This window comes from Peromyscus eremicus, chromosome 10 (genome assembly GCF_949786415.1).
Source record: "Peromyscus eremicus chromosome 10, PerEre_H2_v1, whole genome shotgun sequence".
NCBI classification, from domain to species: Eukaryota; Metazoa; Chordata; class Mammalia; order Rodentia; family Cricetidae; genus Peromyscus; species Peromyscus eremicus.
This window is the reverse complement of record NC_081426.1, coordinates 81,679,757-81,936,969: the sequence shown is the minus strand read 5'-3', so window position 1 is coordinate 81,936,969 and position 257,213 is coordinate 81,679,757. Positions and strand designations below refer to the sequence as shown.

The following is a 257,213-nucleotide window of genomic DNA, read 5'->3' as shown; positions in this document are numbered from 1 at the left end:
CTGGGTTGCCAGACAAATGGGCTCGCCTACTCAGGCTGGACAACTCAGCATGTGTCTGCTTCTTGTCAGTTTCTTCCCCTTGTTGATGGAGTCAGACTTGGGGGAATGGTCGGCCTTTATAGGGAACTAGTCAGATTTAGTCCATTTATCAAGGTTCTCACGGCCTGGGATGCTTAAGTCCGTAGGGATCTTTCCCCTAGATTCATAGAATTCAAAGTTGGGACCTGCCCTTCTGATAAATCAACTTTGTACACTTTGACTTTTATTTGTAGGTCTTATTTTCACATCTGCACAGACATACAGTTTTTTGCTGTGTTGTTTTTACTTTTTATTCTAATCCTCCAGAGGGCTTAAGAGCAGTCAACTTTGCACACAAACAGATTGGAATGGAAAATGGAACCTGAACGGTTTTGGCTAGTACCTTTCTTGATTTTCTAGCTCAAATTAGAAAAAAAAAAATACTGTTTTAAAATTCCTTTTCTTGTTATTCTCCCTTCCTTCACTCAAGGCCTTCAATGTCCACAAACTTTATTGTTAGAAAGAAATACTGCATTCTTTTAGTGGTTAAGATTGAGAACATTTGAATGGAAATCCTTGAATAACCTGCTCAATCTCTCTAGCTTGGGTCACAAGTGGAGAATTAACAGTAACTAATTTAAACAGAAGATAAGTAGTGTGCTTAGCACAGTGCCTAGAACAAGTTAATGCTCCTTGAAAGTACCCACTCCTGTATGCAAGCACCCCTTCTTAGGAGGTGGCTTTTGGTAGCTGATCAAGATTTATGACTTCAGAGGAAGGGCAAGATTTCTCTGCTGATCTGAGTCAGTCGAAGAGGCAAATGGCGACAGGCTTGCAGGGGTTTCTCTTGGACACAGCAATGGCTCCAGCTGAGAAAAATGACATCGGTAATGGGCTGTGGTTTCGTGGGCCCTTGACAGGAGTCACACATCCGGTAAACCAGAATTAGGAAAAGAGGCTTGGCTCCATAGCGGCGTTGGTCTACAGATTAGAGCTGAAAAATAAATATAGCAGGAGTGCCTGAGGAATAAAAGCAAAACTCAAAAGAATGGGTCATCAGCTGGGATCATCTGTTTCTCACAGCGACTCCGGCAGGTACTTGCAAGGACTGCTTTCCTCCATCAAATAGAGTGCTGTGCCTTCTGTTCAAAAGAAGAATGGGGTGGAGAGGAATGGGGTCATGCTGGCGGCCCTTTAGCAAAGGGCAGCTCTGTGGCATCCTCTATGGAGAAGGAGGTTTTCCACTCTGTGGCTGGTGCCCGCATGAGGGGAAAAAATCCTCACAGGTCTCTCAAAATTTTCCACAGCACATGCTCTCTAGCTGGCCGGCTTCTAACATGGTGTGAGGAAATCTTTTCTTTATTGGTTCTGTGTTTACTCAATTTTGTAGCCATTACTTTTCGAGAATGACTCCACCATGACACATCGGGCGAGATTTACCACTGCCTCCGCAAAATAGTATTCAATTTTTTTTTAAATAATTAGGAACAATTTTCATTAATCGTTCACTTAAATATACATGTACATAGTATAAAGTACAATCATATTTCCTCTTAAAGACACAAAACATATTTGAATGTGTGCAGAATAGTTGGAGAATAAAATAAAGTTATAATTTTCCACCTAACAAATGATTCTAAAACAGCAGCCAAATCAGTAATTCCCAGTTTGATGCGGATGTGGAATTATTTCTAAGAGATTAGTAGAATTAGTATAATTTACAGATTACATATACATAGTTAATATTGCTTAAATATATTGAATTTGTAATGTGATTAGTAAATATGTTGATTTTTAAAAGATACCGAATTCATCATGGCATCATAGCATGTACTTTTATTAATGAAGTTTGTTCATACTTTCATACATGTACTCTTGTCTCTCATCCTCCCTTAACTCCTTCCTAGGCCCTGTAACTAGTTTTCTTTTCTATAAATCTTTTTCTCACACTTCTAAGTGTTTTGTTTTGTGACCCACTGGGCCTGTGTGACCTTAGTCAATGTAACTTTTCCGCAGGTCTAGCCATTTGCCTGCAGATTTAAAATTCCATAGTGCATAGATCCCATAATCAGAAACCATCCATCAATGGATAAGTATCTAGGCTGTTTCCATTTCCTAGCTCCTGTGAGTACAGCAGCAATGAATGGGTATCTCTGTGGTGTGTGTGTGTGTGTGTGTGTGTGTGTGTGTGTGTGTGTGTGTATGTGTGTGTGTGTATTATGCCCAAATTGGCATAGTTGGTTCATCAATTAGTTTTATTTCTGATTTTTTTTTCTTTTGAGAAACCTTCAGACTGATTTCTCAAGCAACTGCACTAGTTTCTGTTCCCACCAACAGTGTATAAAGGTCCCTTTCCCATCCATGTTGGTTGTCATTTGATTTCTTGATGGCAGTCATTCTGACAGGGATGAGGTACAATCTTAAAATGGCTTTAATCTGCATTTCCCTCATAGCTGAAGATGTTGACAATTGTGTTTTCGAGTCATTTGTATTTATTGTTTTGAAACCTCTTTGTCCAGTCACATAGCCCATTTTTCTGGAGTTCTTGGTTCTCTTAATGTTTAAATTCTTGTTGTTCTCTAACCATTAATCCTCAGTCTAGGACACAGCTGCTGAAGACTCCCCCCCCGCCCCCCGTGGCTGCTTCTTCACACGACTTTACACCCTGCCATACAGAAGCTTCTTGTTTTTATAAGAGATTGTTTGTCAGTTGCTGGTCTGATTTCCAGAGTAAAATTTCTCCAAACTGGGGTGAGGGGAGCCCAAGGACCAGATGGATTCACCCAAATTCTACCAGAAACTCAAAAAACATTAACACCAATACTGCTCAACTATTCCATAAAGCAGAAAAGGAAAGAAGGGTTTCAATACTCCTTTAGCGAAGGCAGCATCACATTGATACCAAAGTTACATAAAGACAAAAAAATGTGAAGGAAAGAAAAGATAAATTTACACCATGATTTTCTTGCTGAATGCAGATGTCCAGATAGAGAATTTTTCAACAAAATGTTTGCAAACCTAGTTCAAGATCAAAAAGATTGGTCATCATGGAAAAGTTAGCCTCAATCATTATCATAAAGCATAGAGCAATAAACATGATTTGCCACATAAATGGACTCAAAGACAAAAAAATCACATGATCATCACAATAATCACACACAAAATTACTTTGATAGAATTCAATATCCCTTCATGATAAAAGTCACGGAGAAACTGAATGGAGGGAACATTCCTCAACATAATAAAGGATGTGTGTGTGTGTGTGTGTGTGTGTGTGTGTGTGTGTGTGTGTGTGTATATGTCAAAGCTATCACTAGCATCATGTTAAATGGAAAATAATCCAAAGCTTTGCCACCAAGATCAGGAACAAGACAAGCGTGTCTACTCTCTCCACTTATTCAATATAGTGCTTGAGATCTTAGTTAGGTAAGAAATAAATAGAAGAAATGTAAAAACAAATACAAATGGAAGAGGATAGAATGACCACGTGTAAGTCCATAAAGCTACAGCTGCCTACTTTTTGACAAAGATGCTAAAAATACATGTGGGAGACAGGGTGGCATCTTCAACAAATGCTGCTGGGAATTCTGGATATCAGCATACGTGAGATGAGGATCTATGGAACTGGATTCTTGTCTCATTATTAGTACAAGATTCAACTCCAAAGCTAGGACTACTACTACTACTACTACAAAAATCTATAAAAAAGCTAGATATATGGAATGGGGGAGAGGAAGTGAGAAGGGTGGGAAAGATGGGGCAGTGATATTTGTCCAAGGCTTTTGGCTCATAAACAAGAAGGATGAAAATCAAGTCAGCAGCCAGCCTCCAGCCTCCACCCTCCTACTACACTCTAACCTTTTAGGGAATCCAGTGTTCATGGTTTGCTTCTATAGATGAGGTTTGTCATGTGTTTTCATTATACTTCATGTTTCTGGAATTGTCTAGTCTAAGATTATTTCTAAGATCTGCCTCACCTTTTTGCAGAAAGTTTTCATTATCTTTCCTCATGATGTACTTTCTATGTTCCTTCCTTTGAAGGCGACAATTGGTTCCCATCTGCAAAGCATTTGTTCAATCACTTTCCAGTGTTCACTATGCTTATGAAAAGTGTTTGATCCTAAAAATTACATTAAAAGTGTGTAGAACCTAGTTTTCAACCCCCTCCGTGTGTGTGTGTGTGTGTGTGTGTGTGTGTGTGTGTGTGTGTGTATGAAGGAGAGAGACAAGGGAATAGAAAAGGGATTATTTGATAGGGGAAGGGGACTAGGTGGGAGGAGGAGAGTGGACTATAGTGAGTGATGGGAGCCGGGCAAATACGAACAAAGTACAATGATGCACATAAGTGGGACTGCCCAATGCCACAGTTGCATCTATCATTTTATGTGTTGACTAAAAGTGTTGCTTTAAAAAACTGAAAATATCTGGGAAATACCATATAAAAAATTACAAATAAAACTAATTTTTCAAAGCTACTAAAGCAAGCTAAGAAAATAAAAACAGTAAGTGAAAATTTAATTTCAACCCCCTTTTTCTCCCAGTACTACACGCATTGACTGAGAGGAAGAATCAAAGTAGTTTCCTGTAACAATCCACCCATGAAACAAACAAATAAAAATTGCAGTCTTCAGGGTTTGAGGTGGGGAAAATTGATATCCAAAGCCATTAAGAGGGAGGAAGGGTGCTGGAAAGCAAACAAAGAAATGTGGCTGAGTTCGAAGTGGTGGATTCTTTGGCTGTTGGTGGGTTCTGCTCTAATGACAAAAGGGTCTCCTTGGTGAAAATCCTCAGTTGTTATTGATTGCATGAGTGGTGATGGAGAGCTGGGGATGCAGCTGTGGTATTTGCACAGGTATTGATGGAGAGTTGGGGATGAAGCTGTGGTGTTTGCACAGGTATTGATGGAGAGTTGGGGGATGCAGCTGTGGTGTTTGACAGGTATTGATGGAGAGTTGGGGATGCAGCTGTGGAGTTTGCACAGGTAGTGATGGAGAGTTGGGGATGAAGCTGTGGAGTTTGCACAGGTAGTGATGGAGAGCTGGGGATGCAGCTGTGGTGTTTGACAGGTAGTGATGGAGAAGTGGGGATGCAGCTGTGGAGTTTGCACAGGTAGTGATGGAGAGTTGGGAATGCAGCTGTGGTGTTTGCACAGGTATTGATGGAGAGCTGGGGATGCAGCTGTGGTGTTTGACAGGTAGTGATGGAGAGCTGGGGATGCAACTGTGGAGTTTGCACAGGTAGTGATGGAGAAGTGGGCATGCAGCTGTACTTGCTCACAAGATTCCTGGCCTCATTGCCTACCCTGATCCTGCTGCTGCCAAAGCAATATGTTACAGTTAAAAATGAGAGTTTTCATAAAGTCAATCAAAATACCTTTTAACCCTTTACTTTCAGCAAACATTCTGTGTCTCATGCAACCGACAAACAACTGTTCAAATGAGCATATTTAACGTGTGAAAATTTGCTTTTTTTTCTGATAAACTACTCGCATAGCTTTTTATGATTACATCTGGATCTATGTTAGTTTAGAAGTATTTAATGTTAACGTCCTTCTTGGGTGTGGAAAACATCCATGATGGAGAGTTAGGCACAAACTCGATTGCCTTTTAATCTCCTCTAAGATACATGAATTGTTCTTTGTAAGTAAATACCAATTAAATGGTGCCCGCTTTCTTAATTTTATGGGCACCTTGTAGGTGAAACATCTAAGAAAGAAGTGGAATGTCACAAAGATCCTAGATTTATTTATTTATTTGCTTGTTTGTTTGTTTATGTATTTGTATTTTAGGTGCTGAAGACGGAGCTCTGCCTAGCCCATGCTAAACAAGTGCTGGACCACTGAACTGCTTTCCCAGCACTGAGTTGTGTTCGTTTGCTTTTTTACTTGACAGGTAGTGATGGAGAGTTGGGGATGCAGCTGTACTTGCTCACAAGATTCCTGGCCTCATTGCCTACCCTGATTCTGCTGCTCCCAAAGCAATATGTTACAGTTAAAAATGTTTTTACTTGTTTTTACTGCTTATTTTTACTGCTTGTTTTTGAGGTGGGTAAAATTGATATCCAAAGCCATTAAGAGGGAGGAAGGGTGCTGGAGAGCAAACAAAGAAATGTGGCTGAGTTCGAAGTGGTGGCTTCTTTGGCTGTTGGTGGGTTCTTGTTTTTACTTGAACTTGTTTTTACTGCTGAACTCTGTTGCTAACAGACAAGTAAGGCATTGCTAGTGAAGACAATACAATATCTACAGAAGTCTTTATTACTGACATTGTGTATTTGACTCAGAAAACATCTCCCAATTAGATTATATGCTTCAATAAGATGTCATGGTAGAGTGTGTCTCTTACTTGGTGAAGAGTATTTGTTTAAATGTTTAACTTGCAATGGGTGACTGGAGATACACTTGTTCTCACCTATGGCTGTATTTAAAGTCGTGAGATCATTTTTGGAAAAAAATATCAATGCTTGGACCTCACCTTTGAGATAATCTTATTCATTTAGATCCAAAAAGGTCATTGAACTGTATATTTTAGATCCAAATTCTAGTCCTTCCTTTGAAAATAATCTGTTGCATAGTAATCATAAAAGGTCCTTTGCTGGCTCTTGGTCAAGGTCCTCTCATCTTGAAAATGTAAGCCTGAGCTCTGTGCTCTCCTACACCACCTGTGTCTGAGTCCTGTGTTAGCAAGATGGGGCCATGCAGATGTGATTTTAAGCATTGAACAGGATTAGGCTGTGCTTAGAGGTACTGACTGGAATATTCTGGCTAAGTAGCATAGGTCCTATCTCAGGACATGCAAAAGTAGTCCACTTTATGAGCAGGCAACTCCAGGCTTCTAAAATATAGACTTCATCTCACCAAGGATATTAGTTTTGTCATTTCCCCCTTTGTTTACAGCTGGTGAAACATAATCTCTTCAAGAAACTTTATGAAGATTTAGAAACTAGAAAAGCCGATCCTTCTGTGTACTGAGACATAACTGTCTTAAATGTATGACCTAGACCATATTCATGAAAAATCTCCTTTGTCTACTGAGGAAAAGTAGACATACTTAATGTTAGAAGGTGTCTTAGTTAACATATCTATTGCTGTGATAAAACTCCATAGCCAAAAGCAACTTGGGGTGGAAAGGATTTATTCCATCTTACAGCTTGTAGTTCAGTATCCAGAGAAGTTAGGGCAGGAACATGGAGGAGAGGAATTCTGCTTACTGGCTTGCTCATCCTGCTTTCTTATAGCATCCAGAATCAGCAGCCCAAGGATGGCATCACCCACAGCTAGGTAGGCCCTCCTACACCAATCACCAATCAAGAAAATATTTCACAGGCTTGCCCACAAGCCAGACTGGTGAGGGCGTTTTATCAATTGAGGTTCCCTCTTCTCCAATGACTCTGGCTTGTATCAAGTTGATGTAAAATTAGCCAGCACAGAAGGGAAATTTCAGAATTGAAACACAGGTGTTATGCACTTTCTATTTCTGCTATATTTAAGTTAAGCATATTTCCATGCCACTTTAGCTCCAGCTTTTGATACTTCTGCTTACTGATTGTCTCGGTCAATTTTCTTCTCCTTCTTCTCCTTCTTCTCCTTCTTCTCCTTCTTCAATTTTCTTCTCCTTCTTCTCCTTCTTCTCCTTCTTCTCCTTCTTCTCCTCCTCCTCCTCCTCCTCCTCCTTCTTCTTCTTTTTTGTTTTTGGAGACAGGATTTCCCTGTGTAGTTTTGGTGCCTATCCTGGATCTCGCTCTGTAGACCAGACTGGCCTCGAACTCACAGAGATCTGCCTGGTTCTGCCTCCCCAGTGCTGAGATTAAAGGCATGCGCCACCGCCACCTGGCCCAGGTCAACTTTCTAAGAAAACTACATCTTCAATCTTCCTTTTCCTTGAAACCTTCAGTTATCTTCTCAGTTCCTGAGGTGTTGCTTATCACACCACACCTTCATTGACATAAAACTGAGCACTTCTTTCCGTGTTTGGTGTTTGATGCTTTCCTTCTTGAACTGGAACATAAGTTCTAGAACGCAGTCATCGTTTCTCTTTCAATCCTGTGTTCTCTGTGCTGAAGCTGGTGTGTAGTGTATACAGGCACTCTGTAATAACTATCTGATGAATAAACTGACTGGTAAAGATACACTACCTGGGAGAAATGTGGACTTACTCTGTTCTATACAATGAAAACAGAACCATAAGTTGTCATTTTGGAGGCTCTACTAGGGAACCATGTGGACACTAAACTGAAAAGCATCATTAATGGGTTTGTTCTGCTCTTGGACTAGAACGACTTAAGGGGTTTTAAATCAAAGTAGTTTCTTCTATGCTTCTAAATCTTCCATGGGCCAACAACTCATCTACATTGTTCTTCACTGAGGCTTTGCAGGTAGTCCTGCCTCTTATCTCTTTCTTGTCTTCTTTAATGAATTATTTCTTTCCTCTGCCCCAGTGTTACCCAATCAGTTGGCAAACTCCCTGAATTCTACCACTTTCCTGTATGGTTCACTATACTTATGGGCTCATCTACACAATACTCAGAAACCCTCCATTTCTGCCGCTGACAGCCTCGCATTCCCTTGATGTAGTCGTCTGAACTCCTTGGGCTGCAGGAGCTTCAGTGTCCATTTCTATCTTTAATTCCTACTCAAGGAACATCTTCAGAGCTGATCTTCTGCACATTGTCTTTGGTGTTCTTGGCTTTTGTTTTTTAATTGGATATATATATATATATATATATATATGTACAATATATTCTGATCATGGTTTTTCCTCCTTCAGCTCCTCCCAGATCCTCCCAATCTCTCCACTGACCCAATTCCAAGCCCTTTCTTTCTTTCTCCCTTTAGAAAACAAACAAATAGGCAAACAAACAAACCAAACTATATTAAATCAAACAAATAATATTTTAAAAACCACTAGACTTCCTAATCACAATAACAATAATATTTATCTATTATATTCTTTATTGGCCTCCATATTTTTGGTTCTTCTTTTCCTCTTGTGTATGATCCTATTTTTATATACTGAAACCTCCATATAGTTAAGTTTTGCTTCCAAAACTAGCTCGTTTAAAAGTCTTGATGTTGCAGGTTTGTATGGTTTTTATCCCATCTTTGAATAATCCATTGCTTAGAGGGATTTGTATTGGAGAGGCTGCATGACACACTGACAATAATTGTGGATTCTTAGCTACCGACACTTGCTATAGACTTACTACAATTGGAGAGCATGTCTCATCTAGAAGGTGAAATTTACAAAAACAACAACAAAAGAGTTGTGAAGACTAAAATACAAGGAAAAAGAAGTATCAGGCCATGGACTGACAAACAAAAGATATTCAGTAATTATCAGCTGTTGTGCGTATTAGTGCTGACTTTCAAGCCACTGTTGTGGGCTCTGATATCTCAATGGTAGAGCACTTGCTGTGTGTGTGTCCAGTGTTTAAGTTCCACGAACCCACCACACAACACACTGATTTTCTTCAATGAGAGATTCTAATATTGTTAAAAAAAATGATCCTTATGGTGTCTGGATATCCTGCTGTCTCTAGTTGGGTGTCTAACATATAGAAAGCAGTTAGCACATAGTTAGGGATTACTAAAGCTGAATTCCAAACTATAAATTATAGGAAGAGAAGAAAATTACATTTGGACGAGGTTGTCCTATATCCGATGGTGATCAGACATCAGAATGTTAATAATTATTGCAGCTGTAATTCCTAATGCATTAACCATGTGCTCATTATCTCAACTAGCTCCTGGACCAGTTTTGTTAGACACCTGTGATGCAAATTTAGACACAATGGTAGAGAAGAATGCCCCATTACCCATTCCACTTAACACTACTTCTTAACATCCATCAGTATTGCCCAGAAGTCACAATGTTATTGATGGGTTTGGTCCCAATGACCAAAAACGTATTGAGTACTTTAGACATTCCTCAAAATATTGTACTACTGAAGACTCCACAACATTCTGAAGCATGTTTAGAAAAGTGGTCAGAGATTAGATGAATCCTTTTGAGAAGACACTGCACAGCCAGAGGAGATGAGAAATCCACACTACTCCCATTGGTAACTCAGCAATTAGGAGCTAAGAGCCAAGTGCATCACAGAAAAGGTCTAATCACATTTGATGGGCAAAACATGAAAATTAATGCAAAAGTAATACTGAAACCTGAAAGATGCTTGCAATGTTAGTAAGGAAAGAGACTAGTTCAACAGATAAACTAAAGTATTGGTCATTCCCAGTTTTGTTTTTAGATTTGCTTGTGCATTTCTGATTCATGAAGGAGTTAGTAACTCCAGTGTAGGACATAGTAGGGCCAACTATTCAACAGTCTTAGGTTCCAAATTAAAATATTTTTTGGATGGTGACAGGAAAAATCAGCATGGACCTTAATAAATTATAAATAATAAAAAAAACCTGCTAAAATAACCTGCTGGGACTTACTGCTTTACTTGCTATACAAATTCTTGTGTTCCACTTCATTAATTAGCCTGCACACTTGTTCAATCTTACTTTCCTTTTTCATAGAGTTCTATCATATTACATGAGAGTTAAAGGTTTACCATTTCAGAGTCATTTCAGGGAGACAGCAAGACAGCTGAAAAGGTACAGATGCTTTCTGTGCAAGCCCCATCTTCTTAACTCCTGGAACTCACATGAAGGTTCAAAGAGGAAACTGACCCCAGAGACTTGTCCTCTGGCCTCCACATGCATGCTGTGACACCAAGACACCCCAGACACACACTTACATCCCAGACACACACACAGACACACACACACATACACACACACACTGAATGATACAAGCTCGCCTCTACCATCCTAAAAAAAATATTTCACCAAAATGTAATGTTTTTTTATGTTTTTTAAGCATTTTGTGGCAAGCACTTACTGACTGAGCCATCTTCCCAGCTCTAGCGATTTCATTATTTATTTACTTCATTTATTCATTTTATATGGGGCAAGGAGCCATGTGTACACTAACACATATGTAGAAGTCAGAGGACAACATATAGAAGTTGGTTTTCTCCTACTACCACATGGGTCCCAAGTTGTCAGACTTGGCAGCAAGCACCTTCACCCACTGAGCCACGTGGCTGGCATATTTGTGTGTGTGTGTGTGTGTGTGTGTGTGTGTGTGTGTGTGTGTGTGTGTGTATGTGTAAATTTTCCAGTTATGGTATATATGCAAGATCAGTGTTTTTCCTGGAGAGTGTATCACAAATATGCAAATATTACAACCAATATTAGGCACTTCTTTTGGTTCTGTATTCATTGTTTATTTTCCTAATAAGAACTATGAGAAGAATAAGAACTCTCATGGCTGCATTACTTCCAGAGCCTAACAACAGAAGGCTCAAAGCCATGGTACATTTACTAGGTGCCAGTTATTGTGCCAAGACCTTAGGTTGACAGCATAAATCAGTGTCTCATTTTCTTGGGATAAAATCATTGTTTTAAAAGGGTCACTTTGCTATCTCCATGTCAATGTATGAAAGGCACCTTACTAACTCTTAATTCTGGCTTGAGCCTTAAGACGCGCTGGGCCAATGGGATATAAGCAGAACTTGAGACTCTGTGACGGAGTACCTTTTTTGCCCCTCTGCTATCACCATGAAAATAATGCCTGGACCAGCAACTATCCCAGAGAAGGGGTGAGAGACATGTAAATCAGAGCTGAGAACCCCATTAAGCCCACCTTCAGTGGAATTCCTGTTAGTGAGTAAGCCCATGAAAAATCAGTAGTTTACCACTTCTCCCCCCTATCCCCCCACAACCCTCCGCAACACTCTACTCTGTCTGGATCCTACAAATTTGCAGTAAAATTTTTATTTTCGTTTAGTTCAAAGTATTTTAAGATTTCATTTAATCCTTCCTTGGTTTGTGTGTTACATGGAAATGTACTCGTTATAAAATAGTTGAGGATTTTCCAGTTATCTTCTTGTGGTTAATTTCAAGGTTAATTCCTATGCCCATTTTAAGTATCCCAAAGCCATAATAAATTCTGAACATGTTTTCCCCTTAGAATTTATTTTGATGAACCTTTCATACCCATTTCTACAGTTTTTAGGTATAGTCTATAAATGTCAATAAGATCACATTGATTGATAGTGCTCTTCAGATAATTATGTTCTTACTGATTTTTATGAGTGAACTCTCAGAAACACAAATAGATACGTTTGTGTCTTTCCAGGGTTTCTAGATTCACTGACTAATATTAAATACACAAGGTAATTTGGTTTTGTTGGTGGCAATTTGCTAAATAGTGCTGATTTCCCTTGATGATGGGAATCAAGGCAAAACTGTCTATCAAATGACTGATGATAAATACAGTCTTTTATTCTAACCTTAACTACTAATATTAACACTCATCTTAGATCATATCACACACACACACACACATACACACACACATACATACAACACACACACAGAATCACTTTTACAACTGCTTTCATTGTATCTCACCAGTTTTAATAACTGTTTTCATTTGATTCTAGGAGTTGTTTCATTTCCTTCTTGATTTATTTAATAACAAATGCACCATTTTTTCCTAGTTTTCTTTCTACTGCTGTGATAAAACAACATGCTAAAAAGTAACTTGGGGAGGAAAGGATTTATTTCAGCTTCCAGCAAATAGTCCTATAGTTTATATGAAGCCAGAGCTTTGAGTTTTTACTCAAAACAGGAACCTGAAGCCAGGAACTGAGGCAGAAGCTTTGGAGGAATGGCTTACTCTCCATGGCTTGTTTGCTTGTTTGCCTATACAACCCAAGACCACCTGCCATCACCTACAGCGGACTGGCCCCCTTCACCAATCATTACTCAAGAAAATGCTCCCACAGACTTACCTATAGGCCAATCTGAGGAAGGCATTTTCTCAATTGAGGCTCCCTCTCCCCAAGCTTGTGTCAAGCTGACAACTAAATAGTACACCACCCAATGTTCAGTCTCCATCAAAATGTGCATGTTCTGCTCTTGCTGTTGATTTCTGGTTTCCTATCATTGTGCTCATATAAATACATGATATTATTCAATTCCCCTCTGTTTGTTGAAACTTGTGTTGGGTCCTATCATATGACCTCTTTTAAATACAATTCCAAGAACTCCTGGGAATAGGCAATCTGCAGTGCTTAGACAGAATGAGAATGACCTATAGATACCTATTAGATCAATTTTATCTACTATGCTACTTAGCTCCAATGTTTCTCTGTTTTGCTGTTGTTCTTGGAGTAACATATCTGTTGGTGACAACTGGATACTGAAGACAACAACTGTTATTATATTGGGATTAATCTGTGTCTTTACATCCAGTAGTTCTGGTTATATGAAATTGGATAATCCATGGTCTATGTGTACATATTTAGAATTGTTGATGAATTGTTCTTTTAATGAGTATGTAATGACCTTCTTTACTTCTGACTAATCTCAATTGGGATAGATCTTGTCAGACATTTAAACTACAGCACCTACTTGCTTTCTAGTTCCATTTGTTTAGAAGTCCCATTTCCAGTCTTTCACTCTGAGGGTGTATTTTTCATTGACTGTTAGGTGCATTTCTTATAGCCAACAAATAGATTAATCTGTTTTTAAGTATAATCTATTAGCCTGTGTCTTTTGATTGAGGGAATTAAGAACAATGTTATTCAAAGTTATGAATGAAAGGTGTGTATTAATTCCCATCATTGCATTGATTGTGTAGAGTTTGATGTTTTCCTGTTTTTTTGTTTTTGTTTTGTTTTTTTTTTTGGTTTTTCGAGACAGGGTTTCTCTGTGTAGCTTTGGTGCCTGTCCTGGATCTCGCTGTATAGACCAGGCTGGCCTTGAACTCACAGAGATCTGCCTGCCTCTGCCTCCCAGGTGCTAGGATTAAAGCTCCACCGCCGCCCGGCCTCCTATTCCTTGTTTTTTAAATAGTGTTCTAACATGGTATGAGAGTGAGAGGTTTTTCGGGACTGAATTCTTGGGAGCCCCTCCCTTTAAAATGGATTTTCTCTAGACAATTCATGTTGTTCTCATGACTAGGATCTAAGAAAGAACATGCATTCAAGAACTCTGAATAGAGTGATGTAAATGCCCTTCACCCAAGCAGAATAAGCTCTGATAAAATCTTTCATATGGACTTTGTTTAGGGAAAATCTCTGCACCCATTCCAAAGGAGTATGCCCTATCATTCTGTTGGGTTTTCCCAAGACTTTCCAGGAGCACCATGGGTATATTCATCTTCCTCTACAGAGAGAAGTATTCTTTCAAGTATTTTCTGTAGTTCTTGCTTCTCAATTATGCTTTCCTTTTATCTGTGTTCATAATGGACAGTTTACCCTTCTCCTTCAGCTATTGATAGTTTTGCTACCTATAGTAATATGAGTTGGCAGTTAATGTATTAACACATCATCCTATGGTATCCTAGCTTGTAGGGTGTCTGTTGAGAAACCGTCTGCCGTTCTGATGGGTTTGTCTTCGTATGTGACTTTGTGCTCCTGTTTTGTAGTTTCCTGCATTTTCCCTCGTTCTCTCTGTCTAGAATGTTAACTGTAATATGATGTGAAGAGGATCTTTCTGGCCCTTGATGTTCTCAGTATGTCTTCTGATTTTTGGATGGCCCTTTCTTTCCCTAGATTGAGGAATGATAAAGGCAGCCATTCCTTCTGTGCCCATGTGTGAGTGGAAGACACTTCCCTAGTGGCTCCCACCAGCACAGGCTGGGGTATAGACTGTATTTGGGACCAGTTCATGGCTGTTCCTGCCTGTTCCCCTACATAAATCTCACCTGGCTTAATAAATGCTATTTTAGCTATTTTCTCTTAAAGGAGTAGAGCCCCACTATTTACAATCCTGGCTGTTTTCTTTAACCATACCATAATGGGATTCTAATCTTCCACCTTACTGGAAAGTGCCCATCATAATTACTTAATGCCTCATCTTTCCTAAGTTCTTGTTAGCTAGTAGGTAGGAAAGGTAGTGCCTCTTTAAAAGATTGGTGATAGCCTCAAAATCGATTTTTTTTTATTCATCTTAGGATCTTTGAGAGACTTACAAGAAAATAGCCAAAATCACAAAGTCATCCTGGCTCATTCTTAAAATGACCCGAAGAAAGCTTTACTGATTATTATGCTAAATTCTTGTCCAGAAATGTTTATGCCAGCCATCTCCTCTCTTGAACATGTGATTATGGCCTGGGACTGAGCATGCTCAGGCATGGGCCTGCCTCTTAGTGATGTCTTCCCTGTTATGGCCCTGTTTTCTCTGAGGAAAAGACCACTTTACAGAGTGAGTGCGTGCACTCCTAAATGTACTAAGCTTTTCTGCATTCCTCTCTCTCAAGCCTGTGCTGACTGGCTTCTCTTGCCTGCAGGTGAGCTCCTGAGTGCCTTCAAGATGTCACGTTTGTGGTTTCCCTTGGCCATCAAGCATTCTTCATAGATGTGTATCTTTGTTGTACAGGATGTACCAGATAACAGAAGCAGTGGTAAGGGCCTTTTAGTGGAGGATTCATATAAATAAAGGGTTGGACTGTGTCTTATGTTTACTGCAATTGTTGATGTCAACACCTTAAAGTTATTCTAGTTCAGTTTTGTTGTTTGGTTTGGTGTCCCATCCTGACATTGAGCCTCTCTAAGAATTCTTCCTCTGAGAGCATCCATACACCTTTTCTTTCTTTCTTTCTTTCTTTCTTTCTTTCTTTCTTTCTTTCTTTCTTTCTTTCTTTCTTTATAAACAGATCTTCTGGCTATCATCTACTATTATAAACCCACTAATGTGATGATAAAAGTATAAAAAAAAAGAAAAGGAAAGTGCTTGCTAGTGGTGGTGGCACACGCCTTTAATCCGAGCACTTGGGAGGCAGAGGCAGGCGGATCTCTGTGAGTTGGAGGCCAGCCTGATCTACAGAGCGAGTTCCAGGACAGCCAGAACTGTTAAGCAGAGAAACTCTGTCTCAAAAAAACCAAAATAAACAAATAGATAAATGAAACAAATTTTAAAATAGGAAAGTACTCAACAATCTTAAGAGTGTATCTTTTAGTGAATTTGTATTCCCAGGCTAGGCATATCACAAGTGCTTCTTACCTTGCTTTTCCTATTTCAGATGGAGTGTCATAGATGGGGTGACATGGATAGAGTGGCATAGACAATGGCAGAGATGGCCTTCCATATCTGGAATAAAAAGTTTTATTTTATTCCATATCTGGAATAAAAAGTAGGCTGAAGCGCTGATAAAGTCTTTCCTATGGACTTTGGTTAGGGACTTTGCCTGTTGCAGTGGGATGGATGTCTTTCCACTGTTCTTCCTTAGTTGCTAGTCACAAGAGCACCATGAGTTTTCCAGAGATAAAACCCATTAAAGGGTGGGGCCTTTAAAAATTCAGATCTGAAGAAGAATGTCTCACTCTCATTTTTATCTTCACAGCCTCCAGCAACATACCGAAATCCCTGAAATTCTTGTTTCAGCAGCTACTGCCTCAGGTTAGAATAGTTCACCACCAACTCCCCAAATTTACCAATTTCTCTAGTTTGAATGGTGGCAATATTTGCCTGGTGGCTACAGTTCTTCAAAGTTTTTTGCTCTAAGGTAGGGAGTGAGAACTTCTAAGCACTTTACGTGTTTGGGTTGAAAACTGCTGTCCCTCAAGTCATAAAGACGCTAGTAAATTATGTTCCTCATTGGAGTCGGTCAATCTCATTCTTAGCAGCATTCTCCAAGTGAGCTTAATTCATGTAATTTCCAATGTTCAAAATACTCCACTAAAAATTCGTATAAGAAGCCAGATGTAGCCATACATTCTGCCTCTAAAACCAGCATTTATGAAGGTGAGGCAGGATGATTGATTTGAGATCAAGGACACTCTGGTCTACATAGTAAGTTCCAGAATAGCCTTGACTTTATAGTAAGACCTGAAGCAAGAAATAAATTCCTTATGAGGTTGAATAAACATGCCATTGAAAAACAGAGGACTATCATTGTTCAATCTTTGCCTATGAATAGATTTTCTCCTTAGACACTCTCTCTGTCTCTGTCTCTGACTCTCTCTCTCTCTTTCTCTCTCTCTCTCTCTGACACACACACACACACACACACACACACACACCTAAGAATGTAACCTGCTGTGGAATTATGCAGAACTGACTTGTGAGGGGAAAAAACACCTTGAGAAGTACCTACAACTCTAACATGTATTACTGGAGACACAGGCAGCACTTGACCAAAGAGCCTATGAAATATCACTTGTTACTGTCACTTAAGAATTTAGGAGTGGAGGCTGGAGAGATGACTCAGCAATTAAGAACACTTGCTGCTCTTACAGAGGATGCAGGTTTGATTCCCAGCACCCATATGTCAACTCACAATCATTTGTAACTACAGTTTTAGGGAATCCAATACCTTCTTCTGAACTCCATGGACATCAGATGTGTACAATGGCCCAAAGACCTATATGCAGGATGAACACTCATAACTAAATAAAACAAAGTACACATTTTAAAGGAATTCAAGTGTGAACACTAATTATAACAGAGAAATGTTCATAGAAATGTCTGATAAAATATGTTCAGTACCCACTGGATTTTTTTTTTTACCGTGTATGTATTGTTTTACAGCAGTTCATATGATTTCTTTTGTTTATTTACTTTAAAGACTTGGTGGTATTTGAACATACTCACCTGTTCCTTCTCATCTCTTTGCAACATTTCCTGCCATGTAGATATAAGGTAGCCTTCGTAAATGCCCAGAGACCCTGTCCACTGCCAAAGTATTTCCATTTGAAATAAAAGCACGGAAACACTGGATTAATGTTGGCAGTTATACTCACAAAAAAAATACCACATGGACTCCAAGAGTGAACATGGGCGGGCTGATTCAGTGGCAGCTTCGTACTGAAGCCAGAGCAGAGTCACAGTATTGTGTTTACTGGAAGCTATCGGAGATCAAGTGATTGGGAACAGACACAGGAATGGGGCACACTGAAACGGACATCTTCAGCTATGGGTGGTGATGAGCAGACTCTAACAGCTGAGATGGGACACAACCGTCAGGAGGCTTTGAGGAGGTTCTCCAGCAGTTGATGAGATCAGGAACTGATCACAATGGATAGGCGTCTTCTCATTCTTGAAGATTTTATGTGGAAAAATGGACAGACTGCCAGCCGGGCGGTGGTGGCGCACGCCTTTAATCCCAGCACTTGGGAGGCAGAGCCAGGCGGATCTCTGTGAGTTCGAGGCCAGCCTGGGCTACCAAGTGAGTTCCAGGAAAGGCACAAAACTATACAGAGAAACCCTGTCTCGAAAAAAAAAACAAAACCAACCAACCAAACAAACAAACAAAATGGACAGACTGCCATGATGAAGAAATGAAGAGATTCTTTTCTGCTAAAGTGATTTTTCTTTGATGCCACACCACAACTAATAGATGATTTATGTAGCCTCAAAGGGTGTGGGGGTTTCTCCCCACCAACACTCAAGCAATTAATTCTGTAGCAGCTACCTGCTGGGGACCTCCAATCCAACTAAGTTCTGACACTACAGAGAAATAGTGTCCAATTCCACAGGTTGTCAACTGGGTTCGCTCATCTAGTCAAAAGTTCCGTACCACCAGCCGCTGGCTTGTCTTTCAATGGGGCCTCTATTACACACTCCCATTAACAAACTTGGTGTGAAACCATAGCAAGGGCTATCAGCATCAGCATTCTGGGTGGTCTTTCTGTGCAGCATCCTCCCTCCAGTTGCCAGAGAAGACTCCCTTCAGAGAGGGTCTCACTTAGAGAGCTGGTCAGGGGATTTCTTTATTGTCAGATCCAAGAAAGAAAGGTGACACAAGGCAGAATTTCTCTGAGCCACTTTGGTCCTCAAATTTCTATTTCACGTGGGTTACTTTTGGGAAGAAGTTATAAGCCAGGAACTGTGGATAAAAATTAAACTGTGTGTGTGTGTGTGTGTGTGTGTGTGTGTGTGTGTGTGTGTGTGAGAGAGAGAGAGAGAGAGAGAGAGAGAGAGAGAGAGTCACAACTGTAATGCATGCTTTAAGTATAGTTTTGTGTTAAGACCACACTTTCTTAGAGTCCTGACTATGTTAATGATGGTTTTATCATTGAACTCTATTATATTTTTTAAAGGTTTTATTTATTATTATTTTATGTGCATAGGTGTCTTGACTGCATGCATGTATGTCTGTGTACTGCCACATGTGTGGCTGCTAGCCATAGAGGCCAGAAGTCATTAGATATACCTGGAACTGGAATTAGAACAGTTACAAGCCAGCATGTGGGTGCTGGGAATTGAGACAGTGCTCTAAACTGCTGAGTCATCTCTCCAGTCCCTAGAACTCCATTCTTGAGTCTAAGCTCTCATACTTTTGCCTTGGAGCTTACAAAGTTTGAATTGTCGTTCAGTCTGCATAGTGATAGCAGAACACACACCATAGGAGACTCCTGAGGTCAAAGAACCTCATGAAGGCAAAGTGCTGAAGAGAATTCCTGGTGTGAAAAGGGCATCTGAGAAATGATACATCAATTGACCCCAAGATTGCAAATTCATTTGTGATGCGCAGCCCCCCCCCCATATCCTTGTCAACTAAGAAATGACCTTTGTTATGACGAAGATTAGAGATAAGCAGCATGTGACTTGGAGTCAGAGAGAGCCTCTCACACTATGACAAAACAAATAAAATACACACACGACAGAATTGTCCTCATTTGTGGGGAGTGTTGCAATGTTGTGACGATTTTAACGATATTTTCACACGGGCAGTTGTTGGATTATTGGTAAGTCCATTTGATTACAGACATCAACTCTTTAAAAATAACAAAGGCAGCATCTCCATCTTTTATAAAAGAGAGTCTGTAACAGGGTGAAGTATTTTTAAACGTCTATACTTCTGTCTTTGCGTGTCTAAGGAATGCAGAATATCGAGGGGGGATACTTAACATTATGAAATACCACTAGGTTCAACACAGGAATAAATTTTGCTTTCAACTGTTTATATTATGCTACTTACCCAAACATGAGGGAGAAGAAGAGTGATGTAATGACTTCAGTGTTTGTTTATTCATAAGCACGGCAATGGTCCTCATTTGACTGCCTGAGCTGACGTCAGTTATGTATTATAAACGCTAGAAGATAAACTTCATAAGCTGGAGTTTGTTTCAGAAATTTTTTTTAGAAAGTATAAACATTACAACATTTGCGGACAGCTGCATACTTGAAGTCCCATTTTGTTCAAGGGCATAGCCAAGTTATCAAACAAGGTTAAAGTCCCAAGTAGAGACAAAGTACACACACATAGTCACAGCTTGGATAACCTCAAAGGTTAAATAATGGGTAAATTCTGTAGCTGTCTGTAAAGTGCAGGCACATACATCATGTTTGAAATGAATACAAAATTGTAATTGGGGCTGGAGGGATGGCTCAGCGGTTAAGAGCACTGACTGCTCTTCCAGAGGTCCTGAGTTCAATTCCCAGTAACTACATGGTGTCTTACAAAATTGTAATTGTCCACTTAAACTTATTGATCAACTGACTTTACTGATGGCATTTGAATATAATAAATTTTACTAACAATTATTTGTACAGTAATCACTCCATATCTGTGGTTGCACTTTCAGTTACCAATGGGCAGTACCATGGCCCCCAATTATTAAATGGAAAATACCGGAAGTAATTCGTATGTTTTAAAATGTATGCCATCCTGAGAAGCAGGATGAACTCTCCCACCACCCCATTCCACACTTCCCACAAGGTGAGTCACCCCTTTCCCATGTATCCGTGCAGTATACTTGACCCCTGTCACTCACTGAGCCACGTGGGTTGTCAGTGTTATGTTTAAGTAACCTTTATGTCGTGGTTGAACCCTGAACCACAATACTTTCAGCATACAGTTCACTCCAGCTCATCACAGAGACACTGTATTGTTCTATAGTGTCCCAAGAAGAAGGGGGAAGGGCAGTGGAAAGGGGTATTTTGAGAGAAAACCTTTTCCACAAAACTTTTTTGATAGTATGTATGTTTGTATCTTTGTTTTTGATTTTTGAGAAAGGATTCCTTCTTCTGTGCAGTTCAGATCCCAGGCTGACCTTGAGCCTTGAATCCTCCTAACTCCAGCACTGTTAACATGCCAACATACTCAGCTATAATTATTCTATTTTATTATCATTTATTATTTTTAAGTCCTTAGAGTTTCCAATTTATTACTTAATTTTTACCATAGGTACTCATGTAGAAGCATAGAAAATTTATATTTTAGTACATTCTGTGGAGTCAAACATGTCCAGGGATTCTCAGGATGTATTTCCTTTGGATGGGGGTGGGGAATAATGTTAACTATTCAACTAGTTTTTATATTATTTTTTCTTTCTTTTACATCCCCCTAGAGTTGAGCCAATTATGTTGATTCTGTGGTTTAAGGAAGGATGATTTACAGTTCCATAATACAACCAATATTATTTGAAACACAGTAAACAGTGATTCTGTTGTGTTCCACCAAATTTCAAATGTTGATGTAGATCCAGTACCTTTGAATGTGACTATTCTCAGAGCAAAAGCCCTTAATGCAGTGGTTCTCAGCCTGTGGGTCGTGACCCCGCAGGAGGTCCACTGGCCCTTTCACAGGGGTCACCTAAGACCATTGGAAAACACAGCCATTTACATTACCATTCATAACACTATGAAAATTACAGTTATGAAGTAGTAACAAAATAATTTTATGGTGTTGGTGGAGGGGTCACCACGACATGAGGAACTGTATTAAAGGGTCGCCACATTAGGAAGGTTAGGAACCACTGCTTTAAAGAGATTAAGTTAAGATGAGGCCTTTAAGCATGGGACCAAATTGAATCTGTGTCATAAGAAAGTGAATTACAGATGCACAAAGAGGCTCCAGGAAGATCTGACTACAGAAAGCAAAGACCACAGAGAGCGGCTGACTCCAAGGCAAAAAGCAAGATGTCAGAAGCAGGGTCTGCTTTGGGATTTGAAATGCCAGGAGCGACGGCCCTGCTGTATGGAGTTCTTAGAGGGGACACTGTGTGTCTGTTAGACACAGTCTGATACTAGCTCTGCTCCTCCTACCATAGAAAGGCGGCAACATGGCCAGGGGACTCTGGCTATCCACTGGTCTTCAGCGAGCAACGTCTCCTTCCACTGCTTAGTGGGCTTAGGCTTCCTTGACACTGTGCCTCAGGAAAAAGTCACTGTAAAAGAAAGGACAGGTAAATCCTATGTCACAAAATGCATCCACTAAACACAACAAATAATTCAAAAGACTGAGAAAATACGTTCAAGTCACCTCCAAAATAAAAGTATTTTTTTTTCCCTCTAGGTGAATTATGCTTTATTTCTACCTAACGGAGCGGGCCTTCAACTAATAATGAAATAGAAGCACTAGCATATTTAAAGCACAGGAAATGTTATTTTGAAACCAGCAGCCCCACTTTTAGAAACTCCATTTCCAAGATGCTCCTGTATCTGCACTATGAGGTACATGTGAAAATACTCCCTGTAACTTCGTTTCTTGCAATGAGACTGGAGGCTGTGGAGACTGGAGGCGGTGGACATACCCATATTACTGCATCATTAAAACACAGTTGATGTTCACGTGAGGTACTGAGCAAGGCAAAGCTCCTAGTTCTGGATCCAGTAGCACGGCCATGTTTGGTTTTACATGAAACTCCAAAGTGCTAGACTAAAAAAAGGGCGGGGGGGGGGGGAGACAAACAGAAAGTGGTTTGTAGAGTTTAGCAATGCTTTGGGGGAAGCAAGCTTATAAACGATTATACTATTTTACGTAAAGAATTCATCTAAAATAACACGAAACAAAACGCTATCTCTGGAAATCAGAAGTAGTGACCAGGAACAAAAGGTAGAAGAAAATCTGCTGTTTCCAGAATCCCCTCTTCACACTTTTATATAATGATCAACCTATTAAAAATACATAATTTATTTTCAAAAGCTTCATTTGGAACAGTCGATAAGAATAGCCAGTGCAGTTTTGAAAATTAAACTCAATAATGAAGTTCTAACTTTACCTGAATTTTAAGTACATTACAGAGCTACAGTTATTAAATATGTGTGTTTATTAGAAGGGAAATATGAAAACTGAAAAGTAAAGCAGAAATAAAATTTGGAAATATGGGTATAAAATAGACAGAATAAATTTTTGCATCATATATTATAAATTGCTGCTGCTGAATGAAGCATGGCTTTTAAAAAGGAATAACTAAAAATTTTTTTGCTATCTGCAAAAGAAACATTAAAATAAAAAAATGCTATTTTTGTGGATAAAAAAATAAAAAAAACAACTTTATTTGTAGCAACACTATTTAGCTATGAAAACATCACTTTTATACTTCATGTGCAATGAGAAATATGCACACAAAAAGTGGGAAACATGGGCCTACAAGGTGGTTTCTTCCTTCCACACACCACACACCATAACATGTGTCCTCCAACACATACACCACATGCAGATACACCATAAAAAAATAAATACAAAGTTAAAAAGGGAAAACATTGTTGAATAAGCATTTGCAACATAAACAGAAGGGGACTATAATACCTGAAGTATTAAAATTTCCTACATGTAAACGGGACACTGTTGAAGTGCCACTTGAAAGAGAAGCAGTCTCAGGAAATGCATAGGAAGCTCATAAAATAGATTCAAAGGAGTCAATAAATACATAAAAGCACTCAATCTCCTGTTTAATCAAAGTTCATTTTGTTTCCACCTGAGATGGCTATTTAATTTTCTTCATTTAGTATATAATCCTGATATGAAGAAGGAAGTCTTACAAATATTTCAATTTCCCATCAAGTGTTTTTCAGGTTTAAATGAAATTAATGGGAGAAGGAGCAGGAGAAGGAGTTGCCCGTGAAATGTTCTACATTTTGTAATACTGTCCTTATGGAACAGCAACATCCTTAACATGCTTAGTTATGTGGCTATGGTTCTGGTTGATCCAAGGATGCCCTGCATTTCATTAGGTCTCAACAACCTTTGGGGACAGTAACATGAATATCTCATATCTTTTGCTGTCTTCTTCCAGGACAACCAGATTTCTTTGTAGGTGGATTTTTCTTTGGGCCACCAGCTCACAAAAAAATGACAGGGAGATTTATTATTAACTATGAAAGCTTGGTCTTAGCTTAGGCTTGTTCCTAACTAGTTCTTATAACTTAAATTAAACCATATCTTTTAATCTACATTCTTTCATGTGGCTCAGTTACCTTTATTTAACTCTGTACTGCTCATCCTACTGGCTGGTGGCTCTGCTTTCTTCCCAGCATTCTCTCTCTGCCTGGAAGTTCTGCCTATCTCTCCTGCCTAGCTATTGGCTGTCCAGCTTTTTATTACACCAATCACAGCAATACATCTTCAGTGTGCAAATATCCCACAACAGTTCTTTCTCTTGTTCTACCCCTTCTCTTTCTCTTTAACTCTTTTTTTTAATCCTTATTCTGTTTTTTGTTTTTTATACAAGGTCTTATATAGACCAGGCTGGCCTTGGATTCACTGTATAACCAAGGTTGTTCTTAAATTCCTGATCTTCCTGCCTCAGCCTCTCTTGTGTTGTTTTTACAGGTGTGTGCTACCACATGCAAATACTTTCCTTTCTTCCTTCCTTCCTTTCTTTCTTTCTTTCTTTCTTTCTTTCTTTCTTTCTTTCTTTCTTTCTTCCTTTCTACCATTTATTGATATATTTTAAATGCTTAGACATTTCAAAGGCTTATGCACTAAGCCTTTAAGTAACCTTAAAGTCATAATTCTTTATTTGCTTCAAGTTCTTTTTAATGAAGTAAATGATACTATACATAAAATATCTAAACTAATGTAGCATTTTGTGCATGGCAGGTCCTATGTGTTTCCCATATATTAGCTCATAGTTCTTTGTTAACTAATAGACTCACTCATGTGTTAGTTAACCCTTATAACAATTCTATGAGTTATTATCTATTGTTTTTCGAGTCATGGGTGAAGAAATTGCGGAACTAGAGATGAGTAGCTTGTTCAAGACAGCTCATTTAGTAAATTGTGGGTTATCACAGGAGTCCTAGCCTGAATTCCATGTGCCTTGTTCCAGACATGTTCAGGTGTGTGCATGCATCTGTGTGTGTTGTGTGTGTGTGCATGCGTGTGCGTGTGCATGTGTGTGTGTGTGTTTAAAATACTTCATATTTTTCATTCATTATCCTTTTAAAATGTCTTTTGTTCTATGTTCAAATTTTCATTTCTAACTGGTCTTGACATTGTAATTCTAGTTATTTGACCATGTTTGATACCTACAAGTTCTAGAGCCTGGTTTGATCTGTTTCTACTGTTATTTTTGCAAAATTTTACTTGTAACACCCCACTTCCTGGGTACTCATTTTTTAAATTGTCTGTCAGACATTGTATTTGCAAAGGTGCTTACAATTTATTTGTTAAAGAATATGCAAATACCTCCAAAATAATTTGAGGTGTAGAATTTAATTTAAATTTCCTTCTATCAAGGGCAGGAAGCAGCATTAGAGCGTTAGAGCTTTGTTAATTTAATCTCAAGGATTGCTGCAAGGGCCTACCACCCTGCCTGGCCTTATTCTAAGGATGCAGTCCTCCAGTTGGGGGGCTCGTCATTCCCAGGGCACTTTACCTGCTCCCTCATATAGACATGATTTTAACGTGGAGCCAAAGTCCTAGCAAGCAGAAAACTGATCTGCTGAGCCTTTCCACTTTCCCTTCTGGACCTGATGAATAAACACAATAGGAACTACCAACACTGAAAGTGAGGAAAGCTCCCAGCTCCTGGCTTTTTGGATTACTGGTTCTCACCTGGCTAGCTTTCTCCATCTTTGAGCCAGTCTTCAGCTTCCACTGGGTCTTTCAGCTTCACTTCAACAGGTTACAAAAGAATACAAGGTGAAAAATATTTCATGTAAGTGGGAACGAGACTTCAGTATTTCAGGTGGGCATCAGGAAACAGAAATTCTTGCATTTTAAAAATTAGTTTATATTTCCTACTTACTCCATAATTTTTAAAACTAACTTGGTTTTAGTTTTCAGCTCCTTTTTTTTTTGTTTCTGTGTTTTCCTTGTCATTTTGAGTCATGAAACATTGGTCTAATTTCCAATTTTAGCATTTTTCCAATTGACTGTACTCTTATATGGACTGTAAATGTCACTTTGTGCTTGACATTTGGGATTTCTATGATTTTATATGTGTATTCTTAGGTTAAAATTATTGATTGTGCTATCAAAAATCTTATTTATGAGTTTTTGTTTGATTACATAATCATTTTTTGAGAGGACTTGTAAATATCTATGATTATACATTTGCCCATTTCTCTTGATAATTCTCTCAGCTTTGGTAAAGCTTGGGCTATTGCATAAATAAAAGTTTGGAATAATTCTACCTTCTGCTTCTTTATTCATTGTACCTAGAAGTAATATTTCTGACCTGAGTTAAATCTTAGCACATGGAACATCACCTCTCATCAGTGACCATCTAAAACCTAGTGTTCAGTCGTTTGACAACTATGGTTTTCTTTCTTAAATAACTGAACTCTTGCATTTATAGTTATTTTCTCCAATCAGTAATTTTCAGCTATTTTCAGTTATCCATACAGCGTAATACATTTCATCTTATCTCTACTACCTCATTTTAATTTTCTACATAACATCATATTTCTTTTACCCCTTTATCCTGTTCTGATTTTATTGGTCAAAGGAGTGTTGTCTAGTATATTTCACCTACTCTCTTATTTTAAAAGTAATATGTCCCCTTTTCCCTTAAAGCACAAATATTTAGTGATAAGTGCATGCTTAGTCTCACTAAATTTTATAATTTTGCAACAAGATCTCTTCTGAGAAAACTTTTCCATTCTTATTATTTTTTAACAAGACCTTATCACACCTGAAATTTTTCCCAAATTTTGCCTCAGTTTCCCTTGTCATCACTTTATAGTATTCAGTTACATGGTGCTAACTTTCATGTTTAGTTATTATTATTAATTTTTATATTTTTTATTTATCAATACACATCTGATTTGTTTTATTCGCGTTCCCACTTACATGAGATATTTTTCACCTTGTGTTCTTTTGTAACCTGTTGAAATATATTCTTCATTCTCACTGCAGTTATTTCAATAAGATTTTCTGTAGTAAACTTTTGATCTTTGAGAAATGAAATGTATAAAAACTATGGCCTTTGATTTAGATTTGCTGAGAAGGACAGCTATGTGTTGTTAGTCATAATTATGAGCTCAATGGGAAACTTTGTAAAAAAAAAAATCAGAGGCAGTTACCATCCATCAGTCTTTGGGAAGGTACAGCACTGATTGTGCCATTGATCATATAGGTAAGACACTAACCCATAAATTGCTTTTGCATTGTTCTGACAGAAACAATCTATGGGAGGAAAGATTTATTTCAGAGGGCTTCAAAGGGTTCACTATACCATGGCAAGAAAGGGAACAGGGTAGTAGTTCCTGATGGTGGAGAGAAAGATTCGAAAGAGGCATGTGGGGAGGAGGCACAGAGGGTGTGCCTTCCACGGTCTGCTGCTTCTAAAGACTCCTCCCAATATCTCGTCATATTTCTAACCTAGCAAGGGATTGACTCATTGATTAGGTCACAGTGCTCATGACTATTATTACTCTCTAGAAATTCAGTCATGGACATGCTTAGAGGTGTATCTTGCTAAGTATTTTTAATCCAGTCAAGCTAACCATCTAAGTTAACCATCTCAATTCCACCCCTCGTCAACTTGGCACCCAAACACGTCCCCCTTAAATCATAAAAGTCCACTCCTGGTTTCCCAAAAGGTCTGTCCCTGTGTCATAATGCAAAATGCATTTGACCCATTTCAGTGGGCCTTCATGGTTTTAGTGGTTTCAACGTTGTTCAAAAGTCACAGTTCAAAGTCTTCACTAAGAATCAAAGCAAATTGTTAGCTGTAAGCCCCTGTCAAATCTAGAACAAAATTATACACTTCCAGTGAACAATAGGGTGAAGGGAATATTCCTATTTCAAAAGAGGAATGTGGGTACAGCAAGGAAAGATCTTTTAGGTCGGATCCCAGCACAGAAGGCCATAAATCAAACCTGTAGTTCATACACAGCATTGAGAGTGTTCTGTGTAAGCTTGCAGCTCCTGCTTCTGTGATAAGTAGGAAACATGGTGAATCTATGATGTTTAGTTTCATTATTACAGAACTATGTTCACGATAAATGGATATTCTCGCTGAAGTGGGACTGTTCAAGTTTGATGTCTTTCATTTTGTACTTCTGAATTTTCAATTGACCAGATATCTAAATAGTCATTTATACTTCTGAAAAGATGTCGCTTGAATTATACCACAGACGATAAAGACAATTTACTAAAATGAATGTGCTAAAAAGAAACTATGGACCGTTACTCATGTCTGCACACCAGGATTTGGCATCGGCTGGAACTTCCAAACATTTTTTGACTTATTATAAAGAGGACCTTTGTTTTTCTCATATATTCTAGGAAGGACTTTGGTCACATTGTTTTTTGTTTTGTGGTCTCCAGTTTCACAACACTAACACACGCAAGGAACTTCCCATGGATAACGTACAAGAAAAGCTATGACATGTAATTTACAATAAGTTTTGTGCTTCCTGTTTGGGTCACCCTGCTTTTCAACAAGCTAGAATAAAGTATTTGAAAAAGACTGAAGCCAAAATTTCAATGTGGCCAGATTTTGCACAAACCTTCTTTCCATGGACTTTGAATAAAATGTTTTAGAAGCAATTTCTTAGAAAACCTGGGATGCTGAATATTTGATTTTCTTCCATATTTTAAAGGCATAACTTTTTTTAAATGTCAGGAGCAGAGCAACATTCTCTTTGTAAAGAGAATGACATTTTCTTTCTTTTCATGAATGTCATCAAATATCTCCAACAGCACATGTTCCTAAAAAGAACTGGGTGGATAGATATTATTGAAAATACAGGTTCCTAGTTATTGCCTACTGGCGTTCTGAATTTCTTAGTCCATATTGAAGCCTGGGAATCTGCATTTTAATGGACATTCCCTGCTCATGACTCCTCTCCCTGATAAATTTTGAGAACCATCCCTCCAGCAGCTGCATAGGAGCATGGCCTCCAGCACATCACGGAAATCCATCTTACCCTGCATTACCTCATGCCTATGCTCATTTCACAGACACAGCTTACCTTAATGGTGAACATTTTCATCCAAGTTACAATAGCAAAGGCAAGTGAAAGTCAAATGACGCTATCCTGAATAGCAAAATTCTTAAATAGGATCTACAGGTTTTGATTAAGGAAATACCAAGAAATATAGTTTTTTTTCCTGTGAAAATACTAACATGAAGTTAACTAGAATATACATGAATTTAAAGACTTTCAGAATCAATAAAGGATTTTTATTTTAAAGTAACTATAATATATCTGACAGAAATTGCTCACATTTTTATCATGGATTGGATAAATACACAAGATACAAGATAAATATTCAAGTAATTGGAGTACTAAAATCCCATTCATAAATTTTCCAAACTATATGTAATCGATTTATTAACAAAAAAAGTTACATAAGTGATTTGAATATTCAATCTCAAAATATATATTTGTTAAATCAATTTTTAACCTTTTGTGTTGTTAAAATATAAACATTGTGCTCATTTTCAATTTTTAGTTTTGTTTCTTAAATTCTTTATTTTAATGCTACTACTTTATTAGTACTATTCATAAAGAAAAAATATTCAATTTTATCTTTGAACGCTGATAAGCATTTAGGCTCCTCTATACCTTAATATGTATAGAATAGCTTTTAAAATTCTTTCTACTCCTAATTTATTATAAATTTACTTGAACTCAAAATAACTTCTGCTATCTTCATACATTTTAATATTTATACCAACTCACTGGATGCACTGAGAGAGTCTTGAACCCAAATCTTTGAAGTAGCCATTTAAAGTCTATATACGGATCAAAGTGGCTTTGCTGTGAACTGTCCCATCAGAACCGTGAGTCGTAAACAGTTGCCAACATGTATAGGCATTGCTGGGCCTCTTCAGTCAAACTAATGAATGAAAAAGAAAATCCTAGATGCGTATTGGTAGCCAGTAGCACATGTTCTAAAAATAAAAATCACCATCAATTTACAAGGTGACAAGAGATATTTCCTCCTTGAAAATCTATCTGTAAAATACTCATGGAAATGTCAAGCAAGCATACTTCACTACTTTGTCTGTGGTGTACTGAGTGCAGTGTTCATCCAGGTCCTCAAGCAGAGTAAAAGAAGTGCCATATTCCTTGATCATCACTCTAAACTCTTTAATGCCACTGCACTTACTGTATTTTCCTGATCACATTTGTTTTGGTGTCCGAAATTGCTACTGTCTTGAGCTTTCATTAAATGAGTAAACAAACAAAAGCAAAATATCAAAACAACCGAATTGGGTGTGTGTGTGACAAGGTGAACCTTACGTATATATGTCTTACAAAAACCTCAAAGAACAAAAATTTCTATACTTTCCATATTAACCATTGAGTGAATTCTATAGTCTGGGAAGAGGTATGTATCCAAGCTACAGCTGATGTATCTACAGCCCAAGGGCACAGCTAGAACTTCCATGCCTGTCTTGGCTAGGAGACTCTGCAATGATTTGAATCAGAAATCCCCTACAGGTGTTTCACACCCTCTTTCCCCAGCTGGTAGGGCTAATTTGAAGGCTCTAAAGTTGTTACAGGTGAGATGGGGGGGGGGCAGAAGTAGGATAGACCTTTGGATTGGGCTGCTTCTCATTCTGACCTGCTTGCTCTGTTTTCTTTCTGCCACCCTGAGAAGAGTCACAATCACATGCCCTGGCCACCATGAACACGGCCATAGGCAGAGTCACTCCTGTATCCTTGCCTTGTCCTCCAAGATAGGCTGAAGTTTCTTGAAAACTGTGCTCTTTTATGCTGCCCTGTCAGGTCTCAAGCAGGCTACTGAGGTCACATCGATAGTGTTTAATAAATTGAAGATTTCATTCTGTTAATTTAGGAATGCAATCTGGGACAGAGGTAAAATTGCCTCTGGCAAAGAATCACACACACACACACACACACACACACACACACACACACACACACAATTCAAGGCTGATTTTCACTGATCTAGTTAGTTAAATGCCTGCCTCTCCTTTACAGGCAATATCTCGTATTGAGGATGATGAAATATTTGCTGCCTAAACTAATAACTGCAACCAGGCCCAGCAGAGGGAAAGGAAAACAGAATGCTGAGGTAAAATCGAACGGAGCCTCTGAAGGGCATGGCCACTGGGATGCAGAAACAAACAACTATTATTTTTACAAGATTCCGTTTATTTTCTTATCCCTGCAAACACAGAGCACAGGAGCGTGGATGAGGGCTGATCTGGTCTAAGAAGCATCTGACAGACTGTATGCTTGCTTACATATGGGATGCCATCTAGTCCCTCAAGAAATGGGACTCTGCACAGCTCTTCCAGAGACTCTGTTTGTCTGGCACACCTCGAGAGTTCCCGATTCTGGTACTTGTGACACTTGAGAGATTTTAGGCTCAAGGTGGGGCACTGTAGCATGAATCCTAAAGGGTCTTATTAATAAAAACAAATCTGGAGCCAGGTATTGGGGTGAATGCTGGGAGATCAGAGAAGCAGAACAAGCCACAGCCACCTCGCCTCACCAGTTCATCAGCTGATCCTGTTTTCTCAAACTGGAAGCCTCTGAGTCCTCATTCAGAATGAATTTCAGCTGAACTGCTGCTCAAAGACCTAAAAGCTTAACCAGCTCTAGTTCCTGGTCCTCATGCCTTATATACCTTTCTGCTTTCTGCCATCACTTCCTGGGATTAAAGGCGTGAGTCATCATGCCTGGCTGTTTCCAGTGTGACTTTGAACTCACAGAGATCCAGATGGATCTCTGCCTCTGGAATACTAGGACTACAGGTGTGTGTGCCACCATTTTCTGGCCTCTATGTCTGTCTAGTGGCTGTTCTATTCTCTGACCCCAGATAAGTTTATTAGGGTGCACAATATTTGGGGGAACACAATATCACCACAGGGCACTGTAGCTTGAGTTTTCCTGCCTGGCCCACAGTCAGGACAAATCTCTCACCTGCCAGTCCCTCACCTGCCAGTCCCACAGACGCTCAGACCCGACCAAGTAAACACAGAGACTTATATTGGTTATAAACTGTATGGCTGTGGCAGGCTTCTTGCTAACTGTTCTTACAGCTTAAATTAATCCATTTCTATAAATCTATACCTTGCCACATGGCTTGTGGCTTACCGGCATCTTCACATGCTGTTTCTCATCATGGCGGCTGGCAGTGTCTCTCTGACTCAGCCTTCCACTTCTCAGCTTTATTCTCCTCCTTGTCCCGCCTATACTTCCTGCCTAGCCAATGGCCAATCAGTGCTTTATTTATTGACAAATCAGCAACACATTTGCCATACAGGACATCCCACAGCAGGGCACCACCTGTCTTGTTTCCTACAGACTTCCCTTTGTTTGATAGCTCCTTCTTTCTATTGTATGTTTGGTGAACTCTTAACCAAATTCTTGATGCTAAAACAAGTACAGGTGAAACCAACTTCCTCCCATTTGCACTGGGAGTCGAACCCAGGGTCTCATGTATGCCAGATACAAGCTTTATTACCAAACTACACCTCCAGCCCAGCTTGGACTAATTTACTACCAAATTTGTTGAAGGGTGTAAAATTTATTTCTCTACCATTGAACACTTGATTAAGCATAACCGTTTACTCAGAGCATAAGGAAAGGAATGGATGAGTCATGAAGAAAGCAAGGAGACCTGGAACTCTTCGCATTGGCTCAGGAAGTCAGCAATGTCAGGATGGAAAGCATATTATGTTTGTTAGTTTACTTAAGAAAATTCTGCTTGTGAGATCTTCTATTCATTTATGGCTTGATAAAGAAATGAACAAGCAATATGACAACAGGAACTTGAATCCACAATAAAATGAGGCCTTGGGATTGTGTCCTTGCCACTCTTACCCAAAATTTTGGTAGATAAAGAGAGTTATGAAAATCTCCCCACATTCTTAAGATCTTACATGTTAGGCAAAACACTTCAAAGGCTTAATAATTACAACTAAGTCATTTAGGTTGAAAGACAAAGGCTGTGATGATTTCAAGTCACAGTTTTGTTTTAATGCTTGTTTCAAAACATGTTTATTCTGACATAAAGGAACAGTTTGTGCATTACTAGACTTTTATATTTACTTATGTAGGACTTCATCTGAGACAAATAGAGATACATGAAATTGTTGTGAAAAGCTGGTGTGGAAATATGCAAAATATACACACACGTCCACACATAAGCATACACAGTTACCTTGGCTCATGTTTATGTTGTGAGCCATACACATTCTTATCTGCCATAATAATATCCCATCCAACTCAATTATTCTGCCTCAATCATTTGACAATAACTCACAATCTATATCCCTGCCAACCCCTGCTTCCATAAGCAAAGCATCAGTCATTTCAAGATAAGTTTCTTATTTATAGTATTATCTAGTTATATCTCAGCCATCTAGAATGTAGATTGTATCATCATCTTTATTACTTTCCATTATGCTTGTTTTTATGTTGTTGATAACATTTTTGAAAATTGTAACCCCAATTTTCCAGTAAATCTTGTAGATGCTTTTGCTTCACTTTGTGGTGTGATTGTTTTTAGAAACAGCTATGTCACCTCATTATAAACGTATTATAGTGAGAGTTTAAATACTTATTAAATGGGCACTATTACTGCTATTCTACATACATAGGCTATCTACTTTAGTTTCACCCTAAAATAGCTCTATATGTATATTCTTCCTGCTTTACAATAGAAGAAGTTATGACTAAGAGGGGTGAAATTCTCATTCTCAATTACAAAGCTAAAAAGCAGTTGAAATTCAGACTAATGTTGTAGTTCAAACAGCCTAGCTTCCAACAGCCTTGATCAAGTTTAGCCAAGGCCATGCTTTGCTAAATACAATAGCTTCTGAAAGCCCAGCATCTACCTACCTTGCAAGTAGACAGACAAGATCACTCCCAAGTTCCATGACTTAGTAGAACAATGTCATTAAACATGCTGCTTAATTTTTCTAAATTTTAGTTCCTAATCTGACAAGAGACAGTCATAATAAAGTACCCAATGATCACGGAGTATTTATTCTGTGAGCAGATGACATCCTCTTACAAGTGGCAAAGCTTGAGTTTAGAGAAGTAAAACCAAACAATTAAAATCACAACAAAAAGCCACCCCCCAAAACAAGATCATGGTAAGGCACCTGAATGGGACGGAGCTAAACCTCAGTCTGTTAAAATGAAGACACATTTTTTGTTAATCAGTTTGCCCTAGAGTCCAATACAATTCTTCTTCTTTCTGTCTCTGAGGACTGGAAGATGCTGTATGTAAATTATTTAGCACTGTGCCTTCTCTTAATGAATGATGCTTATTATTGTTGCTATCACCATTGGGAATTAGTCAAGATTATAACTATAATGCATGGTTGCTCTCTTCATCTCTGTCTGCAGTATATGGAGGGACTACCAAAGTCATTCATACACTAGCAAAGTTTGTGATATGCATTAGAGTCAGGGGAAGAAGAGATGAGACAATTCACACTGCTGGGTGAGGAGTCCTCACTAAGCATGGTATACAATGAGATGTCGGTGCCAGGCTTTGAACTGGGAGGCAACCTTAGCAGGCTAGTGTGCTGAGAAGACACATCTAACAAGTACTTTAGCAGAAAGCAGCTGAGGGCGTGGGCAGGGCAGTGTCTGAGTCATCAGATGCCACCCTGCTAGCTTCCAGGTGAGTGTGGGTTCTTCTACCAACTGCATTCCCGGGCAACTCTTTGATCTAAGCAGGCTTCTGACCTGTGAGGTTTGCAGGGCAACAGGGCCCCCTACCGGCTGCTCAGTAATTAAACTGATTTAAATTTAAACTCATTTAGACCTTCACAGAATTCCAAACAACAAGTTGTCAGGCTTAAAGGCTTCTGGGAACCTTGAATTGGCAGCCTGGGCACCAGAAGCCAACTGATGCTGAGGACACACTCCTAACCACAACTATGCAAGAAGACACAACCGGTATTTGGTGCATTCTCTTCACAGGAAAATACCTTGGCTTCTTCTTTTTTTTTTTCCAGAAAAATTAACAAAATTTATTATGAATATTGCCTACATAGAGTCAATAATTGTTATATAAAATTAAAATAGCAATGAACGATACTTAAGGTCTAGAAACATATGACCTTTAAGTTAACTCTACTTTTCCTCCAGACCTGAACTTCTTGTGCATTTCACACACATGATAAAACACTTTGATTAAAATCAAAGCATGTCTTAGTTTCCTTGTTTTATGGTACTTTGATGATTCCATTTACTTCTTAGATACAAAGTTTTCTTTTACTTTTTTTTAAATCTCAACAACCTGTAGTCCTGTCTAATGTTCCTCAAGGATCATCTCATGTTCTCATTCACAAAATAAATAAATAAGAACAAAAGAAATGAAAATAGAAAAAAAGGTCATAAAAATTTTTGAACAATTAACCACAGAAGCCACCAAAGCAAACATCATACATGCAGCTTTTTGTAAGACACTGAATCATGACCCTATGTCTTGAGTCTATACGACTGTACTTTCATAAGCATTGCTGTCTTTCTCATTAATTCTTGTGAGTAAATAAAAGGTAATTTTCCCCTAAAGAGCTCTATCTTGGCTTTATTAAATAGACAAAGCACTGAATTTAATAATCAAATATGGAACGTACTCCTCATTTACTACCAATTTGTTAACGTGTTGCATGTGGGCTTGATTTAGAACAAATACACACGGAAGCCAAAGGAAATAATATCTGATGTCTGTGGAGGTGTGTGTGTGGGGGGGGGGGGCGTGGATCTTCCTGGTAGCCTTCACCTTTTCCTCGTGTTTCTTATAGCCAGGAAGGGAACAGGGAAGTAGTCTTTACAGTCTAACTTCTCCATTTACCAGAACATCCTCTTCAAAGGGCCCCCTCAAGTTAAACAGGCACAGGACTGCATTAGAACCCATGTAACTAGAGTGACAGCCATTACACAGATACTTTTCATATTTCTAATTTTTGTCTTTGATCCATCAAAATTTACTATTTTCCTCTAAGAGGCAATTTGGGGTAGGGGTAGGGATGAAGGTAATGGAGAGGAAGGGGGTTTCTACTAAATTCTATTGACAACTTGGATGCCACACTTGCTGTCTGTCACCAACCCCAGTCAGGTACACCCAGGGAAGTTAACAGTGCGGGACAACACTTGTCCACAGGTGATGTGGAGTATTCTCAAGGGACCTCTTTATCCCTTGAGTCCTGAGGATAAACCCGACTTTATTCACGTGTCCAGCCTCCATAGTCTGTGGACTCACCTGTCAGCAGGCTCTTCACTTTTTTTCTGGCCCCACCCTGAGGACGCTATGCATATCTTAATCTGAAGATAACAGTAAGGAATTTGTGTGGTTGATCCATGACAAAGGCTATTATATATATATTATAAAGAACAGAACTTTTTTTATTTGCAGATCACCTAGCTACCTCTGTAGGTTCACCAAGAAGTTTGCCTGCAAGATGAATTTTCCAAACACTGTTGGGAAACACCACTGAGGCTATGGCATGGACAAAAGAGCTGAAAGCTCTGTGTCCTTGAACAAGTCTGCCCAATTAACCGTGTGTCTGCCAGATATATTAGAAGAATGCTTTCAAAACCTTGTTAGTGTTCATAAATGGCAGTGCTACAACACTAGTATGCCCCCTTGATTTATTAGAGAACTGTGTATTGATCCAATACCTTTGTGCAATTGTGTCTAGAGATGTCATTCTTTCCAGAAAGAACTGTGGCTTAATTATTATCATTTTTTAAAATTTTTATTTATTTATTTATTTATTTATTTATTTATTTATTTATTTATTTATTTATTATTTATTTATTTTGGTCTTTTGAGACAATCTAGATAGGTAGCCCAAACTAGTCTTCAAGATGTGAGAGCCTCCCTCAGCCTCCTAAACGCTGGGGTTACAGTCATACACCACGAAGCCTGACTTCTCATTAGCATCTCCTTGAGAATCAGAAACACTGTTGGCTGTAGCTGCTTGCCTTTGATCTTAACTGGATTTCAAACGAGATACCTGTGCTGTGTGTATTTTACGTCTGTGTCTGAGGCGTAAAAGTGAGGAAAGCCATGAGGTGTTTAGACAAGACTTGACAGAGCAAGGCTATCCTCCTTATCATGTAATCACATTCCTATCCCTGACAAGACGTTTCTTTGGAAGTGACAAGTATTGCCCACGATCTTTCCCATTTAGATTAGGCAGAGAAGTGAAATCAAAGGACAGCACACATTTTTTTTTGTTTGTTTTTTTGTTTTTTGAGACAGGGTTTCTCTGTGTAGCTTTGTGCCTTTCCTGGATCTCGCTCTGTAGGCTGGCCTTGAACTCACAGAGATCTGCCTGCCTCTGCCTCCCGAGTGCTGGGATTAAAGATGTGTGCCACAACCGCCTGGCCAGCACACATTTTTAAAACATGGGTCTTCTCTTAGGTCACTAGATACTCAGAGTCTCCCACCATCATCGATTGATTTGAATAATTAACAGAAATATCATCCAGGACTTGAAAGGTGTGCTCTTAGATGCAGTACTGGATAGATCTGGGCCAAAGGTTTGGACGGAAATGTGGGCTCACCCAGATTCGCAGTGCCAGACTCTGACAAATTCAATTTCAACACTTCCACTGCATCTTGGCAGGTGCTCGTGCCTGATGTCATCAGCCAGTGATGTAAGCCAGAAAGAGTGGTATTTTGCAATAGAGATTCTGGTAACCCTTCCCATGAGTGTGGGTTGAAAGCTATCAATATTTATATCACACGCAGAAAGCATGTAACATTTTGTAACGTATAGAAATTAGATGGCTTACTTGGAGTCTTCTGCACACATGAATTGTCTTTGTGTTCCACATCAATAGCTTGAATTGCTGATGTTTGTCTTTTATTTTCTTAAGACATTTTTTTCAATTAAATATAATGAAGGGAAATCTTATTGACGTCACCAACATGAACATGTCAAAATTAAAGGATTAGATCTGCATGGTCACAGGAAATACTAAAAGATGGATTCATTTATAATTTCTTCCTATGAAAACATGATTACATAAAAAGCTAACTTGAATTACAGTGAAAAGCTGTTGTAAATCCTTTTTTTAAAATGATTAGCTTGGTATGGCTGGTATCACAGCGTTTGCTCCATCCCTAACCTAGTCTAAAGCACTACATACTGAGGCACATGTAGATGACCCAAGAATGTAGTCTCAAAGGACTGAGGGGTAGACACAGGAAGACAAAACAGGGGAATGGAAGAAGTTGAACTTCTTAGACTGTTTGGTTTTGTCACAGACACCAGAAACATGTCATCATATAATTCACCTACATAGTTGAAAATGTAGTTCTGAGGCAAAGTCTTTATTGACATTGACTTTTTCTTCTCAGAATCTTATTGTATATGTATTTCAGTTTTTCTCATGTGCGTAGATGTTGCCAGATGTTCCTCCGGCTCCGTAGGCATGCCAGAGATTCTTTTCTGCACAAGCAACCCCAGTAGTTACAAGATCACAAGATCATTTTATACACTAGCCCATAAACAGATAGTTTTCATAAACTTGGCTCTAAGTTTCCATGTTGTTTGGCTGGGTGTGTTTTACATTGTTAATAAATAGTATGCAGTGAGTGAAGAATATTGAATATGTATTACTGCTTATTTTGGTTAACATTTTGATTTGGCTAACTGGAAGTCATAACTGATATTCTAATTTCAGGTTACTGTGTTTGAAACTGGTAAGCACTTACAGACTGTAAGTGTGTATGACCATTTATGGTGTCACTTCTCCAGAGGTGGCAGAAATTCCTCTTTTCTTTCCTCAAGAGGTAGCTCTTAGTCAATAGAAAGCAGGCCTCCAGTGTTTCTTCCTGGACTCTCCTTGGCTTTTTCTACATTTTTTTTGAAATGCTCAGGAAGAGGTAGCTTTCTAGGTGTGGCTGCTGGAGTCACTGGGTGGAACTGTCACTCCACACCCCTTGGCATGATGTAACTTTGCACATGCAGAAAGTGCTGACATGCAACGCAGCTGCAGTACATTCCTTCTGGAGGAAAAACAAAGCCAAGGAAACACCTTCTCTCAAAGGAAAGCAGAATGTAGTGTACCTAAAGTGTGGATTAAAAGCTACATCAATATATGCGTCGGACTTTGCTATTGTAAGAATTCAAGTATGACTTTCTTTTAATTAACCTCAAGTTCAAATTGTTCTGCTTATGAGAAACAGAAATAAGCCCATAGTTCTAGATTAAATCCAGAAAGAAAACAGTAGTTGTTATTAGTCTGTAATTTCATTTTGTATTTTCTCTAAAATAAATTATCTTACAAAGTGAACATTAAAATATATACTTAGGATAATTTTCAGGATTATTTTGGGGTGAGAGATGGGATTGATAATGAAAGTGTTGAAGATAATCTGACTTGCAGCACAAATACAGGAGTTTGGTTTTTATCTTCTCCTACAGTTCAATTTTAGAGCTACAAGTGTCTTGTAGAAAATGCAACCAAAGCCCAAGGAAAGTAAAAGACTTGCCCAAGACTGGATCATGTGGCAGAAACACAGTTCAAAAGAAGGATCCTGATTCCCAACTAAGTATTTCTACCATTGTTTCATTTTTACCTATGTGCAAATATGTTATCAATCAATCAAAAGTGGTAACATTCCATGTCCTATAGCTAGTTTTCAGCTTCCATCTAGGGATCAATTCGAGGCTTTTAGTTGTTAGATGAATTCTAGGACTTCAGTTCAAGTGATGGACACCAGGCGAGCCTTTCAATGGAAGGATAAGATGATATGCATCAGGGTACAGATTAGCCCAGCACAAGGTTTTATAATCCATACAGAAATGTCAGTTTTGCCTACTCAGGACTTGCTGTCCAGGTGACTTTCAGTCTTCAAGAATTCATTTGCTTATTGCAAACTCCACAAATAAAGTTTCCACACTGTTGTCACAGCTGGGTGTGATTTATGGTTGCCCTGGACACTCCATTTTCTTCCAGTGGTTCAGGTTAAATGCATTTTTGGTTCACTCAAAGAGCCATTCACTGGTTTCATTTGAAAGTTGATACCAAATTCCCTGAAATACCATCAGGACAGACGGTTTGGGATCAGGTCCCTTGGAAACAGGTGGCCCCAAATGTTGAGTACATGAAGAACTCAGGCATGTCATTACTTTGACTTGATGTGGGGTAAACAGTTAAAATGAAAACTCACATCTGAGATGATCAGAAACATGGAACAAGTCCTGCAGTGACAATGAGCACACAATAACAAGCCCAAAGGAGGGTTGTGAACTTGGTTTGTTCACATAGCTCTCCGGCACCCAAAGATGGTAAAACCTAAGAACCAATGTTCAATTTTATCCTCTTATTGCATTGTCACCCAAACCTCCGTTATTTTCAGGTTAGCTTGTCACGTTCTGTGTCATCTGAAGCTCTCCATTCGAGTCCCCATTGCTTTTGACAAATGACTTGATGAGTACGCCTTATAAGGTCTCACAATGGTCTCCCTCCAGAGCAGATAATGTAAGGTGATTTCAGATTTAGACACCTAAAAGAGAGAGAACATTGGTTTCCGTAAGAGTACTGTCTCTGTTGATCATTATGGCTTACACATACAAATGTGCTGCTGTAACAATTGCTCTTAGTACTCTGCCTAGATGCCATTTGTCTACTGGTGGATGCATCACTCAGTAGCAGAAAAGAACACATGCACAGTAGCATCCTGCTCTAGAGGATTACCTATGGCCAACAGAAGGCCTTGCCAATAAGTTTCTAACAGATTGTAAGAACCTGATCACTACTCCTCTTTGTAATGGTTCTATGATGCCATTCTCATTCTCTCTCTCTCTCTCTCTCTCTCTCTCTCTCTCTCTCTCTCTCTCTCTCTCTCTCTCTCTCTCTCTCTCCCTATGGAATCAGGTCCAGACTGCACTGGAGCTGAAGCCACATCTTTGCTTGGCAACTTTGGGCTGTTTTGTCTGCTTTCGTTACCTCACTACAGGTTTTGTCTTAGGTAACACCCGCATGCATAACCATCTCCTCTTCAGACCCTTCTTCTGGAGAGCCCAACTTTCTACACCCAGCTCATGAATGTCTATAGATCTCCACTCCTCCTTTTTTCTCTTCCTCCTTCTCCTCCTCCTCTTCATTCTCCTCCTCCTCCTTTTTCTCCTCTCCATCCTCCTTCTCCTTCTGTCTCCTCCTTGCTTTCTTTGTCCTCTTTCTTGTTATTATTCTTTGTCTTTTTGACAAGTATAAAGATAATATAACACATATTCACTTCTTTCTGAGAGGCATTTATTAAGCAAAACAAACTTCTAATTTTGGTCACAGAACTTTAGTTATTTTTTTTTAAATGAGAATAGTGAAAGTACCACAAGGGAAATATATTTGTCCTTAATGTTCCCCTCATTAACTTTTTTAGTTTTTCTTAGTTGTGTGGATTTAAGGAATAATAACTAGTATGGAGAAGCTTGAAATAATGTGGTACATACATAACTAATTCAAACTTGTTTGCAGATTAAGTTCTTGATATTGGGATTTTAGCAGTAGACAGTATTGCTAAAGATAACTCCCCTTAATGTCTACAGAGAAAGTGGCCCATAGTTGTCACACATTTTCATTTATTTAATAAGCATTTCTTAACATTTTGGGGTTTTGTTTTTGTTTTCATTTTGTTTCATTTTGTTGAGATGGGATTTCTTTGTGTAGCCCTGGCTGTCCTGGAACTCTCTCTGTAAACCAGGCTGGCCTCAGACTCACAGACATCCACCTGACTCTGCCTCCCAAGTGCTGGGATTAAAGGTGTGTGCCACCACTGCCCAATTTTTAACTTTCTTTTTGCTCAACAATATGTATGCATCATTAGACACTAAATGTATAATCATCAGTAAGATATATTTAATCTCTGCTTTCTAGAGGCTTGCTATCCTTCCCACTTAGAACTTTGACTTAGGCAAACATAGATAAGAAGAAAGGAAACTGTAAATTTGTACTATTGTATTGCATCTGAAGTTAATTTTTACTGCTTGTCTGGGTTCATGAAAAGGCACCAAAAATGTTATGGAAGGTCTTCCCAGACACACATGTCCATAGTAGGGACTCAAATAAATATTTTTCAAGTGAACGCACACAACCAATTTAAGGCTTTGTTTTTTCCATACCTTTTTCTTATGTAGCAATATAAGACAGCAAGAAAGGCACTAATTAACAATCCAACACCAATCCCGATTGCAATGTACTTTTCATAAGAATCCACAGCATATGAAGTCAAGGTCAAATGCTCACACCTTTCTCCCGTGTAACCGGTGAAGCATCTTTAAAGAGAGAAAAGAATATACAACCTTAAAGCCTACAATGACAGAAGTACAAACGGGTGATGCATTTCAAAGAACGAGAAAAGAGAGACATTTGCAGAGGCTCATGGGAGCCGGTCCATTAACGAAACAGCCCGTGCTTCACCACAGTCATTTCAGTAAGGCTCCACACACTCTCTCATTGCTAGGAAGAAAAGGTAAACTGCTTGTCAAGAAGTTGCCAAAAAGTAAGATCATGGCAGCTCCAGGACTTCATCTTCCCGAATAGATTTTCTTTTTGTGGGAGTCTGTCTCATCCTGCAAAGCTATGAAAGTTCAGAGTCACCTTTGCACGTTGTTAGAAATGCAGATACTGATTTGACAGTTATAGAACATCCAAGTCAGCATTCCTAGCAAGCTCCAGTTTCCACACATGCTATAGTCTGGAAACTATAGTTTTAAGTAATGTGGATAAGTAGTTTAGAAAGAAAGACTTTTTCATATTCAAATATGAAGAAGACTGGCCAGTCACATTCAGATCAAGCATATTTTTCCCCATTCTCTTGACATTTCATCATCCTCATCTTTTTCATTTTTTTTTTGAGATTATAATAAACTTACATCCCCCATCCCTCTCCTTCCTCTAAGCACTTCCATGTTCTTAAGAGGAGCAGGGAGTTTGCTGTGAGACTGGGTCTCCTAGAAATGGCAGAAGCAACACCCACGAAGTCTCACCGACATGGCTGCTTAAAGATGAGCAGAACAATGACAACGTCAATAGGCAAGTTAGCGTGGACCAGGGTTGAGATAGGACTCAGGATGTCTCACACTACACCAAGAGCTTTAGGTAACTAAGGAATGCTGAGAGCAGAAGTAGTCTTCACTAGGAAAGAGAACAGCAACTGGCTACCAAGCACTGTTTTTACTGGACAAAACAGAGCAGTTGGAACTGTGCTGTGCCTATCACTTTCTTCTGTCTCTAAGACTTGCTAAGTTCTTGGCAGTTACCTGCAAATGGCTTTCTTCAGCTCATGGTGGAATGCACACACTCCATTAATGCAGTAGCTATGATGGTCTTCCAGACAAGGGTGGGGGAACTTCAAAGCTACAGGTCCTTCTATGAAGTCAGCTAGGAAAGGGAGACACATTATTAACAGTTAAGTGTGTCCTACTTTCACAATACATGTTCAATGTATATGTAAAGACCTTTGATTTTAAGAATATTTTAAGCTCTTTGTCCTTTGAAACATTGATTTTCTTTTGGTGGAGGGATTCTGTCTAAAAGGTTGGGTTCATGTCTCTACATACATTGTTAATTAATTACAGGGTGGAGATGGATTGATGATTGCCCCATTCTTTAGACACTACATAACAACGCATAGAGATGCGTTGGTCGAAAGGTGGCAGCATCGGTTCTAGCTTAGCAGGTAATTCTGAACAACGTTTTCCAGACATGTACCTAATGCTCATTAATTAGAAAGAAGGCCTCATATCACTTTGCATTTCCCCTGCATGGGTAGGGCGGCACCTAGGGAGACCTGGATGTAGTTTTGCTCTATAATAAAATAGATGTTTATTTCCTCTCCAGAGGAAGAGACGAGAATCCCCTTTCACCCCTCCACAGACTGCCAGGAGGTGTTAATTAGACAGGGGGCATTTTCACTGACTGACCAGAGTGGGGCTGTTATGACTGAAACAAGAATCCAGAACCAATGTGGGGCTCAGATGGATGCAGCCGATGGCAACGCCACCACATACTAAGTGACAGTTCTACTGTGTTCTGAAGCAGTGGCCAAGCCACAGAGGTGGGATCTGAGACAGATTTTTAATTCTTTTGTTTTAATACTGCAAACATGACCCCAGTGTGTAGTCTAGTGATCCAAAACCTCCTTATGGGACACCCATGTCAGGAAAGGGTGCTCTGGAAAGTCATCTGTATTTCAGGATGCCACTGATCTCCAGCATGCCAGATGTAACATGTGCTAGTGCCATCCTTGGTGCTCACACATTGGTAAAGACTCTTAGGGAAAACTGCATAATTGAACCCTTGCCATTTTTAAACCTTTTTAAAGCAGAATTAGTGGCATGTTATGTTGTATTGAGTGAATAAGTATACCTCCTCACTATTAGTCATCGCTTATGGGACACCATATGTGCATTCCTACAGAGACCAAGGGCATCCTACTTAGGTGTCTTTAGGAAAAAAACTAAAACATTCCTTTTCATGTGAAAAATACTAAATGTCTATATACTAGAATACCAACAAGACACCATATCACTTTGTTTTAAAAACACATACTAGAACTTACAATTGGCACCTAATTTGCTGACTGTGGGATCTTAAACACAACTTATCCCTTTAGGAATTGATTTGGAGACACTGAGAATTTCTTATTCAAGATGTGCTAAATTCCTCTTAATCCAAGACTAACCAAGTTTACTTAACCAAATCTAAAGAAGGGCTTTTCTAGAAAATATGAGAATTTGAAAGAAACCATTTCCACAGAAAGGGCACTCCAGACAGACTCATTCTTTTTCCCTTGTGGAGAAGAATATTAATTATAATTTCATTAAAACATTTATAAGATATGATTCGTATTTTTAAGTTAAAAGTAAAAAGAGGGGCTATCGCGCAGTTATAGAATGCTTGCTTAGCATGCACATGGCCCTGAAGTCCATGCCAGCATTGCAGCAAGGGGAAAATACAAAATTTTTCCACGAAGAATGCAAAGAAAAAAAATAGCATAGCTGCTCCTTTCTGTCCTCACTTCTGCTATTATCTAAGTTGAAGATTCCATTTGCAGTTCATTCAGCATCATGAGAGAGAAAAGGGTGGGATGGGGTGCTGGACACATGGCTATGCCATCTACCGCTAAGATGAAACCATGCCTTTAAATTTTCTACACATTCAGTTTTACAAATTGATGTTCAAAAACCAAATGGACAACTTGGGTGTTTAAAAATCATTGGGAAAATGAGGAACAGCTGGATGTTCCTATCTTTAAAATTTAGGAATGAACTATTTGGCTTCATCTTCTTGGCAAGACAAGGAGTGTCCTATGCCCTGATCACAAACCATAGCCTTTACATGAGGGGGATACTACGAGATTTGTGAGGGAGTCAAAGCCATTCAGACACAGGTCTTGACAGGCAAGGAGCTTTCCGAGTTCATCGGTAGTGCAGACAGGTTTGCAAGCTGTGCCACAGTGCTGTGCTCAGCAGCAGCCAGAAGCGTCTATGCTAGGCACAGTCAGACAGAAAGAAAATACATGACCACCATCAATGACGGAAGCTGGGTGGAAGAGGTCAGGAAATGCAGCATATGCTCACAGGACAACAAGCAACCAGAAAAGACCTTTGCAGAGATGGGGGAAAAGCACTGCCTCTCATAGCTGTCCTTTCTGTGGCTGCTAAGCTTACTGTCAGAGATCGAAACACACCCACTGTCCTCAAAACTGTCAAAGTCATATGTAATCACACTGGATACCCTAGGTCACTGGGAGTCAAGCAGAATCCAAGCGGAACCAGTGGCATGTCTCACATTCAGGAAAGCAGCTGAAGACAGGAAGCTTTGCTCATCCTTGTTTCACTTCCTCCTTTAAAAAAAAAAAAAAAAGCCACCTCTTGCTGGCACATCTATCTACCTGTCACCTCAACTTAGCATCATCTTTCTGAAATCGCTGATTATCTAGTAAAATGTTGGCTAAAATTTTCCCTGTGTGGTCCCTGTCACAATGCAACTTTCTGTCAAAGGTTTCAAGGAAGGCACTTGAAATAGAGGGGCAAGGAGATACCTTCCGTGTTGTTGACTGTCCAGTTGCTCTGCTGTGCTGTGCTAGGAGGCGTCACGTGCACTTCTGCTTCTTCGGTCAGCGCGGCCGCCATTGCTGTGGTAGAGGGAAAAGCATCTTATTTCACAGGCGAGTCTCCCTTGTGTACAAACAACCGATCCAAAGGGTTCTTAGTCTGGGGATTCCCATTTTCTGTTCTGGTTTTAATTCATTAGGTTCGATGGAATCCAGAACCCGACTAGGGCAATTCCAGACTACTTTTTAGCTGTCCCATTGACAGCATTACAATGACATAACTCTGAAATGGATTCATTCTTAGGAGAAAGTTCATGTATTTACATGCTAAGACAATCACCGTACACAGCTTCCTGTAGGGCGGTAGCTGTTATCAAGTGCACCTCAATTGCTTAAAGCAATTATTTCAGCCTTCTTAAAAAAAAATCAAGATCGAAAAAAAAAAAGCATATATTCCATAAAGACACGATTAATCCACACAATCCTTGCTCTGATCAGGGGCAACCTCAAATTCAAGGAACTAAATCTTTACATTTACAGTGTAGAAATGACCTACCTTTGAACAGGAGGCAGACTGCCATTGGAATCCCCAGAGCCATATCCTGTAGCTGCTGAACTTCTTTCCCTGGTCCTCCTAGACTGAAGGGTGGAGGGTTTTTATTGCTCTCTCTGAGTCTTTCTTCCATTTATATTTCATGAAGCGTCATTTGGCAGTTCTTACCAATCCAAAAACTATGTGCTCCTGGCAGCAGCTTAAAGCCTGCAGGCACTCGCACACTCGTTTAGGATACCTGCGTTATCTAGAGATGTGATCAAATTTCCTCTTGAAACACTGGTTTCCTGTCACCTGTGGGCATAATCACACATGTAAAAGTTCTTAAAACAACAAAAATGAATGCAAATGCAGAAAAGTCACTGCTGCTGTGATGAACTATGGCTTTCCTAGTAGGCTGCAAAGGACCACAGCCAAGATATCTGAAAACCAGTAGACAGAGTAACCTGTTAGGATCTGTAAAAGTTCCCAATTTGACAGTCAGTTCCATTCCCTTTCATTATAACCGCTGGGGGGAAAAAGTACTATGCATATTTTTAAAATATTTTGTTAATATGGTTGTAAAGAAGAAGAACTGAAGGTGTGTAAAATAATGTGTAGTATTCCGTTTTCATTGTTGTCACTTAGCTCTGTTCATGATAAATTTTAAGTAAAATTACTTCTAATGCTATAACATTAACCTTTATGTCATTCTGGCATTTAATGCTTTATAGAGAAATGGGATGAACCACCAAGTTCCAGGAACAAGAGTGTTTAAATCTGGCCTCATGACAGAATGCCCAGAATCAATGTGTATCAATAACATTGAAATTACATATGGTGCAATAGTCATAAACCCTTCATTGAGGTATACCTAGTGAACAGCTAGTTTTGATTTCATATTGCACTCAAGGTTTTCTCACTGTTGACCCAGTAATGATTAAAATGAGATTATAAAAGCCCAATTTTGTAATTTTGCCTGTGTATTTTTGTATAAACTGTAGGAGATACTTGTAAATTTTCACCTGCCCCAAATTACTTTGAATATTAATGAATATGGTTTCCTGGAGTGGTGTGCCTTTCTACTTGGAATTTCATTTGCTTATATTTCCTGAACTTTGAAAACTTGTCCAAGGTTGATTATCGTGTGAATCATGTCCACCAAGCAAATTATATTTATCAGAAAGAATCCCTTTCTATAGTCAAATCAGAATTTGGCTTTAGAAATCACACAAGCACGAGCTTGTTGTACTCATTACAGCTTGGGCAATCATTTACCATAAGAGTCATCACTTTAAAAAGCTAAAAGAATATGTACCACTTGGCTTACTTTAAGTATGTCTACACACTGTAGCTCTAGTTTTAGGATCTTAAAGAACTATTTAGTATGTCAATTTCTGGGCATTATTTTTCACAAGAAAATAATAGTTGAATTACAAATAAAGAATCTTTCTTAGCACCTTATGGAGAATTCAAGACATAGTTTACTAAGGATTAAAATAGTATCATAAGTCTTTCAAAGTTTCTGGAAAGAAATGTTAGGATCCCCCACCCACTCTGTGTGTGTGTGTGTGTGTGTGTGTGTGTGTGTGTGTGTGTGTGTGAAAGAAAGAGAGAGAGAGAGGGGGGGGGGAGATGATCAAACCCACCAGAACTTCATCACATATATTAAGCAAGTTCTCAACCAGTGTCAAATACACCTGGACCAAATATCTTTATTCTTAAGACCGAGCTATAGATGCACAACGGTTATCTTTGTAATAACAATTAACTGGGGGCGCTGGGGAGGTGGCTCAGTTGGAAAAGCTCTTGCCATGCAAATGTGAGGACCTGAGTTTGGATGCACAGCACCCATGTAATAAGCAGGGGTGATGGAACACACCTGAAATCTTAGTGCTCGGGAGGAAAGAAGCAGGTTCTTGGGGCTTACTGCAAGCCTGTCGACTTCAATCCATAAACTCCAGGGTCAATGATATACCATGTTGGTGTCAGTTAGGTTTTGTCAACTTGACACAACTGACTCCTGATGTCTCTGTCACTGACACCGCACCTTCTCACCTCCTCCCTGGAGGGAGCCATTAGGATCCAGCAACATCTGGTGCCCAACATGGGGCTCGGACCCATAACCCTGAGATTAAGAGTCTCATGCTCTACCAACTGAGCTAGCCAGACAAACAAACATGACAGACAACACAAAAGATGGAAAGAAATAGGGGTCCCAATGCTTACCTGCTGAAGGGACCGAAAGAACACAACACTGAGGGACCTTCTCACTGAAACACACCATCTTGGGGGTGCTGTCAAGCACCATGAGTGAAGAGAGGGAGATGACCAGAATCTGTATTAGAAAGAGAAAGTAATAGAAGCTCTACGTTCAGTTTAAACCTAGTCCCCTCATCAGTGGTGTGGGAGGCCAACAAGATTCTAAGATGACCACCCATCTGGTCCATTGGAAGGATCTTGATGGCAACTGGGGATTCATTCACCCTATCATTTCCACTGTACCTAGGAACATGTGGGGCAGAAATATTTTGGAGGATATGGGTGTTGTCATAACTACAGATGACAGGGCCTTTTTTGATAATAATGAGGTCCATGAAAAAGCTGGTCTCATGGTCTGCAACCCTGCACAAGATCTGTACCCCCAATTCTAAGGGCCATTGTCTCCACAAGATCCACTGCGATTGAACCCCCTAGCCCCATTCCATTTATGTGGCTCTCAGATCAAGAAGTATAGATGAACAGTGGCCTGTAATTGAACCCAATCTGTCAATCCTAAAGGACTTAGTTGCAGAACAGCTAAAGATGGTGCACACAGAACCATCCACAAGTAAACATAATACCCCCATATTTGTTATCCCCAAGAAATCGGGATGCTACCCCCTCCTGCAGAATCTTCATGTAGTTAATGGTCTAATGGAAAAAATGAGGTTTACATAGCCAGGCCTCCCCTACCATAGCACTATTTCTCCATCTTATTATATATTAGTTTAGATATTAAGGATTGCTTTTTTCAAATTCTTCTGGTGCCACAGGACTGAGATCATTTTACCTTTGGTATGTGGGGATCTAATATGCATAAACCAGCTAAGAGATATCAATGGACTGTTTTGTCCCAAGGAATGAAGAATAGCCCCACTATTTGCCAGTTATATGTTTCTCAAGCTTTGGTCAATGTCCCCAGGGGTGTTCTTTTGATCCATTATATGGATGATCTCCTCCTGGCACACCCAGATGCAGTCTACCTGAAAAAATCTGTCAAGGAAGTATTAGAAGATCTCGAATCATTACATCTGATAGTGGCTCCAGATAACGTCCACATGGTACCCCCCATCCCTTTGCCTCTTTAGGCATTTCCATTGCTAAGCAGGTACATCACCTTTCCTTCAAATTGGAAATGAAGGAATTGTACTCACTATCAGAACTACAACAATTATGTGGTGCAGTTAACTGGCTTAAACCTTTCTTGCCCATGCCTGACCAAGAGATGAGATACCTCTTTTCATTGTTGGAGGGGGTCACCTGTCCTTCCACTAAGGTTAGGCTTACCCAGGAAGCTAAAGAGTTGCTATAACAGGTTTTGGCCATTCTAGCCATCTCCAGCCTGCAACACCATGATCCCCAAAGGCCTTTATTGGCAATCATCCTCTGGACTGTACACGTAGGGGATTTTGGGGAGTATTATGGCAATATGGGCCCATTCTATGGATACATCAAGCACATTCTAACAAAGTCATCTCTAAGTTTGAGCACTCCTTCCAACTTGGCCTTAAATCATGAATGCTGGCACAGAGAACATATGGATGAGAGCCAGATAAAGTTGTCTTCCTGTTTTCTTTAAAGAATACCCAGTCCCTCTGGGCAAATTCTATTTCATTCTAGGAAATGGTTGCAGGACTCACAGGAACTATTGACAATCATTTGCCAAAAAATAAGTTCTTAGCAGAATTCCCCACACTTCCAATACAGATACATCCCCATGCAGTCCCCTCCTCCACTCTCATCCCTCATGCCACCCTGGCCTTTTCAGATTCCAATAAAAACAGATATGGTGCTCTTATCCAGCACCCTGGCTCTCAAGATGTTACATATGTTATCCCTAACCCTGATTCTGTTCAATTGGGTGAGCTATTGGTCCTCCTTAAGGTTCGAGTGGTATGCCAGACTGAACCCATTAATATTTTTGCTGATAGACAATACACTATACAGGCAGTTCATGTGCTGGCCTTTTCTTGAGTCAAAGACTAACTACTAACTGACCCCTATCACTAGCACCATGTTGCTCATACAAGATGTCCTAAATCAGAGGACTGAGCATTTGTACCTGTCACATATTAGATCTCATTCAAAATTACCTGGAATATTGGCTTGAGGAAATGAGGTCACAGACACCATCATATTAACAGCCAGTATGGATCTCCTAAAGCAAGCCAGGATTCTTCACCAGCAGTTCCATCTATTTCCATAGAATTTGCACATACTTATTCCAGAATTATTGGCTTCCCAACGTAAACATTTGTCCTGAGCATGTGCCACTTGTGGTCCTCTTGACCCCTTAGACCACTTCAATACACAGGGGTTAATCCAGGGCTTGTTGCCTAATGCCGTCCAGTAGATAGATGTTACACATCATGCTCCCTTTGGCAATCTTAAATTTGTTCATGCAATAATAGATACCTCTTCCTCCTTTGTTTATGCCCTCATCCTTTCTTGGAAGAAGGCCATCAATGCTATCAAAGCCCTAAAGTCAGCCATGGGTAGTTATAAGGGTATCGTGGGCACTTAAGACTGACAATGGCCCTGCCTATGCCTCTCAACAATTCAATGACTTTCTGGGGTCCTAGAAGATTTCCCATACCACTGGCATCCCCTACAAACTGCAGAGACAAGCCATTGTGGAGAGAACCAACAGAGCTCTTAAGGAGCTGTTGACAAGGACTATCTCACCAGAGGCTAGGAGAGATCCTCATCTGGCCTTAACAGAGGTCCTTTTCCATATGAACTTTCTCAGTTTTGACGACAAGGGGCTCAGCCAGGCCTACAAGCACTGGGCGTCTCTGCCAAAGAACACATCCCTGCCCCTGGTCAGATGGAGAGATCCTATCTCCCTCCAATGGCAGCAACCAGCCCCCCCACCCACCACTAATCAGTGTGAGAGGATATGCTTGTATTTTTCCTCAGAGTGCCACTGCTCCAATATGGGTCCCGGCTAGAGATGTGTGCCTGGCCACAGATCAGCCTGCTTCCACCAAGGAGGAAATAACCCAGAATGGGTAATGTATATCCTCCCCTTTCTTGCTCTCATTGCCCCTCTAAAGGCTGAAGACTTGTGGACCCTAGCTTTTCCTCATTTCATATGACACCTTTTGAGATGAGGAACATTAGTTTAACAGGCCAGGAGCTAGCTAAATATAAATAAACTTAGCCCATGGTCAGCTAAATTTCTATATTATTACTGCTAACACATGAAATTTTCCAATTAAATCAGACAAAGGCAAAGGTTATGGCCTTTGACTCTTTATTTTTGAGGTTTGGCATGATATAAAAAGGCTGTTTGACCCCTCCTGGATTTTCACTTATGTTTTGATTGGTGGGGTGGTGCTTTTAATCTTTCTCCTTTTTAAGTGTCTCCTACAGTACATCCAGCAACAATGGGCAGCCATTAAGGTGACTCTACAGGTGTTAATGGCTCTTAGACATCCAACTCTTAGCCCTCCACAGGAGGTTATGCATGCCTGGCTTTCTGAAATTCAAAAGGCTACTTACTGCCTGACCCTCCCCACCCAGGGTGACTCCCCAGGGATGGACACTCTTTGAGGGCTGATAGTCAATGACAGGTAAGAGCTTGTTTGGCAAGTCAACCTAAGACAGGCACAGTTCAGTTGCTGAGCTCCCCACCCCCACCCCCATGCCACCCTGAGGTGGGGTCAACAAGACTAGAGCAAAGAACTCTGACTCCTGCTGAGCACCCATGTAATAAAATAAAAGGGTGTATATGTAGTAGGACATGCCCACAAGGTTGGGGAAATGGGCTCAAACCAGTTGCCAAGGCATACACATAACATACTTCTTCATGAGCCAACCTGGAGTGTGCCTGAGGGCCTAGCAACAGGTGCTGTCAGGGTTCCTGATTGCTGTGAGAGTTCTTGATCATGCCTAGCCAATGAAGGATGACCACACAATGCCACCAGCTTGGGACACAGCTTGGGTGCTGGGAGGAGGTTATATAAAGCCTCCCCCATTATTGAATAAATGAGTTTGCTGTTTGCCTTCAACTGACTCCTGGTGTCTGTGCTGTTGACTTCGTGCCTTCTCACTCCATACCCCAAGGGCTGTTCCTGCTCTTGAAGCTGTGTCTTCTGGCACACTCAGCTGTGTCCTCTGGAACACTCAGAAGCCATTCCTGCTCTTACAGCTGTGTCCTCTGGCACAAGTGGCTATACTGATCATAGAGGAAGTCCCTTAACTCCAAAAGTCAAAATTTAAATACATGTGCTTTTATTATAAGAACCAAAGTTCTCACTCATATCAGTGTAGTCTGGATTTTTGTTGGGCCACCAGCTCACAAAGATGACACAGAGACTTATTATTGTGAAAGCTTGGCCTTAGCTTAGGCTCATCCCACTAGCTCTTATAACTTAAATTAAGCCATGTTTTAAAATCTACAATCCTTTACATGTCTCAGTTACCTTTACTCTGTACTGCCCATCCTGCTTCCTCAACTCCTGGTTGGTGATTCTGCCTTCCTTCTTCCCAAAACTCTCTCTGTCCAGAAGTTCTGCCTACACCTCCTGCCTAGCCATTGGTCATTCAGCTGTTTATTAAACCAATCACAGTGACACAACTTCACACAGTGTAAAGTAATATTCCACAACATACCAGAGATTAGAGATGGGTGACTAACTCCCAGAAGAATTCCCACTGTAGACTAGACCACATTGAGACACCCCTTCATCATCAAGGCTTCCACTTTACACTAGGCAACAGCTCTAAGTCAGTTCACCTGCTGCTTTTCCTCTGGAGTCTGTACTGATGGATCCTATACCACTTTCCATATGAAAGTAACTTCAATCCTCTCACCAAAAAGTCTTTTTTTTCCAACTTTAAAGGATAGAGAGATGCCTATTGCAAGATGGACTCACTGGCATCTTCATTTATTGCCAATACACACTAAAGTGAATTAGAGTTAAGAAAGAGAAGGGGCATTTCACTGTCACTTTATACTCATGCCGCACTTCTTTTTAAAGCATTTACCTCTCTCCTCTAGTCACAAGTACCTCTAGGAGTTTATTCTTCCATTTCTTTCTATTTTGTCAGTTTTGTTTCTTTTCATTTTGTTGGTCTTTCACTCAATGAGAACTTATAGCTAATTGTCAGCAGGAAATACTTATGATTGTTGTTTGTCCCTCTATGTTTGTCCTATAATTCGTTCAGATTTCGTTGGCATTTCTCTATTCACTCATAAACTACCAGATGTCTACTGCAATCACGGCATTGGGCTATGCAGAATGCTGTTTGTAGAAGCAAGTGTATAGACAGTGCATGTTTTCTGACCTTCAATAACTAAAGTCAGTCAGGGAACATACACATGGTAAGAAGTGGCAGCTGCCATAGTTATTAGCACAAAGGGCTATGGCAGTTGAGAAGTGGAACTCAGATTTTCATGACAAAATTTCATTTGGAATGAATCGTAATAAGTAGGGTTTTTATAGGTAATGATGTGATCTCTGCCCTTGGCTGAGCACTTTAGTAACTAGGAGGATCACTTCCCTCACCTACCACAGAGATGGTTAGGAAAGAGAAAAGACAAAAGATTAAGAGGATATCTTCAGCACTCGATAGCTACTCAGTTAACAAACCTCTGCAAGCACTGAATGGGGTAAAAGGATACAAGATGGATAGTGGCCTCCAATTCTAGGAATTTAGTTGCCAGTATGTGCTGCTGAATTCTATATTTTCACCATCAGGCATGAACAACCATCCCCTTCCAGGATTTATATTACTTCATGACTGTTGCTTATGTAATATGTTATTGCCTCACACTCAACATGTCTTAAATTGAACTTATTATCTCTTCTCCCAAGTCAACTCCCTTTATACCTTCCTTATGCTAATCGATGATGATGTCATCCAGCTCAGACTGCAATCCTCTTCACTTGATAAATATCGTCTTCACTCTTGCTTCTTGTAGTTTCTTCTGACTTCCACCACTCTCCACCATACTCTTTTCACTTCATCTGACTGAATTTTTTAATTCTATTTAATGTTTCCTTGTGTTACAGTACTACTTCCATCAATTCTTTAAGCTTCTCTGCAGACAGTATAGGAGAAAATAGTATATCTTCACACTCCTCCTCAAGGGCATCACATATCTACAGTTACAGACTCCAAATTTTCCTGAATGGAATCAAACCATTCAGCCAATTTTGTCTCTTATGTGTGAGAAAAGACTCCTGCCTTCACTACACACTTGTGTATACTCATCTGAGCCTGATTATTGACAAAACTTATACCTCAGCCAACTGAGCTCAGTTTTAGCAGAAAATCTTGCTAACTCAGCTCATGGCAGCCCCATCCCACATCTTGTGTATATGTGTGATGCAGTTCCTTTTCCCCATGCATTGATGTCAAAGTCTCTGGCCTGCCATTACCAACAACATTAGAAGTCAGGTCAGCAAGAATGTTCCTCTTCTTGATATCTGACTATATTCCTCTTAGCAATTCCTCACTCATTGATGCATTGATTTCCCCATCTTGGTGGCTCAGCTATGAGTCCCCATGTGTCTTTGCTCCATGTAGAAACAGAGACACTCTGTCTCCTTGACCCTGTGGATTTCACTGTACTTGTTTTGATGAAAGTCTTCCTTTTTAATGTAAACAAGCATCCAAAATTTTCTTTTTGGTTAGTCTGTGGAAGACTGACCCCTAAATAAATAATGTACTGAAATAATCCTTTTCATTTCACTGGGCAGGGGAACACTCATAACTATAGTCCTTGTATTTTTAATATTCATGCATCTCTGGGCATTTTAGTTTGGAACCCAGGCTCTATTAAAATTTATTTAAACCATATCCTTTCTGAAATATTTGCCTACAGGTCTGTCAGGAATACTTGACCACTTGGTCTGGACTCACTGTAGAACACATTCTGTCTTTTTTTTTTTTCATGTTTGGGAAACTTAATACCAGAATGTAATAAATAAACAGCTAACAGGAACGGTAAGACCTCTCAGGGGGTAGAGGTGCTTGCTGTCAAGCCTGATCTGTCTCTCTCTCATACCCCCCAACACACACACACACACACACACACACACACACCCCAAAATATTTAAAGCTATCTTAATAAAAGAATATAGCTATAATTCTTCTTCAAATTGCTTTTATTGGACAATTGAAATATTATTATAAACCGTTAGTCTATTTTCACACAAAGGATCAAGAGGCACACCGATAAAAACCATGCATTGAACAAGGACCATTAATAGTACATAAATATACTGGGATCTGGGTATGAAACCTTAGTACCCATTATATGGATCTAGTCATTCAATAGCCTTTAATTAACAGTCACACAGATTTCCCAATTTGAATTGTATTAGAAACATAGCATCTGTGTTAGTAACCAAACGCTATCCTAGAAAAGAGAAGAAATGTGTGCACAAAGACTAGCTTTTAGTTATATCCCAAGGATCAATTTTAACAAAATGAAAGCATTATAATTCTATCAGATTTCTGCTTCCATGAATAAATATATCACAGTTCTTTAATGACAGATTCATACGTGCAGCATCAGCATTGTATTTGGTTGATATTTGTGGGAAAATCACTTTCGTTTGACTTTGTACACTCATTTGCTGTGAGATTTTTCTATTATCATCAGTGAAGTGAAATGAACAATATGGAAACCACATAGTCTTATACTGCACCAGTGAACTAGATGATGTGGGAGCCTAACACGCATGCCCTTCTACGACACCAAGTAATCATTTTTCAGTTTCCAAGTAGCATAACAGCTTTTGCCTAAATGGTTTTTGTTTCTTAAATAAACATCAGTTTTTCCATAGAATTGCCTTATGGTATGCCAGGAGATAACTGAAATTAAGACTTCATTTTCAACATTCTATTTTCCTCTTAACAAATGAGCTCTTTTTCAACAGATAAACTAGAATATGAACTGTATTAAAAAATCACAGTTATAACAAATTACAGTTTACATGGCACCCATTTGGTTGACAAAACAGTTATTGAAAACATACTGTATGTGATATTTAGGTTATGTCAAAAATATATTTATTAAATATGAATTCTTCATTTGTTTTAACATTATGAACAAATATCCATAAAATAAAGAATTGTTACCAAAATTATCATTGGAATTGTTTTGTTTTTTTTCCTAAAACTCAAAGTCTATTAGCAAGAAATCCATTAAGTTGTGTAAATAATCAGTTCTACAATGGTTTTACTGATGAAAAAATAAATACAATGTAGAAATAAATAGCTTTGTAGTAAAATAGAAAGAATTTTGCCTGTTGTCAAATAAATAAGCAGCACTATTCATTTTTTGTATTCTCCCGTGTGACCTAGTAAATGATGCTCTTGGCAGCCAGAAGTGTGTTCTTCAGAAGCATGGCCACGGTCATGGGTCCCACACCTCCTGGCACTGGAGTGATAAAGCTGGCTTTCTTCTTAACAGCTGAGGAGACAGAACATTTCTTCATTTTAAATGTATCTAATAATACCATCTTTTGAACACACTCTATATAGTCTATTTTCCCCATTATACCCATAATGTTATAAACCTCCAATCATTTATAAGATGAAGTAGGCTACAATGAAAACAGACAGAAACACACACACACACACACACACACACACACACACACACACACACACACTTTATTCTATGATATCTGTGGTGTACACAAAGGGATATGCTCAATTTCCATGCTTCATCTTTATATGAACAAAAGCAATAAGCTATGATCAATGTGATTACCTGTCATTCTTGTTATAACTTGTGGAAAAAAAGTAGGCTTATAGAAAAGGAAGCTGAGCTAACATTACTCACACAACTATAGGCAGTCATGATGAGGCCCTGAAGTGGGAACACATTAACCTGACTTAGATTATGTGCCATGTGCCAGGAGTCACAGGGCAGGGAGGCCTTAAGCATATTTCAAGATTGTTCTAAGACTGGTCATCAGGGGCTGCTGGGCTTGTTCATCATTATGAGAGAGAGAGAGAGAGAGAGAGAGAGAGAGAGAGAGAGAGAGAGAGAGAGAGAGAGACAGAGAGACAGAGAGACAGAGAGACAGAGAGACAGAGAGACAGAGGAGACACAGACAGAGAGACAGAGATAGACAGAGAGAGGCTCTGAGAGCTGCAGGTTAGTTGTGGCAGCTGGCCTTGAGAGAATGAGCCTGCCAGTCTGCAGGAGGATGTGACCTGATTTGGGGAGAAGGAGACAGCTGGAGGATTTGTGATCTAACTAAGTAAAAAATATACGAAATTGGTCACAACAGGAAGGTGGGATACAGGGACTCATCCCTCTCCTCTTTGACAGAGGCAGAACTAGGTTTGAAAAATTCTGTATGTCCACAATTGCACCCCTTCCCAGTTGTATTATTATGGAAAAGTCCCAGGTGGCTGAAGGGACAGCAATGAAGAGTAAGATGTTTTGAAAGAAAGAAACACTGTGGAAGCAACTGCAACATACTGATTTTCCTACTTTCTTATTCTGGGCACTCACGGTATGTTACATGTTACACTTCAAGTTACACAACAGCTTAGCAAGCAGTACAGGTATTTTCTTCCTTGGATGTCAGATCCAACACCCACTGGTCACCTCTGTCTCACCATCTTCCTCTTGCAAATTTTTTTTTTAACCACATACTCAGGATTACATTCATGCTAAAAAATAAGAACTGTGTGAAGGGATAGGAATGGGAATGGGCTGTTGCATGAGACACCTGCAATACAGCTTAGCTCAGAATCTGCATTTTTTTTTTTTTGCACAGGTTGCTAGTGGAAACCACACATGTGCATCCTGTCCTGCCTGTCATTCGTCATGGGGATCTTCACTTGTCTTGGGTTAGGACTTCCCTGGATGTTAACAAGACTTTATTAGCACCCGTGGGTCTCTCCACATTACTCAGTGGGTAGAAGATTAAGCACTGTTGCAAACACAGTTGAGCATCCAAGCACTGTTTTCATTTTTTTTTTTAATGTTTGAAACAAAGTGGATACACGTGGAGGCAAGGTTTGTACATGGTAATGAGAAGGAAGCAATAATGAATTTGATTTTAAAACATCTATTAGGTTTCTCTGTCATTTTTTTATTTCACTTTCCTGAGGGGCTGTGTCTGAGGGGCTGTGTCTGAGAAGAAATAAGTTTATATGTTGTAGGATGGTGTTACTGTAGTTTATGGTCTATCTACATAAGGAACAGGAACACCTTTTTTCGGTGAGGAATCATTAGCAGAGGACACTGGGTATTGATGTCAGCGGATGAAGGAAAAGTGCTCATCTGGGGAGGGAAGTAGCACCTGTAGTCCCAGGACTCAGGAGGCTGAGATTGGAGAGTAACCTGCACCCAGAAGTTCAAAGCCAGTCTGGACAATAAAATAAGACCTTGTTTCTTAAATAATAAGTATTTTCTAATGATAATTTTGCATAACCATCTCAAGGCTATCATAAGCTATATATTTGTGGAGTACCACAGATGGTTTGAGATGAGATTAGTCATGAGAGAACTTATAAGGTCAGGTCATGCTTGATACTGTGAAATGCATCTTCCCTGATCATGTCTAGAAGAGGGTGATTTAATGAGCACTAAGATTACCAGAACAACTTCTCATTGACTGTTTCCCTAAGAGCAGGCAGGCTTTGCACCTGCTTATAAAGAAGATGCTTTCAGTGTATGTGTGTATCTGTGCGTGTGTGAGAGAGTGTGTGTGTGTGTATCTGTGTGTGTGTCTGTGTATGTCTCTCTGTATCGTGTGTGTGTGTGTGTGTGTGTGTGTGTGTGTGTGTGTGTGTGTGTTGGGGGCTTCTCTATGCTTCACTGCAGAGAAACACAGAATTATAGGGAATGGTCCTTCAAGTTCCTGCTTCACAGAGGAGACTACCAGACATTCTATATGACATAGGAAAAAGTGACTGAGAGACTAGGCCTATAGGCTGAAGATGGATGCCCCAATGTTGCAGAGGAACTTAGGATGACTGTCCAGGCATTTCCAGAATTTTGGAAGTTGCTTACAATGCATTTCCTGTTTATTCAGGTAATATTATATCCTTCTGAGGTCTTTGATGCAGTTGAAGACTAGATAGTTATAATTTTCCTTGGTTATGATAAAAGATAAGTTAGATATGAAACCTTAGATTCATAAATTTAGGATAGATAGGATATTATCTTTAATTTTGCCAAATAAAAATGGACTAGATATTGTAATTGTAATTCCTGCTTGATAACTGTTCTATTATATGCAATTTTACTATGTTAAAGTTAAAATCTTCCTTTTTGATTAGAAGAAAAGGGAAAGTGCTGTGGGATGTCTTTCTGTACGCTGTGAATATGTGTTGCTCTGATTGGTTGATAAATAAAATGATGTTTGGCCAGTATCCAGGTAGGAAGTACAGGTGAGGCAAGCAGATGAGGAGAATTCTGGGAAGAGGAAGGCTGAGTCAGGAGTCATGAGCTAAACACAGAGGAAGCAAGATGACAAGGCAGAACTGAGAAAAGGTACCAAGTCACATGGCTAAACATAGATAAGAATTATGGGTTAATTTAAGTGTAAGAGCTGGTCAGTAATAAGCCTGAGTTAATGGCCAAACAGTTATAATGAATATAAACCTTGAGTGATTATTCTATAAGTGGGCCACAGGACTGCAGGGGACCCAAGAAACCTTTGTCTATACTGTGTTTCTGTGTATTTCTGTGTGTGTGTGTGTGTGTGTGTGTGTGTGTGTGTGTGTATGTGTATCTGTGTGTATGTGTATGTGTGTGTGTGTGTGTATGTGTATCTGTGTGTATGTGTGTGTGTGTGTGTGTGTGTGTGTGTGTGTGTGTGTGTGTGTGTATGTTGGGGGCTTCTCTATGCTTCACTACAGAGAAACACAGAAGAATTATAGAGCAATAACTTCAACCAGAGATTAACTTACTGTAATTCTAAAACTGGGGTCATATGTGTGAATGTGTTTAAGAGAAATATCAAAAGTCTCTTCTGCATGAGAATAAGGTATTAGATCAATCAGTAATTTCATGATTCACTAAAGAACACACAAAATTTAAATTAAATTAAATTCCATAAAATCATCATAGTTTTAGAGTTATTGAAACTGACAATTAAAGCAAATAAAATCCCTGTTAAGTTCTTTTATCTGTCTGTGTGCAATGTGACCTGGGGATGAGGCTTAGATAGAAATGACAATAAAGGCAAATTCTTGAAAATAAGATTATGTTTTAGGAAAAGCACTAATTATAACAAATTATTTGAATGACCTCCCTACAAAACTTCAGATGCTGTAAAGTAACTTCTAGAGATTTTCTTGAACTTAGGAACATGACTTATACCACCCACCCTCTCTAACATTCCCTACTCCCCTTTTCCACCTGGTGAACACTTCTTCTTCCTCCTCAGTCTAGTAGAAATGTCAGTAGAGCTGATCAGCTCCCTGGGCTGAGTTAACTGTTTACTCGTTGCTCCATGAAACGTACAGAATAGTGTTCAAAGTAAGTCCTCAGTGTATTAGGACATCCCGTCTAAGGAAGTCAAACTCCAGCTGCTCCTTCCCCACCCACTGGATTCTGGTGTAGAGTAATCGGTCTCATAGTCTGAAGTGCCGAACAACGGTACTGTAGAAAATGCATTGTTTCCCATATGAGCAATAGTGGTATCAGTTTATAGCTGGATTGAGATAGAGATTCCTTGTTTTGGAGAATTTTATCATATAGCAGCTTCAGGTTGCTAGGTAAACCCCAATGGGCAGGAAGTTTTGAAACCTCTACAGCATCACAGATGGTAATGTCTCATTGGCCAAATCATGTCTCACCATCATGTTTGAACTCTAAAGTGTGTGATAAGAATAGGAGCAAAGTTGCTTTGCAAAGGGGATGTGCCAGGACATGGGAAACATGTGGCCACTTTTTATAGTCTATAATAGCAATAGTTGAGTCCCATCTACCATTTCAGCCACACCATGTGTGGCCAGATTTACTTTTTCAAACAGATCTGATTACCTCATACATAGACATTTGTGGAACTGTTACTAACATTAGGATAAAGTAAAAATAATTCATCATGGCAACTGAGATCCTGTGTCCTCTGGTCCTATCTCCATGTCTGATTATTACTGTTCCTACACATGTTACAAACTGGCCCAGATAAAGTCACAGAAATTTCCCTTGTGTAAGACATAGTTACTAACCCTTGGAACTCACAGTCTTATTATAGAGATACATATTTTAAAGATGCAATTACTGAAGCAATAATTGAGTGATGGCTGTGATGTGTGCTGAGGTTAAGTGTTTATGGCACTGTGAATGTGTTTGGAGGACCTTCCTAAGCCTGATACAGATGTGGCACAGGTAGGCCACACTTTTCCATGTAAGAAATACAGAGATCAGTTGGTGCTCTGGGAAGGGAGACCATGTTTACAATCAAGGGGGGAAGAAAAACTTCTCTTAGTCGGAAAGCCGCTTGAATCTGGAAAATGCCACAGGAAGACTGGAATTGCTGATCTGTGGGTAAAAGGGGTCTACAAAAGAGGATATGGAAGAGGTAGTTGGTTTGCAGAGCACTAGTTTTATAATATAACCTAAAATCAATCGCTAAAGTATTTCTGAAGGGAAGAATGGGTACAGGCTTGGCTTCATAATCCTTTCCATTATCCTTATTGAAGAGAACTGTTTTTAGTATCAGAGTGAGAACAATAGGTATGGAGCAAAGGTCCCTTGTGTTTAAATGGAGGTTTGGACAGGAGTGATGAAAGATCCTAGGTGTTCAGCCCATGCATGTGCCTCCAAAAAATGCAAGGGTGACATATGGTCATAGGGTGTGGAAAGATTACTCACAAGGGATACGACGAGCAATGTAAGGAATGTTAAAGTGCTGTTTAACAACTGAGTTAGAACAAAGGAAAAAGGATGTGATCATTACCCTTCTGGCAGCTGCAACCATGCTTCATGAGAGGGTGTCTCTGGCTTGTGTTTTCTGTGTCATTACTTCCTCTGGAAACTTTATGGTCCCGGTTCCCAGGACTGGCACTTAGGAATCGAAATTATCATTGAGAAGATGTCATCTGGAACATTTTCCAGGTCCTTGCCAGGCAGTAAATTTTTACTTCAGTGCCACTGTGTTCCTCCATGGTCCTTCAATAAGAAAACTGATGTATCTAAACAGAACTGACTGGGCTAATATTTTATGAAAACTATGTCCTGAAAAGAAAGAATATCTTTGTGCCCTAAAAACCTGTGTTTGGATGGAGCAACAGAAACTATTGCCATGAGTTTCTCTTGTGTGGTTGGTTTTCTTCCTAGTTTGTTTGACATTTTGAAAGAAGCATTCTGTGGCCAATGTTAGATTCCCAACAGTGCAACAGCAGACTTTTACAAGCAACTTAACTTTACAAGCAGCAACACAAAACAATGTCTGGCTTCCTTCGTGTGAATCTCAGCTTCCTAGTATACAGATATAATTGTCTAAATTAAATGGTTAGGGAAGTTTCACATGCTTCTAAATGCAAACTATTTAGGCATGGCCTCTCAAACATATCCACTGTAATGAAGGGCAGACAAGCTTCAGGAAAACGAAGGGCAGGAGTAACAACCAGAAAAACCTGAAAGGCACAGGACTGGAGAAATAGTATGACTCAGGAGGTAACGAAGAACCACTCCACTTTCTCACATGGGTGTTATAAAATGATGATTAGGTGTGTGTGCAGCCAGAGAGCAAAGGGCTCTTTCGCACATGGCTCACCACTGAATTTTTGTATGGCAACAGGATCAGGTATAACCAAGGTAATGTACTAAGCTTATCTGGGTTGCTGGTTCTTTGTTTAAAATTACATTTTATTGATCAATAGATTGATTGACTGTGTGTGTGTGAGAGAGAGAGAGAAAGAGAGAGAGAGAGAGAGAGAGAGAGAGAGAGAGAGAGAGAGAGAGAGAGAGAGAGAGAGAGCACTTACTTATGATTGCATGTGTGGGTATGTAAGCCAAAGAGAATCTTGAAGAGTCCATTCTCCTTTCCCCATGTGGGTTCCAGGGATCAAACTTAAGAGGTTTCAGGCTTGGCAGCATGTTCACTTACCTGATGAGTCATCTTGCCTGCCCCTGTTTCCCTGATTCTTAAGGTTCCCACAAGTTTTCTACATATACTTCATTTCTCTACATATATATTCATTGTCAGATTATCCTAGGGGAAGGAAGAGCACATGGGATTCTTTGCCTAGAATGGAGCAGAAGAGTGTGAAGCTCTGGCCTGTGTTTCTATGAGCTGGACATACATGGACTTGCTTCACCAATTTACTTTTCAATGTATATTTGTGAGACAGCTGCTCATCAACCTTCCCATCTCTCTACCTTCCCTCCCTTTCTCTTTCCTTCCCTCTTCATATTAAACCAAATCTTTATGTATCTGGCTAGCCATTTCATAGATGTGAATGCCTAAAACAATGCCAGTCATACCACTTAGAAAACATTGAATGGAGCCATATAGCAACCCAGTTGCCTGGATAAATCAAAACTTACTGTCTGTGAACTTGTCCATCACCAGCAAAGCCTCTTCACAGGCCATGGATGCTGTCAGCTGTCATCACACTTTTATTCTGGTTGACAAGACTTTAAACACTGCTATGATATTTCCATTGACAGCTTGGGAATTGACCAATAGTGTCTCCCTTTCACAGTGTCCTTGTGACAGTTGGTGACATGATTATCTTGTGCCATCTTTCACAATCCTTTCTCTCCTTTCCTATAGTTCCCTTTTCCTTCAGGCACTAAACACTGCCATCAGCAGTGAACTAAGAAACTATTCAAAATGTTGGAGAGTCTGCCACTTCTCTTGGCAGGTCCTTGATCTCAGGAGCTTACCCTTGTAATCAACCTAGAATAGGAGATAAATGTCTTCCTCATAGGTAATTGTGTCTTAGGATGCTAAGAAACAACTACACAAACAATCTCATCATAGTATAAAAAACTTTGCAAAGGCATCCGACATTCCCGTTGTTCCTGTGAATGTGTTTTTGTACTTTGATCTTAACTCTTTCCTATAAAAATAAGACTAGTTCATGTCAAAGACATCCTGCTAACTAGAATGTGTTTAGAGATTCGCTTCATTTCAAAGACCCAAACTTCATAATGACTACCTTGTGTTCACTGTGAGCATCAGTGGAGACAGCCAGCACATTGATGACAGAGGTCTCATCATGACCTCCATGGTTCTACCTGTTCTTATGGATGACCTTTGTGAGCACTATAAACCTGTTCTTATGGATGACCTTTGTGAGCACCGTAAACCTGTTCTTATAGATGACCTTTGTGAGCACTGTAAACACAGTCTGTCCCAGAGAACTACTTTTGCAACCTCTATCCATTTTTCAACTTACTGAGACTGATCATCTTTGGGTTAAAGTATTAGGTCTTCCCTTAGAGTAAAGCTAGACTGTGGGGTGATCTTATAATTATGTTCTTCAAAAAGCTGATATTTTAAGTCAGACTGATCAATCATACCATCAACTTCAGTGAATGACACCGACAACTGAGTTGAAAATAGGATATAGCTCAAGAGAGGTCTACTTCCTCAGAAAGTGGAAACATTCTCTTACCTCCCCATGTGGTAGAAGGCACTCTTAGGACTAAGAGGCATCAAAAGAATCTGTTTGAAATGAATTCTGACATATCCAAAAAGTATAAATTTCAGAGGCTTATTTATTGTTTGCATGGTTATATGCCCCATATTCATAATGCGAGTAGCATGGCACAAACTCAAGCAGTACTTGCTGAAGAATTCAATGAATGGACTAATCTTTGGACACACAGGTGTGTATCATTCCTGTGGGACCTCCTTGTCTGGGGCCTTATCTTCATCAGACAGTTCAAAAGTCCTAACATCTACTGCTAGGGCAGCAGATGGGGCTCTGTCAGCTCCTCCACTGAAGCTGCCTGTCTAGTCCATCCATATCTTAAACACAAAAGTTTTGAAGCTAAGAGTCAATTACTTATCAGCTCTTGATTGATTAATATACAAACCAACAGAGCCTCCTAACTGGCTTACAGGCTCTGCCACAGGATTTAAAGTAAGTAAGTAAATAAATAAACAAACAAACAAACAAAAGTCCCTAATCTTAAAACACACTCAGAAGCTTCTTCCACTAACAGGCAAAAGTCTATGAAGACCTTCATGGACTGTGTTAACCTTCTACAACAAGCTGTCAAAAGACAGAGAATAAGGAGATAGCCATTCGTTGACTTATGAAAATACAAATCCTGACTGGGCCTCTAAGTGTTTTGAATGCAGAAATTAAGCCTTGCCATTTTCTAGGATTAATGGAATTCCTCCTATGATAGGTAAACTCATAAACAGGTTCCAGTGAGCAAGCAAACTCAAAACTACCAGGTTGTTGTTACTGATTTTAAAATTGATTTTTACTATTCCTTTATGTGCTGATGATTAAAAAAACAAAAACTTTTTTTTGTTTTTTTTGTTTTTTTGAGACAGGGTTTCTCTGTGTAGCTTTGCGTCTTTCCTGGAACTCACTTGGTAGCCCAGGCTGGCCTCGAACTCACAGAGATCCGCCTGGCTCTGCCTCCCGAGTGCTGAGATTAAAGGCGTGTGCCACCACCGCCCGGCAAAACTTATCTTTTCAATGACTATTTCTAATTATAAAAAAAAGTAAAAAATAAGTGATATAAAGATATTTTAATAATGAAGGATCTATCTATGTACGATGGTTAACATGCTTGGGTATTTCCAGATGGAGAAGAAAGGTAAAAGGTTTATACAGTGGTTGGATGTTTCCAGATTTACAAAAAAGAAAAAAGAAAGAAGAAAGAGTGCAAGCCAGATAATGGTTGTGTATACCTTTAGTCTTGGCACTCTGGAGGCAGAAGCAGGCAGATCTCTATGAGTTCAAGGCCAGCTTGATCTACAGATCTACAAAGTGAGTTCCAGAGCAGCCAAGGCTACACAGAAAAACCCTGACTTAAAAAAAAAGTTATAGTAAAGGTTAAGACAGCTAGGTGCTTCCAAAAAAATTAGAAGATTTATATGATTTGTAAGTGTCTGAGTAAGGTCTCTAAGGGATGTATAAGATAAGACTCCAAGATGATACATACACGAGGGTAAAACTTCAAAGTTTAACACAGTGATATATAACAGTTTTATGTACCAGCAACTAAAGCCTTAGAAAAGCAATTAAAACCATCATAGACACAGGCTGAAAAAACTAAGCCTCCTTTGTCCTTTAAAATTTGTTCATGTTTATCCCGATGAGTTTTCAGGCTTTATTTTTGCTACAGTTCAAGCATGTGAGTCTTCAAGAGCTTTATACTATCACTTATTAACTGCTTCTGGATACTGAAGATTTCAAAACAGAGTAAATCAGACAACAGTCCTGCTTATGGAGCTAAACTTTTATCTGTTTCTGTCAACTTTGGAAAATTCATGTCTTTCATGGCATTTCCTAAACTCCCCAAGGACAAGTCATAACTGAATGAGTTCATTTATTACTAAAAAATCAAATACATAAACAACAAAGGGGGGATATGGGATTAACTGCACAGTAGTAACTTGTTAAAGCAATGCAAACACATCCTTTGACATTTTAAATTATTTGTTGGAAATCAAAGGAAAAAAAAAAGAAATTGTATCCAAACTCATGACTTTATTTAAACTTTCTCATAGACCAACTTATGTCTGGGTCCTGTTCTCTTCATAACTTGGAACTAGGCTCCACATCTGTGCTTTCTCCTACAGGCCTTTTCTGGATCCCAACAGGATTGGTAAAGCTGAGCCATTAACTGGCACCAGAAGGCAACAACCTGGTAACCCAAGGACACTTTGCTGAGTTTCAAACACATGTAAACTGCATGTCACTTCGAATTCTCACCCCATTGACCAAACTTCTTCTCATTGCACTGACACCCTGTACCATCCGTTGTTTTCTTCTTGTCAAATTATTCAATGTATCAATCACACTTTCAACTCTACCTTCATGATATTAAAACCCTCCTTCCTGTTCATTCCTATAAAAATAAAAGAAAAAAATGGTCTTTAGAAAAATATGAATGCTATTTGGGGGGAAGTTATTGATGGTAATAAGAGCTAGAAGTTTCATAGGGTTGATAACGGCTGTCATCTTAATGCTTACTGGAATCCTAACTGCTAGTATGGTAGGAGTGTTGGCTCTCCAGCAGGGAATACAAACAGCTCAGTTTACCAATTAGCTGGCTGAAAATTTCAAGGATAGGAAGAACTCAAGAAAAAACAGACATAGATTTTTATTTTTTTCAGAAAGACTGGATGCCCTTAATGATAGCATTGATTAGACCAGGCACCAAAGGCAAGATATTAAAATTGATTGCCATTATAATTAACTTATATTGTATCTCTGCTTAACCTTATAGTGATAATATAAATATCTATGGAAATTGATTAAGAACCATCTCGATGGAGTATGGTCTCAACATAGCTGTACTATTGACCTTGGACAGTTATATCAAGAAATATATTCATTAGAATATTCTAATTCTGATTCTTTTGTCAATAGTCACTGGCCAACAGTTTGCAGATGAATTGTGAAGTACAATGTCTCAATCCCTTTATTATTTTATACAATCAGACCACTAAAATCCTGATAAATTTAATATTAGTTACTATTATTCTTTTATTGCCTCTAGTAGGCTGGCTCTGCATTCAAAGAATCCAGAGATGACTGAGAGACCAAGAAAGAGCTGATTATGTCACCATGGTGCTTCAAAATGAGAAGGGGAGGGGTGTTGGGGTCCAGATGGTCCTCAGTTTCTTACTCAAACACAACTTTTGACCCAGATGTGGTAATGAGATTTCAGAAAACTCTAGGCATGTGGCAAAGCCTAGGAGGAATGTCTCCAGTGCAAAACATGGCCACAAGGGCAAAAAAATACAGAAGAACTCAGATAAGGTGTCAAAGATACTGTTTGCCAAGCTCTGCTTGCAATGCTATCCCTAGTAGCTATCCAAACAATATAGAAACAGCAGTGGGAAAATAAAAACGGTTCTTGAAGTGAACCTAGAGTCTTGAGTCTTTCTACCACTACCCTCCTTTCCAGATCCAGGCATCAGATGCCCAAGATTGCATTGTCTGAGGCATAAGAGCATGAACAGGAATACTAAAACTTAGTGTGGGGTAGAAATACAGAATGTATAGGACAAGAAGCTCACACTAGAGAGGAATAGTTTAGTTGGGACCAACTAAATAAAGTTTAGGTGCCTGTCCTGGAACTCACTCTGTAGACCAGGCTGGCCTCGAACTCACAGAGATCCGCCTGGCTCTGCCTCCCGAGTGCTGGGATTAAAGGTGTGTGCCACCACCGCCCGGCGGCAGCTAAGCACGATAAGGGAGCCTGAAGAAGACAGAAATAGTCATGAATGCATCCAGGTTGATGTCTTTGACAGTTGGATAAAGAACAGACTAAACCAAAGAAACACTTAAGGACAGAAGATCAGTGAAGAAGGCAGTGGTAACTCAAATGCAGAGTTATGGGCTTCCAGATCATCAGCACAGTGGGAACAAAAAGGTGAATCATGTACACTGCTTGCAGCCCGCTGTGTGCTCAGCGATTCACAAGTGTTAATTAGCTCGTGTACGGTGATTATTTCATTTAATATTCAGGACAACTTTCTAAGACAGGTATGATGATCTCAGTTTTCAACGATAAAATCAGATCTCTGAGAGGCGAAGGGATTTACCTAAGATCGTAATTGTTTTAAGCAAGGGAGCCAGGATTCAAACCCAAGTCAGCCCAACTCCAGAATGCAGTCATTTAGGAAAAGCTAGTGACAAAAAAAAAAAAAAAAAAAAAAAAGAATGTGAAGTGAAAACTCTGAGGTTTCAAGTGTAGAACATTCTAGAAGGAGAGAAAACAGATGAAGGGTTTGGTCCCATCTCCAGTAGTCTCTTAGAGGGACAATAAGCGCTTCACTGCCCTGTGTCCTCTGAGATTGCAATTCTGAGGGACACATTTCACCAGATGGAGTTCTAGTTCTAAGATTTATCATCCCTTTGTGGGAGCCATTTCCTGTTTAGTGTATACTAAATGTAGACTCCAGCATCTGGGGCAAATTCACAAGTTTTTACATCATACTTCCATACTTGAATAAACTGTTTTACGTCATAGGTTCAATTCTTAAATTAACTGCATTGGACACAGTAATGGGTATTAATCCCCTATCTTTTCCTCTTTGCTGCCTTGACTGTTGCTTCCCCTTGGATAAAGCCCCCTTCTTCAGCCCCATTCCCTACAGAGCTACACATCCTAGGTTACCCCCCTCCTTCCTTTACTCACACGCCACGCCAGCTACATACATCATGGGTCAAATTCTTTGGTCTGGTAAAAAATAAAAAAAATGTTTCAAGAGGATTATGGAGCTGGAATCTACACTCACGCTCATTCCAGATCCTTAAAGTCATACGTGATCCTGTTTTTCACACCTAATCATTTGACCAATCATCCCAACTCTCCCTTTAAATTATATCTACCATCTCACCACCTCATAATACTTAAGCACATTACTACCCTTGTCCACACCCCATCATTTCTTACTTGGATAATTACAATAGCCTCTTAACAGGTACCCCTGTTGACACCCTTACTTTCCACAGTCCACAGTTCAGCCAGCAATCCTGTTGGAAACAAGTCAAAAAGAGTAAAATCTAGATTCCTTTCTGTGGCCTTTAAGGCCTAATGTACTATACCACCCCCATTACCACCTCAAAGTTTCCCGCAATGTTTCCCTTTATTTACCGTGTCCAGTTACAGTGGCTTCCTCGTAGTTCATCAAAACTACCAGACAGAGCCAGACCTGATCACACACACACACACACACACACACACACACACACACACACACACACCCCTATAATTCCAGTACTAGGGAAGGTGAGACAGAAGAGTCATGAGTTCAAGGCCAGCATTGAGAACATAGCATGTTCAAGGCCAGTCTGAACACAGAAAGACTCTCTCCCGAAGATTACAAAACAAAAACAAAACCACCAAACCTGATCTGAAGATCTTCACAACTACAGCTCTAGTTGCCTAGGATGGTCCTCCCTCATGTCTGTGGGCTGCTTTCCCCCATTTGGCAGGTTAGCAGTGAGTTTGTTCTGAGGACCAGCAACTCTACCCATCCATTTCTAGGCTACTTATCATGTCTACATGGTGTTTCCTCCATTTGGCAGGTTAGCATTGTGAAGCTAATAAAGAAAAGATGAGCATCTTCATGCAAAGAAGAAAGGACACAGTAGGAACCCTCATGACACCTCCACTTTGATGTTAGGTTTCCAGAAGTGTGTGGAATCCATTACTGCTATATAAGGCAACTTATCTGTTACGGTTTGCTTTGGCGGCTCTAGTGAGGTGCTATAGACATCAGTACAGACAAAAAAGCATCCCTGAGTGAAGAACTGATTAATATCCCTGGCTGCCTGCTTAACTACAGACTGCAGTTAGAGAGGGCTGTGACTTGAGGTAATGTATTGCAATATCCCTTTGTTATAATAGTTTATCCTGTATTCAAGCATAATCCTTATAAGAAATAAAGGAAGCCACCAAATTGTTTAAGAAAAAAGGGAAAATCAAACCATGATATAGTCTTTGAATATATCTGTACACTTGAGCCTTGCTATGGAAAATGCTGTTCACAATTTACATGTGTAAGTCATATTCCCCAAACTATAATATAAGCAGATATAAAATATCTGGAAGGGGTGATGTGTGGATATGACTAAGATATACTACATACATGAACAAACGTTTCAAAGAAAAAAATCAAAGTTAAAATTTTAAAAATACTAGTGGTATATGAGGGGTAGACTTTCCTTTCAATAAAATGTGGCTTCTTTACTTTACACACTTGAGTTTATTTCACTGTCAGTTTTTATAGTTATCACTATCATTTCTATCTACTGTCCTGTAACCTTGAAACTGCACGTGAAGAAAACCCAGTTTCAGACACTGAATCCACCTATTTTGTTTATGAGAAAAACACCATTCCTGCTCCGCCTCTTCCCCTCCTCCTTCCCAGTCCTTCCCTGCATTGTTTGGTGTGATCAGTCAGGGAGGCAAGGTCAGGATTGGTAGAGAGGAAAAAGGGAGGGGCAGGCAGTAAGGAGCAAACATTCCATTCCATCACAAGCCCTGTGGAATAATGCATCATAAAACTGAAGCAAAGTCATTAAAGCTTCAACCGTTTGCAGAAACATCTGTGTGTTGGGCATGAGGTGCAGATGAGGCCTGAGAGGTAACCAAGCAGGGCTAACTGAACTAGCAGCATGGGAAGTCATTAATTACATGTTCAGGTGTCCCAGTCCATTTGGTGAATTGCGGCCATAAAAGCAGTGTAATTACGAGAGTCTAGGACTAGAGACTGCATTCCAGCTTGTAATTCAGAAGGTGCTACTTGCCGCCCATACTCTGCAATCTCTTGCTTGTATCTTTGGAATACGGAATGCTTTTTCATAAATGCCTGATGTAGACATTAAGGCTTCAACGGAAGACAGTAGAAAGAAATTGTAGGAGAAAGTCATTAGGGCCCATCATAAAACAGTAATCGACAAAGAAAATTTAGATTTCTCAAATATATTATTCATTGCATGACTGTTGCTAATGAAAAAAATTCCTAGACATTAAGACAGTTTTGTTACATAGATGCTTTTAAATACTGCCTTGGAGGAGTAGAGAAATGGCTCAGCACTTAAGATTGTGTATTGTTCTTGCAGAAGACCCTCAGTTCCCAGTACCCATATTGGGTGGCTCACAACCACTCCAGCTCCAGGAGATCCAACATCTCTGGCCTTCTTGGCCACCTACACTTATGTGTACATGCGCCCCCCACCAGGCACACACATATAATTAAAAATAATAAAAATGAATCTTAAAAAATTGTAAATACTGCCTTAGGTTGGAGGAATGAGGTATGCTCAGATATCTCAAAGAGGATGATGGTAAACATTGATCAGAGGTTAGAGGCATCCATGAACATTCCTGAGTCCTATAATTGAGGATCGATGCAAAGTAAAACATCAGTTCAATGTGATGCTAATTTTACGGCTCTATAATTTTTGTTTTTTGGGGTTTGTTTGTTGGTTTGTTTGTTTTTGAGAAGACAGGGTTTCTCTGTGTAGCCCTTGCTATTCTGGAACTTGCTCTGTAGACCAGGCTGGCCTTGAACTCACAGAGGTCCACCTGCCTTAGCCTCCCAAGTGCTAGGATTAAAGATGTGTGCCACCAGGTCTGGCTAGCTCTATTTATTCTTAAGAGCACTCAAGAAAGGATGGCATTGCAGGAAAGGCCTGTTGGGACCCTATGGGATCTCCACAGAGGTTCTAAGCAAGCAATACCCCCAACACTGGGCAGGCTACATGGACAGTCCTGCAGTGGGAAGGGTGAGACACTGGAACCAAGCAAGCTGAGCAATGAGGAGAGGTGGAATTTGAACTGCACAGCCTTAAACTTCATGACATTTTAGTGTGTGCCGAGATAACTACAGCAACAGAGGCTCTGCAGGAGCAGCATGCTGTGATTGTTGAAGCAGTCTGAACAATCAGTGGAGGGAATTACACATGTCCAGTAGCCTTTCAAATTATTATGCCAAAGTACACAAAATTATCTTTCTATAATTCATAAGTATATGGAGAATTGAAAATAACAGTAAAGCTAACATTTATTAAAATCCATTTAAAACAGAAACATTGACAATTAGAGCTTTATTACTTTGCACAACTCTATGGAGAACAATCTGGTACTTGCTTTCTGGTGCATCACCTCCTACTTGGAGGAAGCATCCATTCCATAACTTGGCAAATTCTCCTTCTTCCTACAGTTTCCTTTTCTTTACAACCACTGTGTTTGTTCACATTGAAAACTCATTCCCATCAGTGCAATCTACTTTCCAGGCAGGGCCCAACTTCCTGCATTAATGAGCCAGTCTTTTCTGTGAGGAAACTTTCTTCTGCATCTGACTCTACCTACATCTACTGTGTTCAGCTTGGCAGAAGTTATAATGAAATTTTCACAGCTCCTCACAAAACACTCACGCTTTCCCTGTGGCAGTTTGCAGCCAAACCTCACGAGATGGCGACAAGAGCCTTTAATCTCAGGAAGTGATGGCAGAAAGCAGAAAGGTATATAAGGTGTGAAAACCAGGAACTAGGGCTGGTTAAGCTTTCAGGCTTTTGAGAAGCAGTTCAGCTGAGATCCATTTGGATGAGGACTCAGAAGCTTCCAGTCTGAGGAAACAAGATCAGCTGAGGAATTGGCAAGGATTTGTACTCTAACTTACCTATTTGTTATTGGCAATTTTATTCACTTGGTAATTAATTTTTGCAATACTTTGTAAATTTTCAATATTAGCCCTTTGCCTGAAGTGCAGCCAGCAAAGATTCTCTCCCATTCTGAGTCCTGACTGATAACTGCTGACTTTTCTTTGTTGTACAGAAACTTATTTTCCTCTAGTCCCTCTGTTGATACTGAGGGTTAGTTTGTGGGCTTTGGGTGTTCTACATGTCCTTTCATGAGCATTTCAGCATGTACACCCAGCACATATGTACACATCTCCACACATATGTACAGATGCAGACATGTTTATGTGGAGAATCAGTACTGCCAGACTAGAACTCAAGCCGTACTGGGGTGCATAGCAATCAGAGCCCATGAGGACAGTCGTGTACTCTTTCACAAGGTACACCTGTGCTTGTTCTGCCTTGGTGTTCTGCCCCTTAGGACACATCACTGCACACGTGGGGCTGCTTTTCTTTCCTTAACCAGCAGACTTAAATTGCTTTAATCAGCGTCTAGGTCTGGTTTCACTCCAGACTCTTTCATATGTGGGTACCATGCTTTAGGACACTTGCAAATGTCTGCGTTTCTGGATAAATGATCAATTGATGATCAAGTTCTCAGTGAAATTTAAAATATAAATTTTAAGAGCTAGACATCTGGCTCAGAGATTAAGAGTCCGGCTATTGTTTCAGAGGACCCAGGTTCAATTCCCAGCACCCACCAGGTAATTCACAACTATCTGTAACTCTAGTTCCAGGGAGTCTAACTCCCTCTTCTAGCTTCCTTAAGACACTAGGCATTCATGTGATACATAAACATCTGTGTAGGCAAAACACCCATACACATAAAAAAATAAAATGCACATTTTAAAATCACATTGTTTATTCCTTTAGTTTTTAATGATACATCTGTAACTATGAAGTGCTTCAAGGAGTCCTGCTGTGTTGGTCAGAAAGAACAATCATTTATTTTCAATGTTTTGTTACATTTATTTGTGTGTATTCACATACATGTGTGTGGCATGCACACATATGGAAGTCAAAGGACAGACTGTGGGAATCAGTTCTCTCTTTCCACTATGTGGAGCCTATGGGTTGAACTTAGGTCAACAGGCTTAGCAACAAGTGCCTTTACCTGCTGAGCTGTCTTGGCAACTGAGAATGATCAGTATCATTTCTAAAATATTTCAGATATGAGAATGTCTCCACTTACTTTAGGGTGTTCATGCACCCAAGACTACCACTAATCTGGAAACATCAAAGTTGGTAAGAACCTGATGAAGAATTGGAAGTGAAACTGTTTGGGGTCAGGTAGCTAGAAACCTATGTGTCTAGGGGCTCAGCTGCGTTATACAGAGAGAAGCCATGGATTTGGAACTGTTCTATTAGTACTACATGCTGGGTGTGTTAAATCCTTCCCCGACCATACAATTTGGCCTAGCTCCTCTTCTTCATCCTCTTTTAAACAAAAATCAAGAGCATCAGTTTCAATTATCCAGACAACTATCTAGATCTAAAATTGAGTTTGAGTTAGCAAACACACTCTGAGATGACTCTCACTGTAAGAGTGAAACACGATACAAGTACTATGAAGAGGAAAAGGAAAATGGGAGGGGTACTCAAGTTGGGTAGAGGGGAGGAAAAGTAATACGGGGGGGGGGAATAACATTAAAGATGTTTGAAAGGGACCACAGGAAAACATTATTTTATAAGATTACATAAAATACATATATAATACGTGTGTGCATTTGTATTTATAGTTTAAATGGAGTTACAGCACATGGGGTGATAGTGTTCCCCATGAAAGACTTAGACTATCTAACAAAGCTCTACTGCCAAGCATGGGAAGCCTCCTTTTGAATTTTTGGTTAGGGAAGTCCTAGAGACTCCAAAAACACATGGGCTATTGCCATTGCCCTTGGCTGCCTCCTAGAACTGGAAGGTAGGACCCTATTGGACACCACATACCTCAGACACAGGACTTAGAGGAATCAGCCTTGGAAGCCTACCCCCTGAAGACTAACTCTTCTAGTATCCAAAGGTTAGTGGTACTCATACCTTGGGGATAACCAACAGCTGTGTGGTCTTAGGGTCCACTCACTAGGATGGAGTTCATGTCTGGTGCTATAAATCTAGCCAACTATATGTAGCTAAGAGGTCATAGACCCTACAAGAGAACCTACTACTGCCATTTTTCTAAAGCAATGTCATTTCTAATTTTATTCCAAACACTTACCTTCATACCCACAGAAAAGTGTAACTCTCATCCCTCATCAAAGAAATATCTTTCTGCATCTGATAGAGGGCACTACCGCTGTAGTATGTGTGGTCAAAATGCAGAGAATGTGTAACCCTGGGGTCAGCCCAGTTGGTACACCTACAATATAACACCTGTACCTAAGGCTCAGAGAACATCTTGGAAAAGGAGTGGAAAGATTTTTAAGGGACAGAGGACTGGGATCCCTGCAGTTAGACAATGTTTTGTACTCATGAAATCTCCACAACATGATTGTCTAAACAAGATCTGTATAATGACACCAGTCAACATGTCAGCTTGGATAGGGGAAATTTCATAAAGCCACACCCCTAGATGAAGAGCTACAGGCAATAGGTGGCTGCTGAGAAAGGGAGAATCCGTCTTCTACAGGGACCATCATCCTGACAGATTATCCAATCCCAAGTGGTTGGCCATAAACATCTATGCATAAGGCGCATCACTAAATGGGCTCAGTGGGTTGTATATATACATATGTGTATGCACATGCATGTGGAACAATAATTATTATAGGAGAAGAGATCAGAAACTTGAAAGGGAGAGGAGAAACAAACACAGGAGGAGGTACAGGGGGAGAGAGGGGTGGAAATTGTGTAAAAACAGTACTTACATGAAATTCTCAAACACAGTTTAAAAAGAGTAAATGGCTAAATATAAAGCATAAATGTCTACAGTGTAAAATGCCAGTCCTAAAAACCACAATAGGGCTGACAAGAGGGCTAAATGCGGAAAGCTGCTTGTCACCAAGACTGGAGACCTGACGCTGATCCCAGTGATCTGAATGGCAGAAGAAGAAAAGCAACTCCCACAAGTGGTCCTCTGGCCTCCACATGAATGTGGCAGCACATGAGTGCTCCCATCTCCAAATCAATACAGGTAATACAAATTAATTCAGAACAAAAATAATACAGAGATCTAAAATTGGTCAGATTGTTTCATTAAGAACTATATAGTAAGAAATTTCATCTTAATACCAAATAATGCCAAGCCTGGCAGCAGGGGCCCATAATCTCAGCTACCTCGGAGGAAGGAGAAGGATCTCAATTTCAACAGCATCCTGGGAAACCTAGTGAACTTATACCTTTTTTTCTTTAAGTAAAAAACAAAACAACAACAAAAACCAGAGCTTAGGATATAGCGTGTTCAAAGCTCTAGGTTCAATCTCAGAACAGATACACAGAAAAATTAATGAAACACAGGAGAGCGTGAAAAGGAAGAGAATGGGGGTGGGAAAAGGGAGGAAGAGTTATGAAAATGTGGTTGTCTTCCATCAGAGGGACCAGTGATGACTATTAATACAGTCCCCATCACAAGGAAAGTTTCTTTCTCAAAGCATGAAGGTTGGAATCGAGGTTCCCCTTGAACTTATCAAGAGGTTTTGGTTCTTACCTTCAAAGTCCACATCTCCAACTAGTTTAGTCTTTCCCGTCAGAGGATCTTGAACATAGTTGATGCCCACATCAATTACTGCTGCGCCTTCTCTAACCATGTCAGCCGTAATCAACTTGGGAATACCTGCACCAGAACAGTTGAGAAACACTGAAATTTTGTCCAGTATTTATACTTTGTCCTGTAAGAGACTAACTTTGGTCTGATTATTGGTCATCAGGTAGAAGGCCAAAAGACAGTTAAAAAAGGCATCGGACTCTTGAGGAGCAACTGCCTAGAGCTGTTCTCTCTCCCCACAGATTGTTTACCTGACCACTCCATGTGAGCATCTGTTTGCACAGCATCCTTTTGTCTAACATGGAGTCAGAAGGGATGAGACAGGCTTCTGCGGTTTCAGAGTGGAGTGACAGCAACTTGGGAATAGGGAAGAAGGAAATGGAAGGGGAAAGAAAGCTGTGATAGCAGTATTGCCACGACATCTCACCGGCTCTATGCAGACATGTCACCTTTTGCTGTTTTCTTGTTCCCTTTGATTCCCATGTCTACACAGGATCTGAAAGATGTAAGCTATAGTACATCCTCATTTTCACTCCATTCTGGTTGAAAAGAGAGCTATAGAGATAATCTGCCACTGTCTGTGACCTAGAACTCTTTTAGATTTTGTCTCAAACATGGCAGTACTGGCTAACACTTGATAACATTGCAGGTTTTTTTTTTTATGAGCATCTATTGAGCTCTGAACATTGCATTAACATACACTTTATTATTATGTCTCATGTTGTGTGTTGACTAAGTCCAGCTGGATACATCAGACTTAGATAGTTTTCTAACCAGGGTCAGTAAATTCTGACTGAAGTTATAACTGGTGTGGGTCTGAAGTGGCTCACTCACTGCTGCAGCTGATACTGAGGGTGGATTAGGACCTCAGGGAGGGCTCCACTGGAGCACAGTGTGTGCGCTCTGTAGCTTGGGATCTCTGGCCGCTGACTGCCAAGCATGCAGAAGACAGAAGGTAGATGCTGCCAATCCCTGGAGGCTGGAATCCTGAGACAGACTCCTCAGTTCTTTTGCATTCTTTTGCTGAAGAAATGACAGAACCCATTCAGATTCAAGAGCCTCTTGTGGGTGAGTCAAAGAATCTGTGACATTCTTCACCCTGTGACAGCACTCTTGTGGATGCTATGGATAGATGATTTATTCACATTCATGTGCTATGTCCCTTGCAGGTAGCTCCTTAATATAATAAATTTAACATTACTTTTAAAGCCTATTTATTCTGTGGTTAGAGGCCTTCTTCTAGCATCCCAACTGCCCATGTGGGCATTCCGAATGGCTTAAATGTCACGGTGTGACATACAGTTCTTGGCACAGGTGAAATTTTCTAGCCTATAAAAAGGTAAGTGCTAACACAGACGTGGCAGCTACCACGGATGTTCGTTCCCAACTGCAGAGGAACCAGCATTTGAGGGGCATCTTCCTTACATCCCACGCTGGGATACAGACGTCATCCTTTATCAGTACTAACGTAGCCACTGACCAGATTTCCCTCAGTCTCTGCAGACAGCCATTAAATCCCATTTCTTCTTTGTACAGGAAAAGGAGACACACACTGGTTACAGCTGCAGGGGACTTCCTCAAATACTTTCATTTGAGGACTAGTTATTAAAACCAGTTATTATACCCTTAAGCCAATATTAAAATCATATTTAAGTACTATGATATCTCAGACAACATCAGACTGGCTATAAACAGAAACCACAGTTTTTAAAGCATAAGACAATTTGAACTGTATTTTAATTCCCAGAAAATTACAAAATGGAAAAAAGTTATTTATATCTTTTTCAGATAAAGACATTTATATGTCTACTGTAGACATTTTGAATAATATTTAATATTATTTAATACCAAAATATTTAATATCAAAATAAAAATAAGTATTTTCCTACCATCCAAAGATAACAAGTATTAGAATATTTATTATGTTTCTCTCTAGGATTTCAAACTGTGACCCTTTCCTATTTCATCAATTATTTGAAATTTAAAAATTTGATCAGATAACTCATCAAATGAATTACTATTATTCCTGCATTGTTTCCAATATTTTGGATTAATAGGTCACGCAATGATGGTTACCTGTATTCAGAAAACTATGGACGTATTTTACAGTACCAAACTTGCTGAAATGTTCCATAGGACCTTTGATAACAACATGAGTAAGTGGGGGTTGAATGCAAGTACCTATTGAAAGAGTTGTAGCTGGTTAAACAGTACATCCCCAAACGGCTGGTAACTGTGCCTACAACAATATCCACAGAAGATCATTGGAGTCTGTTGTCTGAAGTATTCAGCAGTACCTCCATTACAAATTTTATCAAGAGCCTGGAAGCACACACTGGCACTGTGATAGTGATTTCCTCTTCGTTCTCTGGATTTGCTTTCCATCTTATTCTGCCCTACCTGGTGTCAGGGCTGGGGCTGATCCTTACACAGACCTTATGTACCTCCTTGCTCTCTGGAACTCTGTCACAGCCACGGGAACATGGGATCATATGAGCCCTTGGATGGAGATGAGTGACTCCGAGTGAAGCCGATCTAGACGGATAAGCTTCCAGCCAACCACAAGCTGGTGGCAGATGTTTGAGCCTCCCCGATAAGAAAAGGTAATACAGGTCAAAGCCACCACAACCAGCTGAACTGTAGACTCTCAAAAACTCTTTGTGAAATGTGTTGCTTACGTAGCTGAGCTGTGGGATATTTTAGTATCAATAGCTGGTTGGGCCATATTTGAAAATGACACAAAATTGGATATAACAGCAAGTAGGTTACCACTTTGGAATGATGAATTCCAAGCACCAAGAAGAGCTTGAAAGGAAAAGAATGTATAATACTCAATAGGTGCTGAACATGATTAAAAATTCACTAAGAATGAAGAAAAGCAGTGTTCATATGTAATGGTGTAGTGTTCCCACTACATGTTTCAGAAGACTTCTCTTGGTAAAGTGGCTTGCATCCAAAGCCTGGTCCAGAGAGGGCTCCTCTCACAAAGCAAAGTGTACATATTGTGTGTTCAGAACCGTGACTCCTTATTGCCTGAGAAAATTTCACATGAGCTTGGGTATATAGGTATAAAATTGGCACACAGATCAAATATTTACTGACATAAATAATAATTTATTCTAAAAGAAATCTTCGGTATGCATATAGTTTTAGTATTTCGTTTAAAAAGGAAAGCATTTTTGCATACTGAGGTAGATATACTTGTTTATTTTTACATAACGAATGAAATCTTGGCTGAATGTTTAATACTTCAGAATATAAAACATATTTTAGTCTTTAGAACTCATATATATTTGTTTTGTTTAGGGTGTTTGTTTGAGACAGAGTCTCACCATGTAGCTCTGGCTGTCCTGGAACTCACATTAAACTCACAAAAAGCTTTGTGATCACAGTAAAAACATGGCAATTTATAATTTGCCACAGTCTGGAATCTGAGCTGAGGTGTTTCAGGCAGAGTTCACTGGCATTTTGTCATGATAGCATGCACAAAGTAAAGTGCACATATTGTGTGTTCAGAACCAAGGCTGCAGTGAAGCGGCTCAATATAACACAGCCAAGTGTGGCCAGAAGCAGCTCAGAGTTCTTACACATTTGATTTTGAATTCATTTTTGGTTCTTGCACATTCAAAAACCTTTTACTATTGCCCATGTCCCCACAGTTCAGGAACCATGTCTTGGAATTGTATGAAGTCCTCAATTGTTTGCCTCAACTCTTTATTTTCAGTCTGCAGTGAGATAAAAGGAGTTGGTACTATAATGTAAAATGACTATGTTCCTAAACATACTGCTTAATTATTTTAGCTCCATTTTTATTGAAGGGTTTTCTTAATAAAGGAAGTAATATGTTGATTTATAATCTTACTTATAAACTCACTGTCTTGCTTTGAACCTCTAACCTATAGCTCCCAGAGGGAAGAAGGCAGTCACAGAACACTACACAGTAAGGGCTTCTATGGAGGAGTGACTGAGCACACTCACGCTGCTCCTCTCAGAAAAGAAGAAACCATAAAACAAGCTAAAATGCAATCATCACCCTAGGTTCTTTGTCGAGAATGCCTAAGAATTCTGAGTTCTTGTGAGAAAACTCTGAGAAACCAAGACAAGAGTCTTGTGACCTCATTTTCTTCAAAACATGGAACTGTTCTTGGAATGTGTTTTCATGCCCCTCCTAGGTGTAGCAGATAGGAGTGAGTTTACTTCATTATTCATTACAGCTGGCTATCATTATTTGTTTATATGCCTCTATGGAAAATCACATTTTTGCCATATACAGCTTCTCTGCCACATGCGGCTTGCCCTTGTGATTGTACATTTTACTTACGTGACTCCTCTTAACCATAAGAGTATAAATTGTCTTGCAATTACATGAGACTTTAGTCCGCCTCCTTTATAAGCTCCCACTGCCTCTAAAGTGGTAAACAACTCTTCAATATGCTAAATTGAATAAGTGGTAGAATTCCTCTCTATGGTTCCGGACAGAGGAATGAAAGGAGGGCCCACAAAGGAAGATGGCAGAACTGAACTTAGATATTTCAAGAATAATAAAGCATCCTATAATAAAAATATATACTCTTTTTATTCCTCAATAGAAATGTTCAGAAGGATATAGAATAAAATTGAGAGAGTTACTTGTAGAAGAACCCTCAAGAGGGGCTTGACCAATTTCTCACAAAATTCTCTAAGAGTGGGACATCCTCAGATAAAGAGACAGTGTCTGAACAGCCAGACTAAATCTTCATCTCTCTTAGAACAGTGTCTGTAGAGCTTCTAAGCAAAGATCCAAGTGGCAACACAGGAAACAAACTTAGGGTAAGCTTCACTTTGGAGTCCTTCCTCAGTATGCAACATGGACCGTGGCCAGGAGCTTTCCTGAGTCTGGAAGACTGGTTTGCCAAGGACCAGAGGCTTCTGCCTGTTCTTGCTGCCATTCTGTGAGCCATAAAGCCTGCTTTGTTTATCTTGAGTATTCTATCTCATCCAACTCATGCTGGTTATGAAATACACAGACTCCTTTTGTCCCCAGTGATCCCAATGGAACTTTGTACCCTGAAGGGCTGCATAAATGCTGATCCTCTCCATCACTTTTGAAACTTTGTCCACCATGTGCTGATATTGTGTTCCCCAAAATATTGTGCGCCCTAATAAACTTATCTGGGGTCAGAGAACAAACATCCACTAGATAAATATAGAGGCCAGAAAATGGTGGCACACACACCTTTAATCCTAGCATTCTGGAGGCAGAGATCCATCCTGATCTCTGTGAGTTCAAAGCCACACTGGAAACAGCCAGGCATGGTGACTCATGCCTTTAATCCCAGGAAGTGACAGCAGGAAGCAGAAAAGTATATAAGGCATGAAAACCAGGAACTAGAGCTGGTTAAGCTTTTAGGCTTTTGAGCAGCAGTTCAGCTGAGATTCATTCCAGATGAGGACACAGAGGCTTCCAGTCTAAGGAAACAGGATGAGCTGAGGTATTGGCAAGGTGAGGTGACTGTGGCTTGTTCTGCTTCTCTGATCTTCCAGCATTCACCCCATAACTTGCTCCAGGTTTGTTTTTATTAATAAGACCTTCTAAGAGTCGTGCTACACCACCATCCATCACAGCTAACTTGGCATTGATTTAAAAGTCAAACCTTTGCATCCAAATGAGTCCAAGTGAGGCTCACAAAGGGATGCCAGAGAGCTTTTAAAATAATAATATTGTAGAATTTGGGAGGACTGAACCCACAAACATTCACATCAACCTCTTTAATCTCCTCTCTGGATGATGGTACCCACTTAACGCAAAGGCTGACAAAGAATAAACTGGTCCTTAAGTCATCTGTCCTTCCTGGTAAGCATCCACAGGGCAGGATGTTGGTCTACTGGGATCTCAGAGTTATAAGCAGCCTGTTAGACCATTTCCTTACAGTAACAAATGTAAACTTTGTCTTTTGCCCCTTCAAGCTATACATCTTACAGTCTAAGATCTATATTTTTGTTATCTTTACAGTAAAAGAGTTAAAAGAATTCCTAACGCTCTTCCTTGAATAGCAATATCTAGCCAGATGCTAGGACCCAGGGATTCACTAAGGGGCTCTCTACCAGTCAGAAGTCAGTATCCAAAGACTGAAATTTCAGTGCATTTCTTTTCTTACAGTGATAAAGATTTGAAAGAACATAAATTTCAGAAAATATGAGTCAGGCTCTGAATGTGCAGTTTGTAACAGTTCAAGTTATGATTATGTTATTTTGGCCTATCAGCAGATACACTTCTGAATTTGCAACAAAAGCAGCCCAGTGCAATGCACAAGGGACCAGATTTCATAGAAACACTTGCAGTTGAAAATTCCCACCTTAATATTCTGGATTTTTCAGAATTCTCCTATCAGTTGTCTACATTTCCAATAAGATAGTTAACTAGGTTTCCAATGATCAAAATTCTGAGTCATTTAGTCAAATATGAAATTGAGTTGCTATATGCCTATAATCTTATCACCAAAATTTCTATTTTAAATATCTTTACACACAAAAGCTCATGGCAGGCTTATGGAAACCAACCTGTTTGTTTCTACAGGCTAATTAATATACCTATCTATGAATTTATTTCTGGCAGAAGAAAAGATTTCTTATTAATGCAGAATTTAAAAATTAACTTAAATGATCATATAATAATAATAATAATAATAATAATAATAATATATTCTCATAATAAATAGTATGTTTTCCTATTCATACAATGTTTGAGAGAAGTTATGTTTGATTGATAAGTATATCATCAGTGGTTGATTATATAGTTACACTAATTTAAGTATTATTGCTATCTAATCAAGTGCTGTAATGTGTCATTCTTTGATTCTTTACATGAAAAATAAAGCAATTCACCACTATTGTCTAAGCAAAATGTGCTGAATAAATAGGATGACAATACCTAAAGCTGCAGGCACCACTTCACACTGCTGGAGCTAAGTGTTGCTTGGTATAAAGCATAGCCTTTACCACTGGTTAGGTGTGAATGCTCCTTGGTATAAAGCATAGCCTTTGCTACTGGTTAGGTGTGAATGCTCCTTAGAATAAAGCATATCCTTTACCACTGGTTAGGTGTGAATGCTCCTTAGTATAAAGCATAGCCTTTACCACTGGCTAGGTGTGAATGCTCCTTAGAATAAAGCATATCCTTTACCACTGGCTAGGTGTGAATGCTCCTTAGTATAAAGCATAGCCTTTGCTACTGGTTAGGTGTAAATGTTCCTTAGTATAAAGCATAGCCTTTGCTACTGGTTAGGTGTGAATGCTCCTTAGAATAAAGCATATCCTTTACCACTGGTTAGGTGTGAATGCTCCTTAGTATAAAGCATAGCCTTTACCACTGGTTAGGTGTGAATGCTCCTTAGAATAAAGCATAGCCTTTACCACTGGTTAGATGTGAAGTTACATCTCATTAAACAGTCCTAAGTAGGTATTTTCATACACCAGTGACAGGTTCAGAACTGTGTACACATACATGCAACCAAAAAGTCTCTTCTTAGAGCTCCTCCTATCACAGTCATCTTCAAGTCTTTATTAAACAGCTTAGTCCAGGTATCCTGATAAAAGGAAGCTCTGTGTTTATACATCACTTTAATTAGTAGAGTTCAAAGAGCTCTGTAAACATTACCTAATTAAACTTCACAACAATTGAGTGAAGCAAGAGAGGTTTACCCATTATCCTCATTCACAGAAGCTAGATTTTGAGGTCCTGAGAAGCTAAATGATTTCTTAGTTTCACAATGTTGAGTCAGAGGTGAGGCTGGGAACAGGACCAGAACTCTAATTCAGATATAAAACTAGCACCATGGAAATGCTTATTCAGGTGGATCGCTCCTTCATCTGGAAGTCAGCCTCCTACTTAAACACTAAGAGTAAGTGCAATGGAATGTGTATAAATGCATGTTTCCTTCTAGATCAGGAAACATCCTGAAGCCTCATTTGCTCTGGAGGCGGTCACATCAGGGACACATGCAGCCCAGCTGTCTTAGTTATGTTTGTGGAACTGAGACTACAATACCCGAGAGAAGAATGTGAAATGAGAGAAGGATTTGTTACTCATAATTTCCGAGGTGTCACTCCCTCAGGAAGCCAAGAGAGAAAGTCACTAATGCCAGTGCGAACAGAAGGCACAGTAAGAGAAAGGAAGAAGCCAATGACAAGTACCAAGAGGGACGGACCTACTTCCTCCAGCTAGGCATCACCTCCTCAAGTTTCCAGACCCTCCCAGACTAGCGCCACCAGCTTGGGACTCAGCATTAAACACGGAGTCACGTAGAGTCATTCCTATGGAAACCATCACACACTAGTTGAATAGAACCGCCATTAACAGTAAGAGTATTTTCTCCCCAAGTATCTTTCTATTATTTCTAGGAAGTCTCAAGGAGTGCTGACAAATGAGGAGTCAGAAGACAGCCGCACAGCACATCCTGTTTTTCTGCTGTTCTTTCTCTATGCTCTTTGGTTCCTATCTGATACATGTATGGCTATGACATGTCAAGATAATCATGTTCACAATAAATGCTATATCTGGGGATACCAGGATAGTGACAGATCTTGATCTGTACTAGGTTTCATCAGCTTGAAATACAGATTTTTGGTGGGGTTTAGAAATTCATAGGGTAACTATTAAGTAGTCCCACTAGCTTCTGCCTCAATTTTTCTGAAAAGCCAATGAGATGCATGCTTCTCTTTTCTTCCTATAAGCAAATCCTGCTCTCTACAGAAGGCTATTGCTGAATTTGTGGATTTGGATATGGACATAGCTTGGAGGCTGGTGAACCATACATCTAATGTCTAATACCATGCTACATGTAGAACAGAGAAGTCAAATGGGATGGGTTTCAAATATTTCAAACTCTTTATTCTGTGTATGTGTGTTTGTGCACATGTGTGTGCAAATATGCAGAGTGTCATGCATATAGAGGACAGAGGAAACTTTCAGGTGTCATTACTCAGGCACTGACCAACATTTGTCAGCTGTAAGCCATCTCTCACTGGCTTACAGTTGGTGAAGTAGGATCTGCCCCTCTCTACCTTCACAGTGTGGGATTACATGGTTCTGGAGATGAAACCAGAACCTCATGGTCTAAGGCAAATATTTTTTCTGAGATAATTTCCCAGCCACTGAATTTTTTTCTTTAACTGTTTTTGAGCTTTATACATTTTTATTTTCTGAGTATTGGTGTTCTCCCTGAATAAATGTTTGTGTGCCACATATGTGTACTGCCAGAAGAGGCCAGAAGACAGTATCAGATCCCCTGAAACTGGAGTTCCAGATGGTCGTGGGCCACCATGTGGATACTGGTTCAGGGAAAGAGTAGCCAGTGTTCGTAGCCACTGAATCATCTGTCCAGCCCTTTAAAAGGAAATGCTGCCGGGCGGTGGTGGCACACGCCTTTAATCCCAGCACTCGGGAGGCAGAGGCAGGCGGATCTCTGTGAGTTCGAGGCCAGCCAGGGCTACCAAGTGAGTCCCAGGAAAGGCGCAAAGCTACACAGAGAAACCCTGTCTTGAAAAAAAACAAAAAAATAAACAAAAAAAAAACCAAAAACAAAACAAAAAGGAAATGCTTACTGGGTTAAAATTATAAAAAAATTAAGGGAGCTGACTGTATGAACTGAAAGGGAAGATGGGCTAGAATAGGACAACTACCATCCCAAAGCCCCCCAGGTGCATCCCAGTCCAATGTGAAAGCTAAGCAGTCACATCTCCTAATTTTAGACACTTAACTTCCAAAGACCAGATAATCTAGTTGATGCATTAGAATAAAGCGGATATTTAGGAACAAACTAGTTTTATAATCCAGTCAGCTCTTTCACATGCAGCCTTAGACATTTCCTTGTTCTTCCTTCTTTAATAATTTAGCCAGCAGCCATACATTCCATGCTCTACGGCTCATGCAAGCAATATAAACAAAAAAGGGAACAAAGAACTCGTTCCCCAGACTCAGAATTTTAAAAAGTCATGGAGTGAATGACTCACCCAAAACCAAAAATCAGAAAGGGTAAATAGGAACAAAATAGAACAAGAGAGGAGGTGAAATCGTAAACCTCAGAGGTTCTTAGGGAAAGGTCAGTGAACCCAGGATATCTGAGAGAGCTTGGCAAAACTGCAGAACTTCAGTTGGGAAATAGGAAAGCCAAGGCACCTTTTCCATCTCTGTAGAGGTTGAGAAAGTGGCGTGATTTCTAACAATTTAAAGGCTAGAAAGCCAGCTTAGACATCTGCCTTAGGCACTTCCAGAGGGTTCCAGCATACCTCAGGGTGTTGTAGGATTAGCAGAGGGTTCCAGCATACCTCAGAGTGTTGTAGGATTAGCAGAGGGTTCCAGCATACCTCAGGGTGTTGTAGGATTAGCAGAGGGTTCCAGCATACCTCAGGGTGTTATAGGATTAGCAGAGGGTTCCAGCATACCTCAGGGTGTTGTAGGATTAGTAGAGGGTTCCAGCATACCTCAGGGTGTTGTAGGATTAGCAGAGGGTTCCAGCATACCTCAGGGTGTTGTAGGATTAGCAGAGGGTTCCAGCATACCTCAGGGTGTTGTAGGATTAGCAGAGGGTTCCAGCATACCTCAGGGTGTTGTAGGATTAGCAGAGGGTTCCAGCATACCTCAGGGTGTTGTTGGATTAGCAGAGGGTTCCAGCATACCTCAGGGTGTTATAGGATTAGCAGAGGGTTCCAGCATACCTCAGGGTGTTGTAGGATTAGCAGAGGGTTCCAGCATACCTCAGGGTGTTGTAGGATTAGCAGAGGGTTCCAGCATACCTCAGAGTGTTGTTGGATTAGCAGAGGGTTCCAGCATACCTCAGGGTGTTATAGGATTAGCAGAGGGTTCCAGCATACCTCAGGGTGTTGTAGGATTAGCAGAGGGTTCCAGCATACCTCAGAGTGTTGTTGGATTAGCAGAGGGTTCCAGCATACCTCAGGGTGTTGTAGGATTAGTAGAGGGTTCCAGCATACCTCAGAGTGTTGTTGGATTAGCAGAGGGTTCCAGCATACCTCAGGGTGTTGTAGGATTAGTAGAGGGTTCCAGCATACCTCAGGGTGTTGTAGGATTAGCAGAGGGTTCCAGCATACCTCAGGGTGTTGTAGGATTAGCAAAGGGTTCCAGCATACCTCAGGGTGTTGTAGGATTAGTAGAGGGTTCCAGCATACCTCAGGGTGTTGTAGGATTAGTAGAGGGTTCCAGCATACCTCAGGGTGTTGTAGGATTAGTAGAGGGTTCCAGTATACCTCAGGGTGTTGTAGGATTAGTAGAGGGTTCCAGCATACCTCAGGGTGTTATAGGATTAGTAGAGGGTTCCAGCATACCTCAGGGTGTTGTAGGATTAGTAGAGGGTTCTAACATACCTCAGGGTGTTGTAGGATTAGTAGAGGGTTCTAGCATACCTCAGGGTGTTATAGAATTAGTAGAGGGTTCTAGCATACCTCAAGGTGTTGTAGGATTAGTAGAGGGTTCCAGCATACCTCAGGGTGTTATAGGATTAGTAGAGGGTTCCAGCATACCTCAGGGTGTTGTAGGATTAGTGGGAAACTTAAAGCAACTGAAGAGGAAGGTGCCATAACAACAGAAATGAGGAGCATGCCAAAAGACACATGTGCAGCGAGCTAATGAACAGGAGAGAAGATGCCTTTCTGGCTGGATGTGTGTTTACAAACATTCGTGAACACTAAATGTCTGCACTGTGTCTTGATGTTTAGAGGCAATCTTGAGGAAAACAAAAGGAGACTTTAAGTAGGTTAAACATTTGTTTCTACTACTTTCAAAAAATACAATAAATTTTGGAAGAGGGTTGGGCTATGGTTTGAGGGTGTCCCCCAAGGGTTCATGGACTAGAAGTTTGTTCTGAGGTGGGTACTAGTAGAAAGTAGTTGATCAGGATTAATGCAGCTCATTCAGGACTTTATTTGGTTCCTATGAGAGGGATTGGTTAGAAAAGGAGCAAGAATGGTCATTTAATCTCTCATTTTTCTTGTCCCTTCATGAGATTTTTTTCACATGATTTTACCATTTTATACCATCGGCAGTGATGTCTTCATCCATGTCAACACTGAACTAAGACTTTCGGTCTCCAAATCCATAGAGAGAATGTATGTTCAGTTCATAAAGTATCTACTATCAGATATCTTATTATGGCAGCCAAATAATTCATAAAACAATCCATCGGGGAGCCATCAGATTTTTAAAAGAATATTAACAGTATAACATAGCTTAGCATATACTAAAAGACAACACATACAATAAAGGTATGTATTCTTTGATTAAAAATTGTCTTATATATAGATTAAGACACAAAAAGCATTGCATGTTTCATTAGAGGCCTAATTATTCCTGTCTAGCACACTCAGATTCCTGCCAAGGGACATGCAGCACCTTTCATTCAAGAGGTAAAACATCTACTCTGAATCTGGGCCTGGCTCTAGCAGTCAGTGTGGAGTGGATAGGACAGAAATTGCAGTGCCTGCTCCCAGTGATCCTGCATTTGCCCACTTGGTCTCTGGTGCTACTGTCATCACCATGAGGAAGGTCACATTTGTACGTACACTAGGAGGAAGGTCACATTTATATGTACACTAGGCCCATGACCAGAATGGGACACGTGTAGATTCAGTGCTTCAAACAAGCCTTGGCTGCAGCAGAGGCCAGAGCTGACTCATGAATGGAAAAGCAAGCCAATCAACTTGTCAATATATGAATGAATCAATCTGAGATAAACTGAGGATAGCCTAGAATGTAATCTCCTGCCAAACCACAGACTCACGGGTTATAATAACAATGGTGGCTGTTCTTTCAATATACTGAGGTTTTGCATGGTTAGTCCTACAATAGCATCAAGGGAAAATAAATTTCTTACTATTGGTTATAACTAAAATACTTGTGAACATTTTGACACATACTCCCGTAAGTTAAAATGCATTGCATATGCACAGTAAATTAGCTTTTCAATTGATAGCTAACATCTCCTCAGGCAGTAATGGGGAAAGTTTGTTATTACCCTTTCAAATCACTGTACACTATGACTTCTCATTATAATATCTAATAAATCCATTTGCTGTGTCTGAAAATTCAATAACAAATATTACAAATGTACACACATAACAGAGATATAATACAGAAAGCACAGAAATAAAATAGGAAGTCCTATATCACTACTACTCAAGTTCAAATTTATATTTATACTTCAAAATGGTAAAAACCCATATTATGTTCATTACCCTTTAAACTATAAAAAAATTTGTAGATAAAGCATCACTCAAAGGTAATCCTTATTCTCACCCTCTTAGCAGTCTTTTGTATAGTCTTCTAATCTTCCAACCCCCTTTTTTTCATTTTTCTCTGCCTTGTGGACTCATGAAATACAAAATACACATCAAACACTGCAATGGTTTTAAGTCATGTGGATAAAGAGAATCACATGCATACTAGACATAAATTACTTAGAATAATAAATGTCTTGGGTAGATGGTTTGAGTACATAGTTATTCATGGTTTGTGGGAGCCCATTTTCAGTTTCCTAGTGGCTTTACCCAGCAGGTCTGATTAGAGGATGATTGAACCATGGGCCTGAGTGCAGGTGTCTGAGATGGTCTGCACTGGGCTGTGCTGGGGGAAGGTCTTTTGCTCCACACCTTGGCATTTCTATAAATACCCTAGGGCAGAGACAATCAGGGCCCAATGGAATAGGTTCCAGGCCTTCTTGAGGCTATCCTGTATTTTCTGTTTCTCCATACTCTAAATCCTTCTATATAATATTTCCTGCTGTTCCTACACAAGAGAACTCTGGGGAAATGTTGGGGTGGTGGGTATCCCTCCCACAATGGCTATGTTATTATAATGATTATATATTCTGTGAGTCTTATAGATTAAATTATAAAATCAATTTGATTTTTAGTGTCAGTTTCACTTTATTGTTGGCATGGATGATCGTGTTGTCCGAAAATGAAGTCAGTTTTACTTTTTCCTTTCCAGCATGGATATATATCTCACTGCTTTTCTTTACTTCTTTGTACTAGATAGAACAATAACTCAATGTTAGACAGAAGCTGTGAGTGGGAATATCTTTATCTTGTTCTTGATTTTCAAGTTCGAGTAGTAATTTCCTCAGATATAAAATATTCCCTCTTATATAAGACAGGATAAAGGGAGGTGAAACATTCTATCCTGCAGGGAAGCACATTAAGCTCAGGAAGTAAACAACTCAAAAGCTTCAGGAGGTCCCTGAAACTGAGCAGCACCACCAGGCCCGTCTGGCCGCTAGTGTATAAAAGCTGCAGGGACTCTCAAGACAAAGTGAGCTGCCTGGAAACGATACTCTAACCTGTTGAGCTGCTTTCAAATTATGCAGTGTGCTCCAGGTTACAGCTTTTGTGAGTCATCATTCCTGCTGGATGGGCTTTTGGTGACAGAGTTGTCTGCATTGTTCCTGTTCTAGTAAGTAACCCCTCATCCATACCCCTCTAGGTCCTCAAAAAACTCACTGGACTACAAAGTTGAAACTCAGTGGTATCCTTACTTAGGCCTGTTGTTAGTTCTCTATCTGGGGAACTTAGAAGGTTTTTCATATCTCCCCAGGAATAGACTTATACAAGAAGCAGCATTCACTCTTTTATCATTGCTTCTGTTGCCTGCAGTTTTTTGGACAAAAAAAATCACAAAGAAGTTTGTTCAAAAATAATTATTAGTAAACCTAATTTTACTGAAGCATGATCCTAATTAGTCTTAACAATTAAAACCCAGAGTCAGATATTGAGGGTGAAAGCTGAAAGATTGGAGTAGAGCAGCAGCTACTTCACTTCTTAGCTCTACAAATCTTCAAACTGAATGTGGAACCCAGATCCTGTCTCTATCCACCTTATATTCCTGTTTCCACCTCCCAAGTGCTGGGATCAAAGGCTTGAGACTCCCAAGTGCTGGGATTAATGGTGTGAGCCACAACTGCCTGGATCTGTTTCTCTTGTAGATTGGTCCAATCTCATATAGCCCAGGGTGGCCTTGAACTCCTGATCTTCTTGCTTCCTCCTCTCAGGAGCTGGGATTAAAGGTGTGTGCCACTACCGCCTGGCATCTATAGTTAACTAGCAGCTAGCTCCACCCTCTGATCTCCAGGCAAGCTTTATTTGTCAGAACACAAAGAAAATATCACACAACATCTTACCATTTACAACATGAAAATTTTTCAGTGAGATAGGTGTAATTATTCATTTATAATAAAGAATTAAATATTGGATGAATATTTGGTATTTTGGGACTTTGAGCTTCTCCAACATTTGAATTTATAACCATCACTTTACATAAACATATACTATAAAAGACAGAACTGTGTGACACCTATGTGAACTAACAGTAAATCACCTGCACTCTGCATACTTAGAGAAGAACTACGTGTAATGTACTTTATTTTGTCCCATCTACAGTCGTAAAGCTCACACTCATAGTTCTCTTCAGTTCTCAGGCTTTGTAATAAAGGTTCACGTAAAATAAGCAACTATTAATTAGCCTAACCAGAAATAAATTGAGAGTAAATGCACTCACTCAAAAGTGTGAACACCGTCACTGTCCTTTTTCTGACTATATAAATTGGTTTTGTTTGTTTATTTTTGAAAAGGATTTCATACAAATTACTTGAGGAGGTGCAGTGGATGCTAACATGATTCCTTTCTTTTCATGGCTCTCCTTTTGAACTAAAACCAAACCTAAAGCAGGTAGCCAGGTATACAGCCAGACTCTACAGTCCACTTCAAACACTGCCTGGATGCAAACTGATACAAGCATGGTGTGTAACACTTCTGTCACCAGCTTGTTGTTTTTCTGGATTTAATTATGTCCGTGTGTGCTCCTGCAAAGCCACAGCTGAGAATAACTGACAACAAAGCCAGTGAAACCGTTTGCTCCCTGCCAGTCAGCACACGTCTGTAAGAAACACTCAGCAATGCCACATACTGCTAGCCCACAGGAATGATGATCTCACCCGCAGAAGGGCTCACATTCCTACCCACACTAGAAAGTGAAGCGGTAGTGTTTTCTAATTCTTCTACTGAAGACAGTCAGCATTTACTCAGTTGTTTCTCCTCCTTCCCGCACCTTGAACTCTGCAGGTGCAAGCCCTGAGTCAACGGTGCTGATGCAATGCCATACTCACTCTTCATAAAGCAAAACAGCCCCAAACAAGGAATTAAGATGAATCTACGACTGAAAGGGTTCAATAGAGACTATCTTTCACTACAAAGACCATCCTCATCTTCTAGTAGAGAACCTTGGACAAAGTTAACCCCTTGGCTTCTGGCCAAGAGTGTTGAACTCATCAGTGAGATGTTTATTGCTGAGAGTAAGGTTCTTCAACAGGTCCAAGAAGCAGTGATGAACAAGACACAGTCCTGGCTACTGAGGTCCCAGGACAGTAGAAGTCACTTCAGTGATGTTCTACAGTAATTCTCAGTATTCCCCACATGTCACATCACAAAATGCTCCCTTATAATTCTAGTCTCCTTTCCTTTTTTATTTATTTTGTTTTTTTAACCAAGGAATTTTTATTAGTTCTTCAATAATTTCATGCAATATGTTTTACTCATATTTACCCCTTCCCCCAAACTACACCCCTTCCATATCTTTATTTATTTATTTATTTATTTATTTATTTATTTATTTTTACAAAAAACATGGACTGATAGAAGAAAAGATTCAAAAATTGACTCACACTACTTCAACCACCTCATTTTTTACAAAGGGGTCAGAACCATATTAGAAAAGAGACAACCTCTTTAAAAAACGGTGCTAGATGGGAAAACTTATTATCCACATGTAGTAAAATGAAACTAGATCCTTGTGGCACAGCTTGTATATAGTTCAACCCAGTGGTTGGTGAGGTGGCTCAGTGGGAAAAAATGCTAGGTGGTTTTTGTACACAAGTCTAGTGAATTGTTTGATCCTGTAGCCTGCATAAGTTTAGAAAGAGAAACCTGGTTCTACAGAGTTGTCTTCTGACCTCTATCTATGCACCATGAAATGTACACATGACATATACATCATACACATACAATAATAATACATTTTTAAAACTCATCCCAAAATGGATCAGAGACCCTAATTTAATAACAAGGACTTTCATATTTTAAGCAGAGGAGCAATGTTATCCTATGTGAAATCACATATTTATATTTTATGCTAGATGAAGGCATATTTTATGCCCCAAATAAGTACCATAAATAGCATTTTCACAACTACAAATTAAAACTTGATATAATAGACTAAGACAAAATAATCTTTACTGAAAACCAATAAACTAAAAAGGGTTAAGTCCATTAGAGGTATGATAGAAAAACCACTGCAGTCCCTTCTTTGGGGTTGTTTTATTTAAGCTATAAAAGCTAGCAGTGACATTCAATGGATATATCCAAAAGCAGATTTTCAATCACCAAATAAGCCAGGAAAAATATAATGCTTTAATCACACTCTGTCAGATAATGTCTTAAGATATCCTGGACTCTCCTATTTAAATACATAGATAACCATTCATTAGCTGATGGAGACAGAGGTTGCAGTGTGCACTAGTAAGAAGCACCCTGTATGTTGTGGATTGTATCCAGTGTTGAACGGACATTTGAGGTATGTATCAATAACAAGACATGGCGAAATCATAGAGAATAGACAATTGGCTAGGAACATCCACAGAGCACATCCACAGAAGTAATGCTTCCATGTTCAGGTCATAGTTTCTAAAGAACAACAGTGAATTCAATAGCTGTTACAAGCCCAAAGGAGGAAAACTGGCCTCAATATGAAAGCTATAAAAGATTAAAAAGGTAATTTCTTCTTACTTTAAAAGGCAAACAAACAACTCAAAAAATAGACAGGAGAATTACGTGTTTAGAACTGCCCCCTGTGGTGGGTGAAAGTACAGTGGGCTGAGGATGAAGGCTGGAACAATTTTGAAACCTGGCTAACTGACATAGAAGAAAGAAATAAAATGAATGAAGGCATTGAATTATCATGACAAATCTACCACGCATACACAGGGTACAAAAGTATGGACAGAAAGCATATGGATTTGAGTTAACAATTCTAGTTTTAGGACAAGAATTTGTCTCTGCTAAATGATATATTGTGATTTATCAAAGACATTATCTGATATTTCTCATACAATGCTTTTCACTGATTGTAAAGTGAAACATACCACTTTGCCCCTACACAACCAATCAGCGCAAAAGCTGAAGGAAAAGGCTATTGTTCAATGATACTATATAGACAGCCAAGAAGGCAATGGTATACAGTTTGCCATATTAGCTGACATAGGTCAAAAAGATCAGAACAGGACTATTCAACTTACACAGAGAAACAGTATCATGTTTTCCTTCATGCCTTGACTGCTATCACTGATGCTTTGTTACTGCAGAATAGTGATTTCTCCCAAACACCTTCTGCACAGATACATGAAAAGTGCCTCAACCTGAACTCGTTACCTCCTCCCACCCACTCACTTGTACTTTTCCAACCTTCCCTTTTATTCTCTACGTTCTTCCTTGCTACTATGACACCATGTACACAGTTTCTAAAGCCAGTATGTTTTTCTAGTCTCCTCCTGCTTCTCTTTTGCATTTCTACACGGTCTTGTGTTAATTCAGAACCACCCCCAGCTTCAATTTTATCCAGAAGCTTTTCTAAAATTTCAGTTGGTTATATGATTCCAATCCTCATAACTATAGTAAGGTTGCCCATGACCTAAAGGACAAGATCCATATGTCTTAGGAATGTTGTTACCCATCCCTCAGCTAAACACTCAGCTTTATTTTCCATCACTCACAGACAGGCATCTCCCAGGTTTGAAAGTTAATGTTGTCTTTGATATAGTCATAGCATCTTGGCAGTTCTAAGCAATTCAAAGTGCCTTCTCTTCTATTCTTCCTAATGAATTCTGGTTCATACTGTCAGGTGGGATGCAGCTTAATCATTAATATCCACACTCAGTAGACCATACATTACTCTCATCCCCTTTCTGGCGCTGCTTTCTCTCCTGTCTCTGTCTTTCTTTCAATAGATAGACATGCGATAGCCTTGCAACAACATACTCATGCACACTAATAATGCACTACAAAACTACATTGTACTGCTTTGTTAATGTCTCTCTCTTCCCTGCTAATGTTTAGGATTCTTATCCTCAACTATCTACATATCTTTGTTTTTCTAGCATCTGATATTGGGTATAATATGAATGTACTAGCAGTAAAATTGATCCACACTGAGCAAGTGATTAAGCCCAAGAAGCATAGATAGACTCACATGCTGTGGGATAATGTTTTTGTACATTGGTTTAATAAAACACTGATTGGCCAGTAGCTAGGCAGGAAGTATAGGCGGGATAAGGAGACAAGGAGAATTCTGGGAAGAGGAAGGCTGAGTGAGGAGATGCCAGCCTGCCATCCAGGGAGCAGCATGTAATGGCACACAGGTAAAGCCACGGAACACATGGCCACATATAGATGAACAGAAATGGTCTGAGTTTAAGAGCTAGTCAGTAGTAAGCCTGAGCTAATGGCTGAGGAGTTTTAATTAATATAAGCCTCTGTGTGTTTACTTGGGTCTGAGTGGCTGTGGACTGGGTGGGACACAGGAAAACTTTCAGCTACCCTCACACTGTCTAGGTCTACAGTTCCTTTCTCAAGCATAAAACCTAACCCAGATATGCCCGGGTAAGGGCAGAAAATTGCACGGATGAGATAAAGGTTAAAAGGATGTCTTCTGGGGCAAAACAAGGCCACAAGGGCAAAGAAGTGTAGAAGGAAGAACTCTGATAAGGGGAAACTGAAAGATAATGTTGGCTCAAGCTCTGCTTACAATGCTATATATCTAGTAACAAGATAATCTATAAACAGCAGTGGAAAAAATAAACGTTGTTCATTCTTGAAGTGAACCCAGAGTCTCGTGTCTCTGTCTTCCATTACCCTCCCTTCCAGGTCCCAGTGACACCCACAGCTGTGCTGGCTGTAGCAAAGGGCGCATAGTATGGGGCATGAAGCATATTGGTCTACTAAAGATACAAAGACATTTCAGTTTGAACAAAGAACTATGCAAGCTTGTGAAACACATGAGGAATTCCTAAAGTGTTAGGGAAACACATGGACACATTATGTGTCTTTACTTAATCATGTATTGAAGTTAAGAGGAGTTCAGTTAATCAGGATAATTTAGATAAATGTTTAGGCACCATTATTGAGCATAATCCATGGTTTCCAGAAGAGGGAGTGTTACATCCTGAGAACTGGCTGAAAATAGGAAAGTCTGCAAAATGAAAACATGAGCAAAATTTGGTGCCCAGACCTGGAAGAGGTTTTTAGGGCCCTGTACCCCAGCCTAGCTCTCTAGGCAACTTTTCTTATCTCCCCTTACCTGTCTCCCTCTCTTTACCGATACCCATCCCATTGAGAGCAAGGCCACTCATGAGGCTAAAAGCTGAATGGCTGTCAGTTGCTACCTGAAAGCCTCAGCCCTTTTGCAGCTTTTATCTGCATGAGGAGTGCCAGCCACATTGTAGGGTTATATTGGTGTGCCACATAAACCCACAATGAATATTTTTCCTCTTCTGACATCCAAAGCAGAGGCCTTTTGCCATTTGCTATTTGACACACAAGAGCACATTCAACATCTACACACCAAAGTAAGGTCTGGATTAAGTCTGCAGAAGCCTTAGACAGTCATCACACTGCCCTATCCAGGCCACAGGGGTCCTCCATCTTTCTGCCTCTGGCTTTGCCTGCCAGGTCCTTGAACTGGGGACACCTGTTCCAGTGCTGGTCATTCATTTCCAGCCACATTTTCATTGTAGGAGATGACATTTTACCAGAACGAGGCCTACCCTTAAAACATGCCTAAAAATAGGGTACAAGATTCCTACACACTTGGCTTGTCTTTAAACAAACCTTCAAGCATTAGTACACCAGTCCACTGAGGTCTGGACCCAATTCAAATTGGGAAACACTTTTGACTGCCGAAGTCTGACTCAGAAAACTCCCTAAGACAGAACAGCAAATGGCTGAATTTCCCCACCTTTTAGTCTCTTTTCCATCTCATGACTAACTTTCACTTTTTTCTTCCATTTCTGTACATCAGGTTTTACCAGATGAAACTTCTAAATCTAATTCCCTCAACTCTCTCTCTCTCTCTCAGACACTAATCTGATGAGATTAGTCACTAATCTGAGAGTAGACACTAATCTGATGGGCCCTCCCTCTCAAAGTTGAGCACACATTACATATTGTGGTATGCTGACAAATTATCCTGTCCTGTTTAAGCTCACTGAGAAGCTGGCTCTGATATGGGATTTTGCTGGTGAATAATCCTTTTGTACACTGTGAAGATATGTTGCTCTCAATGGTTTAATAAAGAGCTAACTGGTTGATAGCTAGACAGGAAGCAGTTGGGTGGGAGAGCCAGACTAAGAGAACACTGGGAAGAAGGGTGGAGTCACCAGCCAGACACAGAGGAAGCAGGACATGAAGAAGATGAGGTAACAAGCAATGAAACATGTGACAGCATATAAATTAATAAATATGGGTTAATTTAAATTATAAGAGCTAGTTATAACAAGCCTAAGGTAGCTGCTGAGCATTTATATTTAATGGTAAGTCTCCATGCCATTTATTGGGGAGCCAGTGGTCCCATCAAAAAAACCATGTACAAGATTTGACCTTCCCAGTCCTGACTCTGTCCTCTAAACTTTTATCCAGGGACCATAATTCTATGACTGGGAGCAGGAGAGCAAACAGCCTAGCTGGTCCTCCATCCTGGGACAGGGCTGGTAACATCCCTTGGGAAGCTACTCTGCAAAGTGCCTTTCTCTTTGTCTCCTCATCTCTTCCACAGCTCTGAGAAAAACCTCCTGCTAGCTACTCCATCAACTACCTATGGACTCATCCTCCTTGAGCTGAGGCCATGAAATTCCTTCCTCTATTTATTTTGCAATTTGGGGCCTACTTGCCTAGGCAATAGTTATTTTCTCCTATGTCCATACTAGCTAACCTAACTAAAGTGTCTTTTTAAAGATTATGGTGTACCAATCCACATTTGATCTACAAAATGTTGGATCTCCCAGACACTTTTGTCCTGGTGAGTTATGGGCTCACTTTACAATGGAGTTGAGTTCCCCTTGAGCAACAATGTGGTTTGTTATCATCTTGGCTGGTGACCTCATCAAGATGGAAGCAACCTTGTAACTTGGCCACTATCTTTGCTACATATACACATCAAATATCATGTGACTTACCAACATCTTGGTTAAATGGCACAAGCCAAAACAGCAGAATTGATAAAACTTCAGTGTCCCACAGAGTCCTCTAGGAATCAGTGCACCCTTTTATATTAAACTGAGGAAGACACATCAGACTTCTAAGGTATTTATTTTGTAATTTCAGTGTTTTGTTTTGTTTTAATTCTGGCAAGGTTTTTACATGACACAGTTTCTGGCTTCTAAGGAGAACCTAAAAGTTTTCCTGGCCATGTGCCTCCAACAGTCGAATTCTAGCAAAGGGATTTGTGATTCACCTATCCTAACAGAGACTCGAAGGATAAAGTTCCAGGAGCTAGACAAGCTGTTGCCCATGAGGAACTGCTATAGTAGGTTCTGTGAGTCTCAGTGCCTGCTGCTTCTGCCTGTGGTCCCCATTCTCCTCTCACTGAGTCACAATGTTCTTTTCCCCTCAATACTCCTTTGTTCTATGAGTCTGCTATTGTTTCTGCCTGGTCCAGCAATATGTTTACTTTTGTTTCCTTTTAACAATGAGGATTATAAAAACAAAAAACAAAAACAAACCACAATCCAAAAAAACCAGTAACGTTCAGAATATTTGCTTATTAAACTATATTTTATGTATGATGATGTATATATAGATTGTCTGCCCAGATGTGGTTATGGTTTGTTTTTATATCATGTACTTAGTACACAACTGACCTAAGTAAATGTTCCTGTAAATTAAAGTCATTAACTTAGATCAATTTCATTTTGCTTAGAGTAAAACTAAAAATTGAAAAAAAAATGATAAAAGATAAAAACATAGTTAATCAATGTGACCACGTAGATAAAATAAATAGAGATGGCTAATGGTCCTGAATCTTTCCTTGGAACAATTAACATGACTTTTTAAATTTAATTTTTTTAAATCTACTTTTAAGGACAAGATGCACAGAAGCATACAATTCTGTTCAAAATTTTATCTCCTTGATCCTTTTCCCGATTCTGGTTCTACAGCATGGTCCCTGTCAATTGAGTGTATAAATTAACTTTAAGAGATTATGTTTTAGTTACTGTTTCATTGATGTGAAAAGACACTATGACCATGGCAACTCTATAAAGCATTTAATTGGAGGCTTCTTTACAGTTTCAGAAGGTAAGTTCATTATCATCATGGTGGAAAACAGACAGGCACAGTGCTGGAGCAATGACTGAGAGTTTACATCCTGATCCACAGGCAGAAGAAAGAGAGAGAGAAAGAGAGAGATGGAGAGGGGGAGAGAGAGAGAGAGAGAGAGAGAGAGAGAGAGAGAGAGAGAGAGAGAGAGAGAGAGAAACCTGGCATGAGTTTTTGAAACCTCAAAGTCCACTCCAAGGACATTCCTTCTCCAATGAAGACATACCTCCTCATCCTCCTAATCCTTTCCAAACAGTTCATCGGCTGGTGACTGAGTATTCAGATACAATGAGCTTACAGGGACTATTCTCATTCAAACCACAATAGGTGATTGATTACACCTACTCTATTGGACAATTGCCCTTCCTTTAGATAAAAATAACATATCTATGTTTTTAAATATGTTCTATATGTAAATGAATGTGTATATGAGTACAAACATTTTAAGATTTATAGATTTTTTTTTTTACTTTTATAGTCTCTTTAAAAACAAGCTAATGAACAAATTTGTTTTTCAAGCTCCAATACATGGCTTCTGTCCTGTGTTCTAAAATAAGCAACTACATCCTCATGTCTTTGGATGAGCTGGCCTAAAATGTTCACAGCAGGATTTGTCAAACGTTAATACTCATTCACCAAAGAGGAAATTAACACGTCATCTTAGCCAATTTTAGGTAGACAAAAAAAAAAAAGAGGGAAAAAAAGGAGAGGGCTATCTATGCAGTTATAAAAAATCCTCATACAAACTGAATAAAGGCTTTTCAGTGTGACTGTTTCTGAGTCACCCAGAACCCTAGCAGTAACCCTTTACCAATTCTCAGAAACTAACCCCAACAAACTCATTGGTTACCCAGGGTGAACTTGGATGAAACTAAACTTTCCCTTGGGACCTTATGAAGAAAGGGTAGATGGTGCTTGGTCCTCCTTACCCCCTCACACCAGGGAGAAAATTCTCATAACAAATATGAAATTGATTTGTTAATGCTACTAAGAAATTTAAAAATGTTATAAGGATGAAAAGATGGAAATTGTTTTAGTTAAGAAGGATTTATTAGCTGGGTGGTGGTGGTGCATGCCTTTAATCCCAGCACTCAGGGAGGCAGAGGCAGGTAGATCTCTGTGAATTCGAGGCCAGCCTGGTCTACAGTGTGAGTTTCTGGACAGCCAGGGCTACATAGAGAAACCTTGTCTCAAAAACAAACCAAAAAACAAAACAAACAAACAAATAAAAAACCAGACAGATTTATTTATCAAGATTAAGATGGATGGATGTTTCCAAAATGGAAAAGAAAACTAGAAAGCTTACATAAGTTATAAAATTCTGAGTAAGTTATTTAAGGTAAATAGGGAATTAAACTTAGGAATAATATACATGATATTAGAGTTCTTACGATCTAAAATCAACAATTATATAACTGGCTAAAATGTATATCGAATCAAAGTTCATTTAGAAATATCTGTATATTAAAATATTATACAATAGTTTAAAATACCAAGCTGGTGTAACCGATCTTCTATGTTTCGTAACAATTCTTAGATGCTATTCTAACGTGGCCAGAGGGACTAAAAGGGAAAATACCTTCCTCCTTGCCCTCCAAGGCCAATGAGGTCTCAGGGGACTGTGGGCTAGCTCTAGAAATGGAAAATTACTCAATCTCTTGTTCAAGGAGGCCATGAAGACCTTGCATAATGAATTGTAACCAGCATCCAGTCTACAAAGAAGAGAGTCTACATGACTGAAAGATTCCCTCAGTATTTCTGGTGGAAGCCAAAGTCAGTCCAAGAAAGGCCTTACCTATCCTCACTTAGACAGAAAACTGGTAAAAGAAGGTCTCTAGGAGTCAGAGGTTCCTCACAAGCCCCAGCAACTCTTGGGGACTAGATCCTCAATTGGCTTTAACAGTAAAAACCAAAAGTTAATTTTCGCTACTTACATGGACTTAAACACCTAGGAAGAAAATATAACCAAGATTAAAATGATCAGTATGTTCCTTCAATATTCCTCAGACATTATACTCTACCATATGATGTTGTGGAATAATCTTTTTGTATACTGTGAAAATGTGTCACTCAGGTTGGTTTAATAAAAAGCTGAACAGCCAATAGCTAGGCAGGATTTTCAGGGCAGAGGATTCTGGGAAGAAGAAGGGAAGAGTTGTGAGGAGGCATGGAGGAAGTAGGAAAGCAGGATGGACAGTATGTAGATGAGGTAAACGAGCCTCAGGGCAGCACACAGATGAATAGAAATGGGTTAATTTAAGTTATAAGAGCTAGTTAGAAACAAGACTAAGGTATTGGCCAAGTTTTCATAATTAGTAAGTCTCCATGTCGTAATTTGGGAGCAGGATCACAGGACAGAGAAAGACTTGCAACAATATGAAATGCTATTTGGACAACTATTTCTTATGAATGATTCTCTTCCTGATATATCAATATCTATATCGATATCCATATATCTATATCTATATTATACCTATATCATCTATTCCAGATACAGAATAAGACTTTGGATTTCTTCAGCACTGCTCTGTCTATTTCTCCCACAGCCAAGTGAAGCAGGCCTACCTTCTTAAATACTGAGGCCAAATCTAAAAGCTGTATTTACAAACTATGGAACATTCCCTCTTTCTGAACGAGTACTTCTCACAGCTATAATGAGTCCTTTCATGTCCTCATCACCCATTTTCCCTGATTAAAGGAGGTTGCCAGATACTCTGCATCTGTTACCAAACCCACAGGCTTTGCAAATTATCCAGGATATCCAAGTAGTGTCCTTGAGATATTGCTAGACAATCCAATAAAAATGACTAATAGGAATCTATTTATATTTTAAATTGTGTATTATATGCAGACTTTGACTGACTTCTCTTACAAAGATTGCAGGTTCTCGTTTGTATAGAAGTCCATTGTAACCAACAGCAGATTAGAGTTACCTTATCCTTCTACAGGGCCTCTGGGACATGGTCCAGACAAATGTGTGATGACATTTCACCTTACTAAACAGAATTCATGTTAATCATAATGTTTAAAACTTTCCTCATGAAACAGAGGAGGAGTGGACGGGGGTGCAGAGGGGAAGTGGGTGGGAGGGGAGGGAGGAGGGAGGGAAACTGAAGTCAGGCTGTAAAATAAATGAATAAAATAAAAACAAAACAAAATTTCCTCATAAACTGTGTCTTTTAATGTACCCCAAAAGCCTGAAATAGAGGAGACCTAATGACCAACCCAACTTATATTGGCTAATAAAAAATGTCTGAAGTTCTTCCACCAAATCAATGCCCTTGCATCTTTGAATAGACAATGGTATCAGGGAAATCACCAAACTTATTCATGCCTATGATAAAGGCTGCCAAGGATTTTGGTGGATTTCTTGTATGTTCTCTTACTCTGATAAGAACAAAACTGCCCTGTTTTCTTAATTATGATCTCAGTGGGAATTATAATAGAACTAACAGTCTTTTTATATGTTACAGATTGTCTTAGTTAGGATTGTTATTGCTGTGAAGAGATGCCATGACCATGGCAACTCTTATAAAGAAAGTATTTAATTGGGGCTGGCTTGCTTACAGTTTCAGAGGTTCAGTTGATTATCGTCATGACAAGAGCATGGTGGCATGCAGGCGGATGTGGTGGTGGAGGACTACCTGAGAGTCCTACATCTTGCAGGCAACAAGAAGTCGTCTGAGACATTGGGTGGTATCCTGAGCACAGGAAACCTCAAAGCCCACCCCACAGTGACACACTTCCTCCAACAAGGCCACAGCAATGTCAACAAAGCCACACCTCCTAATGGTGCCACTTCCTATGAGATTATGGGGGCCACTTACATTCAAACTACCACACAGATGCTACCTCCCTTGTATTGCATGATCAAAGAATATGCATTATCGCCCAATGGCTGTCTTACGTTCTGGATCACTGCTATTTCTTAAGTCTTATTGTGACCCTCTGATTGACCCTCTTCTGAGTCACTTAATAGCAGCCCTTTCTACTTTGCCCCTTGTGTCAGCTATAAAGCAGCTAGAGTGGTCTGTGATCCCAAACCCCAACAGCAGTCCAGGTGACCTCAGAAAAGGGACTAATGGGCCACCAACCTCATCCCTCTTCTTGTCACTCGGCATTTTTTCAAGAGTCAGAACTGAAACAGCTGGATGACCTCTTTATGCCAGTTAATCTCTCTGTCTCACCAGCTCTCAGAAAATCTTAAAGAAATTTCAGATCAGCTTTACATCCTTCAGGACCAACTTGATTCTTGGGCTGCTGTAGTACCTAGATCTCCTGACTATTGCTGAGAATGGGATTTCTTCCCTCCTTCAGCAACAATTTGGCTTCCACACCAATGCACCATACTGGTTGAGATGTGGCCCACAGATGTACGGAGCAGATAAAAATGCAATGCAGAGCCTTTGGTTATACTTACATTTTTATCTTTTCTGTTAAACATTTTACAGAAGTTCCTCCTAGATCAAACCACTACCATCACTGGGTCCACATTAGAACAATGGCTACTCTGCCTAGGCCCTCCACTGGCTCTCACCTACTCACCATAGACCCTGTCTAAATAAACTCTTTTCAAAGGTTTCTCCATGATTGCAGGATCCACTGCAATTTATCAACCAAGTTAAAACTCTCCTGCTACATGAGGTCAACCTGTCCTACCCCTCCTTAGATTCTGAGGACAGAGGCTAGCTCCTCACTCCACTGTCCCCACCAACAGTAAGCAGCCAGTGAGCAAGTGTGTCACCCCCATCCTTTTATCTGAACTCAGGTTCTGGAATAAAGGGTCAATGACCTAAAAGCCTCAGGTGGGCTGAGAACCCAGGACAGGAACATTGACTTGCCTGATAGCACCTGTGGGCTGTTAGGATTCAGGAAGCTTCTGGAGAAAAGATAACCCACCAGCCTCTGCTGGCATCTTTCACTGCAGAGAAGAACAAGCCTCAGGTGGAATCTTCCATCCTCAAAGTTCTCCTTTGTGACATATAAAATCCTCACATATAAAATGCTCACAGTCTACTCCCATAGAGAGACTGCTGCCCTTCACTTTTCTGATTGAAGGACACTCTGCTACTGAAAAAAAAAGTCACTTTTCAATATACCATTAATGAACATGTTGAGAAAGGTCTCAAGGAAACTATTTCGCTTGTAATATCCTAAATAGAGAATTAAGCATAATCAAATAGGTGAAAGACTTCTATAATGAAAATTATAAAACAGTGAAGAAAACAAGATACTAGAAGATGGAAAGACCTCCCATGCTCATGATCTGCAAGCTCAATACTACAAAGATGGCTGTGCAGAATGCCATCCACGGTGCAATCCTCATTAAGATTCCTTTGACCTTCATCAGAAAACTAAAAATAAAATTCTAAAAGTCATACGTGATCACAAAATTCCCTAGGCTAAATAAAGCAATCCTGAGTACAAAGAACAGCGCTAAGAAGTATCATAACAGCTGATTTTCAATGACACCATGGAGTCATAGCAATCAAAACGGATGGCACTGGTACAAAGCCAGACATAGAGACCAACATAATATTACAAAGTAGCTAGAAATGAGCCCATACAGCTACACTCATCTGATCCTCAACAAATATTTCAAAAATATACACTGCTGGTGGTGAAGGTGGTGATGTGGTAGTGGTGGAGGAGGAGGAGGAGGAGGAGGAGGAGGAGATGGAAGTGGTGGTGGTGGTAGTGGTGGTGGTGGTGGTGGTGGTAGTGGTGGCGGAGGAGGAAGTGGTGGTGGTGGGGTGGTGGTGGTGGAAGTGGTGGTGATGGTGGCGGAGGTGGTAGAGGTGGAGGTGGAGGTGGAGGTGGTGGTGGTGGTGATGTGTGTATTGGGGAGGGAGGAGTTCTCCTATAAATGGTCCTGGGAAAACTGGATATATAAAAGAAGAAAAATGAGGCAACCCTTCACCCCAGCTGCTTGCCAGGCACTGCCACCTCTTACAGGACTATCTTCCTCCTTTAGGAATCACCAGATGGCAGACCCCATAGGGGTCTTTTCAGCCTGAGGAATAAAACTAGATTCCTATCTTTCACCCTGTCCAAAATAAACTCAAAATTTATCAAAGATTTCATTGTAGTAATAGAAAGTTTGAAACTTCTAAAAACAAACAAAAACAAAAATCCTCTTCAAAGTGTAGGCACAGGCAAAAACTTTGTGAATGGGACTCCAGTTGCCCAGGAATACTAGCAAGAAATAACAAATCACATTAAATCTGAGAGCTTCTGTAAACAGAAAGGAACAATGTGGTGAGTCTTTGCTACTTACTCATCTGATAGGGGATTAATACTTAAAATACACATGGACTTCAAAAATTAAGCACACAAAGAGAAAATGAGCCAATCAATAAATTGGCAAATGAAATGAACAAAAATTCTCAAGAAGAATAATCAATGAACAACAAGACGGTGGTGGTGCATGCCTTTAATCCCAGCACTTGGGAGGCAGAGACAGGTGGATCTATGTGAGTCTGAGGCCAGCCTGGGCTACAGAGTGAGTTCCAGGAAAGTTCCAAAGCTACACAGAGAAACTCTGTCTTGAAAAACCAAAAAAAAAAAAAAACCAAAGGAAAAAAAAAAAAAAGCTTATGGGAGTGGAGCCCTTTATACTGTTGATTTGAATATGAAGAGAGACATTGGGTTTCAGAGAGATAAGATGATATGTTAAGGTTACTAATCAATAAACAGGAGAGTTAGGATTTAAATCTTTGCCCCCTTCCGGGGCCTATCCCTCTATCCCATTAAAGATACCGACAAATTTGAGATAAAGGAGGGAAGGAATTCTAAATGGAGAAGTAGAGTCTAGCTAAAGGATGGAAACTGGAGAATGAGAAACAGGGGATGGGAAGAAAGACTGTGTTAGTGTGGCATCAATACAGCATTCAAAACTTCTGTGATCTGTATGTGAATCTATACTCCCAGCGTGTGTGAGCTGGAGACAGTGAGCAGACTATACCCATTTGGAATATAGTCTTGGAATTTCAGTGTTCAGCTGTTGTGAAAATTATTCATCCTCCTCCACAGAGTGAGAAGTATACCAGAGGGAAAAATGATGATTGAAAGGAATCTACCTAACAGTTGACTTGCTGGGGAAGTGCTGAGAGGAAGTTAGTTGGCCGTCTTATATCCTCCAAGTGTATGCACATTCCAAACCAGTGCTCTGACCGGCCCATCTGTCGGACTGTACGTTATGGTATCTGTCATTAAAAGTATTGCAAGAGATACGCTGAAGTCAGTGCTGTGACGGTTCCTCACCCTGCTGGAGGGGACGGCTAGAGGACAAGATGCCATTTTCAGTACTGCAACACCTGAACCCAGAAGGGAACACACCTGTGACTCGGCACTCACCTCCGAACCGAAGTCAGTTTGAGTTACTCAGATGGGCGGAGGGACTTTGGGAAATTCCATTAAAAACTTGCTGTCCTGTCTGAACAATGATCATTCCAAGGACTTTCACAAACTTAGCACATCCCCCAGGTTCCTTTAGAAGAGAACCAAGGACTGCTACTGTCATCTTATAATGTACGTCCTATTCTAGGTAGCTGTCCCTTGCGAAGGGGACAAAACTAATTTTGTCTTGCCCTCAACTACTCCTTGCCATTCAAGTGGATATTTTAGACATCTATAATAGTCTATTTTGTCTTCAACCTCAAACTTCCTTAATCTTAACATTTGTACTCAAACCAGCCTGTTCACCACTTAACATTATGAATGATTCTTTATAAAAAAACTTATTTCATTCACAGGACTTTATTAACTATAATACAATGGCAACCTAGAAATATTAAGAGTTCCTCAAAATAATGTTACATTATATAAATTAGCCAATAACTAGAATAAAGATTTCATATTTTAAAAATTATAATCTTAAGGCATATCAGCTAAATTTAAATCACTTTGAAGAAGTTCTTGTTTCAGACATAATCTCAAAATCAATGCATCACACTTTCATTTGGCAGTTGCTATGTATCAGATGTTGTGTGGGTGGGGTGGGGTGGGGTGGGTGGGGTGGGTGGGGTGGGTGGGGTGGGTGGGGTGGGTGGGGTGCATTGCAGTGGCATGGGGTAGGGGCTAGCTACACCTTTATGTATCTGAGTAGAGAAAATAAAGTAACTTCGGTGTTGTTCCTCCGGTACCATCCTTTTCCTTTTTGATGCAGGGTCTTCTATTTTCCTAAAATTTACCACGTAGTCTAGGCTGGATAGACAGTGAGCACCCAGGGACTTGGCTGTCTCCTCCCCAGCAGCAGGGTTACAAGCACATTCTATTATACCTGGACTTGCACAGGGATTTTGTGTGGTGAATTCAGATCTTAGTGGCTATGAGGCAAATAACTTTACTGACTGAATTCTCTTCCCAGTCCTGTGCCAAATACTATTCTAAGCACGTACCTATCAAGCTTTAAAAGAGAAGAAGAAATAATAATAATCAGGCTTATTCCTTCCATGGTAGAATGAAGCTGTCGGACGCCTACAAACAAGGACTCAATGCCCTAGAAACCGCGTGCCTCTGGGAGCTAAGAATGGTAGTTCCCCAGAGAATTGAAGCCTCTTTCTCCTCGATGCATAGTTTAACAGGCTCTGGTTTTCTGATTTGAGATTCTGACTTATTCCAAATCTCAATTCTGGGGGTATACGTTCAAGAATTAAGAGACATACAGTTAGACCTACAAAATGAATACTATGGGAAACTGGAGCCACGAGGTCAGTCTGAACACAAGCTAAGGTTACTCATGCCTTGGGATTGTCACACAGTGACTTCTTCTTTTACTCTCCTTCTGCAAGCCCATTTCCAGATTTCACCACCGAATTCTTCACTGTCATCTCTAGGAGATTATCAGTCTTTCTGACACATCACACTCCTCCCCCTGCTCTTTCTGACTTCCAGATGGGACTGCTTCCATATATGCTGACATTGTAGTTGTGTCAGCTGACCCAGCCCTCCCTGTCCTAGCTGCCTCTGCCATTAGATCACTCTCTACCTAGTCAATACCCAGTGCTAATTGTATTTGCTGATTTCCCACCCAGGATGCATGGTGTGGTCATCTTTGTAATACTTTATTACTATGGTGTAGTTATAGAGACCTCTTTTTAGTACAAATTCTTGTTTTCTGTCATTACTGTAATTACCACTATCTTCATTTTTATCTTTAAATTCTATTAATAAATAGAGTGAAAATGTAAAAACAGTCTTTATTTGTCCCTCATAAAGCCTCAATGTTCTTCCTGGAAAATTCATACACCTAAATATTTATTTCTTCAGGATGATCGCAGGGCTACATGTTGAGCTGTCCTCTGGCACTCAGTGTGTCTTTGTAACTAGTGAGAGGCATAACAGGTAGAATCAAGACAAGGAATACGATTGATTCATTCCCACTCCCTTCCCTCAAAATGTCTTCTTGCCATGGTAGCCTATGGCCAAGCTACCTTCATGTAAAACAGGACTGGAGCCCTCTGGTGGTTAAGAGGATCCTCCCTGGGAAATGGCTGTAGTGAAGAAACTAATCAACATGACCATATCCAGGCACCCTTCTATGTCCTGAGCCCTATTTGTTAATCTTGGATGTGCTCAGTTCTTTCCTTTTCCACCCCTCTTTATTTGCTTTTCCCATCTTTTGTAACACTGTAAGCCTGATTCTGATCTAGAACTTTAAGGGAGGTGGGGAGGGTGGTCAGGGATCTGTGGTTGGTATGTAAAATGAATAAAAAAAAATTCTTAATAAGAAAAAAAAAAAGAACCCATGGGAGAAACTTGAGGATGGGCATCATTGACTTGTGACCACGTAAGATTTGATTCAGTCACAAGAGACTGTCAGTGGATCTCACAAGAGGATTTGTCATTTGTCATGATGACAAGACAAAACATGAGCACAAATACATGCTGAGAAATGTTTCTCCCACTAGAGGAAAATATCCATTCAATATTATAATTGATAAATGCAAACTTTGAGGAACATGGTTCACTATTTATGTCATTAACATTAAAAACACCACTTTCAAAATATAAAGTTGGTTCTGTCTAAAGTTAAGTGAGAAAGGTAAGCACTCAGAATCTGTTCATCACATTCTGAGTCTTACCTGTGCATACAAGTGTTTCTAAGACATCAACATGTTATTTGTCTCCCAGGAATACATTGTGTTTCACTCGTTGTTGGTCTGTGCTCTGAAAAACTCCATTGCATCTCTAAATATACCTTCCTTCTGTCAATCTTATTCAAAGCTTTGCACCTGAATCTAACCTCTGAGGCGTAATTAAGTGTAGCAGCTTACTAATGACTCCTGGACAAGGGTACTTCCATTTTCATTCTAAAAGGAATAAACCATTGCTCCTTGAGTTACCACATTCAGAAAAAAAAAATGTCTACATAAGAATACGAAGTTTAATTAAGTTTGGTTGAAATAATTTAAACTGTCACTATTCTTTTCATCAAACTTAATTCCACTTGGAGCTTTTACACTCTCTTCATATTTTATAAAGACTTGTGAAGTTTAAAGCCTAGAAACGACAAGTAGCATATAATTAAACAGAAAAGTAGTTATCTCTCATTCAAGCTTTGGATATAGCAAGGGATACAACAATTGACTACAAAGAAGAAATAAATACTACATGCCAAGTAAGGCCCAAAACTGGAAAACACTGGGTCCAGTAAATGAAATCCTAATAACCTTTCTCTGTTTCTGCTTGGCTCTCTAGGAACCGTTCTTGACAGTTCTATGGAGGCTTCAGAAGCCTGAGCTTATCTCCTGCCCTCTTCTCCATCCTTGGTTCATACCAAAGACCACAGCTTTAAGATCTCAAATGAGGTGACCTTGGCTACCTTCCCCACAGTATTTCTTATACTATCCTTCATAATGTATTAATGTACATTATGTACATAATGTACCCCAGGATATCCATTTTGGACCATACCACATACATCCCTCTATAAGGACTTCCTATTTCTTTTCTTACTGCTTGAAATGTTCTTCTCAAAGATGCTTCCTTAAATATTTCTTCCACTTTACACAGGTCACAGAATCCACCTCAGACCATCATATGATAAAGAAAGTTTTATAGAGCTGTTTGGGGCTGTTGAGAGCCTGGGGTGCTAGAGACTGGAGAAAGCATGGGGCATTCCATTCCTGAAAGACAGGTGGAGGGTGGGCCACTACTACAGCCCAGTGCAAGCACAAGCTGTGAGCAGAGGATTACCAGCATAAGCCATAGACACAGGAGAGAGAAGCAGAAGGGAGGCAGAGGAGAGAAGAAATAGTCTACCCTCAGCTTTCTTTCCCTTCCCTTCAAATTTCCTGCAGTGCTAAACCTTGGCAGAAGCCAGTGGCCAAAATATACAGGTCAGGTTGTCCACATTCATCAACCTCCCGGAACAAAGTAAGACAAGGTAGTGGACTCAGTGGGCAGATGAATGACTAGGAGGGAGACTCTACTCAATGGCCATTTCTTGAAAATTATTTTTCAGTGATCAATGCTGTGGGATGTTCTGTATGCTGTGAATATGTGTTGTTCTGATTGGTTGATAAAATGCTGATTGGCCAGTAGCCAGGCAGGAAGTATAGGCAGGATAAGCAGAGAGGAGAATTCTGGGAAGAGAAAGGCTGAGTCAGGAAATGCCAGTCTGCCATCCAGGAAGCAACATGCAATGGCACACAGGTAAAGCCACAGAACATGTGAAAACATATAGATTAACAGAAATGGGCTGAGTTTAAATGTAAGAGCTAGTCAGCGGTAGGTCTGAGCTAATAGCTGAGCAGTTTTAATTAATATAACTCTCTGTGTGTTTACTTGGGTCTGAGCAGCTGCAGACCAGGTGGGACACAGGAAAAAACTCCAGCTATAGATCAATATCTAAAATGCTGTCTCATTCATATTCTTTCTATAGCCCTTATCTTAACCTGACATTGTTTTAAATTGATTGTGTTTTTTTGTTTTGTTTTGGGTTTTTTGTTTGTTTGTTTGTTTTATTTTTTCTGTTTCCCACAAAAATATAAGCTCTACAATGGGCAGGCTTTGTCATTTTATTAACTATTGTATCCTTACAATTTGAAACATCTCCTGCTGCACAAGAGTCCAATAATTATTGGGTGAACAAATTCAATCCTCCCTTCACTATCTGAAACTATTCATGTCTGCTAAAACCAGAGACATGCAGTCGACTCTCAGTATTTCTAAATAAATTAATCATACATATAAACTCTGTACTCTAGCCATTTCTAGGATCTAAAATATCACTCAGGTTACCTTATTTACTCTATTGATTAAAACTAATAAATTTAAACATGTTATACTAAACATATACATAGTCACTATATTTCACATACTTTTCTTTATTTATTAAAATACAGAATAAGCTAATCTCAAAACTAAAAGAAATACTGATATGCAGTGAGCACAACTTATAACACTGTACTCAGTGCATGGACATTCTGGAAGATCTGTACAAATATTTTAACAACATAAATAAAAAAGTATGAAATACTTATGTTGTTCAGAATATGGCAAGAGTTAATTCCTAAAATTAACAAATATTTCTCTAGAACACTTTAAAAAATTCCTCCTGATAACTACACTGACAGGGAGCTCACCAAGAACCGGTGGGTTTAAGGGGCTCTGTTTATAACAAAATTGAGTTTGACTCTTCTTTTTCCTTATTCTTTACAAAATACATTTTTTAAAATCTTCTTTATATATCTTCTTTCCTACAAACCAGACACGCTCGGTTTGTTGCACTGAATTTCACACACCATACTTCCTGCAAATGACCTCATTCTCCCACCAGATGCCCACATTGGGTCTAGTCCTTTAAAGTCAAGACTCCAAAGCCTACGCCTCAAGCGTGGGTGTAGTCAGAGTCGCAGGGTGGTTGTATGGCTCTTTCTCACTTAGACATTCTATTTTCACAAACACAATTTTCAAGATCAAATTCAGTTTCTTTTTTCCTGAAACTATAAGACATGACCAGCTGCAATAGAATATTTTAAGGTATGTTACTTTTGTTTGTGTTGCATTTGTTTAACTCTGTGAAGCTGTGATACTGTGCCTGTGTAAAACACCTGATGGTCTAATAAAGAACTGAATGGCCATTAGCAAGATGGGAGAAAGGATAGTCAGGGTTGGCAGACAGACAGAATACATACGAGAAAACTGGGAGAGAGGAGGAACAAGAGAGAAGGGGAGAACATCAGGGTCCAGCCACCCAGCTGTACCACCAGCAAGCCATGGAGTAAGAGTAAGATTTATGGAAGTAAGAGAGAGGGAAAAGCCCAGAGGCAAAAGGTAGAAGGGATAATTTAAGATAAGGAAAGCTGGCTAGAAACTAAGCCAAGCTAAGGTTGGGCATTCATAGTTAAGAATAAGCCTCCGTGAGCGATTTATTTGGGAGCTGGGTGGCGGGCCCCCCAAAAGAGTGAAAAACAAAAAACAACAACTGGCACTGATCTGTTTCTCTAACTGTTACTCAGTCATGTTTGCCAAAGCAAGCTGGGAAAGTGCACATTTGTTCCTGTGCTTCATCCACCACTGCAAAGGTCACTTGTGTTTCCCATAGGCGGTGACAGATGCTAACATAGGCACAGTCGGCCAATAGGATGACTACATAGAGACGAAATTCAGTCCACAGAAGTTAGTCTTATGTTTATCTATGTGTGCCTCCCACATGTTCTTTCATTGCATCAGAAATTAGGGCAGCAGTGACTCTACCATGTCATTCCACCAACTAGCAGTCACGATGGTCTTACCTGCAGCTACGATGACAACATCTGCCAGCTGAGTATGGACCTTCAGTTGTTCTCTGGGAGTGTATCTGTGAGCTATCGTCACTGTTGCGTCACCTGCAAGGCAGAAGGGTCTCCATTAACGGCCACCATGCTTTCCAAAAGTTTATAGAAGTTCTAAACCTAAGGGACGTTTTATTGCTGCCCATGAATAGAAAAGTTGCTTTGACATGGTTAAATCACTTTGAAAATAAAAAAAAAAAGAAATTCTAGATAAAACCAAATTAAAAAGTCTACCTTTCAATTGTATACCTGGAAAATCAAATAAGGCTAAGGGAGGGTAAGAGCTGTCTATCCTTGGATGGACATTCTTTTCGATTTTGTATTGGCTGGTTATACATTGGTATTAGGATTGTACACTGGCATATTAATGATAAGGAAATAAGTACAGAAAGCAACAAGATAAATGTTCTAAAAATGGACAATTTATTGCAGAAGAATAGGTGAGAGATTAATTCTCTCAAGAGGGGACGTGAAGAACCGGATCCTAATAGAAGCAGAGTATCCGCTAATGCTTCCGAGCATGGATATAACAATTTGGAAAAAGAAGAAAAGGACATTTCAAGTGAGAAGATAAAGCAAATCATTGCAGGGAGTATGTTTGAGAACGGTAAAGAGGATTGGAGTAGAGCAGGAAGCTTTTGTATGAAAACTTGGGTGGGTTGGACAGCAATGAGGAAGGTAAGGAGCTGTGTCATCTCAAGGTATAAACAGAGTCCTGGGAAGGAGAAGGAGACAAGCATGGCGGCAAGAAGCAGCCCAGAGGGGAGTGACACAGAGGAGTTCCCCCGACAGGAGGCCCTGGGAAACTAAGGGGAGTGGAACACCAGGCAGCGGCTCCACCCTAACCCTAGCCGAAGTTCGTGCAAACAGCAGACCTACAACAGTCCGTCCATTTAATGATGAGTAATAAACAAGGACTTGGTGCAGCATCAATAAACAGCCCCACAGAGGACAAGTCTAGGGTAATTTGGGGAGGTGATGAAACTGTTAGGTGACTAGTCTAGTCACGATGACTGTGCATTTGTCCAAATCAAGGGGAGTATGAACCAAATGCAGTCAGTTTTACCACACGAAAGTTTTAAAGGAAATCTTTTCAAAGTAGCAGGAATAAGAAAAGATTAGATAAAAATGAAAGCAAACTATGTTTTGAATAATTTACCAATATATCAAAAAGCAACAAAAAAACTGTTGTAGAAAACTGAACATTATGAACAAACATTATAATAATTTTTTAATTGGTGCTTAAAGTAATAAAAGCCAGAGGGAAGTGACATGAATCCATCCAAATTAACCTATAATGGTTAAAACTGAGAGACATTTCAGTAATGACACTGGATTTTAAAGATTAATAAAAGAACACTGTAAACAAGCAGGCAAAAATTCAGATTATTATATTCAATCCCCACCCCACTGGCCCCAATTAGAGAAATTCCCAGAAAGACTCATGTAAAGAAATTGAGATGCAAGAATTTTCCAACCAGTCAATCAAATTAAGATTAAGAGTTGCAAACAATTTTGAAAATTCATGAACTCAGAGAATACTGTTCCTAAATGAAAAGACTTTGCTAAGACATGTGCTTCGGTTTACCTAACCCATTTGCAGAAATGCCTAAAGAACAGCTGGAGAGATGTGACATGTTTTATTACAGAAATAAGATTTTTAAAACATGCGAAGATTGGACTGACAGACTTCCATGGCCCGACTACCCTCTCCTAAGTCATACTGAAATTTAACTGCCATGGCAACAATATCAAGAGGTGGGACCGGTGGTGTTTATTTAATGCATGAGAGCCTCGTGATTAACGCTGATGTGTGAGTGGATTCCTTTGAAAGACGATTTCAGCATCAGCATCTGGTCACACTCACCCTTCAAAGCTGGAAAGAAATGACCTCTGTCCTTCACAGATTACCGCTCTGGGGTGTTCTGCTATAGCAGCAAAAATCTGACTCAGACACTGACAAATGCAAATGTTATTTGCTTAGATTATGTACAAAGCAACACACAAAGGTTGAATGGGAAGGGAAGGCCAAGTCTGCTGGTTGTTCAGACATAATCATGGGAATCAACAAGTTGTTTTATAAGCTAATTAGCTAATAACACTGGCATATATTTCAAAATAAAAATATTCTGAAAGATGAGTTTTATTGATTAATATCAGGTAAGAAACAGAAACTGAAATCAGAAATGAAATGAGAACATTTTCCTACCAATTCTTTTATAGCATTAACAGATACTATACAAAAAGTAGAGAATGAAATCTACTACATAATTATTAAGATAATACAAATCTTAAATATTAAAAAATATAGACAGAAAAGAATCAAAGTAAAACAAAAACATACAGAATAGGAAGTACATTGATAATTCTGACCATATGTATTTACCATAAAAATAAATAAAAATTTTCAGTCACCTATAAAGGATAATGGAAGGAACAATTCAATAGTAAATAGGACAAAGATGTACACATTAGAAAGCAAAGAGGTGGTCTGGGTGTGGTGGCACATGCCTTTAATCCCAGAACTTGGGAAACAGGCAGAAGGATCTCTGAGTTGGAGGCCAGCCTCTCACATAGTGAGTTCCAGGACAGCCAGGGCTATGTAAAGAGATCATGTCTTAAAAAAAAAAGAAGAAGCCGGGCGGTGGTGGCGCACGCCTTTAATCCCAGCACTCGGGAGGCAGAGCCAGGCGGATCTCTGTGAGTTCGAGGCCAGCCTGGGCTACCAAGTGAGTTCCAGGAAAGGCACAAAGCTACACAGAGAAACCCTGTCTCGAAAAACCAAAAAAAAAAAAAAAAAAAAAGAAAAAGAAAAGAAAAAAAAAAGAGGTAAGGTAAATGGGATGTTTTATGCCTGTAATTCCAGCACTTGGGTCACAGAGGAGAGATTTCCAAACAAAGGTCATAAAGGCTATATAAAGAGTTTAAGGCTAGCCTGGGACACATATCAAAATCATCTCCTGCCAGCGGTGGTGGCTCACGCCTTTAATCCCAGCACTCGGGAAGCAGAGCCAGGTGGATCTCTGTGAGTTTGAGGCCAACCTGGTCTACAGAGCAAGATCCAGGACAGGCACCAAAACTGCATGGAGAAACCCTGTCGCCTGTCTCGAAAAACCAAAAAAAAAAAAAAAAAAAACTAAAAAAAAAAAAAATTATTTTAAAGGGGAAGAAAAAAAGAAGGAAAGAGAAGAGGACAGAAGGTATGACTCAAATGAATATAAATATACAAGTTATAAATAAAATTGATATAATGAATAAAATAAATCCAAGTGAACATAAATGTATAAGTAACAAGTAAAAGAAATGCAATTCATAAAGCAGAAGTCACAAATGATAGAAATAGAAATACACTGTAGTTGCTGAATTTAATCCACCCTTTCAGTTCATGAATTCAGACTGAATATAGAAAACACAAATAACATTACATGACTACAACATATTAAATTCTAAAAAATAAATAATATATTTTATGTACTCAACACTTTTAAGTGGTATTATTTTGGGTTGCATTGTTTTCATAAATTCCAAAGCAGATAATTATATAATTTATAAGTAATTATCCTTGATCACAATGTACTAAAGGTATACACATGAACACACATACACTGGCAATCTGTGAAGTTTGATGTAAACTAAAATCTAAACGTCAATCTTCATTAAAAAATTATTATAGTCACATCACTATTTCTTTAGTAACATCAAGCTAACTTGATACTCTAAAGTAAATTTGGCTAGAAATGCCTATAGCAGATACCAAAGTCATATTTAGACTCGACTGACCTGTGTTTATGACCTTGATGATAACCAAACCATGGCAAGAGTCTTGGCAAGCTATTTGGTAGTCCTTGTGATGTTAGCAAAAGAAACATGAACCAAAGGAGTTAAAAGCAAAAGTGTTCAGACTTCTGACTCGTGATGAAGAGCACCTTGGTAATGTTCCTGGCACCCACCTTTCTGAAAAACTATACATCTTAGTTGTTACCATGTGGAGAAGATGAGATTATGTGAAATGCAGAGATATCAGTTTATAGACATGATAATATTTCCAGTGAGAAGTAACAGTTGTTTTATTAGTTGAGACAGTGAGCACTATAGGGATATTTTTACACACTGTGATGGTGGATTAAACCTACTGTAGGTGAGAGAGAAATCTAGGATAGACAGCTTCTGGTGAACTCATGGTACTACTTACTAAGACAGTGTGTTCATTGCTATAACATACACTTGAGAGAAAATGTTTAGGCTCCTAAGTTCAGAAATTTTAGCACATGATCAGATGGCCTCCTTGCCTTGGGCATGTGGTAGGAGCTGTGCTCCAGAGGACCATCCATTTAACTTGTAGCCAGAAGTAAAAGAATACAGAGACTAAGGAACCACAATTCTCAAGAATATGCAACCAACAACCTCAAGGCTTCCCACTAAGTGCCACCTTTGAAAAGCTCTATTTACTCTCCAGTACCCCCAACTCTGCCCAGGGAGTAAATCTTTAGGATCCAAGCTATGGGTAGGACAACTGGAATAAAATCGGAAATAAGGGTTCATAAATTACGTGTTTACTAAGCCATGCCTATGAAACTGTTGAGTAGATGCAAAAGTCTAGAGTACAGTTGGTATTTTTGAATCATGGGGCTACAAAGAATGTTCTAGGGCAGTGGTTCTTAACCTGTGGGTTGTGGCCCCTTTCATGGTGTCCTGGTGAGGGTTTCTATTGCTATGACGAAATACCATGACCAAAAAGCAGGTTGGGGAAGAAAGGGTTCATTTGGCTTACGCTTCCACATTATTGTTCACCATTGAAGGATGTCAGAACAGGAACTCAAACAGGGCAGGATTCTAGAGGCATGATCTGATACAGAGGCCATGAAGGGGTGCTGCTTATTGGCTTGCTTCCCCTGGCTTCCTCAGCCTGCTTTCTTATAGAGCCCAGGACCACCAGCCCAGGGATGGCATCCACCCATCACAGGCTGGGCCCTCCCACATTGATCACTAATTGAGGAAAGGCCTTACAGGTGGACCTCATGGAGTCCTTTCCTCAACTAAGTCTCCTTCCTCTCTGATGACTACCTTGTGTCAAGCTGACACACAAAACCAGCCAGTACACAGAGGATCAAACGACCCTTTCACAGAGGTTGTATAGCAGATATCCTGTATATCAAATATTTACATTATGATTGATAACATTAGCAAAATTATAGTAATGAAGTAGCAACAAAAGTAATTTTATAGCTGCAAATCACCACAACATGAGGTACAGTATTAAAGGGTCACAGCATCAGGAAGGTTGAGAACCACTGACTTAGGGGACGGGTATGGATAAAGATGTTAAGTATGAATCTAATTCTGTGTTTTAAGAAGTCACTCCCAAGCCCAACCATAAATATTCCTTCATTGTTTCTAAAAATATAATGTTTTTTGCTGGCTCCTAGATTCTCATCTCCTTTTGTTGACGGCTGGAATTGGGAAACCATATTTGGAAAGGCAACTTGATGATGCTAGAATCCAGATGGGATTGAGAACGCTGCTTGAGAAGTTGAAGGGGGAATGGCCTAGAAACAGAGTGAGCAGAAATGTCTAACAAGAATTAAAAGCCATGTACATGAGTGGTAGCTTTAATCTGCACTTAAATGGTTAGATAAATAGTCCTATTAAATGTAGGCATTGTCTTAACTTGAAAAGCATGTCATACATATTACTAAATCCACTATATAGTTTTCCATTTATAAGAACCCTCAAGAGAAATTATGTGTCCTAGAATTAGAATAATATTTTTTTTTCCAGAACACGAGTTTATTTTTAACAGATACTTATTTGGGTTTACTATTCCTTTTTATCCTGCTAACAAGTTCTTTTAAATAAGAAACTAATGACTCAGTCATAAGTATTTAGATTCAATGAAGTAACTTCAGCAAATATACATTCAGCTCCAGTAAATAAAAAGTAGTTTGTTTGACAGTGGGAATACATTCATGAAGATTTAATGATGTCCTTATTTTAGTAGAAGTCTTATTTTTGGCTCCATTTTTAGTTCCAGTCCTCCTTTTTCCTTTTACCTCATCATTTCTTTTTCTATTATGTCTAATATATTGCCATGGGTCTATGAAGATGGAAACTTTACTTTAAATATAGTCTCAGTGGGTACATATTAAACATGATCTTAGGTTGAGGAAATGATCAGTCAGTAAAGTGCCTGTCACGTAAGGATGAGGACCTGAGTTTAGCCCCCCAACACCCACGCAACAGCCAAGCATGATGACACACATCTGTAATCCTACTTGGGGTTTGAGGGGCAGAGACGGGTGGATCCTTGCAGCTCACTGACCAGCCAGTCTAGCCAATCAGTGAGCTCTAGTTTCAGTGAGAGATGACTTCCCAAAAGATAACCCAAAGAGAAGACTCCTGATGTTGACCTCTGGTCTCCAAACACACATACACAAACAGAGAGAGTTGGGGGGGGGGGTGGAGATGGGGACACAGATACGCATATACACTATACACACAGGATTTGAAAAGCTTCATTGTAATAATAATTGGAGGTTATAGCATTCATGTATAATATATCTAAAAATTATTCATTCTGTCCTATACCAAGCTTTTACCATAAAGTTTGACTTCTCCTTTGGCGCATTTTGCATAGTTATAATTAGAATCATTTATTTCCTGTGATTAATGATTATCTTTTCTACTTCTCTGTAGTCTTGGGAAGGCAGAGTCCTGTCTGGTTTATTCACTGTTGCATTTCACACATTTACCAATGAAGAACTGAATCCCTCTGTAAGAAGAGCTCCTGAATAGACAGAACCATGATGTTTCATTGTAGAAACAGGGGCTTCTTTCAGTGAATGACATCAGCATCAACTTCCCCTCCTTTACACAGTGTCCTGAGGTCTCCTATTCCCTCCTGATATTGATGAGGCCCATTCTCCCCTACTGAATACAAGGGCAGTGGAGACTTCAATCGTCCTTTTATACAAAGGCTTATAATTTTAAATATGAAAAAATACTGATCTGTAGGGGAGCATCTAGTTGCTTTTCTCCCTCTTCCTTTCTTCCATAAAAAAGTTTCCTTTCAATAAATGATACATTTATAATAATTTAAATTCCTATCTGTTGCCTTATTGTGTACAATGTTGGCCTAGTGGTTAGCACATAAAAATATCTAACAGATTTACTGGTTCAATGAGTTATTCTATTATTATCTATGAGTCCTTCTGCTAAATTTTACAAATAAAAAAAGCCTAAAATATTGTCATTTGGAAGTCGGCATTTGGCTGGGCATATGACACATGCCTGTAATCGCAGGACTTGAAAGGCTGAGCCAGGACAATTGTTGCAAGGTCTGAAGCCAGTTTAAGTTATGAATAGAGTTCTACACCAGCCAGGCTATGCAAGGAGGCTTTATCTCAAACTGCCTCACCCCTAAAAGAAGGTCATATTTACTTCTTCTTGAAATGAGGGAGGAGGGGGAGAGGAAGAGGAAGGGTAAGGACTGGGATCCGGGATACACAAAGCAATGGCTGGGAAGTAGGAAAGGAAAGGAGGTTGCGCTGGGAACCAGCAAAGGGTTTCAGGACATAGCACTCTCAGGAGCAGGAGGGGTGGTACTTTGGGAATGGTATGCAGACTGTGAAGACTCAGTATAAGATGGGAAGGAAGTGACAGGTGACATGGCTAAGAAGGTAGGGTGAAGCTTTTTTAGTGCCCCCTTGGACAGGTGTACAGAGATTAGAGACAGGATGCTTTGTGCTGACAACAGAGCTGATATGTGGTATGCTGAGGTCAGGACTAGAAGAGAAAATGAAAGAGGATAGAGGGTTTTTTTTTTATTTTGCTTTTTAACTTAATTTTATTTGAAATCTTAACATTTACATTTATTTATTTTGTGTGGTAGGGCAGGCAGGGCTTGCATGGCCCACAACAGCATGTATGTGGCGGTCAGAGAACAATTTTCAGAAGTCGGTTTTCATCTTCCCCTATGTGGGTCCTAGGGATCAAACTCGGGTTGTTGACTCTGCAACAAGTGACTTACCCCTAAGCCAACTCGCCAGCCCTGCTTTATAATTTAAACAGGTTTAATGTTACTTCCCACTGTGGAACAATCCCAGGTGTCCAATAAAAATGACTATTTCCCAACTAAACGCTTTCGAGATACAAGCTAGCTTAAGTTAGATGGCATTGACAGTAGAACACGACTATTAGTCAACTGAGAAAGTTAAGACAAGAATAACCATTTGCTGTGGTGATATTATGTTCCTCAATATATTGTGCACCCTAATAAACTTACCTGGGGTTAGAGAACAGAACAGCCACTAGATAGACATAGAGGCCAGAAAATAGTGGCACACACACCTTTAATCCTAGCATTCTGGAGGCAGAGATCCATCCAGATCTCTGTGAGTTCAAAGCCACACTGGAACAGCCAGGCATGGTGACACAGGACTTTAATCCCAGGAAGTAATGGCAGGAAGCAGAAAGGTATACAAGGCGTGAAAACCAGGAACTAAAGTTGGTTAAGCTTTTAAACTTTTGAGCAGCAGTTCAGCTGAGATCCACTCGGATGAGGACTCAGAGGCTTCCAGTCTGAGGAAACAGGATCAGCTGAGGAGTTGGCAAGGTCAGGTTAGCTGTGGCATGTTCTGTTTCTCTGATCTTTCAGCGTTCACCCTAATACCTGACTCTGGGGGTTTTTTACTAATAAGACCTTCTAACAATTCGTGCTACAATTAGCTTTTTTTCTAATACATCAACAACACACACTCAAAATTCTAAATTAGTAAAACCAGATCAACACAGAGCATCACAGAACTTGATACTTGCAGAAACAAATTATCTGCCATCCTCTCTGCCCAGTTTGGCCATGGCCATCTCCTCTGCCTAATTTGGATGTGGTTCCTCAACAGAGGCTATATATTCCCTACTCCACTCAGGGCCAATAGGACTAAGAGTTTTGGTCCTATTGTGTGAGGCTTTGCATAACTCCTGCATTCCTAGGCGTTTCTATTTGGCTCTTCTCTTTGAAACCTAAGGGAGCTTGGCCCCACCTACTCCTGGGCAGAGTTTACTCACACATGCCACTCACATCACGTTGCATTGCCTCAAGCATCTACTATTGGTTACTGCCTCCTGGAGGTGGGATATAATGCTCCCAGCCTGGCAAAAATATGTGCTTTGAAAACTGGAGTCAGTCCTCACAGTGAAAAAGCACTGAATATGCTAGCTTGTTCTGTGTCAACTTGACACAAGCTAGAGTTATCTGAAAGGAGGGAACCTCAGTTGAGACCAGCTGTAGGCAAGCCTGTATGGCATTTTCCTAATTAGTGATTGATGGAGGAGGGCCCAGCCCATTTTGGGTGGTGCCATCCCTGGGCTGGTGGTCCTGGGCTCTCTAAGGTGGCAGGCTGAGTAAGCCATGATGAGCAAGCCAGTGAGCAGCATCCCTCCATGACCTCTGCATCAGCTCCTGCCTCCAGGTTCCTGCCCTGTTTGAATACATGTTCTAGATTCCTTCAATGATTGATTGATTCATTGATTCTTACAATGTAGAAGAGTAAACCAAATAAACCCCTTTTCTCCACAACTTATCATCACAGGGATAGTAACCCTAACTAAGACAGTGGGTTAATAAAAACTCATGTGGATTTCCACTTAAGCTGGGCAGTGGTGGTACATGCCTTTAATTCCAGCACTTGGGGGCAGAGGCAGGTGGATTTCTGAGTTCAAGGCCAGCCTGGTCTACAGAGTAAGTTCCTAGACAGCTAAGGCTACACAGAAATCCTGTCTTAAAAAAAACAAAAAACAAACCAAACAAACAAGGGAAGAACATCTCAAAGAAAGAGATATTGAAGCACAGTAGCAGGTCAGGCAGACTGTAAATGTTGGATGCCATGTGGCCAGTGCTTGGAGAAAACACACCTTCCAAAGACGAATCTGAAGATGAAGAGCACTGGCTTCAGAGGAGAGAGACCAAGTCTTCTTCACTCATAGTAATGCTACCACATCCTATAAAGAGCATGGAACCCATGCCAGGGCCACGTCATTGGTCATTTCTGGTGAGAAGTACTGCTTGAGAATAAAAGCATGCAGGAGGAACTTTCTCTAAATGAATGAAAAATAACATTAGATTCTAAATTCTAGTCGTAATAATTAATAGTTATAATTCCTTGATGGGGAGGGTGCTCTGCTATCATCATGATGGGAAAAATGTTTTTAAAGATATTAGAGGGTTTTCCCCAGGCTTCCTTCCTTATGGGAAAGCTGGAGGGGGGGAGGGAAGCCACTGTGTTAAAAAGCCAGTGGTATTCAGTTTTCATTCTCAGAGAAAGAGAGGTAGCTTCTGTTGCTACATCTAAAGAAGTCACAAGAATACCCTAGATGGTGTGGATGATTGGATGCACCAACTCATAGCTGTTCTGGGTCTGGGTGGTTGCTGGGTTAGTCAGTCTGCCAGCTCTCCTTCATTCTCAGCACCAGGATGAGCTCTCCAGTACTACCCTGGCTAGCTCACCCTATGTAGTAAGCAGCAAGGGGAGAGGCCATTCTCCTGTTCTCATGTCCTTAGGATCAGCTTGCCCGCACCTAAACCACCAAGACCAGCTCTATTGTGTTGCCTAGTCAAGGTATAGAGACCACTCTGCCTAGTTCTGCAGCTGGTGAAAGGCAGGGCCAGCTCTCTCCTTCCAGTGACCTCAGGGGTGGCTCTCCACAAGAAGGGGCTGGTCCTGCAGACCCAAAGTTACAGGATCTCCTTGACACAGGACAGCAACAGGATATCCAAGAGGAGCCCCAGTCAGAATCCAGTATTGATGATGTAGCCAAAACCAAAGACCTCAAATGCAATGAACACTTGCAAATAACAATATATGGACTAAAGGACTGTGTGATTCACTGTCTCACACTGCAACTTCCACAACCAGATTTTTCTTTTCTTTTCATTTTTTCCCTCTTTTCCTTTAAATTTTATTTTGTTTTATCCTGAGGTAGGGGAGGTGTTTGCAAGGGTAGAGAGTAGATGAGAAGGGACAGGGAGATGAGTGGGATTGAGATGCATGACGTGAAATCCACAAAGAATCAATAAAAAGTTAAATTTGAAGAAAAAATAAAAAGAATACTCTATAACCTCATGATGTTCACAATGGTCCTTCAACATCATGGGAATTGCTAAGTTTCACGAGAAGTGACTTTCTACTGTCATTTCACCCAAGCCTAGGCTGCCCTAAGTAGCAAAATGTTTGCTTTTCACTGAACATTTATAAATTCCTGTCCTTTCACGCCATGTCCCCTTCATCACTCACTTCCACCAAGCCTGTCAAGGAGCAGAGAATCAGTCTCCCCAGCTGGGAGCTCTAAGGTGGCTGACCTCCTCCCTTAGCTCCTGCAGAGACTTTGTGGTCCCATCCCTGCTTCTGTCCAATGCTGAGGTAGACAGTGGTGCAGCCTTCACACTTAGAGATTTACATACATTCTCATTCTTGAGTGTTTCAAGTCCTGAGTAAACTAAAAGATTTTTCTTACAAATATCCAAGCTTCGTGCTCTTAATGACAAAACTTAGTGAGCCGGAAACAGACATATATTAAACTAAATGACAATATGGCTGTCTTTTCCTTTTAGGGAAATTATTTTTTCTTTGAGATTAAAAATGAATTATTAGGCCTCTGAGTCTCCAATGGTAAAACAATACACAGTGTGAGCTACATGCTCAACATTGTGTCATTAGAGCAAGGTCTTTAGATGTGAATTTGCAGCTAATCCACCTTCATTATCTCCATTAGCCAACAATGCATGTAATTACTGCTCTGCCAGGAGAAGAGATTCAAGCACTGGCCTTCCCACAGACTCCAAACATTCAGGAAGCTGCTTGCTACAGTTCATTATATTAATAATATATGTCACCATGATCCTATTAAGTGTTATGTAATTAAACACCACCCATGTGGCAAACCTTCAATATCATTTTTAGTATAATTTGCTACCTTTTAGATACAGTAATTATAACGGAAGTAAAGTACCACTAGAATAAAGGTAAATTTAACCACCTGGTCTGTAAGCAACATTATAACCAATTCTACATGTATTCCATTTTTAGTATTCATTAAGGGGAGAAATTTTATTGAACAAAATATGAAATGTTTTTAAAGTAATCAGTTTTAATCCCATAATTCTCTCCTCAAAAATCATTACCACCATCAATTTATGTTTATTTTGATATTTTACTACATACGTACATATCTATAAACAACTACATATGCTAAAATATGTAAGGCATATTTGTTGCATAGTATTATATTGTTTAAAACTGAATTAAAAGGGGATAGATTTTCTAAGGTAGTTTATAAATAATTCATAATTGAAATATGACAAGAAATTAGCATGTAACATACTGAAGCCTACAAGAAAAAAGCATGTTGTCAAGTCGTGTTGGAGTTTTATGGTAACACATATTTAATCATGGGTTTGTAAGCCTTCATAAGCTGAGTTTATTCAAATTCTTACAAAAAACTAAATATTACTTTAAAAAGCAAAAATAAAGCTCAACAGGAAAAGAAACTAAGTTTCATATTAAAGTCAAGGGAGAGATCATCACTAACCTCAGAGCATTTCCCTGTACACATGTAAGTCGTGTGTTACAGGTCATTGACTTAAAAATAATTGAAACAACAGCGTTTGTCATGGCTACATGTAGTAACTAAACCTACTGTGTGTTAGGCAGTAACACCACAAACACATAGTAACTGATGCTTTCTTAAAACTTCTATTTCATTTAATTTTCACAATAGCTAAGTAAGAGAGATATTAATGCTACACATTTCTTACTGACAATAAAAGTAAAAATCTACAATGGATAATCGGCTGTTGGAGGTCACAGGATCAGCAATGAGTCTCTCCCCTGATCAGTGCTCCTAACCACAGCAGATGCTCATCCCTGGCTCCCAGTCCTGGGACTTAGACTTCCTCAATGCCCACAAAAGCCTTACAAGCTTGATCTGTAAAATGGGAATAGTAATGAATTCTATGCACCAGAATTACTGAAAACTGGCTAGACAGTTTATGATCATCTAAACATGGGGCTCAGAATGTTACTGATGAGACAAGAAAACTAAAGGGTGAAAACAAAGAAAAACTTGCTTGTCTCTTCATCAAAGTTTTCCATGAAAAACAGTATATTCTTGTAAAATTTCTGCTGGTTTTACCTGGCTTAACATAAAAGTACTATACGAAGGCCAGGGTGAACCAGTATTCTGCAACCATGAGGACGGTGTAGAGTGAGCTGGCAGAGAAGAGTAAGGCAGGAATGACGCCTTGGAAGATGGGTGCTCTGACAACTGCCTGGAGTCACCATCAAGCCAGACTTACTACGATCCAAGTACATGTACAGAAAATAAAATTCAAAAGCCTCGTGCTCATCCTCATCATTCATCACTTTTTGTTTGTTTGTTTGTTTTGAGATAGTGTCTCACTAAGTAGCTCTGCCTGGCCTAGAGCTCATTATGTAGACCAAGCTGACCTTGAACTCACAGGGATCTGCCTGCCTCTGCTTCCTGAGAGATAGGATTAAAGATGTGTGCCACCATGTCTGGCCATTGCTTTAGATAAGTCCATAGGACTTTGAGTTTTAAAAAAATCCCTTCATATGTATTATCATAGTAAAGACCCTTAAAAAAAAGGACTTGCCAAAAAGCAAACAAACAAAAAAACAGAGCTGATCTCAGGAACTGGGATTCAATGTGGTTAATAATTTTTTTTTAGAAATCTCTGTAAGCCTATGTATGGTAGTGTGTGCATGTGTAGGCATTTAACAAAAGTATGCCCCCTCTTTCGTAGTTAAAGGAGTCAATGAAGTGCTCACTGTATAGAAGATCGGGCAAAATGCAGGAATTAGAAAGGATGATCGGTAAAGGTCCCGGTGAACATCAGCAGCACATATGCAGACTAACCGCTGCTTCTACTGAAACCGTGAACTTGATCTGAGCACCTTTTTGTCCCCTGCCACAGCACTGGCTCAGACAGCTGTGAACCTCATGCCCCTTGTCCTTTGCCAAATGTCCTTCCTACCCTGTCACCAGCCCTCAGTGGGGATCTGCTCAACACCCAGCTATGAGACAGTTGAAAACCCCAAACTCCTAGGAGGGTGGTGAGCTGGCAGGCACCTGGACAATGCGGTATGTTTTCTCAAACACCTTCACATCTCATGGGGCTTCGTGGTGACTTGTCACTCTTACTGCCGAGCAACATAGAGTTGTCTAACCCAGACAACCAGCACTGAGCCTGAAGCCCCAGGTTTCATTCCTATTAAGGGAACTAATCAGATGATTTGTGGTGTACTAAACCATTTTACATTCAACGTTCAACTTCTAATGGTTTTGAGAATTTTCTGAAGTAATGATTTTTATGTGTCTAGTGACTTTTATCTTTTCTGAATGTCTGTATTGTTATTGAGTTTTAAAAAAGTGTTTACAGCTATAAGTAAAAAAGGAAGAAAGAAAGCAAAAGACAAGGACGAAAAGGGTCACATATTTTCAGCAGTAGTAGTTTGAATAAGACTAGCCCTGACAGGCTAGTACATTTGAATACTTGGTCTCCAGCTGGTGGAACTGTTGGGAATGATCAGGAGGTGCGGCCCTGTTGGAAGATGAGTATCACTGGGCTTTGAAGTTTCCAAAGCATCCTGCCATTCTCACTGTGTTTCAACCTCCTGCTTCCTGTTAGAGACAGAGCTCTCAGCTGCTGCTCTAGTCACCTGCTACCTCCATTCCATCATCAACTCTGAAAATGTAAACCCCAAATAAGCTCTTCAACAAGTCTCTTAGGTCATGGTGTGTTGTGGGATGTCTTTCTGTATGCTGTGAATATGTGTTACTCTCATTGGCTATTAAATAAAGCTGCATTGGCCTATGGCAGGGCAGGATGGAGCCAGGAGGGAAAATCCAAGAGAGATAGTGAAAGGAGAGATGCCAAACCGCCATCCAGGGAGCAACATGTAATGGGATGAAGGTAAAGCCATGGAACATGTGGTGATACACAGATTAATAGTTATGGGTTAAGTTATAAGAGCTAGCTAATAAGAAGCCTGAGCCAATAGGCCATATAATTTGCAATTAATATTAAGCCTCTGCGTAATTATTTTATAAGCGGCTGTGAGACGACGGGCCAGGCAGGACTGGAGAAACACAGGACAGCGGGGTGGGGTGGGACCAGAGAAAGTTATGGCTGCAATGGTGTTTTATCACAGCAGTAGGAAAGAACCAATACAATGGCAATTCCTTTTTGTATTTCAAGGCTTTCACACCATGAGATGAGCTGCATGAACCCACAAGTGTGCAGAGTCACACCGTTAGGAGTCTGTACTTGACATAAGGGGGACCCTCCAACCAGGAAGCCCCGCAGGTCCCTCACCTCCAGGGCGCTCATGCTCTCCATCCGTGTGCAGCAGCATTGCGATCGGCATGCCCACGTTCTTGGATCTTCCTGCTACCACCACGTTTTTCCCAAATGTTTCAATTCCTTAAAAAATAATACAGTTTGTTTAAATGCACGACTAACAAGAAGAAGCAAATTAAACATATGAAAAGCCGACTGAAATGTTCTTTAAAAACTTCTAATTAAATTTGGATTTCCTACCCTGTCTGTAGCATTCCCTCACTGGATTATTTATAAATATTTCTTTTTACACTTCTTGGATTTGCCATTTCCTCTCTCATTATGTCCTCATTTTAAAAAAAAACACAAAAATTCTCAAGTTGCCATTAAAGTCATTTTAAATGTTGAGGTTCATATGAAATGTACAGTCTTAAAATATATTAACTGCTAATTAGACTAGAAATTCATACAACAATATTAACCACAAATGGCAATCAGCCTCCCAGTGAGACGGGGATAACAGTGGAAGGTGCACACACTTTACTTCACAGAAAGAAGTAAAGTCAGCTCTCTGCCTTGTGGAGTACCATTTCTTCACAGGAAAAATGAAGAAGTTGGAACTGAGGCTTATCCAAGAACTGATGGGCAAGTGTGTGATTCTAGAATCTGCTTTCTCTTGGAGAGTTTGCCCATCAGTTAAGAAATCAGCAGATTAGAAAGGAAAAGATGTTTCCAAAAGTGAAGTGACCATGGTGGGAGCAGGGAAGCCATCAATGTGCAAAGCCACAGAGCTTCATGAATGTACCTACCTGCTGATGAGAACAGAATGTATCTAGCACAGTAGAAGTCTACATGCTTTTATTAAAAAATTATGGTCAATAGACATGGTTCTTATAGGACCGACACATTATCTAAGTAAGAAAATATTGTACACTTTGGAAATATTGTCATCAAAATGTATAATTGAAAAATAGGAAGACATGGCCACATTTGGAAGGTTCATTCACTACAAGCTACAACTGCAGTTGCCTATCACATGGCACATGTTCTTCATTTTCTTTTATTCTGTCTTGTCCTGTGACATTCACAAATGTGTAGCATTTTTACAGACTTTAGTTGTATGCTTATCATTTCAGTCACTTGCAGACAGAGGTAGCTCTACCCAAGAAAGGCCCCAGAGCTCACCTGCATCTGGTACTCGTTTCCCACAGACCCAAGTTACCAACCTGTTCTTTTTATTATTTCCCAAACAGCACTGGCAGTGGCAGGTATCAGAGAATGCTGATCAAGGCACAGTCTCCCAATATTGATAATATGAAATCCATCTACATCTTTTTCTGGGGCGATTCCATTGCATATTGTTCTTTCATCCACATGGTCTGAAAAGTAAATATAATTGGTCTCCTTTAAAATTTATGTTTATGTGGAAGCCCACCAAATGAAAACTGGGGACCTATAAAAAGATCAGCTCCAAGAGACATGAAATTATCATTCTTTTCTTGCCATCAAAATAGTAAGCAAAACGCTCTTGAGTGATAGCTGTGATTAGCTGCATGTAGAGCATAGGCTACTAACAGATACAGTGGCCGGACTGGTGAATTGTGGGGAACTGAACAATCCCAAGGAAATGAGGCAACAAGTAGGTAGAAGTCTTTGCCTCAACATGTGTGCAGACTTAAGGGATTTGAATCCACTTTTCTCCACCACAAGATGTTTCCACTAATTGGTTTCTGTTAAAAATGTGGACACTATAGATTAAATGGGGTAAAACAGGAAGCCACAGAGGCTACCCAAATGTGGTGCACAAATTTTGCTAAAATCTCTGGCTAAGCCCTAACAACATAAAGAAAAAGCAAACACATGAAAAGGTGAGAGGATTGGCAAGGAAACAGGGTTACAGTTGCAGCACGCCAAAGGAGAAATCTAGCTGGAGTTGTCAGTCTGGTACAGGCATTTTTCAAAACTCTCAGCCAGAAAATTTAGTAGGAAAATACTGATCCTTGCCCCTGAAGATCCGAAGACAAAGGTGTCCACTCCCACCATTTCTATTTACCCTTTGGTTCAGGTCTTAGTTTAATATGATAGGGAAAAGGAAAGAGACAGAGAAGTCACAAAGGAATTGGCAAAACTGCTCATGAGTGGCACAGCTGTCTATTCTGGCCCTCTAGAGAAGTTGGAAGACAATGAAAAGAACTATCAAGGTACCAAGACTTTTTCTTTTGGGCTACCACCCAGCTCCCAAATCATGACACAGAGACTTCTTATTAGTAATGAATGCTCAGCCTTATCTTACGCTTGCCCCACTAGCTCTTATAACTTAACCTGTTTCTCTTCATCTACATTTTGCCTCAGGACTTTTTACCTTTCTTTCCTTCTGTATATCTTACTTTCACTGCTTCTCATGTCTGGCTTGCTGGCAGCTGCCTGGCTTCTGACCCTGGGTGTGTCCCTCTCTTTCTTCTGGTTCTCTTTTCTTTCCTTTGCCTAGATTCCTCCTCTTACTTATTCTCTCTGCCCACCAGCCCCGCCTACCCCTCTCTTGATTAGCTATTAGGCGTACAGCTTATTAGACCAATCAGGTGCCTTAGGGAGGTGAAACAAATGTAACACATCTTTACATCATTAACAAAGGCAACAGAAACAAATGTAACACATCTTTACACAGTTACAGTAACATTCCACAGCACAAACAAATGTAACACATCTTTGGCCAGTTACAATTATATTCCACAACAATGTGTCCAATGGAGAGTAAGGATACTAAGTGAGTCAACAGACAAAATTCTGTCTATTGAACTTACATTCTAATAGCATAAATATTTGTCCTAATGGTTTAACTGTAGTCTCAATAACTATTCTTTGAATTCTACATAAAAATAAAAACACAAGGCAGATAATACTCATCAGATGTCTACTGTCATCCAAAAATTATTTTATCATTGAGAGGTGAGGGGACAGAAGAGGAATGTGAAGTGAGTCTAACCTCACTGAGCCACTCCAACCCCCAATTTGGGTCTTGTAAAGGTTGGAAATGAAGTGGGTGGGATCCTCTAGGCTGGTAGTTCTCAACCTTCCTAACCCTGTGACCCTTTAATACAGTTCCTCATGTTGTGGAGATCCCCCAACCATAAAAGTATTCTCATTGCTACTTCATAACTAATTTTGCTACTGTTGTGAATCATAATGTAAATATCAGTGTTTTCCGACGGTCTTTCATGACCCATGGGGTTGAGAACCACTACTCTAGACCATGTAGAGATAGATCTCTTTCTCCATGCACCCACAGCCTCCATCTCCTACAGCAAGGAGACTGCTCAGGATGCCTGGGAATTACTTTACAGACATCCTATGAAGGTTAGAACCTATGCATCCTATGACACTTTTGAATCTTAGCTTTATCTGATTCTAGGATTCCCAGATGTGAGCTGAAGACTATCTAAGTCATCTAATGTGGCCAGATGGAAGAATGTCTTTCTGTAAGCTGTGAATATGTGTTGCTCTGATTGGTTGATAAATAAAGTCGTTTGGTCTATGGCAAGGCAGCTTAGAGGCAGGCGGGAAATTCAAAAGGAGAGATAGGAAGAAGGCCGAGAGAGATGCCAGTGAGCTGCCCAAGGAGCAACATGTAATGGGACTCAGCCACAGAACATGTGGAGATATATAGATTAATAGTTATGGGCTAATTTAAGATATAGAGCTAGCTAGCAAAAGCTTGAGCAATGGTCATGAAGTTATAATTAATATAAGACTCTGTGTGTTTACTTGGGGGATGCGAGTGGGAGAGATTTGTCCTGACTACCAGCAGGCTGGGACACAGGAAATCTTCAAACTACAGTGGCCTATTCTGATGATGATGATGGAAAAATCCTGGTTTCTGAAGTTATCAGGCTCTCAAGCCCTATGTATGGTAATTTCTGTCAAATCTACATTAAAACCTCCAAGCAGTATATATCCTATAGAATAAATGACTCACAAAAGTATTTCTTTCCTAATAAAATTTAAACCCACAGTAGATAGGAAGAAATGCTGCTTTAGGTACCTTGCATGCCAAGGTCCCAGGAACAATAATTTAGACTCAAGTTGTTCCTTAAGTATCCTTTTGCCCTGAGTTGTCTGGCCAGAGTATTTTTGTAAATTAAAGTCAATAATGCAGAGGACCATAGACATAGCCTATAAATACATATATCTTAATTTCTTAAACTATTTTTAAAATTTCTTGTGCACTGTTTTTATATCAGCTCCCCCTTCTCCCTCCAACCTCTCTCACACCTCCAATCCTGCTCTTCTCACATCCATAGCCTCTTTTATTTTAATTTTTATTGTTACATGTATATATAAGTGAGTAAATATGTAAATGCAACCTGCTGAGTCCATTTAGTGGGGCTCATACATATTTTTTAAAAGATTTTTTTTCTCAAAGAACTGCTGTGGGATGGTCTGTATGTCAAATGTGTTGCTGATTGGTCAATAAATAAATCACTGATTGGCCAGTGGCCAGGCAGGAAGTATAGGTGGGACTAAAAGAGAGGAGAATTGAGAGAACAGGAAGCTGGGGGAGGGAGACACTGCCAGCCGCCACCATGACAAGCCACATGTGAAGATCCCGGTAAGCCACGAGCCATGTGGCAAGGTATAGATTTATAGAAATGGATTAATTTAAGCTGTAAGAACAGTTAGCAAGAAGCCTGCCACGGCCATACAGTTTGTAACCAATATAAGTCTCTGAGTTTACTTGATCGGGTTTGAGCAGCTGTGGGACTGGCAGGTGAGAGAGATTTGTCCTGACTGTGGGCCAGGCAGGAAAACTCTAGCTACAAAGAACCGTTTGTTTTGATACGGAAGACAGTTGTTTGGCTCGAACTGTTTGGGGAGCACCCAGGCAGGGGGATCGGGATCTGTCCCTGGTCTATGGGCAGGCTTCTGGAACCCAGTGCCTGTGGTGTGACACCTTGCACAGCCTTAGTGCAGTGGGAAGGGGCTTGGACCTGCCTAGGCTCAGTGTGCTGGGCTCTGCTGACTCCCCATGGAAGACCTCGATTTGGGGGATGTGGGGATGCGGGGTGGCTTGGGAAAGAGGGCTGGGGGGTGGGAGGAGGGAAGAGGGGGGATCTGTGGATAGTATGTGGAGGGAGTAGAAAAATTTTTAATAAAGAAAAATGAAAGAAAAAATAAAATTAAAAAAAATTATATTTGAAACCAACAAAATATGATCATCAAGATTTTTATGCCATGGCACAATTTATGTGTCTAGCACTGTGAAGTTATTTTTCCATGTGTAAACTGAAATTAATATTAAATATTGGATTTACTCAGTGTGTAAAAAAAAGATTTTTTAAAAAGAAATGTACACCATGCAAATAACATTTTGAGATGAATACACTCAAAAAACAGGAAAAAAGGAAAAAAAAAGATGGGAAGAAAAGCAGAATATTACTGTTGTTTTTGAAATTCCTTAATTTGAAGTGGTTTTGTTGTTTTTGTGTGAGGTTGTGTTTTGTTTTTGTTTTGAGAAGTCATCTCAAAAGACATGTCTATAAACTTGGACAACAAAAACACCCTCCGGATGGTTTCCACCTGGGCATGCATGGAAAGAGACATTAGTGGCTACAGAGATAAAGAAATCCCTGGAAGATATGAATTGTCTCAGTGACTGACTGTCCCCACAAAGAGTACTAATATACTTGTAAAAGGTGCTTGCTCAGTGCTGCCATCTAGTGGAAATAGTTTCCATTTACAGTACAGTTGTCTGCCTTTTTTTTTTTTTTTTTTTTTTTTTTTTGGTTTTTTTATCTCATTTAAAAAGTTACCTACAGAACTTTAAAGTAGATAAATAACATTGTGAGAATGGGATTATGGAAATCATGTCCAAATTATTTGAAGCAAAAATTTCTTCTCAAAATATTATTTTTAAAAGAATTAACCACAATTCACAGCTTATGACATAATAATTTATTTTTGTTGATATTCATTTTTAGTGTATTGTGTGTGTGCATGTGTGCATGCAGGCATGTGTGTGTGTGTGTGTGTGTGTGTGTGTGTGTGTGTGTGTGTGTGGTACGTATATGTATGTGTTCATGTATGTGAAAGCTAGAGGTGACTTTAGGTGTCTTGTCCTGTCACTCTCCTCCTCACATTTTGAACTATATTCTCAATGAATAGGAGCATGCAGATTTGGCATGATAAGCTAGTGAGCAAGCCTCATGGGTCCTCCTGCCTCTGCCTCCCCAGTGCTGGGGTTATAGGCAAGCACTGTCATGCTCAGCCTTTTACATAGGAACCAGGGACCCAAACTTAGATTGTCACATTTGTACAGCACTTAACCAACAGAGCCAGCCCTCTTATGACACAGTCTTGCGATCAACCCCAAAATACCCAAATTTCAGTGAATTCTCTATTTTTCATCATAAGTTAAATCTGTCGCCAAAAAACAAAAGCTATCACCTTGACAATAACCTATATTTACCCATTACACAAATAATCTATTATTTCATCCCGGTTCCTGTACCTATTATTCCTTTGGTGTCTTTTCTGAAAACCTAAATCTAAAAGACAAACAACATCAGATTGACTTCTCCTCACAAAATAAATCGGAATTTAAAATTAATACCCTGTGCAAGTCCTCCTTTATGCTGATTACTTTATTTAATGCTAAAAATTCTTTACGAAGCAGACAGCATTTTCTTCACTTACCGGACGGAGACACTGAGACCAAGAGGTAACCAGTGAATGGCAGAGCCAAGACTCAAGTCCAGACAATTTTCTTATAAAACCCACCTCTTTCAACATCACTGTCTCTCCAGATACTAAAAGGTATAACATGAATGCATACACTTCAAACATTTACTTTATCCACTACCTTATATGGATACCCTGAAAAATGTATCAACTATGGTTAAAATATTAGCATGAGGGATCAGTCTGCCTGGATCCAGACTCGGTTACTCAGAAGGAAGGGACTCGACCTCCGCGTTCTTCTCAACAAATACCCATCATGACAACTCTACCCCCACAGGATGACTGTAAGGATTCAAATTGAACTAGTAAATAGAAAATCATCATATACCAGAGACCCTAGTCCAGTGGATGCTGACCACTGGTATCTTGTGTACATATTATTGGCTTTGTATATAGAAAAACACCTTCTCTCAGATCACCCTCACATTTGCTGAGGTCCCTCTTACCTGTTTCTTACTCTGCAAGCGGTTCCTCTGTGGTACAGATAGATAACCAGTGCCATCTAGTGTCCATTAGTAACAAAGTCACTAAGTAAACATTGGTCACAAAGGCAACATGTTTTGTTAGGACAAACTAAATAGAATGTACTTAGAAACTCTGAGGAAGGAAATAGAGTGGTTTGGAAAATAACTTTAAAACATTTTAATTATGGAAGTTATATGGTGATTTTGTGATATGTAATATGATGTTCTGCCATGTGCATATTTCATGTAATGGCTAAATCAATCAACACATTATGTATTTCCTTTTGTGTGGTAAGAATATGTAAATCTGCTTTTGTGGCAATATGTTATAACTATTATGTCATGATTTTGTACAATAGATCTCTAGAAGCTACTGGTCATATCTAACCAAAGTATTAAACTCTTTGCCCAGTACTTCATACTCCCCAATCCTCAACCCCTGTACCCACCATTCTATGGTACGTTTCTGTGAGACTGACATGCTTGCTTGTTTGTTTCTGTGTTTATGACATGGTCTCATGTAGCCTGGGCTGGTCTTGAACTCACTGTGTGGCCAAAGAGTCCTGACCCTCCTGCCTCCGAATTCCAAGTACACCAGGCTTGGCCAAGTTTGACATGTTTTAATCCCACATATTAGTGGTATAATTCAATATTTGTCTCTGGATGTGGTTTAGTTCACATGCAGATCCTTTAAAAACACTTAGGGAGGTTGTTTTCTTGCTGTTTAGTTGTATTAAGATGACTGTATTTTGAATATTAATGTATTATTATTATTTGTATAGTTCACAATCATTTCTCTCATTCTACAATGTTGTCTCTTCATCCAGTAAAGAAGTTGATGACTTCTGATGACTTCTTTACTGTGGATCAGTTTTAAAATTTGATATTTTCTCACTATTTTTGCTTTGTTTGGGGCGCCACATCCAAGAAATATGAGTCACATAACAGTCAAGCATGTTATCATTGGCCAACTATGCACTTCTTTCAAAGACCAGACTGGGAATTGAATATTTCTTATTCAGTTCAAATATAGACAAAGTGTGTCCTCTCATGTATCCCAGACTTACACCGACATGACATTATACAAGTATAGAAGAGACCAAGGAGGTTAGCCTATAAATAGGAAAGGTAAATAAACAAGAGATGATAATGTAGTGGAATGTAGCCTGTGAGTGGATCAGAAAAACAGTAAACATCAGGGACAGGCAGGAGAAGCCTCTGCCTGCATGAAGCAGTGGTAAGAACTAAGCTGTAAAACCCTGGCATACATAAGAATAGTAAGTCACTCCAAGAGGAGTCAACCTGCATGTAGATGGGGGCATGCGAACCAACTGGAATGTTAACACTGCATCCTGTGAAGAGCTGTAGCTATTCAACGGGGAACTGAGTGAGGGTCAGGGAGAAATAAGGGACAGGGCCATGCTGAAAAGCAAGACGGAATCCCAAAGGAAGCAACACCTGCTCAAACTTCACATTAAGGAATTCTCATCAATATCCATGATGTTGAATGTACAAATAAAAGATAAACTGCTTAGGAAGGAATTTGGCCAATCAGTTCACCATGCCCTTGAAAAGGTGTTTTGCTCCACATCAGTTGCACATCGAGCTACTGATCACTATGCAAACCACTCTTGACATGGTTTTATTTAAAAAATAAAACAAACCAACAAAAAATAGATACTTTAATTCTTCTGTCCAATGTTTTAAAAGATAATATTGTAGATAAATACTAGTCACACTAGTTTTTATGTCACTATGTATTTACAACCACAATAAGATTAGTCTTTAATACCTGAACAAAATTGTTAAGAGACACAGAAAAATTGCTAATTTTCCTCATTGTGTGTTAGGAGCACCACCTGCCTTCAGCTTGCAATCAGCTGTGGTTGTGCCCGGCTGAACAGACACCTAAGTTTTCTATTCACAGCTTTTCATCTCATATGTGTAAATCCCTAAGAAACTGTTAGCTGTCACTACAGTACTAAGATAACAGCCAGTCCTCCTCTGAATGTGTTTTACAAATTGCCACCAGTGCCATGATGTGCCTTTTCTCCTGCCCAACCAAATACACAAAAGAGCATCCATCATGTACCTGGAAGTGGTAGCTGAACTAATATACCACTGACTCTTGGGTCCATGTTCAGCTGATCAGTGATATCCAAAAGTTCCTCCTGAGAAACGCTCTGGGGCTTTAGAATGAGCTCACTGCAGATACCTGGAAGAAAGCCAGGCAGAGAAGGTCACTGGAATATCCCGTGGCTGTCTCCCCCAGTGTGTCTCTGGGCTCCTCTGATCCTCCCACTGGAAGGACAGCCCTTCGACAGAGTCAGTGTTCTAGTCACCGGAGGAGGGGTTTCTCAGCACAGGGATTCTCTCCTGATTCCTAGGCATCACTTGGCTACTACTCCAGAAGACAGCTTGTACTGATTTATGAAAAGCCCTCTGAGTAGCCTTAAAGAAACCAAGTGAGACGGGAAATCAGGGAAGTTTATGATTCAGTTAAAGCAGATGCAATATACAAAGCTCTTTAAAAGCAAAGAATCCTATTGCCTAGTCCATAAAATATGAAATCACACTGAAATAATTCTATAAGAAACCTGAACACAGTAAGACATTCATATAAGCTTGGGTAATTGAATAATCTCTAATAATAACAATAGTCCATGCTATTTGAATGGTGCTTATTTGACAGTTATCAATCATGATTGTGTAACTTTATGTGATAAAAGAAATATTTAATAACAGTTACAGCTCACACGCATACCCACCTACAGCGGAAGCAGCTTTTATCTTATTCCTGACGTAGGTGTGGCTTGCTGGGTTATCTCCCACTAAAATGATACTGAGGTGGGGTCTCCTATTCCCAAGAGCAATCCATGATTCCACGCCTTGCTGTATTTCTTTCTGGATTTGTTTGGCCATTTCAGTTCCTGAGATTATAATGGCTTCATGTCTGTGGGAAACAAAACACTAAGTATAATATTTAAAAAGCCAATAAGGAACATTCAACCGAATAAATGTACGGTACAAGAATGTTCCAAACAACTGTAGGGGCTGGTAAGATGGCTCAGTGGTTAAGAGTACATGTTGCTCTTGCAGAGGAAAGACAAGGTTCAGCTCCCAGCACCACATGGTGTCTCACAACTGACTGGAACTCCATCTCCACAGGACCAGTTGCTCTCTTCCTGCCTCCATGGTCACTGCACACAGTACACAGCCATGCATGTAGGCAAAGACACACAAAACAAAAATATTCAAAACAACTATGGGCATCCAAAATTTGACTTTTCTAACAACATCTGACACTCATTTTCAAATTCATAAATAATACTAATGATTTTTGCGAAGGGTTATAACTTTTTCTGTACATCTGCCTTATAATCGGCTTGTTCTAGACTGAATGTATTTATGTTACCCCAAATTTATGCTGAAATTCTAAACTTCTCAGTTCTGAGATTAGGAGGGGGGCTTTGGGAGGAGATCAGTGTGGGGATCTCTGCAAACACCATGGCCAGCAGAGTAATGATCCACATGAGGCAAGAAGGAAGTCTGGTTCAACATAACTCAGTAACCGGAGCTGGTTCAAACTTTGAGAGTCTGTGACGCTGGGCAGTTTATTTTAGGCATATTTAAATACAGTGCAATTCGGGGGGAAAAAAGATTCCCTGGTGACAACTAATTCAATTGCATGTATACAACAAAGCTCAAGACACAATTACATTGAAACTCTTTTCAAAGGACATGTGACCTCTTCCATAAAGATGGGTTCTATGGGTTGACTACATGTGACATCTCAGGGTTCTGGAGAGGATCTGGTGCAGTCTCAGTCATCCAGACAGTGTAAAAGTCACCAGGTTATTAACCATCTCTGCTCCCATTTGTAAAGTACATGTTACATGTCCCACAAAAACGGGTTGTAGTATTGGCTGAGAAACCGTGCTCGAGATGTGTCTAGGGAGGATGACTGAGATAAACTAAGACTCCAGGGGAGCCATAAGTGGCCTTGCCATAGAGACAGTATGGAGGTCACTGGGCTATTAACCACATCCACTCCCAGGCTTCTGGGCAGAAAACAGGCCATACACCTCTTCCTTTGAAGGAATAGCCCTGTGTGTTTAACATTCCTGGTCTCCCTAGTGCTTATCTGTGAGCAGAGGACCTCATGCCCTCTACAGATAAGGCCACGGTCAGAGCCTTTGTAAATGATCTTAGTGCCTTTACAGGACACTAAGGGCTCCCACTCCCTTCCCTGTGTTATTTTATGGGTGATGCAACAGAGAGAAAAAACAGCTCATTTGAAGTTTTGGTGTCTAATTTCATATATTCTAGGTATTGATCCTATAGCTGAAGTAGAGCTTCATTTTCCCATTCTGTAAGCTGTCTCTTCACTCTGGTTGTTCCTTCCTTGGCTATGTAGAAGCTTTTCAATTTCATAGAGTCCCATTTGTCAGTTTTGAGAATTATTGCCACTGACCTTGGAGCCTTTCTGGAACATTCTAGGCTTTTAAGTACTTTTTTATATTTTTTTGAGAATTTCATACGTAAGTACTGTATTTACATCATTTCTACCCCACTCTCTCCCTACTCCAACTCTTCCCATGCTTCTCCACTCTCTCAAATTCATAACCTCTTCTTTAATTATTATTCATACATTTATATTTAAGCATATATAAGTACAACCTACTGAGTCTATTTAGTGTTACACGTTTAGGACTGACTGACTGCGTGAGATTGGGTAACCTATCATGTGGTTCATCCCTGAAGGAGAGTGATTCTCCTCTTAGCCATTAATTAACTGCCTTCATCTAGAGCTGAGGCCTTATGAAGTTCCCCCATTCACATTAACACGTCAACTACGGTTGTCATTGTGCAGGCCTTATTGAGGTGATGTGTATTGCCACAGAAACAGAATAAAAAAGGATCACGGTGAGGGGACCTGTGACGAGGGGCACAGTATGATATAGGTTCTCTGTAGGGGAACATTAGAAAAACAGGAGGGCTCTTAGCTGGAGAGTGGAGAGAAGGTAAAACAGAGGGAAAGAGAGGAAGAGGTATAAAGGACGTTAAGGATGATTATTTTCTGTTTATTTAAAAATATGTGTGGCTGGGTGGTGGTGGCGCACACCCTTAATCCCAGCACTCGGGAGGCAGAGGCAGGCGGATCTCTGTGAGTTCGAGGCCAGCCTGGTCTACAAAGCAAGTTCCAGGAAAGGCGCAAAGCTACACAGAGAAACCCTGTCTCGGAAAACAAAAAAACAAAACAACAACAAAAAAAAAGTGTGTATGTGTATGACATATAAATAAAGGAAGTTACACTACTTAGAGTGATAAGGTCCCCAAGGCCACACACTGTCTATGAAAAACGCTAGTACCCAGGCATGTGAAGCCTCCCTTGCTGTTGTTGATCAGGGGAGTTCAAGAGACATCAAAACCAATACAAGCTATTTCTGCCCATTGTTGTCTCTTAGAATTGAAGCTAAGACCCTATTGCTGAGACATCATTTACTTTGGACACAGGACTTGGAGAAATTGAGCTGGAACTTACCTGGGAACCTCCTATCTCTGCCTCTTAAAGTTTCACATGTGTTTTCCTCTAGAAGTTCCAAGATCTGATCTCACACCATTTTTGATCATTTTTTTAAAAGTTCATCTAAAGGGGGAAACCTGGTTTTCCTAGTACGCTTTTTTAAAGACGACATTTCATCTCCAGTGTTTGTTTTTGGTACCTTTCTCAAAAAATTAGATGACAGTACTTGTGTGGGTTTATATTCTTCAGTTTTATTCAACTGATCTATGTAGATACTTCTGTGCCTGTGCTACATGGTTTTTGTTAGTAAGGCTCAGTAATATAATTTGAGATGATATTGTGATGCCTTCAGTATTGCTCTTCTGCATAAAAATTGCTTTTGTGATTCAGGGTCTTCTGCTTCCATGTGGATTTTACAGTTCCATAAGGGTTTTATAGTTCAATGAAGACTGTCATTAGGATATTGAAGGGCTTTTTGCTTTTTGCTAATATAACTGTTTGTACAGGATTAATTCTACTAACCCATGAGCCTGGGAGAGTTTTCCATCTTCCAATGTCCTCAAATTCTTTCTTCAATGTTTCAACTTTTCATTTGGAGGTCTTATACTTCTTTGGTTAAGTTTATTTAGGAAGTTTATTAAAAGCTATTATGAATATGTTTTTTCTGATTTCTGTTTTTCTCAAGTTCACTACTGTTATGCAGAAAAGCTACTGTTTTTCAAAATTGATTTTGTACTCTATTAGTTTGTTATAAATATTTAATCAGTTCTAAGAGTTTCTGGGGGAACCTTTAGGGTCTTTTAAGTATAAAATGATATTTGCAAATAGGGATAATTTGATTTCTTCCTTCCCTATTTATATCCCTTTTATCTCTTGGTATTATTACCCTAGCTAAAATTCTAAACAGTATATTGAGTGAGAGCTGAGAAAGTAGACACTCTAGTTTCATTACATATTTTAGAAGACTAAAGGTCTCTTCCATATTCAGTATGTTACCAAATGGTTGTTTTATGTATAATCTTTGCTATGTTAAGATAGGTTCTTTCTATCTCTATTTCATTCATGGCTTTATCATGAAGGGAAATTGAAATGTATAAAAGAATTTTTCTGCATTAAAGTAATAATGTGATTTCCCTTCTTAAAGATATGAATACAGCCTTACACATAATATTATATATATGTATGTATATAAATGTGCATACATTGAACCCAACTTGCTTTTGTTGAAACCAGCTCGTTTTTGATGTCATCTTAATGTGTTTTTTAATTCATTTTACCTATTTTATTGAGAAATATTGTGTCTTTGTCTGCTTCAATCTAATGAGTTCCTTATGGTTCTGTTTAATATGTTTGCTTCTCCTTGATTTAATTTTGGTAGGTCACATATGTAGGAATTCATCAATTTCTCCTACATTATCCAGTTGTTTGGAATATAAATTTTGAAAGTACACCCCAATGATTCTTTTTTTTTTTTTTTTTTTTTTTTTTTTTTTTTTTTTTTTTTTGGTTTTTCGAGACAGGGTTTCTCTGTGTACCTTTGCGCCTTTCCTGGAACTCACTTGGTAGTCCAGGCTGGCCTCGAACTCACAGAGATCCGCCTGGCTCTGCCTCCCGAGTGCTGGGATTAAAGGCGTGCGCCACCACTGCCCGGCTCCCCAATGATTCTTGAGATATTATTATAATCTATAGTAATCACTTTCATCTCCAGTTTTATTAATTTGGATCTTCTTTCTTGCTTTCTTTTTGTTAGTTTGGCTATAGGTTTTTCAGTTGATTCCACATATCATCCATTTAGTTTCCATTTTATTATTATTTCTTGGCATCTATTGCTCTTGTTTGGATTGTTGTTTTTCTAAGATACTGAGGTGCATCATCAGATTACTTATTTGAGGTAATCTCAATGTTTTAATCCAAGCATTCACAGTTATGAATTTCTCCTTACACTGGCTTTTGCTCTATCCCAAAGATTCTAGCAAGCTGTGCATTCTATGGCTATAATTGTATTGGTTTATTTCCAAGTACCATATTCCATCAATTGATCTACATATCTACTTATATTATTACATTTCAATTTTGATTACTACAGATTAGTATTATGTATCAAGATTAGGTAGTCTTATACTCCCATCTTTGTCCTTGAGGTCAAAGCTGTTTTGGCTAATCAAGGAAGGTCTTTTATGATCCTACTTAAATTTTCGGAATTTCTACTTCCAGGAAAATTGCCTTTAGAATTTTGGCAGGACTTGTGCTGACTCTGTATATAATTGCAGATAGTGTGAGCATTTTAGTATTAATTTTTCAGATCATGGACATAAATTTAAAATTTTAGCGGGACTTGTGTTGACTCTGTAGATAATTGCAGATAGTGTGGGCATTTGAATATTATTCACTGGTTGATGCACATGAGATATTTTCCACCTTGTTTTTCTTCAGACCCTTTCATTGGTGTTTTAAGTTTTCAATGTCCAGGTCTTTTATCTCCTATGTTAAATTTTTGTGCTTTATAAATGAAGATATTTTGCTATTTTTCAAAAAAATTACTGATTTCTATATGCTGACTTTGTATGTTGTTTTTCTAAATTTGCTTACAGGTTTTGGAGATTTTTACATTTAAGTCCATGACTATCTATCTCTGTCTCCCTCTGTCTCTCTGTCCCCCCACCTCTTACACATGAGAATTATTCTTCCTTTCTAATCTGAAATGTTAAAAAAAACTGATTATTCAAATTCTTTATTCATCAAATTGCTTATATTTTGTATTTCTTCCATTGCGATTTATGTACCTAGAAAAATTTCTTTTTTTTTCTAGATTATGTGATCTGTTACCATGTAACAATTCATAGGAGTCTCTTAGCATCCTTCCTGTATAGTATTTCTATTTTAATTACAATTTTATATTTTATTTCTATTTGTGAAATTTTCAGTTTCACCCAATTATTGAGACCTAGTTTTAACAAACTAATAACATCAACAAAACAATAAAATTTTATGAAGACTAATTTTTAAAAAATGTCTTAAAGGATATAGCCTGTGCATTTGAGAAGTATTCCACTGCTGACATAGGAAACATTTTATACGCTATTAGGTTAATTTAGTTTAAGATATTATCCAAACTAGTTTCCCTTCATCTTCTATTTGGATGATGTATTGTTCAAAGTACAGTACTGAAGTCCCTGAGAGATTGGTCTCTATCTTTGCTTCAATGTTGGATACATACATTTTATTTTCTTGATAAATTGACACAATTATTATGCGATGACCTTCTTTGTCTCTTTAATAGTTTTTTACTTAAAGTCTATATTCATACAACCATGTTTCCACCACCTGGAATCTTTTTTCCTATACTCACTTTCAGCCCATATGTTATCCTTATAATTAAAATAAGTCTCTTAAAGACAGAATGAAATGGAGCTCGTTTTTATTTATCCAAGCAGGCACTCCATGCCTTTTTATTAAATGCTTAATTCATTTGCACTGACAGTAAATAAATACGGACTGACTAGCATCGTGCTGTTTACTGGTTGTGCACAGACTCTCAGGTCTTTCTTCCTCTCTGACTCACCTTTGCTGAGAGCTTCATTTGTCCCGTTGGATGGAATGAGTTGTTGCTCTCTTGCTTTCAAAGTCTTTTACTTCAGAGAATCTACATGTGGGGCTTTGGATTTAGAAAGATTTCTTTCCACATTTAGGAAGTTTTCTGTCATTTCTTTTAGGTTTCTGTTCCTTTCATTTTTATGTTCTGGGATTTCCATATTTTGCATTTTGGTTCACTTGGAGGTGTCCTGTCAAGTCTCATAAGATTGAAACACTTTTTTCTTTATCTTTTCTTGTGTGTCTCTACTGGGAAAATTCAGATAGCCTGTCCTTGATCTCACTACTTGTTTCTCCTGCTTGATCACACTGTTGCAAATTTCTGTGGAACTTTTTTGTATCATTCAGCAAACTTTATCATTTATGATTAGTATTTTTTAAAAATTTTCTCATTGTTAAGTTTCTGATTTTTATTTCCATGTTTCTGATTCCACTTTGTTTTGTTTCATGTGTGCTTTTCTGTAGCGTGTAGAGCTTAAGCTATTCTGAATTCTGTTGCTGGGATGAAATAAAGAGCAAGCATGGAGACCGTGTCAATTGGGACTGGCTCAGAGTGTGACTACCAGCATTTGCTTCACACCAGCTTTTATTATAAGGCAGGTGCAGGTGTAATAGTTTGAATGTAACTGGGCCCATAAGCTCACAGGCAGTGGCACTATTAGATGTGGCCTTGTTGAAGTAGGTGTGGCCTTGTTGGAGGGACTGTGTCACTGTGGGGGGCGTGCTTTGAGGTCTCCTATGCTCATGCTATGCCTAATTCAGACTACTTCCTGTTGCCTGCAAGTTAAGATGTATCAACTCTCATCCTGCTCCAGCACCATGTTTCCCTGCATGCTGCCATGTTCTGCCATGATGGCAATGGACTGAACCTCTGAAAATGTAGGCCACCCCAATTAAATGTTTTTCCTTTATAAGAGTTGCCATTGTCATGTTGTCTCTTCATGGCAATAAAAATCCTAACTAAGACAGAAGTTGGTACCAGAAGTGGGGTATTGCTGTGCTATTGTTTGAAGGAATATAGACCTTGGGACTGTGGATTAGAAAAGTAGTTGAATGTGTTAAGTACTCCTTAATGGGTCATACTAGTAAGAGCATGGAAGACAGTGGCGCTGAATATGATTTGATGAACTACGGGGTCCTGGTTCAAGATGTTTCAGAGGAGAAGTCTTGTGGGCCGAAAGAATATATCATAGAGATTCAGCGGTGTATTAAAGCTGAATTTTGACCTGCCAAGGGTCTGTCAAAAGGCAAAGCCATTTATTATGAATATTTGGTGTTACCCAGCCTTTAATATTCCAGCTGTCTTCTGCTATGAAATCCTTGCATGCCCAGACCAATTGGTAAACAGTTAAGCTCCCCAGACTTGCTGAATCTACTAAGTTACTAACTACCCTGCTGAGTTTAGGAAATAAGCTGGTGGGGAGACACCTAGCTTTGTTTCCTGTGCTAGTGAAGCTCAGACCACCCTTTGCCTTGAGCAGGGCTAGTGGTTCTCCAGAGCACTTTGACTGAGAACAAAAGATATTTTTACATATCAAGGTGAGAGATACAACATTCCTGAGGAGGCAGGGAACCACCTGCACAGGGAAAGAAAAGGCAGGCATATTCTATAGAAAGACAGAACAGCATGATAAAAGAGAAGAAAAGACGACAGATATTCCATAGAGGGTAAGCAGACCTCTCTGAGTGCTAGGAGTAGAGAGTAGCAGAGATGAAGAGGATACAGAGGATGAAGATGAGGCTGAAAGCATAGGAGTTCGTCGTTAGCCAGACTATGAGCTAGGGAGCTGGATGGAACTGCAGCTATAGAGACAGAATTTCATCCCAGAGAAATAAAGTAGATGGATATAGAGCTTGGTATGTCTAGAGTTATTCCTGCCTTGAATGGCTGGTGGAACTATAGCTGAATTGATAGAATTTTGTCTTAGAGGAATAAAGTTAACAGACATTAAGAACATAGTGTACACAGATTTTTTTTTCCCTAATATTCCACACTGGACATGGCAAAGCCCCCTTGGACCCTGGGGAATTGATAGAGAAGAATTTTAATATGTTGCCTAGAGATTGTTCTTGGTACATTTTGGTGAAGAATGTGGCTGCCTTTTGCCTTTGTGCAAAACGTCTTCCTGAAACTAAAGTGAAGGTTAATTCCATTGGCAAAGGAAATTTCAAAATAGCCTAGTATTGACTCTGGCATATGGTTTTTATCAGTCACTCTTATGAAGATTGATAAAGAAAAGGAGCAAGCTGAGAAAGTAAAAATACAAAATGTATAATTTGAAGAGAAAAGGAGAACCAGGAAGTAGAATGGAGCTAAACTCTGTGTTCAAAGAAAGAAACAGATTAAAAAATGGAATAAAGGAGTGATGACCTCAGTACAAGATCCCACCCAGCTAGGTTTTCAACTTGTGAAAAGGAATTAAAGAAAAGCTTAGAGCTGGGTGTTTGTGGTGCATGCCTTTAATCCCAGCACTCAGAAGGCAGAGGCTAGCAGATCTCTCAATTTGAGGCCTTCCTGGTCTACAGATCAAGTTCTAGGACAGCCAAGCTTAGGCAGTGAAGGAAACCACTGAAAACAGAAAACTAGTAAAGATGTAATTGAACAAGGGGGGACATGTTTCAGCCCCAGTGAGCAGCAGAACTTGGCAGCTTCAGCCACATGGTTGTGGGTTTAGAGTCAAGGATAGAAGAAAGTGGATATGGATATCTCCCTCCATGGCTAACGAAAGCCACTAAAGTGAGGCATGTGTTGGGGGTGCCCTGAATGGAGGCCCAGAGAGGCCATTGTGTAAAGCTGTGAAGGAGAAGCCTGGATTGCCTTGAAGATCCCAAGATGTTGGAAATGCCAGAGTTGTGGGATACCTACCTAGGAAAGCTGCTAAGGGAGTAGAACCAGTTCAAGAGAAAGATATGTGCAGCAGTCAACAAAGCTGAAAGGAGCTGGAGATCAGAAGAGCACTTTTGACATCAGACATGGAGATGCAGAGATGGGAGTTTGCTCAGCTGGTTTTTGGTCTTGCTTGGGTCCAATATTTCCTTACTATGTTCCCTTCCCTATGTTTTAGAATGGTAATGTATAGCCTGTGCCATTATATGTTGGAAGTATGTGATCTGGTTTTGTTGTTGTTGTTGTTGTTGTTGTTTTTATAGGGTATTACAGAGATGGCATGAATCTCAGAAGAGACTTTGACTTTTTAAACATTGCTGAGACAGTGATAGATTATGGAGAATTTTGAAGTTGGACTAAACGCATTTTGTATTATGATATTGTTACAAGCTTATGGGGGCTAGGAAATAGAATTTGGTAGTTTGAATGTAATTGGCCCCCATAAGCTCATAGGGAATGGATTAGAAGGTGTTGGCTTATTGAAGTAGGCGTGGCCTTGTTGGAGGAAGTGTGTCACTGTGGGGGCGGGCTTTGAGGTCTCCTATGCTCAAACTACTCCTAGTTAGACCACTTCTTGTTGCCTGTAAGTTAACATGTATTAGCTCCTGCTCCAGCACCATGTCTGCTTGCACATCACCATGTCCCACCATGAAAATGTAAGCCACTTCCCCCGCCAATTAAATGTTTTCCCTTTTTAAGAATTGTTGTGATCATAGTGTCTCTTCACAGCAATAGAAACCCTAAGACACCAGGCATATTACTGGGGTTAGCAACAAGACTGGGTGCTGCCTTCAATCCTCCATCCTCATGTTGTTCCGCTGGAGTTTGATGGATGGGCAACTATACAGATAACATAAAATTGTCCTTACCCTCTTCAATGCACCTTTTTCTATTCTGAGGATATATCATGGCACTTCACTCTTTCACTGGATTCCTCAGTATTTACAAAGGTATTTTCAGCTATGGAAGGTTGTTCACATTGATTCTGTGAGAGAAGCACTGAACAGATCTATTCTGCTATCTTGTCGATGCCAACACCCTTTGCTCATTCAAAACTGCTCTTTGTGAACCTAAGTGGAAGATATTGCCAGAATACTGGTTATATCCTCACTTATTTTGTAGTTGTTGTTTTTTTTAAAAAAAAAAAAACAAAAAAAACTTAAAGTGAAATTCAACTATCTTTGCCTCTAGAATTTGCACTTTTCCTTTCTTAGATGGCAAGACACAGTTGTGCAGACAGACTGGATATCCAAAGACTTGTCAGGTTTGAGGGGCAGGTTATTCTGTAAGTTGCTTATAAACTTTGTTTTGTTGAAAAATCTACACTTGGCTCTTCAAAGCCACAGGTAAGAGCCACTGATTTGGGCCTCCATTGTTCCCAAAACAGGATTCATTCCCTTGTATAAATTGTTCCTTGCAATTTGAAGAAACTTTTGACTAAATGTGCTCAAAATTCTTCACTGAATACACAGGCTATTCATAACTATATGAAAATAAACTATAATAATCCATCAACTGAAGTATAAATCCATAACACAACACATATTGTACATATAAAAATAATGGTTATAATTAAATTTTAAAACTAGTAATAAAATTTATATCTAACACAAAAATATTTTATCATAGAATAATCACTCTTGTTTAATGTCTGCAATCAGATTTCAGAAATGATAAGGATTTGAAGAATTATTTTAAAAATCAGTTTATTATACCTACAATGGTTACATTTTATTTAAAATCTGACAGAAATTGTTAACCAATATAATCAACAAGTGGACCAAAGAGAGAAGGCACCTTTGCCTTGAAGTTTTAGGCAAATTGCAATCAATGAAAGAAAAGTTTATAAACAGAAACTTACCCCTCATGAACCAAAGAACTAAACTAATTAAGTGGTAACTCAGTATGCAAGTAATTTTGAAATTATATTGTGCATAAATCTGTTCCTTCTGAAAAAATATGCTAACTCCTCGATTCTAGTCCCTGTGGATATGACTGTATTTGGAAGTACGATCGTTTTGTGTGTGTCTTTGCTTGTGTGTCTAGGATGTAACCCCTTCTCAGAACAGAGAAGATCCTTAGTCCAGTACGACTGCTGACCTTTCAAGAATAGACATACAGGATATCACGTGCAACACTGGAGGAAGAGAGCCAAGTGATGACAGAGGGAAAGATTTGAGTAGTGCAAACACAACCTAAAGAATGCCCAGGACTGCTAGCAAAACCCGGTGCACAGCGCCACCTTAACTTCGTATCCGACTTCTAGTTTATGGGAGTGTTAACGTTAGATTCCTATAGTTTAATTTCATTTATGGCAACCTTAGTAAATGTGTATACCTATACAATAGCCCATCTTCCCACCAGATTCTGAAACCACAAAGGCCCCAAACTCTGTATATAGGTGAAAAAAAAAAGTACTGCTGTAGCACAACTTATAGCTGAGTCAGCTTCTCAACAAATGATGTGTAGGTAGCATAAACAGTACAAACGCTCTGAACAAATGGATGGTTTCCATCTAGAATGGGGTAAAGAAAGATGGTGCAATATTACGTCATACTATTTAAAATGGCATGCTATTTAAAACATGCTTAATTCTGGAATACTTTCAGGTAACTGAAGTCATGCAAAGTGAAGCTATGGATAAATGGAGCCTTCTGCAATCCCAATTTAAATGTTATGAGAAAAAAATATTGAATGAGTGAGCTCAAGTTTTTCATTTAGTTTATACTTTGTAATACATGAAAATGAAGTTGAGAAAATAATTTTACTATATCTAAATATGATAGTTGTTTTAAAATCCATCAGCTTATGTGATGACATTTTTTGTTGTTTCTCTTTTCCCTTTTAATAAACATAGATTCTTTTCTCACTCAATATAATCTGAATAAAGTTTCCCCTCCCTCTACTCCTCCCAGTTTCTCTCCATCTACTCTTTGATGATGATTTTATATCATTACTGTGGAGCAAGGACACTCCAAAAGAAGACAGACATTGTAGTGGCTTGAAAGAAAATGGCCCCCAAAGGAAGTGGCACTATTAGGAGGTGTGGCCTTGTTGGAGGACGAGTGTCACTCTGGAGGTGAACATTGAGGTCTCATATATGCTCAAGATACCTCTCAGTGTTTCAGACCACTTCCTGCTGCCTGTGAGTCAAGATGCAAGAACTCAGCTCCTTCTCTAGCACCGTGTCTGCCTGCATTCTGCTTTGCATCCCACCATAACAATAAAGGAATAAACTCTGAACTACAAGTGAGTTACCACAATTAAATGTTTTCCTTTACAAGAGTTGCTGTGGCTCTTCCCAGCAATAGAAACCCTAACTAATACAGAAGGCATCTGTGAATTATGTAAACAGCAATATCTTTATATTTTAATACGAAATCAAGATTGAGACTCTTCCATTTAGTAGTTTGAGCTGAGCTTAACAGTGCTTTAGCATCTTAGACGAAATAATTTTAAAACAAAAATTACTACTTTTTGTCAAAAGAAAATAGTTCAAATTGAAACTTGTAAGACTACTGCCAAGAAATTTCCTTTTAAAATTAAGTATATGCCTTAACTTTTCCCAGAAAAATCTAACTATCAGTATTTTAAAGGGCATGATTTAGAAAGTGATTCAAATTTGTCATAAATACTAAGAGTAATTATTTAGTCTTACTAAAATTTAATATTCTAAAAACTGATATGAAAATTTTGTTTTAATGTATAAGGATATAAACTTTCAAAATACCACTGAAAATATTCTGTTTCATAGGTTCTATAATATGTTTCTAAGAGAACAAATTTTCTAAATCAGTGGTTCTCAACTTTCCTAATGCTACAACCATTTAATGCAGTTCCTCATGTTGTGGTGACCCCCCCAACCATAAAACTATTGCATTGCTACTTCGTAGCTGTAATTTTGTTGTTATGAATCATAATGTAAATATCTGATATAAGACTGTCAAGGGGTCATAACCCACTGGTTGAGAACCAATGTAACTTAAATGTACAATTTTTATCATTTTAAAAATCCTTTTTATTCTCAGAAATATGTCAATTTGGTCAAAATTTTAGTGGTCATTGATCCACATCAAAAGTATACTCAACTTCACCCCTTAGACATGGCTTTCACAGCTCATCTGGACTGCTTGTTTGCACGCTACTTCCTGAAATGACGGAAATATCTGGATCAGTTCCCAAGGAAGGCGCTCTCCCCACAGCCTCTCCCCCCTGTTGCTGGGCTAGCCACTAAGGGAGACTTTATCAGTAAGCAGTAAATCACTGCAGAAAGCAGGGTGTGTGTTAGAGCAGCACTGTGCAATAAAAACGACTCAGCTGAAACCAGAAGGCTTGGATGTGAGCCTGGCTCACAGTGGGCGCCATAATCAGGTTAGGCAAACCATTTAATTGCTTCCAAAGACACAGAACTGGCTCATGTATATAATGAGAACTCTCTCCTTTGACCTTACACAGTAAGACTAAGGGTTGACTGGCTAGTTTATGAAAATGTTTCTACTTTCTAGCTCTCTTAAATAATGGAGACACACTCACATAACCTGGAGCAATATGAGAAGACAATCATCTACAGTTAGCCCTATTTCTATGAGCTTATTTGTCTTACATTTAAAAAAAAATGTAACTTTCTTAAACTATGGTTACTATAAACAAATACTGTGTGTAATGTATAATAAACCAGAGCAGAGCAATAAACAAGAAAACGAACTTTTTGTATATCAACAGATTCCTCCATAAGTACCAGAAAATAGACCTTAGTCATGATCAATGGAGCATTTAATCTGGACACTTGACAAGCTCTTAATCCTTATTTTAAACTCAAGTTTAATTATAACTATAATTGGAGCATCAGTGAACTGCTTTAGGATCTCTAAAGATGAAAAAGCTTACCACCACCATAAACAGTTCTAAGGTCTCCATGAGTTCAGCTTAATCACTGTGTGCCTTGAGGCACAACATGGGTATTTGAAGTTTTTGTTAAAAATATCCAAGGGAATCAAGGCAAAGTCAGATATGGAATAAATCTAATAATGTATAACACAATAGTATGGGGCCTTCTGTGGGGTATGTTTAAAGTAAATGAGTAGTAATGAAAGTTAAGTTTACGACCTTTTTATAGGCACTTCACTTCCCACCTTAAGTACTTCACTCAAACCTTGAAGCAATTTTACCAAAAATCACATATCTGTAAATCAACAAAGAAACAAAAAATAAAGCAAAGCAAGGTCTATCATGTATGATTCATTCCAAAGTCAATTTTGTAGCTTGTCAATTTAGAAGCCTAAAGTCAAATCAAAGGATTAGTAATGACCAAAAACAACATGTAGTTTTATATACCAACTTTTCCAGAAATGAATTTCATACATGAGAATCCCTGGTTCACCTGCAGAAGTTTTTGGAAACATTCTCAGAAGAATGATTTCAAATGTAGTTTTATATATCAACTTTTCCAGAAATGAATTTTATACATGAGAAGCCCTGGTTCATCTGCAGAAATCTTTGGAGACATTCTCAGAAGAATGATTTCAAACGTGAACACACAGTTACCACGGAAGCCAGTTTTATTGAGATCACATAGGGGTAAGTCTTATAGTAAGTACCATAACAGCAAAGTAATGAGTATAGATGATGTTTTGTGGTAGCTTACCAATTATGATGATAAAATATTTCTGTGTATTAGTAACCTCACTAGTACTGACTGATGATAATATTAGTGTCATTTGTTGCCAACATTTACAAGGAAAAAAATGTTGAACTGATCAGATATTAGTGACCTCCCTCCCAGGTTTATGGATTCCCTCAGTTCTAGCTATGGGATCCTACATTAAGATATGCTCCATTAAGGGAATCTGAGAAAATAGGTATAAACCTGGTTATACTTAGAGTTTAAGAATGTATATTTTGGCCAGGCATAGTGGTACATGCCTTTAAAGCCAATACTCAGGAGGCACAGGCAGTCACATCTCTGCAAGTTTGAGGCCAGCCTATATAGAAAGCTTCAGGCCAGCCAGGGTGACATTGTGACACGTCTCAGAGAAATAAGTATATTTTGTAAGCTGAGGGCTTCTCTGGTTCTTGCACTTACATAGCATTTCCAAGGCCACAAACAAATATTACTTTAGAAAAAAAAAAGTATATATCCATGCATGCATGCATGCATATATATGATATACATATAGATCTCTCTCTCTCTCTTTCTCTCTCTCTCTCTCTATATATATATATATACATATATATATATAGACAGGACAGTATAGTGCATCAGAGACAACACAAAAGGGTCCTTAAAGGGACAAGAGGCTTTCCTTTACAACCTGGAAGGGATAAAAAAGCAAGAGGGGAAGCCCTCCTGGACAGGGTGATAGGAAGGAGGGCTTACAAGGAGCCTTCAGAGAAAACCCTCTAAAAAAGAGAGAGAATTTAGGCACTGTTTTAATCCAAGGCCATTCTGATTTGTGAAGTCCCACAGTGGCACAAAGAGGGAATAATTTAAGCACAAAGAATATACTTTTCTAACTTTTGAGCATGTGAGAAGTTCATTTCACAAGAGAAGCTTCAAAATTAAAAAGGCTTATGTACTGACATTAATTTCCCTCAATTATTAAGCTCTAATTTTTCATGTATAAACAAAAATAACCCATGATGAACTTTAAAGGGAAAATTTTAAGGTAAATGATATATATTTTGAGATCATAGAGCTTCCAAATTCTACAAAATAGTTTCTTGAAATTCAAGAAACTTACTTAAATAACCCTCCATGTAAAGAATATTTAGTTAAGTTCCATTGTTATAGGTGTCTACTTAGACAAGAAATATAAAACAAAAATTGAAAAATTTTTTTTTTAATTTAAGGATATAAAGGCTCAAAAGTGTGATAAATTTGTTAATTTAAAATAGTGAATATCATTGGGGAGTTTATCAAACTCAAGAATAATTTTCAATAAAAAAATATATACTCTGGTTCAAATTTCATGTCAATAGGAATGATGTTAATTTGTGACAATCACTGTGAGGGACCAGACAAAGAAGGTGTCACTAAAAAAGTTGACTGAGTGGGGAGGCAGACAGTGGCGACCTCTGGAAGATGGAATCTCTTCTCTCTGCTGGTCCTAGAAGAGAAAAGAGACACCAATAAGCATCAACACACTGTCCGAATTTTTCCTCCCCACCCGAGATACACCACCCGTCTACGGGTGTTTCTCATCCTTACAGCCAACCTCACCTTCAGATATGGCGTTCAGTGCCAAAAGAAATGTCAAAAAATATCACCTTATCCTAACTTGATGAGTGCTATCTTAAAAATAAAACCATTACAAATCATATTTCTTTTCACTTAATTGTAATCTACGCCAAACAGAATGGAAAACAGGCAGGCTCAACGTAATATCTTTTATCACCACGTTTTGAAAAACACCCTTCTGAAATCCACTGTATTGGCCACTTTTAATTATAAGGAGGCCATTAAATGTCTTCTCTGTGTGTGTGATATCAGAGTTCAAACCCAGGGCCTCCCACCAGACCCAAATACAAGTTACAAGATGGGAATCTCCCTAAGTGGATGGGTGATGCCTATGTGTTTTTGTGTATGAAGCACAACCAAATATTGGGATTCTGACTATTGTTTGTGACTTATTCGGTAGGCACTGGAGCAAACGGGACGATAGAGATACTGAGCTGATGAAGACATCAATCAACTTGTACCCTTACAAAAAGATTATCCTTACTGGAGGGAAGCGCTAAAAACTTGAAATTCCAAGGATAATGATTTAAATAGAACGTCGTTAGCAGATAACTCCTTTGATTTTGTAATACAAACAGAACCCTACATAATCTGTCCTTACTGGGGGCAGAGCAGATTGGCACTGTCAAGCGAAACAGCATTTCCAACACAGCGAGAGCATAAAACAATAGAAATCCGACCCACTAACATTTTCACATATCCTTTATAGACCTAGTCACTGTGAGCCATCTTCGAAGTAAAACCTACAGGAAACACTTTAAATTTCAGTGACTCGAGACTAAGACCCAAATGCATATGATGATGAGGCGTTAAACTAAAAACAGCATCGATAAGCACGGCATCATGGCTCATTATCCTCCAAGGGTTGTCCTGGACCTTGGGGACACAAAGTGAATATAGGACAAGTGAGTCTCCAGCCAGAGTAGTGAAAGTACATCACTGGGATGCCTGAGAGTGGACGAATGAGTTTTTCCGACCTCACTGGCTCTGGACAAGACACTATGAACGGTTGTTCCATAGGCTGGACTCTCCAACAGACCAGGGAAGATGAGGCAGGGTGGCATGTTCCAGGGCACCACCGTGTCCTTCCATTGTCCTAACCAGCAGCCAAACCCAAAGAGATCAACGAAAGCAAAAACGCGGCCAACGTGAGGAAGGCTGGCAAGAGCCAGCCAGGGAAAGGCGGAGAGACCAGCCTTACCATGCAGTTTGGTGACACCACGAAGACGTGCAGATGTGGGAAGGACTTAGCGGGTGACAAAGGCATACAGAAACTGAAACGCTCCTTAACCGTCTGCACAGCGCCTGCTCTTGCTGGCACCCTAACAACCTGAACAAAGAAAGGCAGGATCCAAGCGCGCTGCCCACGCTCGCCGCCCTCGGTCCTGAGCGCCTTACCCGCCGCGGCTGCAGCAGGACGCGGAGCCCCGGACCCGGTGCGCAGGTTCTCCACGATCCGGCCTCCGCAGGCCCCGCCGCCCGCCCGCCCGCTCGCTCGCACGCGCGCTCCGCCCCGCGCGCGGCCCCTTCCCGCGGCTCCTACCTCACGCCGCTGCTCCCGAAGCCCCGGCGCGCGCGCTCCGCTACTCCCGGGACCCTCGCAGGCCCTCGGCCCAGGCCGCCCCGGAGCAGCAAGAAGCCTCGGGCCCGCGTCGCCATGCTTCGCGGCCCGCCTCCGAGGGTCCCGCCGCCGCCGCCGCCGCCGCCAGCTCTGCCCGCCCGGCCTGCAGCACGCGCGCCCGGGGCCCTCAGCAGGGTTCCGGGGCGCGCGGCGGGGCGGAGCCCGGAGAAGGCGGAGGCGCGGCTGGTGGCCGCGGGGTGGCGGGCGACTCGGCTCCGACCCCTGCGCGGTCACCGCGGGAGCGCAGGGAGGGCCTCCGCCATTCACCGCAGGCGCCAAGCCTTCCGGGTCCCCAAGGCCCAGCTCCCGCCTGTGGTCTCCATGGTTACGCGCAACGCCGTGGAGCAGGAAAGTTGTTTCGGGTCTTCGCTTTTCCCTCCCTGAGTGCCCTTAGGATGGTGCTTTGAGAAAGAAAAATCAAGGAGAGGGAGAAATAAAGAGGACCTTAGGATTTCTACAACTGCGGTGTCCTTGACATTTCTAGAGGATCCATGGCATTCCCAGAGTTTGTGGTTCCTTTGAAGCAAAGCGAGGTTGTCATGAGAAAGCTAAAAAGCCAATTTAAAAAAATAAATAAAATTAACAATCCAGGTCAAACCAGCCACAAAGCTAACAGGAAATATTTCACCCAAGGTCAAGCTGCAGCTGTGAGGAGTATGATCTCTTTCAGAGCTGTTCTCTGCCTGCTGAGGAAAGTTGTAATCGAAAAGTCCCAGATGTTAGAGAGCTTGTTCTGTAAAAATCCTGTCAAAAACAATGGGGCATCGTCTGGCTGATGGAAGTCAGTTAGACACAAAGCAGCACCCAGAAGAAGACATGGAAGAAAATCTTGGCACTGAGACCTTAGATAAAACAATCATACTGTGTTTAAAAAAAAAAAAAAAAAAGAAAAGAAAGAAAAAAGAAAATTAAATTACTGCTGTGGAAAAAAAAATCTGTTAAGAGAATGAAAAGCCAAGGAGAAAACTGGGATGGGTGGGGGTGTTTCCAAAATATTTATTGTGACCTTGCATCCAAAATCTACAAAGACCATGACCACCCCCAACTTTAAATAGGTCCTAGAGATCTGAACTCGGGTCCCACACTTTCACAGCAAACACCTGACTATTTACCCAACCTTGTTTTGTACATTAGGTCTTTGATCCGTTTTGAGTTGAGTTTTTACAAAGAGCTAAGTTAAGTGTGGGGTGGGTTTATTCTTCAACCTATGAATATCCAGTTTTCCAAGCACTGTTTGTTATAGATGTTTTCTTTTTCTCCCACGTATTGTTAGCATTTTTTGGTCAAGTATAAATTGCTCAGAAGTGCTAAAACAATGCTGAGGGGAAAAAAATTAAAAAAGCAATGCCAGAGGGATCACAATGCTGATTTTGTTTCAATGACTAGGTAGTAAAATCTGGAATCGGGCATTGTGATCCCTCTGGCATTGCTTTTTTAATTTTTTTTCCCTCAGCATTGTTTTAGCACTTCTGAGCAATTTATACTTTCACATGAAGTTTAGGACCGTCTCTTCAAGTTCTATAACGATTACCCTTGGAATCTTGACAGTAACTGCACAAAATGGCCATTTTCATAAGGTTCATTTTCGTTACATGAGCATGGGATGTCCTTCTGACTTCCCATGTCTCCTTCACTTTCTTTTTCCTGAGTTTTATACTTTTGTTGTAGAGATCTTCCTTCTCTTCCATTAGGTTTATTCTAAAGCATTTAACTATGCTTAGGGCGCTGCGGGTGGGATTGTTTTGCTTCTTTTTCAGCAGATATGTTATTGGTGTATTTTAAAAGACTGCTGCCCAAGCAGCCAGGTCTAAACATATACACATGCAAGCAACACCAAATGGATTCCACAGGCTGAATTTATTTATACATGTGTTCATTCGTGTGTGTGTGTGTGTGTGTGTGTGTGTGTGTGTGTGTGTGATTATAACTAAAGAGGGGAAATGATGTAAATACAGAACTCAAGCGAAATTCTTTTAAAAATAAAAAGTTTTTCTTAAAAAAAGGACAATTTATTTCTGTGTCCCACTGATTTGCACGAAAGCACTGAGTTCTAAGTCTCTTAGTGGAGACTGTTAGTCTTCTAAGTATAGAATACATAATCTGCACACAGGACAGTTTGACTTCTTCCTTCCCTGTGTTTATGCTTTTTATTTTCTTCCTTTTGCATTATTGCTCTAAACATTCAGATATTATATTGAATAAGAATGATGAGAGTGAAAATCCTCATTTTTTTCAGTCTTGTTCAGTGTTTTCCCATTCAAAATGCTGTTTTCCACATTGCTGTATGAATAGCCTTTATTGCACTGAGGTATTATCTTTCTATAACCATTTTCTTTAGGGTTTTCATCAGGAAGGGATGATAAATTTTGTCACATGCCCTTTCTGTCCCTATTAAGATGTTCCTGTGACCTTTGCCCTTCATTCTATTTATGTGTTGAATTACTCTACTGATCTGAGTATGTCAAATCATCCTTGTATCCCTGGAATGATACCAACTTGATCATGATACATACTTTTTGGGTTTTGTTTTTGCTTGTTTTTTAGAGTGAGCTACTGAATTCCATTTGCAAGTGTTCTATTTCGAATCTTTGTGTTTTGTTCATCAAAATAATAATCTATAGTTTACTATTTGATGGTGTCTCTAGTGTCAATGCAATTCTGACTTTCTTGTTGTCCCCAAGATGTCTTGTTAATATGACAATACAAAACATTCCAACTTTTAAAATTCCTACAGTCTTTACAAGTTCAAACACTTTAAAAGTTCAAGGCCTCCCTAAAATATCCAAAGCCTCTCTAAAATTCCAAAGTTTCTTTAGAAGTTCAAAGTCTTTCGTCTCCGGGCTCCTGTAAAATAAAAAATAGTAAGTTATAAAAGGAAGAGACAAGGCCCAGTTGCAATCAGATCAAAGCAAAACCCAAGTCCAACAGTGGAAAGCTGTGTCCAGCATCTGGGATTCTCTCATGGTCTTCTGGGCTCCAAAGGGCTTAGACAGTGGCATTTCTCTGACTCTGCCATTCACAGCACACGTAACTTCTCATAGCTTCGAGATGGCTCCATTCCACAGCTACTGCTGTTCTTAGCAGTCATCCTATGGTACTGACATCTCCAAAATGCTGGTACCTCTGCTTCAACTGGGCTCAGTCCATGGTGAAGTCTAGGTCCCTCAATTAGGTAGCTAAATGAATAATTTATAAAGCCAAGTGGAAAAAGAGGGGAACAGTGGGTTTTGCCTGATAAGATCTAAGTAAATAACTGTGGTTACGTTATCAACGGCAATAAAAAGAAAACAGGACAAAGAGCCATTGGCTCAGATTAAGACCATAGTGTTGTTGGTTGTTTTTACTCTTTTTGGGGCCTGCCACCCAGCTCCTAAATAAATTACATGCAGAGGCTTGTTCTTAGTTATAAACACCTAGCCTTTTCTTGTCTTAGTTTCTAGCCAGTTTTCCTTAACTTAATTATCCCATCTACCTTTTGCCTCTGGGCTTTTCCCATTCTCTTGCTTCTGTAAATCTTACTCTTACTCCATGGCTTGCTGGTTGTGCAGCTGGGTGGCTGGCCCCTGGAGTCCTCCTCCTTCTCTGCCTGCTAAATCTTTTCACTCCTCCATCTCTCTCTTTTTTTTTTTTTATCTCCCCAGATTTCTCCCTCTATATATTCTCTCTGCCTGCCAGCCCCACCTAGCCTTTCTCCTGCCTTGCTATTGGCCATTCGGTCCTTTATTACACCATCAGGTGTTTTAACAGGCACAGTAACACAGCTTCACAGAGTTAAACAAACGCAACATAAACAAAAGTAACACACCTTAAAATAATATTCCACTACACTGTAGTACCTGATGTTCCTCTGAGGAGGCTGAAAGAGCTGACAAGGAGCCCTCAGGACTTCTTCATCTCCTGCAACTTAGGGTGACGTGGAGAAGACACGTATCTTACCTAGGCATAGACTATGTATCATAAGGGTGGAGATGAGTACTGCTTTTCTGAGGTGGAAATAATGGATGAAAATGTAGATAACAGTCCTGGCACTATGCCTTGGCTCTGACATCTAGCAGGTTTTATAACCTTTGGCAAGTCAATTCATTTCACTTTGTACATTTCCCTTCACTAACAAATCAATGTAAATATGACGCGGTGGTTGTCATGACACTTCAAAAGCAAAATATTTGTAGAGCTCAAGAAAAGCCCCATGGGGGAAATAGTCTGTAAACTAAGAGTTGAAGAGTAAGCAAAAAACAGATAAAGGATGAGATGAGAGACGTTTCCACTAGAGGGAAGTATAATTGGAAAGCTCTGATTCCAAACAACGAATAGTTGTTTCACAGGACCAAAATAGGACTTTCTTTACCTAGAGCATAGTGTGCTGTAGATAAGAAACCAGAAAACATAATTTATAAGCAGTTGTTAACTTCCTTAAGGTCATCTAGCCATCAAGCAGTCTATGAGCTGATCATGTTTGATCCACCATTCAATACCATTCAATTTTTTTTTTTTTTTTTTTTTTTTTTTTTTTTGGTTTTTCAAGACAGGGGTTTCTCTGTGTAGCTTTGTGCCTTTCCTGAAACTCACTCTGTAGACCAGGCTGGCCTCGAACTCACAGAGATCCGCCTGTCTCTGCCTCCCAAGTGCTGGGACTAAAGGCGTGCGCCACCACTGCCCGGCTCACCATTCAATTCTTAATTCTATGCAGCCTGTCTCCAGCATCCTACCAATAGAGACCATTACCAAACGTAACAGCAGGCACAGTGTTTGTCACTGGTCTTGGGAATCATGTAGAAAACAGTCTCTGAAAAAAAAAAAAATCTAGAGAAAACGTGAGACCGGGAGTTATTAGGCATGCAAAGTGAGACTACAAAACTGAGGAAGACAAATTAATTCAGTTAAATTAGTGGGTAAACTGTTAATGGTTGTTTTTAGCAGATTCCTCCATTGATAGAGAAACCATTTCAAAACACAGATTGTGATTAACACAAAACAAATTGTTATGAACACTTCTCTATTGTAAGCATGTTTACTACTCACTAGTTTGAAATATGCTTGAAAATCCAAGCCAGTTGCAATTGCCTTACAAAGGAACTCCAGATATTCAGATCAATTCAGTTAGTTCTCAACTAACTCGTGACCCCCTTGGGGTTGAACAACCCTTTCACAGGGGTTGCCAAGACCGTTGGAAAACACAGATACTTATATTATGATGCATAATGTAGCAGAATTACAGTTATGAAGTAGCAACAAAAATTTTATGGTTGGGGGTCACCACAGCATGAGGAACCATATTAAAGGGTCACGGCCTTAAGAAGGTTGAGAACCGCTGGTCTAGAGATTAACAAAACTACCCCCATTTCTCTTGCCTAGAACATTGACCCATAGGAGATTGAATTTATTTCTGATAAATTGCCTTCTGTGCTTTGATGGTTTACTGTGTGAGACACATGGTGTGTGTCTTAGAGTTTCTATTGCTGCGATGAAACATCATAACCAAAAATCAAGTTGGGGAGGAAAGGGTTTTTTTTTGGTTTACATTTCCACGTTGCTGTTCATCACCAAAGGAAGTCAGAAACAGGAACTCAAACAAGACTGGATCCTGGAGGCAGGAGCTGATTCAGGGCCATGGAGGAGCGCTGCTTACTGGCTTGCTTCTCCTGGCTTGCTCAGTCTGCTTTCTTATAGATGGTTAATAATAATAATAGCAGTAAAAGACAATGAGAACAATGCAGTTTGATATTAATTCATAATCTGAAAGAAAACAATACACTAAAGGGAAATAGTTTTCTAACTTCGTGAAGGTTATAAAACACTTACAACGATAGACTTACCGGCAAAATGTTTAAGAGGTTTGTTGGGAAGCAAACAGCAGTCCTTGTCACCTCCATTCAAATACGCACTGGAATGTCTCACCAGTGCAGTAAAGCTAGGAAAAGGTACAAATGACAGTCAATGAAGAAATGAAAGTGCCATTGGCAACATATGCTATAATTTTCTACAAAGAAAATTAAAAGGGGCATACAGATACATCATTAGAATACCGATGAATATAAAAAATTCCAGTTCAAACATCAGAAAATGCAATCTGAAAGACACTGCTTACAATATCCAAATAAAAGCCACAAAAGTTTCTAGGGACAAGTTTGAGAGGAAATATGCAAGAAGAAAATCTTTTAAATGTTATTTAAAGAATTTGAAGATCTTAATTCACAGGCTGTATGCAGATTATAAAATGATTTATTATTTTAAGGATTCACCAACTATTTCTCCCCAAACTAACTTATAAACTAAATATAACCTAATTCTAAATTGTCATATCTAAAATTTCCATAACGATGTAAAACGATACTCACCTATCCTTGTTACACACTGCATTTGTGATAAGGAAAAAAATAAGCAGAAACCACTACCATTATTCTGTCACGTGGCCAACAGTCTGATAATGTTCAGTCAGACAATGGCCAGCAGGTGGCAGACGAGGAACGCCCATGAATTGCTTTTGGGCCAAATACATCACAACCATTTTGAAAATAGTTTTTGAGGCAACTTGCTGTACTTGGAGATAAGTTAATAATCCGTACCTCATAACTAGTAATTTTATTTCTATATCTATGTGTAGTCTTGGGTATCTATAATATGTCTAGCTAGAAACTAGTACTAAGATTATTAATTTTGTATTATTTATAATAGGAAAACCAAAAGCAACTCACATTTCTAGCATTCAAATAAATGCTAATATAAAATTCTACAAAATGAGTAGGTCTTGTATGAAGTGCATATATATGTTACTGAATGTTGGGTAGAATCTTGTCTATAAAGCATCATTATCTCATTTATCTAAAGTTCAACTTAAAACTGGAGAAGTGTTTGAAAATCCAAATGATAGGTTAAATTTAGAGGCCTGTGTGAGACAACTGAATTCAAGAGAGCTGAGGTTGAGGAAGTGTGACAGACAGGGAAAGAGAGGATTGAGCCTTGAGAGGATACAGAGTGGAGTGGGAATCCTGGTAAAGTTCTGTAACTTGGTGCTGGGAATGTGTATGGTTGTGAATTTTGTTACTATTCCTAGAACTGTATATATATTATATATGCATGAATATGACATGCATATGTATACATAGATGTTTTATAGAATCTTTAGTATTATAAATTTAAAAGTAGATTTTCCTATGATCTGTATTTTATACATTTTTTTGCATCCATAATATTATGCAACTACAGAGTTTGTAAATGGGACAGTGAGATGGCTCAGCAGGTAAAGGATCTTCCAGTCAGTCTGATGGCCTGATTTTGACCCCAGGGATCCACATAGTAGGAGAGAACTGACTCCTGAAAGCTGTCCACTGCTGTGGGATGTCTTTCTGTACGCTGTGAATACGTGTTGCTATGACTGGTAAATAAAGAAACTGCTTTGGCCTATGGTGAGTCAGGTTATAGCCAGGCAGGAAATCCAAGAGAGGGACAGGAAGAAGAAAGGCAGAGGCAAGGGAGATGCCAAATGGCCATCCAAGTAACAGCATGTAAGGGGACACAGGTAAAGCCATGGAATATGTGGTGATACATATTATGGATTGAATAAAGCTATAAGAGCTAGCTAGCAAGCTTACCATAGGTCATATAGTTTGTAAATAATATTAAGCCTCTGAGTGATTATTTTATAAGTGGCTATGGGACCGTGGGGCTGGATGGGACCAGAGAAAACTGCAGGCTACAGTCCACTGAGCTCCACATGCACTCCATAGCATGAGCATGCCCCCATACAGAAACATACACAGAAATAAATGAGTATGAAAATATAAGTAAATAAAATAACAAAAAATAAATCTGGAAAAACATGCTGCATCTTTTAAATATTCTCTATTCACGTGCATGACAAATTTAGAAACAATCTATAAAATTATCCACATAACCTTATTGCTTTATGTATGCATGTGCTTATTAAATGTAATTGTTAATCTTCATTATCAACTTGATGGAAATTAGAATCACCATAGAAACATACCTCCTGCTGTATCTATGACAGTGTTTTACAGAAAGGCTTGACCAGGCAGAGAAACCCACCTGCAGCATGGGCAGCAACATTCCATGGGAGCAATATATGGGGAAGGAGACGGTGAGTGGACTAGCAGCATTAACCACTCTGTGATGTCTGACTGCGGATAAAGTACGGGCAGCTGCCCCAAGCTCCTGCTGCCATGGCATGGCCAGCTTGAACTGGAGGGCAGAATAAACTCCCGCTTGCTTTCGTCAGGCATGTTATCACCCAAGTAAGAAGCTAATGTGTGCATCATGGATGTTCGTTCACCTCAAATTAAACCTGTGCTTCCTAATTCACACCTTACTAATGTTTCCCCTACCAGACACTTTCCTCGCTCTTCATTAGCCTGCTGTATTCCTGTTCAGGTGAAGTTTGCAAGCATTCCGACTCAGAAAACACCGCCGGAAGTCCTTGCGTTTGCCTGGTGTTTCCTAGTCTTTTGTTTCTTTTCAGCTATGGTAAGAACTTTCAAGTATCAACAGAACATTTTCAATAAACTTGGGGGAAAAAAAAACACATGCTTCAATATACTGACACTGCAACTCACTCTTCCAAGTATCAGCTGTGCAAGACAAGTGTAATAAAACTCTGAGTGAAGCTAATGATGCTCACATTGTCTAACACTGGTGAATATTTGAAATCAGTGTAACAGACCCCAGTGTTGAACTAATAACTCAACGCTGAGAGAAATGATCATGGAGAATTGTCAGAAGTGTAATTATTTGCTAATACAATAATCAGCATGCGTTTAGTGAGAGACAACTACGGAATACCTGGAGTTTGTAATATCACCAAGAAAACAACCTGTGTAAGTATAAAACAACTGCTCTGGCAGAGGCAGGTGGATCTCTGAGAGTTCAAGGCCAGCAGGATCTACACAGCAAGTTCCAGACAGGCCTACCCAGAGAAGCAAACAGCAGAAGCAAAACTGCTTCTTCAGTCCAGCGAAACTTTATAAATATGATAATTAGACATGAGATCTCAGTTGAGTATAATAATTCCATTTACTAAACAGTCTAGATTGAACTGTAGGAATATTGTACCACCACCCCTAGTAAGAGAGGTACTGATCTTTGCAGTCAGAATTTCTGAGTAATTAGAATTTTTCACTCGTACATGGATTTTGGTACTTGATAACTAGCCTGAATGCCCTCCATTAGTATCTCACAGTTTTGTAATCCCAGGCTTTCAGAGACTGAGATAGGAGGATCAAGAGTTAGGATCAGCCTGGTTCTCCAAAGAGGCCATATTTCAAAGCAAAAGAAACAAGAACTCGCCGGGCGGTGGTGGTGCACGCCTTTAATCCCAGCACTCAGGAGGCAGAGCCAGGCGGATCTCTGTGAGTTCAAGGCCAGCCTGGGCTACCAAGTGAGTTCCAGGAATGGCGCAAAGCTACACAGAGAAACCCTGTCTCGAAAAACCAAAAAAGAAAAAAAAAAAAAAGAAATAAGAACTCTTTCCAGCTAGGCTTTGTCTTTTGTAAGTGTTTCAACAGACCAAATAAAGGATGAACTGTGTCGGGCAGACAACAGAGAATATTTGCAAATTCTCCATGGGCAGCTCTGATGGGTTCTGGCACCACATTCTCCAGAGCGATTTGTTGTCTTGTCCCTCCTTAATGAAAAAGGAAGGAAAAAGACACTAGACATCAGCCAATGAGGAAGTAGATTGCTTTACAGTTTGTGTTGTTCAAGAGGGAAAGGAAGTATGGGATGCAATAAAACTCTTAATAAAGTCATGACCTTGTCTGGAGGAGGAACTATGCAGTTTTACAGGATCCAGTGACATCTGCAGTTAATTTAAAAGATGCTGTAATGAAAAAGTGTGTGTGTGTGTGTGTGTGTGTGTGTGTGTGTATACTGTGTATGTTTGTTTTTTGTGAATGTGTGCAAGTGTATGTGTATGTACTATGTATGTTTGTTTTGTGTGGATGTGTGTACATGTGTGTGTGAATGCATGTGGAGGGCAGAGGCCATCACCATGTCCAGCTTTTATGTGGGGGCAGGGGATCCAGACTCAGGTTCTCATGCTTGTGTGGCAGACACTTTGCAGACACGTTGCTGGCTGATCTCCCTAGTCCTGGAGAAGGTTTTCTTCTGTAAGAATGGCCCATGGTGGCACAAAGCGAGTCTCAGCATGTTGCAATAGTCTGTCTTTTTATGTCCTTTTCCATAACCATATCAAGATCTACTGAAATCCACCTTCTATGTGTAAGCTACCAGGACAGTGGAATTCACAAAAAATCAGCAACTCGTATTTGGTCAGGAGTTATATGCTATGTCCATGTACTTAAAACTGAATTACTAAAAATGAATTATGAGTTCCAATTCTTTTCTTTGTCTCATTCGGCGCCTCAGTTAGGCCATATTTAACATACTTTCTGTCTGCATCAGCAAATCAAACTCTTGAAGTGAAAAATTAATAGAATTGTGATTATCATGTCACTTAATAGTTTCAAAAATCAAAATATCTCATTTACCTAACAAGGAGAAATACAATTGAGTTATCAAAAGAGATGAATTTAGTCTGGTACAAGTGATCTGACAGGAGGAAATGGGGAAGAAATGTGGATTTTTTATTTAGGGAGGGGCGAGGAACACAAATGCAGAAGAATGAGAGGGGAGGGTAAAATAATAGTAAGAATGTCTGGAAATGTCATAAAGAATCATACTATTAATGAGTGCCAGGCCACGAGGCAAGATCTGTCCCCGATGCCACACCTCATGGTGTATGCAAGGATTGACGGTCCAGGGACAGTTCCCAGTGAATCACATCTCTCTGTGTGTTTCTCTGTGTCTCTCTGTGTCTCTGTCTCTGTCTCTCTCTCCCTCTCTCTTTCCCTCTCCCCCCTCTCTCTCTCTCCAGTTCCCACATACACACCCTTTCTTCCTATCCAGGTCTAGAGGGTATTTTCATGGGCTCAGCTTTCCCTACCTCATATGACAGTCTTTATTTCTATTCTGGAGGTTCAGTGTGCTCCTATCTGTCTGGGAAGTTTAAGTTAAAACTGACTGGCTTAGAGAGCATTTAGATCTGGTGACATTAGAACAGCATTACATTTCAGGACATTAGACCATCTCTCTCCCTCACTATGGTTTCACACTGATTAACACTCAGCCTCCCACTTTTTCTAAGTTTCATCTTCATTGCCCAAGTCGAGTTCCAAGGAAGAACCCGCCACACCACTGCAGTTCAGACTCCACTTCATGATGAGGGAAAGCAAGGCATGTTTATAAAAAACATAAATAATTAAAGGCTTAGGAAAACAATTTAAATGAGAGCTTTAAAAAATACTTGTTAAAATTTCAAAAACTAGTGTGCTAGTGTTGAACCTCCAGTTGGTTCTAGTGGAAAAAAGTATCCTGCATAGACTTGGAAAGGCATCAAATATGCCTTCTTGAGAGAAACAAGGGAGGCATCAGCTGGTAGCTGTCCTTGTGGGAGCAATGGTTTGTCATGCATCCCTGACACCTTGGGTACAACGGGGGAACAGAAGACTGACATGTATAAAACAAACGTAAGCATGGAATTTTTTAATTTAAAATTTTATTTTCTTGTTATTTGTAAAAGTACACGAATAAATAAATGTCTCTACTTCAAGACACGAGAAATCATGACAAAATAATTGCTAGCCAAGGCACTGTGCCTTACAAAGAAGACATAAAATGTCCAAGAGATATTCACATTACAGTTATTAAAAAGTCAACATCAGAAATACTGCTCACATAGTGTAAAAAAAACTGGAAAATAAATAACAGCTATTCTATTCTTCTCAATACCTACAAAATTGATGTGTACATGCACAATCCTACCTTGAAAGTGATCTGACTGCATGTCTGTGTCCCCCCATTTGTCCCCAGCCTATCATAGGAGAGGCATGATGTAGCTGGCGCCTAACTCACTCCCTCAGACAGTAATGAGTGAAAAGATTTAAAAATCCATCACCTTCCAACTACGTAAGTAAAATAACTTTGACTTAGCACATTAAAATGACCTTTTAAAATATCTCAGTGAATTGCCAGACACACTGATATCTTTAAATATCACAACAAATATACATTATCTGAGAATTGAAAAATAAATAAATAAATACATATATAAATAAATAATTAAACAGGAAGACACATCAGGAACAATCCAGGCTTCATGAGTGCTGTTTGTTTTCTTCTCTTTGATTCTTCTCCTTCAGGTACAGCAGCCCACACTCTGATTCTCCCAAGGTCAGTTAGCCTTGCCTCTGTGATGAGAAAATGTGTGCTGTTAGCAGGTATTGGAAAGACTGATTGCAGTGCTCTCTTCTTTCTCCTTCCTCATCATCCGGACCTTGTCTGATTCTCCCAATGCAGTCACCTCTAACCTCCCCCCAAGGAATTGTTACCTAAGCCTGTCTAGCAATAAACATTCTGGATGCTTTGAAATTACAGTAGCAGAGTTGGGCTTCTGATTGTACTAGCTTCGCACAGTCCGAATGATATGAAGAATAAAACTATGAAGACATGGCTTCCCATGTAGAGTAAACACAAATAGCACCTATTACTGTTTCGTTTAACTCAGACAGGATAAGAGGGAGGAGAGTCTACACTTGAACTTCAAATTGGTCTCACTGCAAAACCTCTGTTCTTCATCAAGAAGCCTCCAAGGAACAAGTGACCCAAACCAGGAGTTACACTTTACAGCTCAAAGACATGGAAAGGTCAGGGATAAGTACTGTATCTTAGTAGACAAGAGGCTTGGCAATGTCACTAGTTAATTCTACTTAATTCTTAGGGATCCACACAACGACCATCCATTCATTAGAGTAGGGCTTTTGAGTGTGTAGATGGTAGAAGCAGGTCGTATCTTTCTGACACCAGAGCAAACTGATGATTACGAGGCAAAGTTAACTATAAAAATAATAATCCAGGTGTCTGGTCTGTAGTTAACCTTGATTTCCCCCTGATCAATTTTCAGGAATCAGACCCCAATACTCCGACCAAAACTCCAGTCAAGTGGAAGCACAACTCAGGACTCACTTGTTCAGTATCTTTTGGATGATCTTCCGAACCAAGGGGGCTTCAGGGTCGAGGCAAACTTCCTGACCATCCTTGAGAATAGCTCTGCAGAGAGAAAGGAGGACCCTTATCAGGCCTGAGGTTCGGCTGAATGAGCATGGGGTTGTAAGAGGGTCTGGGCGACTCTGGCGGTGGCAGAGGTTGCCGGGGGAGACACTCACATGACTTCTGTCTGGGTGCAGTGGGGTCCTGGGGGCGTCACCTTCAAGCTCTGGATGGTCTTGAAATCGATCCTTTGTATGGTCCTCGGGCACTGACAGCGCAGCTCAGTGGCCAAAACCGCTCCTGTGGGAAAAGACACTGGGTCAGCGGGGCTGTGGGCGGCTGCGCCCAACTGAGGCTCCTCCAGGGATGGCAGCCGCGGGTCCCACCTGCAGCCTGGCGGCTGGTGGCCAGCAGCAGCAGCAGCAGCAGAGCCGCACAGAGGAGCGGACGGGTGGCTGGGGCCATGGCGCTGGCTGAGAATGGAGTGTGGTTGGAGTCTGGAGTGCAGGAGCTGGCTGGAGACTCAGTGGTGTGATCTGAGGTTCTGGAGCCCTGCGAGCCCTTTTTATGCACGGTGGCTGGAAAAGCCCGAACCGAACCCGGGGCTGGGGAAATTCCCCGAGCTTAGGGTCTCCGCATCAGGAAGAAGGACAGCGCCCCGCCCCTCAGCTGAGTGGGTTGAGGACACCCGCAAGCGCGTGCTGCCTGCCTCATCCTAATGCCCTTCCCTGAGGGACCCTGGGATGTCCCTCCCCAAACCCTCAAGAGGAAGGAAGTGACCTCTGCGCTGCAGTGACCACCTGATAGAGAGAGTGGTCACCCAGTGACTTCTCACAGGGATGATGTCATCAGTCCCTGGAGACATAATAGCTGTGGGGAACTTTAGTCATTAGGACTGGAGGAATTAAAAGGGGGGGGGGAGCGCTTCTCTGTTCGTTGCATATTCATGGATACTTCTAGAACAAATGAAGATTTTACCTACATCTGCATAAGTACACTCTTGAAATATATAGTCATCTCAAGCTGCACAGAAGAGCAGTTTGTTCCTGACGTGTAACAAGCCCGAATAAATCACATTTGTGTCATATCCTTCCACGGGGGTTGGGGAAAAAGATGTGTCAAAAGCTTAACGCATGCTTAACCGAGGACGCAGTGTTGTAATCTCCCAGACACTTCCCCTGTGAAATGCTGGAACTTCCAAGGCTTGAGTGTGCCCACGAGCACCACACTCGGGTGTAAGAGATCTCCATGAGTTCAGGAAATTAAAGACCCGGTGGTCTCCTGGAGCAGCTGGGGGAGGCAATGCTGTGAGGACTCTCAAGTAGACTGTGAAGTCTCCAAAGTCAGTGCTGACATAAAAACGGAGTAGAAGAGTCTTTCACGTGTACATGTAGCAAAAACATGCATCTGTGAAATACCTAAGTGTTAGGTTACAATCTCATTCTTCGTGTGTGTGTGTGTGTGTGTGTGTGTGTGTGTGTTATTGACACAAATCCCTCTTTTTCTTCCCCCATGGCTTCTTTTTAAAATTATTTTATGTTCATTGGTGTTTGACCTGTATGTATGTCTGTGTGGGGGTGTCAGAAGCCCCGGGACTGGAGTTACAGACAGGTGTGAACTGCCATGTGAGTGTTGAGGATGGAACCCAGATCCTCCAGAAGAACAGCCAGGAACCATCTCTGCAAACCCCATTTCATTTCTACTTTCTAGGGTTTTCCTGACCCAGGGATTTGATTTCCCTAGCAAGGAAATCATTTTTTGCTTTCACTGACTGTGGTAAGCTATTGTAAATGCTCACCTCTGGCCTTTGTCATTCACTAGCTCATTTCCTCACACTGGGTTTTAATTCTTGGTCAGATAACGTGCAGTTTGGGTGTGGGTCTGGGTAGAGCTCTCTGAGGGCTGTGCAGATATCTTGCAGAGAGGTGTGGAGAGGGCAGCCAGAGGCAGGTTGAAGCTCAGAGCTGCCGGGTAGAAAGTTGTGTGCCACTAGTGACAAGGACGTGGAATTCCACCTGCTGCTGCTGCTGCTGCTGCTGCTGCTGCTGCTGCTGCTGCTCTAGTCTCTTGTCTCCAAAATGCACACGATAGTGGTAACTACCTCAAAATGTTAAGATGAATAAATGTAACGTTTGTATGAAACAGCAGTGTATATTAAATGCTAAAATTGTAAATAAATAAAAAATGCCTTTGCCTCCATATTGCTGAAATCAAGACTCACCTAGAATTAAAATCTTTATACACAAAGAAAAAAGAATTCTTTAAAAACAAAAACAATTTTTTTTGTTATTTTTTTCTTCTTAGGAAATCATTTAGGGCAGGGAGTGATGATACCCACTTTTAATCCCAGCACTTAGGAGACAGAGGCAGGCAGGGCTATGTGAGCCCCAGAACACCCAGAGCTGTATAATGAGACTCTGTCTCAAGAAAAAAGAATTTAGGATGAGTCTCTTATCTAACTTAACTAGTTTTAGTAGTTAAAACTATAAACTGTAAATAAAAGTCATCTCAATTATTAGAAAACATTATAAATAATTAGATATTTCCTGAGATAAGTGATTTATAAGATCCAGAAGTTTGTTTTAATGTTTATATATCATGGCTTAACTTCAACTCTCCTATTGTTTAAAACTGATGGATTGGTGTAGAATCTCTGAGGTATTTGTTGTTGTTTATTCACAGTAAGACATGTGGTATATTTAATTTAACAAAATATGTATGTTTTCTCTCCCCTCCCCCATCAATATATCTCCTCTTCAAAATTAAAGCCAGTGGAAATTGGAGTTTTCTAGAAGGCATTTTAGTCCTAGGAATTTTATTTGGTTTTTATTTTCTTAGATAAAGCTCACAGACTCTGTCAACCTAATTTGAGCACTTTTTCAGGTTTTAATAACTGAAATATTTGTGTTCAGTATTAGCAGGATACTGTTAAGTCTGTTCCTCTACTTACGGTGATGTTAGAAAACAGAAAATATCTGCTGTAAGGATTCCAGATGTAATCTGATACGTTGCATAAGCAAACACTCAGAGAGAATAAAGCACAAGGCTCCTACGGTAGTTGTCAAAGTGTAAAAATGTTTCAAGAAGCAATCGCTAAATATATGCTGGCAGCTGTGTGGTAAAACAAGTTGCTTACAAAATGAGATACTAATGGTGTTCCTTTTTACACGATGTCAGTCTTCATAGTCAATCCCTAGCCTTTGGCTTGCTGTTTCTTTTTAAACTTTAAAGAAAAATGGCATTCTACCAAAATAATGCAATTCTTTTTGAAGTGTTAAGCATCATCTCTAGCCAGTTACACTTCATATGAGTGGAGTGACAAATTCTATGCCCGGACTTTAAAGTCCCACTAGCACCAATTTGAAGGGAATGGAATCATCACTACACATTAGTTTATTATCCTTTCACTATTTACCACACTTACTATGTCTTTCCATTTTAATGAGGACCACATAATAGAGCTTTTAAATCCGGAGCTGTGTTCATCCTGAGCACGGATGCAGCTGCAGGAATGGTCTAGTGGGCAGTGCTGGTCTTCCTGCTTACCACCAGGAATCAAGATGTCTCCACTGCCAACACTCTTTTATTGCAATTCGTGCTTCCAGTATAATGAAAGAATCTGGCTGAGGACAGAATGATGATATCTTTATGATGCATTAAATCCCTGGACCCAGGGATGGAGAGACGGCTCAAGAGTTAAGAGCCCTTGTTGCTTTTACAGAGGAGCCTGGTTTGGTACCCAGTACCCACATGGCAGCTGACTCTATAACACTAGTTCTAGGGAGTTCAGTGCCCTAGATCTGGCCTCTGTGGGTACCACACATGCATGTGATACCCATATATACATTTAGGCAAGCACTAATACACGTAAAATAAAAAGGAATAACTAAGACATCCCTAGACCTCTCAACTTATTCAATCCAAAGTATTCAATGAGTACATCTCTGATGTATTTTTTCTTTATTCCTGACTTAAGCTTCTCCTGTTCACCTGTGATGACAGAGCCCCAACTTTCTTTTGGAAACCAGGACTCTGTCTTGCAGTTCTTGCTATCTCTCTTTCTTCCCAGTATTGGTTCAAGACAAGTGACCCTACCCCACAGCTCTGGGAGTGAGCTGACAGCCCCATAAAGTATTGCCAGTTCGTTGTGTCCGAGTCTACACATCCTAGATGCCTTGGTAAGTTCACCAGCGGGCAAATGACATAATCTTGTCCATGTCCAGAAAAATTCCCTCGAGTCCTTCTTGTCAGGAAATGATAAAAACCAAAACAAAACAGGTCTTTACTTCCTGCTGAGTTGCAGCTGGCACAACAGAAGCTTGGAACTTTGCCAGTACCTGGGAGAGGCTGCCCGAAGCTGAGCCAGTAGGGAGAAAAGCCATCTTGCGTGAGAACAGTCACCAGGTGTAATCTTTGTTCTTGGAGACTCAGTCCTCCGCCCACTCACCTGTCTTTTGGTATCATGGGAAGACGAAATGATTCTCGTTTTCATTCAGTCTATTTCACGTGGAGTTATATGTTACTGATTCTACTTACTGATAGATTTTCTATCAAGAGAGACATTTCAGCTTGATTTTAAACTTTCTTCTTTCTCCCTTTGCCTCAGCATTTTCAACACCATTTCCCCTGATTTATAATGTGGGAATGAAGTTAGTTGCCTTGGGCACCAAGGGAGTTGAGAGACCCTACAACCCGTGAACTCTTATTGTAACAAGGGAGATACAAATGTAAGGCAGAAGATACCCTGATAAGCTGCGGGAGATGTACTCAAGGCATTTGGAGAAAAGCAGTAGCTAACACAGCTCTCTCCATGGCTTTGTGAACACTGTCAGGCATGCTTTCATGGAGGACATGCTCACTTCTGAATTTTTTTTTTTTTTAAACAGGGAATGGAGATAACCCTGAGAGAAGGAAAACCTCCTTCAGGGAGAAGACAGAGCAAACAAAGGCTTGTTTGGAAGACATACACAAGTAGTAGAGGCAGTAAATGATGATCACAATATGATTTGTTGTTTGTTTTTGCTCTTTTGGGCGGGGGCTGGCCACCTACCTCCCAAATAAATCACACATGGAGGCTTATTCTTACTGATAAATGTGCAGCCTTAGCTTGGCTTGTTTCTAGCCAGCTTTCCTTAACTTTGAATTATCCCTTTTATCTTTTGCCTCTGGACGTTTACCTTTTCTTACTTCGGTAATCTTACTTAAATTCTTACTCTGTAGCTGGCTATGTAGCTGGGTGGCTGGCCCCTGATGTCCTCCTCCTTCTCTCACTCCTAGATCTCTCCTCTCCCAGATTTCTCCTTCTACTAATTCTTTCTGCCTGCCAGCCCCGCCCATTCTTTCTCCTGCCTTGCTATTGGTTGTTTAGCTCTTTATTAGACCATCAAGTGTTCTAGACAGGCACAGTAACACAGCTTCACAGAGTTAAACAAATGCAACATAAACAAAAGTAACACACCTTAAAATAATATTCCCCAACAGTGATCCCCTCCCCTGGGTCCTTTAGGAATTGAGACTGAAGAGATCAAGATCCTGTATGAACAGTGTTTCAGATTCATTGTGATTTTTGACCAGGACTCAATAAATCAATACGCTATGCCTTTCAGTCTTATTGCACCCAGAGACTTTCCCCAAAGTGCCTTTTCCTATCACACAGCTGTACTTCTTGAGGCATGCTTGTTTGTAATGTTTGCCAGCTTTTCTCTGTATGTATACTGAGTTAAGTCCACCTTTTAAATAAAACTCAATGGTATGTCTCCTTGTAAGGTAAATGAGATACTTTGATTTTCAAGACTGTTAAAAGATACTCACAATGCTATTAATTGTTCAGTTAAAGAATTTGATTTATTCATTTGGGGAAAAGTATGCTAAAAACGGAATAACCAATTAAAAGACAAAGAGCAGAACTAGAACCCATAATTCATTCCTAGCAATTCAATTTTAGTTGCTTAGCCTATAGCTCCTGGCTAAATACAAATTGCTGATTTATTCTGAATTCCATTGTCCTGATAGCTTACACATAGAGGGTGGATTTCAATAGATCTTGACTCAGTTATAGAAAAGGACATAAAAAGAAAGACTATTGCAACATGCTGAGACTTGCTTTGTACCAACATGGATTATTCTTAGAAAAAAAAAAAAACTTTCTCCAGGAATAGGGAGATGGTTTAGTCAGCAAAAAATCTGCCACACAAGCATGAGAACCTGAGTTTGAATTCCCTTTTTCCACATAAACCTGGACATGTTGTTGACTTCTGCCCTCCACATGCATTCACACATACATGTACACACATCCACATAAAACAAACATACACAGACACATACATGCATACACACACAGGCACACACACACACACACACACACACACACACACACACACACATTTTCTCATTAAAGCATTCTTTAAATTAACTATCAATGTCATTGGACTCTATAAATTTGCATAGTTCTTTCTCCAGAAATGGTCATGACTTTATTAAGAGTTTGATTGCATCCCATACTTCTTTTCCCTCTTGAACAACACAAACTGTAAAGAAATCTACTTCCTCATTGGCTGATGTCTAGTGTCTTTTTCCTTCCTTTTTCAGTAAGGAGGGACAAGACAACAAATTGCTCTGGAGAATGTGGTGCCAGAACCCATCAGAGCTGCCCACGGAGAGTTTACAAATATTCTCTGTTGTCTGCCCGACACAGTTCATCCTTTATTTGGTCTGTTAGGACACTTATAAAAGACAAAGCCTTGCTAGAGAGAGTTCCTGTTTCCGTTTTTCAAGACGTGGTTTCCTAGAAGACCCAGGCTTCAACTCTTGATGTCTCTATTAGCCTGTGTTTGGGGAGAGGGGAGTGGTGACGCTTAGAATCTTGACAGTTTGTTTGGATGTTACTTCTACTGGGAAGCTGCTATTTGCATCTAAAGCTGTTTCCATGACCAATGTGCATATGTCATGTTTTGAGATTTATCCTCTGTCTACCCTGAGGAGAGTGGGAAGGCTGGGGATTTTTTAGGTTCAAATTACATACCAAAATAAAATGATGATGAATATTAAAATCAAAAGACACTTCTTAGATGCTTATAACATATCAGGGATAGTGACATATTTTTAAAAGGTAAATAAAGTAAATCAGATAAACAAGAATTCTTTCATGTGTAAGACACTTCCATCCGCTCATACAGCTAGTCTTTTTTTCGTTCTTGTAGTAAGAATATTCTTATTCTTTCAATAATCTGTGAATATTTGAATTGATTTTAATTAATACTAAATAATAATTAATTAATACTAATCTAATATATTAAATCTGGAGGGTATTCCAAGACTCTTTTACAAATGGCTTTTTTTTGAAATTTTTTTTTTTTGAGATAGAATTTCTCTGTGAAGACCCGACTGTCCTGGAACTTGCTCTATAGACGAGGCTGGCCTCGAACTTACAGAGATCTGACTGACTCTGCCTTTAGAGTGCTGGGATTAAAGGTGTACACCACTATTGCCCTACACAAACAACTCTTAATACAAAACTTTGTGTTTTCCATTTGTTTAAAAAATAGTAAAGCCCTTTGTGGAAACAATGTCATGTAATTAAATTGCATTATATTCATGTAATGCAACCTAAGAAATATGGGAACTCCAAAATTTACAAAACAATGTCTGAAATAAACATAAGAAATGAGGAAATATCTCCACGGTAGTATTTTTATCATATGAAATGCTTATGCTGCATATGGAAAAGCAAGATGACTCTGTCATTGTGAAAGCAAATTTAGGAAGCTGAGGGGTAAGTTACTAACCACAGACATGCACAGTATATGGTCATATCTATTTCAACAAGAAAAGCAAGGTCATCTTCAAAAGTGATGATTAGGGTGTGTTCTCTATAGCATCTCAACATTTTCCATGTGTGAATATTCTTAAAGGCCAGTATGTTGCCTCCTGTAGGGGAAGTTTTCTTTGCACTGTAAAAAAACAAACAAGCAAAAAACCCCTGTGATTTATATAGTTGCAGAAGAGCTTTCTACAGATGTCAGTCAAGCCAATTCAGTTATATTTTTGAACTCTTCCATACTATTAACATATTTCATGATCTTCCCTCTTAAGCATTGAGAGTCAGTTAGAATCTTTATCTATGGGAAGCCAACATGGCAGCAATTCCTATAATCCCAGAACTTGAGGGGCTGAGGCAGATGAATTATATAGTCAAGGCCAGCATGAATCATGTAGTGACACCCTATCTCTAATACATTTTTTTGTTGTTTTTTAAGACAAGATTTCATGTAGCCTGTGATGGCTGCTACATCACCATGTAGCCGAGACAAGTCTTGAACTACAGATCCTCAAAGCACAGGGATTATAGGTGTGTGCCACCATTACACCAGGCACAAAGAATCTTTAACTATGACTTCTGATCTGTCTATTACTCTTTGTTAGTCTTTCCAAATTGTTTTATGTGTTTTAGTGTTATTTGTAAAATTTTAAAGTTACTTTGTTTCTTCTACAATGGCCCCCTTTATATTTTGAATCAGACTTCATTCCCTCATGACTACTTGTTTTTATATATGCATTCATTAATAGATCAACTGTTCATAAATGCATCAACAATACCTTAGTGTAGCTTGGATTCCAAGGGCTTCCTAGTGGGGAGGGGGTGAGAAGGTGTCTGGGAGTCTGTTGAAGACAAATAACAAACTCATTTATTCAGTAACAGGGAAGGACTTATATACCCACTCTCCTCCCAGCACCCAGTCTGTGTGGTCATCCCTCATTGGCTTTGCATGATCAGGAATTCTGACAGTGATGAGGACCTCTGACAGTGACCAGGAACTCTGATAGCTCCTGTTGCTAGGCCCTCAGGCAGACTCCAGGTTGGCTCTTAAGGAGTACGTTATGTGCATACCTTGGCAACTGGTCTGAGCCAATTTCCATGACCCTATGGGCCTGTCCTACTACATACTAGTAACTGTATTATTAGTAATTGATGATGTAATTAGTAATTGATGTATTATGTTCCTTTCATATAGTTTTTATGTGATGGGACACATTTTTTAATTATTTTAATTTCAAGCTAGGGTCAAATATTTAAGATATATCTTTAAGTAGCATATATCACTTTACTTACACAGCCAAATTATCTTTGACTTTTAATTACAGTATCAATTCCATGTAAGTTTGTTGTAATTGTATTATTGTTACATTAAAGTCTATTACACAATTGTTTTATTTATTGTACAGTCTCCAAAATCAAGCTCAGATTTTGAAATTTAAATGTAGAATCATTTTAGACTTATAAAAAATTTGTGGTGCAAAGTTCCCTTGTCTGACATTCTGTTTTGTGTCCCCAACTATCAACATGCTACATAGTTATAGTATACTTATCAAACACAAGAGACTGATCCCAGTGCAGTGCTGTTCACTCAACTCAGGTCTTTGTTCAAATTTCACCAGTATTCCATCTATGTCTTTTTTTTTTCTGTTTATTCCAGACTCCAGTCCATCACACACATTGTATTCGTCTCTCATCTCTTTGTTTGTCTCCTCTGATCTGTATAAGTTTTTGATAGTGCCTTGTTTTCCCTCATGTGGACAATTTTGAAGAGTGCTTGCTGGGTATTTTGAGGACTGACCCTCCGATTTGAATTTGTATACTGTCCCCTTGCATACAGAGAGATTCTGAGTTATGTGGAAGAGTGCAAATGTGACTGATGTGCCCTTCCCTTTCCTGTCCCTTCCTATCAGGGCCTGGACCACAGCCATTCCTAAGTCTTGACTAATGATAACAGTGTTGACCATGTGGTAGGGTTTGGGGCTTATAAACTTTCTCCACTACACTGCTCTTCTTACGTCTACCATGGAAGCAAATCATCAGCCCCAACTCAGAATCCCATGGGTTGGGAAATTAAGCCTGACCTTTGGGAATTTTTCTGTCGGACTCTCCAGACACTTACATTATTTCTTTAGGTTTTTGCCTGCCTGATTGAGGCCATTTCTTTTATTCTATTTTATCTTCTTTTCACATTTTTTAAGTTCTAAATTTTGCACTTTTTTCAGGATTGCCTAGATATTCTAATATATGTTCTTGGCTCATTATAATTTTCCTTAATACTTTAACCATTGATAAAGCATGGTATATTCTGAAACCATACATCTCATTAGCTGTCATTCTGCTTTCTTAAACCATGTATTTTACCTCACAGTGTGTACTTATCTGTATAAAGCATTCCTATTGTTTGCATTTTTCATAGCACAGAGCTTTAAAGTCCTTAGAAAGATCCACTTTTCACTTCTAGCTACCAACTTCATTAAAAGGGGGAGATAATTGCAGTTTGGAAGATCCGTTTGCCAAAAGGATTGAAGAAGAGCCATTGTTAAAATGTTTATAAGAATTCAGGAATTTGTCAAGAATTTCTGCAGAGCCAGGTGTGTCTGCTCTGTGTACCTGTAATCCCAACAGGGATCACAGGGAGCCTGCAACAGGAAGATTAGCAGTTCAAAGCCAGCCTAGGTAGCATACCATGACCCCTCTCTCAAAAATAAAGGACAAAAAAAAGTTTGAAATAAATAAAGGACCTACTTTTGAATAGAAAACTGGCCAGTGTAGAAAACATCAATGTTTTATATAAAACTAGAATCACGGAGGAGGTTGGGGGAGGGTGGAATGTGTTTTTCAGAAGTACCAATTCTTCCTTCTCAAGTAGGCAAAAGTCATGAGAAATGCCAGCCAGCACAGGTACAGGATTAAATATAAACCAAGGATGTCAAGAAGAATAAAACAAAAAGCACCCAGGTTATTTTTTGTTAAAACTTTTATTTTTATTTCTTTTGTAACAGTCCTTTGAACTTCTCTGTCACAAGACAAAGAGAAACATTGGTTAAAGAATATAACAGGGCATTATGCCCTACACACTAGACATAAAATGTCCAAGGGAAGCTTCAACACATCAATGTTGACCATTAATATGAAAGATGACTTTCAATAAATAACCGACATTCTTTTTAAAACATACAAACATAGATTCCCACACATTCTCTCATCTAATACAAAACATGATCAAATGCTCTCATCTCTCTACCTTTTTTTCCCACCCCATACCCTTCTTTCACAGTGGTTGACACTTAATGGTCTCCCAATAAATATTAGTTTAATGAGATATTTTAAGCCTACCATCTTCAAACTGAACAATCAGAACTGAACTACCATTGATGAAACACATCCACATCGTTAAATATTAATGTAAAATAAAAATGCACAAGCTTTGTGAAATAAATAAATACATAAATAAATAGGAGTCTCATAAGAAACCACGAAGTGTGTTAAGCCAGTCTTGTCAGAAGCCAGCATTCACAGGCGCCACCGTGACAATCTTACTTCTTTCTCTGTCACTTGGGGATAACCCTGGAGTGGGAAAAGAGTCACTGTTAGAAGTAGTCATCAAAACCACTTTTCCCTTACCCCAGTCCCCTAGAGCCTAGGAAGGATTTCTACATGTCTGCTACCCCTGCACCCAGAGCTGTGCAGCTGAAAACATGAGTTCCTGTGAAGTCAACCACGTGGCTGGAAAAAAAGCCAAACTACATGACCACGGGTTAATTTACAAACGTGACTTTACTCTCACACAGGGACCCCTGTGATGTAGTTGCTGTTAGCGCTCCTGCTTGACTTAAATTCAATACATTATGTAACCTGCACACAGAGAACTTAGCCTTGCACTTAGAGAAATCTCACTGCCAAAAGCTCCCTTCTTCCTCAGGAAGGTCCCAGGGCACACTTTGCCAAGGATCCCCTTTTCCAGTCCCTTAAGGGACTTCATAGTGCCGCCGGCCACTTCCACTTTATCTTTTAGGAACACACATTGTCACTATCCATTTGCGTGGGGTTTTTGAGTGTGGTAATAGCCAAGCCGGACACAGTTCTCTAGCATCAGAGTCAATTAATGATCTCAAGTGAAGATTAACTATGAAAGTAATAAGTACAACTTTCCTATCTCCAGGCAAACAGACTTTCCCTGATATAATTAATGCTCGGTGGCCAGATACCAGTACTCTGACCCATGACTCCAGTCCCAAGTACAAACGCAAGTCACTACTCACGTCTTTAGCATCTTTTGGACAATCTTCTGAACCACGGGGGCTTCGGGGTTAAGGCAAGCTTCGCGACCGTCCTTGAGAGTGGCACTGCAGAGAGGATTGGACCCACATGAGGCAGGAAATTCCACTAGGATGAGTATGGGGGCAGCAGGAGGGTTTGGGCGACGCTGGAAGGGGCAGAAGCTGCGCTGATAGACACTCACATGACTTCGGTTTGGGTGCAGTGGGGTCCTGGGGGCGTCACCTTCAAGCTCTGGATGTTCTTCAGGTGAACCCCTGCCATGGTCTGCAGGCACTGACAGCGCAGCTCGTTAGCGACGGGCGCCCCTGTGGGAGAAGACACTGGGTCAGCAGGACTGTGGGCGGCTGAGCCCACCAGAGGCTTCCCCCCAGGACAGCAGTGGAGAGTCCTACCTGTAGCCTGGCGGCTGGTGGCCAGCAGCAGCAGCAGCAGCAGAGCGGCACAGAAGAGTGGACGGGTGGCTGGGGCCATGGCGCTGAGAAAGGAGTGTAGCTGGAGTCTGGAGTGTAGGAGCTGGCTGGAGACACTGAGGCACGATCTGGGGTTCTGGGGCCCCGAGAGCCCTTTTTATGCATAGTGGCTGGAAAAGCCCGAGCCCTGCGCCAGGGAAATTCCCGGAGCTCTCGGTGTTTCCCCATATCCGGAAAGGACGTCGCTCCGCCCCTTTGCTCCACTCCTAAGGATTGGACTCTGGGATTTTTGATGTTTGTCCCATAGTCCCAAGGGGGAGGGAATGACGTGCTTCGGAGAAGTGACGGCTCAGGGACCCCAGCACTCCGGGAGTGGTGGGTCACACCCGTTATGTGCACACGAGTGCTGCTCTGCTTAGGATTCCAGATGGGACGGCAGCGATTTGGGCAGATGGCAGCTTCTTCTGTCTTCTGAGTTTTGCAAATCCGGTTCATGTCTGAGATGAATGCACTCTTTAAAATTATATCTATAGTCTCTTATTCCATGTGACATTTGCTTTTTTCTGCTGTTTTTGTGATATCAAATGAATGGCATTTGGCCGCGTGCCCCCGCCCCCCTCAGGGAAGCATGGGAGGAGGAGGAGCAGAAAGATCATTGCCAAGGTTAGCTCCGTGTTTATTTTGGAACAAAACAGCAACCTAGTCTTTGTCTTTTGAACTCTGGAACTTCCCAAACTCCAGCAGTTCCTGAAGCATCACTGCCCTGCTGTATGGTCATAATTTGTTCTGACCGGGGAAAGTCCACAGGAAGGCTGTGAGGGGCTATGATGGGCTAAGAGGGTCCTTGGATAGAGAATGCCACGGATGCCACAAGGCACTGGTTTAAGTGCAAAGGACTATGGCTTTATAAAATATGTAACCATTAGCTTACTGGTACAACTCTATCCATGCCATCTGGATCTATCTGTATTATAAGACTGATTGTGCTACCACTGACTAAACTCTATGTTTAATATAGTGGTTGTTCTGTTCTCTGACCCCCAGATAAGTTTATTGGCGTGCACAATATATCAACCACAGCGGACTTGACAGATAGTAATTAACATGTTTGTAGCTCTCTATTTAATCCATTTCAGAGTCTGTTTAACTGCAGTCAGTTTCACGATCCTTTTGTTGCCATTGTTGGCATTTGACTGCCGGTCCTAGGTGAACACCATTGATTCTACACTTCAGCGAGGGAGACGGGGAACCATCAGGTGGAAGGAGCCATTGGCCTGGGTGTCCTCATGTAGTTACAGAGACACCCTGGTAGGGGTTTTAGGGCTAGAAGTCAGCTACAACACATACCTACTGAACGATCATAGACAATGTATCCAGCCTTTCTCAACTTATATTTCTATTCTGTTAGAGAGAGAGAGAGAGAGAGAGAGAGCAAATAGTATTTACCTCACAAAGTTGATACCAAGATGAAATGTGTCAGCATCTGTAGGACACTGGTGCTTATGAAGATTCGGCAAATAGTTACTGAATAAATGAAGTGGAAGTTGTGCTTTACAATTTCATTGGTAATGGACTGACGGTTGTTCCCCTTCCCCCACATCAAAGCCGTAAGCACTAAGGTGAGGAGGGTATTAGGGAGTGGAACTTTGGAAGATAATCAGATACAGATGGGGTCATCTAAAATCACATAGATAAAAGTTCGTGGGGTCATCTAAAAGTTCATAGGTTTGATTCCTATCAATCTAGTCGAGGATTCAGCTTAGTTAAAGCAATTGATTTGCATTCATTAGATGTAAGATGGAATCTTGTAGTGCTTATTCAGAAGTTAAACGTTGTGGGTTTGCTTAGGACTTTGAAGGCTCTTGGACTTACTTATCCTAAACTTCTGTTGAAGATGGGATACTCATAATAAGATTGAAGCCCCTCTAGGAGTTCAGAGATCTGCCTATGCTGAGTCTAAGTACCCACCCCTCCTTCCCTGAGGACACTGCGAGGAAGTGGGTAGCCATATGCAAAAAAGAATCCTTTACCAAACACTAAACCCTGTTTCTAAGAGTAACAGGGTTGTGAATGCACTGTGATAAGAGAATTCCTCCTTGTTTTGCTATATGCAGAACGCTGCTCTATATGGACAAGTTGCAAATCACATAGCAACTAATTCAGTGAAGTCATTCCTAAAAAAATAAAGACTCACAGGGCAAGAGAAAAGGCTCAGCATCTAAGAGCATGTACTGCTCTTGCAAAGGAGCCAAGTCCAGCTGCCAGCACTCACATCAGGCAGCTCATAGCCACCCATAACTCTAGTGCCAGAGGTGTCTAATATCTCTAGACTCAGCAGGTGTCTGTACTCATGTGTGCGTATCCACACTTGTATACATAATTAAAAAATAAATCTTAGAAAACAAAGTAGAAGCCCAGTCAATGAAGTTCCATTATACATGGGAACTTTTATTGTATCTTCCATATTAAAGTATATGCTCTGACAAGCCAGTGAGATAGATCTACAGACAACTTGTCTGCACTGAGCACCAGCTGCTACCCAGGTACTAGGAATGAAGGGGGAGGCTCAACTCTACCCTCACTTACCTGGATGACTTTGTTGGTATAGTTTCCACCTTTCACTGACACACATAGCTTATTGTATAATTGCTTTATTCTGGAGGGACAAAATGAAGATGTTGAATGTGTTACTAGATATGTCTCTGTTAACCTCGCCTTACAATCTCTAATTTCTTCAGTTTCCAATCTTCAGTTTCTACCTTCTTGCACCAGTCTTTCCCCTTCCTCTTAACTTGGAGCTTGGTTTGCCCAATGGAAAGTCTCATCTTTGCCATCATCAGCCCATGGACTTGGAGTAACATGACTTTACTTCTGAACATCACAGGGAAGTTTATGGTACCAAGGCAGTGCTGGTTCATCTGTTTCCTTATATAGGCCTGTATCAGTTCAGAATGGAACAGAAGACCATCTTGGATGGAGTAGAATCAGTGCCAGTTGTGCCAGAGTACAGGGAGCTAGGAGATGCTTGCTGTTTGCTGGGAGTGCCAAGTTGGCCTAGTGCAAACCTACAGTTCTACATTGGTTTCAAGGTACTTCCTAAGAATGGAGCTAACACAGAGAAAACCCTTGTGACCTACCAGACACAGGAATACTCAGAATATTTTGGGAACATTCGATGCCAAACTCACCTGTTCCAGCTATAACTAACCTACTTCCCACTAATTGTTTTAATTCCTCTGTGACATCAGAACCATCATGATTTCATTACAACTTAAAGGCCCTGTATTTTTAGTATCATGGTAATGACAGACAAATTTCTATATGGATTTTGAAGGAGACATCCCAACTGTAATGTTTGTGTGTAGATATAATCATCATTTACATTTTTCCTCATGTGTGTTCTCATGCTGATTATACAACTCTCACTGATATATTGATACTTGGAATTTTAAGGCACTATCTGGGTGCAAGTGACTGAAATATGATCAAACTATCACAAGTAAAATAAAAAGTATGTGTAGGTGGGGGTGGGGGTGAATACACAGAGATGGGCATGAAGGAAGTCTATGGATTGCTAGGAAAAGGCAAGGTAATGGCTGTTACTCATTTCTAGATCTGAGAAATAGAATTTCAGGCATATAGCTTATTATATTTTTTGGATCAGATAATACCTCCTTATAATTCTTGTATGTCTATTTCGTTTTATAATTTGCCTAGTCTATACCCTGGCAATTTTCAGTCAACTTAAAACATTTTCAATCTTTTTAAAGTCTTAAAAATATTCTTCATAGGACTATTATAAAAATACAATCAGGTGATATTTGTAAGGCATTCTTGAACATAAGGGTTATTAAAAGTGTTGTTAACTAAAGCAAAACAATAAAATACGAAACTACTAAAACTAAAAATAGCCTTTTATGCATTCCATTCAGTAAAAGGAATGGCATAAATACGGAGGATACAATAGTGGTTGGCAAAGGGAGAGAGATATAGAAAGTTATTAGTTTTTGTCAGGGTGGACTCATGTGTGCATGTGGGAGTGTGTGTGTGGGAGGGTGTGTGTGGAGAACAGTGATTCATACTGGGATATTTTCCTCAGTTGCTTTTCCACCTTAGTTTTGAGTCAGGCTCCCCATTTACCTCACTGCTTTGGTAGACAGACTGGCTGGTGGACCCCTGGGATCTGCCTGTGTCTCCAGATCTCCACAGTGCTGGAATTACAGACACATATGTTTAGTCACTTGTAATTTTTATTTCGGTGCTGGGGATGTGAACTTAGGTCTTAATGCTATACAGCAAGTACTTTACCCACTGAGCCATCTTGCCAGCCCTGGAAATTATCAAATAGACATAGGGTTTTGGTTTATAAGATGAAGGTATTCTGTAAATGGATGGTGTGGCGGTTGCATAACAAGACTACATAGATATCACTAAGATGTACATGATGAATTTTATGGGTATTTTGTCATGATGGAAATTAAGCAGAATAAATAAAAATAAAGGGAAAAGTAACAAATAAACTTGTTGAGGTTAATTTTGTTTATTGACTTTTCATTTAGCCCGTGAGTTATGTGGAGGTAATATTTTTTTCATATAAAAAACAAAAGCCATGGAGATGCTGAGGATGAAGGGAGGTGAGTTTAGGAATTGCTGTACCAGAAAAGGAGGGCAGGTTATTTACTGAGTGATCACGGCCAATGAAGTTGCTGTGTGCTCCAAAGGAGTGGCTTGGATTTAGGAAAACAGTTTTGAAGGTCCAAAGGTAGTGGACATGAAAGAAGCAAAGGATTGCAAGATCTTGGTGTGCCCCACTAGGATCAGATGGCATTATATTATACTGCATCATATTATATTATATTTATTGATATAAAATACTTCTACCAATCCACACAATTTCATTTACAATAATGTTTTTTTATTATTGTACATAATGTTAAATATTTGGAAGCTAGAAATTCAATGAAGACAGGAGAAATGAGGAAGAGTTACAATAAGCCAGAGAGAGAACAACTTTCAGAAATGACTACCTACATGTGCAGGCTGTGCCAAAAGGTGAATGAAATAAGACAAGAAACAATAAAGGAAAACGTTGAGTCTTTGAGAAATTATCAATTCTCTATGTTTAACACATTGAATATAAACATGTAAGTTCAACAGCCAGAAGGACAGAAGGTCATGAGTAAAAATTTGGGCAAAAAGCCTTTTAATGTCTGTGTTCTTAGATGTGGCATAAATCTCTACAATTTCTTCTTAACCTTCCTTTCTATAGTAATAAAACTTCCTAAAACTCACCCCTTGTCTGTGGAATTTGTTCTTAGAATTTTGTGACATGGATCCAGAACCACTGAGTCCTGAGTCCTGCACACTAGAGAAAGCCTCCCTGTACTTACTGATGTCCCCAGATCGTCCTTCAGTAAGATTAGTGGTATTAGCCCTGTGAGTTAATTCTTAGCGGAACAATCTCCTTCCTCAAACCCTTCATATTTACCACACTCTTTTCCTGATTACAACTAACACTTAAAAGATGTGGGTTTTTTTTGTTTGTTTTGTTTTTAAACATCTACTGTGAGACAGCAGTTTCTTCACCAGGACACTCAAAGCTTGCTCTTCTAGAGGAACAGATTGAAAAAAAAATTAAACAAATAATTGCAACAGATGTGGAGACAAATCTGCCAGGGTTGGGATGTGGTGCTTCCAGTTACATATTAGAAAAGGAATAGCCAGTTGGGTAATGGGTAATTCCACATAGGTAGTACTGACTCTGGTGATGCTCAACTCCTTTGCCTCCAAGTTTTGCAGCCACCCCACAAAACTCAAAGGGGCTATGTTCAATCTCTGGTCTGTCTGACCCAGTGAAGAGATAAACAGACACGGTTACATAGTTTGAGTATCTTTTGCTTTTCTGATAATGGAAAGAGTTAAGGCAGCTTCTGTTACCAGATGTTCTCAACCCTTCAGGAAACCACAAAGGTAATGTTCCAAACTCTATGGGCTTTTCCCATCTGGTTTTGTATGAAATACATTTCTATTCATTGTGCTAATTTTTCCTTTGCTGGCTGTTGGTCTTTCTGAAGAAAATGTTTTGCTTCCCTGGGTTCCTTAGTGGGGTCTTTTTGGCACAGGGATTGTGGCCGCTGTCAATTAATATTGCTCTGCTGTAAAACACCAAGGGGAAGGAAAGAGAAGAATATTTACTTACTATATGGCAATTCTTGATCAAGGCAGTGCCTGGCTTTCTCATAATGTCATCTTTGATAGTTTTTAGGTACTGGCACATTGTATAGAGAAGGAAATACACTGTATCAGAGCTGAAGCTACAGGCACATACTGGGGAGTTCCACTCATTTTCAAGATTGACTCAGCTCCTGGGCTTAAAGCCAGTCTTTGAGTAGACAGGAAAAGCAGTAAGTGGAAGGAAAGGCCAAAATGAAGAATCTGTATCAAGTCTGTGCATTTTTTTTTCTCCTTGAAAAATGTGCTTTTTGGCTTTGTGTAGCTAGTTTTCCTGCCTTGCCCACAGTCAGGACAAATCTGTCACCCGCCAGTCCCATAGCCACTCAGACCCAACCAAGTAAACACAGAGACTTATATAGCTTATAAACTGTATGGCCATGGCAGGCTTCTTGCTAACTGTTCTTATAGCTTAAATTAATCCATTTCTATAAATCTATACCTTGCCACGTGGCTCATGGCTTACCGGCATCTTCACATGCTGTTTGTCATGGTGGCAGCTGGCAGTGTCTCTGACTCAGCCTTCCACTTCCCAGCTTTATTCTACTCCTTGTCCCACCTATACTTCCTCCTGCCTGACTACTGGCCAATCAGTGTTTTATTTACCAACCAATCAGAGCAACACATTTGCCATACAGAACATCCCACAGCAGCTTTGGTTTTGGTTTTATCTATCCAGCTTGTTCTAAGAACCTACACAGAAATGTGTGTGTGTGACAATGGTACTCCTCCAGTGTTTCAGCAGCCTAGAGAAGAGTCTCTGCTAGACTTTGGATGTCTCCTTCCAAGATCCTTTTGAAATTTAATTCTCTTTGTAACAGTCTTGAGGGTGGTGAAGTCTTATGGAGGTGGTTAGGTCATAAAGGTACAACCTTAGTAAATGGATTAACACTGTTATTTTAGAAGTAGGTTGGTTGTAAGAGGCACAGAGGGTGGCTGGGTAGTAAAAGGATGAGTTGGACCAGTTTTCTTCCTCTCTCTGACTCATCTGTTCACTTGTTTCTTTACCACTGTATGATGTACGGGCAACCTTCAGAATAGTAAGAGGTAAATTCCTTCAGTCTGTGGTATTCTGTCATAGCAACAGAAACAAGACTAGGGAATGCTCTTGTTTATTTTACCATTGCAACACCAAACGCTTCAACTCTGAAATGACCAGGAATGCCCAACATCTGGTCGAGAGCTGAAATTCAGATTACGTACAAAGGTGTGTGAAGGGTCTAGCTGGTCTATGCATCCTATCTTTCTTTACTGGATCTCAAAGTGGAAGAAGGCACTAGGAAGAAGGGAATCACAATACAGACTGACAAAGCTTGGCTTTGTCATCAAGAAGATCCCCGAAGAATACTTTATAACCATTGATCATGGTTCACATTAGTGTTCCCTGAAATAATTTGTGTGGATTATACCCATCTTTAAGTATAATGGAATAGTACATGATAGGCTACAATTGCTTTTTAATGATCATATCACAATGCATTGTGTGCTGTTCACTTAAGCATTGTTTTGTGTTATTTTTGTGTTTTATACACATAATCGAATTATGAACTAATCACTTGAGGTAGAAGATGCAGAAGAAAAACAATCTGGAAACAAAATCATCCCTTTAGTGAGTCTATTCTGTCAAACAAGGCTGTGGTACATATAAACTCCCAGCTATGGGCTTGCTTTGCTGAATATTTCCAGTCAGGAAGAAAAATAAATAAATTGAAGGACATGGTATTCTGATTTCATCACCCCCTATGAGTTTGCACTGCAGAGAAATACCGTAAATCGCTGCACAACCTGGCCGGCCTTTTCCTGGCAGGAATGCCTGCTCCTGGTGCTCCTGCTGATAACGGTGGCAGTGTGACAATGTTAGCAGAGCAAGAAAGGATTCACACAGCACCAGCACTGGCTGACTTAGCCAGTTTTGTTTGAATCTTTCAGTCAGTTGGGTCACATCCATTATCATATTATCCAACTAAAGATGTTTCTTCTGACAGACACAAAAGAGAGATAAAGAAAAAAAGTAAAATATCATACTTTACCATGGTACCCCACTTCCGACTAGGTACAATTAAAATTCGATCAAGTGTGAGCCTGGAGGTACGGCTAAGTGATGATGAGCATTTGCTGTCCTTCCAGAGGAACAGAGTTTGGTTTCCAACACCCACCTGGGATGATTCACAACCGCCTGTCACTACAGCTCCAGGGGATGTTACATCCTTTTCTGGCCTCTATAACACCTGCACATACCACACACACACACACACACACAGAGAGAGAGAGAGAGAGAGAGAGAGAGACAGAGACAGAGACAGAGACAGAGACAGAGACAGAGAGACAGAGAGAAAGCAAGAGACAGAATAAATAAATCAGTGAAAATACTTGTATGTTAACTCAAAATTATGTGCTGATTTTGATTTTTTTAAAATAAGTTATTTACTTACTTTATGTGCATTGGTGTTTGCCTTCACGAATGTCTGGGGTCCCCTGGAACTGAAGTTACAGCTAGTTGTGAGCTGCCCTGTGGGTGCTGGGAATTGAACCTGGGTCCTCTGGAAGAGCAGTCAGTGCTCTTGACTACTGAGCCTTCTCTCCAGCCCTAATTTTGATTTTTAAAAAGTCATTAAATACATTCAACAAGCCAGACTGTTTATAATTAAACACGACAATTACAAGTACTATCAGCTTCACTTTGTAAAATCGCATCCTTTTTGTGTGTTTTTACATCCATGACGGAGCTGAAGTTGTGTGTGACTGAACGCACTATCACCTTTTCTTATAGTAGCATTTCGATTTATTACAGAGACTCAGTACATACCCATCTACAGGTTAGGAGAGCAATGCTTACACCACATTCAGAGATTTAGGTCCTACACTGCGGGCAGCAGAATAACACTTTGAATGTCTGCACATCGGTGAGTGATAATATCAAATTTGTATTTTAACAGAATACTTCTTGTGGCATTAAGGGCAAAAAAAATAATGAGGAGTAGAACTCTGAGAAATAACTGTCTGTCCTTTGCAATATGCCTCCGCCCCACTCCTTGCCTGTCCTCCATGCACACAGGATGATGAATTGTTCTCTAACAGTACAATGGCCATTCAGGCTTCAGTATACATTCTCCTTCTGCTGCAGTTCTAACTATTCCTCCACCTTCAGGCAAATCCCTGTTCTCTGAGACTAAGATCTCTTGTTGGGAGGTCAGAGAAGCAATTATTTACATGTGATTTGCCTATAGGATGATGAGTAGTATAAAACATCAAGAGGTTGGGAATCAAGCAGATTTCCTCTGTTTCATGACCTTGAGCTTTCTCAGTTATAAACTGAGAGAATTCTCACCTATTTTGAAATGGGGTATTGATAAAGTATTTTCAATGCTTAAGACTCTAGATGAGAAAGCCATTCACAAAATTAAAGGGAAGCCAGTACTGTTTTATTTTCCATGAATGTATGTATGCATGTATGCATTTTTGTAGTTTGAGAACTTAATTAACTCTTCCTCTCATTTGTCCTGAGAGTTAATTTTGTTAATTTTGTCTGGTGTCAAGCAAGTCTCTTTTATAACTAATTATAATGGTTTATATCCTAAGAGATGGGAATTTTTTAAAACTTTTTTACTGATTCTTTGTGGATTTCATGTCATATATCCTGATTCCATTCATCTCTGCATCCCTTCATATCTGCCCTCTGCCATTGCAACCCCCCCCCCATAAAATAAAATTTAAAAGAAAAACAAAAACAAGTCTTGGTGTGGAAGCTGTAGTGTGGCCCAGTGAGTCCCACAATATATCCCTTAGTCCATAATCTTTACTTGTAAGTGTTCATTGCAATGAGTCATTGGTTTGGTTTGTGGCCTCTGGCTTCTGCTTCACCCTTTGATAGGAGGCCCTCACTCTGACTCCTCTTAGATATCCTTGTGTCATAGAGATCCTGTAGCTTTGGATCTACAGGCCTGGCCCCTTCACATGGTCCAGTACTTATAGATGAGGTGGTTGTTGGGGTGGGCCAACTGATCGCCCTGGTTCTGGGACTGGGTGGTAGTTGGGCTGGTCAGCCTGCCAGCTTTCCCTCATTGTCACCACCAGGGTGAGCTCTCCAGCACTGCCCTGGTCACCTCGTCCAGTTCAGCAGGCAACAAGGAGCAGGGTCAGTTCTCCTGTTCTCACACTCCCAGGGCTGGCTCACCAGCACCCACACCACCAGGGCCAACTCTACTGTTTTGCCCAGGCAAGGTGCGGGGCCAGCTCTCCCTCTCCAAGGCCAGCTCTCCTGCCTGCCACAGGTGGCAAGGGTTGAGGGAGGCACCTTTCCTTCACCCATGCTACCACGTGGCCAGTGAGGGGGCGGGGTCACGCTCTCAGGGCTGATTCACCTGCACCCTGCCAACAGGATCAGCTCTTGTGTGCTGTCCAGGCAAGGTACAGGGTCCCCTCTCCCATGTGCTGCATCCAGTGAGGGGCAGGGACAGCTTTCCTCCTCTCGTGACCCCCAGAGCCAGCTCTCCTGCCTGTAGAGATGGGAATTTCAATGACTGGAAATTTGTTTCCCAACATGCTGTTATCAACCATGTAAGAAGGGACTGAGGGCTCATGGATTACCTGCCACCAGCTGCTGTCATTTCCTGAGAGGACATTTTCACACAGCAGGAGAAAGTTGAAATCCAGGTACTCCTGATCATGGGTCTTGGCCTGAGGTCGGAAAGTCTGATCTATGCATTGGATCATGGGAACTGGGGTTGAATTTGAGTAGAGAGGAAACTTGTATAATGAGGCTGTGGGCTGAGGTGGAAATGCCGAGTGTACCATGCACCAAACTAACTCAGCCACACTTCCTTCTCGCATGCTCTTACTAAGGAAAGGCTGCTTCACGGGTTGTAGCTACATGTCAGGCTCATGACTCAACACATAGGAATATTGCCAAATAAGATTTTGTTTCAAAATTCAGGCTGCTCAGTCATAGCACATATGTTGCTGAACGTAATTAATTCCCTTCGGGCCAGTTCTGCTGCTGTTAGGCAGCAAAGCTGGGTTACAGATGAAGCAGGACAAACAGCCTGACCTAGAATGCAGAGGTCAGTAGGATGCCAACAGACGGTCATGCCGCTCTCCTCATTTGTAAAGTCAGGCCCATGATCATCTTATGCAAATGCAACATGAGAAATAATTCTGGAAGGCTACTTCTTAGTGGCAAATGACAAATATTTCCAAGTGTGGTATGTGTGTGTGTGTGTGTGTGTGTGTGTGTGTGTGTGTGTGTGTGTGTGAGAGAGAGAGAGAGAGAGAGAGAGAGAGAGAGAGAGAGAGAGAGAGAGAGAGAGAGCCTAACATTTGGATGCTGTTAGCTTATTTTAGAGTGTATCATTGAGTGCCCTTTTAGAAGATACTCACTTCACAGAAAGGCTATATTCCCAGAAGTGACTAGGGTTCACTGAAGGAAAAGTACCCTGTGAACAGAGGTGCCTGTCGCAGGAGTGATCGACTTCCCTTGATTCAATCTCTCACTGGGAAGGTCGTTCTTGAATGGCAGGGGACAAATATCAACTCTCTAAAGTAAAAGGCACTGATGGGATCTTTAAAAAGACAATGCTAGGAAAACATTGTATTTAGTAACCAAGGAAAGAGTCACAGTCCCAGGGGTGCCGTGGAGTTAATCCTTGGCCAGAAAGCACTTGGCATCTGCTGCTGCCCTCTCTCTGCTCAGGCCAGCTCATTTGTACCAGAGCTGATTGCTAAATTGTGGAAAAACTTCCAGCCTTTATCAACTGTTGGTAACAAAAATTTAGTCATAGCAGAAGCATTTGCACCGGGAAATATGCAAATGGTCCACATCGGGGCTTTTATTTAATTTTTAATTATTTTTTGAGAGCTGGCCTAACAATGCACTCTTGTCCCTAGCTCCTCATAACACAAGCTCTGTCCTCTACCCCATTGTTCTCTACTGAGGCCCTTTAGCTGTCTTCTAAGATGCTTAGGAGTTTGTTCTCATAAAACATGATCCTGGAAAACCATTTTTCTTTTCTATTTAAACCAAGGTGCTAGCATGTAGGACAGGCTTCTCAACCTGGGGGTCACATCCACTTTGGAGATTCAACAGAATGATCCTTTCATAGAGGTCACCTAAGACCATCGGAAAACACAGGTATTTACATTACAATTCATAAAAGTAGCAAAATCATAGTTATGAAGTAGCAAGGAAAATAATTTTGTGGTTCGGGGTCACCAAGTTTGAGAACCACTGCTCTAGGAAGAAATGCTGAAGGACAAAGGATTAATGTGTGCTCATTAACAACATGGACGTCTCTTGCTGCATGTCTTGGGACTGGAAAGACATGATCCTCTCTTCCAAATAATGATTGATGGACACCAACTGAGGATTCTCGGTGACCAGTTCTCTGAATCACCCCCAACCACAGAATACACTGTTTTCTGAGCAACAGATGAAGGTGGTGTGCTCCAGCAGCACAGTGTGTATTTACAGATAGTTCAAAAGATCCTAAGAGAACAGGGAATGTGTGACTTAGTATGGAAGAAGAAAATGATTAATCCAATTAACAATCTGTGCCTGCTGTACCCGCGGGGTGGTGTAGGGATGTCCATGAATCTAGTCCCAGGCTTTGACACACTATACCATGTGGATAATATGCAATACTGTTCTAGGCACAAAATCTATAGACAAGTTCCCTACTTCCTGGAGCCTTCTTCTGAGACTGATACTGTCTGTGTCAGCATGACAACATTTTGTTCCAGGAAAAGTCTTGCAAAGAAACAAAATGGTACATCAGCAAAGACCTTTACTGCTGGTTTCAGGAAATTCTTGGGTATGGGTTTATCCTTGCCATCAGTTCACTCTTCTGGTTTAACGCCTCCCATGTGAGGTAGAAGCTGGGCTGCCAGTCTTCCCGTCAAGACCCTCTTTTCTGTTGCCAACCAACCCTAAGTTATCATATCGGCACTTGTGCCCAGTTCCATTTAGTTCCCGCTTTGACAGACAGACAGGTTTGAAGCCTTTAGAGCCCAGATCCTTGACATTCACCAAGGCACCAAGCTTTGTCAAAGTCTTCTCATTGAGTAAATGTAATAGGTTTAGCTTTTCTTCGTTAGATGTTTCTTTTGTTGTTTTTGTTATAATTTTGAAGCTGACACATTTCACTGGATAGTAGAATGCAAGAATGAGGAAGATAATACTTCATAACGACTTTTTTGATATAATTACAGCCTTGACTTTCCATACCTTTACCCTGAGAGTATCGAACTACACATTGTTCTACAAACATAGTGTTGTGGTTTGAATATAGGTTGAATGGGTCTCCCAGAATCTCATGCTGAAAAGTCTTATACCCTACCCTTGTGTTACTGTTGAAAAGTGGTAAGATCTTTTAAGAGGTGGGAACTAGTGGAAATGTTTTAGGTCCTTATGGATTAGCTCTCAGAGAGGGTTAACATAGTTCTCACGGGGCCTGTTTCCTGGTGTCCTGCCTCGCCCTGTAAACTCTCTCTTACGTACCTGACTGCCATGGTGTCATCCTCCATTAGGCAATGAGGCTGGGAGTGCCCTCAGGCAGTACAATAAGGTTTGGGCTTTCAGTCTTAAAACTGTGAGTTACCTAAGATTCTTTTCTTTACAAAGCATCTAGCCATGGCCATTTCTTTAAAGTAACAGAAAACAGGGGGATATGTTTGGTAAACACATAATCTGTTTTCTGTGACATTTTGATTTCAGAACATTTTTCTCTACAGTGGTTTCTTCACTTTCGGTCTAATATTTTTCCAGAACTCTACATATGCAAGGTACCTGAAGGTAGGCAGGTGAGTCACCAGAACCGGATATAGACCTGTTTTGAGAAGGAGGGAACTTGGCACAAAAGCAGAGCCATATTAAATGTTGCCTTAAGCTCGTCTGTTGAAATGTTCTAGGATCAAATAATAATTTATGGACTTGGCACACTGTGTCTTTCTAAAATGAATTGCTTACTGTACCATTGTGCAAGCGACCATAGCGGTGGGAATGGATAACGGACACCTGGCGTCTGCAGATGACTGAAAAGCGTAACATCAGGTGGACTGTGACATCTGCTTTACCAGAAACTGTGAAAATGTCTGACTATCTTGATTATGAAAGCTCTACCGATTTTCAATGTGGAGAATTATTAATATTCACATTATATGGGTCTTCAGGCTGCAGAAGAGGACATGATAAAGAAGACTTATTTGGCAAAGCTGAAAAGAGGCTGGGTATTAACATACATACGGAGTATCTGTTCTGGGCAGCCAGGGCCGAAGCTTTTTCTAGGCATGAATTCATTTGATTCTCACACCAACCTGATAAGGGAGGGCTTTAGTACTGTATAGATGGGTCAAGAGGGGTTCTGAGAGGTTGTTCTAAATCACAGGTAACAAATGGTGGCACTAGTGTGTTCAGCTGACCACTTGCCCACTAGATGTTCTCACTCAGTGCCACAACTCTGAAACAATAGAAGGCAATGGGAATAGGGAGAGGCGGTCACGGAAGACTGTGTCAGATCTTTCTTCAGATCTCATCGCTTATAAAACTGTTTTTAAGTCACCTCCATCCTTTTTTAATATAAACTAGACCACAATAAAAATCCCACTCATGGTTTAATAGTATTTTAAATAGACTAAGGCTAGCAAAAAAATCATGATATTTTAATGTGAAAATAAAACTGAATTTCTGTGGCACTTTAATTACAACTATTATTAATTGTGTCTACATTTTGGCTAAACATGACCTAAAAATGGAAAACAAGATTCAACTGTGAGTGAGAACAGCACTGATCCCTGTCTATGAGTGCTCTACCTTAGAACAAGTGTTGATCAGAAGATAATATCCATAAAATTCCTTCTAATGCATGCCTATCTTGGGAATTATTTTATGTATTAGAAAATGGATATTCAGTCTTTAAAACAACTGTAAAGATTTGGTTACATATTCTTGATTTCTTGTTCTTGATATAAAAGTAATTTCAAGGTAATTTCCTATTCAAAGAATAGAAAGAATAACTTATTTATTATTTTATGATGTCTATTTAATTTTTATTGTTTGAAGAATAGTTGTCATCATTACTGGTTTGGAGGAATTAAGAATGTTTGTAGTTAGAGCTCAACATACTAACATGAAAAAATATGTATTATACTCAGCCTTCTTCTGTCTTCCAGTTATTATCGTAAGTGCCTCCATGTCAGCCATCAATTAAAATCTGCTTTTTCCTAATGTTGACATAAAATCCTCACATAGTAGTTGCCCACACTAGCTAATAAGAGCTCTCTCTGTACAGATGTGCCTTGTGTCAATGGAAATAGAAGGCCACAAGCTGTGAGAACATCTTCCTTTTATTTCAGACAGCACAGTCTTCCAAAGTTTCTCATCTCCTCTTTAGTCTTCACTAACCAGTGGTTTATAAGAAATCTTGCATGAAATAATGGTATGAATTTAAATTATTAAATTATCTGCCTCCATCAGTTACTGGATAAAGGCTCTATGATGACAGTTAGGTTATTCACTAGACCGGTCACCAGAGTAGACCAGTCCAGGCACCCTCTGGACCACTGCCAGCAGACCAAGGTGGGGTCATCCTTGTGGATTCCTGAGAGCCTCCCCTGCACCCTGCCTCTTCCTATTCCCATGATGTCCTCATCTATCATGGTATCTCCCTCCCTGCCCTCCCACTCTGTCCCTGTTCTAGCTTGACCCTCCCATTTCCCTATGTTCTCTTCCCCCACTCCTCGCCCTCTGCCACCACCACCCCCACCCAGTCTGCTCATGTAGATCTCATCCACTTCTCCTTCGCAGGGTCATCCATGTGTCCCTCCTAGGGTCTTTCCCTGTTAGCTAGCCTCTCTGGAGTTGTGGGTTGCAGTCTGGCCATCCCTTCCCTCACATTTAGTATCTACTTATGAGTGAGTACATACTATGTTTGTCCTTCTGAGTCTGGGTTACCTCACTCAAGATGATATTTTCTAGTTCCATCCATTTGCCTGCAAATTTCATGATATCATTGTTTTTTACTGCTGAGTAGTACTCCATTGTGTATATGTGCCACATTTTCTTTATCCATTCTTCAGTTGAGGGGCATCTAGGCAGAGATCCATGGCCAGGCACCAGGCTGAGCTCTGGGAATCCAATTGAGGAGAGAGAGGAAAGATTCTGCAGGCAGGGGACTTCGAGATCATGATGGGAGGACATGCAGAGATGACTGGCCACACTAGTGGAAGCCCATGAACTGTGGACTGGTGGCTGTGGAGCCCCCACGGGACTGGACTAGGCCCTCTGGATATGGAAGATGGTTGTTTGGCTCGAACTGTTTGGGGGTCACCCAGGCAGGGGGATCGGGATCTGTCTGGTGCATGGGCAGGCTTCTGGGAATCTGGTGCCTGTGGTGTGATGCCTTGCGCAGCCTTGGTGCAGTGGGAAGGGGCTTGGACCTGCCTAGGCTCAGTGTGCCAGGCTCTGCTGACTCCCCATGGAAGACCTTGATTTGGGGGATGTGGGGATGCGGGGTGGGTTGGGAGAGAGGGCTGGGGGGTGGGAGGAGGGAGAAGGGGGGATCTGTGGGTGTTATGTGGAGTGAGTAGAAAATTTCTTAATAAAGAAAATTGGAAAAAATAAATTATTAAGTTATATTTCATCAGTGAAACATTAGCTATCATTAGTAGTTGGATGCATGAAGCTTGCAACTTGTCCTAGTCAGCTGTAACTGTCAACTTGGTATAGCCCAAGAAAGCCAACTGAAAAGGGAATCTGAATTGAGAGTTGGCCCAGATGAAATTGGTCAGCGGGAATGTCTGTGGGGGGACTGTCCTGATGGTTAATTGATGTAGAAGGGCCAAGCCCACTGTACACAGCACCATTCTGGCCAGGTAGTGCAGAATAGGCTATATAAAAACACTAGTTAGTATGTATCTCGGAGTGAGCTATCAAGTAGAGCTCACTCATGCATGGTTTCTGCTTCAGTTTTCTGCTTGAGTCCCTGCCCTGACTTTTCTCAGTGATGGACTATACCACTTTTAAGCTGAAACAAACCCCTCAGTTGCTTTCGGTCAGTGATTTATTACAGTAGCAGAGATGACATTAGAACACAATTCACATACAGAGCTTTCTCCCTTTCAGGTGCATGTTCTACAAACACCGACATTCTGGCAGATTTTATGTAACACAGACAGAAAAATGCATGGAAATAAATAATTGAACACATTGATTATATTGAACACATTTTGAGATGATTTATTTTGTTTAGGACTGAAGTAGGCTTACCTCTCTGCATCTAACTCTGTACCCTGCTAATTGGAAGAGCCTCCCCTGGACTGTCTTCTAGCTTCATGCGCTTCAACCCTGTTTCTCTAGGACTGTGCCATGCTGGCGTGGATGCCCCAGACACTTCTGACTTCTGCATTAGGAAGCTGAGAGAATATGTGTAGTGAACAGGGTGGTATTTATAAAAGGTATTCCCACTAGGATGGCTAGTACAATAGAATATTCCAGAATGTGACTGCCAACCAGTAAATTATCACTAAACATAGTTGACTACACTCAAATTCCCCTTCATGAGAGTGCAAAAACGCTTACAACCACACCAGCATCACACAACACCAAAAGAGCCAAGAGAGGAAGTGGGAGTGAGAGAGAAACAAAGCAGTTCTAACCAGTTTGATCGAAATGGAGGACTTCAGCATATTTTATAAAAATCTATGACAGTATTTCTAGGTCCCCTCCTACAGCTTTGGCAAAAGGCTTTCACTACCAAGGGGTTAAGTCTCTTTGTGGTACATGCACCTATTACTGTCTTAAAGTTCTGAGCTGCTGGATTGATGATTGTTGCTTAAATTCTATAAAAATGTTCCTCCTCATGTTTAGGTTAGGAACTGACCCAAGTAACAAGTAACAGTGATGAAGGTCAGAGTGATGAATCAGAACTATGTCACCACAGTGACTTTAAGTAATGCTTCTGATGGCTTCTGCTTCAAGGGATAGTTTTATTTTCTTGGCACTAATCTGGAATTTTGATCCAGTCATAGAGATTTTCATCTGTCTTTTAAATCTGCACCCAACCATCTAATGTCTGCTCTGTTAAAATTTGCATGATGAGTTTGAATTCATCAAATTTGTAAACTGGATATCATTTATGCTTTTTCTTTTGCATATCCTTGAGGCACATTCCTTTGGGAAATAATCTGGCTTATTTTCAGAGTAGCAGTGCTCTGTTATTTCTGTTATTCTTTTTCTGTGAACACATCCATGATGGAAATGCTTGGGGAAAGGGATTTTAAAGGGAGATTCTGAACTCCTTGGGAAATCCCATGTGTGGACAGAGCTTCCTTGCTGTGTCAATTCATTACTTTGTTCAGGAATTTGTGAGTCATGGGCCAGGCACTCTGAGGTTAGATCCGAGCCAAGAGAAGGAACTCTTGACAGCTGAGAAAGAATGACTATGGAAGATTATTCAGCAAAGTTTTTTTGAATGCTCTCTACAATTTTAGAGGAGTGGGATTCATATTCAGATCCTGTTGTTAAAGAGAAAAACTACAGGTAGTCATGTGAGAGTAGAATAGTAGTCTGAAGAGGGCCTCTTAGGCTGGGAAGAACAGACTTTGTTATCTTTATCTTCATGGGGGAAGACAGGGAAATGAAAAAAAAAAGGGGATTTTCAGAAACTATCCAGGTAGGAAAGTTGTCTAGTTTGGATACTAAAGGATACACACAGAAGTGAAGGGTCTATACCAGTGGTTCTCAACATGTGGGTCATGACCCCTTTGAAGAGCAGAACAATCCTTTCACAGGGGTTACCTAAGACCATCAGAAAACACAGGTATTTATATTATGATTCATAATAGTAACAAAATTATGAAGTAGCAATAAAAATCAATCTTATGTTTGGGGGTCATCACAACATGAGGAACTGTATTAAAGGGCCGCTGCATTAGGAAGGTTGAGAACCACTGGCCTGTACCATACAGAGAGAGCAGTGTGAACAAAGACTCATAAAGAAGAATTTGCAAGGCTAAAGCTGAAGGAGGGAGGATGGTGTCTTAGTCGGGGTTTCTATTGCTGTGAAGAGACACCATGGTCACAGCAACTCTTATAAAGGAAAACATTTAACGGGGACTGGCTTACAGTTTTAGAAGTGTAGTCCATTATTATCATGGTGCCGGAAGCACGGCAGGATGCAGGCAGACATGGTGCTGGAGAAAGAGCTGATAGTTCTACATCTTGATCCACAGACAGCAGAAGGAGACTGTGTGCCACCAGGCATAGCTTGAGCATATAAGACCTCAAAGCCCACCTCCGTAGTGACACACTTTCTCCAACAAGACAAAAACCACTGCAACAAGGCCACACCCCCTAATAACGCCCCTGCCTATGGGCCAAGTATTCAAACACATGAGTCTAGGGGACCATTCCTATTCAAACCCCTACAGGCTATAACCATAAGCCAAATTACCCCCCAAGTTGTTTTTGGTCAATGTTTTGTCACAGCAATCAAGAAGCAAATTAGAACATTGAATACCAGCCAAAAGAATTAGATATCATATGGACAGTCCCAGCGACTCACTAAGTCAAATACTTGTGGGTTATCTTTTAACCAAAAAGAGAGTTCATTTGCATTAATCATACAAGAGAAAAAAGACTTGAGGAATGGATGCCCACAGAAAGAAAAGGATCCCTGTGGACATGGGCAGAAGACAGCTGGCTACCTGTGGACCAAGAGGAAACCTCTTGGGAGGAACTAATCCCTTCCTCTACATATCTAATTCATGGTGTCTGGAAATGTGAGAAAATAAGTTCTGATGGTTAAGCCAAAAAGTCTATGGAATTTTGTGTGACATGCCCAGCAAACTAACAAATTCACCAATTCTTTTTCTACATTTCATAAAGTGTTACTTCTATTTTCTATTTGTTGAGGGGAGATTTCTGTAAATTTTTTGTTGTTAAACAATGCAGATAACAAGGAAGGATGTGTGGGAATTTTGGAGGGAGGACAGGGAAGGAGGAAATGATGTAGTTATATTATAATCTCAAAAAATAAAGACATACGTGTGTGTCCTGGATATAGATAGATATTCAGATCCTATTCAATGACAAGAACACCACATCACTGTGAATTCTCAATGCTAAAACCAAGTGCAATCACAGAGAAATACCAGAAAATTTAGATTTAGTAACTTTTTCAGAATAAAGGAGACTAACAAGACATGTCAGTTAAATCTAATATGCAATGCTCTGAACCAGATTCCCAAATAGTTCTCTCTCTCTCTCTCTCTCTCTCTCTCTCTCTCTCTCCTATTTCTCTCTTTCTCTCTCTTTGTCTCTGTCTCTCTCTCTCCTCTCTCCCTCCCTGTCTTTCTATCTATCTATCTATCTATCTATCATCTATCTATCTATCTATCTATCTATCTATCTATCTATCTATCCATCCCTATCTATCTATATATCTATCTCTCTATCTATCCATCAACCCCCCTATATAAAGAGTTGGGGATAACTATTGTGGCTTTAATAAAATATGTAGTCCAATAATACTTTTATGCCATAATTAATGTTCTATTTTTAGTTGTAGAATTTTCTTGTTCTTAGGAAATACTAGGAAACCTAGGTGGGACATAATCTGGAATTCCTGATACCATTTTTAAACACTTCCTATGCATTTAGAATTATTTCAAAATATAAATATCATTAAAATAAGAAACATGAATAAAAACAGTCAAATTGAAGGTTGTGTGCATTGCAAAATATCAAGTTACAATTTAAGCACAGTGGAAATTAGTTAAGAGACCAGAGAGTGTTTTCTGTCCAGGTTCACTCAGGTGCAGGTACAAGGTACAGGGTGTATATTGGGTTCTGTAAAATTTCCAGTAACTCCGTGCAGGGTTGCAGGCACACTCCAAGCAGTGTGGCAATAACATAGAAGGGCTCCTCAGCAGTCCAGCTCAGCTCTCTATGCACAACCAAGTGTGCTAGTGTGTTAAACGCATTTCCCTGTGCGGTTGCTCCATGGCTTTCTTGCCAGTTTCTGTCTGTCTGTCTAGCACTGGGTGAAGGTAGGCGCATCTTTCTGATCAGTAGAGCGTTCTTTTGCCTGTGATTCACAGACAGGAAGGGCATCTAGTCTGCTTTGAGACCCTGTTATTAGAATATGCTCTCTGTTTGTGTTCAACTAATTCTGGTAGGAACGTCAAATGCCTACTGTGGGCTGTAGACACTTAGACCTTCATGGGGACCATACACTATAATCAATATTTATGCTTTATATGACATTAAATATTTCAATTTTTTTGTTTTAGGAAAATATTTTACAGAGCCTAAAAATTTTATCTTTTTGGCTAGGGGAAAAATAACTCTTTATCTGACTCTAAATCCTCATTTTAAAATAAAATTTATTTATTTTAAAAGAAGGTAAAATGTTTTCATGGACCTCTAACAGTAATCCTAGATCTATACCTAGTGGGATAAATTCATATGTCAAGTTGGATTTGCATTGAATTTTTGAATTATGTAGCTTCTATCTAAATAAAATGTAATAACTGGATTGATGTAGACATTTAGTCACTAAAGACCGTAAATATATGGTCTGTAAGGCATATATTTCATATTTTAGTTCAATTTATAAGCCTATACTTTTCAGCATATATGAACTTGTGGTTAAAGAGCCATTGGGGACCATTCTTACTTAATAACATTGAACCAGACAGCCTGCTTTTATGTAGTGTCCTCTTGATCAATACCTAGACTATAATCATGTCCTGTGCATTTTGAAGATTCTTGAGTCGTTAATCATTCTGAGATCTCTGTTTACCACAGTACATGGTTAGCATGAAGTTTTTTTTTTTTAACCTTCTTTTTTCCTTGATCAGCATCACATACTTTAAAAAATAAAATACACCTCTGTAGAATAGTCAGCATTTCTGTTGATGCTTTCTGAATGTAATTTCTAGGCTTGCGGTAGAGCTCAGTGGTGGAGTGCTTGCCTAGCATGCATATGGCCCTGGGTTCAATAGCTTATAGTACAAGGAAACAAAACTCCCACAAATTTATCTTCTTATCTAAGGGTAATTTCTCTGTTAGTAAATGTAGAGTTTACTTCCCGGAATAGTATTATGTTATCACAGAGGATACTGTAAGATCAAATAAAAAGGAAAGTACCATGGGGGGGAGGGTGTTAAATATTGATTTGGTCTCTAATGTTAGTCAGTAAATGGTACTTCTTTTACCAGATAAGCTTTTGCTGTGATGCCCAAGCTTGTACAGAGCTCTTACTCTTTTTACAGCAGTCCCTAGAGTATCTAGAATTACAGGGATGGGCCATCATTCCCAACTCAGTGTTATTTTCATATAGAGAATAATTCAGAATTGTCAATGGGAAAGGTGATTAGTGTAAAGATTTGGCTTAGAAGTAGCCCTTCTATTTACAACCAAGCATTTCTTAAAATTAAGACATTTCCCAGGGTCTTCAAAAATCATCAGCTTTAGTTTAAGGAATGTCTAGCAAGACACTATCCTTTGATGAAATTAGCCTCAAATTAGCTGTTTTCAGGCCTTTCATTCTGCTCAGTATTATCCAGTGCCAGCTCGAAATGACACATTTTTATGCACTTTTCCATCTCAAGCTGATTTGGAGGTGAGAATATCTTAGAGTGGATCTCACTGTAAATTTTGTTTCTTTAAAGATCATATCAATACTTTCAAGGTGCTTAATGACGTTGCCTTGGTGCAACCTATAATGTGGTGGACAGAACAGCAAGAGAAAAGTGCTGGGCTATTGTGGTGATATATTGTGTACCCTACTAAATGTATCTGGGGATTAGAGGGCAGAGCCAGCCACTAGATTAGACATAGAGTCCGGACAGTGGTGACACACACCCTTAGTCCTATCACTGGGGAGGCAGAGATCCATCTGGATCTCTGTGAGTTCAAGGCCACACTGGAAACAGAGCCAGGCAGTGGTAGCATACACCTTTAATCCCAGTACTGGGAAGCACACATACCTTTAATCCCAGAAAGTGATGTCAGGGCAAAGAAAGGTATATAAGGCATGAGGAAACAGGAACACTGGCTTTTGAGGCTGAGGATTTCATAGAGGTAAGAACATGGCTGGCTTGTTTTGTTTCTCTGATCTTTCAGTTTTCACCCCAATATCTGGCTCCAGGTTTTTTATTATGAATACCTTTTAAGATTCGTGTTATAGGCTATGAAATTTAACATGGTACTGACATCTGTTTACTCTTAGCACAGTGTCCCCATTCCATCTGTTTCTGAATTCCAGAGTTGTGTTTGCACTTATTTGACAAGAGCAACTTCCGAAGAACATACACCCTGGGGAGCTGGGCTGTCTGACATTCCATGGAGTTAACACCAGTAGGAGAACAGGCTCCTCTGAAATGTGAGGCCACTCTGCTTGCGTGCTGGCTAGCCCACACAATCTGATGCAAATATCCTCGGAGCTCTTTTCCCTATATCTGGATCCAAAGGTCTTAGGCAATGTAAGTGTTGAGGACTCTGTAACTGTGAGAAAATCCTCTTAAGATCAGTTGACAGGTGCCTTAAGACACCATGATTTCTGTGGCAAAGTACTATTTGAAACCAGAAAAGGAGTTTATTTCCATAATCTCTTTCTCTTTGTTGTATGAAGCATATTTATAGCTGTAAAGCCCATGAACCACAATAATGATCAGCATGGCAAGATATATCCAAGAGTACAATAATGGCACTTACAATTTAGGGATCCTCAACCATTATCTAATTAAATTAAAAGTCCACTCAGTAGGAGGGAATTAATGTGTGGCACTGTCAACCTACCCAACTACCCATGGCTGATGAAGTTATAGACCTAGATGAGAACCCAATATTGCCACTTTCCTAAACCACAGGTAAGTGTAGCTCTAGCCCATATCAAGGAATCTTCTTTTCACTGTAGACAAGAGACCACCACAAAAATCCACAACATGACAAAATATAGGGAACAACCAGCGATGGGGTGCCTAACCCTAGCTGATACATCTATATATAACACAACCTTTATACCTAAGGCTCAAGAAACATCGGGAAGAAAGTGCAGAAAGAATATAAGAGTCTGAGGACCAGGAAGTCTGTTGTGAGATTGTGTCCTCTCTCTCTCTTTCTCTCTCTCTCTCTCTCTCTATCTATCTATATCTATATCTATATCTATATCTATATCTATATCTATATCTATCTATCTATCTATATATATATATATATAAAAGAGGGAAGCTGTAGCCATGAAATTTTAAAAAATATGGTTGCCTAAACAAGATCTGCAAGATGACAACAGCAGTTGACAGGCTAATGTGGATGGGTTAAATCCCATTGGGCCCCACCTCTGTAGTTGACTTTTTGTTATCTCTTTACAAGAAGGCTGTGCAACAGGTCAAATTCCCATTACCTAGTGATTCGAAGCTCAAAGAATGTTAATAACTTACTCAATTTGCATGAACACTGACTACTAAAGCCATGCAGATGCTCTGAAGAAAGGCTGAGCCTGATTCTAATCAGTGTTTAGCTCTAGATAGCATGCATTTATTATAATACCACCTTCCTGGCACCTGGACTAAATTGTATTAAATCATTTGCAGAATAATGTAGATACTACAATGTCTGGATTGGCCAGGATGTCAATTGTGTTAAAAATTTTGATGACCTTGGGTCCATAGGTCTTGGAAAGCTGGCTGTCCCCACTCCTACATCCTACTGCTATTTAAGACAATTTCATGAGATTACTTATGGTTAACCAGGGTTTAAATTTTGAGTGTGTGGTAATTTCTAAGGACAAATGGACTTAGCAAAGAACTTACCTATCTCCCTTTCATTTTGATTACATACTCCAACTAAAGCAGCCATGCAGCCCATGTGGGGTAGATTCCTGGCCTTGAGACATGGTCATACTGTTATTTATTTCTCCCAGATAGTGTACGCTCTGGGAGAATTGGATGGCAGAGATGAAGAGGACTGAATTAGTAATTGCAATAGCCAAAATAACATTTTCCTTCATGAAAGCTTTTTGCCCCTCCACTGCCCTGCCACACACTTTCAGTAATTGAGGCTGGATCCAGGGCTTCACACATGCTAGACCATTGAGCTATATTCTCAGCCTCATAACCACTTTTTTTCCTTCCAGAGCAGACGGTTAAATATAGGACCTTTTGCTTTGTAAGCAAGAACTCTACCCCACTTAGCTAAATTCACAATCCTTGCTTTTATGTCCGTAGGCTGGAAGAGCAGTTCTTCTCTAAGGAAGTGTGATATGCAATATAAACTTCCAATAAGAAATCCATAGACTTATCTTTCCCTTGAGCAGAAGAAATCTGGCTTCTGAAAGTAGGTTTAAAAGCTATATTTAATGTTATTTAAAAACTACTTCTAACTCTATCAGTAAACTTTTAAAAGCATACAGGTTTCAGTTCTAAACAAAAGAAAATTGAATTACTGAAAGTAAGTAATTAGCAAACAGGAAAAATACTTGGCATCAGTTTTTACCCCATCTGGGACAAGGGTAGAAAAAAAAATGTCCAGGGGCTGCCTAATAAAGGGAGTCTGATGTTACCATCAACACCAATAAAAGTGAAAACCCAAGAAGCTCTCCTTTTAATACATGAGATACAATAATTAGAGTCACTACAAGCAAAAGTCCCTTCTCTGAACATAAATATACGAAGAAATAAAAAATAAATTTTATCTGAGACATTTTATTTACATGTTAGACACCATGTAAGTTTGTCTAATAGACTCTGTGACTCAAGTCAAGAGTAAAAACCTTTCAACCCTGAGATGTGGCCTCTGTGTCTTGAGAGAAACACATTTCTGTTTCATATAAATGTCCTGTTCATTATAAATGTATAAATACTATAAATGGTATAGGAACACAAGTCTAAGACAGTAGGTATAGTGGTAGGTGAGAAAAATGTCACAAATCTATGCCACCTTTGAGTTTTTCCACAATGGTGTAGCTCTTAAATTTTTCTTTCAAGTTCTTCATGGTTTTCTGTTATTTAGTGATTTCATAATAACAGCTTTAAAGCAAGAATCTGCAAACAAAATGAAATTTAAAGCTTTAAACTTTATTAAGTGGCAGATATATTTATTAACTTATTAATATTGTCATGTAACTTTTTTACAAACACGAAACAACTCATTTCCATCTTCCTCTAGAATGACTTGAGCCTTCTTCAGAGCCAGCTGGCTGTGTGTGTGACTCGAAAATATGCCCGACACCGTCTTCACTTTGGCTGCTTCCTCTAAACAGTGAACGTCCTATGCACTTTACGTCACAGACTCATTGGGAGTGTAAACTGATACAGGATATATCTATATCTATATCTATATCTATATCTATATCTATATCTATCTATCTATCTATCTATCTATCTATCTATCTATCTATCTATCTATATAATTCCATGGTTGGGAAAAGAAGCAAGTCAATGTGAAACTGATTATTTTGTGACCTTGTAGTAAATACAGCCACTCTGTATTAGTAGAAGTCAATGTTTACCATTGGACACCCTTTCACAAAGGCAACATGCTCTATGAAAGAAAACCAAAGTTCAGATCCTAGGATCCAGTGCAAGGAATTTTTCTCATCTGTCACAAGGTGGCCCCAACTCCCTATTATTCATGACTCTGAAAGAAGGGATCGCAACAAAACTCCATGGTAATAACTGAGTGTGTTGGTGTCTTACTTGATTACACAGTTGGTTAGAATATATAAAAACAATCCCTGTGTGCTTAAAATGGGTAAGAAATAAGTTATATGCATCTAGACATATCTCTCCGAGGCTCTTCTCAGTAGAAGTATAAATAAATTATCCAATCAGCATTCAGTGCTTCAGTTTTGACAGGACTTAGTCACATGCTGATTGGCTGTGGAAAATCTGTAATCTTTACTTTCTTCCCTTGTTTATAGTCATGATTAGTTAGTTTTCCACTTCACCTGAAACTTATATAAAAACAGTCTCAAAACCTTGTCCTCCTTATTCTCTTCTACCTGTAATATAAAGTAAGACCATAGGTTATAAATCATGTAAAGTCATGTCCGGAAAGCTCCAGATTAAAGTCCTTAAAAGATCATTACTGATTTGTTATTTCTCCTTCTCATTTGGACTCCTTGAACTCATAAGAGGGAGCCTCAAAATGTTTTCTTCCAGATAGCAAAAAGTTTCTTCTTGACTGTTAATGTTAGGTGAAATGCCTGGGATTTGACTGCTATTCTTTGTCCATCTACTTTATTCCTCTGGGATAAAAATTCTATCTACACAGCTCCAGTTCTGTTTTTGTGCCTGGCTCCTTTCTTGCCTGATTTCTCTTTATATTTATCTACTGTTCCCTCTAAGTTCTATCCTAATTCTCTCATCTTAGTTCTGCCTCATCTAGGTTCTTCTCATCTCTTTCTTACCCATCTAGTACTTCCCCATCTGGCTCTTCCTCATCTTCCATCTCGTCCTCAAGTTCTCCATCTAGTTCTCCAGTTCTCTTCTCTTTTCTCCGTTTAATTGTTCTCTACCCACTGCAGGCTGCAACTGATAGACAATATTTGATAAATGGTAGAAAGATGGATATAGAAGGTGTGGTACTCTAGTTTTACTTAATGGTAGTATAAACTGGATAAGTCACTTCAAGATAATCATGCAGGCTGTGTGTGTGTGTGTGTGTGTGTGTATGTGTGTGTGTGTGTGTGTGTGTGTGAATTAAATAAGATAGCATGAATATTGTTGTACCTGGCACATAGCAGCGTCTTCATGCTACATTTTATTAGTATTCTGTTTTCATTCACAATGCAATAGAATAATTTTCACTGGAAAGATCCAAGCACAGCTCTGCTGATGTTTCTCAGTTTATTCTGAGTTAGGGTTAAAATACTTCTTAAAATAGTGCACCACCTTCCAAGTTGGCTTATGGGCTTGCTTGTTTGTAGGAAGTTTGGGAGGGGGTAGTCAGAAGTTAGAGACTGCTCAACTACAGAGCAGAATAACTTGGAATATAATGGAATAGTCTGTGTCATATCTTAGCCAAAAATTTAGAGCACTGTTGTTTTTAAGAGTGTTAGTAAACTCCAGCCCAATTGTATATAATACAGCTGTTATCATCCCTACTTAGCAGACCAAGAGATTGCAGTACTTAATAGGCCCATAGTTCTCAGTGTTTGAAGTAGGTACTGGCTCAGTCTGCCTTCCTTGAAAGATATAGAAGACACAAAAGATGGCTTTCACCAAATACATAAAACCTAGGATATAATTAAAAGTCTAACTAACAACATGCATGATGGGGCTAGAGCGATGGCTCCATGGTTAAGTGTCTACTGCTCTACCAGAGGACATTTTTGTCCCCAGTACCCACTTTGGGTGGCTCATAACTTCCTGTAACTCCAGCTCCAGGGGATTCAATTATTCTGGGCTCCATGGACACCTTCATTTATGAGTAAATGAGCACATACCCAAACATATTCATATTCTCTCTGTCTCTCTCTGTCTCTCTCTGTCTCTCTCTCTCTCTCTCTCTCTCTCTCTCTCTCTCTCTCACACACACACACACACACACACACACACACACACACACGCACTTAAATAATAAAAATAAATCTTAAAATATACACATAGATGTACAACACAGGTCAGAACTAGACCTGTCTCAGTATTGCTGAACTTGGATGTTCCTGCACCAACACTCTGTCACTCTGCTTTTAAAGCAGTTAATTATAATGGTAAATTTGACTCATTCTCTGCATGAGAAGTATACACACTTTTCCAAACCAGCCTAGAAATTAATTTGAGTATACTACATTTCAGTTTTTATGAAATTGTGTGTTTTGACAGTCACAGATTCATCTAAATATTTTTTACTGTAATTCCATACATTGTGGTTTGCTGAATCCAGAAGTTGATGGTGTGGCTTTAATTTAATAGTCATGTTTTCATAACAATCACAGACCTTAGCTGACTCAATCAGGGAATTTCAATCTAGAACTTCATTGCAAAAACAATTTTCTTAAAATTAGTCAAAACCTGAGATTGACTAGAATTCACAATAAATATGTCTTCTTCATATCTTTGCTTTAAAAACCGATTTATAGATTGGCAAAGGGAATGTAGAAGAATAAAAACTAAGTTCTTTTATCTGCCAGCAGATTGCAGACATCTCTTCAGTTTTCACTATGGTTTCACCACACCTTCCCTTTGCCAGGCACTGACAAATCATATATATCGTCTAGAACTTGCCATTAGAATTATTGATAGGATTGGTCAGTCATTTATTGAGCACCTTCTGGGTGCTGGAAACCATATCCAAACTTAAGCCTTCAAGTATAAAGAGATATAATTAAGAATGTAAGGAGACCATACAGTATTAAGGGAACTTTGATAAATACGTTTATTGTCTCATCCACTCAATAAAACATTTATAATGACAAATGGAGTTGTTGTGATGGAGTTTCCATAGGGCTGTGGGCTCCTGGCTGTCTGGTTTCCTGTCTTTCTGTCCCTGATACTAGGAATCTGCTGCACTGTGCAGATGTGAGTGGAAGAAAAAACCCAGAACTTTATGCCCCCCCTTTCCCATGTCTTCCTTTAAGACCAACATGCACATACTGTGTTGTACAGGCATACCGCTCTCTGATGAAGTCAAGAGGACATTTGGAAGGAAAGTATGAGCTCAGCCTGGGACATTTCTGATGCAGGAAGTGGGCAAGTGCTCAGATACCACAAGGGACATCAGGAAGGACAGAGCCACTGTGGAGTTATCCTCATGGAGAAGGGGGATAGCCTTCTCCCTGAGACAATTAAAATTAGCTTTAAATAAATAGATATTTAGCAGCTTGAGGAATGCCTTATGAAGCATTCTGATCTTATTTCAAAGGGTGCCTCCAAATGAATAGCTTCCTGGAAGTTGGAAAATAGCTCTGTGGCTAAAGCATTTGCTGTGCAAGCTTGAGGGTGTGTGTTTGAATCCCCGGAACACACATAAAGCTGGATACATTGTTCCTATGGGAAAATGAGAGGCAGAGGCAAGGGAATCCCCAGAAGCTCGCTGGCCAGTTGTCCTGCTATACTCGACTGCAAGGTGGATAGTGAGGACTGATGCTGGGGGTTGTCCTCTGAAGTCCACGTGTGTGTGCTGTGGCAAGTGTGCACCTGCACTCATACAAACAAATACATGCATACCACATACACAGCCACATACATCGTATATTCACACACATCATGCATAATACACATCTTATACTCATATCGAAATAAAATTAATGCCTACATGTAGGTATTACTAAACATTTTTCTTTTTCTGAAGTTCTTGATGCATCATGCAATTATAAAAGATGAATGAGCCGAGCAGTGGTGGCGCACGCCTTTAATTCCAGCACTCGGGAGGCAGAGGCAGGCGGATATCTGTGAATTTGAGGCCAGCTTGGTCTACAGAGGGAGTTCCAGGACAGGCCCCAAGGTACACAGCAAAACCCTGTCTTGAAAAACAAAACAAAAAACAAACAAACAACAACAACAACAAAAAGATGAATGTAGGGACACAAATCTTAATTTTATCAAGCTAGAGATAACTAAGTATGAAAAGGTTTTCCTGGAGATTCGATACAAGACGGCAAAATGACGGAGACCACCGGCACCCGAGGGACCACGGAGCAGCTCCTAGGAGCCTGAGTGACCCACAGAGGCTCCAAAGGGACATCAGTGTCAGAGGATAAGTCTGCAGAGCCCACAGTATCTCTGGAACTTTAAAACGGCAGATCTTGTGGGAAGATGCTTTGTAAAGGTGCCTTACAAAATTGGAAGGAAAGATGGGGGAGCAGAGCTGTGTGCAGTGGAGAATGGTAGCGACTCTAGAGACAGGTATAGGAGCTCTGCCAGAAACAAAGAACATGCTGTGGCTGAGTAGGACCAGTCCTCAGTCCAGCGGGAGGTTCCGGCCAGTGGGCCCACCCGCAGCAGGGAACCACGGCTGCTCAGCCTGTTCCGCGGCTGACCGCGATTGGGCGAGAGAGCACCAGCCGGGGTGCTACCCTCGGGCTACAAGCGTGATGGTCATAGATGGTGAACCAGAGGGGCAGCAGGCACTGAGGGCAGACAGGCGTACAGCGGCGCAGACCTCTTTCTGGCCACAAGATCACCCTGATTCTGGGTAACAAAAGAACTTTTTAGTCGAGTCTCAACGACAGTTCAGTATTTATGGTGCTTCAGAAACCAGAAACTTGGAACCAAATTAACGACTCATTGCAATAAGTATTTGCATGTAAAGCTGTTTGGGAGATTATATATATATTATATCCCAACTGCAGTTTGCAATGCCCCTTCGATGAAAAAATGTGTGATGGAGAGGTAAGAAAGATAACAGAACAGTGGTAGCAGGGTGGTGTGCATCAGCCTGGAGCTCCTGCAGGCTCTGCTCCAGGAGACCATGCTGGTGCACCTGGCCTGTGCTGCCTCCACAGGCCATGTTGATGCCTGTGGTCCATGCTGCTGCTGGAGACCATGTTGATATCCAAGGTCCATGTTACCACCAGAGGCTATGTGGATATTAGTGGTCTATATTGCTACCAGAAACTATGTGATAGTCCATGACCCATGCTGCCCCTGGCTGTTATGAGCAGAGAAGCTTCTTTTTCAGTGGTATCGATGACTGTAGACTCACGGTTGAGAAAGAGAGACATTGAAGGCTTCTGTGTGACAGACAACCTTGCTGACTCTACCCATGTCCCCTCAAAAAGTCTAGACAGGAAGCCATTGAAAAGAGTCCTTAAAAATATGATACAGTACGGAAGTGTAGCTCTTCATGTAGTTGATGGCTGCTGTGGGAGACAGGGGGACAAGGGGCTGGCCTCTGGGAGTTTGTCCATACTCCAAGGAGCATATGGGCAAAACAAATTGGATTTGGTGTATTTTTTTCTTTTCTTGAGAAGGGCTCAAGGGTGGGACGGTGGACCTGAGAGGGATGGGAAGCAAGTGTGATCAGGGTGCATTGTGTGAAATTCCCAAATAATTAATAAAGACATTGTGTTGGAAAAAACAAATAAATATGAAGAATTGGATGAACTCAAACTCCCTTCTGTGTGTATACACAGTGGGATGTGTGTGTGTGTGTGTATGTGTGTGTGTGTGTGTGTATACACAGTGGTGTGTGTGTATGTGTGTGTGTATACACGTGGTGTGTGTGTATGTGTGTGTGCATACACAGTGGTGTGTGTGTGTATGTGTGTGTGTATATACATAGTGGTGTGTGTGTATGTGTGTGTATGCATAGTGGTGTGTGTGTATGTGTGTGTATGCATAGTGGTGTGTGTGTATATGTGTATACACAGTGGTGTGTGTATGTGTGTGTGTGTGTGTGTGTGTAAAATACAGTTTTTCTTTCATGCTTTTAATTAAACTCGTTTTTGGAATTGAGAAACAGGCTTGACTGAGCTGGCTAAGAAAGGACTTTTGTCATTTTTAGGCTAACCTGGCAGAAGCTGACAAATGAGGGACCTTTTTCTTTCTCTCCCTCCCACCTCCATCCTCAAGCTTTTTGCTTCCTCTTCACCTGGAGCTTTGCCACTGTTCTCTGGAAGCCAATATTCCAGCACCTACAGCCTACAGCGTTACTTCACCTTTCTAGTGAAAATTACTCATTATCTCACATCTCATTTCTGCTACATCCCAGTGATGCACACAAAATACATCACTGATCGGACTATGCTTCTTGATTGTAAATATAAACCAAGAAGCTAAAGCTTTGCCAAAGTATTTTAAGCATAATTTGAAGGAGTAAATGTTCTCTCTAATCAGAAAATAGGTAGGATTAAAACCTTATTAAGACTACTTCTTTTGTTACTTAGTTTAATTTTATCAGTTTCATGACTATGCACAATATATTTTGATCATACCCACCCCCGACTGTCCCCCTTCTGCTTCTCCCAGACTCCTTGACACATTCCCTGTCCCCTACCTAACTTCATATCCTTTTTGCAAAATAACTCACTAAGTTCAATTAGTGTTGCTGGTGTGCATGGGAATTGTAATGCCATCTATTACAGCGTGAGCAACCCAGAAGAGGCCACATCCCTGAAGAAGATTGGCTTTTCCTCCCCCAGCAACTACAAACTGCCAATAGCTCCTTAGCTGAGTGCAGCTAGGGAGGCCCTTATCCACCCCTGCTGGACTGTTGGCTGGTTTGATTTTCTGCAGATCTTTTCCAGGCAACCACAGCTGTTGTGAGTTCATGAGTGCAGTGGATTTGTCATGTCTCTAAGTCACACTATTTTGCCACAGTATTCCCTGACTTCTGGCTATGGAAACCTTTCAACCCCTCTTACAATGTTTCTTGAGTCTTGTGGGGTGGGGGTGACATAGATGTTCATGGGCTCCACAGTCACTCATTCTCTGAACATTGACGAGTTGTGAGTCTCTGTGTTAACGGACATCCACTACAATAGGAAGCGTCTGATGGGAGATGAGAGAGTCACTAATGTATAGATATGAAGATAAGTATTTAGAAGGGAGTTTGATGTTATAGCCATTGGCAATATAGCATAGGTTACTGGCCAAGGTTACAGTCTCAGATATAAATTCTCTCCTTTAAGGTAAAGGTGGTCAGAAAACTGTTGGTTGCCCTTATTAAGTACATGCTATTATTGCACCAATGGACATACCTTTCCAGGCCAGCCATTGCTGTAGCTTGTAGAGATAATAGTTAAGAGAAGAATCTTGATAACTTTTCTACCCCATCAAACTGTATAGCACCTTCTAGCACTATGAAAGCCAGCTAGAAAGGAAGAAACTTCTAGACCAGTACCAGCTTGATTTCTTCTTCATTTTCTGTGACCAAAGTATGTCCTGTAGAGACTGCTTCTAAAGATCTTAAAACCACAAATCTAGGACACACACACACACACACACACACACACACACACACACACGTATATTCATGTACATGCACACTTTCCCATGCCATAAAGTAAGCTACAAAAAATAAACTTTGAAGGTACATGCAATCTTTGCTCCCATCCCGCCTCTCCCAATCTGAGGTTTCATACAGGGCTTCAATGTGAGAAAGATTTATGCTATGTGCTAACAATGTACTACTACACTTCATTCTACATTTTCTGTGAATTCATAAAGTTTTATTGGAAGAAATTTATCCTTGTTTTACAAAACAGGTTACTTATGATTCATTCCAATTATTAAATAAAAGTGTTCTCTATTTTTCTCTGTAGTTAAGCATATCCCAACCACATCAAAATACAACTAACAGATTTACTTTAGATTTTTTTAACACAAAAAAGTATAATGGACTTAGGCCCACTCCTGATGATCTTAAAGGCTCTTGGTGTTATTAAAGTTGATCCCTTTAATCTGGGATACAGAAAAAGTGCTGGATGACTCCATTACAGATTGAGAAATTGAGAAAGGGAGGACCCAGAGGTTGCTCAACACAGTGAGCAGAAATGTAAAAAGGAATCAAAGGCCTATGATTCACTGTCTGGTGTTTTCTAGAGGTAGACCACACTTCAGTGTTTAACTCATAGTCAGATACTGCCAAACACTACTAACCACAGAACTGTGAGGGCATGAGACCATTTGAGGAAACACATATACCAACTGCATCCTCTTGAGCAAGTGCTAAGCATGTCCCAGACTCGTGATGGCATCTTAACGTTGTTTGTTATAACATGTACATACAGGAAGTGGAGACCACAGGAGGGTACACTGTCATCTTCTTGAAACCAAACTAAAAAAAAATTGATGTTTTCCGATAACTGGCTATTTCCAAAGACAGAAGATAATAAAGAACTAAAGAAATTCAAAACAAATTAAAATAAAATGAGAAAACATGTCTCTAAGGACAGAAGATTCATTCTGAAGCAAGCATATCTTCACCATTTTCACTTTCCTAAATCAGAATCTGCCTGAACGACTTGGGTCCCTGTAGCTGACTATTTCAGGGATCCAAACAGTACTGTGAGGAGGTCAACCAGCGACGAGTAGAAAGTCACTATTAGTGTGTTTCATAGTTTCGATCATGGGTAACATGGTTTCCATTCCCTTGGGATTTCTAAGATTCACACAAGGCCTCCTAAAGTTATGTAAGGTCTGGGGTGTGTGACCGTAAGTCTCTTTGCCAAGTGTCTCAAGTCCCCAGCGTTGTTAACTTTTGCTCTTTTGTGTACTTTTTTCACACTAGTCAAATCTCCCCTAGTGCCTTGGGGAGGCTCTGACATGGAATGTAGAAAGACGCTTGCTGTTAGACGGGCATGTTCCATTGTGACATGAACCTGAGGTTGGATAGAACTCTTCATTATGGCTATAATTGCAATTAAGGATAATTTGGGGTACCTGATGTAAAGAACAGTAAATGAATATCCTCATCGGATTCTTGTCTCACTCACCTTCACTGGGGATCCAACCTGTGTTTGCTTGACCACTGCCTCTAGTGAAACAAGCTATTCCTACTAATGACGCGCCTGGCCCCTGGACCTCTATCGGTAGTATGTATTGCTGTCCTTCATATCTGTTCTATAGTTTCATTATCTTTGGTTAGAAGTTGAGCTGATTTAATTTGTTTAATATCCTAGACTTTCAGCTTTTCAGGATTTGAGCACCTAGTTCTTGTCTGGATAGAGTTGCTGAAAACTGTTCACTTACTATTTTTAAAAAATGACACAGAGACATCACAAGTCCCCACAAGTACCCACGGTCCTTATTTCCCATGGCGGTTAGGATCAAAGATGTTAGCTAGTAGAGTAACTTCTTTATTTGCATGCTGGTCCACAAGAATGAGGGGTCAAGGTCACCAGCAGCAGTTGTTGCTTTATGGCCAGTAGAATACTTGCTCTGTATCCTAGAGCTAGTACTGATATTCTTCTCCCTAGAATCAGAACCTTTGCATAACCATCACTGCACATTGCAAGTTCTTTAAGTGCAAAAATCTGCAAGTGGATGACTGGGCACAGTGGCTCAGTCAGCATTGTACCCTTGACTCATTTCCCAGACGCTTGCACCTATCCTGCTACTGTGGTAGTGGGCATTGAATGTGTATGTCACATCCTGGATGACAGTGACCAAATTTTGGGGTGTCTTATCTGAGTTGCTTCATTCCAACTGAAATGTTTATACTTAAAATAGGTGGACAGTGTCACGAAGGACAATTATACAGCTTATGTAAAAAAAAAAAAAAAAAAAACAAAAACTTCTATAGTGTTACTCCACTCATCTATCTCTCAAAGCGTATCAATACTTGCCTTCTCAAAATCTCTTCTGTTGGTCCCCAAGATACTCACAACAAAGCTAAACAAAGTGCTTTAGCATAAGCTCACTTGGCTTCATTGCAGTCCTTCTATCTGCCACTTCCTTTGGCTTTTTATATCAATGGACTTTTCTCAGCCATGCCTTCCCCTAAAAATATGCTCTTCGTATCTTCCAATGAAAGTTAGTCTAAGTTTTTGCCTCTTCCATACCATGATGTCCTCACTCCTCCAGTGAATGTAATAAAGACCTGAAAATGGTTCAGTTCCAGCTGGAGATGGAGGAAGAAAAATGGAGAGTACCTACTCAGAAATACGTTTTCCTTACCAACCCTAGGTCAGCGCAGGAAATATCTCATACTTTTAGTGTTTATCTTCCATAGATTCAATAGTGCTACCCATTCACCAGAGTCATAGGGAAGAGCAGCATCCAGGCTGCTCTGACTTCTCCTTAATGTTCCACATTGTTTCTTTTCCACACTATCTCCTCGGGAAAGATTAACTACTAGTAATTCCTTTATCCAATGGGTGTATACTGACTAAATAACTAAGCCTTGATTTTGGAGTTGCCTTTATTTCTCCATATCTTCTGAAGGCTTTATTTCCTTTCCATAGGATTTATAAAACATTACATAATCTTTTTGGCTGTGGAAAAACTGGATTTTTTTTCAGTCTCCATTCCTCTAGCCTAACCTCCCCACGTTCCCTTTGGGTGAGTGAGTCTCCACAGCAACAAAGTTTCTCAGCATCATGTGACAAAATAAAGACTTCTCTCAAGAAGTCACCCTTTACTTAGATTAAAAGTTGGAATGATCATCTTTTCATTGAGCCTCATTCATACTCTATGTTGTTATTAAAGACGGCTTCAGAGCAGGCGTTAGAGTCGTTACTGCTTGATCTTTTCATGCTCTGTACTCTGTGGTGAACAATATTGCAAACCGTATGCATTTTACTCTGTAGCAATTGTATAGTTTTATCAGTAACAGATTTAAAAACATAATTATCCTTTGACAGTATTTCAAGATACTTGAGATATTTGACAGTATTTCAAGATATTTGAGATAAAGCCATATATACACAGCCAAGAAGAATGGACAGCTAAATTAAAAAACCATCAACAATTTCCAAAATTTAAAATCCTAAATCATGACATGACACTAGTGGAATTCAGGTGTTTCTGGTACATGGACTGCTCTCGCCCAATGTGAGGTTGAACTGTTGACCTTGTGTACATCCTACTTCACAAATGTGTCTGTCAGATACGCTAAGCCTATAGGCTAAAGATGATGCCCCAACACTGCAGAGAAACCTCAGGTGACTGTGTAGGCAGCTGGCTGTTTCTGTCAACTCACAAATTTTTTAGAAATCGCTTACATGCACTTCCTGTTTTTATTTTTGTTAGCTAATATTATTTCCTTCTTGGGCCTCTGAGGGAGTTAAAGATTAGTTAGTTATAGTTGAAGGTTAGTTAGTTATAGTTGAAGATTAATTAGGATAAAAAGTAAATTAGATACATTTTGGACTTACCAAAATAGGATAGATAATAAAATTATTTTCTCTGAATTTGTCAAATACAAATGGACTAGACATTGTTTAGGTATTTATTACTTGTATATTTTATATATAGTTATTGTACTTTTGTATATAGTTTTTCTTTTGTTAGTTATAACCTTTTTCTTTTTTTCCTTTTATTAAAACAGAAAAGGGGAAATATGGTGGTATTTTATTTGTACTGAAATGTGATTTTAATTGTATGTTAATGAATAAAGTTGCCCAGGAGTCAGAGCTATTAGAGCCATAGCAAGAGCGGGGTGGTGGTGGTGGCGGCGGCGGCGGCGGCAGGGCATGCCTTTAATCCCAGCACTTGGTAGACAGAGCTAGGTAGATCTCTGTGTGTTCAAAGATACAGCCAACATTGGAGATACATGCCTTTAATCTCAATCCCAACCATAAAAGACCTGAAAGTCTCTACAGACAAGCAGTGACAAGGCAGTCATGTGTTTGGGTTTACAACCAATGAGAAGACAGAACAGAAAGACTATATAAAGACAAACACACAGGAAGTAGGTCTCTTTCAGAGAGGTCTCTTGGCTTAAGAGGCTAACTACAAGATAAGGCTCTTAGCTCTGATCTCTTGGCTTTCTTCTTTACATTGGTTCTGTGTTTCTTATTTAATAAGATGGCTGGTTACATCTACACTCACCTTTAAACATATACATGAGGTTGACTGTTAGTAATGATTATCCCACAACCTCACATCTCTCTTCATTAACAAGAATGTGATTAATGTAGAAGGTTTGTCTTTCTCCATCAATTACAGAAGATAGCTGTGCTGGCAAAGAAGTCTGGTTGACACGTGCTCTTTCAGGCTTGCTTCACTTTTCTCCAAGCTCTTTATTGCAAAAGACAGTGTGAAGTAGAGGAGAAGAGTGTGGAGCACAGAGGACTCTGTGGTCCACGCAGCTCCACCTGAGGTGGTTTCCTTTTGGGGGGCATCAGAAATCACCAAAAAAAATGGGTCTGTCCTGTGATTTGAAGGATGGAATTAAACCTGTGGCTCAGAGAAACATCCAGCCATTTTGAATAACTCTTCAGAGTTGCTAGAATCTGTTTTCTCAAAACATCAGCAGAGATTTTACTTTGAATAAATGTAAATTTATTTTTCTATCTCTGAATCCTTTTGAATTTTAATTTTTTGGTACCAGCGAAACTATTAAATTATTAAAATACTTGCACAAGCCACTATGGCTCAACAAAGAGACTTTGGGGATGAATAAACATGTGGTTTCATTACTAAATCAGCACAGCAGCTACAGCTAGATTGTATCTAGACTATTAAACCCTTTCTGGAGTTTAATAGTAGCAGTAACAACTTATTTCTAAAGAGGGTGGTGGGCATACAGCTATGGATTACATTACTTAAACCATTTTGTATTTGTAAAATATTTCATAAAAAAAACTTAAGTTTAAACTGGTTTTAAATTCCTCTCCCATATATTATATCTCAACCACAGTTTCCCCTCCCTCATCTCCTCCCAGTCCTCCACCCACCCACCTCCCCTCTCCTCCAGATCCACTGCTCCTCCATTTTCCTTCAGAAAAGAGCAGGCCTCCCAGGGATATCAACTAAACATGGCGTAACAAGTTCCAGTAAGACCATGCACAAACCCTCATATCAAGGCTGGCCGTGGCAACCCAGTAGGATAAAAAGGGTCCCAAAGAGCAGGCAAAAGAGTCAGAGACATCTTCTCCCCATCCCACTGTTAGGAGTCCCACAACAAGACCAAGCTACACAATCATAACATAAATGCATAGGACATAGCTCAGACATGTACAGACTCTGGATTGTCAGTTTATTCTCTGTGAGCCCTTATGAGCCGTGGTTAGTTGATTCTGTGTGCCGTGTTCTCCTGGTGTTCTCCATTCCTCTGGCTCCTACAATGCAATCCATCCCCCCTCTTCTGCAGGATTCCCCAAGTTCCATCTAATGTTTGACTATGGGTCTCTACATCTGCTCCCATCAATTGCCGGATGAAGTCTCTCTGATGACGATTATGCTATGCTCTGATCTACAAGTATAGCAGAGTATCATTAGGAATCATTTCTTTGACTTTTTTTTTTGCTAGTTTTTGGCTCTATCCTAGATCTCAGGGCCACCCAGGGTTTGGTTCCTGGCCATCAAGGCAGCATCAGGCATGGGTTTCCTCTCCTCTCCAGATGCAGGTCTCAAGTTGGACCAGGTATTGATTGGCCATTCCCACAAGCTCTGCGCCACCTTTACCCCCAGCACATCTTGCAGACAGGACAAATGTAGGTGGAAGTTTTTGTGGCTGGGTTAAGTTTAAACTCTTAAATGAAGGGAGGAAGCATGTCCAGTTACCTGTCAATATTGAAGATGTCTTGATAGCTGGACACCCACTTAAAGCAGCACTCACAGTAACAGTACGGTGGCTCTGCACAGTTTTCATGCAAGCTCTCTTAACCATTTACTTAGCATTCGTCACAGGTTATAAAATAGTATCATTATTTATGGAGAGGTTTCTTGAAGTAAATCATACTCTTGCCAGGTGGCAGTGGCGCACACCTTTAATCCCAGGACTCAGGAGGCAGAGCCAGGCGGATCTCTATGAGCTCAAGGCCAGAATGGCAGAATGGTCTACAGAGCAAGATCCAGAACAGGCACCAAAACTACACATCTCGAAAAACAAAACCAAAAAAAAAAAACATGCTCTTTTGGCATACATTAAAATATGAATAAAGGTCCTGACAAAAGAGGATGACTGGCAGGGCATTGTAAGGATTTAGAGCTCAGATAAAAATACTTGGAAAACATGAGATTTGAAAAGAAGATATTTTTTTCTTTTCTGGAACAGTAGTTCTAAATTGGAGTAAATTTTGTACCAACACAGGACACTTGACAACTTGACAGGAGCATTTTTTTACTGTCATTATTTGGGGATGGACAGGTGTGGGAATCCACAGAGGTATCTAGTGATAACTTACTCAAGTTCAGAGAATCTGAGCTTGCTTTACCCAGTAGGGCTATATAAGGAGATGATTTGGTCACTGGCGTGTTTACCTGTTGTTTAGAAGGGTCTACACTTGGCTGTACAATGTGCTTTGACCTTGCAAGGGGGAGGTCTTTTGCCTCTCCCCTTGGCAGTGTATAAATAGTCCTTTTCAATAAGTGTTTCTGTCTTTCTTCGCATTGTCTAAGCCTCTCTTTCTATCTCATATTTTCTTATCCCTCTCTCCTCAAAAAAATGAACACTTCAAAAGGTGGGAGCAAGACTCCTACAGAGAAGCTACAGGTGCCTACTAGGTAGAAAGGAAGGGCCAGAGAACACCTAAATATACTGTAACACACAGCAGAGGCCCCATACAACCACGTATCTGGTCCAGTTGCTGAGGTTGGGAAGCCCTCCTGGGAGACAGGAAAGTTCAAATTCTGTTAGACTTGAGGGGAAGTAGAACAATGTGCACGGAAAGAGAGATTTGTGGTAATATAGACATTGTGGATTCCATGGAAAAGACTCTATGATGCCTCTTACAGAATAGTGTCCCGAGAAAGTAGTAAAGCTGAGTTAGAGATCTTGGCAGATGAGACCCAAGATGGCCTTTCAGCATTTTGGTGCCTCAGCAATAGCACAGAAGAAACATAAAAAAAAAATTCTCATCTTGATCCTGCTGCATGAGAGTGGAGTTCAGACAGGTAAGAAATTCATACACGTCTGTAGGGAACTGGTAGAACAATGACTGATTTCCAAAGGAACTCTCTCACACTTTCAGTTCTCTATGATTCTACAAAGGAAAGAGCCAAATGCCAAGACATCCAGTGTGCCTACCTACCATCCTGGTAGAGTGGGAATTGACCTGTGATGCAGAAAAATAACAGATATGTTTCAGGTATACATATGTCTGTGGGCTGGAATTTTTATTCCACCAGAAATTATGTCACTAAATTGAGAAATACGCCAGCAGTACTAAATGATCTGCTATAGTTAAAATAGCTTTTTAGCTGTGTTGCAGACCTCAGTTTCTGGTGCTTTTTGCTATATGTAGGGTTACTCACATTGCACAATACAAGTGTAGGTAGCCAGGCATCCTATCTACAGCAATGATGCTTTCAGGTGTGGTCCTCTGTGAGAATATTCTATTTTCCTCAACTTTAATATCAGCCAACTTCATGAAACATGGTACTAACAGATTCTGTCTTCACACAACTCCAAGCTGACCTTCCAGAAACTCAAACAGATGACCTGCCAATCTCCAGAACAAGACTGATGCCATGCTTTTAAATCCTCAGGAAACCATAGGTCACCCTTGACTTTAGGAACCTCAGGTTTGCACTAGTTCCTGATGAATGGTCCTTAAAAAATCTTTGCAGAACACAGCATATACTTTTCAACTTCTGCATGGATAAGATCTCATATTTGTCTGTTGTTTTTTTAAGAATACAGGTAAACTGCCCTCTTCCAAAGTAACATATATTGTTTAACCTTTGTAGTAGGATTATTTTATTTTTCATCTTTATACTTACTAGTAGCTGGAAACGTATTTTTAGACAGTCTGAGAATATATTCATATTCTAGAGTAGTTTTTTTTTCAATCATCCTAATGCTGTGACCCTTTAATACAGTTCCTCATGTTGTGGTCACCCCAGCCATAAAATTATTTTCATTGCTACTTCCTAACTGTAATTTTGCCACTGCTATGAATCATAATATAAATAATTTTGGAGACAGAGGTTGAGAACCACTGTTCTAGAGGATATTGTTTTTATCTATGTGTTTCTGTCCTGGCTGGTCAGTTTTAATCACCTTTACCCACCACCATTTATATGTCATAAGCAGTGTGTCTATGTTCACATAGTATATACAATACTGTAGTTTCTTTCACCTTTCCATGTTCTGTTACTGTCTAGTTTAAAGAGGAATGTTTCAACTTACAATGTGAAAATGATGTTTCACAATGAAGAGTATGCCTACCCAGGAGGGTGATGGCTTAATAGTGGAACATTCTAACATAAAATGTGTCACATAGTTTATAGAGTACCCCTCTTCCTGACTTCAGTTCTTCTGCTGTAGTGTTTGACCAACATTTATCTGAAGGTCATGATAAAATAATCCTACAAAAGATATAAACACTGACAGTTCTTGCAAATAGAGATTACAATTGCTCCTTTGAAAAAGGTGCATACCATGCCAAATGGGATGTTTATGGGCAACTATTAGCATAGACCCTATACTATAACTTATAATAAAATGATCTTGTATTACTAAAGGGTAAGAGTTTCAAGAACATGAAGCACTTCACTTAGTATTTCATGTTTCGGTTACAGTATGAAAACATTCCTGAACAACATAGCAATTACAGAAGCCAATAAAATGATGACTGGAGAGGGTAACTATTCCAAGCCATAGACCAAAAATATGTAATGTGTCTTAGTTAGGGTTTTATTGCTATGGAAAGACACTATGATCACAGCAACTCTTATAAAGGAAAGCATTTAATAGGGTCTGGCCTACAGGTTCAGTCCGTTGTCATCATAATGGGACACAGTGGTGTGTAGGCAGACATGGTGCTGGAGAAGGAGCCGAGAGTTCTATATTTTTTTTTTTTTTTTTGGTTTTTCGAGACAGGGTTTCTCTGTGTAGCTTTGTGCCTCTCCTGGAACTCACTTGGTAGCCCAGGCTGGCCTCGAACTCACAGAGATCCGCCTGGCTCTGCCTCCTGAGTGCTGGGATTAAAGGCGTGCGCCACCACCGCCCGGCGAGTTCTATATCTTGATCCTCAGGCAGCAGAAGGAGACTGTGGCCCACACTGTACATAGCTTAAGCATATGAAACCTCAAAGCCCACACCCACAATGACATCCTTCCCTCAACAAGACCACACTTCCCAATAGTGTCACTTTTAATGGGTCAAGCATTCAAACACAAGTCTATGGGAGCCATAGCTATTCAATCCACCACATAGTCCTTTATGTCAAAATTCTAGTTTTTAAAATTATTTTATTATTATTGTATTTTATGTGTATGAGTGTTTTGCCCACATGTGTGTCTGTTTACTATGTACATGTCTGGTGCTGCAGTGGTCAGAAGAGGGCATTCCCTGGGACAAGAGTTACAGATATCAATTGCCATTTGGTGCAGAGAATCAAACCCAGGCCCTCTGGGAGACCAGCCAATGCTCTTAACTGCTGAGCCAACTCTCCAGCCCCAGAGTTTTACTTTTTAAGTATTCATATTGAAAAATAATTATCATTGTGAAAGTCACATAATCCCTGACCAAATTTAAGAAATGCTGCTTTAAAAGATATTTTAGAGTGGCTTAAGCAGTTTTACTACAATGCCTTTTCAATTATTTTTTTTTTTGGCATTTTGCTCTCTTTTATTTCTTAATACTAAAACAAAAATGTAATATGAGGATCTTTCACCAGGAGGCATTGTGCTTCATCTCTTACAGATCACTGACTCTAAGTCCTAACACATGTGGCTCAGGCCACGTGTTTGACCTCTTAGCCACATTGCTCGGATGGTGGTTAGTTTCTGATTATTTCCATTTTCTGATAGCTGACTCAAAGTTATAGGAATCTGACTTGATTTATTGTGTGGACATGGGGGAGGTTGAGGAAAGGACTGTGATGGTGTTGCTAGGGTGGGCACAGGGATGTGGTAGAAAGTAATGAGAACACTTACCAGGAGCAGACACTAGAGTAACAAAACAATCCTTCATCCACCAGCAGATAATCTGTATTGAGCTCTAACTCAGTGGGAAGCTGATGGACACTTTGACTCTTGCTGTTGAAGTCTCAATGTTACCTATGAAAAATATACGTTGCTAATGTGAAATCAATTCATTACCTTGTGGCCAAGGGCAGCTTGAATGAGATGAATTTCTGTTTGGTGCAGTATTGATTTCCACATCTACTTAGGCAGATAATTTCTCTTTTAAATGCATTTATTGCACATTTAAAACAACAGCATAAATCCAGTAAATGGGAACACAGAGTTATGGTTTCTCTCATTGGCCAATTCAGCATGACCAGCTATCCCAGGGCCAGCAAAGAGCAGGGCCAGCTCAGCTTGGCCCTCTGATTTCATCATGTATGGTTACTATGTCCCCCTGAGGTGACACGGGCCACAGACATCAACACAGACCCCAGCTTCAGCAGGACCACAGACAGACATGGCCCTCAGCAGCAGCCTGGGCCTGTATGACACCATGGCACCAGATAGCATTATGTGCCACTTAGCTCTCTATGGCCCAGGATGCTATAGACGGATTTTTCTTTGCTCCACCAGCTCACATAAAATGACACAGAGACTTATTATTAATTATGAAAGGTCAGCCTTAGCTTAGATTTGTTCCTAACTAGTTCTTATAACTTAAATTAGCCCATGTTTTTTAATCTACATTCCTTTACATGGTTCAGTTACCTTTACTCTGTGCTGCTCATCCTGCTTCCTCCAAGTCTGGCTGTTGTCTCTGCCTTTCTTCCTCTCTAAGTCCTCTCTGTCCCCAGAAATCCTGCCTAATCTCTTCCTGTCTAGCTATTGGCCATTCAGCTCTTTATTAAATCAATCACAGTGACATATCTTCACACAGTATAAGGGAATATTCTACAACAGGATACAGCATGGCCCTTGGACACCAACGTGGTCCTAGGTGGGTGATCAGACCCCTGGCAACCACACGGCCCTTGGTTGCAACAAGAGCCACAGACATCAACTCGGACCCTGGCTGCTGTAGGGCCATGGACCCAAACATGGCTCTTGGCAGCAGCTTGGGCCCAGATGACACCATGGCCCCTGATGACAGCACAGGTCACTCAAATCTCAACTCTTAAGGCTACTGTGAGGATTACTATATGCAAAGTAAGGGGCATATGTTGTATGCTAATATGTATTAGCTCTTAATATCTTTATGGAAACTTCATTCTTCCTTTGTTCCCTTGTCCCCTACACCAATAGCTATCACTTAGTAGCTATACCTGCTTTATGTCACATACTTCCCCCAAGTGATATTTCATTTAACCCATCCACTAACTTTCTGAAGATAATTATAATCTTGATTTATAGACAGGAAACTTAACTTTCAGAAATGAAATTATTTGTCCAATTTTAAGTCTTCAAATTTGTTGTTGTTGTTGTTTTGAGACAGGGTTTCTCTGTGTAGTTTTGGTGCCTGTCCTGAATCTCGCTCTGTAGACCAGGCTGGCCTCAAACTCACAGAGATCCACCTGTCTCTGCCTTCCGAGTGCTGAGATTAAAGTCATGTGCCACCACCGCCCAGATAAGTCTACAAATTTAAGCTATCCTTTTCTCCTAAACCATACAGCCCCATGGGTAGAGACCACTATGGAAAACTGGGATTAAACTGCTTGTTTTTCCAGCTTTATTCTCTGAAACACTGGCTATTTTAATGCAGCATTCTCTCCTAGAGAGAATTGGATTCAAGAAAGACATCAAAATAGAGTTATAGTGTAGGCCAAGCTTTCATAATTAATAATAAGTCTCTGTATCATTATTTGAGAGCTGCTGATACAGAGAAAGACTTGTTACAGTGATGTATTTGTTTTAAACATAAGCAATAAAAAGCTAAAATGTATCAAATGGTTAATTTATTGCCAGAACTCTTGCAAGCACTGTATAGCATTCCATCTGATTGTCAGAACAGCCGTGTGGTAGAGGCATTGTTAGCATCTCATAGTCTGAGATCAGGAAACCGAAGCCCAAAGAATTTAAGTAAAATAGCCACACTAACAAAGTTAGTACAAATAAGAGACCAACCAAATACAAACTTTGATTTTTAGAGTATTGTCCTACACTGCTTCCGTACTCTTTAGAAAATCTGGAAAGCAATTGAGAGAGTAAATGCCACTGTGAGTGGCATTGCTACAAGGTAACTCTTGTCTATACTTCTAGGGTGTATTCACACAAAGGATATTATATCAGCTCCAGCATCCATGTTTATCACTTGCTGTTTTATACACAATTTAAAATACAATAAAATTAAAATTGTTTGTCAATTATGATGACTTTGCTATAATGTCATCTTTAATTATTTGGGGGTTGTTAAGAGTTTTAAATTACTTGATTTTTTTAAAAGAGAAAAACACTACACCAGGTGTGGTAGTTGATGAAATGGCCCACATAGGCTCGTATATTTGAATACTTAGTCATCAGGGGGTAGCATTTGAAAGAGTTTGGAGGTGTGGCCTTGTTGGAGGAAGTACGTCACTGGGGGGTAGACTTTGAAGTTTTAAAAGCCCATATGAGGCCCAGTTTCTCAATGGACCATGATGTAGCTCTCAGCTACTGCTCCAGAACCTGCCTGCATACCACCATGCTCCCTGCCATGATGGTAACGGACTAAAAAACTCTAAAACTGTAAGCAAGCCCTCAATTAAATGCTGTCTTTTATAAGAGTTGCCTTGGTCATGGTGTGTCTTCACATCAATAGAACAGTGACTAAAACACCAACTGTCTTTGTGTGTAAAGTCTTTCGTGCAGTCGTTTAAGCTTATCCTCTAGGATATATTCCTAGAAGTATAATTTCTAGGCCAAAGATAGGATTTATTTTCAAACTGAAACATTATTGCATAAAAATGTATGTAGAACATCTGTGAGGCTTTATAGTTTCTCGTTCTAATGATACCTTACCTATTCTTTCCAAATGATTATTACTCCCAGGAAAACTCTGTTTGCAATCACTTATAAGAATGCCCACCTTTGACCCTGTGCAGTGCCAGTTCTCATGTACAAATGTATCGGCTGCATCCACAGCCGTCTGGCAGCCTACAGGCTTGGTAGGCCCAGGAGAGTAGGTGGCTTTCCAGACAGAGGCCAATGGGCATTAGTTTAATGAGCTGATGCATCACCTGTGCGTTTTGCAATGTTTTCCCCAGAGACAACTGTTTCACTCTTCAGCTCAGGCATTGTGTTCTTTAGCACATTCTGGTACAGTTTTGTCGGAACAGTGCTTACCCTGACCAGATAATTGTGGTATTCTTTAATGTTTCTAGTCACTCTTCTGGGCTCTTGATTTCTCCTTGACCTCTTATTATAAAATGGCGTTTTTCCTCCTGGTTCCAATTCCATCCTTTGTTTTCACAGTTTCTCCTGTTGCTGACTAGCCTCCTATCTTTTTCTTTCTCTTTTTTTTAAAAAAATATTTGATTAATTCTTTGAGAATTTCATATGTAATTTGATCATTTTCACCCCTCACTTCTCTACCTAACTTCTTCCAGATCAGTCCCTGTAGCTAGAGTTTTCCTGCCTTGCCCACAGTCAGGGCAAATCTCTGTCACCCACCAGTCCCACAGCTGCCCAGACCCAACCAAGTAAACACAGAGACTTATATTGCTTACAAACTGTATGGCCATGGCGGGCTTCTTGCTAACTGTTCTTATATCTTAAATTAATCCATTTCTATAAATCTATACCTTGCCACGTGGCTTGTGGCTTACCGGCATCTTCACGTGCTGCTTGTCATGGCGGCGGCTGGCAGTGTCTCCCTCCGCCTTCCTGTTCTCTCAATTCTCCTCTCTGTTAGTCTTGCCTATACTTCCTGTCTGGCTACTGGCCAATCAGTGTTTTATTTATTGACCAATCAGCAACACATTTGACATACAGACCATCCCACAGCAAGTCCCCACCTCCTTATCCTGCACATCATGTCATAAAAGAAAAAATATAATCAAATTTGTGCTGTCCAGATACTCATGTGTCTGGGATCACCCACTGGTGTATGGTTGACTTACAAAGGGTCACACACTCTTAAGTAAAACTGACTCTCCCTCCCCCAGAAGTCATCAACTATCCACAGCTCCTCAGTTAGAGTGGGGGCTCATGAGCTCCTTCTCCCTCCATGCTAGAATGTTGACTGGCTTGATCCTGTGAAGATCTTGTACAGGAAGCCACACAACCACAACCACAGTAGCTCTGAGTTTACAAATGCAGAAGTCCTGTCATAGCCAGAAAAAAACTGTTTTGCACACATCCCTCAGACCTCTGACTTTTATACACTTTCTGATCCTTCTTCCACAACGGTCCCTGAGTCTGGAAGTGTGTATGATATAGATGTTAATTTGTGACTAGAAACTTCACTGACACTTTATCTCTGTACTTTGACCAATTGTGAGTTTCTATACTAACCATCACCCACTTGCACAAAGAAACTTCTTATGGGTATAGGAATATGAATTTGGAGGGAAATTTGAATCATAGTAGGCATAGAATTATCCCTCAGACCTATGAGCTCCCACACCCTGGGTATGGGGCAAGATTTACAGCACCAGGCATGTGTTTCTTCCTATGGCGCAGACTTGGAAGTTTAATGAGAAAGCAGGTAGTTAGCCCTATAACGTTCATGCCACTGTTGTCCTCATAAGCATATCTTGCATAGCGGTCATTATTGCAGTTTACAGAGCTCTTAGCTGTGTATGACCATTGATTACTTTTCTGTTCCCAGAGGCTTGCATACCAACTTCTAATAAAGGGCTAGCCAGCAGGGAGTAAACTTCCTGATCAGTGCCTGTTGTGTGATATTTTATTTGTGTTCTGACAAATAAAGCTTGCCTGGAGATCAGAGGGTGGAGCTAACTGCTAGTTAACCATAGAGGACAGGCAGTGGTGGCACACACCTTTATTGCCAGCACTTGGAAGGAAGAAGCAGGAAAATCAGGAGTTCAAGGCCACCCTGGGCTACATGAAATTGAACCAGTCTAAAAGAGAAACAGAGCTGGGTGGTGGTGGTGCACACCTTTAATCCCAGCATTAGGGAGGTGGAGACAGGAATAGAAGGCAGGCAGAGACAGGGTCTGGACACCCCTTTTGATCTGAGGATATGGTGAGGTAATAAGTCATTGGTGCATGGTTACTGCTGTGCTTCTCTGAGCTTTCAGCTTTCACCCTAATATCTGACTCTGGGCTTTTATTTAATAAGACTAATTAGGATCCCGCTTCAAGTACCTGTTTTGATTTCTCCATGTTCTGTGATCAATGTATATGGTGTCTTTCTTGAGCCAAACAGATCCCCACATTTGAGTTCAGTTTTATATTCTCCTGTGTCTTCAATTCCCAGGCCCCTGCTTCCCCAAGGACATGGGCTCTTTTTGTAGGCTTTTTCTTTGAATTGTTATGTAATGTTATCTAGGCAGGAGGAAGAAGGGAAATCCAGGCAGCAAAATTGCCCCAAAGGCATGACCTGAGAAGAATTCTTAGAGATAACATCCTGGAGATAAAGGAGATTGGAATTCTTCTCATCTTGCCACTGATTGTAGCTCTCAGCACTTACTTACTAGGCTCATAATGAAGAAAAATCATGCACTTTTCAGCTGCAGATTTGGTTGCTACATCCATTTTGAAAAATAAAGATAAATCCAAAAAAGTTAATTTGCCTGGCAAATCAGTTTTGACTTTTCAACAAAGACTAGAAAAAGCTCAGGATTTTGTAAAGATGCTAGGGGAGTCTTCAGAAGTCCAGCAAACGCCAGCGGCACTGCCCGTGACAGTGTACTGTCTAGGGGAACATGAGCGTTGGCTCTACGGAAGTAAGAACCCAGGGCAGTAAAATCAGGGCAGGACAAATGGACAAGAATCTAGTATATAAGAATCACATATACATATATAATAACATAATATTATATTATACACATATATATCACTCTAACTTCTAATTCTCAATAGCAAGTGCTACAAGGAAAGTATGTAAGTTATAAATGAATCCATCCAGGTCAAGGTCTCTATTTGCAGAGGAGGAATGAAAGCCCCCATTCAGCTTCCATCTTGTACTGTTTTTCGGTTGTGTGCTTCAGTGTTTAGTGTTCACAAAATGTTTTTTAAGCACAAAAAGAATTGCTACATACTAGCACATAACATCCAAAATAATTTTAAGATGTTGGCTATCTAGTGGAGGCCTTAACTGAGGCCAAAACCCTATGAAAATATCAACAGATGACATATTATCTCTTTGATTATTTTTTTCTCATGAAAAGAAGAGTACAAACTCATTCTGTTAAGCACATGTTGACAGATTTTTGGAATCACAGGAAACTGAACATAATCTTCTTCGAAACACTTTTAAATTTTGTCTTTATTAATTAGTGAAATTAATTACACAAAGGAATCCTGGCTAGAGCACATAATAGCCAGGAAATGCAACAGAGAAGCAACTGGGGTATTCAAGGAACCACCAGCCAAGAGTTTAGAACATGCGAGCTTGGACAAGACAAATGTGGCCTTGTAGCTAGAGTTTTCCTGCCTTGTCCACAGTCAGGACAAATCTCTGTCACCCGTCAGTCCCACAGCCGCTCAGACCCAACCAAGTAAACACAGAGACTTATATTGCTTACAAACTGTATGGCCGTGGCAGGCTTCTTGCTAACTGTTCTTACAGCTTAAATTAATCCATTTCCATAAATCTATACCTTGCTACATGGCTTGTGGCTTACCGGCATCTTCGCATTCTGCTTGTCATGGTGGCGGCTGGCAGTGAGTCCTCCTGCCTTCCTGTTCTTTTTTTTCTTCTCTCTGTTAGTCCCGCCTATACTTCCAGCCTGGCCACTGGCTAATCAGTGTTTTATTTATTGACCAATCAGAGCAACTTGACATACAGACCATCCCACAGCATGGCCTGATTGTCTAGAACCAAAAACGTGATAAGCAAAACTTAGGTAAGAAAGACAGGAATGCAAAATGGAGCAGTGTGTGAGCACAGTGCAGCAGAAAGTTCTTCAGAATGTAATGCCTTGTAAAGCTTACCCAAAGTAACACGTTATTACTGGTTTTTATTTTGATAATTTTCATTAAGGCCTATAAAAATCCAGAGATAAATATCTGTTCTCTTTGTGGAGAACCTTCCTCCACCACTTTGTTCCCTTCATGATGACCTCCTCCTCAAAGGAGGCAGCCATGCCACAAAGTCTACTCTTCTTCATTAAATACACACCGTAGGATTTCTGAACCACTACCCCACCCATCTTCTCATTTATAAATCAAAATCATCTTCAATCCATTGCCTAAAGGGAGGTGTTTTTTTTTTCCTTTTTCACAAAGCAAACTTTTTTGTTGTTGTTTTTCACAATTGGATAGTAATGCAGAAAAGTCAGTCTCTCTCTCGGAGTTGGCTTCCTTGTTGTTGAAGGAGAACCCTGTCCCAACTTCGCTTACCAGTCTCACTAGAGTGATTTTTGACATGCAATTGTGTGGTGATATATTGTGTCCCCTAATATATTGTGCATCCTAATAAACTTATCTGGGGTCAGAGAACAGAACAGCCACTAGATAAACATAGAGGCCAGAAAATGGTAGCACACACACCTTTAATCCTATCACTTGGGAGGCAGAGATCCATCTGGATCTCTGTGAGTTTAAAGCCACACTGGAAACAGCCAGGGATGGTGACTCATGCCTTTAATCCGAGGAAGTGATGGCAGAAAGCAGAAAGGTATATTAGGCGTGAGGACCAGGAACTAGGCCTGGTTAAGCTTTTAGGCTTTTAACAGCAGTTCAGCTGAGATTCATTCTGGATGAGGACTTAGAGGCTTCCAGTCTGAGTAAACAGAATCAGCTGAAAAATTGGCAAGGTGAAGTGGCTGTGGCTTGTTCTGCTTCTCTGATCTTCCAGCATTCACCCCAATACCTGGCTCCAGTTTGTTTTTATTGATAAGACCTTCTAACAGTTCATGCTGCACAACTGGTGAGCAGCAAGGTGTGCATGAGGGTGGCAGCTTCCATGTACTTCCTCTACCCTACCTGCCTCCACTTCAGGCCCCACCTACATGTTATCATTGACAGAAACAAGTCTTAAATGCCTACAATAATAATTTGATTCTTTTGTCAAAGAGGAAAATAGATCTACCTTAACAGATTGAGAAGAACTATTAGATCAGGGCATGGGAAAAACAGAGTGAATAGGAAACCCATCCTTTTTACATGGCATGGAAATAATATGGTAAAATAATAGATGATAGATCCATGCTTGCTATGTTATGGCATCAACTTTGTGCAACTTATAACAGTACATTCTAAAAGTTTGTTCCTAAATTAGTTTTGTTGTTACTATCTAGGCCATTCTTTCTCGATAAAACTATTATTGTGAAAGGTGGAATTCTTTCATAAAGAAACCAGTGTCATAATGCTCTCTCTCTCTCTCTCTCTCTCTCTCTCTCTCTCTCTCTCTCTCTCTCTCTCTCTCTCTCTCACACACACACACACACACACACACACACACACACACACTGCAACACTAGCTTAGGTGTTAAAACATGGTGGTAGTACTACTACTAGTTATCAGCTTAATTAATGGAGCCAGAAAAGTTTCTTAATTTCCACTCATTTTACTGTACACATCTTAAAATGAAGATAATATCCACCTTAGAAAGAATGTCAGCATTGAACGGCATAGGCAAGTGTCCTTTCTTCCCGAGGTATGCTATAAACTGTATTTGCTATTGTATTCTAGCACTCTGGACTTCAGTTCATCTATGAATTGAGTCACAGTTTGCAAACATTTGCGTACACTAAGTGCTATTTATCTTGTCTTTATAAAAGAAGGATGCACTGTGCAGCAAGAAAGGATTGCAATAGATCAAGAAGCGATGCTCCAACTCCAGTGCTGCCAGCCCACTCATCAGGCCAGCAGAAACATTTCTTAACTACCTCCCCCACTTTCCCAGATTCAGTGACTGCTCTTTCCCAGAAGGCAAAACATGTCTATTCTGATTCTTTTAAAGAGCCATATGCTGTTTTTTAACCCAATATTTTCCTTCTTATAATTTCCTGGGATGTTTGCCATTTGTTTCATGTATACTGTTAAAAAAAATATTCAATGGTATGTATTAAATACTTAAGGGTTAATAATATTCAGGATCACCACTATTCGTCACCCTGCACCTCAACACCCAGGTAACATTGAGGAAGAGAGGATAAAAGGAGTACAAAAGTCAGAGTTTGGGAAGACTGCTGTGAAACAGGCCGTGACAGAGCTGTTGCAGTCATGAACTCAGGGTAGCTGAGGCTGTCTGCACAAGATCAAGCCAGTTCTAGCACAGGTGGGGAAAGGGCTCGTAAAGCCTCACCCCTATTTGGGGAGCTACTGGCAGTTGATAGCGTCTAGGGGAGGAAGAGTCATTTTTCTTCAAGGTTTGGGATCTTGGTGTTACCCTCACCTCAAAGGTCTTACTCCATTAACACTCACCGGATTCAGTATATTATTTAGAAGAAGAGAAGGAGGAGAGAGAGAAAGAAGAGATGAGGTTGGAGGTGGATATTAGAGATGTCCACGAGGGGTTGGAAGTAGGGAATGGAGGGTGGATATGACCCAAATACATTCTATACATATATAAACTTCTTAAAGAATAAATGAAATACCTTAAAAGGACTGTGGCACTGGGATTTTATATGTGGGGAGAGTGGTTGGGCTCAGCTCCAAATGCAGCATGTACAAGTGAGAGCAAATTGATCATCAGTGGCTGGAAAATCACCACAGAAGCATCTAAGAGAAGGAGGACACTGGTCCAGCTGACCTAACTGGACTCTTGATGAAGCCAGGGAAATCAAACATCACATGGGAATCTAAAGGCCTGAAGAACCCAGTTAGATGTCACGGGTCCCCAAAGAGGATGAGGAGCTTTATGCTAAGCTGACTTAATGTGTTGTTTTATTGAGTTATTTTTAATTTTGCTAACATTAGATTTTTTTTAAGAACATGCAAGGATTGGTTCAGAATCCATACTAAAGTCTGCTAAGCAAACTATTTGTGTTCATATAGAATTTTATAGGATTTGTTTTTTTGATAAATTGAAAACTGTTTTTGTTTGTTGTTTGTTTTTACTATGTCACGTATTTTACAACCATAGACTCATCGTACCCAGCACAGCAAGGGGCATAAAATAAATTCTTGGCGAATGCTAAGTGCAGGAGAACAAAAGAGCACAGAGCTAGAAGAAAATGGACTTGCCCTTCCCATGGTTATTATCTCTATTGGTGTAGGAAGAAGAAAGCACGCTGAAGAGTAGAAATGATGAAAGAGCTATGAGCAATGCCATGCCTGCAGGTACTTGAGAATAAGAGTTCATAAGAGCAGTTTCCCAAGGAAAAGAAAGTGTGTGTGTGTGTGTGTGTGTGTGTGTGTGTGTGTGTGTGTGTGTGTCTATGGAATTGAGGAAAGTCAAAATTTAAGAAACTGGAAAAAAAATACCAGAAGAAATCTCATCGGAAAGTTGCCCTTGGGAAAGGTAACTCTGAGGAAGCAAACCATACATGTTGACAGGTGGCCGATCTGCCTCACCTTGACAGCCAGCCACCTTTGCTTTCCTTGTTTTGAGTTGTGTTGATTCAGCTAAAAGCATAAATCACAGTTACAATAGCTAGTAAATTTTATGCTTCCTATCTATCAGGAATCTATTTTATTTGCCTTGCATGAAGGATAAAGGCATTTAATCATTTCATTAATGTAATAACTTAGTAACTGTTGAGGAAATGGTGATTCATACATTTCGAACAACTTACCTAAGGCTATAGAGCTCACAATAGTGGAGCCAGGGTTTTAAGTCAACAACCACTTTGCTTAAATCAGAGTTCCTAACCACTATCTACCTACCCTAAATAATCCAAAATTTGCTAAAAGCATATTCACTTGGATAACTTAATTTCGTTTTCTGATGTAAAAGTTAGTTGATGTACTTACTGTCCTCTGCTCAAACTAAAATCACCCCTGTGTTTTCAACATCTATGTGCCCTCCAGTCCTTGGTCCTCTCCTCTCATTTTACCTTTCCATGTTTTAATGAGTTGAAAATGTTTCACGATGGCTTGTACATTCCCTAATAGTCTGTGGCCATCAGTGTCCTTCAGATAACAGGAGGTCCAGAAACTGAAGGTGTCCATTTGCTTTTGTGAATTTTTTTTTCAGTCTGAACTCACAGCTCTCTATTTAAAGGAGTGCTTATCCTTCTATTTTCAAGAAAATGGGAGCCTCATCAATCTTGGTTAGGCTGTGCATATCCAGGCTATCTTGTATGACTTTTCATATATCAGAGTAGTTGTGAGAGGAAAGTTGAAAAAAAAAAAAAGGAATTACTAAATACAACTTCCATATTCTTACTGTGCATCACTTCATATAAATTATTGCATGGGATCATCAAATCTACCTTTTGAAATGAAAGCATTGTCTCAGAATGAAGCAGGGCTAATCTGAAAAAAATCACAAAATTTACATTTTTTAGAGATTCATTTCAGTTTTACTTGATTGCAAAATTTTTGCTCTTTGCATCTTTTGAGTTGTACTTTAAAGGCCGGAATTATTGAGGTAAAGAGCTATGAGATTACAAACTCCTTGAAGGAATCATTTTTAATAGTGAAAACTACCTTTTGTAAGTGGTCACTAGATGCTGGACTCTTGGACAAGCGTGTTACATGTGATACTCCAAGAAATAGGGATTGTTGTTGTTTCTAATTTACTGAGAAGGAAAAAGAAGCCTAGAGAGATTCATTAACAAATCCCTAAAGCTGGTACTGGGGCTACACACCAGAGTCTTCTTAGACCCCTTTCTGAACCTTCTGCAGCCTACCAAAAACTAGATCTTTCTCTCTCTTTAAGAAGGAAGGATCTTACTACACAGCCAAGCTGGTGTCGTATTTACGATTCTCCTGCCTCAGTCTCCTGAGTGCTGGTATGACAGACACGTGTCATTATTCCCAGCTCAAAATAAGCACTTACTTCCCACTTTGCTTACATTTCTTTCCTAGAATATGTGTTTTTGTGTAACAGCTTATCTATACTTTGAAAATGTTATCTATTGTTCTAAATCCTTGGCTTAGATGGCATTCCACCAGCAAGTAAACTTCTGAAATACTTTTCACTATCATGTTATGTTATTAATGGAAGAATAAGGGTGGTAGACCATTTGCTCATTGTCACAATGCTGTCCAAGTCAAAGGACTCTCTTCAGAGGCTGTGCATGCAAACTCCCTGAATCCAGCTTCCTTGTGCCACCCATGCAAGTACCAGAGGTTGCCATAAAATTCAGAGCCAGCTGTGTGCCTACCTCTCTCAAGGACCTTCAGTAATTTCCCATTTGTTATGAAGCAAATTCAAAGATACCTTCCTTCGTGTATTATAGATTTTTTTTAATGTGTCTCTTTTAACATCTGTTTTCACTTTTCCTATTGACTTCATCGTTCAGACATTGGCTGGCTTGAAATGAGCCAATCATGCCCAACTCTTCAGGACCTTTCACATAGAAGATTCTTCTCTGATTTTTAACAGCTGTTCGGTTTTTTTGTGGAAAGTGTCTCCCACAGACTCGTGTGTTTGGAAACTTGGTCTCCAGCAGATCATGCTACTTTGAGAAGTTGTAGAAACTTTAGGAGTTGAGTCCCACTTGGAAGAGGTGGCTTGGTGGAAGGGAGGCCATGAGGATTTCAGATTGGCCCTGCTTCTGGATCAAGATGTTTACACCATGATCTCCAGAAATGCCAGGAAAATGTGCAATAAGATTCTACCACCAGGGCCTGCTACTATGGCCAAGGCTGGTCCTAGCTACCACACCTTCCTCCATGATGGATTCCACTCCTTTAAACTGTGAACCCAAATGAATCGTTCTTCATCAGATATTTAGTTATAGCAACAAAAGAAGTAACAACCTATTAATACCAGGAGTGGGGTTGTTCTTACGATAGAACTATGCAAGTTCATTGGGATGTTCACTGCCATGTAGTTCATTGGGATTTCCAATTGGTTTATGAAAAGGATGTCTAAAAGTTTGGAGTTGAAGGCTAGATGAAGCCTTCAAATGTGGTAGGAGTCTAGAAGACCAAAAGGCTAATAAAAATACCAACAGTAAGTTTGGCTCATGAGGTTCAAGCAGGGAACAAGGACTCTCTGGAACTGGACATTGGACCATTAATTTTATGTTCTGGAAAACAGTCTGGCTATTTTCTGCCAGTTTCCAAACATCTGGATAAAACTGAATTAAAAACTAATGGACAAACTTTGTGAAGGAAATTGTAGGGCAGTGAGGCCATGGCATGGGTGTTGCTCACTGCCTTTAGCTAGCTATCCAGCAAAAGATGGTAAGAAGTGGAACAGAAAGGTTTATTTAAAAACCTGTGCAGTTCTGTAAGGAAAGGAACACAAGTGAACTTAAAGCTAGAAGAGATTCACACTGTTGTACAAAATTCCTTACACTTCCCCCCTACCACCAGGACAATAGGAAAGGCACCTACTATTCTCACTCACTGGAAGTTACAGGATGCAAAACTGAAAAAAAAAAAACATTTGATAAGCATTTGTTTGAAAGGTGATTGGCAGAAAAGATAGATCCTACAGATTCCAGCCACCTAGGGAAATGTTAACCTTGGTTCAGCTGTAAGCATATCGAGGGGTCACTGCAACTGTCAGCAGTGGCCCAAGGAGGCGAGTTACATCTCACCAGCACAGCAGTAGAACTCAATGTTGTTCATGTAAACATGCAGAGGGTCATGGTGACTTGAATCGAAGTTCCAAGGTTCAAGGAAAAAAGGTGATGAGGCCAGGCAATGTTCCGTAGGCCAGATGCTCTAAAATGAAGCTCTGGGAGGCCAGTGTTTGAAGTCTGACATGCAATGGAGAACTTGGGAAGCTGAAATGCCAGGATTGAGGTAAATCTGTGACATGAAGCTAGTCCAAGAGAGAACGCATATCACATCATCAATACGTAGTGGAGTCACTGTCATTAGACAATTTTACTGGGGAAACAAAAATTCAGAGAAGTGCAGTAACTCAAGAGGGTCAAAAAAATGAAAGCTTAAAGTTTCAAGTCAAGACTCCACTATCTCTTCTGGCTAAGTTTTTTATCAATTTAACACAAACTAAAGTCAAAAAAGAAAAGAGAACCTCAATTAATTGGGAAAAGAAAATCTCAATTAAGACATTGCCTCCATCAAATTGGCCTGTAAGCATGTTTGTAGGAGCATGTTCTTGATTAATAATTGATGTAGGAGGGCCCAGCCCACTGTGGGTAGTACCACTCCTGGCCAAGTGGGCCTGAATTGTATAAGAAAGCTAGCTGAACAAGCCACAGAGAACAAGACTGTAAGAAGTATTTCTCTGGTTGTGCTTCAGTTCCTGCCTCCAACCCCTTTCTTTGATTTCTTGCCCTGCTTTCCCTTAATGATGGACTGTGATGTGTAAATGTTAGCAAAATAAAACCCTCTCCCCACCCAAGCTGCTTTGGGTTACTGTTTTAACACATCAACAGAGAGAAACAAATTAATGTATATAGTTAGCAAAAAGCAGGTCATTATATCCATACAGTTCTACTCACTGAGAAATCCAAAATTTCTCCTGAGACCCAGGTGTCAACAGCCAGGCAGGCCAATTTAAGTAAAGCACACCTGATGTAACTGCCTCTGAATAAGTGCTGCAGAGACAAAGCCTACGCCACTGCTTATAATTTTAAAACAATTTCTAAATGTCTGTGTCAATTAAACATTTAAACAATTAAACAAGCCTTTTGAATTCTTTCATTCCCAGGGTAGCAACCACAAGCTTTATTATTTCTTTCTGTTTTTCCATTTTTGAGCCAAGAAGTTGAGCTAGGACACAGTCTTGTTTCAGAAATATGCATAATTTTCTCACTGCGTGTTTGTGGTGAAATATCTCCCTCATACACCACAAAAACTCAGCCAAGAGTTTAACTATTCGAAGAAAAGTCTCCGTGTGACAGTAAAGCAGCTGGTACAAAAAGAGGAGAATACACAGACATGAGTGAGCTCTCGCACTTCTGGTCTGCGTTGGCTAACGTGACCCACACAACCCACAGCGGCTCTTTATCCTTATATTAAATCAAACAACAATAGAAGCCTCTGTTCTTGAACTGTACTTGTCACACCTTAGGGACTCAGCAGCGAAGTGTTCTATGGCTACTGTCTGAGAGTGAGGATTTGTTGAGCTCATCTGCCACTGCAGTTAACTTGATTGGACAACTTTGCAAAAACAGCCACTTTCAAGCTTTTAAAAAAAAAAAAAAAAAAAAAACAAACTCAAACTAACTTTAAACTTTTAAAAATAATTAAGGACCCCTAAAGTTCCTGTGGTGGTTTGAAAGGAAATGCCCTCCAAAGGGAGCGACAATACTAGGAGGTGTGTCTTTGTTGGAGTAGATGTGGCCTTGTTAGAGGAAGTATGTCAGTGTGGGGGTGAACTTTGAGGTCTCCTATGCTCAAGCTATGCTCAGCGTGGTACACAGTTCACCTTCTGTTGTCTGTAGATCAAGATGTAGAACCCTCAGCTCCTTCTCCAGCACCATGTCTGTCAGCAGACCACCATGTTTCTCACCATGAAAATAATGGACTAAACCTCTGAAAGTGTAAGTCACCCCCAATTAAATGTTTTCCTTTATAAGAGTTGCCGTGGTTGTGGTGTCTCTTCACAGCAATAGAAACCCTAAGACAGACCCCCTTTCAAAACATGAGCTATCTGCACTTGTATTTCCTATATTGCAAATTAAAACTGAGAAAATTTAAAATCTCAACAACCATTTTTTTAGCTTTCAAGACACTGGCATCCTCACACATTGAATCTCTGGAAAGTTCTTGTCGTGCGTCAGGGAACCAGCATCATTGAATTATAAGAATATTTTGATCTCAGAGATGTTCTGATGATGTCTTGGCATTTCCTGGGATCCCAGTCCTCATTTCAAGAACACTTATCTAGACTATATTCTGTCACTAGTACTTCCCCGGCTCCCATTTACTTCTAAATACATATGGTGCTCGTTTTGGTCAAAGATTCTGCAAGAGTTTTAGAGTTTGACAAAGAAAAATGCAACAACTTTGTTATTTATCCAAGCCAGATTCTTCTGAAAAGAAACGAAAGGGAAGGTCCACTCAGCAAACACTTCTGCTGGAAATAAAGCCCAGTGAGTTCTGAGGAACACACTGCAGCTTAATGATTGTTGTGTGGCCTCAGTAGGTTTTACTAAACTGGTATGGAAAATACATCCAGGCCTCAGAAAACAATCTGATGTTTACATGCAGTACCCTCTCAATAGTGTTTGTGTTACCACAGAGTCAGCATGCTAGAAAGGAACTCTAAAAGGACTAGTATGTGGAATAGATGGTGCATACCAAAACCATGGAGGTTCCCAAGACTGACAAAGACACAATGAAGATATTCCACAATGGCTGACTTAAGGTTCTGTTCTTACAGCCTTGTATAACATGTCCCTAAAAGCATGAAAGCAATGCACAATGCCACACTGAATTCTGAGTTTTCATAGTGAATACTTTCTCTGTTGATATACTCTTCCTTCAAGAAACAGTCATTGGATAAAACTGAGCTTCCCGCTTTGCTTACTTTTTTTTTCTTAACATACTATTTGTATAATCATTTATGTATATTTCGAAAATATCAGCTACTGCTATTTTTTATTGTGTTTTATTTTTTAACTTGCAGGTCTTTTGCATATGTATAATTGTTCCAATTTTGTGTTTTTATGGGATTTCTGTGTGTACAAATGTGTGTCTTTGCATCTTTTTCTTTGGCTTGTTTTCTTTCTGTCTGTTTGTTTGTTTTGTCCTATTCTGTTTTGTTTGTTTCTATTTTATCTTATTTTGTTATCATTTTCTAAATGTCTGTTTTCTAATGAGAGAGAGAGAGAAAAGGGGGGCTGTGGATTTGGATGGGAGGAGAGGTGGGGAGAATATGGGAGACATTGGGGGAGGGGAAACCATAATCAGATCATACAGTATGAAAAAAAAAACTAGTTTTAATTTTAAAATGCAGAATTGTGGAGCCCTACCCCAATGGATACATCTACATTAAAAACTCCCACACTTAAGGCTTAAGAGGGAGCAGAAAGATTGTAAGAGCCAGAGGATCAGCTTATTGTGCAATTGTGTCTCCTAGGAATGTCAGAAGCTACACCCATAATGTTTGACTTCCCTCTGCTTTCAAATTTCAGTAGTCCTAATGACATTGTATCTTCTTAAGGAGGTTCATGTTCCATGGTTCTTTTGGTTTTTGTGAGTAGAACTCCTAATGTTTTCTAAGCGTAGAGGCAGTGTAATGTTCAGTATGGGTGTACTTCAGGATTATATGCCTTAAGGGTTGTAATGGGGAGGACTTCTCTGGCAATCCCTATCCTTGATATCCACAGTAGTGTGAAATTGGTCAACTGTCTCCCATTGGCTTCCTAGCAGGTATAAAAGGGACAGGTCTCCCAAAAATCAAATGATTACAAATGATACTAAGTAATTCAAGTCTGTAGACTGTTTAGGGATGAAAATGAAGTCAGAATTGGTGAAGAAAGTGAGAATGAACATTCTGGGAAAATTGTTCTGAAGAAAAAGGATAAGCTTGGAGTTAGGCAGAATTCTTCCAGTCCAGTTTCTCCTCTGGCTGTCCTCACATGCACTTCTTGACGTCGATACACAGCTGGCTTTGGTTTGAGTTTGTTGGCTTTTGACATTGTAGCCAAGCAAAGTAGATGGTGTTTTCATTGCCTCTTATGCTTCCAATCTGATGGTTCTTTGGGGTCTTTAGATGATACCATTATCATAATAGACCACAACAGCATATTCTGCCAGCTTTGGATCAGTGCCTGAAGTGCTTGTTCCTATGGCTAAAGGAAAGTAAAAGAATTAAGTCTATACTAGTTTGTAGGTAAATCTTTGGATAGTATTCTGAATGGACACAGAGATGAAGAGTCAGATGAGTATAAAAACAGAAAAGAAAGGAGATGTCCCGTGTAGATAAAATACACACAGAAGCAGACTGGGTTTGTAATTATGACTGTCTCAAACACACTGAGAGTGGGATGGTTACATGATGAACTCAACATCCGATAATATTTAAAAGAGATTGTTGTGTATCATTGTTGTGAGTCCTCATACAGAGGACTGCCTGAGGCATTTAAAAAGTAAAAGCCTTTATTCCTTGAGTTTTGATCTTATTGAGATGAGAAGAAAGTAACTTAGAATAAAGATGGAAACACCATCACTAATGAAAATAAAGCTGATATTAGAAACTGTGGTTTGTATCTACTGAGCACGTGAATGTACCTTAGATTTAGACAGATTTACCTACTCAATCACATGGTAGTTTGGACAATGTAACTTAGTATCTGTGGGCCTGGCTCCTTTCGTTCTTGGCAGAGAGCAGAGCAGAGTATTTCCACAATGGGCAGGTGGTTGTATGAAAAAGGTAAGAGGCAGACACGCTATGCAAATCCGGCTGGTTATTATAAACTTATCAATCTAAATACTTCAACCTTTTCAGAAGTAAAATAGATGAACTAGCTTTACAGTACCCATCCTTCTCTGTGGATGAATATGTCATGAAGGGATAGAAATGAGTTATAGGTATGCTCTCTGCTTTTCCTGAGCCCTCCAGTCTACAGTTCAACCTAAACAACCACTCTGCAGTCTGTTCTCAATGGATACTTTTGGTACCATGCCCTTGACCTCCCCATTTCCACTCATTCTCTTACAACAGATTTTTGGCTCATCTGGATAAATACTGAGATTGATAATGGAAGAATGACCAAGAAACTAACATTTATAAAGACATTATTTTGTAATAAGTGTTTACTGGATCTAGAAAGAGAGTTTCAGTGATGTTAAGACATATACCACATTTCAGGGATTCTAAGAAAGATACTTTATTACATTTTAACACCTGTCTATTGTGATAGGCTTAACACTGTTAGGTAACATGAGATATCTGGCTGATTTTTTTTTTACCCTGTCCTTTGTGGTACATAAAATAATGATGGCTGCTTCTATTCTATGACATCTTAGATGCAGTAAGTAGCTAAGTAATAATAGTCTAGAATTTTTCACCTGGATTGTATGATGCCAAACTTTATGTTATTATTTTATCTATAATAATGTTTACCTACAATATCAAAGTAATTAAGATGATGTTCTCTGTTCTAGGGAAATTATTTTCCTCTTTTCTCATCATCATTTCGTATATTGGCATGCAATTAAGGATTTGTCTTACTCAACCACATCTGTGCAGAATTATGCTCCTTGGGAACCAGATGCTTTTTTCATGAACTGAGGACATTTAAATGAGTTCTGTGAAGTGGGCTGATGAAATACGTTTATTATCGCAAGTTGGACCAGTGTGGAGTGACTGTTTCAGCAGCTGGACCTTGTGAGAAAAACAAGCTGGGGCCACTCACATTTCCTAATGTAAACACCAGAAGTGGCTGTGTGGGGGAAAGGCTTGGGAACTTTTTTTTTATTACCCAAGACTATGCCTTGTTGAAATTGAGAAATGTGGGAAATAACTAAAGGGATATTTTTGCTTAATAGTTGTTTTATTCAAGCAATGCCTTTTGGGAGTATTTTAAGCTCAATAAATCTTAACTGCCTATTTTGTGTCAAGTATAAATTAGATACTTCAAAGAATAAGATGTGCTACTTGCTATTGGGAGTCCCATGTGAAAGAAAAGCACATTACTGAATGCACAGGGGAGTCAAAGAAGATGTGTGTGTGTGTGTGTGTGTGTGTGTGTGTGTGTGAGAGAGAGAGAGAGAGAGAGAGAGAGAGAGAGAGAGAGAGAGAGAGGAAGAAGGATGGAATCACATAGGCACAGCAATCGTGAAGGCTTTATGGAAGCAAGAACAAAGGTTTGAAAACTTGGGGTTATTTTTTCAATTAGAAACAGGATTGAAATCTCTGGGTCCTTATAATTCATATCTCTAACTAATTTGAGTTACACTTATATATAAAACAATTTTAAAAGGTAGATACTGTACTTGTGAAGATCTTTTAGAAGTTAAATAGTCAAAACCCAACAAAGAACAAAGAAAAGCATTAAATAAAAATTTTTAAGAAAATCAGAAACTCAAAATTTAAAATATGGAGTAAAAAGACTGCTCTATCCCAAAGGACATGTCCTAATTCCACAAAGCTTGATTTTTAATCTTTGTTATCCATATATAATGGAGAGTCTAATAGAAGATTGCCTTCAGTAAGCTCACAACTTATTAAAGGTATACAAGAAGCTGAAAAAAACAGAATAAATAAGAGCCATGCATGAGTAGCCTTCAGCCATATTTCATAATTTATAGCCTAGCTAAGGTTAACCTAAACCTTGGAGATTCACCCCACTTTCATATTTGTAACACTTGAAATACAAATTAACTTGGAGGAAATCAATAAGCAGATTACAAACATCTATTTTCAAGTTCAATATCATTCTTTGTGGCCACAAAGGATAAGATATCCAATAATGAGAGTCATCCCTGGGAAAGGCTACTTCTCCTTCTCCTAGTAGGTATTAGCTGCCTGTAGTTCTTTGTCTAGGGGTGCAACTGCTCAGAAATTTTCCCCTTTTATATTAACATGACTGTTAATATTTCCATTGTTCTGATCTCGTTTATACAACCATTTCTAGCCCAAGGCAGAGGGGTCAGCCTTGACACCATGTACATACCAACAACAGAACTGGACTCAGCATGTTGTATGTATATATGTATTTATATATAATATATATAATATATATATAAATATATATAAATATATACATATACATATACCTGCCAGTGGCCATGTCAGAGGAGCAGCAGGTGGCAATTAAATTTCAAGGTATCAACCCACCAGGGGGCAGCTCCCTAATGGGTGAATCTCGAATAGTCAAGGCCCCAAGACCACAGACCCTAGAATGTCTTTTTGCTTTGGCTGTGTCTTTACACGTTTGCTTCCACTATCTTTCTCTGGAATCTGGCATGATGTGACTGGGTGTGGGGAGATCCCTACTGCCTGTAATGTAGTGTGTTTACCTCATGGAAACATCCCAACCTACTGGGCATTTTTACCTGTGGATCATTAAGATTATTTCTTCTTAAGCTGTACTGTCTAATTGATAACAATAATGTTAGTTTAAATAGAGTTTTTATGATAAAATAAAACAAGGAAGTGTCACACAGCTGGAACACATGAGTTTCTATTGAGGAGCCATATAGACTGTGGCTTAGGTTAATGAATAAGAAAAACAATTGAGTAGTAGCCTGACTAGCTTGAATTCTTTTAACTTTAATGTCAGGAGATGTGTTCACAGGTTTCACAGTGCATCACAGCTGAAATAGACTAAGATGTTTTTGTCAAACAACTTCTAGGTGAAAAACCCAAGAAGACAATCAAAAGTTTTAGAAAGGCACATAGTTGAATGAAGAACTCATTAAGGTCAGGGAACAAGAACAACGCACCCGGATTATCATTAGCTGACATACTTTTCTTGCTAGGATTGGTTGATGACCAAGGGTGATGACTAATTCCTTATACCCATTTCTGTCTTCAATCTCCTGTTATAAAAAAAAAAAAAAAAAAAAAAAAAAAAAAAAAACTACTGCTGAGTGGGTATGCACCCTAAAGGTTTAAAGTAGAACTGACTGATTCTTTTTCATTTTTAAAAAATTAGATTTATGATTTCTCTAAGACCTCTTATAAGATTACCTTTCAAGATAAGTAATAAAACGATTGGTCTTTTCTTTATAACTGCAAAATGCAGCCTGCCAGTAAAAGAATTGCTTGCTTACACTGTTAATCTGTAACAAATTGCTTTGGTATGAATGTACATGGGTTCTTGGGATAATTTGTTTTTCACCTGTAATACACAAAATGTTTAATCATGTAAGAGATATGGAAAACATGCTGTTTTCTATTTGTATTCATTGTAATCATTCACTTGAAGAACAGAATGTAACCATATTGTAATTTTTATATTGCCTGAAAGATTTTCCTGGGATGTATAAGCTGTAAGGGAAAGAATATAGTGTTAAAATGAGTTAGAAGAAAAACATCAAGAATGAAAGACTTAGAAGGAAAATATCAAGAATGAAAGACTTAGAAGGAAAATATCAAGAATGAGAGAAGTAAATCACCAGGAAAATAAAGAATAGAGACTGCAAAAGAAGAATAAAGAATAAAGAAAAGGTCTGAAGGAGATCATCAAGAGAAAGTGTGAGTGTCTTTTTCCTAACCCCTCAGATAAAAATGTCTAGTACCTGCCGACTCCATGGATTCCCTTTGAGCCCTGCACTGCTGGAGGCTGGTCCCCAGGCAGATACACACACACATATGTGTATGTGGGGGGATGGGTAACAATAATCAAAAAATGAGCCTATCAACTTGAGAGTAGGGAGGCATGGGATGGATTCAAGGGAGGGTAGCATGGAGGGATTGGAGGAAGAAAGGGGAGGGGTGATATTATTCTATTTCAATTAAAAACATTAATAAAAAATAAGGCACCTCTTACAAACCAAGAATGTTTAAGGATATGTGTGTATGTTGTGGCAGCACTATAAACTGATGGTTACTCAGAGTGAGTTTCTCTTTTTTAAAATCAAAAGTCTTTAAGGACAAAGAACCTACCTGAACTTGTAGTTTTCTAAAGTTAAGAGACTGATTGTCTATTTAAGCCAAAGAATTTTTCAGTTCAAAATGTTACGTGCTCAGTATTTTTCTACTTCAAAATAATTTATTCTAGTATGCTAAATGCTGACCTTATCCAAAGTACTGTTGCCTTCAAAATGCACAGAGCTTAGAGCTTCAGCCTCTGAGAACATGCTTGCTATACAGAAAGCAGCTTGTACATTGCGTGGTGGAACGTTTCCCTCAATGGTCCTAAGACTCCACGTATCTGTTGCAGTTACATCGCTTCCAGCCTTCTCTTCCATCGTTCCAGAACATGCTACTCACCGGAGCTTTGATATTAGTCCTCCTGTTGCCTAGAGTGTGAATAAGCCAAATAAGTGTGTGGCTGGATCCCTGGCTCTATTCAGGCTCCTGCTTAGACATCCTTTGCTTTATAAACAATTCTCTCTGGAATATTCTGATACTTTGGTTGAGTACCTATTTGTCTCTCTCCCACCCACCCCCACTTTTCTGAATTAAATATCAGCATGTATCATAGTATAATCTGGTGCTGTGTGGTGTATTTGTTTGCTATTATATGTCTCCTCACTATATGTTTCATGAAATCAAACCTTTTGTTATTTCTAGAAAGAGGCAAGATTAACTCTAGACTTGATCTTAGAACCTGACCTTAGAAACCTCAATTTCAATGAGTATTTCTTTGTTAATTCTGAATATCAGTTCTTTACATCCTATCATGGCATAGTGCATGGGGATAATAATTGCATCTTATGAGTTTGCTGCAAAATTGAGCAAGCCGCTATTTCAAAACTTCTTGGAAAGATACTTGCATTTTCAACTACGAACTTCCACAATTTTTTATTATAAATTTAGTTATTCTCATTTTTAATTTCTGGCATATAGCAATGTTCATTGTTTTTTTACAATAATTTTCCTGGTACAGGTTGTTTTGCCTTTATTTGGCACAAAAGTGGGGGACCACAAAAAGACTGTGCAAGCTGCATTCATGCAAATAGGGCTTAATGATTCCAGGGGGGAAAGTGTGGTGGGTTTTTTTTCCATGACATTTTCGTTTTTTCCCAAAAAATATTAAAATATGTTTTGCTCAAGATAAATGACTAAGAAGTGAAGAAAAACTAAAACCTATTTTGTACACTGTAGTTTTAAACATGAACATTCAGAACAGAAGTATCTTAGTTTTGGTAGGAAACACTTACAGCAGAGAAAATGGTGTTTGCCCTCTTCTTGCATTCCTTGGAACCTAGTGCCTTCTCTGTGGTGCAGCTGACAGAGACACTTCTGAATGTGGACCTGCACCTGGCAGGACTTCCTTTGTTCTTTCAGGGCCATGAGATACCTCTGAAGTCACTTTGTGTGCAGCGCTGTCTTGCACCTCCCTCCTGTGGGTCATCGTCATCCTTTCTGTCACAGCTGCTTTCCTCGTTGATGTTGGGAATCCTACTTCCTCTAAGCCACCCTGGCTACACCCAAGTCTGCCCATGGTGGCTGCGTCTGCATCCCAAGGCTCAGCTCCTTTGTCTGCAACTGCGTTGACATTTGGTGGAGTTTCCATGCCTTTTTGACATTTTTTTATGTATTGTCTGCATTTCCTTCGTGAATGACAAATTATTATACTTGATGATATCCTTCTCTAAAATGCCCTGTGGTCCTATCACTAGGCACATAGGGAGGTACCACAGATCCATGCACTGCAGTGTGTGTGTGTGTGTGTGTGTGTGTGTGTGTGTGTGTGAAACAACCAACGTTCAATGTTCTTACCAATTGCAGGCATGATTTGTAAGAAGTACTAGGATTAGTCACTGAACACGGTGCTCATTTGTGACATACACAGTGTCTGTGAACTGACATCAGTGGCCAAGTTGATATTTTATGCAGTTTCCCCCTGCCCACATATCACAACAACTGAATTTGAGCCACGTTGGGGCATTGGAATTCGTTAACTAGTCTAAGTGATGTCTGTGGGTGATATTTGCATATTGGAATCAGAATAATGCAAAATGAAAACTGTTCATAAACCAGGCTCATATTTGTTGTTGGTCCTTCTGTAAATTAAGAGCAGATCTCTGTGCTGCATCCATCTCACCCCTCACCCAGATGCTGCATTTGTCTTTGTGGCAACAGAATTGTAATAGACGTTTTCCAGAGTCCCTGTTCTTTTGTCTTTAATATATTTCGTAAAGAAAGACCAGTCTCACAGAGGTGAGATCAATTTGTGCTCTTTCTGTTGGAACAGTTCTGGTGCTCCATGATGCTTGGTGCTCCACAGCTGTGCAACATTGGAATTTATGAAATATTTATCAGCTATTAGGGAGTTGAATTTGATATTGCTTCCTCATGCTTTAAAGCACTATTGCTAAAGTTTTTAAATTTCTTTCTTTAACACAGATCTCCATGAAGGAGTGTTTTTTTTTCTTTTTTTACATATCTGAAATTTCAAAACTACAAATATGCCATTTATCTGTCCATGGGTAAGATTCTTCCATCATCCACAAACCATTTGCTATTTGCCTCTGCTTTGGTCAGTATCATTCCTCTGAGGGTGTATATTTTAATGTGATGCCAGGTTGTAATTTTAGTTCTTACTAGATATATTGAAAAACTTTAATAATAAAAATAAAAGCCCAGGTAGTTAAAAGGATTTGCACAAATATCACCTAAGCTACTCTGGGAACATACAGTCCTTATTACATGGTGATGTAAAGAGAATATGTTGCTTTTGCGTTTAGGATACAGCAGTGTTATCCTTTATGTTTTCATTCAAATGTACTCAGTAAGTACACTATCAGGCACTGTTTGGTTCTGAGGTTGGAACTGCAGGACTGGGTCTTGGAACCTTCCCTTGTAATTCATGAAAACTTCAAAGTTTTTGGCCCAAGAAATTAGAATGATAGAGTAGCCATCAGCAGTGGTGGAGAAAGTTGTAGAAAAAATGAGGAAAGGAATGAAAATGGCTGAAGAAGGATTAGAGGCATTAATAAACTATATTGTGAAAAACTGGATATTCACATGTAACAAATGCAATCAGACCATATGCAAAGTCTTATGCCATATACAAAATTAAAGAGTCAATATAAAACATGAAATAACAAAACTTCTAGAAGGAAACCTAGGGAAAAATGGTAAGCATTAGTCAGAGGAATAGTGATCTTTTGAATATGGCATCAGAAATAACAAAAGCCAATTATATAAGCTGTTATGGATCTGATTAAAAAGCCTTTGTGTAGCAAAAGGACGATCAACAGAATGAAAAGGCAAGCTCAGAGTGAGAGAAAGTATTTGCAAACCTGTGTCCTGTAAGCAGTTTATATCCAAAATAATATGAGTCACATGTGTGCAGATAGCAAAGAAACAAATGAGGCAATTGAAAAATGACCAAAGCACCCAAGTGGGCATATTCCTAAAGAACACATGCAAATAACCACCTCGGCTGTGAGCAAAGTCTCAGTGTAACAGTGTAGTGTGAAAGAGGGTAAGAGAAGGGACAAACTAGTAATTACAATTTGGGGATACCAATTTCTTAGACATCTATCCTGAAATGTAGGAAGACACTCAAAGCAAAGGAATATGAACAATACATATTTATTATTTCTCAGAAACACATGGAAGATAAAACGTGATGAGAAAAATCAGTGATTCTGTGAATCCAAAGCCACAGCTGGATAACAGACCTAGGAAGCCTTCAGTAATGCTGGCGGGTGGAGTTCACTTGAAATGAAAGAGCTAGGAGGGATTATCAGATAAGAGTTTGAGCATCAGCAAGAGTTCCTTCTCTCTGTCATCAGCTGGCTCCTATGGAGAAACAAATAGCTCTGTCAGGCAATCCTGACTTCTCGTCATGAAATAAGCCCTGTGAGCAGAATACAGGCCAGTATTTCCTCTATTACACATGTCTGATCCCAGGCCTACATGAATCCAGGAAAACTATGTATGTAGCCCAACCCAAAACCATAAATTACCCAAAACTGTAAGAGTTTTTTGTGATTTTTTTAAAAAAAATGTAGGTTCATTGTGGGATCTTGAACACAAACTTTGTGGATGACAAGGTCATGTGGCAAGGTTGAAAGGCTGGACACACATGTAAACTGAGATGTTTTTCTATTAGACCTAAATTTTAATCTTGTTTTGAAAGTTTCGCTTCGGCCAAAGTCAAAATCATGCCTCATGGCAAAACACAGAGAGATCTACTAAAGAGTGAAGGAGATTAAGCGTTCTTACAATCACCAATATCAAATGACAGTGCTCTGGAGAACTACCAGCTTCATCTTGGGGAGGGAAGAAGTAATCGGGCAATAAAAACACAGGGAAGAAACAAGAGTGCTTATGAGTTACAGATGCCACTGTTACATAACCAGACAAAACAAAACCGTCAAGTTGATTTCAATCTGACACAATGTAAACATTCCATCAGTTGGTGAGCTTTGAATTAATATGCATATGCCAAGAGTGTTCCTGCAGGAGGCCAACTGCATACTAGAAATGTAACAGAGAAAGGAATGCCACTTTCACTCCAAGCAGTCCCACCCATAGCGAAAACTAAGAGTAAACTACACAAGAATTGGAGGATGGAATGGGAAAACTGTAAAATCCTATTAAAACACATATTTGACCACACATGTATGCAGAAGTGCACACACACACACACACACACACACACACACACACACTCACCTCTGAACTAAGGGAAATGTATTCCTGATCCCTAGACTTGATATTGCAGATATCAACTCTGCCTATATTAATCCATAAAAATAGAATGCCAAAAGATACGAATGAGTTTGCTCTCTTTGGATGTAGACAAGTTGATTCTAGAGGCCGCGTGGCAACATGAACATTTGAGAAGTGACGTAAAGATTTGAAAGGACGTTGCAAGAGAAGTATCACCACGCCCAGATGCCAAAGCATGTAAAGACATGAGCTTTTTAAATCCCGATGGTGGCTGTTGAAGAGGCGGGCATCATCTGGGAGAAACAAGTCTAGGAACTAAATTCTCACAGAAAGGAAATCCACACTGAAGAGAATGTTGAAAACCAGTAGGGGGAAGGAAGTGAGGGGGAATGAATGAAGCTGGGCAATGTAGTAGAAAGTTCCAGCAAAGATGAAGCCAAACTTCTTCCTTGTAGCAAAGGACACTGCAAATGGATCAGACATTGGAACTTAGGAAGTGAGTTTTGGAATTAGAAAATGCTATGTGAGCAAGACAGGGATTAAAACTCAATGAATAATTTACTCTAAACACAAGGTTTTCTTTGTTATAAGCAAAATTAAATAAAACTGGCAAGTACATAGTGGACTACTTGAAGTACATTACTTAGGGATATGTTTGCTCTTATTAATATAAATATCTATTACAGAGACACGTCCGTTAATCAATAGGAAAATTTCCAAGGAAACAATGACTGCAAACACATGGAAAGAAACCCGACATTTCTCAGAAAGAATTCAGACTCAAGCAATGAGTTCACAAATGTCAATTAGCAGCCTGGAAGAGCTGCAGGTTAGATATACAGTTTCATCGACAGGGTGCTGGGAATCAGGCAGTTTTATAGGTCAAGAGAGGTTGAGCTAGACTGGGCTCTTTGGAAATGGTTGGGAAATCTTTACTAAAATCTAAAACATCTGTGGATGCTCTGACTGGAAGAACCTATTTGTGAAGTTAGTCTATAGATATAGTTGCACGT

At 39.8% G+C, this 257,213-nt stretch overlaps 4 protein-coding genes across 8 annotated transcripts; all 4 read right to left on the bottom strand.

Annotated features, from left to right (window-relative positions):
• Positions 1-40,612: 40,612 nt before the first annotated feature.
• Positions 40,613-46,906, bottom strand: Epgn (epithelial mitogen). Of its 5 annotated transcripts, none has more exons than XM_059275460.1 (5): positions 46,777-46,906; positions 46,209-46,301; positions 43,423-43,543; positions 42,283-42,435; positions 40,613-40,667 (listed from the first exon to the last, which is right to left on the bottom strand). In XM_059275460.1, the coding sequence occupies exons 1-5, from the start codon at positions 46,904-46,906 to the stop codon at positions 40,613-40,615; spliced, it is 552 nt and encodes a 183-aa protein (XP_059131443.1). The 5 variants fall into 5 exon arrangements, with proteins under 5 accessions (XP_059131443.1, XP_059131444.1, XP_059131445.1 ...); XM_059275461.1 differs by having other exon boundaries at positions 42,409-42,435; positions 46,777-46,819; XM_059275462.1 differs by having other exon boundaries at positions 42,409-42,435; positions 46,236-46,301; positions 46,777-46,819.
• Positions 46,907-56,114: 9,208 nt separating this feature from the next.
• Mthfd2l (methylenetetrahydrofolate dehydrogenase (NADP+ dependent) 2 like) lies at positions 56,115-158,646 on the bottom strand. The gene is made up of 8 exons (XM_059275224.1): positions 158,531-158,646; positions 140,514-140,698; positions 139,838-139,960; positions 131,773-131,925; positions 130,583-130,690; positions 115,156-115,248; positions 77,954-78,079; positions 56,115-57,445 (listed from the first exon to the last, which is right to left on the bottom strand). The coding sequence occupies exons 1-8, from the start codon at positions 158,644-158,646 to the stop codon at positions 57,333-57,335; spliced, it is 1,017 nt and encodes a 338-aa protein (XP_059131207.1). The 3' UTR covers positions 56,115-57,332.
• Positions 158,647-170,230: 11,584 nt separating this feature from the next.
• On the bottom strand, positions 170,231-172,132 carry LOC131920765 (C-X-C motif chemokine 2-like). The gene is made up of 4 exons (XM_059275222.1): positions 172,054-172,132; positions 171,844-171,967; positions 171,644-171,727; positions 170,231-170,868 (listed from the first exon to the last, which is right to left on the bottom strand). The coding sequence occupies exons 1-4, from the start codon at positions 172,130-172,132 to the stop codon at positions 170,853-170,855; spliced, it is 303 nt and encodes a 100-aa protein (XP_059131205.1). The 3' UTR covers positions 170,231-170,852.
• A 10,349-nt stretch (positions 172,133-182,481) lies between these two features.
• LOC131920767 (growth-regulated alpha protein-like) lies at positions 182,482-184,427 on the bottom strand. Its single transcript, XM_059275223.1, has 4 exons — positions 184,157-184,427; positions 183,946-184,069; positions 183,746-183,829; positions 182,482-183,050 (listed from the first exon to the last, which is right to left on the bottom strand). The coding sequence occupies exons 1-4, from the start codon at positions 184,233-184,235 to the stop codon at positions 183,035-183,037; spliced, it is 303 nt and encodes a 100-aa protein (XP_059131206.1). The 5' UTR covers positions 184,236-184,427; the 3' UTR covers positions 182,482-183,034.
• Positions 184,428-257,213: the final 72,786 nt, after the last annotated feature.

What these genes read in the sequence shown, in the direction of transcription:
- Epgn (XM_059275460.1), bottom strand. Translation starts at nt 46,906, where the DNA reads ATGGAAGAAAGACTCAGAGAGAGCAATAAAAACCCTCCACCCTTCAGT. An exon ending in AGTCTGCCTCCTGTTCAAAG is followed by an intron (nt 46,302 to 46,776) that starts GTAGGTCATTTC and finishes CCTCTACCACAG; the next exon opens with CAATGGCGGCCGCGCTGACC. An exon ending in GACAGTCAACAACACGGAAG is followed by an intron (nt 43,544 to 46,208) that starts GTATCTCCTTGC and finishes TCCCTTTCCTAG; the next exon opens with CTGACTTCATAGAAGGACCT.
- Mthfd2l (XM_059275224.1), bottom strand. Translation starts at nt 158,646, where the DNA reads ATGGCGACGCGGGCCCGAGGCTTCTTGCTGCTCCGGGGCGGCCTGGGC. An exon ending in TTCGGGAGCAGCGGCGTGAG is followed by an intron (nt 140,699 to 158,530) that starts GTAGGAGCCGCG and finishes TGTTTCCCACAG; the next exon opens with ACATGAAGCCATTATAATCT. An exon ending in AAAAGCTGCTTCCGCTGTAG is followed by an intron (nt 139,961 to 140,513) that starts GTGGGTATGCGT and finishes GCTTTCTTCCAG; the next exon opens with GTATCTGCAGTGAGCTCATT.
- LOC131920765 (XM_059275222.1), bottom strand. Translation starts at nt 172,132, where the DNA reads ATGGCCCCAGCCACCCGTCCGCTCCTCTGTGCGGCTCTGCTGCTGCTG. An exon ending in CACCAGCCGCCAGGCTGCAG is followed by an intron (nt 171,968 to 172,053) that starts GTGGGACCCGCG and finishes CTTTTCCCACAG; the next exon opens with GAGCGGTTTTGGCCACTGAG. An exon ending in TGCACCCAGACAGAAGTCAT is followed by an intron (nt 171,728 to 171,843) that starts GTGAGTGTCTCC and finishes TTCTCTCTGCAG; the next exon opens with AGCTATTCTCAAGGATGGTC.
- LOC131920767 (XM_059275223.1), bottom strand. Translation starts at nt 184,235, where the DNA reads ATGGCCCCAGCCACCCGTCCACTCTTCTGTGCCGCTCTGCTGCTGCTG. An exon ending in CACCAGCCGCCAGGCTACAG is followed by an intron (nt 184,070 to 184,156) that starts GTAGGACTCTCC and finishes CTTCTCCCACAG; the next exon opens with GGGCGCCCGTCGCTAACGAG. An exon ending in TGCACCCAAACCGAAGTCAT is followed by an intron (nt 183,830 to 183,945) that starts GTGAGTGTCTAT and finishes TCCTCTCTGCAG; the next exon opens with TGCCACTCTCAAGGACGGTC.